This window comes from Eriocheir sinensis, chromosome 16 (genome assembly GCF_024679095.1).
Source record: "Eriocheir sinensis breed Jianghai 21 chromosome 16, ASM2467909v1, whole genome shotgun sequence".
Lineage (NCBI taxonomy): Eukaryota > Metazoa > Arthropoda > Malacostraca > Decapoda > Varunidae > Eriocheir > Eriocheir sinensis.
Genome location: NC_066524.1, coordinates 6,881,773 through 7,114,272, shown reverse-complemented (window position 1 = coordinate 7,114,272; position 232,500 = coordinate 6,881,773). Strand labels below are relative to the sequence as shown.

At 44.1% G+C, this 232,500-nt stretch overlaps 2 protein-coding genes and 2 long non-coding RNA genes across 7 annotated transcripts; 3 read left to right on the top strand and 1 right to left on the bottom strand.

The window, feature by feature from the left end:
* Window positions 1-39,707: 39,707 nt before the first annotated feature.
* LOC126999605 (uncharacterized) lies at window positions 39,708-40,759 on the bottom strand. Its single transcript, XR_007753465.1, has 3 exons — window positions 40,501-40,759; window positions 40,056-40,151; window positions 39,708-39,851 (listed from the first exon to the last, which is right to left on the bottom strand). It is a non-coding gene; the product is annotated as an uncharacterized LOC126999605 (long non-coding RNA).
* Window positions 40,760-55,002: 14,243 nt separating this feature from the next.
* Window positions 55,003-56,850, top strand: LOC126999604 (uncharacterized). Its single transcript, XM_050862380.1, has one exon. It carries the CDS (start codon window positions 55,551-55,553, stop codon window positions 56,331-56,333), a length of 783 nt encoding a protein of 260 aa, XP_050718337.1. The 5' UTR covers window positions 55,003-55,550; the 3' UTR covers window positions 56,334-56,850.
* Window positions 56,851-78,456: 21,606 nt separating this feature from the next.
* On the top strand, window positions 78,457-212,076 carry LOC126999223 (uncharacterized). Of its 4 annotated transcripts, none has more exons than XM_050861554.1 (11): window positions 78,457-78,616; window positions 92,113-92,212; window positions 99,156-99,269; window positions 127,282-127,586; window positions 135,445-135,562; window positions 160,844-161,047; window positions 169,562-169,732; window positions 187,970-188,167; window positions 192,572-192,769; window positions 205,379-205,570; window positions 211,828-212,076. In XM_050861554.1, exons 1-11 carry the CDS (start codon window positions 78,612-78,614, stop codon window positions 212,020-212,022), a joined length of 1,800 nt encoding a protein of 599 aa, XP_050717511.1. In that variant the 5' UTR covers window positions 78,457-78,611; the 3' UTR covers window positions 212,023-212,076. The 4 variants fall into 4 exon arrangements, with proteins under 4 accessions (XP_050717511.1, XP_050717512.1, XP_050717514.1 ...); XM_050861557.1 differs by lacking the exon at window positions 78,457-78,616 and adding an exon at window positions 97,634-97,740 and having other exon boundaries at window positions 92,128-92,212; XM_050861555.1 differs by lacking the exon at window positions 169,562-169,732.
* LOC126999224 (uncharacterized) lies at window positions 102,757-104,612 on the top strand. The gene is made up of 4 exons (XR_007753153.1): window positions 102,757-103,078; window positions 103,247-103,371; window positions 103,791-104,000; window positions 104,043-104,612. It is a non-coding gene; the product is annotated as an uncharacterized LOC126999224 (long non-coding RNA).
* Window positions 212,077-232,500: the final 20,424 nt, after the last annotated feature.

Below are 232,500 nucleotides of genomic sequence, written 5' to 3'. Positions count from 1 at the left end.
TTCAGTTACATAAACAACAGAAAGGCGATCAGAAGTGGAATTGGACCTTTAACAAACAGCGACGGTGCACTAGTGACTGACAGCCAACACGTTGCAAACCTATTAAACAATTACTTTTCCTCGTTGTTTATTAATAACAGTCCTCCCACCACCACCAACAACACCAGTACTAATGTAAATCCCGAGCATGCATTGTCTAACTTTGAAATAAAACCCGATGAAGTCCTCAAAGCCCTCAAATCACTTAAAACAAATAAAAGTCCTGGACCTGACAAAGTATATCCAACTCTGCTGAAAGAAACAAAGTGTGAAATACTCTCCTCCCTCACAACCGTATTCAATATGTCCTTGCGACAAGGCATCGTCCCTTCAGATTGGAAAAAGGCTAACGTGACACCGATTTTTAAGAAAGGAGACAAAAAAGTACCAGGTAATTACAGGCCCATTAGTCTAACTTCGGTTGTAGGTAAGCTACTTGAGAGCATAATTAGAGACAAAATTGTGAGTTACCTTGAAAGCCACTCATTAATTGGGGACTCACAACATGGCTTCCGAAACAAAAGATCCTGCCTATCAAACCTATTAACCTTTTATAACGACCTCTTCACTGTTTATGACGTAACCAAATCACTGGACGTAGTCTATCTTGATTTCCAGGAAGCGTTTGATAAAGTCCCGCATCATAAATTACTTTACAAATTAAAGCAAATAGGTATTGACGGTCAAGTAAACCAATGGATCGCGAATTGGTTGAGCAACAGACAACAAAGAGTAGTGATTGACGGATTTAACTCAGAGTGGGCGCCGGTCATTAGTGGCGTCCCTCAGGGCTCGGTTCTTGGCCCAGTGCTCTTCATTATATACATCAACGACGTGGATGTTGGACTCAATAACCGCATTAGTAAATTTGCAGACGACACAAAGATTGGCAACTCGGTTCTCACTGACGAAGACAGGCAAAGCCTCCAAGAAGATTTGCACAAAATTTCAGCTTGGTCGGATAGATGGGAGATGCCCTTTAACGTAGACAAGTGCCAGGTCCTTCAAGTTGGAACGAGGAATAAGAAGTTCGATTACGAAATGCGCGGCGTTAAACTCAAAAGCGTTCAATGCGTCAAGGACTTGGGGGTCAAAATCGCGTCAAACCTCAAATTCTCACAGCAATGCATCGATGCAGCAAATAAAGCGAACAGAATGTTGGGCTTCATTAAAAGAAACTTTTTATTCAAGAATAAAGATGTAATACTCCCGCTCTACAATAGTTTAGTCAGACCCTACTTGGAATATGCGGTACAGTTTTGGTCTCCCCACCATGCAAAGGATATTGGTAAATTAGGTGTTCAGCGTCGAGCAACGAAAATCATCCCTTCCTTGCGCAACAAATCCTACGAAGAAAGGCTTTCTACCCTTAACATGTTCTCTCTTAAGAAACGTCGCCTCCGAGGAAAACTGATCGAATGTTTTAAAATACTTAATGGTTTCACGAATGTAGACAGATCAACATTGTTTCTGATCGATGACACTTTGCGCACGAGGAACAATGGCGTAAAACTCAGATGTAGACAAGTAAATTCAGACTGCACCAAATTTTTCTTCACCAACGTTGTAGTGCGAGAATGGAATAAGCTTCCACCATCAGTGGACCAGTGCAACACGATTGACTCCTTCAAAAATAAGCTCGACCGTCACTTCCTTCAACGTAATATCAACTAGAGTAGAAATGCAACGTTTTGGAGTCTTCTGATTAATGTAAAATCACTTAGGTTTAAGGACAGACCACAAAGTCTGGACCATGGGGTCTGTGTGGTCTGATTTTCTATGTAAATCTATGTAAATCCACTTTCCCTCCCTCCCATTCCCTTCCTCCGTTACAGTTAATTCTATATATTAGGAAGAGAGAGAGAGAGTGTTTCATATTTGACATTTATTGGCCTTTTATTGAATATTTGTGAAATTAACTAATCACATGTTTGTTCTGGTACGCATCTGACGCGCTGTTAACATCCGCGACAGAGCGTGTGACTGTACGCCACCCGCTATAAAATAAATAAAAAAGTAAAATAAAACAGTAATAAACAGTAGTTAACAGCAACCCTTACAATGAAGACAATATTATTATAAATTTTAATTAACAAAATACTGATGCTATAAAAACAGTAGCACTATGATAATAATAATAATAATAAGAAGAAGACTAATAAGAATATTTTGGGGGTTAACATCAGGGTGCATATTATTATTATTATTATTATTATTATTATTATTATTATTATTATTATTATTATTACAGTTGATGTTACGATGGACACACACACAGAGAGAGAGAGAGAGAGAGAGAGAGAGAGAGAGAGAGAGAGAGAGAGACTTCCTACACAGCACAGCAGAGCACAGGAATGCAGGGTGAAATCGAGTCATTATATAAAATGTTTATGTAATGCAAAAAATATCACCCCGGACGTTACAAAAATGCAGCGAGGAATGAAGACATTATATCAAATGTTTATGAAACGATCAATATATATATATATATATATATATATATATATATATATATATATATATATATATATATATATATATATATATATATATATATAAACATGAATGACACAAGGATAGCATCAAAACATTCAAAATAATCAAGTTCGTATCGTCGGTGTAATGGTGTAGGCCATTACCCTCACAACACCACGCCACAGTCCTCCACAGTCACCACGGCCGCCACGTGCAGTCCGTCCACCACCTCACCGAAGACAAGAGACCCAACACCATCCTGACGGTCTCTGGTGCAGATGCCAAACATACCATTCTCACCCCGGGTAGGGTCATTCCACACCAGCCCAGTCACATCCCCAGCCCGGCCTGACTCCCGGTACTCACCCTCATCAAGGCCAGGCAGCAGGACGGATGATCTACCATCGTTACTCTCGTAGTCCCCGCCCATCACACACTCTCCCGCCTCCCCCTTGCTACCGATTTGTAACAACCTGGTGTTGAAGCTAATGGTACTGTGGTCCTACATTCCAAAATAAAGCCATTTTTGGTACGATTTGCATAGAACGGTACAATTTTCCTTGTCAACGGTACAATTTGAAGTTTTGCTTGAAGAATATCCTAAAATGATAAAAAAATATAAAATAATTTACAAAGAAAAAAAGTAAAAGAAAAAAACATTATACTTTCTGAAACTCAAGCACAAGTATTAAGTGATTTTGAGCCTTGTATACGAGTGGCGTAATGGCAGTCGCGGTGTCCTGTTGAAACCAAAGTCACTTATACCAAGTCATAAGTGACTTTTATCGAAACAGCGGACGGGAGTGATCGTCACGGCGTCATGGGAGCCTCGATCGGGAGTCACAAAGTAACACAAAGGAACACAAAGGAAGAACAAACAACAGCAGACCTGCTGGTCCTTACGAGGCTGTTTGTGACAAGCTACACTAACTATCTAATCAAAGGTGGAAGATGAAGGACAGCAAAGGCGAAGGCTCCTCCCCACCCCCCATCCCTCCAGCAAAAGCTAGCAGGAAAGGAAAAAGAACCATGCAGCATGGAAAACCTGCATGGAAATTATGTAGGAAAGAGGAAAGAACTATCATTACTGCTACCACTAACCGGGCGATAAAAGCGGACAAGGACACCAGTATTCGAAATAACTTAACGTTATTACGACAATGAGTAATATTTTAGTTGCTGGTTGGATTCAAAATACTTGTCTAATCTATTCTTGAAGACCGTAACTGTTGTACTATCAACGACATCACAGGGTAGAGAGTTCCAGACATTAACAACTCGATTGAAGAAGTGTTTAGCTTCGTGCGATGAGAATCTTTTACCACTTATCTTCAAATTGTGATTTCTTCTTGTTATATTTGATCGATCAATTTTTATTTATTTATTTTTTTTTTTTTACAACAAAGGAGGCAGCTCAAGGGCACACAAAAAAAGAAAACAATAATAAAAAAAAAAGCCCGCTACACGCTGCTCCTAAAAAAGAAACAAAAGAGATGGCCGAAAGGAAGATCAAATACGGGAGGAGAGGTGTCCTGATACCCTCCTCTTGAAAGAGTTCAAGTCGTAGGCAGGAGGAAATACAGATGAAGGAAGGTTGTTCCAGAGTTTACCAGCGTGAGGGATGAAAGAGTGAAGATGCTGGTTAACTCTTGCATAAGGGGTTTGGACAGTATAGGGATGAGCATGAGTAGAAAGTCGAGTGCAGCGGGGCCGCGGGTGGGGGGGAGGCATGCAGTTAGCAAGTTCAGAAGAACAGTCAGCGTGGAAATATCGATAGAAGATAGAAAGAGAGGCAACATTGCGGCGGAATTTAAGAGGTAGAAGACTATCAGTATGAGGAGGAGAGCTGATGAGACGAAGAGCCTTAGCCTCCACTCTGTCCAGAAGAGCTGTGTGAGTGGAGCCCCCCCACACATGAGATGCATACTCCATACGAGGGCGGACAAGGCCCCTGTATATGAACAGCAACTGTGCAGGAGAGAAGAACTGGCGGAGACGGTACAGAACGCCCAACCTCGAGGAAGCTGATTTAGTAAGAGATGAGATATGAAGTTTCCAGTTGAGATTTTAAGTTAAGGAATTGTAAAGTAATCTTCCGCATTAATATCACAGAATCCTTTAAACATTTTAAACACTTCTATTAGATCGCCTCGCATTCTTCGTTTTGATAGTCTGAATAAATTTACTTCTTTAAGCCTTTGTTCATATGACAAATTTCTCAACTTAGGAATCATCTTTGTTACTCTTCGTTGAACCCGTTCCAACTTTTCTGTCTTCTCTGAAATAGGGAGACCAAAACTGTACACAGTACTTTAGACGGGGTCGAACCAACGATATACAGTTTTAATATTACTTTTTCGGATTTATTATTAAAGATTCGTCCGATGAAGCCAACCAATTTGTTTGCAGTTTTAACTACCTCTGAACAATGCTGACCGGGCTTTAAATCGCTTGATATAGTGATTCCAAGATCCTTTTCTTTACTTACTGCAGGAAGTTGTTGGCCATTCATTACGTACCGAACGCGATTTAAGTTTTCCGATGTGCAACACTACATTTGTCAACGTTAAATTTCATTTGCTATTGATTGTCCCAACGTGCAAGTCGATCTAGATCTGATTGTAAAGCTTCTTCGTAGAGTGTTGCAGTTACTTTACTAGCAATTTTTGTGTCATCAGCAAATTTTGATACTTTGCAAATGAGCTCATCATCGATATCATTAACATAAATTAAGAAGAGCATGGGGCCAAGCACTGATCCTTGAGGTACGCCGCTTCTGACATCGAGCCAGTTAGATGTAACACCGTTTAGAACTACTCTCTGTTTCTGCTCAGAGCCAGTCCACAAGCCAATTGTGAATGTTACCCGAGATACCGTGCGCCAATAGTTTGCTGAGCAATCGTTGGTGGGGGACCTTATCAAATGCCTTTTGAAAATCCAGATATATGATATCTACTGATCTGCTGTCATTGAACACCTCAAAAATATAATGAAAAAAAATCAAGTAGGTTAGTTAAACACGAACGTTTACTACGGAAGGTATGTTGCGAATTATATTATTTTCTTCGAAGAATTTCACCATATTGTCGCGAATGATAGTCTCCATTAACTTACAAACAATCGATGTCAGGCTAATTGGTCGATAGTTTCCTGGATTAGACTTGTCCCCCTTTTTGAAAATTGGTGTGACATTTGCTAGTTTCCAATCCGACGGAACTTTTCCAGCTGTTAAAGATTTATTGAATATGATGGAGAGCGGTTTACAAATTTGATGCTTGATTTCTTTTAAGACCCTAGGGGTAATTTTGTCTGAACCAGGAGCTTTGCTTACTTTAATCTTTTCAATTGTGCGTAAAATGTCACTTTCTACGATGAGCACGCCACTTAACATCTTTTCGGTCCTTCTAACCTCCGGCGGTTGAAGTGATAAACAATCTTCGTCGGTAAATACGGATGCGAAAAAGTTATTTTGGATTGTAGCCATTTCATTTTCATCGTTCGTGTGGTTACCATTATCATTAGCAAGCGGTCCGATACCACAAGTGAGTGACTTTTTATTATTTACATAGCTAAAAAATTCTTTAGGATTAGATTTACTTGTTTCCGCTATATATTCTTCAAGATTTTTCTTGCTTCGTTTTATTAATTTCTTGGTTTCGCGGCGAATTCTGTCCAACTCTAGTTTGTCAGCCTCACTTTGATTTGATATGTATCTACTGTATACGCGTTTTTTTAAGAGATAGGCTATTTTGAATTTCGTTATTCCATCATTTGGGTTTCTTCTTAAAAGCTGAACGTCTGTTACGATAGGGTACGCATATGCTCATGGCATTGCTCAATATTGTGGTGAAGGCCCCCCAAGATTTATCGGTATCTGTTTCCGCCGAGAATTCAGTCCAGTCAGAATTATTTAGAATTGATCGGAGTCTTACGAAATTCGCTCTCTGATAATCAGTCAAGTAAACCCACGGGGACCGTGGGGACGAGACGGGGAGGGGGAGAGGGTAATAATAATGATTTCCAGCCATTCTTAATGTTAATGGGTTTGTCATATCAACACATATGCCAAGTCTCCAATCTTTGTATTTTCACTGATGATAGACAGTATGATGATGTCCTGATGTTGGACTGCAAGTATTATTCGGAAGTTAGTGGGGCTGCCCCTGAGCCTTGTAAACTTCGAGACAGGTCACGGGGTCACTCAGTATGATTACATATGTTGGCTTGCCCTTCAGTAGCACTATACAGGCCACAGGGCCGGTGGGAGCTGGCTGAGCTGGTGAGCTGGCTTATGAATACTGGTACCCTTTCTTGCATTTTGAAGGAGCACCCTCATTTTGCCCAGAGATTTTAACTTTTTGGCGTACCTCCTCCTGTCACACTCTCTACATTGTGTTGCTTACATTATGTAATGTACTATTTTCATAATGCCCCTTGCCATCACTGGTGGCTATATATATATATATATATATATATATATATATATATATATATATATATATATATATATATATATATATATATATATATATATATTTTTTAAATAGAAATTGGTACATTTTGTGGTACATTTTTAAAATTTAGTGGTACGAATGGTACTTTTTCAGTGCAACATGCGGTACAATTTTTTTTTCGAGGTGGCAACACTGGGCACAACCTCGCTCACCTGCAGGGTTGCCGCGCCCCGTGGCGGGGGATGGTCCTTCATGGCGTGGAGGCACAGCTCGCAGGCTTCAAGATATTCTTGGGTGTCGGCGCTGAACTTCCGCCTGGTGGACAGCAAACACCCGGCCAGCCTCCAGCAGGCGCCTGGCGGGCTGTGTCAGGCTGCGGAGGTCCTCGGCCGTCAAGCTCCCTGTCCAGATGAGGTGCAGTCTGTCCATGACGGTGGAGTCTGGGTCTGCCCTGGGCTCCTCTGTAGCAAGTGTTTCCAGAGCTGCCTGGACAGCCTCCAGGGCTGCACTAGATGCTACGTTCACCTTCCTGGCGGTGGTGACGGTGCTGGCATCAGGAAAACCTTCTCGGCACTTTTGCACCGCCTGCTCTGCCTCGCAAGTGCAACGAAACACTTCAGTCACCGCCACGCCTGCTTCTTGCTCTGTTGTAAGACTGCGTTTACATCAAGCGAGTCGCGTCGAGTCGAGTCACGTCAAGACGATTCATATTGACGCAACTCCGTTTACACCGACTGCGTCAACCTGAGTCAAGTCAGTACTCAATGACCCATTTGATTTCATGGGGAATGGATGCATGTTTTCGTTTTTTTTTTTTTTATTTATCTTATTTTGTTTTCCATTGGTCTTTTACTCTTTTTCTTTTATTTTCTATTGGCGCTTTTCAAATCCTTTTTTTTTTCTTTTCTTTTTAGTTCTTTTCTTGCTGTTGTTTTTCTGCTTTTGTTTTCTTTTTTGGTGTTTTTTTCCATCATACTTAAGTTGATGTTCGTGTGTCTTGGTGAGCCGCTTTCCTCCCAGAAGGGATCAGCGAGTTATGATTTACTTCATGTTTTTGGTGACGGGTATAATTTCTTGGCGTATGCTTGAGTATGATTGAACGTAACGGATGCTATATGAATGGTGTACATTGTTATTTACAAATATTGAAAATATACATATTAAGTATATGAATATACCCACTCCCCCTTGCCCTTGTCCTACTAACATAGCTTTGTGATAGGCCCCAATCTTAACACTGTGTGCATTGTGTGTACATAATTATGTATGAATGGTTGAGTGAATGGTGTGCGTGCTTCAGGATGATACGTAAAACTGAAAAATTCTTTCCATAAAGCAGCGATGACATCACGATCCCGGTGGTTAGGGTCACTGGAATCATATATAGCAGGGGGCTCTTGAACTAAGTTGATTAGGAGATCCACCAGCATGCTTGAACACACCACGGCAGACTCGCTGTGACTGATGTCAAAAATAGGTCCAGCCCCATATGTGACTCGACGCGACACGACGCGACGCGACGTGACGTGACTCGACGCATCCGGTGTAAACGGTTTCTTTCAAAAACCCATACAAATCAGTGTTAAAACTGGGGTGGCGATTCATGATGCGTCACGAATCGTCATGACGCGACGCGACGCGACTCGACGCGACTCGCTTGGTGTAAACGCAGCCTAAGGGTGCGCAACGTCTCCAGCACGGGCTGCAGCCCCTGCTCCCCCTTCTTCAGCTCCTCCTCCTTGGCCGCCGCACGAGACTCTTCCTGCTGCAGGAGCTCCCTGGCACTCCTGCTCTGGTCCACCAGTCCCAGGAGCCTGTCCTCCAGCTGCTGCTGCCGCTTGCCCCAGCCTGCCAGGGTCGTCTGGTACTGGTCCAGCTGCGACTGAGCCTCCCGGCAGGCAGTGACGGCGGCCACAACTATGGCCTCCTGTTCCTGCAGCAAGGAACGTATTTTCTTGGAGAGACCCGCCGCCTTCTTCTTGCCAGCTGCTGCTGCTGCTCCTTCCCCTTCCCCGGCACTGGGTGGGGGCGAGGCTGCTGCTGCTGGAGCCACCTCAGCGTCTCTCATCATCCTTATGAGGGCCTCAACAGAATAGTTGACAGGGAACTGCCCTCCCTCGGGCACGGCGTGGCTGACGCGGCACTCTGGGCTCGTAACAAGGCCCTGCATTTTCAGCTGATCTACGCACAGCGTGCAGACAGTGTGGCCACAGGGCAGGGTACACGGCCGCTGCACGGTGCGATCATAGCCTGTCATGCACTTTGGACAGTCCTCAGGGCTGCCGACAGTGTTCATGTTCTTCACCTGTCTCCTGCCGCCTCTCCCTGCAGCCTCCATGACGCTGGTGGTTGTGGTGGTGGAGTTGAGGGGCTGTGATGATCTGACAGATTCTCCTCGCCGTGGCAGCGTTCCGCGAGGTGGTCACGGGCGTGGTGGGCGGCCGCTCTTCGAAATGGATGCTCGACTCTGCCTGGGAGTGGAGTCGCTGAGTGCTGTCCGTGCACGACTATCAATATATTACGATAGTCTCCAAGGAGATTATCACTATAACCTTGATGCATCTGTGCTATTGTTATGAGACGGCGAGGGGGAGGACCCGAGCCTGAACAACTACTACTTTGCTGTATTGTGGAGTGGTTCTGATTGGTTGATTTAGTCATAGTCACACTGGTGTAGTGACCAGCCGGAAGCAGAAACACCCCCAAAACCCACTGAGCTTTGAGTCCCCTTGCCTCGCGCCTCGCTCCCCCCGCTCCCCCACCCACCCCCCCCGCTCACCCACGCTGCGTCCTTCGTGCAGTAGTGCCATAAATGCAGGGGCGGATACAGGGTGGGGGGTGGGGGGGGGCAGGGGCCCCGGGCCCCCCCCAAAAATCTCCGCCCTCCCCCAGCGTAGGCGGACGGGATGCTCAGGCAAGATTTAAATTTTTTCGGTGTCTGATGTAATTTTTCACTCTCCTGCAGGGCCAGGGCACAACGGGCACGTGCCCAGGGCCCCGCGCTCTTATGGGCCCCGCACTCATCTAACAATCTATATACTCGTACAGGGCCGTAGTACGCCGTACCCAGAGGGGGGAGGGGCTGGGGGTGTCGGACGACCCCCCCATCTGCTAAAATGTCCACTTTCTGAGAGTCAGAACGAAAAATGGTACCTTTCTGTTGCATTTCTGGAGAACTCAGGATTTTCTTTATTTATTTTCAGTATTTAAGTTACGGAATCGTATTTTGAATATTATACATCAAGATTTAAAGGCCTAGGAAAAAATCTGTGACATGCAATCACGTGCAAGCAGAAAGTGGATTTTACTGCAGGCCACTATCATCATTCGGCACTTCGAAGAGGAAATAAGGGAAGACTTAATCCTTGCCTCTATGCACGCCCAAGATCTCACCGGTAAAGGTTTAGCCTGGCTCCTTTTGCGCACCGTTGAAGACCTCGGATTGGACATGGCCAAGTGCAGGGGACTTGGTTTCGATGGAGCAAGTGCCATGATGGGAAAATTCAAAGGGAGTGCCGCAGTACTCATGAAGAAGTACACCCTGGCCAAGCCAATCCACTGCTCTAACCACCGGCAGAATCTAGTACTGACGAAGGCGTGTGACGTCAAGGAAGTGAAGATCGCTCTTCAAACACTGACCGAGGTGTACAACTTCGTTCATTCTTCGAATATGCGCTCTCTCCGCTTCACAGAGGTTGTCAAGCTTACCTCGGCCAAGCGCGAAAAGCTTGTTCCCCTGTGCCCCACCAGGTGGGTTGAGAGGCATGACGCAGTGCTGGTTTTCGTTGAATTTCTGCCTGTCATCGCTGTTTTTCTCGAGGAAGAACTTGACGCCACCGCTGGGCACCTTCTCATCGCCATACCTGTTCCCCGCTTTCTCATTGGACTAGTTGTAGTGAAGTGTATATTGGCACATACTCTCGAGCCGAGCCGAACTATTTCAGAGAAAAGATGGCGACCTGGTGTCAGCCTATGCCACGATCCGTGGCATCGAGACCATTTTTGCTAAGTTCAGAGCAGATGCGGAGAATCATTTCCACGACGTGTTCATGAAAGCGGAAGAGCTTTTGGTCGAGGTGGGGTCATCGCATGACACTATCCCTGTGCCACGACTCTGTGGACGACAGACCCAGCGAACAAATGTTCCGTGCGAGAATGCTGAGGAGTACTACCGCCGGGCGGTGTACATTCCGTTCGTGGACCACGTCTTGGCTGAGTTGAAGAGTCGGTTCGGCGACGACACAGTGCCTGTCGCACTTCAGCTCAAGCAACTCCTCAAAGGCCCCGAAACGGATGTTGCGGCTGTGCTTCAAGCGGCGAAGCTCTACGAGCTCGACATCGAATCCCTGACACTCGTGAAGGCGGAAGGAGAGCGCTGGGCATTATCTGTTCCGGTCTTCCAAACTATCAAAGAAGCCCAGGCACACGCCAGCACCAGCATGTTCCCCAATCTCGCCATTCTCTTGAAAACTCTGTTGACGCTTCCAGTCTCCAACGCGGAAGCCGAGAGGTCTTTCTCAGCATTGAAAAGGCTGAAAACCTATCTGAGGAGTACCGTCGGCCAAGAGCGCCTGAACGGACTTGCCCTCCTCTGTGTCCACTATGATATCCCCATTTCAGTCGAGAGCAAATTCGGCGAAAAAAACGCCGACTACTCTTTGCTTAGTGAGGCACTTGTTGAATACTTGGGAATTTGTAAATATATTTCTTTAGATCAGCCAATCTTTGCAAATGTGTTACCTCAATCCCATGTAAAAGAATGTTGAAAATTTCACCAGATATAGCCGCAAAATCCAGGTGGAAGAGGAAAAACTGCAAACTCGAGCTCGAACTGCACGCTTGTTTATTCTTCTCCGAAAAACAGAAAACGGGCCATCTTGGCACAGTACATTATACATAATAGAAAATTAATGTTTACATGGTATACTCACATATTCTTTAACATCAATATCCTTTATTAATCGTTGTAAAAAGATGAGAAACTTCTTATTAAGATTGTAGTTATTCTTCACCTATAATTCAACACTCCTTCTCAAACTTAATATGAAGTTATTCAAACAAATTCTTGTAGGAACAAAATGAAATTGAAAGAACAATTGAATCAGTTTTCATACATTCCCAACATTTTTCTCAACCTCTTGAATTTGTCTTTATTCAACCTTTTAGTAAATATATCTGCAAGCATATCATTTGATGGACAATACTTCAATTGAATTACATTTTCATTACACATTTTACGAATGTAATGAAACTTCACATCGATGTGCTTTGATCTCCCATGAAACTGGGGGTTCTTTGACATGGCAATAGTAGACTGATTGTCTTCATACAATAACAGGGGCCCTTAACAATTTATCTGCATATCTACAGCTAGTTTGCGTAACCAAACAGCTTCTTATGCTGCACTAGCTAGTGCCATATATTCTGCCTCTGCTGTTGACAGCTTTGTCTCTTGCTACTCCAACTTACAGCACCACTACCTAGCTGGAAAAAATACCCTGAAGTAGACTTACGCTCATCAGTGCCACCTGCCCAGTCATCATCTGAATATCCAACAAATTCATTAGAACCGTCAGGTTTATAAAGAATCCCAAAATGTTGTGTACCTTTCAGGTACCTCATTATACGCTTGACTGCTTTCCAGTGCTGATTGGTAGGCTTAGCACAATACCTTGCAACAGTATTTACAGCATATGTGATATCAGGCCTTGTTTTCACAGACAAATACAACAAACTCCCAACTGCTGACTGATACTGTTCCTGATCACACATTGTACAGTTGTCAGTGGCTTTACACAATTTCTGGTTTGGATCAACTGAAGTTTCAATGGGCTTGGCATCCTCCATACCAAATTTCCTCAAGACATTTTCTGTATATGAAGGTTGACCAATCCATATTTGACCCTTAGAAGAATCTTGAACCACTTTTACACCTAAGAAATAATGAAGTTCACCCATATCCTTCAGTTTGTACTGCAATGCAAGAGAGTCCTTAATTTCCTCTATTTTTCTATCAGATTCACATGCTAGAATTATGTCATCAACATAGACTGCAATGATAAATGGCTCTCCTCCAAACTTAATTAACGTAGATACAAGGATCACCTGATGTTTGTGCAAAGCCTAGGTTTTTCAGGCTACCATCCAAAGAGGATTCCAACATCTAGGAGATTGCTTTAAACCATAAATACTCTTCTTAAGCTTACATACCAAATTCTCTTTACCGTGTTCCACAAATCCATCTGGTTGCTTCATATAAACTTTCTCCGTCAATGTACCATTCAAGAATGCAGTGGCCACATCCATGTGATGTAGTTTCATATCTTTCTGACTTGTTAATGCTAGTACTATACGAAATGATTCAAACCTAGCAACAGGACAAAATGTTTCAGCATAATCTACACCAAACTTCTGAAAACAGCCTTGTGCAACAAGGCGAGCTTTATAACGCTCAATAGATCCATCACTCATTGTTTTCTTCTTAAACACCCACCTACTGTTAAGTGCATTTCTACCTTCAGGAAGTTCTACTAACTCATAAACATCATTCTCATGAATTGAATTCATTTCTTCCTGCATAGCATTCATCCACTGTTCTCTATCACTACTCATCAGTGCTTCTGACACAGATGTGGGCTCAGTTGTCTTTTGGCTGATTGAAACCCACTCACCATACCTAGCTGGCGGTTTCCTTGCTCTAGCTGAATGCCTCACTGAGTCAGACTGTTCAGCTTCTCCATTGTTTTCCAATTCACTTCCATTCGAATGTAATATTTCAGTGATCGGAGTTTCAGATTGAACTGCAACTTTCTCCTTCTGAAGTCCATACTGGCTCTCATTGAAGATTACATCCCGACTATACAGGATTCTCTCTCTTTCTAAATCATACAACCTATAACCTTTAACTTCAGAGCCATAACCAAGGAAAATACGTGTCACGGACTTAGATTCTAACTTTTTCCGCTCATCCTTGGGTACATGAGCATAGCAAACACAACCAAAGACCTTTAAATGGTCAACATTTTGCTTCCTTCCCATGAAGGCTTGATAGGGTGTCATGCCCTTGAGTGCTCTGGCAGGACTTCTATTTTTTAAGTAGCATGCAGTTGATAATGCCTCTGCCCAAAACTTATGTGGCAACCCTGAATCTATCAACATTGTTCTGATCTGGTCTACAAGTGTCCTGTTCATCCTTTCACTAAGGCTGGGTTCACACGAGCCACTTTTAGTGGTCAGTGACCCCCACAAATAGTGGCGACCACAAAAAATGGTCGCCACGAAAAGTGGTGGGTAGGTGCACCATGCACACGAGCAACTCGGTGGCAGCCGCTAATGAGGTCAGCACGTGGCGTTATGGATCTCGTAGAGGCAGCAGCTGTCTGTGTTCTCTTAGCAAAAAGCGCTGAAGAAAGTACTGCCATGGGTTCACCCCATATATACTTAGCAACAGACTACTGTGTGTAGCATTCCACACATTATTTACAGAGCTAAAAGAACACGATAATTTTGTTACTACTTCAGGCGGTCACAGGATAGGTTTAATCATCTTATGACAATAATTGGTCCACGTATAACACGGCAGGACATCAACATGAGGAAGTGTGTGCCAGTAAAGAGAGACTTGCGGTAATTTTAATGTAATGCTGAACATGAAGAATATTAAGTCACATTAGCTGTAATTTATTGACATAATTCAGCAGTCTTTGCGGTTACATGACATTTTCCCCTTTCTACTTCCGGGTAAATAAAACTTCCACATTCAGTAATTAATCCATACCAGAATCAATTAATATGCAAAACTGTGAAACGGTGGCTGAATGGATAGCAAGACGGCCCCACGTTCGGGAGGACGCGAGTTCAATCCCCGACCGGTGCCACCAAGCTGGGATTTTTCAGCCGCCGCCGAGTGGCTTAAAACTACCCACATGCTGTCCAGAAGACCACCTATCAACCCGGACTCTAGATTCTAGGATTAAAGATGAGCTCCAGGAGGGCAGCATGAGCCAATGCAAGATGGCGCCATTATAAACACTCGCCTGCGCCAGAACGGGCTGGGCCGACCATCAAGACCCACCGGGAAGAAGCCTTGGACCGACCATCAGGATCCACCGGGAAGAAGCCTACCTGCGCAATAGGCCACAACGTAAAAAAAAAAAAAAAAAAAAATTCTGAAAGCATATAAGAGCTTATCCATTATCCTGAACACAAGTTATGCGTGAAGGTCATACTTATACATCATTATGACAGTTAAAATTCAGGTGTTCAAGTGTCAAGACAGAGGGAAAGCGGCGGGTGGCAGGGTGGTGGCCACCGATAGTGGCTCGTGTGCACGCTGCCATTTGAAACAACGGTATCTATCCCTGGCCACAGTGGCGTGGTCGGAAAATGGCTCCGCCCGCCACTACTCGCCACTGTTTTGTGGTGACCACAAAAAAGTGGCCCGTGTGCATGCACCCAAAGAGACGTGTGTGTTCTATTTTGACCATTATTTTGTGGCGGCCACTGACCACTAAAAAGTGGCTCGTGTGAATCCAGCCTAACACCATTCTGCTCGGGTGTTTTGGGAATTGTATATTCATGTCGAATACCTTCATCCTTCAAAAACTGCTAAAATTCATTAGATCTGTATTCACCTCCATTATCTGAGCGTAAGATTTTAATTTTCTTACCCTTCTGGTTCTCCACAATACTCTTCCACTCCTCAAACTTAGCAAAAACTTCATGTTTTCCTTTGAGTACATACACCCAGATATACCGAGTTGCATCATCAATGAATGACACAAAATATTCACCACAGCTCAGTGATTTGTCACTCATTCTTCCACAAACATCACTATGAATCAAATCTAGTGGCTCTCTATCAGGTTTTTCTTTTGTATAAGGAAATGGACTTTTCTTACTTTTCCTTTTTGCACATGGTTCACAAAATTTTCGCTCTTTACTCACATCATACTCCAAGCCTTCTACTAAATCATCCTTTACCAAGAACTTCATATTATCAGCACCCAAATGGCCATATCTCCTGTGCCAAATATTCTCATCTGGTTTTGATCGAACCTTATTACTTACAGCATTGACTTTATGATCATACATAGTACTGTTATACCGGACGTGTTACTTGGGTTCCGTGTCGCCGTCACAAGACTCCGTGGGAGGGAGATATGTAAACACTTTGCACAACTTCTGTAGTTTATTGTTCTTCCTTAGTAGTACACTTCACTCTGACTCTTCACTTTCCACTAGCTTACTATGACTGGGACTGACCCTCTCTCGCCCTCTTCTCCTATATATATCCAGAACAGTACAGTCTAGAATGTTACAGTATATTTTAGATCACACAAGAACATGTAGCAAAAATATATGCGAGTTGGCAATACTTCCCGCCTAGCGCCTGGCCGCGCCCCGCGGGGCGCGGACGGCTCGCCTTGCTCCCCACCCCCTTGCTCGTTTCTCCGGGAGCCTTCTAGAGGCCTATGGTCGCCGGGGGAAGCTTCCAGCACAACACTATCCCCCCCTCTTAATTGTGATCATCCCGATCACACACTTAACTATATACAAACGTAAGAGAATGAATCAAAAACATAATAATCGTCGTATCGCTGTGGACGCCTGCGTTGTCTCTGTCTTCTGCTCGGTGCCTCCTGCGCGTCTGTCTCCTGGTGCGCCTCGTCGTCGTCCGCTTCTTGGGGTGTCCCTGGAACATCTCCCGAAGCCGGGAGGTTATCTCCCTCGGCCGAAAGGTCCAGAAGGCTTATGTCGTCGTCGATCCGTGGGAGTGGGTATGAATCCTTGATGGTGAGATCGTTGAAGGCTCGGTAGTCCACGCAGCACCTGAGGGAACCGTCCTTTTTCCTGACGAGCACTACAGCAGACGCCCACGGGCTGCTGGACCGCTCGATTAACCCCTGTTGCCGGAGATCATCCATCACCTCATCCATCTCCTTGCGACGGGCTGGTGCCATCCTTCGAGGAGCTTGCTTCACTGGGCGGTGGCTACCTGTGTCGATGTGGTGCTCTACCAGGTCCGTACACCCCAAGTCCAGGTCTCTTGTGGAAAACACATCTGCATTCCTCATGAGAAGCTCCCTGAGCTGTTCCACTTGGGACTCCTCTAGACACTTGGAGCTCCTGTCAAACAGGTCGCGCAGGTAGTCGAGCAGCTCCTCCTGGGGCTTCGTCAGGGTTCTCCTGCAGACACAGGTTCTTGGTTTCTGGTCGATCTCTTGGCACAACCCCACCATGTTCCCTTGTTTTATTTTCTTTGGGCTGAAGGAGACATTGGCCACGACGACAGGCACTTCCGCTGCAGCAGGGTCTACCAAAGTACTGCCTACAATCACCCCGTTTTCTACCGGGCATCGACTTCCACTCTCTACCACACACAGGCTAGCCGGGGGGGCACCCGTAATTTGACAGGGTAACAGCATCCCCGACCTTGGAGGAATAATGGTGGTGCTCTTGACCGTCATTGGCAGGTCTTCCTTGTTCACAGTCGTCAGTGGCACCCTCCTTCCTCCTACAGTCAGCTGCTTAGCGCGGAAGTCCAGCTCGCACCTGTGGGGGACAAGATAATCCATACCTAGGATGCAGGGGTCGTCCATGTCGGCCACGTAGAAAGAGAGGAACTCTTCCTTTCCTCCGAGCTCAAACTTCACGTCCACTGGGCCTCTGAGCTCTGCGTAGTGTCCTGTGACTCCGCACAGTCGATGCGGCGTCTTAGGAAGCCGACGATGACTCACCACGTCAGGCCGCACCAATGTGCGTTCCGAGCCTGTGTCGACGACCACAGGCCACAACACTCCGTCAACCTTGCCCTCCACTTGGCAGCTTGTCATGGTGGTTCTCCTGCACACTGATATCTTCGGGGCATGTACAGGACAGACTGGTCGTTGCCCCTTTGAACCAGTCCTTCTTAGTTTCCCGAGTGGTGGTCCCTCGTTGGGGGCACATTTTTCCCGACACTCATTCTTCCAGTGCCCCTTTTCTCCACTGGTCCAGCACTTGGGTCCTTCTCTGGGCTTCTTCTTAGCGCCACCATCATATTCCTTCTTCCTCTTATAGCATTCGTTCTCCTTGTGCCCAACCTTCTCGCAGTACCAGCACGTTCCTTGGAACCTGTCTGTGTCGCTGACAGCGCCCTTTCGTGCCCTAAAGCCAGAAGTCGAGTCGTCCCTGAAACTTGACAAGCTAGACCTAACAAAGGACTCAAACTCCATGGCACGTGCCAGAGCTTCCTGCATTGATGTTGGCTTAGGTTGGTTCACTTATATCTTCAGCTGAGGGCTGTCCAGGGCATCGATGAATTGATCACGTCAGCAGGTCAGGGGTGGCACCTGGGTATGCCTTGTGCGCCATGCTCTCAAGGTCCTGAGCGAGTTCCTGAAGAGACTCGCCGCGCCTCCTGTTGCGGGTTCTGAACCTAACCCTGAAGAGCTCGTTCTGGTGCTTGGTCCCATATCGTTGCTCCAGCGCCTGTGCCAGCCCGCTGTAGCTGCCCTTTGTCGCATTGTCGAGCTGAGCAAGGACCTCCAGCGCCGCCCCTTTCAGGCTAGTGGCCAGCTGTACCGCGCACTCTTGGTCATCCCATCCGTTCTGAGCTGCCAACAGGCAACAGCTCAAACTGAGCGCGGTAAGCCTCCCAGGAGACCTTGCCATCAAACTCCTGAGTCTTCTTTCTAACAGGCGAACCCAGCAGACTCATGGGGCTGGCGGAACTTCTTGCGGGGATAAACTCAGGCGAAACAGGGCTCAAACTACCCCGGACTTGCGTAGGAGAAGCATCTTGGGTACAACTAGCCCCTGCAGGCACTGGCTGTCCGTTTCCAGCCAAGCAGTCTTCAAGGGCCTTCACTCTGTCACTTACTTCTAATATTTCTTTGTGTGTCGTCTCCCGTACCACCTCCATCTCTTGTTGAAGATTTGTGTGTTCTTTCTCCACTTCTATCAGGCGTTGTCCCAAGTTCGTGGTCACATCAGTCATTTCTCTTCGCACTGATTCACTTCAATCTTGTACCGCTTTTAGCTGTAGCTGTAATCCTGTGAAGCGATCTTCTAGCTGTTCTTTGAGTTCTTGGAGTGTTCCTTCTTGTTGTTGCTGTGCTCTTTCTTGTTGTTCTTTGAGTTCTTGGAGTGTTCCTTCTTGTTGTTGCTGTGCTCTTTCTTGTTGTTCTTTGAGTTCTTGGTGTGCTCTTTCTTGTTGTTCTTTGAGTTCTTGGTGTGCTTTTTCTTGTTGTTCTTTGAGTTCTTGGTGTGCTTTTTCTTGTTGTTCTTTGAGTTCTTGGTGTGCTCTTTCTTGTTGTTCTTTGAGTTCTTGGTGTGCTCTTTCTTGTTGTTCTTTGAGTTCTTGGTGTGCTCTTTCTTGTTGTTCTTTGAGTTCTTGGTGTGCTTTTTCTTGTTGTTCTTTGAGTTCTTGGTGTGCTCTTTCTTGTTTCTCCCCCTGTAGTCTCAAGGCTTCCAAAAGTTCAGTCAACATGTCGTCCCTCTGGGCAGCTTGGGAACGAGTCTCCATGGCGAAAAAACAAATGGCTACACTCCTGACGCCAATGTTATGCCGGACGTGTTACTTGGGTTCCGTGTCGCCGTCAGGAGACTCCGTGGGAGGGAGATATGTAAACACTTTGCACAGCTTCTGTAGTTTAATATTCTTCCTTAGTAGTACACTTCACTCTGACTCTTCACTTACCACTAGCTTACTATGACTGGGACTGGCCCTCTCTCGCCCTCTTCTCCTATATATATCCAGAACAGTACAGTCTAGAATGTTACAGTATATTTTAGATCATACAAGAACATGTAGCAAAAATATATGCGAGTTGGCAACACTTCCCGCCTGGCGCCTGACCGCGCCCCGCGGGGCGCGGACGGCTCGCCTTGCTCCCCGCCCCCTTGCTCGTTTCTCCGGGAGCCTTCTAGAGGCCTATGGTCGCCGGGGGAAGCTTCCAGCACAACAGTACGTTTCAAACTATACAAATTACCTTTCTTCTCAGCAACAGCAATCAAATTATCTTGAGCATCAAATATTTTGCACTCATCACCACAAAACTTCACAACATTGCCAATCTTTGAAGATTTTGATACACTGAGTAAGTTTTAAGATAACATGGGAACATACAATACATCTGACAATGTACACTTTTTCATTTTACCATCAGGCAACATTGTTTTCAAAACTACTTTACCAGAACCATGAGCTTCTAATGAATGACCATCACCTAGTGAGACAAAACCAGTTTCTTTACTACCATACTCCATGAATAACTCCTTATTGTTACACATGTGGCAGGTTGCACCAGAGTCTACAATCCATGTGTCAGCACATATATTCTTATCACAAGCTGACATAGCATGAGCGGCTAGCAGCCCCACACTCTCACAACTATGACAACTTTCAGGTTTGACTTCAGCACTATTTACCTTTTCTGTTGAACTACTTGGCTCAGCATCATTTTTCAAAAACCAACAATTCCTTTTAATGTGTCCAGTCTTACCACAGTGATGACATCAGTGGCGTTCCTGAGGGGGGGGGGCGAGGGGGGGCTGTTTGAAATCGCCCCCCGGGCCCCAAAGTGAGGGGGGCCCCAAAATGCGAAATTTAACCATTGCTGCTATGGCAGGAGGACAAGCTACCTCCCTTTCACTCTGTTCTACCTTACCTTCATTCTCTTCTACCTTCCCCTCACTCTGTTCTACCTTCCCTTCACTGTTTAACTTATTTCCACTCTGTTCTACCGCCCCAAACTTTGTTCTCCCTCCAGTCATGATTCACTCTGTTCTAACTCCCTTCACCCTGATCTATCTCCCTTTACATAATGGAGTCCCTTCCAGCAATATTGATTCATTTAACTCCCTCCACATCATATCGCCATCAGAGTACATTACTGTTATCCTCATTTTTACCATTTATCATTATGCTTAACTGGATTAAGTGGATCTTCAATTATTCAGTGTGCACCTAGTTTTAAGAAATAAAATGTCTGAAATTTGCATTTACAAGTGCCTTTAAAATGATTCTACAATTGCTCATATTCTAAAAATTTTCCCGGGGTGGGGGGGTGGGGGCTAACAGCACCCCACTAAACCCCGCAGCTGCTTTGGCTCATTGTGCTCGCCTCTCACCCCATAAGAGGGGCCCCAAATGGGAATGAGCCCCCCGGGCCCCAAAATGTCTAGGAACGCCCCTGGATGACATTTAAATATTTTTCTTGATTCTTTGGCATGATAAGCCTTTTCTTGCTTCACATTTACACTGCCATCATTATCTTCCACCAAAGATTTTCTTTCCTCATGCAATAGCTTTTCAGTGACAAATTCCATCTTTGGAACTTCGGAATTTGCTTCCAAAGCAGTCACTAGCATGTTATATGATTCTGGCAAGCTAGCTAAAAGATGAACCACTCGATCCCCTTCATCCATTGCATCACCAATCACATTTAGCTCATTAAAAATTTCAGTCATTGTTTTAATATGATCTTGAACTGAGCCTCCTTCTCTTAACTTCAAAGCATACAATCTACGTCGTAAATGCAGTTTATTATACCAAGTTTTCTTTTGAAACTGGTTAGCAAGTTTCTTCCATACCTCCTGTGGATCCTCTGGCTCTCCTAGCAAATAAAGTAACTTCGGGTCCACAGCTAACACTACAATAGCCAATGCCCTATTTTTCCTCACATTATAGTAGTTGTATTTGGTAGTATCAATCTGTTCCGGAAAAGGTTCTGTACCCTCAACTATGCCCCAAACATCTTCTTTAATGAGGGCCATCCTACACTGAACCTTCCACGTAGCATAATTACTACCATCCAAGGGTACCAAAACACTTCTGAGCTCAGCCATGGTAGAAATCAGAGGCACTTCACAAACAGTTCATCCAGGCACCACAGGCACGTATACTTATGTTTGTGCTATTTACCAAGTCATCAGCCTCGTCTAACCTGCAGTCATCATTCCTCGGCACGCTGGATACACCTGGGCCGGAAGAGGAAAACTGCAAGCTCGAGCTCGAACTGTACGCCTGTTTATTCTTCTCCGAAAAACAGAAAACGGGCCATCTTGGCACAGTACATTATACATAATAGAAAATTAATGTTTACATGGTATACTCACATATTCTTTAACATCAATATCCTTTATTAATCGTTGCAAAAAGATGAGTAACTTCTTCTTAAGATTGTAGATATTCTTCACCTATAATTCAACAAAGAAGCCCTATAAGAATTCCTTTTTATCTTCAGCTGTGTCTAATTTTACATATTAACTCTTTTTCGTAAAGGTTAGGTTTGTAATTTATATATGACCTGTATTATGATCACCATTGCTGGTAACATATCGAAATAAACGTTTAATTTTCTTCGAATGCTCGTATGGTGGTGATTACGTTGAAGTCCAGCCCTTCCGAAGAACACCATCCAGATCTACGAAGCTAACATTCCCTTTCCTACCCCTCAGCCACTCCACTTTCAACTGTAGCAGTTCCTCTTGATGTCTAACATTCGTCCTCTGCCTCACTCTCTCATACCCTCCCCTTCTCTAGGGCGCCTCTTAACCCCAACCACTGCCACGCTCACATTCTTACCCTCCACTGCCTCTACCATCTCCCTTACCGTGTCCTCCGTTCCAACATTCTCTAAATCATTCCCCCCACCCTGAATAATCAACGTGGATGGTGTCCACCTGAACCAGTCAGGACTCTACAGGATGGGCAGGAGGCTGAGGGAGTGGAGGAACGCTAGGTCCGTCCAGTGTGTGGATGCTTGAGGAACTATAGAGAGCAAGGAAGAGAAACCACCAACCAGGCAGTGAAGCGTATGAACGGTATGAACATTGGCTGTATAAATGTGAGAGGATGGGGCACAGGTAAGCTGGATGACATGAGCAGGGAGCTGGATGAGCGGAACTTTGATGTGGTTGGTGTGACTCACTTAAGGGATGACGTGCGTGTGGATGGGGAAGTGTTTGCGATAATAGAAAAGGGCAGGAAGAAGCAGAACACATGGGGAGGAGGCGTAGCCCTACTCCACAGGAAAAGTAAGGGTTTCAGAGTGGAAGAAGTGAATGTTAGGGCCAGTGTGTGAATGCCAAGGGTAAGTCTGAGAGGTTGATAGTGATTGTGGTGTACATGACGGTGGAAGTTACCTTGAAAGCCACTCATTAATTGGGGACTCACAACATGGCTTCCGAAACAAAAGATCCTGCCTATCAAACCTATTAACCTTTTATAACGACCTCTTCACTGTTTTTTATTTATTTTTTTTTTTTTTACAACAAAGGAGGCAGCTCAAGGGCACACAAAAAAAGAAAACAATAATAAAAAAAAAAGCCCGCTACTCGCTGCTCCTAAAAAAGAAACAAAAGAGGTGGCCGAAAGCAAGATCAAATACGGGAGGAGAGATGTCCTGATACCCTCCTCTTGAAAGAGTTCAAGGCGTAGGCAGGAGGAAATACAGATGAAGGAAGATTGTTCCAGAGTTTACTAGCGTGAGGGATGAAAGAGTGAAGATGCTGGTTAACTCTTGCATAAGGAGTTTGGACAGTATAGGGATGAGCATGAGTAGAAAGTCGAGTGCAGCGGGGCCGCGGGAGGGGGGGAGGCATGCAGTTAGCAAGTTCAGAAGAGCAGTCAGTGTGGAAATATCGACAGAAGATAGAAAGAGAGGCAACATTGCGGCGGAATTTAAGAGGTAGAAGACTATCAGTATGAGGAGGAGAGCTGATGAGACGAAGAGCCTTAGCCTCCACTCTGTCCAGAAGAGCTGTGTGAGTGGAGCCCCCCCACACATGAGATGCATACTCCATACGAGGGCGGACAAGGCCCCTGTATATGGACAGCAACTGTGCAGGGGAGAAGAACTGGCGGAGACGGTACAGAACGCCCAGCCTCGAGGAAGCTGATTTAGTAAGAGATGAGATATGAAGTTTCCAGTTGAGATTTTGAGTTAAGGATAGACCGAGGATGTTTAGTGTTGAGGAGGGTGATAGCTGGGTGTTGTCAAAGAATAGGGGATAGTTGTTTGGACGATTGTGTCGAGTGGATAGGTGGAGAAACTGTATTTTTGAGGCGTTGAAGGACACCAGGTTCTTCTTGCCCCAATCGGAAATAATAGTAAGGTCTGAGGCTAAGCGTTCTGCAGCCTCCAGCCTTGAGTCGTTAAGTTCCTGTAGGGTGGGTCTTCTATTAAAAGAAGTTGAGTAATGCAGAGTGGAATCATCGGCGTAGGAATGGATAGGACAGTTCGTTTTGGAAAGAAGATCATCAATGAACAACAGAAAAAGAGTGGGAGATAGGACAGAACCCTGTGGGACACCACTGTTAATATATTTAGGGGAAGAACAGTGACCGTCTACCACGGCAGAAATAGAACGGTCAGAAAGGAAGCTGGAGATAAAGGTACAGAGAGAAGGATAGAAACCGTAGGAGGGTAGTTTGGAAAGCAAAGATTTGTGCCAGACCCTATCAAAAGCTTTAGATATGTCCAGCGCAATAGCGCAATTATGACGTAACCAAATCACTGGACGTAGTCTATCTTGATTTCCAGAAAGCGTTTGATAAAGTCCCACATCATAAATTACTTTACAAATTAAAGCAAATAGGTATTGACGGTCAAGTAAACCAGTGGATCGCGAATTGGTTGAGCAACAGACAACAAAAAGTAGTGATTGACGGATTTAACTCAAAGTGGGCACCGGTCACTAGTGGCATCCCTCAGGGCTCGGTTCTTGGCTCAGTGCTCTTCATTATTTACATCAACGACGTGGATGTTGGACTCAATAATCGCATTAGTAAATTTGCAGACGACACAAAGATTGGTAACTCGGTTCTCACTGACGAAGACAGGCAAAGCCTCTAAGAGGATTTACACAAAATTTCAGCTTGGTCGGATAGATGGGAGATGCCCTTTAACGTAGACAAGTGCCAGGTCCTTCAAGTTGGAACGAGGAATAAGAAGTTCGATTACGAAATGCGCGGTGTTAAACTTAAAAGCGTTCAATGCGTCAAGGACTTGGCGGTCAAAATCGCGTCAAACCTCAAATTCTCACAGCAATGCATCGATGCAGCAAATAAAGCGAACAGAATGTTGGGCTTCATTAAAAGAAACTTTTTATTCAAGAATAAAGATGTAATACTTCCGCTCTACAATACTTTAGTCAGACCCCACTTGGAATATGCGGTACAGTTTTGGTCTCCCCACCATGCAAAGGATATTGCTAAATTAGAAGGTGTTCAGCGTCGGGCAACGAAAATGATGCCTTCCTTGCGCAACAAATCCTACGAAGAAAGGCTTTCCACCCTTAACATGTTCTCTCTTGAGAAACGTCGCCTCCGAGGAAAACTGATCGAATGTTTTAAAATACTTAATGGTTTCACGAATGTAGACAGATCAACATTGTTTATGATCGATGACACTTTGCGCACGAGGAACAATGGCATAAAACTCAGATGTAGGCAAGTAAATTCAGACTGCACCAAATTTTTCTTCACCAACGTTGTAGTGCGAGAATGGAATAAGCTTCCACCATCAGTGGTTCAGTGTAACACGATTGACTCCTTCAAAAAAAAGCTCGACCGTCACTTCCTTCAACTTAATATCAACTAGAGTAGAAATGCAACGTTTTGGAGCCTTCTGATTAATCTAAAATCACTTAGGTTTAAGGACAGACCACCTAGCCTGGACCATGGGGTCTGTGTGGACTGATTTTATATGTAATTCTATGTAATTCTATGAAAGTGAGAGAGCCGTGAGGGAGAACAGAGGGAAGTATGGCGTGGTGAGGAAAGTTGTGAGGGAGAATGCCGGAGAGAAAGTTATTGTCATGGGAGATATGAATGCACATGTGGGTGTGCTTGGGGAGAGAATGAACCGGAATGGAGAGATGCTGGATGAGTTTGTGGATGAAATGAATCTGGAAAACCTGAATGTGACGACGGCTGAGGGACATGTTATGTTGAGTGCGAGGGATCAGGAGTCTGCCATTGATTATGTATTAGTGAATGGGAGAATGCGTGATTGTGTGTCTCGTATGTGGATAGATGAGGACGGAATGATTGATGTGGTGTTTGATCACATTATGCTGGTGGTGGAATGTGACCTGTATGCTAGGAATGAAAGAGAAGTGAAGAGGGAAAGAAAGAATTGGAGGTTGAGGGATAATAGATGGGAAGATTTCCAGGTAGACCTGAGGGAATTAGACTGAATGAATGGAAGTGTGCATGACGTGGATGAAGCCAATAGTGAGTTTGTAGGTAATGTAAGGAGAGCTGCTACTCGACGGATTGGGTATTTGAGTACGAATGGAAGGAAGAGAAAGTAATAGCCGTGGTGGAATGGGGAGATCAGTGATGCTAGGAAGGAGCGAAAGAGGCTGAATATGGTTTGTAGGTGACTGAGGAGAGACATGAAAGTATTGAGTAGGGGTGGGCAGGTACCGGTACCAGTACCGGTACTAACGGTACCTGCTAAACGGTACGGTACCGGTACCAGTTGCTCGGATTCATTTATTGGATTTATTGATAATTCTTCATGTCCGATTTTTTTTTTAGGTTGCTACTAAATATTGTTATTGTTATTAGACTATGATCGAGTACATCCATAATAACTATACATGCTATTTTTTTATCGAAAAAATAAATATTCACTTCATTCAGAGAGAGAGAGAGAGAGAGAGAGAGAGAGAGAGAGAGAGAGAGAGAGAGAGAGAGATCACCACTCAGTGAGTGGATATCTCTTTGCTAGGCGTACTCGACTACTCGATAATAGTCTAATAACAATAAAAATATTTATTAGCAACCTAAAAAAGAAAAAGAATCGGACATGAAGAATTATCCAGTAACTCCAATAAATAAATCAAATAATAAAATAATGGAAACGGGAGCTGTGATGGACACGGAAAGCAGGACAAAATGGTGGGACCTTGGGGAGACGGTCAGCGGAGCAGTGACTTAGCGTCTACACACAGGGCCCATACCACATGGAGGCGGGAGAGCGCCGAGCGTCACTAAGATCCAAAAACGGTACCGGTACTAGCGACAATGTGCAGTGTCGAGTGATCATTAAGCTTCCCGGAACCCAAGTGATCATGAGGCATCGCGGTACCAGGTACCGATAACAGGTACCGGTACCTGGTACCGCGAAGAATCGTTTCCTCGCGGTACCCGGTACCGGTACCTGGTACCGCGAAGCCTCATGATCACTTGGGTTCCGGGAAGCTTAATGATCACTGCACTGCGCATTGCCGCTAGTACCGACCGTTAGATCTAGTTCATCACAGCCCTGTTTCCATTATTTTATTATTTGATTTATTTATGGAGTTACTGGATAATTCTTCATGTCCGATTCTTTTCTTTTTAGGTTGCTAATAAATATTGTTATTAGACTATGATCGAGTACATCCATAATAACTATACATGCTAGTTTTTTATCGAAAAAATAAATATTCACTTCATTCAGAGAGAGAGAGAGAGAGAGAGAGAGAGAGATTTACAGAGATTTACATAGAAAATCAGACCACACAGACCCCATGGTCCAGACTAGGTGGTCTGTCCTTAAACCTAAGTGATTTTACATTAATCAGGAGACTCCTAAACGTTGCATTTCTACTCTAGTTGATAATAAGTTGAAGGAGAGAGAGAGAGAGTTTTCTTTACAGGAAATTTATTTGGGAATTTCATCAGAAGTCATTAAGAAAAAAAAACTCCTTCGGGTACCGGTACCGGTACCGGTACTAACGGTACTTGAGTTTTCGGTACCGGTACTCAAATTAACGGTACTTGCCCATCTCTACCTATCAGGCTAGTCGTCACTACAAATGTGCAAAACTTTGTTGCCTTGGCCCACAAAGGGATAACCACGCCCTCAGAGCTGTTGTTTTCGCTGCAAGTCCTAATTTATGTTTTTTTGCATCTCGTATGTAATATTGTCAGTGTGTATCGTAAGCTCTCGCTTCAAAAACGTGCCAATTAGCGAGATGTAAGTTATTTCGGTGACGCAGCGATGCTCGGCGAAGGTGTTGCCGTATAACACGATCACCACCGAGGCTCTTGTGTTGGAAAAGGAGTGTGACCACACATTTTTAATTTGGTTGATTTATATTCAGATAGGTATTATGCTTGTGAGAAGAGAAGGAAGCCATAATACCAAAAGTTTTGAGATATTTCTTATTGTTCTCCTTTTATTTTTTTTCCCCTTTAAATATTGAGAGGATACTTTGTCCTTATTTAAATGTTTTGTAGAAGATATAATCTTGTTTATTAGCCAATCAAACTTAAGTTATATTAATATTATGGCGAGTATTATGAGTGTCCGTACCATATCCCACCTCCCTGGCCGAACCATCACCACGGGTGGGGATGATTCGGAGGATTTAGAAACTTGTCTTTCACCACCTACATCTGAAAACTGGAAATAGCTACGAGTGTCATATTAGCAGCCGAAAGAGCCAAAGGATGGAGGAACATTTTGAGATCAACAAAATGACACTACTACTTAAACTTTTTTTTCTAAAAATATTTTTCTTAAAAGTATCTGAATCATACCGGCTCTCCCCTACTCCCACCCACTCCAGTCCGGCCTGAACCGAAACACCTCTACAATGAGATGGGAGAGATAACACTGTAATGGCATCCCCCGGCAATAGTTTTTTAGTAGTTTCACGGGGGGGGGGGGGGGGTAGAGGCTAGTGATATTTGTTTGTTATGGTTGTGTGGTGAATAATTGATTGTTTGATTGATAGTTGTAACCTTATTTGTGATGTGTCGTGTCCTGCCAGTGATCCTTTGTGGTTTACCTTTCTTGCCCCAACATTCCTGATTGTGATTGGTTACTTTTAATTCGTTCTTATGTTTCTTAGTAGCCACATTGTACCTCCCCGCAGCTCATTTTTTTTATCCTCATTTAGAGAATCTGGAGTTAGGTGATCTTTAGGACAGCATGTGGGTAGTCAGCTTGATTGATTCATTGATAGTATATTGTTGCAAGTAAACAACAAAGGAGAAGGGAGGAGCATGCCATCCCAACCCCCAGGCAGTACAGCTTGTTTGTATACATTTTAAGAGTTCAATTCCTTCATTTTCCTTTGATTTATCCCATTTTTTATTATCGTTTTGTATCCATTCTCAGTTTTTAGTAGTTTCACGGGGGGGCTAGTGATATTTGTTTGTTATGGTTGTGTGGTGAATAATTGATTGATTGATTGATAGTTTATTGTTGCAAGTAAACAACAAAGGAGAAGGGAGGAAGTAGTTTGTGTATGTTTGGTGGTTCGCTCCCGCTCATGTGTTTCGTTCCCTCTGGATGGCTCGTTTCGGATTCGCTTAGCACGTCTCGGTTTATTTCCCTCAGAAGGTGACGTTAGGTAGCTGATTCAGAGCTTTAAGCTTTCGCTGTCTGTCTTTTCTCTTGACACCACCTCCAACCTCTTTCCTTCCGTGTGTCTGGGTAGAAATTGCTGTGTGGGTGGGTGTGTTAGTGCCCCGTCTATTACTGTGTGGGTGTTAGAGGCCCATCTATTATTGTGTTGGTGAGTGTGTTCGTGTCCATCTATTACTGTGTTAGTGGCCCATCTATTATTGTGGGTGGGTGTGTTATTGGCCCATCTATACTGTGAGGGTGTGGGTGATAGTGGCCCATCTATACTGTGTGGGTGTGGGTGTGGTGGGCCCTGGTGTTTTTTTTTTTTTGGTGGGGCATGGTGTTTTTTTTTGGTGGGCCCTGTTTTTTTTTTTTTTGGTGAGCCCTGGTGGGCTTTTCTGGTGGGACCTGGTGTTTTTTTTTGTGGGACATGGTGTTTTTTTTGTGGGGCCTGGTGTTTTTTTTGGTGGGGCCTTGTGTTTTTTGGTGGGACCTGGTGTTTTTTTTGTGGGACATGGTGTTTTTTTTGTGGGGCCTGGTGTTTTTTTTGGTGGGGCCTTGTGTTTTTTGGTGGGACCTGGTGTTTTTTTTGTGGGGCCTTGTGTTTTTTTGTGGGGCCTTGTGTTTTTTTTGTGGGGCCTTGTGTTTTTTTTTGGTGGGGCCTGGTGTTTTTGTGGTGGGGCCTGGTTTTTTTTTGGTGAGGCCTTGTGTTTTTTGGTGGGACCTGGTGTTTTTTTTTGTGGGGCCTTGTGTGTTTTTTTGTGGGGCCTGGTGTTTTTGTGGTGGGGCCTGGTGTTTTTTTTTTGGTGGGGCCTGGTGTTTTTGTGGTGGGGCCTGGTGTTTTTGTGGTGGGGCCTGGTGTTTTTGTGGTGGGGCCTGGTGTTTTTTTCTTGGTGGGGCCTGGTGTTTTTGTGGTGGGGCCTGGTGTTTTTGTGGTGGGGCCTGGTGTTATTTTTTGGTGGGCCCTGGTATTTTTGTGGTGGGGCCTGGTGTTTTTTGTGGTGGGGCCTGGTGTTTTTTTTGGTGGGGCCTGGTGTTTATTTGGTGGGGCCTGGTGTTTTTGTGGTGGGGCCTGGTGTTTTTGTGGTGGGGCCTGGTGTGTTTTTGTTGGTGGGGCCTGGTGTTTTTTTTGTGGTGGGGGGTGGTGTTTTTTTGAGTGGGGCCTGGTTTTTTTTTTTGTGGGGCCTGGTGTTTTTTTGCGGGGCCTGGTGTTTTTTTGAGTGGGGCCTGGTGTTTTTTGGTGGGGCCTGTTTTTTTTTTTGGTGGGGCCTGGTGTTTTTTTTGGGGTGGGGCCTGGTGTTTTGTGGGGCCTGGTGTTTTTGTGGGGCCTGGTGTTTCTTTTTGTGGGGCCGGGTTTTTTTTTTGGGGCCTGGTGTTTTTGTGGTGGGCCTGGTGTTTTTTTGCGGGGCCTGGTGTTTTTTTTTGGTGGGGCCTTTTTTTTTTTTTTTTGTTGGGCCTGGTGTTTTTTTTGTGGGGGCCGGTGTTTTTGGTGGGGGGGCCTGGTGTTTTTTGTGTGGGGCGTGGTGGTTTTGTGGTGGGGCCTGGTGTGTTTTGTGGTGGGGCCTGGTGTTTTTGTGGTGGGGCCTGGTGTTTTTTTGTGGGGCCTGGTGTTTTTGTGGTGGGGCCTGGTGTTTTTTGATGGGGCCTGGTGTTTTTTTGGTGGGGCCTGGTGTTTTTTTTGCGGGGCCTGGTGTTTTTTTTTGGTGGGGCCTGGTGTTTTTTTTTTGGTGGGGCCTGGTGTTTTTTTTGTGGGGCCTGTTTTTCTTTTGGTGGGGCCTTGTGTTTTTTTGTGGGGCCTGTTGTTTTTTTTGGTGGGGCCTGTTATTTTCTTGGTGGGGCCTTTTTTTTTTTTTTTTGTTGGGGCCTTGTGTTTTTTTGTGGGGCCTGGTGTTTTTTTGTGGGGCCTGGTGTTTTTTGTAGGACCTGGTGTTTTTGTGGGGCCTGGTGTTTTTTGTGGGGCCTGGTGTTTTTGTGGGGCCTGGTGCTTTTTGTGGGGCCTGGTGTTTTTTGTGGGGCCTGGTGTTTTTTGTGTGGCCTGGTGTTTTTTGTGTGGGGCCTGGTGTTTTTTGTGGGGCCTGGTGTTTTTTGTGGGGCCTGGTGGGTTTTTTTGGTAGGGCCTGGTGGTTTTTTGTGGGGCCTGGTGGGTTTTTGTGATGGGGCCTGGTGTGTTTTTGTGGGGCCGGGTGTGTGTTTTTGTGGGGGCCTGGTGTTTTTGTGGGGCCTGGTGTTTTTTTGGTGGGGCCTGGTGTGGTTTTTTATAATGATCTTAATTTGGCACATTCTACCTCCCACCAGCTGTTTTTTTATCCTTATAGAGAGAATCTGGAGTCTGGGTTGATAGGTGGTTTTTAGGACAACATGTGGGTGGTCTTTGGCCATGCGCCGATGACTTATGGTGGTGGTACGTGATAGTGATGGTGGTACATGATAGTGGTGATGGTGGTGGTGGTACGTGATAGTGGTGGTGGTGGTGGTACGTGATAGTGGTGGTGGTGGTGGTGGTACGTGATAGTGGTGGTGGTGGTGGTGGTACGTGATAGTGGTGGTGGTGGTGGTGGTACGTGATAGTGGTGGTGGTGGTGGTGGTGGTACGTGATAGTGGTGGTGGTGGTGGTGGTGGTACGTGATTGTGGTGGTGGTGGTACGTGATAGTGGTGGTGGTGGTGGTGGTACGTGATAGTGGTGGTGGTGGTGGTGGTACGTGATAGTGGTGGTGGTGGTACGTGATAGTGGTGGTGGTGGTGGTGGTACGTGATAGTGGTGGTGGTGGTGGTGGTGGTACGTGATGGTGGTGGTGGTGGTGGTGCTTGTTCGTGGTGGTGGTGGTGGTGGTGGTGGTGGTGGTGGTGGTGGTGGTGGTGGTTGTTGGTGGTGGTGGTGGTGGTGGTGGTTCGTGTTCGTGGTGGTGGTGGTGGTACGTGATAGTGGTGGTGGTGGTGGTACGTGATGGTGGTGGTGGTGGTGGTGGTGGGTGTACGTGATGGTGGTGGTGGTGGTACGTGTTCTTGGTGGTGGTGGTGGTGGTACGGGATGGTGGTGGTGGTGGTGGTGGTGGTACGTGATGGTGGTGGTGGTGGTGGTGGTGGTGGTGGTGGTACGTGATGGTGGTGGTGGTGGTGGTGGTGGTACGTGATGGTGGTGGTGGTGGTGGTGGTACGTGATGGTGGTGGTGGTACGTGATGGTGGTGGTGGTACGTGATAGTGGTGGTGGTGGTGGTGGTGATGGTACGTGATGGTGGTGATGGTGGTGGTGGTGATGGTAAGTGGTGGTGGAGGTGGTGGTAGTGGTGATGATACGTGATAGTGGTGGTGGTGGTGGTGGTGGTACGTGATGGTGGTGGTGGTGGTACGTGATTGTGGTTGTGGTGGTGGTGGTGGTACGTGATAGTGGTGGTGGTGGTGGTGCGTGATCGTGGTGGTGGTAGTGGTGATGGTACGTGATCGTGGTGGTGGTGGTGGTGGTACGTGATAGTGGTGGTGGTGGTACGTGATAGTGGTGGTGGTGGTGGTACGTGATAGTGGTGATGGTGGTGGTGGTACGTGATAGTGGTGGTGGTGATGGTTGTGGTGGTACGTGATGGTGGTGGTGGTGGTGGTACGTGATAGTGGTGGTGGTGGTGGTGGTGGTACGTGATAGTGGTGGTGGTGGTACGTGATAGTGGTGGTGGTGGTACGTGATAGTGGTGGTGGTGGTACTTAATAGTGGTGGTGGTGGTACGTGATCGAGGTGGTGGTGGTGGTACGTGATGGTGGTGGTGGTCCGTGATGGTGGTGGTGCGTGTGGGGGGGGGTGGTGGTGGTACGTGATAGTGGTGGTGGTGGTGGTGGTGGTGATGGTACGTGATAGTGGTGGTGGTGGTGGTGGTACGTGATAGTGGTGGTGGTGGTGGTGGTGGTGGTGGTGGTACGTGATAGTGGTGGTGGTGGTGGTGGTACGTGATAGTGGTGGTGGTGGTGGTGGTGATGGTACGTGATAGTGGTGGTGGTGGTACGTGATGGTGGTGGTGGTGCCCTTGCCTTGCCTTGCCTTTCCCTTGCACTCAAAAATTTTCTTGGCATGTTGCTGGGGAAAAAAGATCTGAATATGTAGTGAAAGTCGAGTGAAAAGTGTAATAGTGGAAAATAGCAAAAGCGCATAGGCAGGCAAATCAGGGAAAGAAAAGGACAGATAACCTAAGTTCAGGATGAATGCTTAAGCCTTGCCTTGCCCTTGCCTTGATTTGCCCTTGCCTTGACTTAATTGCCTTGCCTTGCCCAGCCCTTCCCTTGCCTTGCCCTTCCCTTGCCCTGTCCTGCCTTGGCTGCCAGCCCTGTGCGTCTCGCCTTCTTGGCTGGCTGGCCTTGTGCGTTCCCTGACATTGCCTTCTTGGCTGGCCAGCCCTGTGCGTCTCGTCTTCTTGGCTGGCCATATATAGCCCTGTGCGTTGGTCTCCCTTGCCTTGTCCTTCCCTTGCCCTGACCTTCCCTTGTCCTGCCCTTCCCTTGTCCTGCCCTTCCCTTCCCTTGCCCAGCCCTTCCCTTGCCCTGCCCTTCCCTTGCCTTGTCCTGCCTTGGCTGGCCAGCCCTGTGCGTCTCGTCTTCTTGGCTGGCCAGCCCTGTGCGTTGGTCTCCCTTGCCTTGTCCTTCCCTTGCCCTGACCTTTCCTTACCCTGCCCTTCCCTTGCCTTGCCTTGCCCTTCCCTTGCCTTGCCCTGCCCTTCCCTTGCCTTCCCTTGCCTTGCCTTGCCCTATATTCACTTGTAATACTAAGCACTTCATCCTGAACTTAGGTTTTCTGTCCATTTCTTTCCCTGGTTTGCCTACCTATGCGCTTTTGCTATTTTCCATTATTACATTTTTCACTCAACTTTCACTACATGGTCAGATCTTTTTTTGCAGCAACATGCCAAGAAATTTTTTGTGTGAGGTATTAATTTCACTGCTTCCTCTTTACATCCTTATGGTCCTAACACGGTACTTATTCCTCCGTCTTCCTCCTCCACTCTGCTATGCCACTCCTCTTCCCCAATGATGTCCACCACAGATGCTAATAGCCTTTGCCTCTCCTCTTCATACCTGTCACAGGCCACATCAGGTGCTCTTTTTGTTTCTTTTTCCCCTATACAAACGCTGCAGTTTTTGTCCTTCTCATCTCTGCTTCTCTCCTTTACTTGTTGTTCCAGTCCTTGCCTTGAACAGCAGCTTATTCCCCCAGTCTCCCTGGTACCAATTCCCTGGCCTCTGGGTGATACGTCTTACGACAAGTTACCAAGGAATATTAAGGTACATGGGAATATATAAAAGTATCGACTAAACTATACATAAGAAGAATGAAGTGGAAAGGTTCTGACGTATATGTATATATCTAAGTGTGTTGTCAGGAATATTTTTAAAACTTAAAGTACCAGGTTATATTTTCATGCATGTACGTACTACGCGATATGTTTACGCATCTATGAAGTCTCGGGTTATATATTTGTAAGTGTGCACTGCTGCTCCGGCTATCGCAACCCTTACTTCTGCTACCCATGTACTGCCCAGACCTTTAATATACCCCAACTTCAGCATCTCCATTTAAGAGAAGCACTGGGGGGCAGCATGGGCCAGGCAAAAGGCGTAGGAACTGGCACGCGCTATAGATAAAATCTGCTTTGTGTTGTTGCTCCTCGTACTGTGGCAATGACACACGGTACCAAACACCCCGTTATACAGTGTCTGCAGTAAGGGTTATACGTGATGATTTCTATACGCAAGTAAATATACGTAACGAAAAAAGGTTGATTAAAATGCTTTGTTTCCTTAGGGATGATTCTTGACATATGATTGTAGGTCTGCAGGAAGGGTTATACGTGATGATTTCTATACATAAACTAATATACATAACAGGAAAATGAAGAATGAGATGTTTGTATAAGGTCAAAAGGGCTGATTCTCGATGATGTGTGTCTGTGTTGCATTCTCCCATATATACACTCCAAGCTTACATGAAGAGCTATACGTACTGAAATTTAAAAAATCAATTATACATAAAAGGAAAATGATGAATATTCATCAAGAAGTTTGTATAGGGTCAAAAGGGCTGATTCTCGACGATGTATGTCTGTATTGCTTTCTTTTATACGCTTCTTGCTTGTAGGAAGGGCTATACGCACTGAAATTTATACACGAGCAATTATACTTATATTTGTAAGTATATGTACGATGCGACATTTTAAGCGTACGTTACTGGGTTATATTTGTAAGTATATGTATGAAGCGATATATTTACGTATGTTTAGGTGGTATAGTTTAAGCAAAAGGTACTGGGTTTTATATTTCTAAGTGTGTGTACTAAACTATATATTTACATGTCTACCAGTGGGAGTGGGATATATTTTAAGTACGTGCTATGGGAAAATACATATGGGGAGCGTATTAATCTGGCATAATGGTAGTATCGTAACAGCTTTGGTGCTGCTGCGATTGGCTATCAATAACAACTATGGCTTTTGAATGTCAAACCTAACTTCCTCTTCGACTATTCACATTAACCTTTTTGCTGCTGCTGCTGCTATTAACAACTATATATGGTTTCTGCATGACAATATTTGCTGCTACGGCTATTTACAATTTCTACGGATTTTGGGTATTGCAACCACAGATCTGTATTACCTAGATTGGACACGCCTATTTTGTTTACATTGCGCGCCGCGAGCGGGCTTGGCGCCATTTTGAAAGATTGCACCACCAGAATATTAACATGCAAACATGGTAAGGAGCGCACTAAAAACAACTCCCAAAACCTTAATTCTGGTCCGATTTCAAAAATGTAAAAACCGACACAATCAGGAAAGAGAGTTCTATCTGGATATCTAACAAATGGCAACTATCATTTGGACATATGCACATATGCAGGGTGTGAATATGAAGGCCAGGGCAAGGAGTTCCAAAGAAACTCTTGTGAATGGCTCATTTTTTCTATTTTGCTCAATTTGATTTTTTTTAATTATATTATGAGGATAGACTGTAGGCCTACTGTATGTGTAGGCTTTCAAAGACAACGACTGTTTTGTAATTGTATACGTTATTTTACATATTTTAGGCTACATAAAAAAGAGGTGGTCACCAAAAATTTAGGCAGGTATAAAATAATATAATATTCATTCCCATTGCTTGACTTGCCCTCACACATTTTACTGTCCCTTAAACAACACCAACTTGTTTAGTTTCTGTCGCACACTCCTGGCCTGGAACTTTTGTGTGTGTAGCCTAGCCACATGATAGTACCTCACATTGAAGTAGATCTTGACCAGCAAACGGACCAAGTCATAACTGTGGTTGTCTATTCCTTGTGCTGTATCCATAACATGCGAGTGCAAACACAGGACATCAGGGTCAACATCTCGTAATACAAGATACTGCAGTCGCACCAGGCTGATCTTTGGGTTTACATACTTCATACTGGATAGGTCTCTCAGGTGCTGCTCGGCCTTAAGGAGAATTGCGATGACACCATCCGATGGTACATGTAGCTTGCTGCTCCAGTTCTTCATGCTGAGGAACTTCAATGCTGCCTGGTAGTGTACTGAAGACTCAGAAGAGGTGTCAGACACTAGGCTGATTCTGCAGTCTTCGCAGCGGAGTTGATCAATAGCCTTCTTTATCACCCATCCTGAAAGTATTGCAAGAAACACATGTTTTACTAAAAGAAAAAATGGCATTTTTAATACAACATGGCGAATTGTGCTAATAATCAACATTTGAAGCTATTTTCTTAACATAAAGACTCACCAGCAATGTACACCACAATGTTCTCAACCAGGATGCCCATATTCTTGTGCAGGGCTGCATAGTTATGTTCTTCCCGGGTGATCTCAGCAGCATTGGTGTCATGCGGAGGAACATAGGTTGATGTTGTACCATCCAATAGGGCTGTGTCATCTAGTCTCTTCACATTTGCTTCCGCGGATCCAAGCAAACGGCCGGTACGGGCCAGAAGTCGCCTGAAGATGCTTGTGAACTGTCCTGCTGTGGGGTTGTTTGAAGATCCACCTACAAAATCACAAATTACAACAGATTAAAAGAATTTCTCAAAAAAGAAATTTTACAAGTAACATCAGTGATGAAAATAATAAATAAGAAAGATACCTACCACATTGCCTGACAGCGCAGAAGAAAAGTTCAAGGTGATCTTGACTTGTTCGATAGGTCAAGAAGTAGTTGAAACCATGCACCTTGGGAAGCATGAGCTCTTCTACTATAGCTATGGTGCTTACGATGTCCATGCATAGTCCTACGATACAGGTTCCTCTGGAAAATATAAAAAAATTACTTTTACAAGTACCTGTAGAAAGAGTATCAGCACAACTGTATAGCTCAAGTTGGCATATAAAGGGAAAGGGTGATACACTATGGATATGGTAGGCTAAGTATCAGTGGTTTACTAGCAGCGATATGACATTAATCATTGACTTGTGATATCAATTATCACCAGACACCCATTACCTGACTGAAGTATGCAAAGGTATCCCTTCCACAGTCTTCAAGGCTGTCAAGTAGTCCTTTGTTTCAAGCAGGAACGTCTTGATTTCAGCCCAGTTCTCCGTCCTGATTGGCTGTTTTGTTCCCTTGCCGTATGGTGAGCGACTATTAAGAACATCAAACAGGCGGTCAATCCTCTGAAAAATGATCAAATAACCCTTGTGATTTTTTTTTTTTTTAAATATTGCACTCTTCACTCACATGCTTCATGACAAATAAAATGAATTACCCGTATGAATTCCACTGTTGGGCCAGCATTCGAGAAGGAATACATTCCAGTTGATTGGAGAAATTCCAATGCTGATGCCACAGACGATGAGAGCACTTGGACTGCCAGCTTGACTTTCATCTTCTTGTTCTTGAAGTCAATATGGTCTGGAGTCAGCTTGTTCCCAAGACGCAAACCAATGTCTTCCTGTGTTGTGTGTAAATCTTTGATGAACTGCCACACAATCCGTCCTGATGGCCCCACAATGACACTGTACGCTTCTAGAGTGTTTCGTACTAGTTTGACCATATGGCAAGCATCAAAATACAGGTGTATCTTATGACCATTGTAGTCAAATGAAGGACAAAATGATGACGCAAGCTTCAGTCTGCAACCCAGCAGCTTAGCCATACCCTTGTTTGTACTGTGGCCATCCATGGTGAGTGAGCACACTCTGAGATTAGCTTCATGGCATGCATCCAGACAGTGCTTTACAAGTTCTGTTTGTTGTTCAGAGGACAGTCCTTTGGTGAAGTAGTATGCAATTGCACACTTCCAATTAGCTTTCAAGCCAACGAGCATGACTACTAGTGCTTCTTTAGCCTCCACATCTTCCACTGAACCAGCTCCCAAATCAACAAATCCAACAGTCTTGTTTGTCTTAGCATCATATTCCATCTTTTGCTTGATGCTCATGCCATCCAACATCATGCTGCACCTGAAAAATCATACCGAATATACAAGCTGGAAGTGAACCACTTAGTAGCCTAACCAGTATAGGCCTATATTATGTATCATAGCAATACCTGTATCTGAATACCTAAATGATAAATGTAATAGCCAATCTGGGAATTTCTCTGGCAAGGCAAATCCAACGAATCTCTGGTAGCTAACTGCTGTTAGGACAAAGAAGTAAATTAAAAAAGTTAGTAATAAACTAAAAATGCAACCAAAACAATGAATTCAAACTGAAATATACAAGAATGCCAAATATTATACATACAGCGTGTAGTCTGCGGGATTTTCTTTAGCCTTTGCTGCCAGGGAGTTCATCATAAGCCCATTCAAACCAGGTTGGGCATCATACTTCTCAAGCCACCTGAAGAAATAGCCATGAAATTGACAAAGTTCACATATCCAAAGTTCTCCTTAAAAATCCTTCAATTATTTAAAAGGAAGTGAAGCAGTTAGTTGAATCATTCATGAGGCAACATTTCCTTAATGTAATTGTTTTTTTCCCAACATGTATTGAAATTTGTATAAAAAAATGCAATTTACTGATCTCTAAACAATAAAGTAGGACTAACAAACTGTAGTTTTAGAATACTAATTACCTGCGTAACGTACGCGGCTCAGGAAGGTTGATTCCCTTCGTCTCTCTGGTGTACCTGTACGCCTTGCTTGAGTAGAGGTGTAATGTTAAGGCAAAGTTTTTCTGTGCAGCACTATACTCCTTTGTTGGTTTTTGGAAGAGGTCACATGGTATGTCTGCAAATGACAAAAAGCAGTTGAGGATCTACCGGTTGAAGATTATGAATCATCCATGTAGCCTACAGCATAGTACAGTATTCGAGTGATTTACTGAAGATAGCAACCAGCAGGCAACATTAGACTACAACAATGCTAACCTTTGTAAGATTCCAAGCGAACCTCAAGCTCTGCATTTATCAGATTTTTTTCTTCCAACTCCTTCAGCAATGATTGGGTCGTTTCTTTTGCCCTCTTCTCTCTGGCCTTTGTGTTCTTGAGCTTTCTACGTAATGATTCCACCTGGGTTCCCAGCTCAGAAATCCTACTGTCAGGTGTAACTTCAGCTGGTAATGGATATGCGTGCTCCTAGAATAGTGAAATAATCTCGTTAGTTGTGGCATTCTCTATTCACTGAAGTATGGTAAATGCATCTGTATTCATATGGCAATTTCATGGTCTATACTATAGGCCTATTCTACTGTACAGCCTATAGCTATCATTCTCTCACCAAACTCCCATTTTCCCAAAGCAACAGTGTCTCAATTTACATGGAAATAGTAATTCAGTTACCGTATGCATTTGTTCCGTAGAAGGCCCAGGTTGAGGCATGGGCACTGGTAAGTCTGCACTTGTACTTGTGACAGTTGACCTGGTCCTTGTAGATACCTATTACAGTACAATGCAAAGAAAATACAGATAATTACTACCAATGACCATACTGTAGCTTCCCATAAAAATTAATGAGGTAATTTGTCATGCTTCATACCTATTTACAACATGCTACATATAGGACAGCAATATACTGATATAGATGCTTGATAATAAAACCCACATGGTAGAAAACTAGAAACTAATGTGTATTTGGGAGACACGACAGTTTTGACACTCTAGTAAATGTCAAAACTGTCGTGTCTCCCAAATACACATTAGTTTCTACCATGTGGGTTTTATTATCAAGCATCTAGCAATCTTCTCATACTGATATAGACATTACAGTATTTTGTAATAGGCCTACCTGCAAGTGGCTTGGTAGATCAACCAATTCTGGAATTGCTCCCTCACGTAGCTGTGCATGATGCATGGTAGTATTTACCATACTTGGACGAAAGTGAGCACTGCATACGAGAGCAGTATTACTGGGGTCCACTGTCCGTCTACATAGCCTGACCCACTCCAGGTAAAGGTCTCTCTGCTTTGATTTATCAGGAAACCTGCAACAGAAAGTTGAACATTTATTTGGTAATTTGCTAAAACTACAGAAAAGTTCCCACTTATAAAACCTCCTCCAGTGGCTGACCATTAGGTCTACCAATCTAACCAAATCTACCCTAACATAACCAATCCTAATATATCCTAAACTATCCAATTCTTACCTAAACCAGTCTATCCTAACCTAAACTAACCAATCCTAACCTAACCTGATCTAACCTAGTCTAACCTGTCTTAACCTATCGTATCCAAACACATTTCCGTATCGATTTTTAGTATTACATTGGTCCTACAAGACCATTATATGCACTCCAGAGTGGTTATTAAGTACTCACAGCAGAAAGAATATAACAGCAAATCTTATTATCCACCTACTTCACCCTATCAGAGAGATCAACATTCCACAAACTCTCTGAACAAAGGGCTGGGAGTGGGAGTGTTCTCTGTTTTACACTCGATTTTCGGGTATTATCATATAAAACTGTGACCAAAATTGACTTACTTATGAAATGAGATTCCTCTACTCTTCGTAACTTTATTTTTGTAGTTCTTGCAGTTAATTACAAAGCACTGGGTGCCTTTTGTTTCTTCTTTCCGCGTTTTCCCCATGCTTTCCCCATACAGCTGATGACTGGCGCAACCTTTCAAAATGGCGCCTGTGAATCTCGCCCGCGGTCACGTGATGTCCAATCTAGCGAAGCCAATATATATCTGTGATTGCAACAAACCCATACACTGTTGATCGAAACAACCCCGCAAGCTTTTGTTACAACACCGCGCACTTTCGTTACAACCACGTATGCTTTCAAAACAATTCTGTACCCTTTTGTTACAACCCCATGTGCTTTTATAACAACGTGCACTCTTTCGTAACAATTAATTTCCTGACCAAATAAAAGAGGATTAGGCCTACGGGGGACACCTCTTGAAAAAAAAAACGCACCAAGACTTTTACCTCAAATCAAGGTGGTGTGGAAATAAAGTCAACACACGAACACACACACAGTACCATACACCCCGTTATACAGTGTCTCCGCCATACGAAGACACACATATACGGTTGAGAGGGCTGATCCTTGATGATGTATGGTTGAATGTCTGCAGTAAGGGTTATACGTGATTTCTAAACCCAAGTGAATATACGTAACGAAAAATGGTTGATTAAAATGCCTTCTGTTTCCTTAGGGATGATTCTTGATGACATATGATTGTATGTCTGCAGGAAGGGTTATACGTGATGATTTCTATACACAAACTAATATATATTACAGGAAAATGAATAAGGTTAGTATATAAGGTCGAAAGGGCTGGTTCTCTGCGATGCATGTCTGTATTGCATTCTTTTATACACCCCATGCTTGCAGGAAGGGCTATACGTACTGAAATTTATACACAAGTAATTATACGCAGCAGGAAATGAAGAATGGAATGTTTGTATAAGGTCAAAAGGGCTGGTTCTTGATGATGTGTCTGTGTTGCATTCTTTCATACTCCATGCTTGCAGGAAGGGTTATACCTTATACCTACTGAAATTTATGCAAAAGCAATTATACGTAACAGGAAAATGATAAATGAGATGGTTGTATAAGGTCAAAAGGGCTGAATCTCGATGATGTGTCTGTGTTGCATTCGTTCATACACTCCATGCTTGCAGGAAGGGTTATACGTAATGACTTATATACACAAGCTAATATACATAACAGGGAAATGATGAATAAGATGCTTGTATGAGGTCAAAAGGGCTGAGTCTCGATGATGTATGTCTGTATTGCATTATCCCATACACTATGCTTGCAGGAAGGGTTATACGCATAGCTGGGCACGATGACAGAAAACCTTATTCCCGATAACTGATAATGAAAAACCTTAACAAGATCAAGAGAATAGACCAGGTCTTTTCACGCATAGGTTTTGACGTCATCAAAAGAGATAGAGGGCAGAGAGGGATAGTGAGCAGGCGGAGAATAATAAGGAAAAAGAAAGATATTTCATGGGATACTGAAACCGTTTCAGTTTTCGTGTGTGTGTGTGTGTGTGTGTGTGTGTGTGTGTGTGTGTGTATGTGTGTGTGTGTGTGTGTTGTGTTCATCCTCTATTGAACAGTTCTCCTGTCCACCCTGACACCCTCTGTAACACCTTAACCTCTTCTACCCAGTCTTTTCTTACCCCTGCCCCATTAATTGTGACTGCTTTAGTTCCTTAATCCTAAATACTTAAGTCACCCATCGAAATAAAGAAAATGGAGCACACAGGATGCGTCTACACCTGTGGTCAGGTGAAGACTGGTGGTGGGTAGGTTTTAGTCGAAGCAGTCTTGAGGGGCTGCTGGTGACGTTAATGCGCAGAAGAGGAGAAATCTGGTACGAGGTAGAGAAGACCTATTATATTCTATTGATCTTGGTCACAGAAACCATTCAGCTACAGAGGCGCAGGGGCTGGGGAAGAGAAAATTCACAAAATAAGTTTTAGAACATTCCTGACAGCTGATCCATAGTGGCCCACATTGCCCATATGGGTCCCACATCAGACCCATGCTCATAAACATTTGCCCACATATAGCCCACGAAGGGCCCACATGGGCCACATGGGCCCAACTCCACCCACTCACAAACCCATATGGGGCCCATATTTTTTGCTGGCTGGGAATGTATTAGTGCGAGGAATAGGGCTAACAGGGTATTTATTTATTAACAGGACGGTAACCAACAAAAGTGCAAAGGTCATCCTCAGACTAGCGTTAGTTAGGCCACACTTAGATTATGCTGTCCAGTTTTGGTGCCCACACTACAGAATGGACATCAACTTGCTAGAATCAGTTCAGAGGAGGATGACCAAGATGATTCAGGGGCTGAGGAACCTCCCATATCCAGATAGGCTGAAACATCTCAACTTATACACTCACTAGGAAGACGAAGAGTGCGGGGAGATCTGATAGATGTATTCAAATGGGTCAAGGGTTACAACAAAGGCGATATAAGTAAAGTGCTGAAAATTAGCCAGCAGGAATATAGAACACGCAGTAATGGATTTAAATTAGAAAAGTATAGATTTAGGAGGGAAATAGGCAAGCATTGTTTTAGTAATAGGGTGGTGGTGGAATGGAATAGACTCAGCAATCACATAGTGAGTCGCTGGGACGATAGCTTGTTATAATTAAGAGTAGACTGGATAGCTACATGGACGAGGATGACAGGTGGTAGTGGGGGGGAAATCTGGAGCTGCCTTAATTGTGTAGGCCACTAGGCCTCTTGCAGTCTCCCTATGTTCTTATGTTCTTCTTATGTTCTTCTTATGTTCACTCACCCGCCGTCTTTACTCCCGATCGATGGTCCCCCCCCTATAGCAATTAAGTAAAGGCTCCACGCAGTTATATTATCCTTAATTGTCATTCTATGCTCCTCTCGGCAGGATCGACCATGCAATTTGCCCCATTCACGAGTTAGGTGGGCGTCCCCTAGCTTGATGATCTCCTCCACACAGGGTTGTCTCGCACAGAAACAACCCTATGAGCAGGATTGACGTCCGGGGTGTCGAACCTTGTCGAACCAGCGACCATTTATAGTTGACGGAAATTAATCAAGATCGAGTTACCATTTATTTTTTTAGTCCTTGCACGCCATATGGGCACGTGGCACGCTTCCCGGACGTCGACCTGGGACACGACAATTATCAGGACAAAAAAATAAGGATTGTTCACCGAGCATTAATAATTATTTTACCTACAGCTAGTGCACTGCTTGTCGTCTGTGACTCATGCATGGCTGAAATGTAAGCGTTGAGTGGTATCCTGCTAGTTCAAGTCACTAATTTGCATGACATAACTTGTAATTTGGTCTTCGTGCACTACCAAACGTTTTGGTACCCTTCCATCCTGTGTGGGACCGGGGTCACAGATGACACTGCCTCGAAATCCTGCGTCTCACATCCTGTTGCATACAGTAGTGAGCAAGCCGCTGTGTGATAATTTCACTTCTATGACTAGTAGCTGTAAGAGCTGGCTTTGACGAGTTTGGTGATAAGTTAACGGAAGTTGGCGATGGTAGTAAAAGAGGCGTACGTGAGTGAGGATCCGGCAACAATATCACTCTCGACACCTAACTCCTTAATTTGAGGACAGTTTTATATCACTTCTAACGTACGATTCAATTAGAATTCTTATTATTTCTGCCAAGAATAGGAGAAAGGGGCTTTTTATGCTGGTAGGATGAGTTAGGATGAAAGTGTTCGAACGGGATCGCGCCATAAAATGAATGTGTCCTACTTATATCCTGCAATAATTTCATACCTTTCGGAGCCTTGGCGTATTATGAATTATTTTGAGAGAAAGCTAAGAAGTGAACACAAATAATGAAAGAAAATATGCTAGGTATAACAATGGGAGACAAGAAGCGACTACACACTGCGTAAAGTCATCAGTGTCAGGCAAAGATACGAACACAACTACCAGAGGCTCCGCCCACCTTGTTCCTCTTCCCTCCATCTCCCGCCTCCTCCCTTCTCCCTCAATCTCTCTCTCTCTCTCTCTCTCTCTCTCTCTCTCTCTCTCTCTCTCTGGAAGATACATACATACTCGAGAATGTTTTTTTTTTTTCAATTAAGGCATGCTTGATGTGATACTGGGACTTTAATTTTGAGCATAGTGATACACATCTGGGCCGTGGACGTAATGACATGTGAGAGTAGGGTGAGGTGGTAAATGATGACTACCATGATTGATGGTAGAACGATTGCTCGCTTGTATTTGTTTCTCTCTCGTTTGTTTTTTGTTGTTATACCTTCGCAATTCTTCCCGTTACCATACTTTCAGCTCTTCCCTGACAATAAAACTAATAGCACCACTATAATTTGGCGATAAGAGCACCATTACTTTTATCAGTAGGTACATGCTATACAATAGCCCTACGAAAACGTACACCATAAACCACCAAACCACTACGCTACCAATAGTTACGGAGGTAATTAGGCTATGTAAGTAACACGTTACCCTGCTCTCAACTTTATTTAAAGGATGCCTATCAGTATTAGAAAGAGTATATAACGCCACTACAATTAATGCATGCCTTTCATTCATTATAGTTACGAAGCTACAGGAGAGAGAGAGAGAGAGAGAGAGAGAGAGAGAGAGAGAGAGAGAGAGAGAGAGAGAGAGAGAGAGATTGAGGGAGAAGGGAGGAGGCGGGAGATGGAGGGAAGAGGAACAAGGTGGGCGGAGCCTCTGGTAGTTGTGTTCGTATCTTTGCCTGACACTGATGACTTTGCCCTCTTGGTATAGGGACAAGTGCCTTTATTCTCTACTTGTGGCGGTTGGCGATACCCTTCAAAATTAAGGCAGTGTGTGAAATACACTGTCGCAAAATCTCGTACCGATACGATTGTTCGTTACGATATTATTCCCAAAAAACGAGGCCGCACAGCCTCTGAAATCCTTAGTAAAGCGGTGTAAACTAGCATCAAACCGAGAGGTGGAAGACGTTAGGAAAGACCGTTTTTCTGCAGTGGGCAAATGGCTAAAGATAAGCTGTAACCTGCCAGGCTGTGCGAGAGGATCCATGGGAGGTTAGCGATGTGAGTGATGCCTATTACTTATAGCAAATCACTTTGTTGTTGTTGTTGTTGTTGTTTCTTATGGGGAGAGGACGTTGAACTTTTCTTTGAACTGTCTTCTAAATTGACTCCAATGAAAGTTCAGAAAAGGACTGAATTCATATTCACTCAGTGCGATTATTGCTTTAACAGAACTGTTCAGAAGAGTTGACGCAGACGTTCGATCTTATGAGCTGCAGCTAGAAATGATGAAATAAATGGGTGTCATGACAGCATAGCCATTACTCAACACTACATATACGCCTGCTTAATATATTTGTATTTCCTGATAAGTGGATAATTACTTATTAAATTCAGCGAATCTCTTAATTGGTGGTGGGGCGCCGCCGCGAGTTTCGGCAGGAGAAATTATACTTGTTGCCGTCTCAAGAAGGCATTTGATGCAATGCATTACGAGGCACTCTGGGATCTCTATCGACTCCACAGGCTTCCTGCGAGTGTGTGTGTGGGGGGGGATGGGGGGGGCGTGTCCAGCTACTTTCTAGTGAACGCAGTCCTTGCCCTATTACTTTTCAACACTTAAATGAATTGCTTATTAGGCAGAGTTGTGGATCAGTAGGCCTAATTGTGGAGCATCTGTTTGCAGTATCACACTTCTGTGGAGTCACTGGAGGTCTAGGTACGTGATGGCTCTCAAGGCACTGCACGAGGAGGCGAAACTCTTGAGAAGGGGCTCCTGGGCCAAGATCAAGATACAGGTGAGGAGGCTTACTAGATGAAACTAAAGTCTGTTCATTCTTATGGTGAGGACATTGTGGTCTTGGAAAGGTTCACACACCTTGGTAGAACAGTGCAGAACTACGGCAGGTCTCGTCAAATCTTACGACGGATTCTTTGCCACGCATTGCCTCGCTCACCACGGGTGTATGGCGTTATCGATAGTTAACTGTGCATAAGGACAAAGATCCAAATCTCTTAGTTACATGTGTCCATCCATGTCTTACTGTATGGCTGTGAGACATGGGCATTGAATAGTGACTTGAAGAGGCGGACTGATATGCTTTTGAAAACAAGTGCCTATTCAGAAGCATGGGATATCGCTTGAATGACAATGTGTCGAAGCGGTGATAACTCCGTGAAACTGATTCGAAGCTTATTACCTGCATACTCCGTGAACACCAGCTCCGGCTTTACGGGCATGTAGCACCCTACCCAGAACTCGACACTGCTAAGGGGACGTCCACAGAGTTCGTGGATTGAGCAAGTCGATAGATTCTGCCCTGCATGGAGACCTATCCGGAAGAACTCCCGGTTTGGAGTAGGGGTGGGCAGGTACCGGTACCAGTACCGGCACTAACGATACCAGCTAAACGGTACGGTACCAGTACCAGATTGCTCGGTACCGGTGCCAGTTACTCGGATTTATTTATTGGATTTATTGATAATTCTTCATGTCCGATTTTTTTTTTTAGGTTGCTAATAAATACTATTAGTGTTATTAGACTACGATCGAGTATATCCATAATAACTATACATGCTATTTTTATTTCGAAAGAGAAGTTCAGAGATTCCTCGCCACAGGATATCTCGATGATATGGAGTACTCATTAAAAAAAAAATCGGACATGAAGAATTATTCAGTATCTCACAATAAATCAAATAAACATGGAAACGGAAAGCACATGGAGGCAGGTGAGCGCCGAGCGTCACTAGATCCCAACGGTACCGGTACTAGCGGCAATGCGCAGTGCTGAGTGATCATTAAGCTTCCTGGAACCCAAGTGATCATGAGGCTTCGCGGTACCAGGTACCGATACCAGGTACCGGTACCAGGTACCGGTACCTGGTACCGCGAAGAATCGATTCCTCGCGGTACCCGGTACCGGTACCTGGTACCGCGAAGCCTCATGATCACTTGGGTTCCGGGAAGCTTAATGATCACATGGCACTGCGCATTGCCGCTAGTACCGGTACCGTTTGGATTTTAGCGACGCTAGGCGCTCGCCCGCCTCCATGTGGTATGGGCCCTGTGTGTAGACGCTGAGTCACTGCCCCGCTGACCGTCCCCCCAAGTTTCCACCATTTTGTCCTGCTTTCCGTTTCCATTATTTTATTATTTGATTTATTTATTGGAGTTACTGGATAATTCTTCATGTCCGATTCTTTTTCTTTTTTAGGTTGCTAATAAATATTTTTATTGTTATTAGACTATGATCGAGTAGTCGAGTACCCTTATCACCGAGATATCCACTTACTAAGTGGTGATCCCTCTCTCTCTCTCTCTCTCTCTCTCTCTCTCTCTCTCTCTCTCCTACTACACCTCCAATATTTAATCATCTTATATAATCCATCATACAATTCTTTATAGCCAAAAACTCTCGCCAAGGGCTTCAAACTCTTTTTTCATTAATGCTTTATTGGATAAATATGATCTCTCTCTCTCTCTCTCTCTCTCTCTCTCTCTCTCTCTCTCTCTCTCTCTCTCTCTAAAAGTTAACGAGTCATACGAATTTAACAGTGGCAAGTAAAAAGAAAACGAAGTCTTGGGTTAAAAGTTAGTGAGTCCCACGAGTCTTTAGAAAACGCTAATATATATTGTTATTGTTATTAGACTATGATCGAGTAAATCCATAATAACTATACATGGTATTTTTTTTATAGAAATAATAAATATTCACTTCATTCAGAGAGAGAGAGAGAGAGAGAGAGAGAGAGAGAGAGAGAGAGAGAGAGAGAGAGAGAGAGAGATTTACATAGATGTACATAGAAAATCAGACCACACAGACCCCATGGTCCAGACTAGGTGGTCTGTCCTTAAACCTAAGTGATTTTACATTAATCAGAAGGCTCCTAAACGTTGCATTTCTACTCTAGTTGATATTAAGTTGAAGGAGAGAGAGAAAGAGTTTTCTTTACAGGAAATTTATTTGGAAATTTCATCAGAAGTCATTAAGAAAAAAAAAACTCCTTCGGGTACCGGTACCGGTACCGGTACTAACGGTACTTGAGTTTTCGGTACCGGTACTATCGGTACTCAAATTAACGGTACTAGCCCATCCCTAGTATTGAGGCAGAGAATGTAGCTAGTATATCAGAACACATGGTCAGAGTATGTAAGGCAACAGAGGGTCACTAAACAGAAGATTAAGGAGGCCAAGGTTAGGTGTGAGAGGAGTGTGATTGAGGCTCTGAAAGACAAAGGTCTAGAAGGTGGGCGTAAATGTTATAAATTCTTGTTCAACTAGCAGTGAGCAGGTATGAGATATTAGATAAGGAGTTGTTACGTTGCTGGTCCAGTGTGTCGTGTCTGTATGGTCTCAACCTACTACGATCAGTTAACATGAGCTCTGAGATTTTTCCATAGGGAATATCTGGCTACTGTGAGACCAGCAGTAGACAGTGGGTGAATAACACACACACACACACACAATTTAGGTAGCAATATTTTTTTTTCAGGAGCATTGCCAATTGACTACCGAAGATGAAATTGGCAAAACCATCATGATATGCTTGGGGAATTCCTCTGACCGATGTAGGGGGCGAACTCGGCACCAGCTTGAATTGCAGCAGAGCAACGAGGGTTCATAGCTTCTCATAGAAATCATTGATAATATTTGGAAAAATCATTATTTAGTCAATATTTTTGTTTATTCATTACTATGGGAGAATTTTTGAGAAAGTTTCTAAGGATCAGCACTGAAAGTTATAGTTACATCTTTTTTTTAAAATCCACCATGCAGTTTTTGTTATATTCATTAATACTAGCAGGACCTGAGAAAATTTCACGGAATTAATGGTAGTATAGTATATCCCCCCCCCCCTCTCTCTCTTAGATTCCTAGATCCAACCTGTTCATAGATCCAAGTTATTCCTAGATCCAACCAATTCCTAGATTCAACCTGTTCGGCTGTTCCTAGAGCCAACTTATGGGATTTCTAAAGTTTACTTGTTTGTTTAGTACATTAGTGTAGGATGTCAGGCTAAGGAAACGCAGGACGTATGTGTTCCCGTTAACTGAGTGAGTGAGTAACTGACAAAGGTTCGCCTCGCGGGTGCGGGCGAGGGCGGAAAACATCTCGTACATCCAACATCCCCCCTCCAAGATACATCCGTGCCCAACAATGGATCTGAAAATTATTATTCCTACAAGAAATGAATACAATGCAATGGACTGGGTGGGAGGCTGGGAGCATTACGGGGGGACGGTGTGTGTGTGTGTGTGTGTGTGTGTGTGTGTGTGTGTGTTCATACAAAGTCATCCAGCCAGTGAGGCCGCCGTGTGTGCCTCCGCGGTCGGCGCGGCTGCGGTGACGGGTCACGCGTCGGTGCTGTAGACGGGGCGGCCGCGGGTCGTGGAGGACCGGCGCCTGCCTGTTGTACCTCTGGCCTGTCTCCGCGTGGGTTAGGCGCCATGGATGGCCTCAGATGCTTTCTGTTCCTTATGGAGACGCGCCCGCTGCCGTCCAGTCTGACAGCATACTGTCTGTGGGGTCTGGCTTCCACCACGAGGCCCGTCCGGTCCCACAGGTTAGATGACTGGTTTTGGACCCTCACACGCGTACCGGGCGATAGGGGCGGGAGCCTCCTGGGTGTGCTGCTTGCCTCCCGGGCGTTGTTGTCGTCCGCCATCTGCACCTCTCGCCTGCGGAGCGTCCAGCCCCACTGTCTGTCAACCATGAGCTGCCAGCGGGCCGTCGGTACTCCGTCTCGCAGCTGCCTGCCCGCTGCGAGCTGGGCTGGGGACCTGTCTCCTCCTCTTAGCGGGGTGTTGAGGTACTGTAGCAGAGCCAGCGCCATCCTGTCAGTGTCGAGGTTGCCTCCGTCGCCGGTGTTGGCCATGATGAGCCTCTTGGCTGTCTTGACGGCGACCTCGGCCCTTCCGTTGGATTGTGGGTATTGGGCAGAGGACATGCGCACCGACACGCCCCACTTTTTCAGGAACTCCATCATCTCGTCGCTGGCCAGGTTCGTGCCGCCATCCGTGGATACTTGCTCCGGGGCCCCCCAGCGGGCGAAGTATCGCCGCAGTTGCGTCTTGATTCTCTGGGACGTGGCGCCGTGTGGGAAGTGAGCTATTTCCAGCCAGCCGGTAAGCCTGTCGGCGTAGGCCATGTACGTGTGTCCTTCGTGCTGGAACATGTCGGCCACCGTCTGCTGGAATGGGTACTCAGGGGGCGGCGTCATCGCCAGCGTTTCTGCGGGCTGCGATGGGGCGCGTGTTTCGCATTCTGTGCATGCGGAGCGGTGGTGCTGCAGGTCCCCCTCAATCCCCGGCCAGTATACACACTGCCTCGCCCTCCGCAGCATGGAATCGAGGCCCTGGTGGCCGGCGTGTAGGTTTGCTGCTACCTGCTGTCGGAGAGCTTCGGGGATGACGAGGCGCACGTACCCCTGGTCAAACGTGTATGTCACTACGTCGTGCATCACCGCCAGCCTGTCCCTCACCCCGTAGAAGGGACGCAGGGATGCCACTTCTTGTGCTTTATGCTGGTGCCAGTCACCCGCCATGACCTTGGCGACTAACATCTGGTACGTCGGGTCGCCGGCGGCCGTCCTCTTGACCTCCTCTTCGTCCACCACGCGTCCCTCCCGATCGGTGCAGGCTATGACTGCGGCGGCGACTGCCCCGATGATATCATCGTCCGAGTCGAGGTCCGCTGTTGTCGGGGGTGCCCTGAGAGCTGGGTAGCGGGACAGAAAGTCGGCGGCGGTGTTGCTCTTCCCAGGGAGGTATTTGATTTGGAATCGGAACTGTAGTGTTTGTTCCTTGAGCCTGAAGAGCCTGGGGTTGACAACGCTCGTCAGAGCTGTCTCCTAGGAGCTTCACAAGGGGGCGGTGGTCGGTCACGATGGTGAGGTTTGGGCATCCCAGCAGGAACAACCTCGCCTTTTGGAGGCACCACGCCACCGCCAGAGCCTCCCCTTCCACAGCTGCGTATCCGGCCTCGGCGGTGGTGAGGTGCCGGCTGCCGCACAGGGCCAGGCGCCACCCGCCCTTACAGCAGTATGGGGCGGAGGCCGATGCACAACTGCAGTACTGTTGGAGGATGACGAATCCGATACCCTCTCGGCTCCAGTCGGTGATGGCAGCGGTGAGGCGGATTTTATCGTAATACGTCAGACCGTCCTTGGCCAGCTGGCATATAGTGTCCTGGGCTTGGCGGAATTTCTCCTGAAGCTGGTCGTCCCAGTACACGTGTCTTCCGGTTGGTTTCTTCAGTAACTCCCGGAAGGCGTTCATGATCGGCGCGGTGGCGAGGAAGGGGGCGAGCTGGTTTACGAAGCCATACCACGATCTGATGTCCGTGATGGATGGCTTGCCCGGCATGTGGAAGCTCCTGATGGCCGCCAGGCGCTCATCCGTGGGTCTGTACTCCTCCCAGCCGAGCCGAAAACCCACGAAGTCGACCTCTCTCCGGGCGAACTGGAATTTCTCCGGCTTGAGGGTGATGCCCTTGGCTGCGCACGTTGCCAGAAAGTCGTACACGTGCCAAAACGCTTCCTCGACGCTGCTGTCGTGCAGAAGCGTGTCGTCGACACATTTGTACTTCCTTGTGATTCCCTGGATGGCGTCGTCGAACCGTTTCACGTAGGCGTCGCCGGCGGAGCAGTGGCCCATTGGGGTGCGTCGGTATCTGAACCTACCCCATGGCGTGATGAACGTGGTGAGGCGCCGGCTCTCCTGGTCCAGCTCCACTTGGTGGTAGCCCCAGTACGCGTCCGCTACGGTCTTGAAGGAGTGTTTGGGGACGCCAGACACCATGTCGAAGGGCACCGGTGTGTAGTGGGTCTCCCTCAGGCACGATGCGTTGAGGCGCTGGTAGTCCACGGTGTGCCGAGGCTGGCCGGACTTCTTGGCCACCACCACCATCCGAGCGCACCACTCCGTGGGTTCTCCTGCTGGGACGGGCTCAATGACCCCTCGCTTCACGTCCTCTTCTAGCTGCGCCCTGACCTCGTCTTCCCAGTGTTTAGGCACAGGCGCCGGGGTGTGGCAGGCGTGGGGGGTGGCACCGGGCGCCAGGTGGATGTGGTGTGGCTTACCCTCCATCACGGGCAGTGGTGTAATCGTGGTGTTGAACGTTGTGGATGAGAAGTGCTGGAGCAGCCACTTCTCGAGCCGTTCCACGTGCTCCTCCAGCGGTGGGAAGGGGAGCGACGCGGGTTTGGGCGGCGGCTGGCGTGGCGGGCGCGCTGTCTCCACCGCCGCGAGAATGGGCGCCGCGGCTGGGGTGTGGTGAGGGAAGGCCTTGGGCACTAGACCTAGCGCTTTGCACGCGTCCAGCGACAGAAAGAGGGTCTTCGCCGACTGTACGAAGTAGGTGCCCTGTACTGTGGTGCGGTCGCCCATGGTGATGCTGCACGTCAGAGACCCGAGGCACTTGAGTGGCAGGTCTGCCACATCTCGCAGGCCGGCCCGACGCTGCAACAGCGCAGGCCTGATGTGGAGCGCGGCCATTAGGGCTGGCCCGGCTACGCATACCTGAGCCCCTGTATCAGCCACCGCCCCCACACGAAGTCCCTTCTCCTTGCCATGCGAGACCTTGACCTCCACTGTGGGCTGGCGGGCGGGGTGGGTGCCCGCCGTGGTGATAGCGCCCGACACCGCACGGTCAGACGGGCCGGCGCTGGGCTGCTTGCCACTCCTGCAGCATTTTCTGAAGTGCCCCTGCTTCCGGCAGCCGCTGCAGACAGCCGCCCTCGCCGGGCACGATGCCTTCGCGAGGGCGTGTTGCCACAGCGTCGTGGGTGCTCTTTTCCCGCCAGCTGTGGTGGCGGCAACGTCGGGAGACGCTTCCTCGCACTCGGTCTCCTCGCTTTGCGCGGTGCCAGCCGCACGAGCAGCCTCCCGCCCCGGGCCTCCACCACCTGTGGCGTCGCGACGGGCGGCCTCGTAAGCACAACACATGGCCCTCAGGGCGTCGACACTGCCGATTGAGTCACACGCCTGGAAAACTTGTTGCCTCAGTGTCACGTCACGGAGGCCTCCCATTAACTTTCTCAGCGACAAGTACTCCGACAAATCTGTGCTACACTGTGGGCACTTGAAGGCACAGCCTGTCGCTTTCTGTGTGCACTTGGTTATGTACTCACTAACACACTCCTGCTCCTGCCTCGCTCCGAAGAACTCTGCCCACTGCACTGCCTGAGTAGATGGCCGAAGGACGAGCTTGCCTATGGCGTCCAAGGCCGTGGGTAGAGTGTTCAGCTGTGTGCTCCGCTCGCGAGCTGTGTGCATCCGGTGTGCGTGTCTGCCGTGCCCCTGTACTGTGCCTGATTAACTGTTCTGTGCCCTTGAGAGTTGCTGTACTGTGTGAGGAACCTGTCATTAAACTAGAAATTACTGTTGAACGTGTATCCTTTGTGCCCTGCCTCGTTCCCTCCTCCCCTCGGTGTTCTTTGTCGGCCGCTGTGAGTGACTGGTGCCCGTGTGGTTGTTCTAGGGGATCACGCCGCCTGCCTGCCCATGGATGGTGTGTGGTAGGGGGTGGCGTAACACTTGGTGTCAGGAGTGGGATAAGTGAACAGTGAAGTTCGCCGTGTCGTCATGGCGTCCCAAAATGGCCGCCGTGAGGGTAAGGAGGAGGGCAAGGCCGAGGCTGACGCGGGTGATGCGAAGCCGAGCCAGATGGACTTGTTCGCTGCCATGCTGGCCAGTCTGAGGCAGGAATTGGATCAGAGAACAGAGAGGGCAGAGCAGAGGGCAGACGAGAGGGCACGAGAGCAGGCTCAGAGGGCAGAAAAGAGGGCACGCCATCTTGCCGAGGTCCTCCAGAGCAGTCTCTCGTCCCTGAAGGCGGAAACCCAGCAGTACACCGACAAGGCCTGCGACAGCGTTAAGAGTGAACTGCTGGGAGAGGTGCAGACTCTGAAAGGCGAGGTCCAGGGCCTGAGGGAGGAGGTGGAGGCGGAGAGGCAGCGGCGAGAGTTGGCAACGTCACGCGGGGAGGAACAAGAAGCGTCACGCGTGCTGGCGGCAAGCACCAGGGTGACGGACTTGCTGGGGTCCTCGTGGGGCCCCAGGCAAAACCCCTGGGGCCTCGCAGCGTTGTGTCAGAGCCAGCAGCTGCCGCAGGAGGTTGGGGAGCCATCGGAGCTGCCCCCTTGGGTCCAACTGGCGCTGGAATCGGACCCACTCACCCCGCCTCTCTGCCGCCTTCACCGCCGCCCTCTCCATGCCGGCCGGCTCACAGCCCACGTGCTCCGCTTACCCCCCCATCCAGCCCCTCGGCTTCCCGCCGTTCGGGGAGGCGCAAGCCGGCGGAGTATGACGGGAAGGTGACCTGGGAGGCCTGTGTTGCCCAGTTTGAGATGCTAGCTGCTGCCCAGGGCTGGGACGAGGCTGAGAAGGCGCTGCAGTTGGCAACAGCGCTTCGGGGCCCAGCTGTGGAGGTGTTGGGGCACCTGCCGCCGGCCCAACGTGCCTCTCACGGGAGCATGGCGGAGGCCCTGCGGCGACGTTTCGGGCACCACCTTCAGGCCGAGGTGTACCGAGCTCGCCTGAAGAAGCGGACTCGGGAGCGCGGCGAGACACTGTCGCAGCTGGCGCAGGACGTGGAAGCGCTGGTCAGAAGGTCGTATCCTGCTGCCCCGGAAGAGATGATCGTGGTGCTGGCCCGCGATTTCTTTGTTGACGCTCTGCACGACCAGCAGCTGCAGATTTACGTTAAGCAGGCGCACCCTGGGGACCTGCAGGTGGCGCTGGCGAGGGCCTTGGAATTCGAGGCCTTCCTGAAGACGACCAGCGGCCTAGGGGCGGCCGCCCAGCCCCGCCGTGACCTCCGGGGCCGGAAGGCGAAGGTGGAGAAGAAGGCGGCGTCGAGGAAGGCGAGCTCGGACGGTTTTCTCGGCTCGTGTTGGGGCTGTGGCAAGAAGGGGCATATGCGCAGTCGTTGTCCGAGGGAGCGAAGGACGCGTTCCCTTGACCGACTGAGTTCTGACGCCTTTCAGCCTTGCTGCAAGGACTGTGGCAAGTCTGGCCACCGTTCGAGCGCCTGCCCCAAGCCAAAGGAGGTAGTGCAGGCGGGAAACCCGGACAGGCTGGAGAAGGGGGCCGAATCCCAGCCGTTAGTCCCCGGGCCCCGACTTGCGTAAGCTGCCGCCGGATAACCAGTGCGATGCAGGTGGAGGGATCAGTGGACGGGAAGCCATGCCGCCTGACAGTGGACACCGGGGCTGAGAAGACCTTGGTGCGGGCTGATATGCTGGCCGCCACGCGACTCCCAGACGCGCCACAGAGGCTGTGCGGCGTCACGGGGCACTGTGTGCAGCTCAAGGGCCCAGTGGAGGTTCGTATCGGCGTAGGCAGCGCTGTGGAGCGGCTGCCGGTGTACGTCGCCGATCTGGACGACCGTGTTTGCTGGGCCTCGACTACCTGACGCAGAGCAAGGCTTGTGTCGACCTCGGACGGAAGCTGGTGAGGGTACGCGGTCAAGACGTGCCCTTGCTTCCGGAGGTTGGCTGTGCAGAGGTAGTCGCGGCTGAGCGTCTGCACCTTGCCCCTAGGACGGAGGCCAGGGTCCGGTGTCGTCTGTCCAGAGCGATGCGTGGAGCGGAAGGCATGGTGGAGCCCACGGAAAACCTGCGGCTGGCTGACGGCGTGGCAGTCGGACGGAGCCTTGTTGGGGCGGGGCAGGATTTAGTTACGGTGCTGGTAGCTAACTTCTCCGACGAAGCCCGGAAGGTACCCGCTGGTGCCAAGCTGGGCACCTGTGAGGAGGTGGAGCGCACAGAGGAGACGTCGGGCAGCGAGGAGTCGGCCGCCGTGGGGCCGCTGCCCGACTTCCTGGAGGATTTGGCGCACCGGAGCGCCGCTAACCTGACGGAGGCGCAGACGGAGAAGATGCGCCACACCCTGACCTAGTACGCGGACGTGTTCAGCAGGGGTGACTTGGATCTGGGCCGCACGGGGTCGGTGAAGCATAGCATCAACACGGGAAATAGTGTGCCCATCAAGAGCCCGCCCCGACGTATTGCACCAGCCAGGCGGGAGGAAATGCAGCGCACTGTCAACGAGCTGGCGGCGCAGGGGGGTGATTGAGCGGTCAGACAGTCCTTGGTCCTCAGCGGTAGTCCTGGTTAAGAAGAAGGACGGCACGCAGCGCTTCTATGTGGACTACCGGGCGCTGAATGATGTGACTGTCAAGGACTCTTACCCCCTGCCTAGGATCGACGACACGCTCGACGCACTGGTGGGTCCAGGTGGTTCTCCACACTCGACCTGAAGTCGGGTTACCACCAGGTGGAGATGGCAGAGGAGGATAAGCCGAAGACCGCTTTCTCTTTCGGGCAGGGTTTGTGGCAGTACAACGTCATGCCCTTTGGTCTCTGCAAAGCCCCTGGCTGTTTTGAGCGCCTGATGGAGAGGGTGTTGGAGGGCCTGCAGTGGAAGACAGCGCTCGTCTACATCGACGACGTCATCGTCTTCGGGAGCACCTTCGAGGAGGAGCTGGAGCGGCTGGAGGAGGTTCTACAGCGGCTGAGGAAGGCCAACCTCAAGCTCAGCCCCAAGAAGTGTTCGCTCTTCCAGCACGAGGTGCCGTTCCTGGGGCATGTCGTCAGTCGGGACGGCGTGTGCACCGACCCGCAGAAGGTGGCAGTGGTGGAGAAGTGGCCCGTTCCCACCAATGTGGCGGAAGTCAGGAGCTACCTGGGCCTGTGCACGTACTACCGCCGCTTCGTGCAGGACTTCGCCAGCGTGGCAGCCCCTCTCCACCGGCTCACCAGGAAAGGGGCGTGCTTCCTGTGGGACGAGGCGTGCCAGGCCGCGTTCGACGGCCTGAAGAAGGCACTGGTGGAGGCACCGGTCCTGCCTCATCCGGACCCGAAGCTTCCCTACCTGTTGGACACCGACGCCAGTGCCGAGGGCGTCGGGGCGGTCCTGTCACAAGTGAAAGACGGAAGGGAGCACGTCGTGGCCTACTACAGCGCCAAGTTCAGTAGACCTGAGCGCAACTACTGCGTGACGAGGAAGGAGCTGCTGGCGGTGGTGAAGAGTCTCGAGCACTTCCACCCGTACCTATACGGCGCTGAGTTCACCGTCCGGACCGACCACGCTGCCCTGCAGTGGCTGAAGACGCTGAAGGCGCCGGAGGGTCAGCTGGCGAGGTGGTTGGGGCGTCTCGAACAGTATAACTATCGCATCGTCCACCTCCCGGGTCGACGCCCGTGTGAGGCTGGCTGCTCACACTGTGCCCAGAAGGACTCTGACCCTCTGTGCCTCCGCCTGCAGGTGCTAGCGGGCGTCGCTGAGGGGGATGACAAGTGGCGTAAGGCGCAGCGTGAGGACGCTGATCTCGCTCCCATCATCCAGTGGCTCGAGGCTGGCGGGGAGCGCCCCGGCTGGGAGGCAGTGGCGGTGGAAAGCCCCGCCACTAAGTGCCTAGTAGATCAGTGGGAAACTTTGCGAGTAGACGAGAGAGGTGTGTTAGTAAAGCGCTGGGTGGCGTTGAGCGGCGTGGGTGGTGACGCGTGGGTTGTGTTAGTGCCCCGAGCCTTGCGCGCTGAGGTGCTGAGGGAGTTACATGCCGGACTTACCAGTGGCCACTTGGGCGAGAAAAAGACCCTGTGCCGTCTCCGTCAACCCTTCTACTGGGTGGGAATGCGAAGTGACGTGTCCGAGTGGTGTAGAGCGTGTGACGTGTGCAGTGCAAAGAAGGGCCCCGCCAAGAGAAAGCGAGCTCCGTTACAGGTGTACTCCGTGGGGGCGCCCATGGAGCGGGTGGCCGTGGACATTGCCAGCCCGCTGCCTCTCACGCCACGGGGTAACCGGTACATATGTGTGGTGATGGACTATTTCACCAAGTGGCCCGAGGCGTATGCACTCCCTAACCACGAGGCCGAGACCGTGGCGGGCGTGCTGGCGAATGAATTCCTTACCCGGTTTGGTGTACCCGCGGAACTGCACTCTGACCAAGGCCGTGAGTTTGAGTCCCGAGTGTTCCGGGAGTGTTGTGAGCTGTTGGGGGTGCGCAAGACCCGGACGACGCCCCTCCATCCGCAGTCTGACGGCATGGTGGAGCGCTTCAATCGGACCCTTACGCAACAGTTGGCCAAGTATTGCGGGGAAGGCCAAGAAGACTGGGAAGTCAAGCTGCCCGCTATGCTGATGGCGTACCGGTCCGCTGTGCATGAGGCAACGGACTACACGGTACACGCCCGCCCGCCTCATGTTCGGCCGGGAGCTTAGGCTACCGGTGGATTTGGCCACGGGGCGGCCCCCCGACGTGAGCTTGCCCACTGTCACCTCTGGCTTCGCAGCGGCACTGCAGGAAAACCTGGCTGAGGTGCACCGACGCATACGGGGCAAGCTCAAGGTGGCAGGCCAGGCCATGAAGGAGACATACGACCGGCGCATGAGGGACGTGAGGTACTCCGTGGGTGACAGAGTGTGGCTGCATAACCCCCGCCGTAAACGAGGGCTCTCGCCGAAGCTACAGAGCCCCTGGGAGGGGCCGTACACGGTGGTGGCAGCCCTCTCTGACGTCACCTACCGGATTCGACGGGGACGAAAGCGCCCGTCTGTTGTCCACGTGGACCGGCTGTGGCGTTACCACGGTCCAGGGAGCTACTCCTGGGGCCATGGCGGGGAAGGAGAGGACGTATGCCCAAGCAGCAGCGACGAGGACGTGTCAGAGGTCGACCAAGGGGCGAACGAGAACATGGGCGGTGCGAGCGAAGCGGCAGACGTCAGTGACGACCCTGAGCAAGGACTTGGGGCCGACGACGCCGCTCTGGGGTGCCACCGCCTGCCTGCCGCCACCCGCATCTCCCCAGCGGCGCCCTCGGCGAGAGAGGCGTCGGCCGGGATGGTTAAGAGACTTTAGTGATGTCCCAGGGGACTGATTAGTTTGATTTATTTCATGTGTTTTGTTTGTTGAATGTTGGGGCAGCCGGGTCGACTGCCTTTCAACGGAGAGGATAGTGTTACGAATGTGCTGTATGTTAATGATTGTATGTGAAGCATGATGCAATGTTAGCTCAGCGTGGTGCAACTCTACTTGTTGGGACAAGAGAGACAGAGGGGAGCCCGGGGCCTCCGGCCACCGGGCAGGGGAGGTGCTGAGTCGGCAGTGGGAAGTTGCGAGCGAGAGGCGCTAAGGGTTGGTGGAGAAGACGCGTGTCTGGGCTTGGAGAGTGTTCAGCTGTGTGCTCCGCTCGCGAGCTGTGTGCATCCGGTGTGCGTGTCTGCCGTGCCCCTGTACTGTGCCTGATATACTAACTGTTCTGTGCCCTTGAAAGTTGCTGTACTGTGTGAGGAACCTGTCATTAAACTAGAAATTAGTGTAGAACGTGTATCCTTTGTGCCCTGCCTCGTTCCCTCCTCCCCTCGGTGTTCTTTGTCGGCCGCTGTGAGTGACTGGTGCCCGTGTGGTTGTTCTAGGGGATCACGCCGCCTGCCTGCCCGTGGATGGTGTGTGGTAGGGGGTGGCGTAACATTACTATTATTTCCGATTGGGGCAAGAGGAACCTGGTGTCCTTCAACGCCTCAAAAACACAGTTTTTCCACCTATCCACTCGACACAATCTTCCAAACAACTATCCCTATTCTTTGACAACACTCAGCTATCACCTTCTTCAACACTAAACATCCTCGGTCTATCCTTAACTCAAAATCTCAACTGGAAACTTCATATCTCATCTCTTACTAAATCAGCTTCCTCGAGGCTGGGCGTTCTGTACCGTTTCCACCAGTTTTTCTCCCACGCACAGTTGCTATCCATTAATAGGGGCCTTGTCCGCCCTCGTATGGAGTATGCATCTTATGTGTGGGGGGGCTCCACTCACACAGCTCTCCTTGACAGAGTGGACTTCAAAAGAAAATAATAAGAATTATTACAAACAGTGACTACCTTGCCCACACACAACCTCTCTTTAAAGAAACAAATTCCTTAAAACTTTTTGACATAAATAAGCTACAAATTGGTATTTACATGTATAAAAAGATCAAAAGTGAAACCTCCGTGTCCTTGCAGCCACAACATACTTATTTCACCCGTACTCATGAAAATTTACGTACACCTGCCCATAATTTAACACTTTTTCAACACTCACTTTCTTATTCAGGACCTAAAACTTGGAATTCTATTCCTAATAATATTAAAGCTCTATATTCAATACACTCCTTTGAAAAACAATTTAAAAACATATTCTTCTCAATTATAATTATTAAGTCCATGTATCATCTGTCAGAGTGTGTCCTCAGCTTAATCAATTATTACCTTATACTATTATTATTGTATTAATACTATTACTTACATTATCATTTACAGTGCTACCATATTATTTTTATAAATCAATTACAATTTTTTTACTAATTATATTGTGTTAATATTATCACTTTAATTATTATTTACACTACTATTACTTTATAATTATCACTATGTTCATTATTATTATTACTATAACTATTATTATTATTATTATTATTATTATTATTATTATTATTATTATTATTATTATTATTATTATTATTATTATTATTATTATCATTATTATCATCATTTTACTTTTGTCATATATTATATGTTTGTATATGTGTGTGTGTATATATATATATATATATATATATATATATATATATATATATATATATATATATATATATATATATATATATATATATATATATATATATATATATATGTTTATTTATTTTTATTTATTTATTTTTTTCACTATTGATTAAATCCAGCACCTAAGTTTCCAGTACTGCCCAAAAAGCTCCAAGCTTTAAGTGGGCTCCCTGCACTACAAAATTATTGTAAATACATAATTGTATAAAGGGATAATAAAATGTTTCAAATGTTTCAATGTAGAGTCAAAAGCTCTTCGTCTCATCAGCTCTCCTCCTCATACTGATAGTCTTCTACCTCTCAAATTTCGCCGCCATGTTGCCTCTCTTTCTATCTTCTATCGATATTTTCATGCTGACTGCTCTTCTAAACTTGCTAACTGCATGCCTCACCCCCTCCCGCGGCCCCGCTGCACACGACTTTCTACTCATGCTGTCTCATTCTACTCATGCATACTGTCCAGACCCCTTATACAAGAGTCAACCAGCATCTCCACTCTTTCATCCCTCACGCTGGTAAACTCTGGAACAATCTTCCTTCATCTGTATTTCCTCCTGCCTACGACTTGAACTCTTTCAAGATGAGGGTATCAGGACACCTCTCCTCCCGAAATTGACCTCTCTTTTTGGACACTCCTTTGACCTCTATTCAGGAGCAGTAAGTAGCGGGCTTTTTTTTATGCCCTTGAGCTGTTCCCTTAGCTGTAAAAAAAAAAAAAAATACACACACATAGATATATATATATATATATATATATATATATATATATATATATATATATATATATATATATATATATACACACACACAAGAAAAATTCATTTGTCACATATATGTTGATTGCTCGGGAGCTGCGGATTTTAACCCTTACACTGCCAAGCTGCCGTTCGTGCGTGCATCTAACACGCCACAAACCTTCCCGACCTTCCTGTCATAACTGCACCCTCTTTTCATCCACATATTTATATTCTGTGAAGTTCCTGTACATGAAACTGTATTATATTTTGTAGTATAATATCTATAGTTAGGCATATGAATACAATTTACTTTATACCTTATGCACATGACGAAAATATTTTCTGAAAAATAATAATCGCAATGTTTAGCCTAATTTACGTATATTTCATATACATTATTTCCCTATGTAGGCTACTCCCTCCCCCCAAAAGGAGCGGCAATGTAGAATTTGTTTCCTGTAAAAATTTTGTCTTTGGATGCAGCAGTTCCTGGCTGCGAGTGTGTTCAAATCTTTGGCAAAAGCCTATGAAATAGTATACACGTAAAACAAAATGTGTTCATGATGCAACAAATACTTATAATGTGTAAAGATAAACGTGTACCTTACAAACAATTCAGCTGCTAGAAATGGAAAATAATGAAATGAATTATTTTTTTACCAGCTAAAACACATACAAGCCTCGACGGTTACCAAGGAAACAAGATACCGATTGTCAACAACATATATATATATATATATATATATATATATATATATATATATATATATATATATATATATATATATATATATATATATATATATATATATATATATTTATATTTATATATATATATATATATATATATATATATATATATATATATATATATATATATATATATATATATATATATATATATATATATATATATATATATATATATATATATATATATATATATATATATATATATATATATATATATATATATATATATATATATATATATATATATATATATATATATATATATATATATATATATATATATATATACAGGTAACTCTCGATTTACGCGAGTATTGCGTCCTTGAAGAGGTCGCGTAAATCAAAAACAATGTAAATCAAACAAGAGGTAGGTTTCTGTCGAAAAATAAATACCGTATTTTGCGGCGTATAACGCGCACCGGCGTATAACGCGCACCCCAAACTTTAAGACAACAATTATGAAAAAAAAATGTTCCTAAAATGCTCAGAAATATGTACGGGTTAAAGAACATTGACAATGTACTGTTTCCCGAAATTTATATATTTTTGGTGTAATCTTTACTGCTTGAATTGACAAGTGTCCTTGAGTAAAGCAATGAAAATGGCGGCCGGGCTGGTGTTGTGAGAAATACATCCCCGTAAACATACTGATGATGCACAGCTTCTGAGATCATAATAAGCATATTATTCCCACCATCACTCGTAGGTTATGACAGGCAATTAGGCAAGACACAATTCACACGGTTCTGGTGACACGCGGCATGCAGCTGTTTGTTGTTTGGGTGTGGTTGTGTGGTTTTCAAACAATGCAAATGGCGCCGGGCTGGTGTTGCGAGAAATATCTCCTCGTACATACTGATTATGTACAGCTTCTGAGATCATAATTAGCTTATTATTCTCACCATCACTTGTAGGTTATGACAGACAACTAGGCAAGACACAATTCACGCGGTTCTAGTGACACGCTGCATGCAGCTGTTTGTTGTGTGGGTGTGGTTGTGTGGTTTGCAAACAATGCAAATGGCGGCCGAGCTGGTATTGCGCGAAATAACTCCTCATACAAGACTCATGATGTACAGTTTCTGATATCATATTTACCCCATTATTCTCACTAATATTAATAATTAATAATGAACACATGGATATTTTTTTCCAATATGATTTTTTTATGTAGCTCGTACTGCTCCTTAGTCATACAATCGTAAGCCACCTGTGACATCAAGATTAAGATCATACAAATGGCGCCCGACGGAAAAACGAGATAACAGCAAGGCATGGGCGATCCTCCACCGATTTAATTTTTGTATAGTAGTTATTTGATCGCCCTGTATTCTATGGTAACATATTATAGGACAGCTATGGACTATGAAGGATCATTAACAATAATAAAGGTAAGTTTGCAGTTGTTATTGGATAAAACGAAAAACAGACCCTTAAAAACACTCCAAAGAAGAAAAAAAAATCATTAAAAATTTGTACATTCGGCGTATAACGCGCAGGGCTAAACTTTCAGGCATTTTTTATGTGAAAAAGGTGCGCGTTATACGCCTGAGAATACTATTCACTTCATTCAGTGGAGAGAGAGAGAGAGAGAGAGAGAGAGAGAGAGAGAGAGAGAGAGAGAGAGAGAGAGAATATCCATATCACCGAGATATCCACTCAGGCACTCAGTCTCAGCCTCACTCGTCTGAGAAAGAAATGAGGGACACTGAGCGACTGGCTAGTATTGGTACCGATACCGAGCAGTCTGGTACCGGTACCGTACCGTATAGCTGGTACCGTTAGTACCGGTACTGGTACCGTTACCTGCCCACCCCTATCGTTGAGTAGCGTGGCAGCGTGGGTACTGTATTGTTGTTCAAGTGGCGCGCGGGAAGAACTGAGCTCAGCTGTGTGGCCGCGGCGCCGTGTGAGTCCAGTTGCGTGAGACATATGGTGGCCACTCCATAAAATATCGCGTATAAGTGGAAAAAACGTGTAAATTAAACAATTATTTGGATTTTCGACCTCATGTTTATTAAAAACGCGTAAAACAAACTTAAAACGCGTAAATACGTATATATATATATATATATATATATATATATATATATATATATATATATATATATATATATATATATATATATATATATATATATATATATATATATATATATATATATATATATATATATATATATATATATATATATATATATATATATATATATATATATATATATATATATATATATATATATATATATATATATATATATATATATATATATATATATATATATATATATATATATATATATATATATATATATATATATATATATATATATATATATATATATATATATATATATATATATATATATATATATATATATATATATATATATATATATATATATATATATATATATATATATATATATATATATATATATATATATATACCGACTGTCAACGACGTAATCTATATATATATATATATATATATATATATATATATATATATATATATATATATATATATATAAAGAGAGAGAGAGAGAGAGAGAGAGAGAGAGAGAGAATATATATATATATATATATATATATATATATATATATATATATATATATATATATATATATATATATATATATATATATATATATATATATGTGTGTGTGGATCACTGCGAGCCACCATCCTCTGGGAGCGACCTTCGAGCTCATTATTTGACCGGTCTATGGATGGGAAGGAAGCCAATACACACACTCACTCTCCGGGCTACGAGATCACAAATTCTCGATTTACATCCGGTATCAACTTATTGCCATATGAAGTGGGGCTACACGTGAAAGGAAACATGCCCAATTTTTTCAGTCCAGCCAGGAAATCGAACCCGGGTTCTTTTACGTGTGTGTGTGTGTAAATCACCTCCTCTTGGTCTGCTGCGGGTCTCTCTCGAGACAGCCAGCCGTTCCCCTACGGAAGAGCACAGAGCTCAGTGTGTGTGTGTGTGTGTGTGTGTGTGTGTGTGTGTGTGTGTGTGTGTGTGTGTGAGTTTACAACATAATATAGTATTTGTGTTTCCACCTTTTCGGATTACCTAAACTCTGATAATATTATCGTGTTCAGGAGAATTTTATGTGTCAGCTGTTGTTTTTTACTTCTTCAACGCCTCGGTAATTCTGTAAAAATAATCCAAATGAAGTAAAGCTTGGTAAACATTCATAACAACCGCTTTAACCTATTTTTATACTAGCCTTATGTTATTTATATTTGTTAATTTGAAATTTATTCATTACAGTTCCAATGTACTACCATCTTAAGTTTATTGATGAAAGAAAGAAGAAACTATTACGCGAGATAGGTGAACCACGGATAATGCTGAAAACTTGAAGTGCGGAAAGTCCAGCGGATGGAAGGCGAGAGGGGACGCACTGAAGTTATCCTTCCCAAGGCAAGTATAGAGAAGGTATCGTCATACAGGCGGGAGGAAATCACTCGTTGGCAACTCCTATAGCCTTCACGCTTGGCCCCGCCCCATCCTCGTTGTCTGCCCAAACCGACGACTTCACACACCTCACTCTCACCCTGTTTCCTGATCCCAACATTCATTTTTACGAAAAACTGAGACCACTATCATCTTCCTGAAAAAAATCTGCATCACACTAGCATAAAATTGTAACAATGATGTAAAATTACACATACGAAAATCAGAGTTAAATGAAGTAGGGAATACATATTTTCTTGCACTTATTTCCCTTCAACTCCTTTGTACTCAGCTGGTTTTCGTCGCATCACTTTTTTAAGCACAGATCCTAAATCTACATGCTTTTCTGCTTCTGATGGTGTAGGGCACGTCCCGAGGTAAAAATATACATAGGGTCAAAATCACCTCCGAACATAAGCCGCGCCGTGACGGCCTTCATTCGCATCGGCTTTTGTTTACTCAAGTCAGGCTCGCCGCTCACCTCAAGCCGTGGCCTTTGGGCTGTGCGTGAGCGGCGAGTCTGACTTGAGTAAACAAATGCCAATGCGCATGAACGCTGTCACGGCCCGGCTTATGTTCAGAGGCGATTTTGACCCTATGCATATTTTTACCTCGGGATGTACCACATATCATCAGAAGCAGAAAAGCATGTAGATTTAGGATCTGTGCTTAAAAAAGTGATGCGACGAAAACCAGCTGAGTACTAAGGAGTTGAAGGGAAATGAGTGCAAGAGAATGTTTACTCCATAGTTCACTTAACTCTGATTTTCGTATGTGTAATTTTACATTATGGTTACAATTTTATTCTAGTGTGATGCAGAATTTTCTCAGGAAGATGATGGTGGTCTCAGTTTTTCGTAAAAATTAATGGTGGGGTCAGGAAACAGGGTGGGAGTGAGGTGTGTGAAGTCGTCGGTTTGGGCAGACAATGAGGATGGGGCGGGGCTTAATTAGGCTCGAGGAAGGGGAGGAGCTTATCGAGACGCCAGCCAATCATCGTCCAGGATGAGATGCCGTGAACATTTCTATTTATATTTTTTATTCACCAACAATTGCTTCATAGGGTATATAACAAAAAATCCACATCTTATTTTATTTTATTGTAGTAGTTGATAACATAAAACACATCCTAGAGGTCCTAATAAAAAAGCTCATTTAAAAATTTGGTTCTTCACGTTCTATGAGAGTGATGATACCTCTCTATACTTGCTTTGATCCTTCCACCTCGGAATAGACTGCAAACGTGCGTGTTGCCGTACATAAGAGATGAAATTGCCGTGCCAGAGCTTATTCTGTCAAACATTTATTGGTACACAGCACAACAAACACATCGACCCCAGAAAAGTTGGAGCTATATAGTGAAACATGTCATTGGGATCTGTTATGCAACTTCCTCACTAAATAGCTACAAACTTTTCTGGGGTCAATGTGTTTGTTGTGTATATGTAGCATTAAATGTTTGACAGAATAAGCTCTGACACGGCAATTCCATCTCTTATGTACGACAACACGTTTGCAATCTATTTCAAGTTGAAGGAACAACTTACAGTGCGTCCCTTCTTGCCTTCCCTCCGCGAGGCGTCTTGGGAGAAGTTTCAGCTGCGTACGAAGACAATGGATACGGATATAAATAAATATATAAATATGTAAATAAATTATGCTGCCTAGTTTATTCTAATTGTTCTAGAATGATAAAATGTGCTTGTTTATAAGATCATCTGACTAAAGGACAAAGTACATTCCTACTGGAGAGGTAATTCAAAATAATGTTATGCCGGACGTGTTACTTGGGTTCAGTGTCGCCGTCAGGAGACTCCGTGGGAGGGAGATATGTAAACACTTTGCACAGCTTCTGTAGTTTAATATTCTTCCTAAGTAGTACACTTCACTCTGACTCTTCACTTACCACTAGCTTACTATGACTGGGACTGGACTCTCTCGCCCTCTTCTCCTATATATATCCAGAACAATACAGTCTAGAATGTTACAGTATATTTTAGATCATACAAGATCATGTAGCAAAAGTATGTGCGAGTTGGCAACACTTCCCGCCTGGGGCCTGGCCGCGCCCCGCGGGGCGCGAACGAGGCTTTGCTCCCCGCCCCCTTGCTCGCTCTTCCCGGAGCCTTCTAGAGCCCCATGGACGCCGGGGGAAGCTTCCAGCACAACACTATCCCCCCCTCTTAATTGTGATCGTCCCGATCACACACTTAACTATATACAAACATAAGAGAATTAATCAAAAACATAATAATCGTCGTATCGCTGTGGACGCCTGCGTTGTCTCTGTCTTCTGCTCGGTGTCTCCTGCGCGTCTATCTCCTGGTGCGCCTCGTTGTCGTCCGCTTCTTGGGGTGTCCCTGGAACATCTGCCGAAGCCGGGAGGTTATCTCCCTCGGCTGAAAGGTCCAGAAGGCCTATGTCGTCGTCGACCTCCTCTCGGTCCTGGACATCCCTTGCGTTTTCGTCGGCTGCTGGTTGTCTGTAGTTGTTCCAGGTGTAGTTTCCCGGACCGTGGTACCTCCATAGGCGGTTGACGTGGACAACTTTCGGCTTGGTCCTTTCCGTTCTCCGGATTCGGTAAGTCACGTCGGAGAGGCGTTCTAGCACAGTATAAGGGCCTTCCCAGGGGCTCTGTAACTTCGGAGACTGTCCTTTCTTCCTCTGCGGGTTGTAAAGCCAGACTTGGTCTCCTTCCTTGAAGTCAACGTGGCTTGCCCTCATATTGTAACCACGCTTCATGGCCTCCCCGGAGAACTTCAAGGCACCACGGACTTGATGGTGCACCTCTTCCAGCCGTTCCTCTAGTTGACGGGCAAAACTGGAGGCGTCCCTTGGAAGGCTTTCCCCAGGAGGCCTTCCTGTTAGTAGGTCCACCGGCAATCGCAGCTCACGTCCAAACATCAGCTTTGCCGGTGAATACCCCGTAGTCTCGTGGGCGGCAGACCTGTAGGCAATGCCGGATTTATGTATAAGCAGACTAAGCACCTGCTTAGGGCACCAAGGCTCTGGGGGCACCAGGCTGTCTGGGCAAAAAATAGTGGTGATTAAAAATATTATTTAAAAAAATGTAAAACCTGGTTTGCCAACTGTTCGCCAGAGTGATTCTCTAACACAAGAAATGATAAACATGTTTTAACTGGTTTTTGCATCAAGTGGTGAGACATAACAGTGATTAAAAATAAGGTGATAATGACAGAGGGTACCTGCCCAGGAGCTTCCACAAGTTAGGGGCCTCCATAATTTAGAAGCACCAAAATAAGTGAGAATTTTGTATATGAACTCAAGCGTTGACTTGAACGTAAGTTACATCAGGAGAAAGAGAGAGAGAGAGAGAGCAGGTTGCAACACTCGATCGTTTCATTGTGCTTGTTTTACGAGATCATTTGTTGCTTTGTATGCAAGTTGTTCGGCTCAAGTACTTCAACTGTATTTGCTGAGCAAGGTTTCAGTAACTGGCGTAATCCTGTTATGGTTGAACATCATGAAAAAAGCTCTGGCCACAGGGACTGTATGCTCAAATACTTAATCAGGAGACAAGGGCGTGGTCTGACACAAAAGCTTGAAGAGCAAATAAAGACGGAGCGTGATTATTGGCATCATGTTCTACAGCGTGCCATTGCAGTCATAAGAACACTATCTGAACGTGGGCTTGCTTTCAGAGGAAAAAATGAAAAATTTGGCTCCCCTGATAATGGAAACTACATGGGGCTGTTAGAACTTATTGCAGAGTTTGATCCATTTTTAGCAAGTCATATTACTAAATATGGGAATGCAGGAAGTGGAATTACGTCATATTTGTCTAAGACTACATGTGATGAAATAATCAGCCTCATGAGTAGTAGAGTTCTTTCAGCTATCGTGAATGAAGCAAACACTGCAGGTTACTTTAGCCTCTCCGTTGATTCCACACCAGACCTATCACACACTGACCAACTCAGTATTATCCTGAGATATGTCTCACCGCTTGATGGAAAACCAGTTGAAAGATTTTTGTCATTTCTTGTGTTAGAAAATCACACTGGCGAACAGTTGGCAAACCAGGTTTTGCATTTTTTAAAAAATGTTTGCAAGATAGATTTTTCAAAGTGTAGAGGCCAATCATATGACAATGCAGCTAACATGACGGGCCGCTACAAAGGTATGCAACAAAAAATTCTTGAGGAAAACAAATATGCTGCATTTATTCCTTGTGCAGCTCATTCTCTCAACTTGGTTGGACGTAGTGCTGTCGACAGCTGCTTGAATGCAGTTAACTTTTTCTCAACTGTTCAGTTAGTATATACTTTCTTTTCTAGGTCTACCCATCGATGGTCAGTCCTTAAATCTCACTTAAAAGGCAACACGGTGACAAAATCTTTATCATCTACTCGCTGGGAAGCCCATTACTTTGCAACCAGTGCCATTTTAAAGTCATATTCTTGCATTCTTGAGGCTTTGGAAAACATCATGGATGACAGTTCTCAGAAGGGGGAGACAATTCGAGATGCTGGAGCTATATCAGACAAAATGCAAGAACTTGAATTCACATTGATGTTAGTGTTATGGAATGAGATTTTAGGGCATTTTCATGCTGTTAGTAAAACTCTACAAAACCCATCTCTAAACTTGAATGTATGTGCAGATCTTTACACTACATTATCTAGTCAGCTGCGTGAAATCAGGGATCAGTTTGACAAATTTGAAACCATGGCTAAGAAACTTCTTCCAGAAGTCAATTACAAAGATATAAGTGCCCGCAAAAGAAAAAGAAAGATTCAGAAAAATGATGGAAATGCTCCAGAGGCAGAGCTAAATGCTAGAGAAAAATTTAAAATTTTCACATTTAATGTAATAATAGATGCTTTAGAGATGCAAATGAGTAGTAGGGGAATGGTTTATAAACAAGTTGCAGAACGATTTTCTTTTCTAAATGACATGAACTTATCAGATTCACAATACCAGACAAGCTCAGAAAAGTTGGCGGAAACATATCCAGAAGACCTATGTCCAACAATGACAACAGAAGTAAAACAGTTTCACACTTACCTCCGTGCTAAAAGTGAGAAACCTGACTACACCCATGCTCAGTTGTATGAAATAATAGTAAACGATGGAATTCAGGCTGTATTTCCTAACACTGCCATAGCACTAAGAATATTTCTCTCAATGATGGTAACTAACTGTTCTGCTGAACGTTCATTTTCACTGCTCAAAAGGATCAAGAACCCTTATCGAACAACCATGACCCAGGAGAGACTAGATTCTTTAGCATTACTCAGTATTGAATCCGATTTTGTTAGACAGCTTTCTTTTGAGGATATCATAAAAGATTTTGCATTCAACAAGTCTAGAAGGAGAACTGTTTGAAAACCTTCAAGTTATTATTTTGGCTTAACGTTGTGGATGAATTTTAGATTTTCATTCATTAGACATGGAAACGTATGGTAAAGTAGTTACCACTGACACTATCTTGTAATTATGTGTTGTGTTGCAACAATATATATTAGCGGATAAATTACAGTATTGTAGGTGTTCAATGTATGTTATACCTTGGTAACGTTTTCACAAATGTTTCTTATGAATTATATTTTCATTAGTTGATCTTGCTGCCCACTATTATATTTCGTGTCAATAAAAGCATTTTCCAATGCACCAATGGTATTTATTTATTTATTATTTATTTCTGATGTGTAATAAAACATATTATGTGTTATCCTTGTGGTATGGGGCACCATGTTACCGGGTGTGCTTAGGGCACCAGGATACCTAAATCCGGCCCTGCCTGTAGGCCATGAGAAGCGCAGGCAGCTTCTGATCCCATGAAGACTGATCATTGTTGCACTGCTTGGCCAACTCCTGGCCCAACGTCCAATTAAATCTCTCCACCATTCCATCTGACTGTGGGTGCAGAGGGGTGGTCCGGGTCTTCTTGATACCCAGAAGCTTGCAGCACTCAGCAAGGGCTGTTGACTCAAAATTCCTTCCCTGGTCGGAATGGAGCTCGTTAGGCACACCGAAGCGACAGAAGAACTCCTCCACCAAAACCTTGGCGATGGTAGTGGCTTCCTGGTCAGGGATGGCGTAGGCTTCCGGCCACTTGGTGAAGTAATCCATTGTGACGCAGATGTACCTATTTCCGTTCGTCGTCAGAGGCAAGGGTCCTGCTATATCCACTGCCACCCGTTCCATGGGGGCTCCAACCTGGTATAGTTGCAATGGGGCACGGTGACGCTTCTTGGGGCCCTTCTTTGCACAGCACACCTCACACGCGTGACACCATTCTTCCACGTCCTTCCTCATGCCAACCCAGTAGAACCTTTGGCGCAGGCGACTCAGTGTCTTCTTTACCCCAAGGTGTCCGCTGGTGATGCTGTCGTGCATTTCTTTCAAGACACCTTCCCGGGACTTCACAGGTAGCACCGTGGACCAGTAGTGGTCAAGATCATCATGAGAGACCCAGCGTCGCTGCAACACCCCGTCGTCCATCCGAAGAGTGTCCCACTGAGTCCAGTAATTCTTGGTGGTAGGGCTTTCTCTCGAGATTACTTCCCACCCAGGTCGCGTTGACGACTGACTCAGCCACTCCATAATTGGTCTCAGATCTCGGTCCTCCCGCTGCAGTTTTCCCAAGTCTTCCCATGGCACCTCCGCTGTCTGTTCCACTGTAGTGCGGCGGCACATATTCTGGACGCTTTCACTCTGGAGGCAATGTTGACACTCAGGTAGGCAGGGGCGCCGGCTCAAGCTGTCCGCGTTACCGTGTGTCAGCCCAGATCGGTGCACAATAGTGTAGCGATGCTGCTCTACTTTACCTATCCAGCGAGCAAGCTGGCCTTCAGGGTTTTTCAGTGACTTCAACCACCGCAATGCAGCGTGATCCGTGCGGATGGTGAAAGTTGCACCGTACAGGTAAGCATGGAAAAAGTCAAGGCTCTTGACTACTGACAGGAGTTCTTTCCGGGTCACGCAATAGTTTTTCTCGGCTGGGGTGAGCTTCCTGCTGAAGTAGGCCACAACCCGTTCCATGTCGGCACATGCCTGGGACAGCACTCCACCAATCCCCTCATCACTGGCATCACAATCCAGTATAAAAGGCTTAGAGGGGTCTGGGTAGGTGAGTACGGGCGAGCTGATGAGGGCCCCCTTGAGCTTCTCAAAGGCAACCTGAGTTTCCGCTGTCCACTCAAACTTGCGCCCCTTCTTCGTCAGGAGGTGCAGTGGTGCAGCAATCGTAGTGAAGCCTTTCACAAACCTGCGGTAGTATGAGCACAACCCGAGGAAGCTCTGCAGCTCCTTCACGTTGGTGGGTGTCGGCCAGTCCCTTACCGCAGCCACCTTCTCAGGATCAGTGCGTACTCCAGCCTCGCTCACGATGTGTCCCAAGTATTGGACCTCCTTTTGGAAGAGGCAGCATTTCTTCGGGCTGAGCTTAAGGTGTGCAGCTCTAAACCGGGCGAAAACCTCTGATAGCCTTTCCATCTCCTGCTCGAAGGTCTGGCCAAAGACAATCACGTCGTCGAGGTAGATGAGTGCCGTCTCCCAGTGAAGTCCCTCCAGCACCCTCTCCATCAGCCGCTCGAACGTGGCCGGCGCGTTGCACAGGCCAAAGAGCATGACCTTAAACTGCCATAGGCCTTGACCGTAGGAGAAGGCTGTTTTCTCTTTGTCCTGCTCCGCCATTTTGACTTAGTGATACCCAGATTTCATATCCAGTGTTGAAAACCACTTGGAGCCCACCAAAGCATCGAGCGTGTCGTCGATCCGTGGGAGTGGGTATGAATCCTTGATGGTGAGATCGTTGAGGGCTCGGTAGTCCACGCAGCACTTGAGGGAACCGTCCTTTTTCCTGACGAGCACTACAGCAGACGCCCACGGGCTGCTGGACCGCTCGATTAACCCTTGTTGCCGGAGATCATCCATTACCTCATCCATCTCCTTGCGACGGGCTGGTGCCATCCTCCGAGGAGCTTGCTTCACTGGGCGGTGGCTACCTGTGTCGATGTGGTGCTCTACCAGGTCCGTACACCCCAAGTCCAGGTCTCCTGTGGAAAACACATCTGCATTCCTCACGAGAAGCTCCCTGAGCTGTTCCACTTGGGGCTCCTCTAGACACCTGGAGCTCCTGTCAAACAGGTCGCGCAGGTAGTCGGGCAGCTCCTCCTGGGGCTTCGTCAGGGTTCTCCTGCAGACACAGGTTCTCGGTTCCTGGTCGATCTCTTGGCACAACCGCACCATGGTCCCTTGTTCTATTTTCTTTGGGCTGAAGGAGACATTGGCCACGACGACAGGCACTTCCGCTGCAGCAGGGTCAACCAAAGTACTGCCTACAATCATCCCGTTTTCTACCGGGCATCGACTTCCACTCTCTACCACACACAGACTAGCCGGGGGGACACCCATAATTTGACGGGGCAACAGCATCTCTGACCTCGGAGGAATAATGGTGGTGCGCTTGACCGTCACTGGCAGGCCCTCCACTTGGCAGCCCGTCATGGTGGTTCTCCTGCACATTGATATCTTCAGGGCATGTACAGGACAGACTGGTCGTTGCCCCCGTGAACCAGTTCTGCTTCTTCCCTCGCCCGAGTGGTGGTCCCTCGCCGAGGGCACATTTTTCCGACACTCATTCTTCCAGTGCCCCTTTTCTCCACAGGTCCAGCACTTGGGTCCTTCCCTGGGCTTCTTCTTAGCGCCACCTTCATATTCCTTCTTCCTCTTATAGCATTCGTTCTCCTTGTGCCCAACCTTCTTGCAGTACCAGCACGTTCCTTGGAACCTGTCTGTGTCGCTGACAGCGCCCTTTCGTGCCCTAAAGCCAGAAGTCGAGTCGTCCCTGAAGCTTGACCAACTAGACCTAACAAAGGACTCAAACTCCATGGCACGTGCCAGAGCTTCCTGCATTGATGTTGGCTTAGCTTGCTTCACTTGTATCTTCAGCTGAGGGCTCTTCAGGGCATCGATGAATTGATCACGCAGCAAAACCGTCAGCAGGTCAGGGGTGGCACCTGGGTATGCCTTGTGCGCCATGCTCTCAAGGTCCTGAGCGAGTTCCTGAAGAGACTCGCCGCGCCTCCTGTTGCGGGTTCTGAACTTAACCCTGAAGAGCTCGTTCCGGTGCTTGGTCCCATATCGTACGTTGCTCCAGCGCCTGCGCGCCAGCCCCCTGTATCTGCCTTTCTTGTTGTTGCTGTGCTCTTTCTTGTTGTTTTTTGAGTTCTTGGAGTGTTCCTTCTTGTTGTTGCTGTGCTCTTTCTTGTTGTTCTTTGAGTTCTTGGAGTGTTCCTTCTTGTTGTTGCTGTGCTCTTTCTTGTTGTTCTTTGAGTTCTTGGAGTGTTCTTTCTTGTTGTTGCTGTGCTCTTTCTTGTTGTTGCTGTGCTCATTCTTGTTGTTCTTTGAGTTCTTGGTGTGCTCTTTCTTGTTTCTCCCCCTGTAGTCTCAAGGCTTCCAAAAGTTCAGTCAACATGTCGTCCCTCTGGGCAGCTTGGGAACGAGTCTCCATGGCGAAAAAAACAAATGCCTACACTCCTGACGCCAATGTTATGCCGGACGTGTTACTTGGGTTCCGTGTCGCCGTCAGGAGACTCCGTGGGAGGGAGATATGTAAACACTTTGCACAGCTTCTGTAGTTTAATATTCTTCCTTAGTAGTACACTTCACTCTGACTCTTCACTTACCACTAGCTTACTATGACTGGGACTGGACTCTCTCGTTTCGTTTCGTTTCGTTTCTAGGTTTTACCCCCTAAAAAGGGGGAACGGGCCTTTGTCCTTGGACGGCCCGTCGCAGAGGGGAACCCGCCGCGGGCGTGCGGCGGGTGGGGGATTCCTTCCGTCGCCGCCACAGCCACGGGTATAAGCCGGCGGGCAGCGACGGAGGAACGGGCCCTCCGAGCTCTGGCTCAGGAGCAGCCCGCTCGTGTGGGCGAGCAATGCAAGCTCGTTGCGGGACGCCTCCGCCGCCGCCACAGCCACGGGTAACAGCCGGCGAGCAGCGACGGAGGCACGGGCTCTCTGGGCAGGCGCCCAGTAGACACCCGTAGCGGTGCACGGGCGAGCAGCCGACCGGTCAACTTGACTGCCGCGGTGGGGCCCTAAGCGAGGATAACAAGGCGGGTCAACCACGCCGCCGCAGAAGGACCCCCCAGCTGCTCGCCCGAGGAGTGCTGGCGTTCCACTCTGGACTCTCTCGCCCTCTTCTCCTATATATATCCAGAACAGTACAGTCTAGAATGTTACAGTATATTTTAGATCATACAAGAACATGTAGCAAAAGTATGTGCGAGTTGGCAACACTTCCCGCCTGGCGCCTGGCCGCGCCCCGCGGGGCGCGGACGAGGCTTTGCTCCCCGCCCCCCTGCTCGCTCTTCCCGGAGCCTTCTAGAGCCCCATGGACGCCGGGGGAAGCTTCCAGCACAACAATAATATAATATCCAATAGCCTAATGTCGCTCGTGCCGACATCATCATAAGTAACTTTATGTATAGTTCATTCTTTTACAGACTATCCATTACTAATAAGCATATAAGGTTTCGAATGATGAAGTTTCATTGTTGAGGATGGTTACCTATGAAAAAATATACCGTAATAATTACTATAAATGCACAGTGATGGAACAAAATAAAGGGTGTGTGAAAAGCCGCCCGGGTGGCTCATGGCAGTCTACTAGCCAACCCACCCGGGCGGCTCCGGTACTATAAAGAACCGCCATCACTATCCATTGGTCTTCACTGTTTTGAGGCTGTCGCTAACTTATGAAATTTTACCATCGGGGCCCCCCAAAAAAATTGATTTTCTGGATCCGCCCCTGCTTGATGAGACTGTGAAATATCCATTGTGAGTCTGTAATAACAGTTAGAGCCCTGTGGGAGAGATCACATCCAATAATTTTGGCCATAAGGACCACAGCTTCCCTCATCAGCTTCGATGGCTGGACCTGATGTGAACGATTGTTTCAATCCTTTTAGCTGTGCCTCTCTCACAATGATTTCCAATTTTCCATTGACAGTACAAAGGGAGGCCGGTTATGACAGCAAGACACACACAATGGCAGTGAGTGTGCTTTGCTGTCATAACATACCGATGGTTTCCTCCCAAGACGACTGACTGTTAGCACACCTCTGTCTGTCTTCTCAGCGGCCTTGCAGTTAAATTATACACTTTGTATCCCCTCTGTGGCATGTTGCTTCAGCCGAAGGCTAGGCAGCAAGGCATTGTTACATTAAAAAGCAGACGAATCCGCTTCCAAAGTAGGTAAAATTATGTTTTTATTACCTCAGTTCAAAGCGGGCGCGGTGCTCGAAGGGCCAAAAATGGCGGGGCCGCCTATGTCGGGACCGCCTGATTCTCCTGGAATGACTTATAGGCTATACGTGTGCACTGTGAAGTAAGTGAGTGTTGTGAAGTAAAAGTGTAGAGAAGTACCAAGGAGGACCTAAGAATTAAGCGATACAGAGCGGAACAGGTCAAAAGAAGAGAAAGAAGATGGAACAGTACGTGACATATATATATAGGCTCTGTTCCAACAACCACATACCCTTCAAAGAAAACTGCATTGACTGGTGAATTACTATTGACAAAGAAGAAGTGAAACGAGTTCTGTATGAGTTCTGGAAGAAAAGGGAAAATTAAAGAAGCAGACATGCACAACCATCCAATAATAAATAGGAGGAAGCATATAATTAGGGGAGGCCGTTGCAAAGGCTAACTCCCCGACCTTCAACTGAACAGAACTGAGAGCCCGCGGTGTGCTGGCAACACTGTCCCCAACACAAACACACCAGCGGCAACGGCGGTGGACAGCACGTGAAGGCCAGCGGTAGTGTTGACCGAGCCGCCCCATCCTGGCACGATGAGGTACCCTGCAAATCGTTGTCTTAGTTGCATGAGCACCACACAGTATTATTAGTATAAGGGCTAAGATTGGTTATAATTGTTTGCTCAGCTACCAGATGTAAACTTGGCTTTTGTTTACCTTGGTGATTGTTTACCTTAGTGATAGAAAAGAGCAGGGAGCTAACTACTCACAAGGGTGCCTCTTCTCTGTGCATCTCTCTCAAAGTTGTCAAATTGACACAAACAACATCCTTACTGACTCAACACGGCTTTCGACCTAAACGCTCGTGTGAATCGCAACTCATTACTACATATCACGACATGACGAGGCTACTTGACCGACGTGACATTAAACAAGTTGACACTATTGTTTTATATTTTGCCAAAGCCTTCGACAAAGCCCCGCACAAAAGACTGCCATTTAAATTGAAATACTACGGTATTTCAGGACCTATTCTACACTGGATCACTGCATTTCTTACTAACCGGACTCATTGTGTTCTTCTTGACGGATCTTCATCTGACACTGTCCCTGTTTCTTCAGGTGTCCCACAAGGCACCGTTCTAGGCCCCCTTCTTTTCCTCCTGTACATTAATGAACTTCTACTCTCGATGCCTAACTCTTCCACTAGACTATTTGCCGACGTTACTTTGCTGTTTAGAGCAGTAAAGACTACTGATGACTGTAGACTGCTACAAAAAGACTTGGATGCCCTTCAGTGGTGGGAGTGCACCTGGCAGATGCATTTCCGCCCTGACAAGTGCAAACTGTTAAGATTCACCAGAGCTCACAACCCCATCCATCACACTTACACTTTCCATAATTCAGACCTAGAATCAGTCCACACACACAGTATCTTGGTGTCCACCTCTCCACTAACCTAAACTTAACCCGACAGCAGCGGGGATCATGTTTCTTAATGGTCCCTCTGAGAGAGAAAAATAAGAAAAAATCATCACTCACACAAACCATTTCATAATATATATCAAAGCATTTGTGATCAGTTTATGTATCATCTATTTTGGGGTTTTTAAGTCATGGCACAAATTTGGCCTGTCGCTGCTACATGGTAAAGCCACAAAGGTTAAGATTCGTTTTAGGTCTGTGCCAGTATCTCATAATCTACTTTACGAAACATCAGTATCTCTTCATATATCTTTTCTACAAACCTTCAACAGTCATGGAAACGCTTTGAAAATCCAATTCAAGGACTTTTTTTTTACTCCTGAAAATAGGGGATAATGTTTATGAAAGCGCGTCGCCTCCTCTGGCGACGGTGCAGCCGGTGTTGCAAGAAATACCTCCTCGCTGAAATAAATCACATATACATGTGGGGGGGGGTCCAGGGGGGGCTAAGCCCCCCCTGGTTAGAAGGGGGGGTCGAGGGGTGCGCAGCCCCCTGTTAGTAGGTCATAAAGTTCGGTTGGAGTAGTTTAAATATGCTCCCCGACCCTAAACACACTGCGAGCTATTTTACGGCTGCGGCAGCTGCAGCATCGTCGCGGCCGCCGCCAGAGGAGGCGACGCGCTTTCATAAACATTATCCCCTATTTTCAAGAGTAAAAAAAAAGTCCTTGAATTGGATTTTCAAAGCGTTTCCATGACTGTTGAAGGTTTGTAGAAAAGATATATGAAGAGATACTGATGTTTCAAAAAGTAGATTATGAGATACTGGCACGGACCTAATACGAATCTTTACTGCCACAAATTTGGCCCGTCACTGCTACCGGGTTAAACACTCACATAGACCACATCAGTGCCACAGCCAACTGAACTCTGGGGTTCCTGAGGAGGAATTTATATAACTGCACACCTGACATTAAACACATAGCTTATGACACACTTGTGAGACCAACACTTGAATACTGCTCCACGGTGTGGGATCCTTACACACACAGAAACATTGATAGGTTAGAACAAATCAACACCAAAGCGGCAAGGTTCATTACAAACAATTACACTGGAATCTCAACACGGTGCAAACAACAAATAAACATGGAACCTCTTCACATACGCAGATAAGCGCACATACTTACACTTATGTACAAGATCACAAACACTCACATTGACATTGACCCACATACGTACTTACACAACGCAAACAGTCAACGTACTTGTAACACACACATCCATAAATACCAAACATATCACACTAACACTGATGCATACAAGCACTCATACTTTCCACACACCATACGTGACTGGAACAGCCTCCCTCAAGAGATTTTAGACTGTGGTACAATAGACTCATTCAGAAAACAAATACACACACACTTATCACCACAACACACCAACACCAACAATTACACTTGATTCACTTCCCTCCCTTGCACACCCGGCTCCCCCGTCCCCCCAACAGCCAACACAAATATGCATGTTATGCACCTGATAGGTGCCCTGCGCATTAATGTCCAGATCCAGATCCAGAAATGTGTTTTTAAAGGTGTTGACGCAAGGGCTGCTGACGACACTTTTGGGTAGTTTATTACCCTTGGATCGAAGAAATTTCTTCTTTTGGGTTCTTATCCTGGGTTTTGGAGTTTGTGACAATGACCCTTTGTAGTGATAGTGTTGTCTCCGTGGACCAACTGAAAGAATTGGGTGTAGTCAACATTTTCCAGGCCGTGTAAAAATTTATAAGTCTGGATCATGTCCTCTCGGTCCTTCCTTTTCCTTTAGTGTTGTTAGCCCCAATGCTTCCAGCCTTTCCTCGTTGGTCCCTCTTAACCCCTTCACTACGGCCGGGCCAAAACAGCGCCCCGCGCTGTATCCGAGATCGCCGCGCGCGCCAGATTTCAAATGTCACTATTGCATATAACAAGTTTTCAGCCATAAACTCAACATAATCATCATGTACAGGTAACTCTCGATTTACGCGAGTTTGTTTTACGTGTTTTTTAAATAACGCGGGGTCCAAAATCCAAATAATTGTTTAATTTACACGTTTTTTCCACTTATACGCGATATTTTATGGAGTGGCCACCAGATGTCTCACGCAACTGGACTCACACGGCGCTACGGCCACACACCTGAGCTCAGTTCTTCCCGCGCGCCACTTGGACAACAATATAGTACCCACGCTGCCACGCTACTCAACGATAGGGGTGGGCAGGTAACAGTACCAGTACCAGTACTAACGGTACCAGTTATACGGTACTTTACCGGTACCAAACTGCTCAGTACTGGTACCAATACTAGCCAGGCGCTCATGCTGTCCCTCATTTCTTTCTCAGATAAGTGAGGCTGAGACTGAGTACCGGATTGGATATCTCGGTGATATGGATATTCTCTCTCTCTCTCTCTCTCTCTCTCCACTGAAGGTATAACACGCACCTTTTTCACATCAAAAATGCCTGAAAGTTTAGCCCTGCGCGTTATACGTTGAATGTACAAATTTTTAATGATTTTTTGCTTCTTTGGAGTGTTTTTAATGGTCTGTGTTTCGTCTTATCCAATAACAACTGCAAACTTACCTTTATTATTGTTAATGATCCTTCATAGTCCATAGCTGTCTTATAATATGTTACCATAGAATACAGGGCGATCAAATAACTACCATACAAAAATGAAATCGGTGGAGGATCGCCCATGCCTTGCTTTTATCCCATTTTCCCATCGGGCGCCATTTGTATGATCTTGATCTTGATGTCACAGCTGGCTTACGATTGTATGACTAAGGAGCAGTACAAGCTACATAAAAGAATCATATTGGAAAAAAATATCCATGTGTTCATTATTAATTATTAATATTAGTGAGAATAATGGGGTAAATATGATATCAGAAACTGTACATCATGAGTCTTGTACGAGGAGTTATTTCACGCCCGGCCGCCATTTGCATTGTTTGCAAACCACACAACCACACCCACACAACAAACAGCTGCATGCCGCGTGTCACCAGAACCGCGTGAATTGTGTCTTGCCTAGTTGTCTGTCATAACCTATGAGTGATGGTGAGAATAATATGCTTATTATGATCTCAGAAGCTGTGCATCATCAGTATGTTTACGAGGATGTATTTCTCACAACACCAGCCCGGCTGCCATTTTCATTGCTTTACTCAAGGACACTTGTCAATTCAAGCAGTAAAGATTACACCAAAAGTATATAAATTTTGGGAAACTGTACATTGTCAATGTTCTTTAACCCGTACATATTTCTGAGCATTTTAAGAACTTTTTTTTTTCAAAATTGTTGTCTTAAAGTTTGGGGTGCATGTTATACGCGGCAAAATACAGTATTTATTTTTCGACAGAAACCTACCTCTTGTTTGATTTACATTGTTTTTGATTTACACGTCCTCTTCAAGGACGCAATACTCGCATAAATCGAGAGTTACCTGTATTATATATGAAAACGTGCAGAATTAAATGGTGCACACAAAGAAACTTACTATGGCCGGACCAAAACAGCTCCCCGCGCGCCAAATTTCAAATATCGCTATTGAATATAACAAGTTTTCAGCCATAAACTCAAGATAATCATGTATTATATATGAAAACATGCAAAATTAAATGGTGCACATAAAGAAACGTAAGTTAATTGATAATTTTGAGATGTAAACGTAAATATAGAGATTAAATAAGTCGTATAATGGCTAGAGCGAGCCAGGACGCAGTATGCGTGTCCTTGGATGTGGTACGGGGCATGCAAGGACGCAGTATACCCGTCCTTGGATATGGTATGGGGCATGCAAGGACGTAGTATGAGCGTCCTTGGATATGGTACGGGGCACGCAAGGACGCAGTATACGCCTCCTCATGTTGAAGGGGTTAACATGTTAACCACATATTGGGCCACCAGTATACCAAGCAGATGTTTCACTTGTTGTGTATTGGTACATCTGTGGCCCGAATAGCCCTTTCTATAAACTTTTACATGCATGAGTATGTAAACAATTTGTTTGTAAATATGTATTTATTATGACTGCAGATGTGTTGCAATGGTACCAGGTAATAAGTTAAACATGATAAGGTAATAAGTACTATATACAGTAAACCCTCAGTTATCCAGGTGCATTGTATCCGACCTCGCCCTTATCCGGGAGTTTTAAAAAATGTTTGATTTAAAAAAAAATAATAAAAAATTGTCGCGCGCTGCATAAAGTCGTTCAAATTTCCCGTGCGATGCCTCTAACCTCTGTCCGGGCGGCATGCCTCAACTTTCACATTGTAATGATATTGACGCCCTGGTGCGAAGGTTTGCAGGAAAGCTGTGGTGCTTCGCAGTACAACTGGCACGTAAACGTCCTTGCCGAGCGCTGCAGACCATATCGAAGTGACGAGAGTCAAGGCATTGCAGGCTTAAATGGCGGGAGTGTCAAAGGACTGTTTAAATGAAACAAACAGTGCGAACCCTACTGCCTAAATCCAGACTGGACTAGGTGAGCAGGGCTCCGTCCCCGTGGAGAATGCGTGCGGATCCGCTAGCACTCCTGCAGGAGTGAGGGTGGAATAAGACACCACTACACCGCTCATCACACTGTCACACCAAACCCAACCACACCACACATCACACCATACATCACACCCAGTCACTCCACACCCCAGGGCTCACACCATACCCAACCACATTATACCTCACTCCACATGGATGTTAACCCGTTCGTGGTCAACCACGTCAGCTGATGTGTTAATGTTGTTACTCCCTCTGGTCAACCACGTCATATGACGTTTTATTATTATTTTTTTCCCACGTGAATGAAATGCCTCTAGCGGTTTATAATTACGTTTATTGAAGTGTCAGGCATCTTTTCTCAAGTGATGACTTATGCGCAGCTGTTTTATTGGTTCAGAGCATGCATATACAGTATGGCACGTAGATGTCAACTCGGCGCTCTCACTTATGAGCAAATTCAGCTGCATTTCAATGAAGAGGAGGGTGATACTGACAGTGAATCTACAATAGATGATAGTGATAAAGATGAAGATTATGTTTTTCAAGAAAATGAAGAAAGCCAATCAGCAAGTGGATCTGAATATTATCCAGCAGACACAGCAGCAGCTGACTACTCCTCAAACATATGCTCTGGACCATCACCTACTCAACTATCTTTTCCACCTCCATCCACCTCTAGGTGCTTATATCCACCATGTGGTGACAGAACGAAGATGGCAAGACGTCGGAGTTCATCAAGCAAAGATGAAAGCAATGCGTCTCGTCCAAGAGTGACTCCCCCACCCGCCCGTGGTCTCACTCCAGCACTGTAGGTCACATGTTATGCCACATTTCCTTTTTATGTTTCCTGTTCAGAATTACTAGCCTATTTTGAGACATTGTGTTCTTATACTCATACACTATCATAAGAATATAATGTTGTACAAAAGGAAACAATTGTTATGCCACATTTCCTTTTTATGTTTCCCATTCATAATTACTATTTTGAGACTAATTGTGTTCTTATAGTGACACAGTATCATAAGAATGTAGTGTTGTGCAAAAGAAAAGCAATTGTTCGAGGAAGAGTTGAAAATAATATCTCAATGGTGAGATTACGTCTGGCAGCGCCGCGCCACAGGTGCCAGTTAAATGCCGGCAGGGCATTTAAGAAAAGGTAAGGAGGAAATTTCCATGTTATTTCCTTTATGTGGAAATATTTTAGGGTTCATTAGGCCAAAAATTTTTTTTCCATTTTTCGTGACCAGGGGGAGTACACACTTTGTAACATAGGTAACCACGAAGGGGTTAATATGATACAGACTTCTCTTTAGAAACTGCCACATTTATTCAAATTTATCGCCATGCATCGGCTGACATTGGTAGAGTGTTTCTCTGATGTCTGTGTGATATGTTGGAGCTGAAAATTACCCACCATACAGTAGTAAAGAAAAAAATTGCATGTTAACATGTTACAAACTTCTTATTAAAAACTGCCACATTTATTCATTGTAATCACCATGCATCAGCTGATGTGGTAGTGTAATGCCCCGACGAGCTTCTTTTCTAAATCCTTCCTATTTCTCAACACGGCCTCTGCGTGTATCGAAATAACACGAGAAATTAATCAAGACAAAGTGAGGGTATTCCCCGGCTGCCTGGGATTGAACCCGCGACCAGCGTGACGGGAGAGCCACTCCTTACCGAGTCGGCCAAAGAGGTACCCCACTGGCTAAGTGGGTTATGGGAGGCTCGTTCATCAGGCCGTCGCTGCACTACAGTAGAAAGTGTTTTTCTGGTGTCTGTGTGATGTATTGGAACTGAAAATGACCCAACAAACACTGGTAGCACAAGGCTTCCCGTGGGACGGGGAAAACTTGTGCACAACACCGTCGTGCAGACTAGGAAAATCCTTGCATTACAAGGCCGGCATTGTCACTTTAACCTTTAGAGATGCCACTGCCTCCTCCATCCACTCCCTTATCAATCTTAAAAGCAAAGGAAGATCAACATATCCTACAGATGTCGTAATAGATACAGTCAAACCTCGGTTTTTGTATGACCTAGATTTCGTACAATTCAGTTTTCGACGAGTTTTGTCGTCAAAATTTTTTCCCAGTTTTTGTACATCCACTCGGTTTTCATTTTGTTGAAAATGGTCCATACCAAACTCGTCCGCCTGCCCATGTGACTCGGGCACTCATTTCCTGGAATCGAGCGCCCACACAAAGCATCCCATGCGTTCGTGACTTACAGCCGTATGCTCGTCTCCCAACATCATCTTCGAAGGAAAACTTAGCATTTCCAAGGTATCTCCATACCTCCCTTGAACCTTTTCCTTGGGACATACCGTATTTTGCGGCATATAATGTGCTCCGGCGTATACCGTGCACCCTAAACTTTAAGACAACAATTTTGGAAAAAAATATTCAGTGCTTAAAATGCTCAGAAATATATGCGGTTACGGCGCTAGGCTTTTCCCTGGTGCTCTCCTATATACCTCCTTTCTTTCTTCTCCCTCTCCATCCCTATATTTTTCTCCTCATTTCTCTTTTCCTTTCACCTCCCTCCCAGTTTTTCTTTTAATCCCTTTTCCTCTTACTCACACCTTTTCTCTCTCCCTTTTTCCTCACCTTTACTTGACCTTCCCTTCCTCTCTCTCTCTTTTCTTTTCCCGCCCCATGTCCTCTACTCATTTCCCGTTTCCTCCTTTCTCACACCCTCTTATTTATAGCCTTATCTCTCACTCTATCATTCTCTTCCTCCCTTTCTCTTTTCCCATTAGATTATATGAAAACACACACACACACACACACACACACACACACAGAAAGGGGAAATGGGAAGGGTGTGGGGAAGGAGGGGCAGAAGGGAGAGTCAGGTCATGTCCTGATGGAAGCCCTGACCTGACTCCCTTCTGCTCCTCCCTCCCCACACTCTTCTCCTTTCTCCTTGTTTTCATACTCTCTCTATCTCTCCCTGTTTCCTCCACTCCTTTTCCTTGTTCTCCCTTCTTACATCCTCTCTCTCTCCTCCTCCCTTTCCCCTTCCTTGTATTTACCTTGGTGTGATATAAAGGAAGAGACAAAAGAAAGAAAGAGGAATTAAGAAGAAAGAACTAAATTGAGGAGACAGAAGAAGAAAGAAAGAAAGAAAGGAAGGACGGAAAAAAGAAAGAGAGAGAAGGTTGAAAGATATAAAGAAGAAGAATGAAAGGGAGAAGGAGAGAAGAAGAAGAAAAGAAGAAGGAGAAAAGGGAGAAAGAGAAAGAAAAACAAAGAAACAAAGAAAGGTATTGAGCGAGTAATCACTTATAAGAGAAACAAGGAAAAAAGCCAGAGAAAGGGAGAGGTGGAGGTCATTAAGTAGTGAGACAAGCGAAAATGAGGTGATAGTAGGAAAAGTAGCTGGCGGAGAGAGAGAGAGAGGATGGAGCATTATATGTCTGCCAGCCATTCAGGTCAGGTCATGACCAGGTCGCGAAAGCTATTGGTTGAGCGGTCGGGAGAGAGGGGGGTGTCCGAAACGGGCTAACCTCCTTGCCAAACCTGGAGGTTACACTTTTATCGTATCCGACTGTACTAGTATATTCTCATTGGCATAAAATACGTGAATTTCAGTCCTCCTTGATCCGAATACGAGGAAAAAAATTACAGATACAAACACGTTTATAAGACTTTGGTGTTCAAGCGATAGGGAAGTAATCCCAGATGGGGCCTTGATACATGAAGTACTTATGGAGGGGGATTCCCCATCCAAACAATAATCTCTCCTCCTCCCTCTCCCCTCCTCGCCGTCTTCCATACACCAACAAGATCATCATCATCATTTCATCGACGCCTGCTCCTAGGAGCTCCCACCAGGGGATGGCCACGGCAGAAGAGCTTCCAACTTTCTCTATCCAGACACTCCCTCCTTGCCTGCTCAAAGTTTTTCAAAGATCTTTCCCCCCTCTCCCCAACGTACTCTTGCACCCTATCCCTCCATTTCGCTGGAGGTCGTCCTCTAGCATTCCCTCCCTCTATCTCACTCACATACACCCTTCTGGTCGTCTTACTCTCCTCCATTCGCTCCATGTGGCCAAACCACTTTAAGGTCTGTCGCTTCACTTCTTCCACCACTCCACACTTCTTCCCTTCACCCCTGTGACACATTCCAAAATGCTCGTACACACTTTCATTACTCATTCCATCCATTCTACTCACATCACAAGCACTCCTCAAATAACTCATTTCCACTGCCTGCACTCTAGACCTCTGACTTTCATTCCAGGCCCACGTTTCACTTGCAAAAGTGAGGGTTGGTACTATTATTGTATTTCTCAAATCCCCCTTTACTTCCATGCTCACACTTCTGCCATTCATGATTCGTCCCAAAGACCCTACTACCCTTCTTCCTTGCAATGCCCTTTCTCTTATCTCTCCCTCCATACCACCATGCTTACACATAACTGATCCAAGGTACTTAAACTCATTGACCTCCTCCATTTCTTCACCATTCAAAATTATTTTGCATTCTTTTTCACATTCAATTCCCACTCTATATGGGCATACAAAATCTACAACCTCACTTCTACTTCGCTCACAAACCATCACTTTACTTTTGTTAACATTTACTTTCAGCTTTCTCCTATTACAGACACCATCAAAAACACTGACCAAATTTTGTAGGTCACTTTCATTTTCAGCAATGAGCACCGTGTCATCAGCAAACAGTATCGAATTCAGTACCCACTTCCTTCCCTCATCAAACAGTCTTACTCCAACTTCTCCAACTTTGCCCTTCATTTCTCTAATGACACCATCCATATAAATATTGAATAACCATGGTGACATGACGCACCCTTGTCTTAAGCCCACTTTTATCTCAAAATGTTCACTTGTTTCCAGTAATTTTGACACATGCAGATGCATCCTTATAGAAAGACTTTATTGCACTAAGCAGTCTTCAATAAAGGTAAAAGGGATGTTAAATGTTCATTTATTCATTTCCTTAGTCATTAATATTTATGTCTCATTGTTTTCTGTATGTAAAACTATAGTTATTCTCTATTAAATGTATTTTTTGTTAATATTTTTGGGTGTCTGGAACGGATTAATTGGATTTACATTTTTTCTGATGGGAAATATCGCTTCAGTTTTCATACATTTGGTTTTCGTCAGACTTTCTTGAATGGATTAATCACGAAAACCGAGGTTCCACTGTATGCATATCCCGCATGACGAATCGGGACGGGGAAAATTTGTGCACAACAGCGGCTTTGTGGTGCAGTCTGGGTGTGGTGTGGCTAGGTGCAGTGTGAGGTGTGGTGTGGCTGGGTGTGATGCATAGTGTAATGTGATGCATGATAAGGTGTGGCTGGGTGTGATGTGCGAGAAGGCGTCCTCGAGGTTGGGCGTTCTGTATTGTCTCCGCCAGTTCTTCTCCCCCGCACAGATGCTTTCCATATATAAGGGCCTTGTCCGCCCTCATATAGGGGGGCTCCAGTCACACAGCTCTCTTGGACAGAGTGGAGTCTAAGGCTCTTCGTCTCATCAGCTCTCCTCCTCCTACTGACAGCCTTCTACCTCTTAAATTCCGCCGCCATGTTGCATCTCTTTCTATCTTCTATTGATATTTTCATGCTGACTGCTCTTCTGAACTTGCTAACTGCATGCCTCTCCCTATGCTGTCCAAACCCCTTATGTAAGAGTTAACCAGCCTCTCCATTTTTTCATCCCCTTCACTGGTAAACTCTGGAACAGCCTTCCTTCGTCTGTATTTCCTCCTGCCTATGACTTGACCTCTTTCAAGAAGAATGTATCAAGACACTTCTCCATCTGAAATTGACCTCTATTTTGGCCACTCTTTACTTATCGCTATATGAGAGCAACAGTTAGCAGGCTTTTTTTTACATCATCTTTTTGTTGCCCTTGAGTTGCTCTCTGTGCTGTAAAAAACAAAACAAAAAAAATCTAGGAAAATCTCTGCATTATAAGGCCTGTATTGACGCTTTAAACATGAGAGGTGTCACAGCCTCCACGCCCAGTCACTCCACGTTACACATCACACCCAGCCACACCCCATGATACATCACACCTATATTAGTCACACCATACCCAACCACATCACACCTTACACCACACCCACCCATACCACACCACACATCACACCCAGTCACACTACACTTCACACCTTACCCAGCCACACTACACCACATCACATCCAGCCATGCCTTCTCGCACATCACACCCAGCCACACCTTATCATACATCACATTACACCACACATCTTACCCAGCCACACCACACCTCACATTGCTCCCAGCCACACCACACCACATATCACACACAGCCACACCACATCTCACCATACCCGGCAACATCACATCACACCTCAGACCCAGCTACATCACAATATACACCACACTCAGCAAAACCACACACCATATTACCTAGTCACAGCCACATCACATGTCACACTCATCCACACCAAACAACACACCACCCATCCGCAGCATACAACATAACACCCATCCACGCCATGCCATGCTGCGCATTAGCTACACTCGGTCAGTTCACTCTACACTACAATTCATACTACGATCACAGATTCAGCCTGATCTTCTTTGTTTAGCATGAATTGGACATCCAGACCTCATAATGAACATGCTGTACTTAACCCGTATGAAGGGATTCTGACGTTCGATTCTTCAGCCTGATATCAGCCCTAGCGAAATTGACCTTCAATGATATCTAAGTTACATATCTATCATTGTCATAAATGTCACAAATATTGTAGCTGGAAATGCTGTGTCCTTGTATAGAACCATATTTTTTCTCATTTTTTCTTTTTCAAAAAGTTTTTTCTGCAGCGGCTGAAAAACTTTTTAGCTTGTTTGAAAAGCCCGGCCCAGAAGGCTTACAGCTTAGCAGCTATCAGCCGCCCAGAAGGCGTACAGCAGTTTGCGGGTTAAAGCACAACCTGATTCTGAGCTCTGAGCAGCCTAGCACAGATTCAGTTCTGAGTGGACACGCACACAAGTAAATTACAGGAATCAGACTCGCCCGGAACAGCACGTGTTGTTGGGTACGTCTTATACGACATCGTGTAGCTCTATTAATTTATTTCATTAATTCACAGATTAATAATCTGCATTTCCATAATAAAACAAATCCATATTACATGATTTAAAAAAAAAAATTCTCACAAGTCACACAAAAACTTGCCTCAAACAAATTTGTGGAAAAATTTCATATATTGGCAACACTGTTCTAGTAGTGCAGCCAAGTACGTTATACGAGAATTGATTATGTTAAAGAGTCGGAGTCAGAGATATTTTTACCAACTCCAACTCTGGCCAAAAGTAGCCGACCCCACCGAGTCCGACTCCGACTCCAACTCCACACCTCTGGTTCAATGCTGTGTTTACATGTGGGTTGGCAGTCTCAGGCAAAGCTGGACAAATTGTGTTATTATTTCATACAGGGTTGTGGCTGGTTCACCCACTAGGTCAAAAGTTCTCATGCCCTATGGATTAAAGTTGTGTGTGTGTGTGTGTGTGTGATAGTTGTGCCTCTGTTACCAATAGTTGTGAGGGTTGGCTTGGAAGGGTTTTGTGAGGTGGATAAGGTGGGCAAAAGGGGCTAGCACTGGGATGGACTGAGCAGTAATGCACAGTGGCTGCCATGTGCAAGCTCTGGAGGAACCATCATACCAATCACCTCATTAACTCTTTAGGCAAGTTTTACATTGCTCGTGTTGATTGAATTAGAGTTCTTATTATTTCAGTTTAGAACAGTCATTGAAAGGAAGGTTTCAATGAGAAAAATGGTTGGTGAAAGTCCTAGGATGGAGGCACCAGCTAGCTCTATACATGCCATTGCAATGTCACTCATATAAGATTTTCATTTATAACTGCATGTCTTAGGCACCAGTGAGACATACTGACAACAACCTACAATAATTATGCAGTTAGCAGAAGCTTAATGATTAAAACAACTTGAATTTTTATGGTTAAATGTATACGGTAAGTTATTGGCTTGTTCAGCAATACATGTAAGTCCTCAGAGAAGTACAGAGTATCCTCTAAAAGCTAGCATCTCTAGGCTAGGCCATATAAATTTGTATGTAAATTATGATGCTCCTCTTCTTACAACAGCAGTGATGGTGAACTTTTCAAGTTCGACTCTGTGGAACTGTTGTCCCTGTACACCACCACAGTCCTTCAGCAACTAGTCACAGTTGTCCAACCTATTGAGGTCAGTTATAGTTCAATATCAATGTCAGTTCTGCAGTCCAACACAATGTCATCCTAAGCACCTGAACCAAGCTATGCTGTCCATAATGGTTGTTTTTGTTTACTCAGCAACTCATCAGTTTACATTGTTTCATTCACATAATTTTGTTATATCATTGACAAAATATCTTAAACTAAAAATTTGTAAAGTGTACAACAATCACACAAATTTCCTATACCTAGTATTATTGTTGTTCTTGGCCTCGTCATAAGTGCAAGTGTTTGTAAGTCACATATGTCGTAACTCGAGATTTATCTGCAATAATATGAAACGGATAATAAAAAACTGGATCGTAACTATAAGCAGCTGAATGGCTGATATCTGTAAATAAATTGACTATGTATTGTCACGGCAGTAGGGCGGCGATAGTAGGGGCTCATTTACAAGGAGCAAGGAGAGAGGCAAGTCAAGCATGCACATAACTTGGTGCAAGTTACTTGCCATTTGTAGACTTGCCCAGAATTTCTGGAAAGTGAAGTAAGAGGCAAGTTTCCAGGCAAGCTACAAGGCAAGGCAAGTGAAAAGCCACTAGTTCTATTCTGATGCAACTTTATTCCCCTCCACTTACCCCTGGCAAGCCACAGTAAAGCCCTGACTATCCAGCAACCGCTGGGATTCAGTGCTGCCGGATAAGTGGAAATTCAGGACACCTGGGGTATATTCTGAAAGTTCTCCATGTAATTTCATTCAACCAAACAGTTGTTTTTTTCTTACATTTTTGTTTATGGTGCTTTTAGGCTTTATATGTTGGCCCCAGCCCGTTGGGGTGCAGGCAAGTGTTTATAGTGGCGCCATCTTGCATTGGTTCATGCTGCCCCCCGGAGCTCATCTTTGATCGTAGAATCTAGAGTCTGGGTTGATAGGTGGTCTTCTGGACAGCATGTGAGTAGTCTTAGGCCACTCGGCGGAGACTGAAAAATTCCAGCTAATGGCACTGGGCAAACCCGTGTCGTCCTGGATGCAGCGCCGTCACACCATCCACTCAGCCACCGCCTCCCCAAACACACTCAGATGCATCCCCTGCCTCCTTTGACCTCTGTTCAGGAGCAGTGAGTAGTGGGCCTTTTATTATTTTTTTATTTACGCCCTTGAACTGTCTCCTTAGCTGTAAAAAAAAAAAAAGTATGCACATATGTACAGTGGCAGTGTGAGAGTGATGTGCTTGTCGTTATTTTACGATCACAAAAGAAATTATATAGAAGAAAAGATTTGTGACAAATTTTCCTGTACGATCGCAAGGAAGACACAAAAAGTGTTTTGGCACAAAAAAGAAATGAAATGAAGAAAAATTGATGATGCATATACTGTGATGAGAAAGTAGTTGACATTAAAGTAACGTTGTATAAGACAAGCAAAATCAAAGTCCACATGTCGAATAGGATACTCATATTTTGAAAATATATCTTTCATGATCATTGACTGATAACTAATAAATCTAACATATGTGATGGCGTCATGTATAACTTTTTACCGATATCGTCAACTGGGTTTTCGTAATTTATTTTTACATTGAACTCTCATGCATCGCATAGGTCGCCCTTCAAGAATCATACCTATTGAGCCATGATCAAGGAGATGCCTTTCGTACATAAGATGCAGATAACATATAACATGTGGAATTCTAATATATAGCTTCATAACAGGAAATGTTTCATCAATTAACTTCACCGAGGATAGTGGGAGCCTTTCTAAGTCAATATAAACCACTGTGAAAAAGTCTTATCAGACTTCACTCTTGACAAGGTATTCAGTGGAACATATAACAGCTTGGGGACTAGTGGGATGATAGAAGGAGCGGAAAACACCCATAGTGGAGGTGATCCGAGGAACATAATCAGAGCGCAACAAATAATATGTCCCGGTCCAGGGGAAATAAGAATACTTTTTTGAGTGACGATCGTTAATTAGAGGTGGTTAGGCTAATCATGGCTTCATTCAACATTAGGCTATGAATTAAGTTTACTGAGAGGCAGGTGCATATGGTTTAGATTATAAAAGTGAATAAAATGAAGGCATTCTTCAAAGGCTTTTAATATGAAGCCTCTTAATATGATATTCAGTTAATCAAGCAAAGCACTTACATCATAGTGAATTAAATTTCAATATTCCCCTTATTATAAACTCGTTTGTCCATCAATACGCACTTTAGAAAAAAGTATATATATATATATATATATATATATATATATATATATATATATATATATATATATATATATATATATATAATATATATATATATATATATATATATATATATATATATATATATATATATATATATATATATATATACGATAACAAATATATATTTATATATATAAATATAAGAGCTAGCAAATGCAAAGATAAGCATTCAAGGTTGTCTTCAGTACTGAAGACAACACATATTTTTTTAAATACACATTTTTAATCATAATTGTAATTTTAAGTAATTCACTATTATAATACTAATTTTACTACTTTATTTAATTATATTTGTTATTACATCAAAGGGAACAATATAACATAATAAAATCAACATCACTTCGTTACCTTCAAAATGCTGCACCTGAAACATTTTGAGTAGCGTGACATCTTTGGAAGCATCCTTCAACATACTGCAGCACTGAGCACTGAGGGGCTCTGGTAGAGCCAGACCACCACCTAAATGTCCACAAACAGTTGGAGCATGTGGGTTAACTAGGAAACCGATTGGGTACAGCACACCCTGCCTCCAATCAGCTGATTTGCTTATGCCCTGCCTCCATTCTCTCTCTCTCTCTCGAATGTTTTAAAATACTTAATGCAGCCCTATGCAACCTGCAGCCCCTATGCAGCCCTTGAGGGGAGTGTCCGCCGTGGATTTAAAAATAAAATAAATAAAATTGAAAAAATTCATGTCTTCGTACATCCCTCAGCTAGCTTGTGACAAAATATAAAGAAATAAGCAAAAATGACAGAGTTATGGCTGAATCCCCCCCCCCCCCCTCCTGCTCGTCACTCTCGTCACTATAAAACACTTGCCTGCACCAAGACGGGTTGGGGCCGACCACCTTCCAGGCCCCTCAAGAAGATTTACTGGCACTAAAAAAAGCTATATTCATACACAGGTGCATACATCATCATGTTTTAGCATAGAAAATGGCTTAAAAGAATATTCATATGGCATCTTGAAGCAAACTAGCATCTGCAATGGCCTTAGAGGCAGCAGAGCTGGCACATACATCAGTCACCCCGGAGAAGCCAGAGATAAGTGTTGCACGTCGGCTCGTGACCAGGATTTCCATGAAAAGGACACCATCAGACACACGAAGTCCTTCAAAACAAAGAAAAAACTGGAATTCAGTTAAGAATACCAACCGGGAAGGCATCTAGGTTTAAAGGGTGAGCTCTTTTAAGTCCACAGACTTTAACTCTCCTTTTTAGAAAACAGGATTAGTGTCAGTTTTTCTGCAATAATTTTGCCGCTATTTGACCAATTTTAATAAAAAATACATCATTGGAAAGAGGAGCTGAAGCGCAAGGTTTTCATCCAGAGTTTTTGTTCAATTGGGGGACAATTGTCGGGAAAAAAATGAATATCGTTTGATACACCAACAAAATTGAAAAAATTATCATCATATAACGAAAGCAAAATTAAGAACTTTGTCTGGATGAATCTTTTGGATTCTGCTTTAAGTTTCTTTGGTAATTTTTTTCAGCAGCATAGGTCATTAGATGACAGAGATATTGTTTTGAGAACATTGAGATTCACAAAGCTCGGCGGTAATAACTACCAACTAATCGATGATGCCACAGGTTAGCACGCGATTAACAAAGCTTTAACACGCTCTGTGTGACGCTAAATATGTTATTAAATTACTACTGCCTTGAAGGTGTAGTAAACACTAATAATATTATCATATTTACGTATAAATGCTCATAATTTGCGTTTTTCAACTTGAAATATAACTTTGCGAGTAGAGGAAGCCCATTTCTTTATAAAATGATGAGATATACACACTTTGAGAGGCATATGATAAGTGTGGGCGGTATGGCAACACCGACGCCTGGCCGGGGGATTGCCAGACCTACCTCCTCATCCATTCGATCATCCATCCATCTCTACATTTGTCCCTCCGTGGGACCATGGACCTTTTTCGAGTGACAGCCCATGAGTTGGGCTGCAGATATGGCAAGACAGTCTTAACTTTCCCTCGTTCCTTCCGTCCGTCCTTGGTTCCTGTCTGCCTCGATATATGTGCCACATTATTTTTAGTTTGCTCTCTTCCTCCCACAATCTCCTTATCTTCTTTTTCTTCCCCTTAAGCATGTTCTTAGATAACAAGACATCGAACAGCAGAGTTACCTTGACGTTAATGTGCAGCAAACGACGAAATAATTAAGTTTCTAGATTACGATTTAGTACAGTTTGCCTGAAAAGGAAGAAAATGGAAAAAGAGAATGGGTAGTTTTGAAACACCAGCTGGAGGGGGCTCCCTATGATTGGCTGACGGTTTTGTGAACATGCTTGTGGTTAGCTGCCAGGCCAATGACGTCATCAACCAATCAGCGGCCTCGCTGACTTAGTGCGCCTCTAACTACCATCTAAGGTTTGCTTCGTGAATCTGATGTTAACGTCGGTCGCTAAATCAATAGTGCATAGTTATGTTAGTTCATAATTAGTGAGTATGTTTGTGAATTCCACCCCAGGATCATATGCTAATAATTAAAGACATGGCAGACGCTCCCCTTAAGACCTTCCAGTGCGGCCCGATCCTTCAGAACTAAATATCGTACAGTGGGGCCATTGGGGCCAAATGCCAGCCATCCCACTAGATTAGGTTTTCATTTTGTTGTTTAAAGAAGGCAAAGATATGTCTATTAATTCAAGTATATTACATAGGAAATCTCCATATTAGATACATATGTGAAAAATCAGGAGCATTTTGCTTAGAGAATCTTGTGCTAATTTGGTTGATAAAAGAGTGTTTATTTTTTGTATAATTTTGTATTATATATTACATTCACATATCCTGTGTTAATGCTTCTTATGCCACACAATGTTTTTCATATGTTCAAAATAAAGGACTAATTTTGGTGTTGTTTTTTACTATAGTGTCATTTAAACACCCTGATATGCGGCCCTCCATTACATACGATTCTTTAATAGTGGCCCTTCAAGTGAAAAGATGGCACACCCCTGACTTGCTGGCTTTATGAATTTGGACAAATCAGAATTGTTTATGACCGATGACATTTTGCGAATGAGGAATAATGGCACAAAACTTAAATGTATAGTACAAGTAAAGTCAGACACAAAATTTTTCTTCACCAACCTTGTAGTGTGATAATGAAATAAGCTCTAACCTTCAGTGGTCCAGTGCAGCATGACTGATTTTTTTTTCTTTTTTTCTACAGTAGAGGAAATAGTTCAAGGGCAAAAAAAAAAAAAAAAGGAAACAATAAGGAAAAAAAAGCCTGCTAGTCACTGCTCCTACAAAAGAGTCAAGAGGAGTGGCCGAAAGGTAGGTCAATTTTGGGAGGAGAGGTGTCCTGATACCCTCCTCTTGAAAGAATTCAAGTCGTAGGCAGGAGGAAATACAGATGAAGGAAGATTGTTCCAGAGTTTACCAGCGTGAGGGATGAAAGAGTGAAAATGCTGGTTAACTCGTGCGTAAGGGATTTGGACAGTAAAAGGATGAGCTTGAGTAGAAAGTCGTGTGTGGCGAGGCCGCGGGAGGGGGGGAGGCATGCAGTTAGCAAGTTCAGAAGAGCAGTCAGCATGAAAATATTGATAGAAGATAGAAAGAGAGGCAACATGGTGGCGGGATTTAAGAGGTAGAAGACTATCAGTAAGAGGAGGAGAGCTGATGAGACTTAGACTCCACTCTGTCCAACAAAGTTGTGTGAGCAGAGCCCCCCCACACATGATATGCATACTCCATATGAGGGCAGACAATGCCCCTGTATATGGATAGCAACTGTGCAGGGGAGAAGAACTGGCAGAGACGATTCAAAACGCCCAACCTCGAGGAAATTCCTTTAAAAACAAGCTTGACCAACACTTCCTTCAACTTAATATTAACTAAAGTAGAAATGCAAAGTTTTGGAGCTATCTGATTGATGTAGAATCACTTAAGATTAAGGACAGACCACCTATAGTCTGGCTCAGCTAAATGTACGGTTGTGTCTGTGCCCTGAGAGGAACAAGCAGGAGTACAGTGTTGCCACGTTTTTAACCCCACGTTGATTGCGTCTCTCTCTCTCTCTCTCTCTCTCTCGTGGCATTACTGCCACGAGGATTTGAATGTATTTTTTTCTTACTTATGTCATCTTTTTTAACGTACATTCCTTCACGATATAATCTAAATATAATTGTGAAACTACTTACACATCCCAAAACGAAAGGGAAACTCAATAATAAGTATAACATTTTTTTAGCAACTGTAAAATATGTATGCCACGTTTCTTTATTTGCTTATAAATATCTTGTCCATAATAAGTTAACTGTTCTTTCATACATTATAATATTAAGATTAAATGTGTATGCATATTTGCTGATCATGTTTGCCATGGTTTTACTTATATTAGAACATTTCTACATCGCGGGCTAGGAGACACACGGCAAGGCTGCACAAGGGGACCCCCTATGCTGAACCCCCCCCCACAACCGCACATTTAGCCAAGCCAGGCTTTAGTCTGGACCATGGGATCTGTGTGGTCTGAATTTCTATGTAAATCTCTCTCTCTCTCTCTCTCTCTCTCTCTCTCTCTCTCTCTCTCTCTCTCTCTCTCTCTCTCTCTCTCTCTCTCTCTCTCTCTCTCTCTCTCTCTCTCTCTCTCTCTCTCTCTCTCTCTCTCTCTCTCTCTCTCTCTCTCTCTCTCTCTCTCCAAAGAATATCTCCACCACCACTGTAATACATGCTATTGTACCTTACAGGATCGTCTTCTTCACCTCATCCAAGTTCTTGAGCATAACCTGAAGAATTTGAAGGTGGAGAGGAAGTGGTTTCTTGGCACACTGAGGGACCATGCACGCCTCTTCAACAAGGAGGTCAGTTTTGCAGCTTGTGTTCTCACGGTTGACATCAAATTTGGACTTCCACTTCCCTCTGGTGGGGTTTAGTATTAAATCTCTACAGGTGCTTACAGGCATTTGTTAAGGCTTTCTCAATTGTTTTATATGTAAAGGAATTTTTATTATGCCTTTGGTGTAATTGATTGCATATTTGACCAGACTGTTTTCTTTGAGGTAGGACATTATCCATTAAACTGCAGCAGGGTTGTGGTGAGAGTACCCTGTGGTGTGGCAGTGTTGAAACTAAAGGGGCTCCTTGGGTTACGACGGTCTCGACTTACGACTTTTTGTGGTTATGACGCGGTCCTCATAAATGATTAAATAATTCTTGTTTCAACTTCCGACGTTTGCTTCATATATACGAACTTTGCGCGGGAACTAGTTTGTTGAGCGTGGCGGAAGAATACGTCGTCACCAAGCATTGCACTGAGGCTGGCGCGTTGTTTACATTCCGCTCGTATGCCATTTTGTTTTGTCATTCTTTTGCTCTCTTTGGTTTATGTTCTTTTTTCACTGACTATTGGCCTTCATTATGTCTCCCAAGCATAAGGCAGGCTCTTCTGATGGCAGTGCTTCAAAGAAAAGAAATGAAATCACAATGGAAGTAAAATTAGACATTGTGAAGCGATTGGAAAAGGGAGAAATGGTGATGAACGTTGGTCATGTGCTCAACTTTTTTTTGTTACTGTTTTTCATTTTATTATTTTATATATTTATGGCCTACAGTACCCTCTTGAGTTTCGCGCTATCCGAGTTTCGTGATCCTCGAGTTTAGTGCTTAGTCCTAAATTCTTACCATCATGACTTTCGCGCATTACCGCCACGACTTTCGCGTTGCTTTGACACGTACGGGTCACGTCTACCTACCGTCAGCATCATGCGTGCTGCCTTAAAAGGCGGTGTCCAACCATTGGGGCTATGAGCAACCGCGGTTGCCCGTATGCCAAACCAGGAGCGAGTTGTTGGTTGTCCTTATGAATGGAAAACGGTTGTGAGTACGAGCGTGGGTACGTGGGTACTGAACGGCTGCATATAAACAAACAGACGACGGCAGTGGCTGAGGAGTGAGGAGCAGTGGAAGATGGCCCACCAAGAGACTCGTAAAATGGACTGGCAGAGCTGCTTTGCTTACTACTTGATTAACAAGATAAGAGAACACCCCGTGCTGTGGAATCACAGTCCAAAAAACTTTTTCTCAAGTCTTTGAAAACTATAGATCTCCCAGTGTTGTTTTCCTTTTCTTCTTCTTCTTTTTTTGACCTGTAATGCATGGCAGCTACGGTGAAAAGTAATAATGAAAAATTGCAAAAGGGCATAGAAATGCAAAATCAGGGAAAGAAAAAGACAGAAAAACACCTAAGTTCAGGGTGAAGTGTATAAGTGCAGACTGTTAAGTAACTAAGGGCCGCTTTCACAGTCACTTTGTTTGTTTTGATCGTTACCAATGGTGGCGATCGCTGCTTAGTATTTCACGTGAAACTGGCCGATGGGGTCGTGGCGGCTGCAAACGAAGCGAGAAATGATGAGAGTGTATGGTAAGTGCGGGGCTAGGCTAACCCCGCAGCCGCCACCACCCGATCGGCCAGTGTCACGTGGAAATACTATAGTGGCGACCGCCGCCATTGGTAATGATCAAAGCAAACAAAATGACTGTGAAAGCGGCCCTAAGTGCATGTTGTGAAGTATAAAAGTGTGGAGAAGGAGGACCTAAGAAGCGATACAAAGCGCTACAGGTTAAAAGAAGAAGAAAAAGGTCCACTACACTGGCCGGTGTTGCGAGAAATATCTCCCCGATGAAATTAATCACTCTCCTGTCCACCACGCATGCACGCCGTGGGAATACACAGCATTAAAAGTATTAATTTGCCTGGTTTTGTTCTAGTCTGTCTGCTTGTGATCTTTGTGAGCTCTGAGGGAAATATGGAAACAGTAGACAAGTTGAACCTCTCTGCGAGCTATTTTATGCGGTGGCAGCAGCAGCGGTTTACGTTCAATAGGCATTGAAAAGTCAATCATGATATTAGTGATTTCATGATTTTTAACAGAAGGAGTTAGCAGATTATTTCATAACACACAGAAAACTACCAGAAAAGTATAGGTTTGTCCAACTGTCCCACGGGTGACCACGAGCGACAGCCCTTACTTTAGCAGACGACACCACCTGGTGTAAAATCGTGTTTTTTGTCACTTTTTCCTCTTAATACTCCTATCTCCTTTACCCTATCAACAATATATAATCATAAGTCCCCAGCTACTTGTACAATCAACATTCCCTGCACTTTTCACGTAAATTTGATTGATTTTCGATTTTTTGCCATTAAAAAAAAAAAGAGAAAATTTAACCTTTAACTTGGTCCATTTAACCCTTTTATTGCTAAACGCTCGCAGCGAGCGTTAGGTGTATTTGCTGGTGGTGCTAAATGCTCGCTGAGAGCTCCACCCGCACTCAAATCTCCCGCGTATGAAAGCGTTCCAACACTAATTCTCACAACACAGGATTGCCAATTGAGTGGGTTCTTCACTAAATTTGGTGGAAAATCATATCAGCCCAGCACGACAAATCTACGGACGAGTAACTGGTGGATGTTCTTGCCCAATGTAGCAGCATTTTTCCATAGCTTCACCTATCACCTGACTGATTCTTTGACCAAATAGTTGTAACTATTGCAATTGGCAATACTCCCTTGCCAGAATCTGAAGGAGAGATGTCCGCAGTTCCCTCAATATGGCTGATCATCCCGCACGCACCGACGTAAGTGTTAACATTCAACACTCCCTGAACGTGCATGTACGTTTGCAAGAGAGGCATGCATAACCGACTCCTATAGATCTGGACCTCCTCTTTCCAATGGTGGTTTTGGTTTTTAGCTGTAATGAATAGTTTTTGATATACAGAGGTTTAACCCCCATGGCGTCGGAACATTTCCCACCCGTGACCCCCCCCAGCGTCGGCACTTTTCAAAAAAAAATTTTCTCCCATTATGTCAGAAATGATGAAAAAACATAGGTTTAAGTCATGAAAAGTGTCAAAAATGACATCTGAGTCACGGTGTGTGTCGTAAATTGTCGCGTCGTATATGTACGACGCCGACGCTGGGAAGGTGACTCAGCCTGTGTAGTACATGTACGACGCCGACGCTGTGAGGGTTAAAGAGATCCCCCATTGGGCTGCCCGACTGCACCTGAGGGGATAGTCGCGTCCGCACCGCATGCAAGGAAAGGGTTAAACCCACGCCAGACATTTAAAATTTGTGCTACGAGGGAAACATTGCTCAGGGATTATTTCCTGATGGTAGAAGAATGTTTTTAACCCAGTTTTGCAAAATGCTATATTTTGACCAAAACACCCCCCCCAGGTGTCGCGTACCCCCTTAACCCTTTCACTCCGCAGGATGTATATTCATTCCTGGTCACCAGCTTTGGCCAACCGCTCCCATCCAGTGGGGGTGTAGGTTATCTCATTTATCACCTTTACTGACATACAAGGGGTGTAGGTTATCTCATTTATCACATTTACCGACATACAAGGGGTGTAGGTTATCTCATTTATCACATTTATTGACATACAAGGGGTGTAGGTTATCTCATTTATCACATTTACTGACATACAAGGGGTGTAGGTTATCTCATTTATCACCTTTACTGACATACAAGGGGTGTAGGTTATCTCATTTATCACATTTACTGACATACAAGGGTGTAGGTTATCTCATTTATCACATTTACTGACATACAAGGGTGTAGGTTACCTCATTTATCACATTTACTGACATACAAGGGTGTAGGTTAACTCATTTATAACATTTATTGACATACAAGGGGTGTAGGTTATCTCATTTATCACATTTATTGACATACAAGGGGTGCAGGTTATCTCATTTATCACATTTATTGACATACAAGGGGTGTAGGTTATCTCATTTATCACATTTATTGACATACAAGGGGTGTAGGTTATCTCATTTATCACATTTACTGACATACAAGGGTGTAGGTTATCTCATTTATCACATTTACTGACATACAAGGGGTGTAGGTTATCTCATTTATCACATTTACTGACATACAAGGGGTGTAGGTTATCTCATTTATCACATTTACCGACATACAAGGGGTGTAGGTTATCTCATTTATCACATTTACTGACATACAAGGGTGTAGGTTATCTCATTTATCACATTTACCGACATACAAGGGGTGTAGGTTATCTCATTTATCACATTTACCAACATACAAGAGGTGTAGGTTATCTTATTTATCACATTTATTGACATACAATGGGTGTAGGTTATCTCATTTATCACATTTATTGACATACAAGGGGTGTAGGTTATCTCATTTATCACATTTACTGACATACAAGGGGTGTAGGTTATCTCATTTATCACATTTATTGACATACAAGGGGTGTAGGTTATCTCATTTATCACATTTATTGACATACAAGGGGTGTAGGTTATCTCATTTATCACATTTATTGACATACAAGGGGTGTAGGTTATCTCATTTATCACATTTACTGACATACAAGGGGTGTAGGTTATCTCATTTATCACATTTACTGACATACAAGGGGTGTAGGTTATCTCATTTATCACATTTACCAACATACAAGGGGTGTAGGTTATCTCATTTATCACATTTACCAACATACAAGGGGTGTAGGTTATCTCATTTATCACATTTACCAACATACAAGGGGTGTAGGTTATCTCATTTATCACATTTACCAACATACAAGGGGTGCAGGTTATCTCATTTATCACATTTACCAACATACAAGGGGTGTAGGTTATCTCATTTATCACATTTACCAACATACAAGGGGTGTAGGTTATCTCATTTATCACATTTACCAACATACAAGGGGTGCAGGTTACATCATTTATCATATATACCGACGTACAAGGGGAGCATGTTATCTCCTTTATCACATTTACCGACATACCTCATTTACCTCATTTACTAACATACAAAGGGTGCAGGAAGAAACTTTCATATTTCAAGCAATTTTCAAATTCAAAACATACGTCAACATTTATTTTTAAAAAGATAAAAAAACAAACTCAGGTGGGACATATCGCAATAGGCAGTCAACAAAGACACGGTACCATGTCGCAATTCATCCACCCTTTGTTTGTAAACAACTCCCGCGCAGGCGCAAATTGGATAGGATGTCTTAGGATACGTAGATGGCTGATGACACCACACCGAGTAGGACACATAGCAATGATAAGTTCAGGTTCAATAAAGACATAGGCAAGAATTGGTTTACCAACAGTGATGGATGAGTGGAACAGACGTAGAAGTCATGTGAGGAGCGCCAACACAATAGATACATTCAAGAAGAGGTTAGATAAGTTCTTGGATGGGAGGGGTATGGGGCCTTAGTTTGGTGCCGTGGTTTGGGCAGCATGTTGCGCTGTCTCGCGAGACCTCCTTCCTCCTCCTCCTCTTGTTGCGGGGGCCGGGAGCCCGACGGGTGGGTGGGGGGGTGTCAAGGGAAGGCAGAGCCCTCCCCCTGGTCAAGAAGGTGAGGGGGTCGAGGCGGGGCGAAGCCCCCCCTTTTAGCTTAGGTCTTGTTGGTTTTCCGAAAAGGAACTGCTGCTGCCGCCATTAGAGGGTGGTAACACTGCAACAGAAAATGCATAACTGACAATTGGGGCAGGCCACTCGGTTACTGGAGTGAGCGGAAGCCCACTACTGCAGCTCACACCACACTGTCATGGCGTCGTGTAAAAAGTCCCGCCAAGCAAATAAAGCGACTTTGCGCCTGTGCGTCTCGTTCACGATACCTTACCAGGATTAAATAAATGAACGATCAATAATTATCGCTTAATTTTATAAATAAAGACGCTTATTGAAGTAACTATTTAGCAACGTGTATAAAAATAATTGTAAGAAGTCCGCAGTCACTTGTTGCCATGACAACGTTGACCACTTTCTTTTCTGTGATCGGTGATCAGAAGTTAGTTTGTGAAGTTCCGATCGCCACAGTCCGATTACCTTTTACAGAGATGATCCAATCTTTGCATTCCGATCGCCAATTGCTGTTCCGATCAGATCGGAAGATTGGACGATCAGACTGATGATCGGAAGTGCCCAGCTCTGATATATATATATATATATATATATATATATATATATATATATATATATATATATATATATATATATATATATATACTGGTAACTCGATTTACGCGAGTTTGTTTTACGCGTTTTTTAAATAAAGCGGGGTCAAAAATCCAAATAAATGTATAATTTACACGTTTTTCTCACTTATACGCGATATTTTATGGAGTGGCCACCAGATGTCTCACGCAACTGGACTCACACGAAGCCGCGGCCACACAGCTGAGCTCAGTTCTTCCCGCATGCCACTTGAACAACAATACAGTACCCACGCTGCCACGCTACTCAACGATAGGGGTGGGCAGGTAACGGTACCAGTACCGGTCCTATCGGTACCAGCTATATGGTACGGTACCGGTACCAATACTAGGCAGGCGCTCATGCTGTCCCTCATTTCTTTCTTAGACGAGTGAGGCTGAGACTGAGTGCCTGATTGGATATCTCGGTGATATGGATATTCTCTCTCTCTCTCTCTCTCTCTCTCTCTCTCTCTCTCTCTCTCTCTCCACTGAAGGTATAACACGCACCTTTTTCACTTAAAAAATGCCTGAAAGTTTAGCCCTGCGCGTTATACGCTGAATTTACAAATTTTTAATGATTTTTTTGCTTCTTTGGAGTGTTTTTAAAGGTCTGTGTTTCGTCTTATCCAATAACAACTGCAAACTTCCCTTTATTATTGTTAATGATCCTTCATAGTCCATGGCTGTCTTATAATATGTTACCATAGAATACAGGGCGATCAAATAACTACTATACAAAAATTAAATCAGTGGAGGATCACCCATGCCTTGCTGTTATCTCGTTTTCCTGTCGGGCGCCATTTGTATGATCCTGATCTTGATGTCACAGCTGGCTTATGATTGTATGACTAAGGAGCAGTACAAGCTACATAAAAGAATCATATTGGAAAAAAATATCCATGTGTTCATTATTAATTATTAATATTAGTGAGAATAATGGGGTAAATTTGTTATCAAACTGTACATCATGAGTCTTGTACGAGGAGTTATTTCACGCCCGGCCGCCATTTGCATTGTTTACAAACCACACAACCACACCCACACAACAAACAGCTGCATGCCGCGTGTCACCAGAACCGCGTGAATTGTGTCTTGCCTTGTTGTCTGTCATAACCTACGAGTGACTGTGAGAATAATATGTTAATTATGATCTCAGAAGCTGTACATAATCAGTATGTACGAGGAGATATTTCTCGCAACACCAGCCTGGCCACCATTTGCATTGTTTGAAAACCACAGAACCACACCCACACAACAAAGAGCTGCATGCTGCGTGTCACCAGAACCGTGTGAATTGTGTCTTGCCTAGTTGTCTGTCATAACCTACGAGTGATGGTGAGAATAATATGCTTATTATGATATCAAGCTGTGCATCATCAGTATGTTTACGGGGATGTGTTTCTCACAACACCAGCCCGGCTGCCATTTTCATTGCTTTACTCAAGGACACTTGTCAATTCAAGCAGTAAAGATTACACCAAAAGTATATAAATTTCGGGAAACTGTACATTGTCAATGTTCTTTAACCCGTACATATTTCTGAGCATTTTAAGAACTTTTTTCTTTTCAAAATTGTTGTCTTAAAGTTTGGGTGCGTGTTATACGCTGCAAAATCTGGTATTTATTTTTGACAGAAACCTACCTCTTGTTTGATTTACATTATTTTTGATTCTACCTCTTCAAGACGCAATACTCATATATATATATATATATATATATATATATATATATATATATATATATATATATATATATATATTATATATATATATATATATATATATATATATATATATATATATATATATATATATATATATATATATATATATATATATATATATATATATATATATATATATATATATATATATATATATATATATATATATATATATATATATATATATATATATATATATATATATATATATATATATATATATATATATAGTACTGCAATGGAAGCAGCTCAAGGGCACTAAAACAAAGAAACAACAAAAAAGCCTGCCAAGCACTTCTCCAACAAAAGAAAACAGAACAATAGGCCAAAAGAAAGGTCGATTTCAGGAGAAGAGGTGTCCTGAAACTCTTCTCTTGAAAGAGGTCAGGTCAAAGGCAGGAGGAAATACAGACAAAGGAAGGCTGTTCCAGAGTTTATCAGCAGAAGGAATAAAAGAATGAAGATGCTGGTTAACTTTTGCATAAGGGATATGGACAGTATAGGGGTGAGCAAGAGTAGAAAATTGAGTGCAGTGGGGAGGGGAGGAGCATAGCTGGGGCGTTATCGCGATAAGTTATTGCTATACTTTATCGCTGATAACAAAATCGGGTTATCGGCCATCCGCTACTTATTTAAATATATATAGGTATCTTCGTTACTTTTGTAACCAAACTAGTGATAATCGATACTTTTTTCCGCCTCTCAGAAAAAAAAACACCGTTGTCTCCTCCCTACTGCGCATGTGTGGCCCGGTGTTGTATGAACAAACTTCAGGGTATGAAATATCTTCGGTGAAGAGATGTCATACTTAGATCATCAATATTAAAACACTAGGTTATTTTTTTATGTTAGATTAAAAAATCACTATATCAAAGAGAAAAATCATTTAACTTTGCCCAAAAAATGATTTTTCACTGCCTCAAATTTGATATTCCATATTCATTTGTGAGCATGCCATGGTATTGAAGGCACCCGGTGTTGTGTTATTTGGTGTCCCATCATCAAAAGCGCCATTACAAACACTGGTCTCATGAACTGCGCCTGTTCAGACCAGTAAGCGTAGCCCTGTACAGTCTCACAAAGCTTTTTAACACATTAAGAGTTGCTGGAAGGCTGAATCAGACAAACAGTACCACCATCCTCGCTATTTCTAGAACGACACTCTGTACATATAAATACAACTCATACAGAGTGTCGTTCTAGAAACAGCGAGGATGGTACTGTATGTCTGATTCAGCCTTCCACCAACTCTTAATTATGGTTAAAAACCTTTGTGAGACTGTACAGGTCTACGCTTGCTGGTCTGAGCATGCGCAGTTCACGAGAGACCAGTGTTTGTAAACAAAAGAGCCAGTTTTTGACGGTGGGGATGCCAAATAATACAACACCGGTGCAGGCGTTTCTAGTATTACTGTCCATAGGTACGTGTCAACGTGTGGTTTTCAGGTTTTGTAAGTTTTCTAAAATACAGATGATGAAAATTTGAATTCATCTATGTTTTTCTATTTGAAATATCAATATAGTATCGTTTTCGCCTATCGGACTTATTGCTAGCTAGTATCGGAATTGTGGATTTATATCGGGTATCGGTTATCACCTATATTCGTGTCTCCAGTTAACGAAAATTGATTATCACCGATAAGGTTTTTCATTATCAGTTATCGGTTATCGGGAATAAGGTTTTCTGTTATCGTGCCCAGCTATGGGGAGGAGGCATGCAATTAACAAGTTCAGAAGAGCAGTCAGCATGAATAATTGGTAGAAGATATAAAGAAATGCAACACTACTTCGTTGGAGTAGGTAGGAAGACACCTACCGAACGGGCGCAAGCCACTCCTGGTGAGGCATATATGGGAAGTGAGGAGGGTGCTGAAGCCCTCCATAGACCCTTCCCATTACTTCATTAACCATTTCCCTATTGTCTAATCTACACCAGAGAGTAGTTCAGCATGCTCTCTAAAGACAGATCCTCTCTCTATCCACACCACACTACATTCACACAACACTCACACCTTTTCCCGAATTTCAAAATTCAAAATGGCGTTCAACAACAGTGCCTCAGAGTCACTGCCTGGGGGGGGGGACCACAAATTCCCCCAGGGAGGACTTCCCTTCTGGCTGCCGACCTGAGAGGTCTCTTGATAACTCCTCGAACCTTTTTCTTATCAATTTCAGCAACATTCGCGGTCTTCGTTCTAATTTTCCTTCTGTGGAACACCATCTCTCCTCTAAACCTCACCTTCTCTTCCTCACCGAAACACAGGTTTCTGAGGCTACTGACAGCAATCTCTACTCTGTTCCCTCCTACTATCTCTATCCTCAATTTCAATCCAAAGCTGGATGTTGTGTCTACGTACGCAACGACATCACTTGCTCTCGTGCCCACGACCTTGACTCTTCTGAATTTTCCACCATCTGGTTAAGACTTCATTGTCATTCTATTACTAAATACATCTGTGCTATTTATCTTTCACCTAATTCTACTAACTATGTAAAATTCTTTGACTACCTGAACTCTAAAGTGGAGCACATCTTGACCCACTCTCCCTTTGCTGAAATCTCCATCCTAGGAGATTTCAATGTTCACCACCAGCTTTGGCTTTCATCCTCTTTCAATGACCAACCAGGTGAACAAGCCTACAAGCTACAACTTTGCTCTCCTCAATGACCTAGAGCAGTTGGTTCAGCACCCTACACGTATTCCCGACTGTCTTGGAGACCGGCCCAACATACTAGACCTCTTCCTTACCTCTAACCCTTCTGCTTACTCTGTCAAACTGTTCTCTCCGTTGGGCTCCTCCGATCACAACCTTATTTCTGTATCCTGTCCTATCGCTCCTGTACATCCTCTGGACCCACCGAAGAGGCGATGCTTCTGGCATTTTGCTTCAGCTCGGTGGGACGACCTGAGGATGTACTTTTCCGATTTCCCGTGGAATGATTACTGCTTCCAGGAGAGAGACCCCTCTGTATGTGTGCCCAGCGCATCACAGAGGTGATTGTCTATGGAATGGAGGCATACATTCCACATACTTTCTCTACTCCCCATGCTAAAAAGCCTTGGCTTAATCACGCTTGTTCTCGTGCTGTCAAAGATAGAGAGGCAGCTCACAAAAGATACCAGAGCCTTCGAACTCCCGCTAACTATGACCTTTACATTTCCGCCCGGAATAGTGCCAAATCTATTCTTCGACTTACCAAAAACTCCTTTATCCATAGCAAATGTCAACACCTTGCTTTCTCTAATTCTTCCAGAGACTTCTGGCACTTAGCCAAAAATATCTCCTCCAATTTCACTTCTTCCTCTTTCCTGCCTCTTCTTAACCCAGACGGCAGCACTGCCGTCTCTTCTATCTCTAAGGCTGAACTCTTCGCTCAAACTTTCTGTAACAACTCCTAATGATGTTTTCTATGCCCTCTCTGGCCTCAACTCTCAGAAGGCTTATGGACCTGATGGAGTGCCTCCTATTGTCCTTAAAACTGTGCTTCCGTGCTGTCACCCTGCCTGGTCAAACTCTTTCGTCTCTGCCTATCAACATCTACCTTTCCTTCCTGCTGGAAGTATGCCTTCGTACAGCCTGTGCCTAAGAAGGGTGACCGTTCCAATCCCTCAAACTACCGCCCTATAGCTTTACTTTCCTGTCTATCTAAAGCTTTTGAATCAATCCTTAACTGGAAGATTCAAAAGCACCTTTCCACTTCTAACCTTCTATCTGATCGCCAGTATGGGTTCCATAAGGGTCATTCTACTGGCGATCTTGCTCTCAGTTGCACTAGACATATCGAAAGCCTTCAATAGAGTCTGGCACAAGTCTTTGCTTTCTAAACTGCCCTCTTTCGGATGCTATCCTTCTCTCTGTACCTTTATCTCTTGTTTCCTTTCCGGCCGTTCTATCTCTGCTGTGGTAGACGGTCACTGCTCTTCTCATAAACCTATCAACAGTGGTGTTCCACAAGGCTCTGTCCTATCAGCCACTCTCTTCCTGTTATTCATCAATGATCTTTCCATAACAAACTGTCCTATCCACTCATACGCTGATGACTCCACTCTGCATTATTCAACTTCTTTCAACAGGAATTACATGACTCCAGGCTGGAGGCTGCAGAACGCTTAACCTCAGACCTTACTATCATTTCCGATTGGGGTAAAAGGAACCTTGTGGCCTTCAATGCCTCAAAAACCCAATTTCTCCACCTATCAACTCAACACAATCTTCCGAACACCTATCCCCTATTCTTCAACAACACGCAGCTGTCACCTTCTTCAACACTAAATATCCTCGGTCTATCCTTAACTCAAAATCTTAACTGGAAACTTCACATCTCATCTCTCACTAAATCAGCTTCCTCGAGGTTGGGTGTTCTGTATCGTCTCCGCCAGTTCTTCTCCCCTGCACAGTTGCTATCCATATACAGGAGCATTGTCCGCCCTCATATGGAGTATGCATCTCACGTGTGGGGGGGGGGGTTCCACTCACACAGCTCTCTTGGACAGAGTGGAGTCTAAGGCTCTTCGTCTCATCAGTTCTCCTCCTCTTACTGATAGTCTTCTACCTCTTAATTTCTGCTGCCATGTTGCCTCTCTTTCTATCTTCTATCGATATTTTCATGCTGACTGCTCTTCTGAACTTGCTAACTGCATGCCTCCCCCCCTCCCGCAGCCCCGCTGCATGCGACTTTCTACTCATGCTCATCCCTATACTGTCCAAACCCCTTATGCAAGAGTTAACCAGCATCTTCACTCTTTCATCCCTCACGCTGGTAAACTCTGGAACAATCTTCCTTCATCTGTATTTCCTCCTGCCTACGACTTGAACTCTTTCAAGAGAAGGGTATCTGGACACCTCTCCTCCCGAAATTGACCTCTCTTTCGGCCACCTCTTTGGATTCTTTTTGTGAGCAGCAAGTAGCGGGCTTTTTTTTTTTTAATATTGTTTACTTTTTATTGTGCCCTTGAGCTGTCTCCTTTGTTGTAAAAAAAAAAAAAAAAAATGCTGCAGAATTTAAGAGGTAGGAGACTGTCAGTAAGAGGAGGGGAGTTGATGAGACAAAGAGACTTTGATTCCACTCTGTCCAAGAGCTCTCTTGGTTTAACCCTTTCATTGGTAAACGCTCGCAGCGAGCGTTAGGTGTATTTGCTGGTGGTGCTAAACGCTCGCTGCGAGCCCCACCCGCACTCAAATCTCCCGCGTATGAAAGCGTTCCAACACTAATTCTCACAACACAGGATTGCCAATTGAGTGGGTTCTTCACTAAATTTGGTGGAAAATCATATCAGCCCAGCGCGGCAAATCTACGGACGAGTAACTGGTGGATGTTCTTGCCCAATATAGCGGCATTTTTGCATAGCTTCACCTATCACCTGACTGATTCTTTGACCAAATAGTTGTAACTATTGCAGTTGGCAATACTCCCTTGCCAGAATCTGAAGGAGAGATGTCCGCAGTTCCCTCAATATGGCTGATCATCCCACACGCACCGACGTAAGTGATAGCATTCAACACTCCCTGAACGTGCATGTACGTTTGCAATAGAGGCATACATAACCGACTCCTATAGATCTGGACCTCCTCTTTCCAATGGTGTTTTTTTTTATTTTTAGCTGTGATGAATAGTTTTTGAGATACAGAGATTAAAAGAGACCCCCCATTGGGCTGCCTGACTGCGCCTGAAGGGATAGTCATGTCCTGTCCTGTGCGCAAGGAAAGGGTTAAATGTGTTTCTATTGAAACACATTTAAACACCCTGATATTCTTCTCATCTTTCCTGATGTAGTGAACCGTTGACTCAGTCATACTGTAGTGGCGGGCTACAGCAACGTAACTCCGTCCTTCCTCTATCATACCGAGAAGTTTCACCTTCTGAATCGTCAGGAACTTTCTCTTCTTCTTTGGCTCACGAGAAGCCTTAGGTGATGGGCGTTTGGGTGGCATCCTTGTTATGTGGAACACCGTACACTGTAGGGAGACACGTGGAACTGAGACAGAACAAGGCGAACAGCTTCTCTCCCTGCGAGATGCGAAACAGCGAGATGCTTCTAGAACACAACAGCCAATCAGTGGCCGAGAAAATAATACCGACGCTCTGATTGGCTGAATCGGTACGTACATCCATTCTGTCGTGATGCGTGAGATTTTAACTCATAAAAATTGCTGTGAAATGGCAAAAATATACGCGATATCAAAATTAATAGGTCTTATAGAAAAAAGCGCGAAATACCGGGACTGCAAAAACTGAACCGCGATATCACAGGGGTTTACTGCTTGATAGCCCATGCATTCACTATTTATTGACCAATTGCAGTGGTTCTAGTCTTATTTCAATCCTTATTGCTTGCTCTTTAAAATGAAAGTAACAAATTTTATCGTGGTTCTATCTGGTTCATGCATATTTATGCCTCACCTTTAGGAAGCGTTTTCTCAAAAGTGATTTTTTTTAAAGAATAACTGTATTTTGAATGCTATCTACTTTGTTACTAATGATCAGTTTTTGCTGAAAATTTAATTTTGAGCACATAATATCTTCACCCTTTATATATGGTAACGCTGACGTCGGCGTCCTGAAGCGCCCAGTGCAATATACGGCGACGCCTATGTTGGCATCTTTATTACATTTAGCTTTATTTGGTGCTGAGTGATCCCGTATTCTGTTCTGACTCTACCTTGAGACTCCGTATATGATACGGTGTCTTATTTGACTCTCAATGTTATTATAGTGTAATGACGTAAGTGTGTCTTACGTGCATTTGTACTTGACAGTAACGGTCAATTCTAACAAAATAACAAAAATAATGAGAAAGAAATGATATATGTGTATGTGTGGAGTTGTGGAGTTCCTCTTCCTTTGAGTTGCCAAGTGGCTGGATAGTGAGTGCTTATCTCACCAACCCCTCGGCTCAAGGACGCGGCCTCCCCTCCCTGCCTCCCTTTCATCCATCCCGCTGTCTCTGTTCTCTTTCATTCTTCCTTCCTTCCTTCTTTCCTTATACCTCCTCCCCCCAGAGTGTGTGTGTGTGTGTGAGTGAGAGAGAGAGAGAGAGAGAGAGAGAGATCTCTCTCTCTCTCTCTCTCTCTCTCTCTCTATCCCTTGTGTGTGTGTGTGTGGGTGTGAGTGCGAGAGAGAGCGAGAGAGAGGGGGGGGGGGGGGGGAGGCACCTCTTCAACAAGTTTCAACTTGCTGATCCTCGACCCTTGCCTTCCTTTCTAACCATCTAATCAGTGTGTGTGTGTGTGTCTGTGTGAGTGAGAGAGAGAGAGAGAGGGGGTGGGGGGGGGCACCTCTTCAATAAGTTTCAACTTGCTGTTCCTCGACCCTTGCCTTCCTTTCTAACCATCTAATCTGTGTGTGTGTGTGTGAGAGAGAGAGAGAGAGAGAGAGAGAGAGAGAGAGAGAGAGAGAGAGAGATGCGCTCTCCTTCTCTCTCTCTCTCTCTTCGTATCCCTTGGTGTGTGTGTGTGTGTGTGTGTGTGTGTGTGTGTGTGAGAGAGAGAGAGAGAGAGAGAGAGAGAGGGGGGAGGCACCTCTTCAACAAGTTTCAACTTGCTGTTCCTCGACCCTTGCCTTCCTTTCTAACCATCTAATCTGTGTGTGTGTGTGTGTGTGTGTGTGAGAGAGAGAGAGAGGGGGAGGGGGGAGGCACCTCTTCAACAAGTTTCAACTTGCTGTTCCTCGACCCTTGCCTTCCTTTCTAACCATCTAATCTGTGTGTGTGTGTGAGAGAGAGAGAGAGAGAGAGAGAGAGAGAGAGAGAGAGAGAGAGAGAGAGAGAGAGAGAGAGAGAGAGAGAGATGCTAATCTCTTGCAAGTTTCTCTGTATATTTATGCTTACATCTCAAAATTATCAAATAATTTATGTTTCTCTATGTGCACCATTTAATTTTGCATGTTTTTATATATAACACATGATGATTATGTTGAGATTATGGCTGAAAACTTGTTATAATCAGAAGTGACGTTTGAAATTTGGCGCGCACGGCCAGCCCGGATACGGGGTGGGGCGCCGTTTTCGCCTGGCCGTAGTGAAGGGGTTAAACTAAATAATGGCTGTTGGAATTTGTCCTATCTTTGTTGTAAGCATGCAAAATATTTCCTGAAATTCAATTTTCCATTTCAGAAAGTTAAAAAAATATGTCTGAGAAAATAAGTGCTTGTCAAAAATCAGCTAATTAGTGTAGAATTAATCCCTACAGCCAAATTGTAGGGACAAGACCAAAGAACATGCCCAAGAAAAATGAAATCAAATTACACGATAGGTACTGAGTACATTGGTTTAAAAAAAGGCAATTTAAAAAAAAACTTTTTATAAAGTCATCATTTTTCAATGTAGAAAGTTGAATATTGGTCAGAAGTACTATATTCATTATTATGCCATTAAGTGAACACAATTTCAAGATGACTGGTTGATTTTGATTGCACCACCAAGAGTAACTCTTGGCTTACGCCCTTAACCCGGTAGCAGCGGGGATCATGTGTCCCTGTCCGCTGCAATTGGCATGGATTTTGCCTTCACTGATAGCCTGTTAACACATACTCCCCGGTCTTTCTCTGCCTCTGTAGTGGATAGTGGAGTGTTTCCCATTTGGTATTGGTATGATGGATTTCCCCTCCTAATTTGCATGGCTTTACAGTTTTCTTCATTGAATTGTAGCAGCCACTTTTTGTTCCATTCCTGTAGCTTGGTGATGTCTTCTTGTAGGAAATCCACAGTCAAGGGGTTAATGGTCCCTCCAAGCGAGAAAAATGAGAAAAAATCACCCCTCACACAAACCATTTCATAATAGGGTGAGGTGGACATAACTCGTACACGGTCACGAGACGTACAAAGGCCGTCTTGTCGAAGCAAAGCTTCGTGGAAAGTCTTGCTTCCTACAGAAGAAAGAAAATGGGACACCAATAGCTGACGCAGCCATCTTGTGCCGCAAGCCTTAGGCCTGAAAATGCTAGGCGAGTTTTTAATTATCGAATTGTCTGATGCAATTTTCTTGCCTCACAGTATAGTGTATGGTGATTGTGAATATGTCTTGACTTTGCTGGTGAAGGTTTTCATCGCGAATATGATCATATTGAAAAGATATTTGCATGGAAAGATATTGTTGTGCCGAGTTTTTGTGTTCACGAGAATCCCGTAAACAAACATGTGGGCAGTTCATGAGTCGTACAGCTGGTGGACGCAAAATGTTATTGTAAAGCCTGGTTACATTTGACGAGCATAGAAAACCACCTAAGCCGTGACCCCCTGGTCACGAGCCGTACAGCAATTGAAAAATTAATAAAACCTTCCTATGGAGAAAACATATTCTCTGGGGAAGCTCAACAGATACTCAAAGAGGAATCCCATTTCCTGAGGAGTATTATGCACTCTTTGTATCGCCTGTTAGGGCAAATACAGATTTTTAATGAATATTTTTCCAACTAGTAGTACGGGTTGTGTCCACCTCACCCTATATATTAAAGCATTTGTGATCAGATTATGTATCATCTATTTTGGGGGGGTTATATCATGGCACAAATTTGGCCCGTCGCTGCTACACAGTAAAGCCACAAATTTGGCCCGTCGCTGCCACCTGGTTAAGACTACCCACATGCTGTCCTGAAGACCACCCATTAACCTGGACTCTAGTGGAAACTGTCCAAGTAAATCAAGAACGAGCTCTGGAGGGCAGCATGAGCCAAGAAAAGATGGCACCACTATAAAACACTTGCCTGTGCTATGACGGGCTGGGGCTGACTACCATCCAGACCCCTCAAGAAAGCCTACCGGCTGGCACGTAAAAAAAAAAAAAAAAAAAAAAAAAAAAAAAAAACGATTGACTCCTTTAAAAACAAGCTCAACCAACACTTCCTTCAACTTGATATTACCTAGAGTAAAAGTGCAAGGTTTTGAAGCTATCTGATTAATGTAGAATCACGTAAGTTTAAGGACAGATCATCTAGTCTGGACCATGGGGTCTGTGTGGTCTGATTTCCTATGTAAATCTATGTAAATCTGCAAAACTATAGTCAAACACTTCATATTTCCCCACACTGGGCGGGAAATGAGGTGTTTTCACTACAAAACGGCCTATGGCCTGAGAGAGAATGAGGTAGATAAAGAGAGGTCAAAAATAATGAGAAAGAAACAACATACACATGTGTGTGGAACTCCTCCTCCCTTGAGTTGCCAATCAGCCAGGCAGCACACTATCTCACCACCACCTCTGGGACCCAAGGTTGCATGGGAACTGAAACCCCCCCTCCTTGTCCCCACCCCCCACACCCATCCCTCCATCAAGGCAAAGACCCTTTTTCTGTAACCCTCCTCTGTATGAATAAAGATGGAGAGAGGAGACAGCAGAGAGGAGGCAGGAAGGAAGAAAGAGAACAGAGACAGTGAGATGGGTGTGATGGGGAGGCAGCGAAGGGAGGCTGCAGCTCCCATGTGAGCCCGCGTCCTAGAGCCGAGGTGGTGCACTAGCCAGCCACTTGGCAACTCGAGGGAAGAGGAACTCCACACGCATACACGTATATAATTTCTTTTCATTATTTTGTTAGTTTCTGATAGAATTGATTGTTACTGTCAAGTACAAATGCGCGCAAAGTACACTTATGTTCTTACACAATAATGACATTGAAAGTCAAATAATATATCATATACGACCTATATCCTAAAAACTATCATACAATATCCAGGAAGAAATAATTCATATGCTGGCTAAAGCAAGCCAGGATGCAGTATATGCATCCTCGGATATGGTACGGGGCACGCAAGGAAGCAGTATACACATCCTCGTGCTGAAGGGGTTAAACGCCATCTCCTTTGAGCTGCCCGCCCTCTTCGTAGTGGTAGGCATCCACCCAACATCTTGGTCACAACAACAACCAGCAGTCAGTTGAGGGCAAAGTGTAATATGCAGGAAGCTGACCCAAACACCTGGCCCTCCTAATGTTCGGGGTGGTCGGATTGTCGAGATGCATCACGCCCTAATGTTCTTTGATAAATTTTTTTGAAGGTGAAACTGATACACCCTCATCAGATATGCAGCAAATATTGTAATATAAATAGATTTTTTAAAAAGTTCAATTTTGCTTGATTTCACAGGGCTTTCATGCAAAAAAGATTTTCAAAGAGGAGAACCTTGCATTGGTCATTTTTTTTTCTCATTTACCAATAAATAAAACTGAGAATGATCATCTACATTTTTATTAACAATACAGTCGTCCCTCAAATAGTATGGGGGTTAGGGACCCAGGACCCCCGTTCTATTCGAAAATCCGTATAAAATTAGTGCTCCCCATAAAAACACTGCCTGGGCTGCGTTTGAGAGGGAATCGAGACTCTGGGAACGTCCCGAGTGCTCTCAAATGCGTGACGCTGCAGCACGGGTTGCCAACTCGGGACGTCCGCTGCAGCCCGGTTTGAGGAGGTGGAGCGCCTCTGTGCTGTGATGACGTCATCAACAAATATAGCGGCCCAAACAAACACATATACAGTAATCCCTCGTTTATCGCGGGGGTTAGGTTCCAGAACCCCCCGCAATAGGCAAAAATCCGCGAAGTAGCGACCTTATATTTATTTTATTATTTATATAATTTATATATTATATTTTATATATATTATTTATATAAGTACGCATGTCTGTGAATCTCGCCACAGCCCGAGTGAACAAGGTCACCCAACCACTAGTTTCTCAAGAGATTCAAAGTTGGCTACCTTTCACGGGAAACTCATTGAAATTCTAGTCAGAAACTCAGTCACCAACATGTCGGTTACTCGTGTGGTCGGTAAGTTGTGGTCACAAGAAGAAGAAGAGCGTATCAGCTGTTCGGTTCAGTAGCTCTCCACGTGTTTATTCCAGTACCGCAAAGACTTCCATGAAACTAGATAAGCTTGGAGTAATCATTTTGAGCAAGTTTAGGACTTTAGTCTTGTTCATCCTGTCTGGGTCCTCACTGCCAAGTTCTCGAGCATTTAACGGCAGCAAGCTGTAACACACTCCCTTTGTCTCCAAGCAAACCACTCACGAACCAACAAATGCTACGGTCGCTGAGCCAAACAGCGCCCAGGATACAGAACACAGTGCTATGGATGGTCGCCTCCCATCCATCAGCCAATAGTATGCCGTGTATGATCACACGCGGGCAAACTAGCTCAAGCGTAAGCGGCCGTAGCTGCGTTTTCCATACGTGCGAGTCTTTGTCTACTTATCTGCTGTACACTACGTATTTTATTGAAATTTAATATTCTTTTAATATGTTCTTATTAATACTTTATTTTTTTTTATATTGTTTACAATTTTTTAGGCTAGAAAATGCTTCTTTTACTGCAAAATAATTAAAATAATAATTATATTAAAATACCTCTATACCGCAAAATCCCGCGATATTGCGAAAAATCCGCGATACAAAACTAAATATTTACAATTTAAAAATTCGCTATACAGCGAGACTGCGATAAGTGAACCGCGATATGGCGAGGGATTACTGTTAGTACTTTCAGTGCATTTCACCTCCCTGTGCTACCATAACCACTGCAGCTTCCTTTTCATCCTCTGTTGCAAGGAGCTCGTCGGCCAGAACAGCTAGTGATGCATGTTTAAACGTCGTCAGGAAGATCAGCGGACGCCATTTTGCTGCCAGAACAGCTAGAGAGACAGCAGCGGACGCCATTCTGCTACCAGTGAGACGCTGTTACCATAGCAACGACGAGGCTTAACTGAGAGGCTCACAAAAGCATTTGATAGAGGGCTCTGGGTGGTCTGAGCACCTGGGACGTCCCGGGTTCTCTCAAACGCGTCACGCCACAGCACGGGTTGCCAACTCGGGACGTCTGCTGGCTCCCGGCTTTGAGAGGTGGAGCGCCTTCGTGCTGTGATGACATCATCAGCAAACATGATGGCCAAAATAAACACATATAAGCAGTGGTGGGATTCAAATTTTTTAAGAACAGGTTCCCTATATGAGGGGTTTACCAAAATAAGTTATAAGTAAAAGGTGTTCATGGGGGAAAAATTGAGAACCCCTGATTTAAGCTAACAGTAACAACCGGTTCTCGGGATTAAAGAAATTCCAAGAACCGGTGCGAACCGGCTGAATCCCATCACTGCATCATTGCATTTCAACTCTCTGTACAGGTAACTCTCGATTTACATGAGTATTGCGTCCTTGAAGAGGACGCATAAATCAAAAACAATGTAAATCAAACAAGAGGTAGGTTTCTGTCAAAAAATAAATACCGTATTTTGCAGCGTATAACACGCACCCCAAACTTTAAGACAACAATTTTGAAAAGAAAAAAGTTCTTAAAATGCTCAGAAATATGTACGGGTTAAAGAACATTGACAATGTACAGTTTCCCGAAATTTATATACTTTTGGTGTAATCTTTACTGCTTGAATTGACAAGTGTCCTTGAGTAAAGCAATGAAAATGGCAGCCGGGCTGGTGTTGTGAGAAATACATCCCCGTAAACAAACTGATGATGCACAGCTTGATATCATAATAAGCATATTATTCTCACCATCACTCGTAGGTTATGACAGACAACTAGGCAAGACACAATTCACACGGTTCTGGTGACACGCAGCATGCAGCTGTTTGTTGTGTGGGTGTGGTTCTGTGGTTTTCAAACAATGCAAATGGTGGCCAGGCTGGTGTTGCGAGAAATATCTCCTCGTACATACTGATTATGTACAGCTTCTGAGATCATAATTAACATATTATTCTCACAGTCACTCGTAGGTTATGACAGACAACAAGGCAAGACACAATTCACACGGTTCTGGTGACACGCAGCATGCAGCTGTTTGTTGTGTGGGTGTGGTTGTGTGGTTTGTAAACAATGCAAATGGCGGCCGGGCGTGAAATAACTCCTCGTACAAGACTCATGATGTACAGTTTCTGATATCATATTTACCCCATTATTCTCACTAATATTAATAACACTGGGTAACAAAAAAATATTTTTTGAAAATCGTCCAGGGTTTTCCAGCTGAATTAGACTAATTTTGATGCTCTGAGTCCGAAAATGACCTTGGTTTTGCTCAATCAGGTCAAGATTTTTTGCTACAGAATTTTTTATAATCGATTTTCGTAAAAACAAATTTCTGCGGATCATCAGCTGAGAAACCCTGACGATTTTTTCCGTTTTCCTCAAGAAATAAAAGTCAACGTATCCAAATTCATTCAGTTTTTATTTACTCCATCAAATTTGATAAGCATATAATAATTCTAAATAAACGTTACGTGACACAAAATTTCAGAGTTCACGGCATAAATCGGCGTTTCTTCGATTCCCGTGCGTGAGCAGCTGCTGGGTTGTCTCTCTTCAGCGACCAGCAGTAGTCCGCCAGCATGACTGCATCCCACCTCCCCTAGTACCTCTCCTCCATTTGGCGCATGTCCTGATGGAACCTTTCTCCCTGCTCGTCGCTCATCGCCCCAAGCTTTTCAGGAAACTTCTCCATGTGTGAGAATAGGAAGTGCATCTTTATACTCATCAAACACCCGAGTTTTTGAAAAGCCTCTATCATGCTGCTGATGAGTCTGGTGTGGTTTGCTGCCTTCGTGTTCCCCAGGAAGTTGTTCACCACCTCCACAAACGATTTCCAGGCGGCGACTCTAGCGTGTTCATGGAGTTTTGGAACTCTGTGTAGTTGATGAGCTGCCGTATCTGTGGGCCATCGTATATGCCGGCCTTCAGCTTCTCAATGGTCAGTCGAGGAAAGTCTCGGCACAGGTAGTTGAAGCACCTCCATCCTTGTCCAAAGCGCGTGAACTGTTTCATTAACCCAAGCTTCATGTGCAGCGGTGGGATCAATATCTTCCGGTCAACAAGAGGTTCGTTTATGATGTTTCTCGCCCAGGTACTAACTGCTCTCGCGCCGGCCACTCTTTCTTTACATAGTGCTGGGCTCTGTCTCGACTGTCCCACATACATATAAAGCATGGGTACTTTGTGAACCCGGACTGCTGACCAAGTAGAAAGTTCACCATCTTGAGGTCGACGCAGATGATCCATTGGTGCTGCTCATATTGGATTTTGTCGAGCACGTACTTCACTACTTCATAGTTCTCTTCGAGAGTTGTGGAGTGCGCAAGAGGGATTGAGGCGAACTGGTTCCCGTTGTGGAGGAGCACACACTTCAAAGAGCGCTTGCAGCTGCCAATGAAGAGTCGCCAATCTCTCGGATCGTATTGAGAAGCGCCGAGTTTAACAAAAAGACCGGCGATATCTCGGCAGTACACGAGGTCTTCCTCCTGGCAGAAGTAGCCCATGTAGTCCTCATGCCTTCTACGAAAGAAAGTGATACGCGCGTCCTCGCCAAGTAGATTTTTCTCTTTGAGTCTAGAGGCCAACAGCTCGGAGGAAGTCTTCGACAAGCTGAGATCCCGAACCAGATCATTAAGCTCACCTTGTGAAAAGGGCTGCAGACCATACTCCTCTTCTGTATCTCCTCTCTCGTCTGTAGTGGTGGCCTCGTCGTCGCTGTCAGGAAGCTCTCTGAACGCTGGTACAGGAATTTCTTCGCAGTGAGCAACTGGACGGCGGGCAGATGGAAGGTCGGGGTACTGGAGGCTGTGCCGATTCTTCCGGTTGATGCCAGTAGTATTGATGGCGCAGAAGTAACAATCCGATGCATGGTCAAACGGCTCCCTCCAAACCATCGGAATCCCAAACTTCAGTGAAGTTTTCGCGCCCTTCGTCCACCGCCGGAGGTATTCCACGCACGTCTTGCACACCGTGTGCGGTGCCCAGGACTTATCTTGGTCACCCAGCTTGACTTCAAAGTAAGCCTGGTAGGCGCGCTTCACAAATCCTGTGATGTTCTTCCTGTCCACTGACAGCGTGTATTCTCCGCAGATGTAGCAGAAAACGTCAGGATTATTCCTGCATGACCGTCGCGCCGAAGCCATATCAATGACCTGAAAAATAAAATAAAAAAAATATATGTAATATGTAATAGCAGGATGCAGCTGACTGTCAGCAGGATGACTGACTGACACGTATGCAGCTAATTTAGAGAAGTAAGTTAGTTTTGTAATTCGATATATTCTTCAAGAAAAATATGATTGAACTCAAAACCCCTGATATTAGCATATGTATAGCTCGTCAGGTAGGCCTATGGCTGTATCTCAAAAAGTTGACCTGATAGAGCAAAATCAGTGTGATATTCGGACTCAGAACACCAAAATTACCCAGAATCAGCTGAGAAACCCCTGACGATTTTTTGGTTGTCACCCTGTGTAATTAATAATGAACACATGGATATTTTTTTCCTATATGATTCTTTTATGCAGCTTGTACTGCTCCTTAGTCATACAATCATAAGCCAGCTGTGACATCAAGATTAAGATCATACAAATGGCGCCCGACGGGAAAACGAGATAACAGCAAGGCATGGGCGATCCTCCACTGATTTAATTTTTGTATAGTAGTTATTTGATCGCCCTGTATTCTATGGTAACATATTATAAGACAGCCATGGACTATGAAGGATCATTAACAATAATAAAGGTATGTTTGCAGTTGTTATTGGATAAGACGAAACACAGACCATTAAAAACACTCCAAAGAAGCAAAAAAATCATTAAAAATTTGTACATTCAGCGTATAACGCGCAGGGCTAAACTTTCAGGCATTTTTTATGTGAAAAAGGTGCGCGTTATACCTTCAGTGGAGAGAGAGAGAGAGAGAGAGAGAGAGAGAGAATATCCATATCACCGAGATATCCAATCTGGCACTCAGTCTCAGCCTCACTTGTCTGAGAAAGAAATGAGGGACAGCATGAGCGCCTGGCTAGTATTGGTACCGGTACCGTACCATATAGCTGGTACCGATAGGACCGGTACTGGTACCGTTACCTGCCCACCCCTATCGTTGAGTAGCGTGGCAGCGTGGGTACTGTATTGTTGTTCAAGTGGCGCACAGGAAGAACTGAGCTCAGCTGTGTGGCTGCGGCGCCGTGTGAGTCCAGTTGCGTGAGACATATGGTGGCCACTCCGTAAAATATCGCATATAAGTGGAAAAAACATGTAAATTAAACATTTATTTGGATTTTAGACCCTGCGTTATTTAAAAACCGCGTAAAACAAACTCGTGTCAATCGAGAGTTACCTGTACCACCATAACCACTGGAGCTTCCATTTCATCTTCTTTTGTAAGGAGTTTGTCAGCCAGGACAGCTAGTAATGCATGTTAAACACCGCCAAAGGTGGTCTGGGCGCCCGAGACGTCCCGACTCGCTTTCTCAAACGCACTGGCAAGAAGATCAGCGTACGCCATTTTGCTGCGAGTGAGACGCCGTCACCGTAGCAACGACAAGGCTTAGTAAAATGACGGCCCTTATCTCCAGTCTTGCAGCACTCTTGGAGCACTGGCAGTTACTGCAGCAAGAATTTCTTTTACACTGATAGATACAGTGAACACTGCTCTCGTTCACGTGGTATGCTCTCCCTACTGCAACGTAACTCATCTTAAAGCGTAACTTCTAAATCTGAATTCTTCTGTAAGATGAACACCTTTCTCGAATGCTTTGGGGTGCTTTCAGCAGGTATATTGTTAGAACAGTGTTGCCACTCACGCCATGGCTACTTGGTGTGACGAGCAGGAAATTTAAAAATCCTAAAAAAGTTCTTCCATGACAATCCCTATAAAACCAAAACCGTACTATTGGAAACCGTACTATTTGAGGGACGACTGAAGTATCACTTATTGTATTGAAGTGTACTTGTTACAAGTCTCAGAGAAACACAGGTAATTTACGATAATTGAAAGACTAGTTCAAACTTTGTGGGCACAACTCTGAATATACCCCATTCTGATGTGTTGTGGACAGTGGACAGTGCCCGTGCCACTTCACTCAGCCCATTGACCTGAGGGGATAATTCTAGGCCCAGATCCACACCCATGCATCTGGGTTGAGAACCTCACCCAACTAATGAAGTCACACCCAGCCTTAATATGGTCAGAATTTTGACTCATTGACCTTCCCCTAAACTGAGGTGAGGTGACGACCTCGTCCTCTTTTTCCATCTAGCAACTTGACTGGGTACAGAAATGGTACGAAATAAGTACAAAAAGAATAATCGTACTTTTGTACGTACTTTTTTTTTTTTTTTTTTTACAGCAAAGGAGACAGTTCAAGGGCACACAAAAAGCAAACATTAATGAAAAAAAAAGCCCGCTACTCACTGCTCCTAAAAAGAATCCAAAGAGGTGGCGAAAAGATAGGTCAGTTTTGGGAGGAGAGGTGTCCTGATACCCTCCTCTTGAAAGAGTTTAAGTCGTAGGAAGGAGGAAATACAGATGAAGGAAGATTGTTCCAGAGTTTACCAGCGTGAGGGATGAAAGAGTGAAGATGCTGGTTAACTCTTGCATAAGGGGTTTGGACAGTATAGGTATGACAATGAGTAGAAATGCGATTGCAGCGTGGCATCGTGATGGGGGTAGGCATGCAGTTAGAAAGTTCAGAAGAGCAGTCAGCGTGGAAATATCGATAGAAGATACAAAGAGAGGCAACATTGTGGCGGAATTTAAGAGGTAGAAGACTATCAGTATGAGGAGGAGAGCTGATGAGACGAAGAGCCTCAGCCTCCACTCTGTCCAGAAGAGCTGTGAGTGGAGCCCCCACACATGAGATGCATACTCCATAATGAGGGCGGACAAGGCCCCTGTATATGGACAGCAACTGTGCAGGGAGAAGAACTGGGAGACGGTACAAAACGCCCAGCCTCGAGGATGCTGATTTAGTAAGAGATGAGATATGAAGTTTCCAGTTGAGATTTTGAGTTAAGGATAGACCGAGAATGTTTAGTGTTGAGGAAGGTGATAGCTGGGTGTTGTCAAAGAATAGGGGATAGTTGTTTGGAAGATTGTGTCGAGTGGATAGGTGGAGAAACTGTGTTTTGAGGCGTTGAAGGACACCAGGTTCTTCTTGCCCCAGTCGGAAATAATAGTAAGGTCTGAGGCTAAGCGTTCTGCAGTCTCCAGCCTTGAGTCGTTAAGTTCCTGAAGGGTGGGTCTTCTATTAAAAGAAGTTGAATAATGCAGAGTGGAATCATCGGCGTAGGAATGGATAGGACAGTTCATTTTGGAAAGAAGATCATCAATGAACAACAGAAAAAGAGTGGGAGATAGGACAGAACCCTGTGGGACACCACTGTTAATAGATTTAGGAGAAGAACAGTGACCGTCTACCACGGCAGAAATAGAACGGTCAGAAAGGAAACTGGAGATAAAGGTACAGAGAGAAGGATAGAAACCGTAGGAGGTTAGATTTTAAAGAAAAGATTTGTGCCAGAACCTATCAAAAGCTTTTGATATGTCCAGCTAAATAGCAAAAGTTTCACCTAAACGGCTAAGAGAGGATGACCAAGAGTCAGTTAAGAAGGCTAGGAGATCACCAGTAGAACGCCCCTTGCGGAACCCATACTGGCGATCAGATAGAAGGTCAGAAGTGGAAAGGTGCTTTTGAATCATCCGGTTAAGGATTGATTCTAAAGCTTTAGATAGACAAGAAAGTAAAGCAATAGGACGGTAGTTTGAGGGATTGGAGCGGTCACCCTTCTTAGGTACAGGCTGTATGAAGGCATACTTCCAGCAAGAAGGAAAGGTAGATGTTGACAGGCAGAGGCGAAAGAGTTTAACCAGGCAGGGTGACAGCACGGAGGCACAGTTTTTAAGGACAATAGGAGGCACTCCATCAGGTCCATAAGCCTTCTGAGGATTGAGGCCAGAGAGGGCATAGAAAACATCATTTTGAAGAATCTTTATAACAGGCATAAAGGAGTCAGAGGGGGGATGAGTAGGAGGAATATGCCCAGAATCGTCCAGAGTGGAGTTTTTAGAAAAAGTACTGTACCATACATGAAGAAATATGTCGAACCGTGCTTTTTGCCCTAAAATACCCATACCGTACCATAATGTTGTACTGAACCATACCATACTACATGCCCAGGTTATCACCCACCACAGGCTCAAGGGCCAATGGTAAAGAGATGAGCACCACAGCCCTGCACAGCTAATAGAGTATGCTCCCAACATTACCTGTATATAGCAATCATATTTATTTCAGTTTCAATATATTTTAGGAGTCTTCATGTATTATTATTACCACTTTGTTTTCCCTTTCTAGTGGAAAATGGGCAACACAGATGGTCCAGACTTTGGGAAGATAGCCTACAACACACTTCTGCTGGCAGTCGCCCTCAAAATAGGGCTGGAAAAGCTTTGGGTGAATGACGGCAACACCCCAGTCTTCAACGACATGGTAATGGAGCTGACTACTCTTTTACATCCAAAGAAGATTACATTGGCCATCAAACAACTAAACAGAAGTAATCCTCTGTTTGACTTCTTATCCAGTCACTCACCTGACCTTGAAGAAATCAACATGTACTGGAGTGATGTTGCAGCTTTTCAAGATTGCATGAAGTTCAAGTGAGTTCCTTTAAGTATCTCAAGTTGGTTGTACTCTTGGCCTCTGTACCAGTAGAGTTGTGTTGTGCTGACTTGGACTGTGGAGGTGAAATTCACAGATGAAATCCTTTACCCTGTACTGTAGATGGCACAGTCACGGACAGAAGTGATGACACAGATTTCAGAACAGTTCAGTCGGCTGGCGAGAACTGGCAACTGACAACTGGGACAGACACCAGGTAGCTACATTTCGTTCAACCCCGTAAGGTATAGGTAGATGGATAGACAAATATACCTTTTTTTTTTTTACATTAAAGGACACGGCTCAAGGGCAACAAAAAGAGTAACAAGAAAAAAAGCCTGCTACTCGCCGCTCCCATAATAGATAATAGTAAAGAGTAGTCAAAAGAGAGGTCAATTTCGGGTGGAGAGGTGTCTTGATACACTCTTCTTGAAAGAGGTCAAGTCATAGGCAGGAGGAAATAGATGAAGGAAGGCTGTTCCAGAGTTTACCAGTGAAGGGGATGAAAAAATGGAGAGGCTGGTTAACTCTTGCATAAGGGGTTTGGGCAGTTTAGGGATGAGCATGAGTAGAAAGTCGTGTGCAGTGGGGCGGGGGGGGGGGCATGCAGTTTGCAAGTTCAGAAGAGCAGTCAGCATGAAAATATTGATAGAAGATAGAAAGAGATGCAACATGGCGGCGGAATTTAATACAGTAAACCCTCTGGTATCCGGGTTAATAGAGCCATGGGTGCACCCGGATATGGAAAAAACCCAGATATGGTGTTGGTTAAGTCTACAGACCTGAAAACCCAACTTTCGTCTACCGCATTTAATATATCATCGGCACAAATGAAGCTACTTAAGATCACGCCCGTAAGCCCAAGCCAACGCATACGTATATATATGAAACGAGTGCAGGAACAATATGTTATAACCGTAAAAAAGAAAATTATGTTACGGGTTAGGCTACATTTCAGCTGCGGCGCCGCCACCCCTCCCCGCTCGCCCTGAGAACATATATCCTTATTATCTCACAAACGGAGCTACTTAAGCTCACGTCCGTACGCCCACGTGAGCCCATTACGCCTGTGCACACGTGGATATATGAAACGAGTGCAGGAAGGATGTATTATAGCCGTAAAAATGAAAAAATGCTATGGGCTACGTCAAACTGCCCACCTTGCCCCACCGCCCCGAGAATGTTTTACCTTGTTTTCTGCAATATTACATTATCTACTCTAACGCTAGTGTAGGCAAACCTTTCCCCATCCACAGTGAATGCGTGGGCGTTGTGGCATCTCTTGCAAACGATAATTAGTGACTTAACCTAAGAAAAATTGTTGGGGAGTTGCGGGGCTCGTCAGCACCCACCATGGCCCCAAGGACGCGGGTGTTCTGTTAAGATTCGCCCCTAACGGAGTAATTAACGCTTGTACACCCTGCTGACCTATATACATATTTATACATCGGCGCCATGGCAAGCGCCCCAAACACCACACACAGGCAAACAATGCCTGGAGAAGGTAGGGCACGCACGCAAAAGCAATTAACTGGGCCATGATGAACGTAAACAATGGCGTGCAGGGCGCTTGTTGTGTTGTGGTGCGCAAGGTAAAGAGAGTCTCTTTACCTTGGTGGTGTGGTACGCTGCCCGGGCAGAGCTTCGAGGCATCGCGTGGGCAATTTGAACGACTTTTTGTGGCGTGCAACAAATTTTTGGAATTTTTTGGAAAAAATCACATTTTTGAAAACTCCCGGATACAGGCAAGGTCGGATACGGTGCACCCGGAGAACTGAGGGTTTACTGTAGGTATAAGACTATCAGTAAGAGGAGGAGAGCTAATGAGACGAAGAGCCTTAGACTCCACTCTGTCCAGGAGAGCTGTGTGAGTGGAGCCCCCCCACATGTGAGATGCATACTCCATGTGAGGGCCAACAAGGCCCCTATAAATGGAAACCATCTGTGTGGGGGAGAAGAACTGGCAGAGACGATACAGAACGCCCAACCTCGAGGAAGCTGATCTAGTAAGAGAGGAGATGTGAAGTTTCCAGTTGATATTTTGAGCTAAGGATGGACTGAGGATATTTAGTGTTGAAGAAGGTGACATCTGAGTGTTGTTGAAGAATAGGGGATACCCAGCAAACACAATTACATATATATTATGTTGTATAACGGTAGCGGTTTTGTAACTTTTACGTAGCGAAGATACGGAGTAATTACGAAAATGCGTGGACTCCCAGGTACGTCCTTGTAACGTATTTCATTACATAACTACTACCTTTTTACCACGTCCCCATCACCTTTTAACAACACATTTACTATGTACCAATTACGTTTTTGCTTCGTTATTGCTACCTTTTGCGTGCATATTGCCATGACCTTCCTGCTATGTACCTTTAGCTTTCTACAACAGTTCTTGCAACAGCTCCTTCCAGTACCTGTAACTTGTGTGTCATAACTCTTATTTTCCTTTACTGCTTCAGTCACATAACCATATTCTTTACCCCTTTTTTGATGCATATAATCAACAGTGAAAATCAATGGTAGTTCACTTGCAGATTAGCTGAGCCTTAAAATCCAAGTTGGTCTTAACCAGCAAATGACCAGAGATGGAACAAGATGTGGTGAACTAATATTTTATTCATGCTTTTCTCCTTTCTCTTCTGAAAATCAGTATATGCAAATACAATATAACACCTAGCTCATGTCAGAGTGCTAATTATTAACAAAGTGGATTTTTTTTCTTTGCAGAGAACAGACAGAATACCACAGTTCACTAATTAAGGCACTTAACTGTTCTGTCCACACATTAAGAAAGTTATTTTGATGGAGTAAACAATTCAAACTGCAATTTTACCTACATTTTTTTTCTAATCACTAAGCTTCAGGTATCAAATAGGGATTCTACTTTCATCAAAATAATTCTCTTAATGAATGGACAGAATAAGTGCCCTAACTAGTGAACTATGTTATTCTAGCTGCTCTCTGAAAAAAAATCAACCTTGTCAATAATTAGCACTCTGACATATCTAAGTAAGTGTTATATTGTAAATGTATATATTGATTTTCTAAAGGGAAAGGAAAATAGCATGAATAAAATATCAGATCGCCACATCTTGGGCTATCTTTGCTCATTTGCTGGTTAAGACCAACTTAGATTTTAAGGCTCAGCTAATCTGCAAGTAAAGTACCATTGATTTTCACTGTTGATTATATGCATAAAAAAAAGAGGTAAAGAATATGATAATGTGACTGGAGCAGTAAAGGAAAATAAGAGTTATGACACACAGGTTACAGGTACTGGAAGGAGCTGTTGGAAGAACCATTGTTGAGAATGGTACATAGCAGGAAGGTCGTGGCAATATTCATGCTAAAGACTGTCATCCTGCCCACTGCCACAAAGAAGCTGGCAATTTTTCAGTCATCCCCAAGTGGCCTAAGACTGCCCACATGCTGTCCTGAGGGCCACCTGTCAACCTGGACTCTAGATTCTCTCTAAAAGAGGATCAAATATGAGCTCCGTGGGGCAGCATGAGCCAAGGAAGATGGCACCAGTATAAACACTTGCCTGCACCATAACAGGCAGGTAACATTACAACACATATAATCTTCAAATTTAATCTTTGATACATTAGAAAGCAAATTATACACTTTTGGTATAGAAAATAAATTTACTGAGATTAAACACTTACATACTCCTATCCTAGAGCATGCTAGGACAATGAAGTGTAAAACTGACATCAAAATTATAAAATCCACTCAATTTTTTTCTACCAAATCGCCAGATCCCAAAATATGAGTCGTGAGGAAACAAAACTAGGTATTGCTTTTCCTCATAAAGGAAGAAATACATACACAAAATCATAGCTTGAATTATAAAAAATATACTTTCCTCTGAAATCAAAATAATTTCACCAAACAAACTTATTCCAGTAATTGTCCTGTAGTGACACGACTTGCCTGATGGGCGAGCCTCCCATAACCCACTTTTCCAGGGGGGTACCTCTTTGGCCGACTGGTAAAGGAGTGGCTCTCCCGTTACGCTGGTTGCGGGTTCGATTCCCGGCGCCGGCAAACCTTTCCTTGTCTGGATTAATTTCTCGTGTGTTTTGTTACACGCAGTGGTCGTGTGGGAGTGGAGTTAAGAGAAAATTCTGGCATTTCAGTCCTAGTACATTACAGACTAGATTAACAATGCCAAGGGACTATAGTGGATCTCCAAGATCCCATTAGAAAGTTACAGTATGCGTGAAAAGTTTTGTCGCTGCATGAAAAAAACATTGTTTATTGTTAGTAGGGGGAAAGGTTGTAAACACACATGCAATATTGAACTTATCAATATTTACTGGCATTCCCCTTTCTCTTTACAATCTCATTAAGGCGATGCAAGGTTTTGCAGGTAAGATGATGAAAAGCTGTCCCACAGCTGCTTGACTGCATCCTTAAGTTTAGGCACATGACGTGTCCATGTCACACAGCTGTTTCTGCATGTGCGACCATGAATTTTCAATTGGATTTATTGATATTTGGGCTGTTTCCAGGCCAATCAGGAAAAAAGGGAACCTCACAACCTGTTAACCACTGTGTAACAGACTTTGCAACATGTGCAGGAGCCGAATCCTGCATGAATACTTTTGCCTTTGTTTTTCCAAAAGAATCACACAACACATCACTCAGAAGCTCTAAATAATTGTTTTGGTTCACCTTTTCATTAGCATGAAGAATCACCAATTCACCAACTCCATGATAGGTAAAGCTGCCCAAAACCATAAGTGATGCTGGGTGCTTGTCAAACTTAGAGGTGAGCTTAGGATCCAGTGGGTCGCTGCCTGGCCTGCGGTACACACGTGATGAAGGGGTTCCAGTGACAGTAAAAGTTGCCTCATCACTCCATAGCACAGTTTTCCACTGCTCCTCATTCCATGCTAAGTATTTCTTGCAAAACTTGATTCTTTTGTCCTTCTGTACTGCATTTAACATCGTGTTTTTGTGGGCACGGTAACTCTTGTATCCCAGGTCATCATGAAGCAGCTGCTGCACACTCCTCAGAGACACATCTCCCAGTAATTGTGGGTTTTTTGCCCTTATTTCCCGTGCTGTCAGCCGTGGATCCTTTAAAACTTGCCAGGAAATAAGTGCACGGGTCCTCAAGGCCGTCTTACGAAGCCTCCCAGACTTGGGAAGTGAGGTGAGTGCAGCAGCCTTTCCGGTGTTGTGCGAAATAAGTCGACTGACAAATAATTAGTAACATTGGTATCTGCACATGCGCGGCTAGAACTCATGAGTATTTCGCACGTAGACGGATACCGTTGTTACTAATTATTTGTTGGTCAAGTTATTTCGCACAACACTGGAAGATACGGGATACACGGGTGAGAGCAGCCTGGCCTGACCTGACGACACCTGACACCTGGCAGGTTTCCACAAACTTGCGGCCCTAAAAATGGCAGTTTGGTGGATTCACTGAACTGGGCTGATGTCGACTCCACCAATTCTACCTCCATGGGTAGAACAGTCTTGCCACTCACGCCATGGCACTTGGTGCGACGAGCGAGAAATTTAAAAAAATCCTAAAAAAATCTTCTGTAACAATCCGTATAAAACTGAAACCGTACTGTTGGAAACCGTACTATTTGAGGGACAACTGTATATATATATATATATATATATATATATATATATATATATATATATATATATATATATATATATATATATATATATATATATATATATATATACACACACACACAGTAATCCCTCGTCTATCGTGAGGGTTAGGTTCCAGAACCCCCCGCGATAGGCGAAAATCCGTGAAGTAGCGACCTTATATTTTTTTTTGTTATTTATATATATTTTAAGGCTTTATAAACCCTCCCCACCTCTTACAAACCTTTCCCACACTCCTATTGACCTTTCCCACAAGGGAAATGAGTGGAGGAAATGGACGGGAAAAGAAGAGAGGTAGGGAGGGTCAGGTAAAGGTGAGGAAAGGGGGAGAGAAAGGGTGTGAGTGGGAGGGAAAGAGATTAAAAGAGAGAGGTAGGGAGGGTCAGGTAAAGGTGAGGAAAGAGGGGGAGAGAAAAACATGGAAACATGGAAAACATGGACTAGCAGGCAGCAGAAAGCCTGTTGGCTCATTACTAGGCTGCCTGCGTTCAGTGATTCAATCAATCCGTTTGCCATAGGAGTGGCTTGCAGGGAAGGATTAAAGCACTTGTGTATCTACTCTTGGGAACGTTCAGTTCACTCCCGATGCAGCAAAGTGGCGATCAATGTGTTTCTTGAAGGAGTTGATGGTCTCTGCGCTAACCACTTCTGCAGGAAGGCTGTTCCAGTGGCGAACAACTCTATTCGAGAAATAACTCCTGCCGATGTCGGTATTGCATCGGTTTGCTTGAATTGTTTTTCCGTTGTTTCTTGTTCTCAGGTTGGTTTTTAGCGTGAAGAGTTTGGAGTGATCAACGTTGCTGAGCTTGTTCAGATACTTAAAGACTTGTATCATGTCTCCCCGCAGGCGTCTCTTTTCCAACGTGAAGAGGTTGAGTCGCTCGAGTCGCTCTTCATAGGGCTTCGTCCTCAGTGATGGTATCATCTTCGTGGCGCGGCGCTGTACTCTCTCAAGTAATTCAATGTCTTTCCTGTAATTAGGAGACCAGAATTGCACGGCGTATTCCAGGTGGGGCCTTACCAGCGAATTGTACAAGGATAACATAACTCCCGGCGTCTTGTATTCGAAGTTCCTCGCTATGAACCCAAGCATTGCATTGGCTTTCTTACAGGCGGACTTGCAGTGTTTTATTTGTTTCAAGTCACTGCTGATGGTGACCCCGAGGTCTCTTTACTCTTGCACAACATGTAGTGGTTCGCCACCCATGTGGTATGTGTGGTTGCTGTTTCTGGATCCGATAATATATATATATATACACTCAACCCTCGATTTGCCGGACTAAAAGGGGGGAAGGCTTGTCCGGGAATGGCAAATGTCCGGCAATGGAAAATGTCCGGGGGTCTACCCCTTGCGGACTTACCCTATATATGTCCGGGAAACACAACCCACCCCGGACTACACCGCGTGATAGCTGTCCTATACACTAGCACTAGCGCCAACTCCACTCCCTCACTTCCACCCCACATGCACGCCCTGGGTATACCACTTGTACACTGCCAAATCAAGTTCAACACATTTCGGTCTTTCATATGATTTCTAGTTGCATCACCTTTCCCGACACAGCAAATTTAACTGCATAATTGTCTAACTTTCCTCTAGCTTTTTTATGTCCGAAACTGTCTGTTTTTTCACCCCATACAGCTCGCAGACTTGGGCAACACTCATTCCTCCATCTATTTTACGTAAAAGTTCCAGTTTTTGCGACACAGAAAGGTGCACAGGTTTAGCTGTACGCTTGGTTACTTTCTTTGGTGGGTTTTTGGGTGGCATCGTTGAAGAAGAGGTGTATCCACAAGCACGTAAGCACAACACTCGTGTGACGCGGCATACTTGTGTACAGTCCAGTACTAGACGTGTATGTCCGCGCTGCCATCTAGTGCCCGATTTGCGAACTTTGTCTGGCGCGTAGTTTGAAATCGACTTGTCCCGGACTTTTTTTTTTTACCCCACGGACTCTTGTCCGCAAAAAATCCGCAAATGGAGGTCCGCAAATCGAGGTTGTGTATATATCTATATATATATATATATATATATATATATATAGATATATATATATATATATATATATATATATATATATATATATATATATATTATTCCATATGGATTTGGCATAATTAGGGCCATGATATTATGCATTTATATTTAAAGGAGACTATGCTTCTTAGACAGTGACATATTTAGTAAAATATAAAATTTTACAGGAACTTGCGTGTGCTGGAACTTGGGGGACGCATCTCAGACAAGGTGCTGTGCAGCGGTCTGTGGAACATTAACAAAAAAAGTGACAAAGTACTGGAAATGGCCTTAAAGGATAATAAGGTGAGGCTGCTGCTTTCAGTATGGTTGACGATATTGTATAATGTGTTGTTTTTTTCTCTCTCTCTCTCTCTCTCTCTCTCTCTCTCTCTCTCTCTCTCTCACACACACACACACACACAAGTCCACTTTACTTGTGAACAGCTGTGTCTACAGTCATTCCAGCCATCCGTCAGCACCTGGTTGCCCACCCATCTAATTCGTCTTTTTCTGCTCGATAGCTGTGTTCTTTTGTGTGTTTTTGTTGTGTTGACGTCCCTTTATTGTTGTGTGGCTGCATGTCATATAACCTTTAGTAGGTGTTGTGTAAAACACTGCTGTCAAATCCTATGTATTGGACTGTGTTACTGTTGTTTTTAAATTTTTGTGTATTGAAAAGCAACCATCCCTGGGCCCATACTTATAAAGAAATGAGGCGTTTGACTTAATTCTCTCCTAAGTGACGAGTTTTCAGCCTAGCTGGGGTTCCAGCCACCATAGGTAGTGGGGAATGTAAAGTTGCCAACAACAAGTTATCTCGAAAGATCAGTTATCTCATATGAAAATTAGTGGATAAGAATACCTTAAAATGGTGAAAGTATTGAATAGAAGTACCATATTTCACGGCGTATAACGCACACCTTTTTCACATAAAAAATGCCTGAAAGTTTATCCTTGCGCACTATACGCTGAAAGTACTAATTTTTATTGATTTTTTTCTTCTTTGGGGTGTTTTATGGGTCTCTTTTTTTTTTTTTTTCGTGTTGTCCGATAACAACTGCAAACTTACCTTTATTATTGTTTATGTTCCTTCGTAGTCCATAGGTATCTTATAATATGTTATCATAGAATACAGTCGTCCCTCAAATAGTTCGGTTTCCAATAATTTGGTTTCGGTTTTATACGGATTGTCATGGATGAATTTTTTTATGATTTTAAAATTTCCTGCTCGTTGCACCAAGTAGCCATAGTGTGAGTGGTAACACTTTTCTACCAAAACACCTGCTGAAAACACCCCAAAGCGTTCGAGAAAGTGTGCACCTTGCAGAAGAATTCAGATTTAGGAGAAGTTTCATTTCAGGATGAGTTACATTGTGGTAGGGAGAGCATACCACGTGAATGAGAGCAGTGTTCGCTGTATCTGTCATAGTGTAAAATAAATTCTTGCCGCAGTAACTGCGAGTGCTCCAAGAGTGCTGCAAGAGTGGAGATAAAGCCCGTCCTTTTCTGTTTGTTCATAAATTAACCCATTATAAACACATAAATGGGCATTTTCTTACCTTAAACAAGAAATTGGTGGGCAGGAGTGGGCACTCCTATGGAATCCGGGTTTCCCGCCTGGCTCAGTTTCTACTCGCCGGCCAAAGTTGCCAGTTATGCATTTTCTGCTGTAGTGTTACCAAGCTGGACAAGTGAGCCATCCTGGCAGTGCTGCCTTCCACATTGTAAGCGAGCGAGCCATGTCATACACTCACACTGTCTCCTACTCTCAACCACAATTTCTATTATTGCTCTCTAAATCATACATTAAATAAGATACGAAACGGTTATTGTGGAGATTGACTCCGCGCCTCCAAAATACGACATTACGCCTCCATATTATATAGTTAAGGGACGCATATTTAAACTACTCCAACCGAACTTTAAATAACCTGACCTCTAACGGGGGGCTTCGCCCCCCCTCGACCCCCCCAGCGTGGTAACACTGCACTGTGACTGCAGCAGAAAATGCATTACTGGTAACTTGGGCCTGTGGGTAACAGCTGAGCCCGGCAGGACCCGGATTCCGTACTATTTGAGGGACGACTTTACAGGGTGATCAAATAACTACAGGGGGGTCGTCTAATATGCGAGAATATGGGCGGTTCAAAGCCTCGCATATCGCAAATTCGCATATTAGGAACCTTAAAAAGCATGTAAATAATGGTATATGGGCGGTCAGCCACATTTTCCCAAACTCTTTAACCTAGCATATATTTTCTCATGTCTATCACTTTTAACTTAGTTTCCAATGTAATAAACTGCTTTTTCGAGTTCTTTGTGTGGGTTATTCAGAATAGGATACGCACTTAACGTAACGTGTTTGCTTCACACCTACACAGTACACCTGGGTTTACAGTCCGTCCTTCCCTACCTAAGCGGGAAGGACATAACGTTACATCCTGTATGGCAACACTTGTCAGCCATTACAGTTTCCCGTTTTCCTCAGTCTGAGAGCAGCCATCACGGAGTACACTACACGCTCCGTCTTCCGGACTTCCTGTACGCCTGCCTTTCAATACACAGTTCAAAGGACCTACGGGTTTCGTTCCACCCTCCCTTACGGTGAAGAGGACGAGGACATACATGGCGCAGTGAGCAGTGAGTGCATGGAGGCCGGCGACTGTGTGTTCAGCGGCTCCTACAAGACTCATCGGCAGCAGTGAGTGCGTGTTGTGGTGACTCGCTAGTGCAGTGGTGTGCAGTGACTTTACGAGTTCGCGAGTGACGTTAGGTGTGTTTTTCGTGTGTCTTTATACGGCATACAGGGTGCGGTTACGGTGCGTTGGGACGGAGCAACATTTCGCACTCCCTCCCCTCATCGTAGCCCTGGGGGCACTGACGCGCGCAGCCAGTTTCCCGCCGCAGCCCGCAGGACCCTAAGCCCCGCCCACCACCCGCTCCACACCGACGTTCATCCACTCGCGAACCAGCACACCACCCACGTCACTAATACGTCACCACTTCTCGACGCCACGTCACATCGCTCCTACCGCCACCTCCTACTCCTGCGGACTACAGCACACCGGTGTGGTCCATGGTGACACGGCTTGGCTCCGCGGGGTTGACCCGGCCTTCGCTCGTGACACATGCCACCACCAGTCCTCAGAAGTCAGACTAGTAAAGAAGCTGCAAGCATGGAGGGAGAAAAATGCGACTTCACGTCACTTCTCAAGTACTTCGACACTCGGGAACAGAGTAGACGTGAAGAGGAGGCTCAAATACGCCGCGAGGAAGCCGAGGCACGTCGCTTGCAGGAGGCGGAGACACGTCGCCAGGAAGCGGAGATAAGGAAGCAGGAGTTCCAGACATTGATACAAGCCCTAACTCTCAGCACCGGCACACCAGTCACGCCCGCCCCCAACGCACACAGTGACGTCGACCCTTCCTCCCTTCACTCCTCCACCCAGCCATCCAGACCGCCCGCTGCACAGATCAAAGCGGTAATCCAGCCGCCCGCACCATTACAGCGTGACACTACATACCAGGCTTTTCGAGAATGGCGGAGGCGGTTTCAAGATTACTCTACGATGACAGATCTGGAGGGCATGGACCTGAAAAAACAATATGTACAACTGCGACTCAGCCTCAGCAACGAGGTAGTTCACATTCTGAGGTATCGTCTGCGGCTGCCCCAGGACGACTCCACCCCCATCAACGACGTCCTCGATAAACTGGACAGCCACTTCCGTGCTCAGACCAACGAAGCACTGAGAAGACGGGATCTGTTCAGCTGCAAGCAGGAGGTCGGGGAGCCCTTTAACGACTTCTTCGTCCGAGTCAAGACCCTGGCAGAAGCTGTGGAGATATGCAAGGGGTGCAACGACGAATGTGAACAGACGCAGCTGAAGCATGTCTTGTTGATGGGCCTGCGTGATGAGGAGCTAGTCGAGGACCTGATTAGCATCATCCCCACCAAGACACTTGACGAGGTAGTAGCGCAGTGTTATGCCCATGAAGCGGCTCGCCACACCGCCACTGCCATCTCCTCAAACTCACAGACTGTACGAGCTACATCAAAGTACAAGAAAGAAAAAGCCCAGGTGAAGTCAAAGCCGCCCCCCACAGGAACATGTCACAACTGCAGCAAGGCTCACGATAAAGGAAACTGCCCAGCTATCAACGCAACCTGTCGTAACTGTGGCAAGAAAGGGCATTGGCCCCGTACACCCCGATGCCCTGCAGCCGAGGCCAAATGTAACTCCTGTGCAAAAGTGGGCCATTACGACCGATGCTGCCTGGCAAAACAAGACAAACAGTACAACGGGACGTCTGCGAGGGGAGGTCACAAGCCCGGTGAAAAGGGAAAAACCACCTCTGGCAACGCGAGCAGCGCACGTCGCGTGCACTCGGGATCACGTGCACCCCTCGAGACCTCTCCCCCCGTCGTCGTCACCGTCTCCCACGGAAAAGGGTCAGGTGCTCTCAGCATGATACCTGACACGGGCGCTGACGCGACAATCATTGGCCCGAGTCACCTGCCTAGCATAGGAGTGACCATCGAAGACCTCAAGCCACCTCCTCAGGCGCCGAGGTACACTGCTGACGGCACAGAGATGAAGCAAGCACTCGGATCTGTCTATGTTCAGCTTACATTGAAGGATTTACAAACAGGAGAGTGGATCGACGTACACTCAGGTACTCCTGCTCCCCTTCTTTCATACAGGGCCTGCAAGGAACTCGCCATTATCCCAGAGCGCTTCCCACAACCCATACAAGAGGTAACACATGCTGCACGGGTGTGTACAAGCACTAGCGAGCAAGACAGCACAGCTGATACGGAGGGAGATGCGGCAGGAGGCGACCATGACGGTGCAGCGCGCACGGACCGCGGAGCAGCAGCGGACGACACAGCAGTCGATGACGTCACGGTTCCCAAGGCCACCGCGCCTCGCCCCACCTCCTCCCTCTCGCCTGCTTCACCCCTCACGCCTCCCCGCGTACCTCACCACCGCCGTTCACAGCAGCCACAACTCCTGCAGAAGCGAAGAGATACTTCCTCCAAGAGTTTGCTGACGTGCTTGTGAGAAAAGAGGATCTGATAACGTCCCCGCTTCGGCCGATGACTGGACCACCGATGCGGATTCACCTGCGCGAGGACGCTCAACCCTTCGCAGTACACACACCTCGGCAGATCCTCTGGCATACCAGGATGCGTACGGCAGGAGCTCGACAGCATGGAGGCACAGGGCATCATCGCACCTGTGGAGGACGACCGTCACCCTGGTGCCACCCACTAGTAGCAGTTCCGAAGCCTCAAGGCGGCGGCGGATCACAACTGACTTGTCTAAACTTAACAGTCAGGTCTCACGCCCGCCCACCCATCTCCTACACCCTTTGCCGCTATCAGGAGCGCCACACCAGAGGCGCAGATTCTTCACAGCCATCGACGCCCTGCACGGATACTGGCAACTGGAGTTAGCGGAGGAGGACCAACACCTAACAACGTTTATCACGCCTTACGGCCGCTACAAATACAGACGTGGTCCTATGGGCTTTGCAGCGACAGGAGACGCCTTCTGCCGCCGCGGTGACGCAGCACTACAGGGCATCACTAAATGTGTCAAAGTGGTGGATGACGTCCTTCTCACGACGCAGGAGCTTCTGCCACACTTACCGCGTCCACCAAGTACTGGCCAGGTGCCGCGCCAACGGTATTACCCTGAACGCGGACAAGTTTGCCCTGGCCACACCTGCCGTCAAGTTTTGTGGATTTGTGCTGTCGGCTACCGGCATTGCAGCAGACCCGGAGAAGGTGCGAGCCATCGCAGAATTCCCGACGCCGGCGAACATCACAGACCTTCGCTCATTCATGGGTCTGGTGAACCAACTGGCCGAATTTTCGCCTGACATCTCCGCTGCAGCCCAGCCACTACGCCCCTTACTGAGCCCACGGCGCACATTCACATGGACAGCCGACCACGACGCAGCCTTCCAGCGGCTCAAGACATCTCTGGCCGGCCCACCAGTACTGGCGATGTTCGACCCAAACTTGCCCACCATCCTCCAGACTGATGCCTCACGTCTCACGGCATTGGTTACGTCTTGCTACAGGAGCACGGGGAGGCAAACTCGCTTGTGCAATGTGGCTCCCGCTTCCTCACGGACGCAGAGACGCGGTACGCCACAATAGAGCTGGAGATGCTGGCCACGGTATGGGCAATGCACAAGTGTGGGTACTACTTGAAGGGACTACAAACATTCGAGCATGTCACGGACCATCGCCCCTTGATCCCTATACTCAACCACTACACACTTGACGCGGTGGAGAACCCCAGATTACAACGCCTCAAGGAGAAGCTGTCGCCGTTCGTCTTCACGGCCCGGTGGCGCGCAGGGAAGCAACTGTGCATACCTGATGCGCTGTCACGCCACCCAGTCAGCTGTCCCACGGATGACGACGACATGCTAGCTGATGTCTCGGTGCAGACTGCCGTCGCAGTACGAGCTGTACACTCTCTCGCCATGGCCGAAGAGCAGCCCACAGACATGCAGCTGGAGGACCTGCAGCAGGCAGCGCGTGCTGATGAAACATACGTGCGACTGCTGGAGTGTGTACGTCACGGCTTTCCGCGCCACAGATACGACCTCCACAATTCCCTGCTGGACTACTGGAAGCTTCGGGACGAGCTATACTGCGACGGCGACCTCGTCCTATACGGCCCACGTGTCGTAGTGCCTGCGGCGCTACGCAAGTCCGTCTTACAACGTCTGCATGACGGCCACCGTGGAGCCGAGGCCACTAAACGCCGAGCCCAGCAGACAGTGTTCTGGCCTGGAGTGTCTGCCGCCATCACCAACGTCGTGAGGGCATGTGCAGCCTGCCAGACACTGCTCCCGAGTCAGCAGAAAGAAGAATACAGGAACGACGACCACCCAACACGACCGTTCGAGTCGGTGTCAGCTGATCACTTCTCAGCCGCGGGAAGACGCTCGCCATAGTTGACAGACTGTCGGGATGGCCGGTCGTCTTCCAGTGTGGCAGCGACACGACCGCACACGCCACCATGCAGCGATTCAACGCCTACTTCGCCGACAAGGGCACCCCAGTCCGCCTCCGTACCGACGGCGGACCACCGTTCACCTCCAGGGAGTTCCAGAACTTCCTGCAACGCTGGAATGTGAGGCACGATGTAGCTTCACCTAATCACCCTCAGTCCAATGGTCATGCAGAGGCGTCAGTAAAGGCCATTAAACACCTCATCCTAAAGGTAGCTCCTGACGGCAACATCCAGAGCGAGCCGTTTATTCGAGGACTGTTGGAGGTGAGGAACACGCCTAACTACACGGGCCGCTCACCAGCGCAAGTGATCTACGGCCACCCCCTCCGCACGCGCGTACCTGCTCACCCGCTGCTTACCAGCCGGAATGGCAGCCCGACCGGAGGAGTGTGATCGCCGTGCCGCCCAGCGGGACCAGAAGGCTCAGTCCCGCTACAACAGCAGTGCTGGACAACTGCCTGTTCTGCCCATACACCAGCGTGTCCGCATCCAGGACCCAGTTACCAAGCGTTGGTATAGGACAGGCACCGTCGTGGCTCAACCAAGGCCACGTCAGTATGAAGTCCAGCTCCCTAACGGCCGCATCCTCAAGTGCAACAGGCTACACCTGCGTCCAGTGCCGGCCGCCGAAGGAGCAACCACCGAGGACCATCCAGCACCTCCTGACGGGGCGACCTCCCAGGACTCTCCGGCACCCCGCCGTTCTCAGCGCCTTCAACGACGCCAGCAGCACGCAGCAACTACGACATAGTTCGCTCAAGACGCTGCTATGAGCTCAGGGGGGGAGGGGAGGTGTGGGTTATTCAGAATAGGATACGCACTTAACGTAACGTGTTTGCTTCACACCTACACAGTACACCTGGGTTTACAGTCCGTCCTTCCCTACCTAAGCGGGAAGGACATAACGTTACATCCTGTATGGCAACACTTGTCAGCCATTACAGTTTCCCGTTTTCCTCAGTCTGAGAGCAGCCATCACGGAGTACACTACACGCTCCGTCTTCCGGACTTCCTGTACGCCTGCCTTTCAATACACAGTTCAAAGGACCTACGGGTTTCGTTCCACCCTCCCTTACGGTGAAGAGGACGAGGACATACACTTTGGAGGCGCCATAATAACAACAACAGCAACAACAATAGCCCACAGGCTAGCTTGCACACAGCACAGACACAGCTTGTGAGAGCAATGGCTGCTTTAGACGTACTGATGAAGAGAACACGTGGAGCCGTCTCACAGAGTAGAGTTGCCAGATTGCGCCATTGTTTATTTCCCTTCCTTCGGGAAGTGAGTAACAGCAAGTTCATTATTTGGTAGGAAATGGATGTTAGCGAAGTTGGTTACATGAAATGAATGAAAAAAAAACTTTTCTCTTACTACCGAGTCAAGTCACAGCTCCCACGTGCTCCACCCCCCAAGGGGGGGAGGGAGGGAGGAAGGAGGTCGCATATGAGGTGGTTCGCATATCCCAAGTTCGCATATCAGGCGACCCCCCTGTACTATACAAAAATTAAATCAGTGGAGGATCCCCCATGCCTTGTTGTTATCCCTTTTTTCCGTCGGGGCCCGGGCGCCGACATGACCCGGCAGCCATTTGCATTGTTTTGAATGACTAAGGAGCACTGTTGCCAATTCGAGCAGTACAAGCTACATAAAAAATCATATTGGAAAAAAAATATCCATGTGTTCATTATTAATTATTAATATTAGTGAGAATAATGGGGTAAATATATATGATATCAGAAACTGTACATCATGAGTCTTGTACAAGGAGTTATTTCACAGAACACCACCCTGGCCACCATTTGCATTGTTTGAAAACCACACAACCACACCCACACAACAAACAGCTGCATGCCGCGTGTCACCAGAACCGCGTGAATTGTGTCTTGTCTAGTTGTCTGTCATAACCTATGAGTGATGGTGAGAATAATATGCTAATTATGATCTCAGAAGCTGTGCATCATCAGTATGTACGGGGATGTATTTCTCACAACACCAGCCCGGCCACCATTTTCGTTGCTTTACTCAGAGACACTTGTCAATTCAAGCTGTACAGGTTACACCAAAAATATATAAAGTTTGGAAAACTGTACATCGTTAATGTTCTTTAACCCGTAGATATTTCTTATGCGTTCCGCGTCATCAAAGGGTAAAAGATCCTGGCGCACGATGATGCGAAACGCATCATAAAATTTTAAAAAATTGATTAAAAATTAAGTTTTCGGTGAAAGTGCGTCAAATTTGGGAGCGTCATTTGTTGGGATAAGGTTCTTAATGGTAACATATGGCAACCTTTCTAAGGAGCATAGATGAGGAGCTTTGAGCGATTTTTATTTGTTAGCCTACTCTGACGGGAGAGGAAAAAAATAGTTTTCTCGGTGTAACTCGGGAACTAAGAGGCATATGAGGATTTTGAGGATACCATTAGAATCCTCACTAAATTCTGCTTTGAAACATATATTCGGCTAAAAAAAGTTGGCCCACAAAATTTCGAGCTAGCGAGTGGGGAAGAGTTGGTACTTAGGATTTATTGTGTACAATATTCTATACGGAGACTTGAAACAAGTTTGTATTGTATATATATATATATATATATATATATATATATATATATATATATATATATATATATATATATATATATATATATATTTTTTTTCCTTTATTTTTATTTGCACCTGTTCTAGTACAAGTTTTTATGAAGCCATTGATACCAAATTTATTGTGGTACGATATATCTGTGAGGGTAAAATACGTCCGGGAATGTAGAGTATCGCCGGTCGGGCCTGCGAAATGTATGATGAGTGGAACAGAAACTTATTGGAAACTTACAGTGCGTGAGAGGGTTAAGAACTATTTTTTTCTTCCAAAATTGTTGTCTTAAAGTTTGGGGTGCGTGTTATAATAATAATAATAATAATAATATACGGTTTATTTAGGGAGAAGCAGCTCGAGAGCTGAAAATATACATATATAGGGAAATCATTAAAACTACAAACTTAAAAGTAACTTAGGAGTAAAGAGTCTATGTGTTCAGGAATTTCACTATTGTGGGTATTGCACTGTTCTTATACCTGTCAGTACACGCAGCTTGTCGTGGTGTTGAACATTGTGGCGGGGAGGGGGAGCTACCGGGGGGAGCAGGTTCCTATGTCATGGGTGGTGAAGGAGTTTGGTGGCGAACTGCTAGAGGAGGTGTTGGTGACGGGCCTGAAGGGTGGTGAGGTGCAGGGCGGAGAGGGCCTCCTATTAGGTGGTGTAGCCGGTCCCCAGGATCAGCCGCACCACCCTTTTCTGCACCCGCTCGAGTTGATGGCGTTGAGGGAAGATGACCAAGCAGGGGATGCGTACGTGAGCCGAGGGAGTATGAAGGTGGAGTACACACTCGCCAGCTCACGCGTGGGTGTCCCCATCTTCTTCAGTCTTCGGAGGAGGTATAGCTGGTATGTGGCTGACTTTATGAGGGAGCTGATGTGTTGCCCCCACGTCAGTTTGTCATCAATGGTGAGGCCGAGAAGCTTGGCAGAATGAACCATCTGGAGGGGACGCCCGTCGATGGAAACACAGGGAAGGGGGAGGGTGTCTGAGGAGGTGTGGATGTGCATTATTGTAGTCTTGTTGGTGTTGAGGGTGACTTTGTTGTCGGTGGTCCAAGTGTGGAGGCGGTCAAGGAGGAGCTGGAGGTGGCTGTAATCCGGGTTGTCGTTGTTGATGGTGGTGGCGAGGGTGGTGTCGTACACATATTTCCACTGAGCACTGGCGTCCATCATGGCGTCATTTACAAGCATCAGGAAGCATAATGGACACATCCTGGTACCCTGGGGGACCCCACAGGTGAGGTGCTGAGGGGGGGAGGTCGCTCCCTGATGCCTTACGACCTGACTCCTGTGGAAGAGGAAGTTAGAGAGCCAGGACACCAGGCTGGGGTGAAGCTAGAGGTTGATGGCCTTGGTGATGACGGTGGTGTGGTGAATGAGGTCGAAGGCTTTCCGGAAGTCTACGAAGGTGAGGGCTACTGATGTTTTGCGTTTTTCGAGGTTTCGGTAGATATAATCGAGAAGGTCAACGAGGCAGCGAGTGGTGGAGGAGGACTTGATGTTCCCGAATTGCTGTTGGTCTATGAGGGGGGCGAGGTGAGTATAGGCCCATCTGAAGATGAAGCCTTCACAGAGCAGGCTGGGGATCGGGGTGATGGCGATGGGCCTGTAGTCACTAAGGGACTGAAGTGTGCTTGTTTTCGGGACGGGGGTGACGTAGGCTTGCTTCCAGGCTGCGGGACACTGACTTTGATGGAGGGAGGCGTTGATGATGGAGCGCAGAGGGGTGGCTAATTCTGTGGAGAATTCTTGGTAAAGCTTGATAGGGAGGTCAGCTGGAGTAGTGGAGCGTCTCGATTTGAGCTTGAGTAGTGCGGTGGCAACCTCGTGCTCGAGAACTAAAGGGAGTGGTGCAGGTGTGGGTAGGTAGGTGGGGAGTGAGGTGAGGTCTAGGCTGGGCAGGGACTGGCAGATGTCGGCGAAGTGGGTGTTAATGACCTCAGCTGCTTCCGGGGCGGGCAGGTGAGTCACACCCAGGATGGGGGCAGTGGTCTTGTTTAATCCACACAGGTCTCGGATCTTGGAGTACCACCTGCTGATGTTTTCCTGCTTGAGCTTGTGTATCTTGTTAGGGTAGTATGTTAATTTTGCTGCCTTGATTTCCCGTATTACTTTGTTCCGGAGATGCTTGAAGAGGGAGGGGTTGGTGAAGAATGCCGAGTTGCGTTGCTGCATGAGTCGCTTAATCCAGGGTGTGATCCAAGGGGCATCTGATGGGTGGATTCGCAGAGATTTTTCTGGGAAGAAGTGATGGTGTGCTGTGGTGATGGTTTGCTGGTAGTTACTCCACTTGTCTTGAACATCCTCAACAGTAAGCACCTCAGTCCAGGGGTACTGTGTGATCCACTGACCAAACATTGCTGAGTCCGTCATGGGTCTGTAGGTCTTGGCAACAGTGCTTGTGGGGCGTGAGGTGGAAGGTGCTGGCGACCACAGAATGGAGGTGTGGTTGCTGCGTCCCATGGGAGGGAGTGGCTGGGGGGGGAGGTAGTGCTGGGTGAGGTCGAGTGTGTTTCTCCCGTGAGTGGGAAAATCCACTACCTGAGTGAGGTTCAGCTGCTCTTCTATTTCACAGGTGTTGAGTTGATTAAAATCACCACATATTACTACTTTTGCAGAGTGGAATCTTGAGCGGAGGTCATCCATGGTGTCAATGATGTGAGTGATGAGCTGGTTGGCTGTGGCGGCGCGAGTGGGGTGGTAGACCAGGCAGAGGATGATTGAGGCAGCGAGGCGGGGGTGGGAGGGGGGGGTGAGCCTCGCCCACAGGGCTTCCACACCCTCTGGGGGTTCCACAGGGTGGAGGGTGGGGTGAAGGTTAGAGCGGGAGTACAACACTAATCCTCCACCACGTTTACCTGTCCTGAGGCGGTGAAAGAGTTGATAACCCGTGATGTTGCAGGTTTCAGGGGTTATTTGCCAGGCTTCGGTTATGGCTGCTACATCAACACTGATAGTGTTGACGGTGCTGATGACTTCACCCAGTTTGTTATTGAGGGATGTCACATTGGATAGTAGTATTGAGGGCAAGTCATACCACAGTCGAGGCACTTCGAGATCTTTGTAAGGCTTGTCTCGTTTGTAGGGTGCTTTCTTCCTTGAGGTGGTGATCACTGGTATTTGTTTGTTGACTGACCTGCCTTGTCTTGTGCGTTATACGCCGCAAAATACGGTACTTCATAGCCATTATAATATGGTTTCATAAGGCTTTAGTGAGCGTTTGACTGTAATACAGTATTGATGAGGCACGCTGGCTGTCTGGCATCACCCGGCAATGTTTACATTTGAAGGTCGATGCCTCAGCTGAAGACCCAGGACTTATGCCTGCCTGGGACTAACTTTAGCTACTCACGCCGAGTCTCAGATTAACACCTAGGATATAGGACTCCACAGGGCTGGTTTGGGCTCTGAAGACGAGCCAGAGACGAAGTGCTAGCTTAATAAGTATGGGCCCTGAACCATGGAATGCCACTCCTTTTAATTCCCCTGAGACTTAAAGCCCTCCTAAGCCCTTCATTCCTTCCCGTCACATCTTACCCTCACCCCCTAATCCCTGTGTTCCCTTCAGCCACACTTTACCCTTGCCCTCTAATCCCTGTGTTCCCTTCAGCCACACTTTACCCTTGCCCTCTAATCCCTGTGTTCCCTTCAACCACACTTTACCCTTGCCCTCTGTAAAGGCTTAGAGATTGCGAGAACTACGTTCGCCTCCAATGCCGAAGGTTCAGGATAGAAAATGATAGGTATCTCAGGAAGTGGGAAGGCAAACACTCGCTATCTTAACCTTAGGTTTATTAAATAACAAGTTAATAACACTGATAACCCTAACCGTCTAGCATCCTCTCCACACAAATGATACTACCTAAATAGTAATCACATTACAGGCAGCTAAGAAAAGAGGACGAATAAACATGGGAGAGGAATGATAGAGAAGGTTAGACTTACCTGGTGCGGAGTCGTATACACGGAAGTCAATCAGGACAACCGAGGACACTGTGCACACAATCACCACAAAGGTGTAACAAAAATTAGAAAAGTACACGAGACTTACCTTAGGTCAGTTGAAGTGTACTTATAATTTTGCGAAGCAAATCGCCTCGGCTGGTTGGAAGCCTTCACATGAGAAAGCTTCACGCGCCGCCGCCAGATCAGACTTTGACATGTACGAACGCCCACATGAAATAAAGGGTATCTGGTCGTGTGATTAGTAGCGTAATTAGTAGTGTAATTAGTAGCGAAGGGTGGGAGAGGAGGGCATGTGAAGGCTTCCAACCAGCCGAGGCGATTTGCTTCGCAAAATTATAAGTACACTTCAACTGACCTAAGGTAAGTCTCGTGTACTTTTCTAATTTTACTTCATCAAATCGCCGTTCGGCTGGAGGAATCCTCCACATGAGGCTTTGAAGCCATGTGGGTGTCGTACCGTATGTGTATCGTGAATTTTGGGGAATAATAACCTTATTGGAAACAGATAACACCATATTGACCTTGCAAGTACATGTATGAGCATGTACATATAACAAAATGACAACTTGACCTGTTGAGGATTATGCAATTGGAACAATTTGTAGTAATCCATCATCCCCAAATAAAACCATAAAAATATTAATCCGCTGTCACTATGACTCCCAGTAGTCTCTGTAACCCGGGCTCACCAGTACCTTGTGTAAACATAACATATTTATTAATGTATGTACATAAAGATTTGCATGTAACATGTAAACATAATCTTAACCTAACTTTGAGGCCCACAAAAGCAGCTGCATTAGAGTCAAACATGGGCATCCAAGCTGCTGTCCGCTGATGTACTTATTCCAACACTGCCTCCTGAAATGCATCTGTCCCTGTGACAACGTGCTTGTCATAATAAGTTGCAAAGGTGGTTTCCCTTGACCATCCTGCTTTTGCCATTATGCATTCAAGTGGTACAGCCATAGCTTTGGCTTATGATGCCGCGGCTGGCCTCACACTACCTGCTGTGAAAGTGTTGGTGTTTACCCCAGACATATTAAGCATAGTTCTAAGCCAACGTGCAATAGTGTCTTTAGACACTGCTTTATGTGATTTGATGAAACTTATGAATAATTTAATGTCATTGAGTTGAGTGATTTGTCGGTGTTCTTGTGTGGCTTTAATGTAGCATTTCAAGGTTTCACACACGCATAAACTGGCGTCCTTTGGATAAGCCTGAAACTTAATGCTACGAATGTTGTAGCTAGGCCTACCCTGCTTAAGAATTCCCCCCAAAGGCACTGAAATGAAGTCATCTCCTATAGTAATGCCATTTAATACCAGCAAGTGTAACGTCTGTACTCTGGCAGCTTGTGTCAGTGCCATCAACATCACGAGTTTTAATGTGACTTCTTTAAGTGACAGGTTTTTTCAGTGGGTACATCGTTCTCAGTTTCTGCAAAACGGACTTAACATCCCAAGTGTCTGTGTACCTGGGTTTGGTTGGTCTCAAATTGAACACCCCTCTCATAAAGCGGATCACCAGAGGGTGGACCCCTGCCCTACAGCCATTGACTACAATTCCCAATGAAGATAGAGCACCTCTTGCTGTGTTGATACTGTCATAGCCCACGTTCCGGTGGAATGTTTCCGTTAAAAAGTTTATTATTTCTGGTGCAGTGGGATTAACGGGATCGATATCCCGTCTATGACAAAACTGGGCCCACCTTCTGATGTGTGGCCTGTACTGCTTCTCTGTGCCAGGTTTCCAGGATGCCATAACGATTTCTGCGCCCTCTGCAGATACGCCCTGTTCTCGTAGGGATTCCCTGATAGAAGGCACGCCATGAGTCTCGTGTGTTTCAATAGCGGGTGAGGTTCTGCCGTAGATGGGTGCGTCAGCACATCCTTCCCCATGATCAGACGAGAGTGATCGACCAGCAACTGGAGGAGAGTGCCCATCCAAGGCTGCGAAGTCCATAGTGGCACCACCATCCACCCTTTCGCTACCTCTGCTTTTAGCTTTTGCAGGCACCTAGTAATTAATGAAAACGGAGGAAAGATGTAACAAAGTTGAAACTGTGTCCATATAAATGAGAACGCATCAAAATATTTTGCCTCTGGGTCTGGTTTCCACGAACAGAACGTGCTTACTTGCTTATTAATTCTAGAGGCAAACAGATCAATGGAAGGAGTACCAAACACTTGAGATAACTCCCTGAAGATGTTTTCACCCAGTTTCCATTCGCGTCTGTCATTAATTTTACGAGAAGCTATGTCTGCAATAACGTTGTCTTTGCCTGGTATGTGCGAACATATGATCCACGAGTTGTTTCCCACACACCAGTCCCAACTTTCAATAGATATGTTGTTGCAAGTTTGCGATTTAGAACCCCCCATTTCGTTGACATACGATATGGCAGTGGTGTTGTCACAGAAAACCTTTATGTGCCTGTCTCTGAGTTCAAGTGTGAATGTTTGCAGTGTCAGGAGAATGGCTTTGAGCTCGAGAGCATTTATGTGTAAATGTTTTTCCTCCCTTGACCAATTACCACTCACTGTCTGTTGGTCTAGGTGACCACCCCAGCCTGAGCGAGATGCATCCGTGTACAATTCAATATCTGGTCCTGTTCTGAAAATTTGTCTGTCCTGAATTGAAACGTTATTTATCCACCAATTCAAATCTTCTCTCATGTCATTAGTGATAGTCATTTTCCTGTTAAAGTCACCTTTCTCTTCCTTTAAGGCAGCAATCTTTGCTGCTTCTAATTTCCTGTAATGAAGCTTACCGAGTTCCACTGCTGGGGTGGCAGCTACAAGCATGCCTATCACTCTAGCTACCCCTCTGATGGTGTGTCGTTCCTTGCTCAGAAGGGCCTTACAACCTTGTGTTACTTTATCCAGCCTGCGTTCAGGCAAGTAAATTTTCATACTCTCCGTGTCAATAACATTACCCAAGTACTCTATGCACTTCGTAGGAATCAGGACAGATTTCTCTTCATTAATGTAGAACCCCAAACTCCTCAACAAAGTGATTGTATCATTTATGCTTTCAAGACAACCTGACCTTGTACTGTGAATGATAAGCATGTCATCAATAAAACTGGTGATCCTGTAACCCTTCTTTCTTAAGGTAGCAAAGACAGGTTTCATTAATTTGGTGAACAGTCGTGGCCCCTCTGAAATTCCATTTGGCAAACATGTAAATTTGTAAACAGTACCGTGCCAGGTGAAACAAAGAAATTTTTGTTGTTCCTCTGCAACCTTCACTGAGTAATAAGCATGCCTAAGGTCCACTGAAGCCAAACAGTCACCCGCATGAATAAGTTTGATTGCCTGCTCAAAATTCTCCATTTCGAAATGTTTGTATGGGATGTGTAAGTTTAACTCTTTCAAATTAAGCACAAGTCTGTATTCACCATTTGGCTTCTTCCTTAAGAATATGGGGGAAATAATTTGATCGTCATTCCTTTGAGTAACCTGAATGACCTTGAGTTGCAAGAGCTTGCGAATTTCCTTAGAAATGCATTGTTGCTGTTCCTATTAAATGGGTATTCAACCTCTTTAAAGTAAAGATGTTCAATGTCCTCTACACTGATATTAAGGTGGCAATGCTGAACAATGTCCAAAACAAATGGGTCTTGTGTAAATTTCTGCCACTCAGAAACAAAATAGTGCAGTCTACCTGCTTCAAAGTCCTTACTTGCCTCAATTACTGACGAGCCTTGTGCCCCCGGCCTTTCGCGTTTTTTGGATCCGTATCCTGCCTCGCCTGTGCAGGTCGTTGATTGCCCCTGTAGCCTGTCCTCGGCAAACCATAAGGCTGGAACCTGGATGAGAAGCTCCTGTTTGGTGCTTTACTCCAAGAACTCCTCGTCCTCCCCCCAGGGAATCGCCAGGCCAAAGAAGACTTCTTGGTGGTAATCTTGTGCTTAAGCTTCTCCGCGTCTTCAATATTCTTGGCCGACTGTGACACGTCATCTCCAAAGAGGAAGCGGGTCATAGGCACCCTGTCTGAGCAAAGGCGCGAGTACTTACGGTTTATCTCCCGTTTCATGACCAGCCGCCTTGCTAGGTTGTTCCTGTGGTTTGCATGGCCCAACAAAGCCAGTGCGCCATTAATCATTCCGACCTCGCGAGCCACCTCAGCGTTCCCCTCATCAGAAGCTACCTTGTCAAGTACCAAGAGGGATTTTGTAATAATGGTCGCCGCTCTCAGGATGTCCTTGTTGACTTCTTTTAGGCGACTGTCTGCCGTCCTAGCATCTACTCTGAGGGCTTCAAACACCTGCGTGTTACATTCCACAGGTGCGAGTGCGTGACAGTTGGCCGGCCTCTTCACAATGTCGTCCTCACAGATGTCCTTGTAGTCCTCCTCCCTCATGCCGTTGTCGAACACGTAATTCACCATGTCCGCAACCTGTGTGTCAATATCCTCTGATACCAACTCCTGTGGACCAAAAGATTTGGCCCCCAGCATGAGAGCACTACTGCCTGGGGCAAACACACTAATCTCACCATCCTCACTGCCTGAATCCAAAACCCTGAGAAAGAGCCAGGAGGAGGAGACAGAGGACGGCACGCATCACGTGATGTACCCGCACCCTCGTTCACCACAGGAGCCACACGAGGGGCAGGCTGCCTGTCCTCCTTTAGCTTGTTCACCCCACCTCGTAGCTCCGAAATGGCCTCCAAAACCATGTTCCAGGGGGCAGGTGGGGACGGGGGCGCAGCTGGCCGAGCACGCCTGTGGGGCCGAAGTGGTTTATGGGCACCGATCAGCTGATACGAGCGCCCGCTACCACCATGACTGTTACCAGGAGCATGTGGCCTCATCTCGTCCTGCGACGATCCCGAGCCCCCTGAGGCAAGGTATGGTTCACCTCGCCTCGACTCCGAACGTGGCCGTGGGGACACCTGTTGAGGGCCCCCAGCTACCCGGGACTGATCAGACATGGCCGGCGGCCGGCGCAGCCTGCCGCGACAACACAACACAAATAAGTCGCCTTGCAGCCCACACAATATTGTAGAAACAGCCACTTGCAAGGCCCTGCCCGCTCCTAACATAGGATGACGGGCAGGAGGCTCTGTACCTGCGTAACAAGCACGTGGCCTATTGGTTGAGTTGAAAACCTGCTGACGTCCTTCCGGCGTGGCAACGGTGAAGCAACTGATCTGGCGGCGGCGCGTGAAGCTTTCTCATGTGGAGGATTCCTCCAGCCGAACGGCGATTTGATGAAGTAAAATCAACAATGAACTCCCCCAAACACGTAACAGTGATATAACCATCTATTAAACCTCACCATAGTATTTCAAGTATAACAACAACACAGCCTTTAGGCCAACACTGTGGGGAGGTTAAATTGAACAAGGTTAAAGATCACCTGGTGTGGGGTCGTGACAGTAGCACAGATGTAACGTAGCACAGCTCAAGACGAGACCAGAGGCGGCAGGATAAGAGTTCCGTCCCCTCTCCATACAGCGGCTTGAACAGGCGGAGAGAGAATCACTTCAGCCCACGAAAGTGATGTCTTCTAAATGAGGACCTCAGCAGAGTGGTGTAGATGTATGTTGCCGGCAGAAGGCTGGAGGTCACTGGCGATAATAACAAGACGGAGATCAATCAACACCACCAATTCTCCTCGCGGGTTCGAAGCGTGCATCGGCAACTCACGTGAAGCATCACGCGTGGATAAGTGGTAGCTACGGTGGCGTGATGTTCCTACGCACACAGAAACACACACACACACACACACACACACACACACACACAGTTATGTGAGGGTTGCCGGCGGCCCTTACACAGCCCCCCAAACAAGAATCTGCTGCAAGTAGATGAGAAAGACATTAAATAGGATTATGAGGGTGATCTACTAAGAAAATTAGCACCCACGTTGTCCTTACCAGCAATATGGACAACCCTGAATTTATAAGCTTGCCAGCTAAGTGACCATCTGAGAAGTCTATCATTCTTTCCCTTGAATGTGGCCAAGTACACCAAAGGTCTGTGATCTACCTCTAAAATAAATTCTTTCCCTCCAAGATAATAATCAAACTTTAACACGGCAAATGCAATGGCCAATCATTCCTTTCCCGATCCAGCAATTTCCTACTGGCATACGATACGGGATGGGGATGATCGTTGTAATACTGGAGCAACACTGCTCCCAGCCGGTGGTTGGAGGCATCTGTTCCGAGTACAAAGGTCCCTTGATGGTTTGGGAGCTGAAGAACTGGAGCAATGGAGAGGGCAGACTTGAGGTGGGCAAACCGGCTTAGCAGATCTTCGCTCCAATGAAGAGGTTCTTTTACACCCTTCTTCAACAAGTCTGACAAGGGGCCAGTATACTCAGATGCCTGTGGGATAAACATTTTGTAAAAAGATATTAACCCCAGGAAGCTGCGCAGGAGCTTCTTAGTGGAAGGTCAGACCCTCGACCTTGTCATGCAGGGCCCAGAGATGACTGCCATCCAGCCGAAAACCAAGATACTGGATGGATTCGACCCCAAAGCGGCACTTTGACGGCTTGACGGTGAGGTGATGGTCTCTCAGCTTGCTAAGGACCGAACGAAGAGCAGCTAGGTGTCCTTCCCAATCCTTAGAGTGTATAAAGATGTTATCAAAATAAAAGCTCACATCAGGTAAATCGGCCAGGACAATCCTCATCAGCCGAATATACGTGGTACAGGCAGTAACTAAACCAAATGGCATCCTTAGAAACTCCATCAAACCCAGGTGGGTAGGAAAAGATGTTAAGGGTTTGGCTCTGTCAGACAGCAGTACTTGGTAATATGCTTTACACAAGTCCAACTCTGAGAAATACTTAGAGCCTGAAAACCTATACAAGTCCTCTTCCATATTGCAAGTAGGCTCAGCATGAAATACAGTGACAGAGTTTAATTGGCGATAATCAACTGGCATTCTAAAGGAGCCATCTGGCTTTCTTACCATCACTACAGGTGAAGAGTGCTGGGATGCGGAGCGTTGAATGATGCCTTGCTGCAGGAGTGTTTCCACCTCTTTCTCAAAATAGGGTTCGAGGTGAACTGGGACCGGATAAACCTTAGCCCGAACTCTGTCTGTGGTTGTGAGCGAAATGTTATGCTCCAAGGTATTAGTGCAACCAGGAGTGTTAGAGAATACGTCGAGGAACTCATCTAGAAGGTCTCTTAATCCTTTTTGTTGTAAATCAGCCAGGTGAGAACCGATCTCGGGTTCGGTGTCCTGCTGGTCGTCGGTCACACCATAAGGGGTCAGAGGCAACTGGTTAGAATAATCTTGGCAGTCGTCGACTCTGATGACTGGAGTAGCCTTCTGCCCGTCTGCTTCTGGACTCGAATCCTCGAGTGTAGAGATCTCATCCAGAACAGATGCTTGCATGGATTGTACTCTACGAAAATACTTCTTTAACAAGTTCACATGATAAAGTTTAGGACCTCTAGGAGTGTCAATCAAATAATCAACTTTACCACGTCTCTCTAATACCTCGTATGGGCCTTTCCATGCGATAAGTAACTTGCTTGTTTTGCTCGGCAGCAATATGAGCACTTCATCTCCGGGCCGGAACTGACGGTCTTGTGATCTCACGTCAAAGTACGCTTTATATCGGCGGGCACTTATATTGGCATTTTGTGCCGCTATCTTGGCACACTCTGACAGCTTATCCTGGAGCTCAATCACATTCTGGAAACAGCTTCTCTCCTGCCCTTGGATGTTACGATCCTCCCACAAATCTCGCAGAGCAGTTAAAGGTCCTCTCACGGAACGGCCGTATAATAAATCAAATGCAGAGAAGCCAGTTCTGTCTTGGGGAATTTCTTTGAGGGCAAACAAAGTTGGTATTAAATACCTATGCCATTCCTTAGGTTTGTCTTCACAGAGCTTCCTCAGCGAGGCCTTCAAAGGTCCATGAAGTCGTTCAATGTGACCGTTGCTGCTGGGGTGGAAGGGTGTAGTAAAGATAGGCTTTACACCAAGTAGCTTATGTAGTTCTGCCATCAAGTTAGAGGTGAACTGAGTACCTCGGTCGGATAACACTTCCCGAGGAATACCAACTCGGGAAAAGATGGAAAGAAGGGCTTCAGCCACATATATAGAATCAATATCCTTTAGGGGTACTGATTCCGGGAAACCCGTAGCAAAATCAATCAGAGTTAGGGTATACCTCTGACCATCTGAAGACGGAGGTGACAAGGGACCCACCAGATCAATGGCAACCCTGTAAAATGGTTCCGTAATTACACCCACCCACGCACCCACTCCATCAGGTCCATAAGCCTTCTGAGAGTTGAGGCCGGAGAGGGCATAGAAAACATCCTTCTTAAGAATCTTAATAACAGGCATGAAAGAGTCAAAGGGGGGATGAGTAGGAGGAATATGCCCAAAATCGTCCAGAGTGGAGTTGTTACAGAAAGTTTGAGAGACGAGGTCAGCCTTAGAGATAGCTGAGACAGCAGTGCTGCCGCCAGGGTTAAGGAGAGGAGGGAAAGAGGAAGAAGTGAAATTGGAGGAGATATTTTTGGCTAGATGCCAGAAGTCTCTGGAAGAATTAGAGAAAGCAAGGTGTTGACATTTTCTATGGATGAAGGAGTTTTTGGTAAGTCGGTGAATAGGTTTGGCACGATTCTGGGCGGAAATGTACAGATCATGGTTAGTGGAAGTTCAAAGGTTCTGGTACCTTTAGTGAGCTGTCTCTCTATCTTTGATAGCATGAGAACAAGCGTGATTAAACCAAGGCTTTTTAGCATGGGGAGTAGAGAAAGTACGTGAAATGTATGCCTCCATTCCATAGACAATCACCTCTGTGATGCGCTGGGCACACATACAGAGGGGTCTCTCTCCTGGAAGCAGTAATCATTCCACGGGAAATCGGAAAAGTACATCCTCAGGTCGTCCCACCAAGCTGAAGCAAAATGCCAGAAGCATCGCCACTTCGGTGGGTCCAGAGGATGTACAGGAACTATAGGACAGGATACAGAAATAAGGTTGTGATCAGAGGAGCCCAATGGAGAGAACAGTTTGACAGTAAGTAAAAGGGTTATAGGTAAGGAAGAGGTCTAGTATGTTGGGTCTGTCTCCAAGACGGTCAGGGATACGTGTGGGGTGCTGAACCAACTGCACTAGGTCATTGAGGAGAGCAAAGTTGTAGGCTTGTTCACCAGGCTGGTCAGTGAAAGAGGATGAAAGCCAAAGCTGGTGGTGAACATTGAAATCTCCCAAGATGGAGATTTCAGCAAGGGGAGAGTGAATCAAGATGTGCTCCACTTTAACCCTTAGATTACGGCGATCATATATATAAGTACGCTACCACACGCCCCACCCATATGGCGATCATATATATAATCATCACACTCTACGCTCCCTACGTTTCAAATATACTGCCAGTTCTTGACTCAGAAGAATGGTGGAGGCATCTGGCAACTGTACACACTCTCATTCATCTCAGCGCGTGCCCTACCGAAGGCCACAGGTCATTTTCCACTTTTGTTTGGAATACATTTGTCATGTCTCGTGATGCGTCGAGCAGTTCCTCTGCTCCGGGCGAAAGTAGAGCGCAGGCGAATCAAGGTGACAGTGACTCTGATGACTGATATGGTACTGACATTGAGAGAGAGAGAGAGAGAGAGAGAGAGAGAGAGAGAGAGTGAGATGCTTCCATGTGACGCATCACAGCAACGAGAAAATGCGCAATATTTTTGGTTGTCATACATTTTTTTTTATTATTAAGAGAGAAGTTTTATTACACCACCATATTTATACTAGATGAATATACAATTATTACAAAGACACCATTTCCACCTCTTTTAAATGTCTAAATTTTCCCCGTGCACACCATGCAGAGAAATATACTCTAACCGTACTCTAAGGGTTAAAGTTCAAATAGTCAAAGAATTTTACATAGTTAGTAGAGTTAGGTGAGAGATAAACAGCACAGATGTATTTAGTAAAAGAATGACAATGAAGTCTTAGCCAGATGGTGGAAAATTCAGAAGAGTCAAGGTCGGGGGCACGAGAGCAAGTGATGTCGTTGCGCACGTAGGCGCAACGCACGTAGGCGCAACATCCAGCTTTGGATTGAAATTTAGGATAGAGATAGTAGGAGGGAACAGAGTAGAGATTGCTGTCAGTAGCCTCAGAAACCTGTGTTTCGGTGAGGAAAAGAAGGTGAGGTTTAGAGGAAAAGAGATGGTGTTCCACAGAATGAAAATTAGAACGAAGACCGCGAATGTTGCTGAAATTGAGAAGAAAAAGGTTCGAGGAGTTATCAAAAGACCTTTCAGGTCGGCAGCCAGAAGGGAGTCGTCCCTGGGGGAATTTGTGGCCACCCCCCCCCCCAGGTGGGGACTCCGAGGCTTGGTTGTTGAACGCCATTTTGAACTTTAAATTTTGTGAAAAGGTGTGTGTGTTGTGTGAATGTAGTGCGGTGTTGATAGAAGAGGATCTGTCTTTAGAAAGCATGCTGAACTACTCTCTGGTGTAGATGAGACAAGACAATAGGGAAACGGTTTGTGAGATAATGGGAAGGGTCTTTGGAGGGCTGGAGCACCCTCCTCACTTCCCATATATACCTCACCGGGAGTGGCTTGCGCCCGTTCGGTAGGTGTCTTCCTACCTACTCCAATGGTTGAGGTGAGGCAGCAAGGTAGATGATGATTGTAAACAAAGATATGTATGAGGTGCCCCATGTGCCTTCCACAGTGCCCTTCCAAATGTTATTGATTATTCTACATTTTCAGCACTTGTTTCTGTTTTTAGTTTTGTTTTGTTTGACTGACTGGAGCGTCAACTTGGGTGCGGAATTATATAGTTTGATGCACCGCTTTCATCTATTTTTAAGTATTTCCAATTCTTTCCACCAGTTTACCTTAATTCTACAACTGATTGAAGCTAAAAATGACCCTTGGCTAAAAATTACGGACCATCAGCATCTCCGAACTATTGGATTCCAGATTATTGGATTTTTACGGTATTACTTGATTAGTATAGAATGAAGCATTCATTAGTAAATAATTTGCATGGTATTAAATGTTTAAGTATCAGAAGTTGGAAATAAAATGTCAAAAATTTTGTGGGGAGTACCCAAGAGTAAATTGGGATTTTAATGACTACTTAGGCTACTTGTAAGAAGTTCTCATTAATTGCAGTACAGGTTATAGTATGGATAGCTGATAAATTATGGCATTTATGATAGTTTGTGTTGCTTTCAGTGAACAGAAATATTAATAGTACATGTGTAAAATTTCTCAGTGTTCTTTTGCAGGCCTAGAAGCAAAAATTTTGGGGGAACAATCCAAACATTCATGGAAATTCACTGTTCGCTGGAGTCCATGCCCCTAACCTTCATGAATAACAAGGGACATGTTTAGTATTTCATAAAACTGAATCAAGTCCTGTTATTAACTTAGCCTCTGAATGCCACCTCTGGCTATATGGGCATGCGGCATGACTCCTGGAGGTCAATCCTGCCTGTAGAGTTGTTTCTGTACAAGACAGCCGTGAATGGAGGAGGCCAAGGGGATGCCCGTGTTACTCATGGCTCGGGCAAGTTGAGCAATCCTAAGAGGGGCTTGGAACTGGAAGCATAGCTGCATTGAAGTTTGCTCAGGGGAACTTTCAGGGGTGGAGGTGGCGAGTGATTCAAGCGATGCACTCCCTGTCATGTGTTCCCTATTACGTAGTTAGTTACACATAAGAGTTTACCCTGATACAAGCCTAGGCCATAGTTTTCTGTGAAAGACACATACATATTTAGAAAATGCATTTTGTGGGGTTATAGCCTACTCAGTGAATGATACCTTTAAAGTCTACCAAGCTGTTGATCTTCACTCATTTATATTTTCATTAATATGTATGTGAAGAAATTTGTAAAAGCTATCGTGACTTGGATTTTAAAGATTACATAAACAATGTTGTTTTACTCACAGGTTCAAAATAACAATATGAATCTTGTGGAAAACACAGCTTAACTTTACAAGAATGTCTTATTCTTGACAGGGGCCTGAGAGTTGGCAGCTGTCTCTCCCCAACCTGGAGGTTTTGCGGAACAATGTCTTTGGTGACCACCACACAAACTCTATGCGAGTATCTCTTGGGGCAGCAGCACTCCTCATACAGCCCAAGATGGAGACAGTGAAGACACTCACCTGGGACACCAACCGAGCCATCATGCACTTATTGGACACAGAAGCAAAGTTGAAGGTATTGACAATAAAGCTGTAGAACTCGTACCCAAATAGCTCATGATATTTGATTACCATACATTATTTTGTTTCATGTATTATTCCATAAAACAGAAGAAGTATAGTCCGGCAAATCTTAAGTGGCGGCTCTGACGTAGACAGCCCGCTTGACCCTGTTGCCACATTTCCAACTGACCTCGCACACCATACCTCTCTCTCTCTCTCTCTCTCTCTCTCTCTCTCTCTCTCTCTCTCTCTCTCTCTCTCTCTCTCTCTCTCTCTCTCTCTCTCTCTCTCTCTCTCTGTGTGTGTGTGTGTGTGTGTGTGTGTGTGTGTGTGTGTGTGCGAGAAAAGTGGGGGTGTACTCTCATTCGGGGAGTATGGTGCACGACAATGCATAATACTAATAATATTAATAATAAACCTCTTTAAAAAATGCATCAAGACTCTTTACCCCTTGGGTGGTGTGGAAATAAGGTCAAAGTGTAATATTTTAATGTTCTTAGCGACCACTCCTTCCCCACTCCCTAGCCATCCCCAGCGGAACCTCACCATTCACCTGGATGATTCACATCAAAATTTGCTTGACGGTCCTGGCATTACATATACAGGTACAGTCTCCATATTTTGTCATAATTATGCCATATGGCTGATATTGTATGGCAGATGGCAGACACACACCAAAAAATGGCAGAAATGCGATAATTAAAGCAGGCAGAGCAACTGGCAACTGCGGTGTGTTGGGTTGACTTGAGCTGACACCGTCGCGGTGGCAACGCTGCCAAGTGTTGTACAAATTTCTTTGTATTCACTCACAGATAGAGAATCAATCATAAAAAACATATTTGTTTTTATTCTAGAGTGAGAGAGAAAGAGAGAGACACGAGGAGAGAGAGAGAGAGAAGGGTGTGTAAGGCACGGTGCGCGAGGTCAGTTGGAGACATAGCACCAGTGTCTAGCGGGCTGTCTACGTCAGAGCCGCCACTTAAGATTTGCCGGACTATACCTGTTTTCTTTTAAATGTGATGTGTATGTTTAATTTATTTCAAAGTAAAAAATGCTCAGATAAACATTCCCAAAGTAGCCATGTTTCTTTGTAATTCACTTTATACAGTAGGCACTTTTTTTTTTTTTTTTTTTTTTTTACATCTCCGCCTATTGTGCCGGTAGGCTTGCTTGAGGGGCCCAGATGGTATTCGGCCCCAGCCCATCATGGCGCAGGCAAGTGTTTATAGTGGCGCCATCTTGATATATGCGTGGTAAAGTTTTTACCTGCCTTGAACTAAACTTGGTACAATAGAAGGCTGAAGGAACAATGAAAACATTTTTTTTATACTTTGTAGTACTTTATTGGATATCCTTTGGCATTTCTAACAAGCTTCAGATGCTTTGGAAGAGAGTCTGCTAGAGTCTGGGGGTAAGTTTGAGGCATGGAGTCCCACAGTTGCTGGATGGCGTCCTAGAGCTTTGGTACCGAGGAGACATCGTAGTTCTGCAACCTGGACTTGATCTTTCCCCAGAGGTTTTCTATAGGGTTTTTATCAGGGGAGTTGCCAGGCCAGGGGTTGAAGTAACGAATGCTCCCAAAATCAAAAGCATCAGTCACTAGTTTGGCTCCGTGACAAGGTGCCCCATCCTGCATAAAAAAATCTGCCTGGCAAGCCTCCAACAACAGGTCAAGGTGGTCTATCAGCAGGCCCAGGTAGTTGTGCTGATTCATTCTCAGGTTCTTTGAAAGGAAAACTAAGTGCCCCAGGCCATGGTAGGAGAAGCCACCCCAAACCATAACTGAATCAGGGTGCTTAATGGTGTGGTGTGTGTACCATAGCTTAAGAGGGTCGCTACCATGTTTACGGTACACATAATTCCTGGCACCATCACTCACAGTAAAAGTACTCTCGTCACTCCAAAGTACTTTCCTCCACTGCTCCAAAGTCCAATGTTGGTATTGACGAGCGAAATTGATCCTCATTTGCCTATGGCGCTTTGTTACCCAGGGTTTGGGAACAGCACGACATCTGCGGTACTTGAGCACTTTGTGCAAGTAACCTTGAAGTGTATGTATTGCCACATCACCGAGTATCTTGTTTTTTTTCTGCTTTAATTCTTTTGCTGTAAGGGTCGGGCTGCACTCCACCTGCCTCTTGATGGCATTCAGGGTCCTCTTGGAAAGCAGCTTTTTCTTCCCCGGCCTTTTCTAATGGGTCGGGAGGGGACCGGGTCCTGCGTCACGTATTTTCTTAGTCCATAGCTGTGCTCTACGGACTGAAATTCCTGTGTTCTTGGGAGTACACCAATTAGACTTTCCCTCCTTGTAGAGAGCATGTATGACCTCTATCTGAGCCTTTGAGAGTTGTATTTTCTTCGGCATGGTCAGCAGTAGAGGAGTTGAATGTATAGTGTGCCTCGCAAAAAATTTGTCAGAAGAAATTACCACAGAACGACAAACACGCTCTCCTTGCCAAGGAATGAGGCACACTGAACCCTCTACGGGAATGGAGACGAAAGGCAAGTCGTCACTCAATTGCTAAGTAAGAGCGTTGCCAGATCTATCTAGAATTAACGAGATGGCAGGGGCATTTTATAAAGTGTGGTTTTCATATACGTTCCACCTGCCGCACATATATCAACCGCGCCTACTGTATATATATATATATATATATATATATATATATATATATATATATATATATATATATATATATATATATACATTATATATACAGGTAACTCGATTTACGCGAGTATTGCGTCCTTGAAGAGGTCGCGTAAATCAAAAACGATGTAAATTAAACAAGAGGTAGGTTTCTGTCGAAAAATAAATATTCACTTCATTTAGTGGAGAGAGAGAGAGAGAGAGAGAGAGAGAGAGAGAGAGAGAGAGAGAGAGAATATGCATATCACCAAGATATCCACTCAGGTACTCAGTCTCAGCCTCACTTGTGTGAGGAAGAAATGAGGGACACCATGAGCGACTGGCTAGTATTGGTACCGGTACTGAGCAGTCTGGTACCGGTACCATACCGTATAGCTGGTACCGTTAGTATCGGTACTGGTACCGGTACATGCCCACCCCTATTGTTGAGTAGCGTGGCATCGTGGGCACTGTATTGTTGTTCAAGTGGCGCGCGGGGAGAACTGAGCTCAGCTGTGTGGCCGCAGTGCCGTGTGAGTCCAGCTGCGTGAGACATCTGGTGGCCACTCCATAAAATATCGCGTATAAGTGGAAAAAAACGTGTAAATTAAACATTTATTTGTATTTTGGACCCCGCGTTATTTCAAAACAGCAAACTAAACGCTATATATATATATATATATATATATATATATATATATATATATATATATATATATATATATATATATATATATATATATATATATATATATATATATATATACAGTCACCTCTCGATTAACGCAAGGGTTACATTCTTGGAGATGTCGTGTTATTTTAAATCGCGTTATTTAAACTTCCCCATAGGAAACAATGGTAATAGGGGGGGGTTACGTTCCTGTACACTGGGAAAGTCTTCCTATTTTGGGGATTTTGTTACTCTAACCTTAAAAAAACCCATTATTAATACATTAGTAGGTCACAGAAACAACAAAAACACACATTCTCAATTTATTTAAATTTGTTCTTCAACTGCCTCGGCCACCATCCCTCCTCGATCTTGATCTTGATCTTGATGTCACAGGTGGCTTGGGATTTATCCCCAGCCAGGCCTTTGTATCGGCAGCTCCTGTGAAAGAAAACAAAAACATGCGGAAAGTCTATGTTCTACTCGGGGCAAGGTATCATTCCCTACATCTTGCACGCCATATGCTCTCCAGGAACTCTTTCACTGCCTCAATCACACGTCCATTCGTCTCTCCACTCATCCCCAGCAGCAGCACCATCCACTCCCTTCCAGTCCTCCCATTCACCTCACGTCCCATCTCATTCAGAAACACCTGCATCATCTTCGTTCTCTCTCTTTCATACTTCTTACATTTACCCCGCGCTCCCATCACCAACCACTCCCTTCACCTCCGCCACTCCACCTCACTTGCCTCCTTCCTCTTCCTTTGACTACCCATGCTATTGGTGACAATGATAACTCCTTTAAGTTAAAGTTTTCTAAAGAAAGAATTGCTACATTACATTTGTAAGTCACTGACACAACAAAAACACGTCCACACACTCACCATCACTTTGTTGATGCGTCACTGGTCGTCATCGTCGTCTGCCGAATCCTCACCCCGCTCTCCTCCTCCCTCCTCACCCCGTCCTTCCACCTCCTGTGAGGAGGTGAAAGGATGCTTGGGTGCCATAGTTGAGGTCAAAATGCAGTGTACGTATTCCAGAGAAACGTTCCACTTACATTGCCGGCTAGCTTCAGACTGAGACAGCGTCTCTGCGCGGTGACGTCAGCGATGAAACTCGTGTTAAATAAAACATATCGCGTTACTTAAATGTATCTCCTTAAATATCAACTCGTGTCAAATCAAAAACGCGTTATTTAATCTCTTGTTAATCGAGAGGTGACTATATATGTGTATATATATATATATATATATATATATATATATATATATATATATATATATATATATATATATATATATATATATATATATATATATATACAGTCACCTCAGTTCATGGTCTCACCCATCACGGTTTAGCATGATCAGTCAACTGTGACCCCGCTTATGGCTGCCCCAGTTTTCTGTGATACGCTGGATGCATTGACGCTAAATAGGAAGGCAGAGAGGAGGGAGGAGGCAGAGAGGAGGGGAAGGGAGAGAGGAGGAGGAAGGCAGAGAGGAGGGAGGAGGAGGAGGCAGAGAGGAGGGGAAGGAGAGAGGAGGAGGCGGGCAATGGACGTTAGGTTGCTCCTGAGTGACGTCACGGTTAGACTGTGACGTCATGCTTTCCTATTGGCCAGCAGCTCACTCAGGGACGACTGCTATTGGTGAGATTTTCTCATAGCAACATTATCCTAAAAAAAAAAAAAAATTCACTACGCCACACTGCAGTGTTGCCAGATTGGGCTACTTATCTAAATTGGGCTACTTTTGGGTCTTCTGTGTTGTTGTCTAACAAGGTCTTGTCTCATTTCAGTCATTAAAAGAACGAAAAAAAACATGTTTTATATGACGTGTCAGAGGTGACTTCCCAAATGCATATTTTCCCATAGGGTTATAGTCCCGCCGTCATGCGGTTTCGCGCATCGTCAAGTCGAACGAAATACCCGCTAATGACGGGGATGACTATATGTGTGTGTGTGTGTATATATATATATATATATATATATATATATATATATATATATATATATATATATATATATATATATATATATATATATATATATACACACACACACACACACACACACACACACATGTGTGTGTAGGTCGATCATACATGTAAATATCATTAATCGATACATCGCAAATGAAGGAAGAACTGGATATTTTTTACTTATTATATATATATATATATATATATATATATATATATATATATATATATATATATATATATATATATATATTTACGTATATATACAGTCGTCCCTCAAATAGTACGGGGTTAGGGACCCAGGACCCCCGTACTATTCGAAAATCCGTATAAAATTAGTGCCCCCCCTAGAAACTCTGCTGGGCACTTACGGAATCTGGCTCCCGCCTGGCTCAGTTGCCAGTTATGCATTTTCTGCTGCAATCACAGTGCAGTGTTACTACACTGGGGGGATCGAGGGGGGCAAAGCCCCCCCGTTAGAGGTCAGGTTATTTAAAGTTTCGTTGGAGTAGTTTAAATATGCGTCCCTTAACTACATATATAATAGCGAGGCACAATGCCGTATTTTGGAGACGCGGAGTCAATCTCCACAATTACCGTTTCGTATCTTATTTCAAGTATGATTTAGAAAGCAATAGAGACTATGGTTGAGAGTACGAGAGTGTGAGTGTATGACATGGCCCGGCAGAAAATACATAACTGGCAACTTTGTCCGGCGAGTAGAAGCTGAGCCAGGTGGGACTCGGATTCACGTGGTATGCTCTCTCTACCGCAACTTAACTCATACCAAAATGTAACTTCTCCTAAATCTGATTTCTTCTGCATGGTGAACAGCTTTCTCGAATGCTTTGGGGTGCATAGAGCAAGTGTTTTGGCTTGTCTCTTGAGTCCCATGTTCATGTTATATGGTAATGGCAAAGCATATCTGAGGTTGTGCACACACACAGACTTAAGGAAAGCACATACGTTTCAGTCTGGCAAAACAGTGTTCCTGATGTGCACACACATTAACTGAGGAGATGCGCATGGGTGGCAGTCTGGTAGAACCATTGAGGTAGAATTGGCGGAGTCGACACGGCCCGGTAATCCCATTCATTGAGGTGAAGCCACTGAACTGTCATTTTTAGGGCTGGAAGATACGGGATAAACGGGTGAGAACAGCCTGGCCTGACCTGACGACACCTGACACCTGGCAGGTTTCCACAACCTTGCGGCCCTAAAAATGACAGTTCGGTGGATTCACTGAACTGGGCTGATGTCGACTCCACCAATTCTACCTCCATGGGTAGAACAGTCTTGCCACTCACGCCATGGCACTTGGTGCGACGAGCAGGAAATTTTAAAAATCCTAAATTTTTTTCTTTAACAATCCGTATAAAACCGAAACCGTACTATTGGAAACTGTACTATTTGAGGGACGACTGTATATATATATATATATATATATATATATATATATATATATATATATATATATATATATATATATATATATATATATACAGCCATTTTAGAACTAATTTTAGAATAAAACATTTGTTTTTAAGCACAAAAATTTTCTGAATACAATGGTTATTTTAGATTTTAGAACAAAGTAGACAAGGTAGGATTTCTAATAAGTATGAACATTAAATGTTATTCTCTGACTTCTTCTCACCCTAATTTTTACATTATGTTACCCTGTTCCGTTCTAAAATCTACATTAGAGTACAGTCACTACGCAGTCCAATGGTATCAACAAAATTCACCTATTTAGTGTATCAGACAAGCAAGGTAAAGACATGAATATTTTTTAAAACTGCTTGATTGTTGGGTGATGGAGATGTCACACGCCCCACCTGCCAACAGCCAATCAGCAGCATCCTTACATACTCGACTAGGGATCCAGCTACTGCTGAGATGGATCCATTCTATGTGAATGAACTATGTACTCATAGTAGTAGTGTAAAAATTTTTTTTATTTATTTTACAACAAAGGAGACAGCTCAAGGGCACAAGAAAAAGAAACAATAATAAAAAAAAAAAGCCCGCTACTCGCTGCTCCTAAAAAAGAATCAAAAGCGGTGGCCAAAAGAGACATCAATTTCGGGAGGAGAGGTGTCCTGATACCCTTCTCTTGAAGAGTTCAAGTCATAGGCAGGAGGAAATACAGATGAAGGAAGATTGTTCCAGAGTTTACCAGCGTGAGGGATGAAAGAGTGAAGATGCTGGTTAACTCTTGCATAAGGGGTTTGGACAGTATAGGGATGAGCATGAGTAGAAAGTCGTGTGCAGCGGGGCCGCAGGAGGGGGGGAGGCACGCAGTTAGCAAGTTCAGAAGAGCAGTTGGCGTGGAAATATCGATAGAAGATAGAAAGAGAGGCAACATCGCGACGGAATGTAAGAGGTAGAAGACTATCAGTAGGAGGAGGAGAGCTGATGAGATGAAGAGCCCTGACTCCACTCTGTCCAGAAGAGCTGTGTGAGTGGAGCCCCCCACATGTGAGATGCATACTCCACACGAGGGTGGACAAGGCCCCTGTATATGGATAGCAACTGCACGGGGGAGAAGAACTGACGGAGACGATACAGAACGCCCAACCTCGAGGAAGCTGATTTAGCGAGAGAGGAGATGTGAAGTTTCCAGTTAAAATTTTGAGTTAAGGATAGACCGAGGATATTTAGTGTTGAAGAAGGTGACAGCTGAGTGTTGTCGAAGAATAGGGGATAGGTGTTTGGAAGATTGTGTCGAGTTGATAGGTGGAAAAATTGAGTTTTTGAGGCATTGAAGGACACAAGGTTCCTTCTGCCCCAATTGGAAATGATAGCAAGGTCTGAGGTTAAGCGTTCTGCAGCCTCCAGTCTGGAGTAGTGTACTTCCTGTTGTGATGGTCTTCTATTGAAAGAAGTTGAATAATGCAGACTGGAGTTGTCGGCGTATGAGTGGACAGGACAGTTCGTTATGGAAAGAAGATCATTGATGAATAACAGGAAGAGAGTGGGTGATAGGACAGAGCCCTGTGGAACACCACGTTGATAGGTTTAGGGGAAGAACAGTGACCGTCTACCACCGCAGAGATAGAACGGCTGGAGAGGAAACTGGAGATAAAGGAACAGAGAGAGGGATAGAATCCGAAAGAGGGCAGTTTAGAAAGCAAAGACTTGTGCCAGACTCTATCTATTTAGAATTTGAAATAGTAATAGAAACCTTGTCCTTATCCCCATGTTTGCACTGTCTCTAATTCATTTCATCTTTTGCAGAACTCTTCTAGAATTGATAGAAAATTTCGGCTGACAAAGTTGCTGGTCCGTTACCATGAACACACTGACTTAGAGAAAGTGGAACGGCTCTTCAAGGCGTGTCCATGCATTACTAACCTGACCTTTATCATCACAACAAGCATTAAGAGACAGCTGTCCCTACTGATTGGGGTTTGTATCCTTCATCTTTCAGTATACTCTCCTACCTATATTAATATGTTTTATATAACTGTTTCTCATTCTAATGAAACATACATCTGTCCCACCTTTTTCTCAGATTTGCACATTCGCGAATTTTGCCCCAATTGCTCAAAGGTAACCACAAGAAATTTTCATGGCGCCGCTCCAAACATTCCCAGTCCACCCGTGAACAATTTGTCTGTTCCTAAGGGAAGGGCAATATATACATGTATAAAGCAGCATAAAATATCTTAAATACCATCATTCATCAACTATACATACCGTAAACTGTTCTGTAGTGTATGTAAAGTTCTTACAAATACTTAGTCTTTCACATCTCACTTTGCTGTTAGGTACTCACCACAAAGTCTCTGCCATTTTCTTATTCAACTTGAGTGCTTAAGCATTTCATATCATTTGAATGATTTACTAATGAACATTTGTTTTCTATAAAAATTGGGTAATAATATGAAACGGGTAATCAAAACTTAATCATAACTACAAGCAGCTGTTCAGCTGGTAACCGTATACAAACAGGCGATGTGTGACTTGCCACTTACTTAGCCTGTGTGAACACGTACTTGGTTGTATTCCTCTCTAGCTCAGTTGCAGGACAGGCTTTGTGTAGTACAGGGTGTCTTCGGGCTTAGAAGCTTTATAATACACGGAAATGTTTGGAAATAGTGAACTTTAGCTCAAAAAACAAAGTTCATTTTGTGGAGTAAATATTTAGAGAAGAAAAGCATTATAAACAGCAGTAGACAATTCAGGTTTAGATAAGGAAGATCTTGTCACACAGACTTACTAAGCCTCTATTCAAGAGTGATAGACATTACCCGGGAAAGAGAAGGATGAGCAGATTCCATCTACCTGGACCTGGGAAAAAAAATGGTTAAGTGCCACAAAATATTGATATAGAAATTAGAAAAGATTAGTGGCCTTCAGGGGAGAATGATTGACTGGATGAAAGGCTACTTGGAGGTAAGAGAAATGAGAACAGTGGTAAGAGATAGAAAGTTAAAGAGGGGACAAGTAACAAGTGGTGTTCTTCAAGGTTCAGTATTGGCACCCATAATGTTTTTAATCTATATAAATATGATGAAAGGAATCAACAGATATATAAGTTTGTTTGCAGGCTAATGAAGAAAATAACAACTCAAGAAGACTGTGCAAACCTACAAAATTATCTAGATAAAATTTACAAATGGAGCAAAGAATGGGAAATGGAATTTAATGTAAAAAAGTGTCACATATTGGATATTGTGAAGAGTGAAATATCCCCACAGGACTATGAATTGGGTGATAAATTGTTATTTAAAGAGAGAAAAGAGAAAGACTTTTGAGTTGTCATACAGGAAAACCTTTCACCTGAATGTCACATCAACAAAATATTTGGAGAAACATATGAATTAACGTATTTGTCGGCTTATAAGACGCATGGGCTACTGAGATGCACCCCCAATTCCGGCAGGCAGTCAGGTGAAGATTTTTCGCCTGACATTCGTGGCCCTCCCCACTCTCAGGTCATTATTAACCCCTTCACTCCGGTGACGCCGACGTTGGTGTCCGACGGACGTCATCCAACGGCGTCACCGTATGGATAAGGTTAGTCCTCCTCTAAACCTCTTAATCATCTTCTATTTCCTCTTAATCCTCTTCTAAACCTCTTAGGAGGAAATGGAAGAGGATGAAGAGAAATTTAGAGGAGGATTGAGAGGTTTAGAAGAAGATTAATCCTCTTCCATTTCCTCTTGACCCTTTCCATACTGTGATGCCGACGTCTGCGTCATGGATGGAAAGGGTTAAAGTTTCACATGTATTCAGATCGTTATCAAATCCCAATACTTTACATTTTAAACCCTTTATATTTGGTGGGACCTGCCAGAATTGGTCCTTCTTATAGACTTGAGGGCACTGCTTTGAGATGTGAACAAACATGGCAGAGACAGCGACATTCAGAGGGGTAACGGGTGTAAAGTTTGTGCATCATATTTCTTTATTATTATTCTACATCATAAGTCTAGTTGTTGAAATATTCTAGTACATTTTTAAAACATAAGAAAGTGTGAAATTTCAAACTTGAATGGAGAAACAGGCACTTGTAAATATCCAATAATAACCTATCTTCTCAGTATCTCGTCAATATTATCCATATATTGTTTGTGTTTATCAATCAAACGAAGTTAAACAGTTTTATGAAGAAGGTCTCTCTTACCTCAATTATCCCAGTCTACTAAGGAAACGTAGCGTGTCTTGCATGTGTTGTCAGGTTTGGTGTACAGCCGTTAACTAGTTTGTGAAGGGACAAGCATTAAGTCACTTAATTTTCTTCCAAGTGGTGTCATTTTATATGAAGTAGTGTTAAGTACTACTGTTATACATTGTTACTTGAGAAAAGAGTTGCTGTCGTTGCTGTAAATGCTATCGCCACCCTGTTTACGCTTATGGAAGGCTTGCAGTTTAATTCAAGAGTGCCGCTGGTTCACTAAAACTTCACTAGCCAGTGACCCGAAGCTAAACCTTGACCTTATAATAACAAATTTTTTGAGGTAAACCCTTGAAACAGATACCTTAAGGAGGTGTCACAGTGGCAGTTTTCCTCCAACCGTTGGGGCTTTCTTCGGGCAGTGCCCTTACACCCAACTGAGAGCGAGTTAAGAACATAATAACATAAGAACACAGGGAGACTGCAAGAGGCCGAGTGGCCTACACATGGCAGCTCCAGAATCCCCCCCATACTCACAATGGGTGAGGTGTAGTTTCAGGGGTTACAGGTAGAGGCTTGATCCTCGTTTACCTACGGTACGGGCGTTCGCTCCAGTACCCTGTCACCTTACTGCACCCACACCTCACTACCACCTGTCATCCTCGTCCATGAAGCTATCCAGTCTACTCTTAACCCTTTCAATACGATGACGCCTACGTAGGCATCATGAAGCCCCAGTAGCATATATGATGACGCCTACGTAGGCGTCATATTTCTATTCTGTTTCTTTTTCTATTGAGTTGTCCTGTACTTTGTGTTTGTTACTAAGTAAAGACGCCGTATGCTGTCCTTGAAATCCTATTGCTCCTCCCACCATCCTTGTTCCCACCAATCACAAAAAATGAGCTACAGTATGCACCGCCTTCTTCCCGCCTTGTGTCTAAAATTATGAAGTCTCATTGGCTGTCTCTCTCTCTCTCTCTCTCTCTCTCTCTCTCTCTCTCTCTCTCTCTCTCTCTCTCTCCCCCCCCCCCCCCAGACACCAGGGTGCCAACACCACCACTCCTTGCCTATCTCTCTCTCTCTCTCTCTCACACACACACACACACACACACACACACACACACACACACACACACATGTACACACATACATTGTCTGTGATGACAAAGGAGTATCTGGCAGCTCTGACTGATGATAACAGAGTTGTATTTGCTGATAATTTCTCAACATTCTTCCTCCTCTACACAATCATCTGCTTTCTCTATTTCTTTCCCCCTTGCCCCTTTCTCCCCTTTCTTTATTTTGCTTTTTTTTTATTTCGCGTTGACGCAATTTATATTATGCATAGCAGGTATATGTTGACTCGTCGTGTATGCTGCTTTGCAAATACAGGATACATGTAATGAGGGCTTTCAGCTTCCTCTCCCAAGAGTGAGGTCTCTACCTTTCGACGTGACCATGATATGTTGACTGAAAATTAGCAGCATAATATACGGAGGCAACAAGCAGATACATGCCGGCTCAGGTTTCCCGCGCGCGGCTGAGCACGCCATATATCAGCCAGGCAGGCTTTTTGAACATCCAGCGCGAAGGGGTTAAAACAAGCTATCGTCCCTGCACTAACTATGTGATTGCTTAGTCTATTCCATTCCCCCACCACCCTATTACTAAACAAATGCTTGCCAATATCTCTCCTAAATCTATACTTTTCCAATTTAAATCCATTACTGCCTGTTCTATCCTGCAGGCTAATTCTCAGAACTTTACTTATATCGCCTTTGTTGTAACCCTTGACCCATTTGAATACTTCTATCAGATCTCCCCGCACTCTTCGTCTTTCTAGTGAATGTAAGTTGAGATGTTTCAGCCTATCTTGATATGGGAGGTTCCTTAGCCCCTGAATCATCTTGGTCATCCTCCTCTGAACTGATTCTAGCAAGTTGATGTCCATTCTGTAGTGTGGGCACCAAAACTGGACAGCATAATCTAAGTGTGGCCTAACTAACGCTAAATAGAGTCTGAGGATGACCTCTGCACTTTTGTTGGTTACCGTCCGGTGGCCGAAGTGATAGCGTACTGGACCCACATTCGCCGCGTGATGGACGACGCGGGTTCGAATCCTCACGCTACCACTCGGATTTTTCAGTCACCGCCGAGTGGCTTAAAACTACCCACATGCTGTCCTGAAGACCACCCATCAACCCGGACTCTAGAGGAAGCCGTCCAAGCGAATCAAGAACGAGTTCCGGGGGGCGGCATGAGCCAATGCAAGATGGCGCCACTATAAACACTCGCCTGCGCTAGAACGGGCTGGGCCGACCATCAGGCCCCACCTGGAAGAAGCCTTGGGCCGACCATCAGGCCCCACCGGGAAGATGCCTACCGGCGCAATAGGCAACAACGTAAAAAAAAAAAAAAAAAAAAAAAACTGTTAGCCCTATTCCTCACACTAATACAGTAGAGCCCCACTTAGTGCGAGATCAATTAGCGCAAGCCACCATCTACCACGTGGATACGGGCAGCTGACCTTGGCCGTGTGTGACGCACACCCGATAAATTTGGATTTGCCGGTTGTCCAAGCTGCCACTAATGCGGTGGGAAGAAAAGGGCTCAGTGTGACACCAGGTTATGGTGAACCGACAACTCGCTCCCGGATGGGTGCACGGGCGTTGCCAGTAGCCACAACTGTTAGAAGAAAATGTCCAGTGTGATACTGCCTTAAGGCAGCGAGGCCGCTGACCGGGTGAGCGCCGGCGATGACGTCATTGGACTCCCAGCGAATCACAAGCGTGTTTTCAGAGCTCAGCTAATCGTAGTTTTTTTTTAATTTTTTTTTTTTTTTTTATGTGAGTGATTATTTTGAGTAATTATCAAACCCAAAAGTCAGACCCACGTGTGCACCAATTTTTTTTTTTTCATGTTGGTTACTTTATTCAATTAGCGCGAATTCAGTTAGCGCGACTGCATGGAAAGAAATATCCATGTGTTCAATATTAATTATTAATATTAGTGAGAATAATGGGGTAAATATGATATCAGAAACTGTACATCATGAGTCTTGTACGAGGAGTTATTTCGCGCAATACCAGCCCGGCCACCATTTGCTTTGTTTGAAAACCACAGAATCACACCCACACAACAAACAGCTGCATGCCGCGTGTCACCAGAACCGTGTGAATTGTGTCTTGCCTAGTTGTCTGTCATAACCTACGAGTGACTGTGAGAATAATATGTTAATTATGATCTCAGAAGCTGTACATAATCAGTATGTACGAGGAGATATTTCTCGCAACACCAGCCTGGCCACCATTTGCATTGTTTGAAAACCACAGAACCACACCCACACAACAAAGAGCTGCATGCCGCGTGTCACCAGAACTGTGTGAATTATGTCTTGCCTAGTTGTCTGTCATAACCTACGAGTGATGGTGAGAATAATATGCTTATTATGATCTCAGAAGCTGTGCATCATCAGTATGTTTACGGGGATGTATTTCTCACAACACCAGCCCGGCTGCCATTTTCATTGCTTTACTCAAGGACACTTATCAATTCAAGCAGTACAGATTACGCCAAAAATGTATAAATTTCAGGAAACTGTACATCGTCAATGTTCTTTAACTCGTATATATTTCTGAGCATTTTAAGAACTTTTTTTTTTTTAATTGTTGTCTTAAAGTTTGGGGTGCGCGTTATACGCCGGTGCGCGTTACACGCCGCAAAATACAGTATACCCGTGTAATGGGTTGTGTGTTCCTACACTTAGTACGCTACACTTGGTGATGTTAAAATTCATTCTGCCATTTCTCTGACCAAGCTGGCAGTTTGTTGAGATCCTCCTGCAGTGCTCTAGCATCCTCCCTTGTCCTTATAGTGCATCCTATTTTGGTGTCATCTGCAATTTACCTATGTCACTAGTTATCCCATTTTTTATGTCATTGATGTCTATAATGAATAGAAGCGGGCCTAAAAGTGAACCTTGGGGAACCCCACTGGTTACATTACCCCATTCAGATTTTTTACCATTAATGGTAACCCTCTGTTTCCTGTCGCAAATCCACGCCCTAATCCAATCATAAACCTTCCCTCCTATTCCATGAGCCCTGACTTTATTTAACAGTCTCTGGTGAGGTACCTTATCGAAGGCCTTACTAAAATCAAGATAAACTACATCGTAACTCTCATCATTGTCAGCTGCCTCTTATACTCTATTGTAAAAGGATCAAAAATTAGTAAGGCACGACTTTCCTTTAATAAATCCATGCTGTGAGTCGTGAATTAAATTATGTCTGTTAATATGGTCCCTAATACTATCTGCTATTATTGATTCAAACATTTTACCTATAACTGACTTTTGCATAGAAGATTTGTCTCCCTTCTTAATATTGGAATAACATGTGCCTGCCTCCATGAAACAGGCACCACCCCTGTGTCTAGCGACTTCCTAAAAACTTATGTTAGCTGCCCACTGATTTCAGATTTACATTCTTTTAATACCCTGGGAAAAATTTCATCTGGCCCTGGCGCCTTAGTAACTTTGAGTCTATCTATCTGTCAAATCACGAGCTCCCTACTTATGTTGATGTCGGTTAATCCTTCTACCTCTTCTCCCTTGTAGATCTGTCCTCCCTGAGGTAAATCATCTAATCTTTCTTCGGTAAATACAGTTAAGAAATATCTGTTTAACGCCTCACTCATTTCCTCATCTGTATCTATCAGTGATTCTCCTGACTTAAGCGGCCCTATCTTATCCCTAACCTTGGTCTTATAAAGTTGAAAGAAACCCTTTGGATTGGTCTTTGCTTCCCTGGCAATTCTAATCTCATAATTACGTTTTGCTATACGGGTGCTTTTCTTAACTGTTCTGGCTAAATCGTTGTAACTGTCCCTTAGGTGAGTTTCCCCCCCTCTTGATTCTAACATATAATCCTCTTTTCCTTCCTATTTCAGTTTTTAGCCTGTCTGTCATCCATCGCGGGTAATTACCTGTTGACCTGACTTTCCTGTGAGGTATAAACTGTTGCTGACCTAGTTTAATCTCCCTGACCAGACTACTGTACTCACCCTCCAAGCTACTGACCTGACTAGTGACCTCACCAGAGATTAATGCCCTTCCCTGCTCTGGGTCCTGACCTACTTCTGACCCTACTCCCCTAATCCTTTGCAGCTGCTTTCTTAACCCCTCGTAGTCCAGATTCCTGAAGTCAGGTATCAATGTGTTGTTACTGTTAACTCTTTCCTCCCATTTAATATTAAATCTAATTTCCTTCTGATCACTGTTACCTATTGAATGCCCAACCTCTATGTTGCTTATTATGTCTTCCCTATTAGTTAACAACAAATCCAAAATTTTTCTTCCCTCGTTGGTGATCTAATTAACTGCTTAACCCTTACATTACGGCGATCGTTTATATAAGTGCGCTGCCACACGCCCCACCCGTACGGGGATCAGAAGAATGGTGGAGGCATCTGGCATCCGCACACATACTCATTCGTCTCTACGCACAGCCTACCGAAGGCCACAGATCATTTTCTACTTTTGTTCGGAATACATCTGTCATGTCTCGTGATGCGTCAAGCAGTTCCTCTGCTCCGGGCGGAAGTAGACCGCGAGTGAATCAAAGTGACAGTGACTCTGATGACTGATATGGTAGTGACATTGACAGAGGAGGGAGAAGAGAGGAGAAGAGAAGAGAAGAGAAGAGAAGAGAAGAGAAGAGAAGAGAAGAGAAGAGAAGACGAGAGACGAGACAAGACGAGAGGAGAGGAGAGGAGAGGCGAGGTGAGGTGAGGTGAGACAGGAGGGGAGGGGAGAGAGAGAGAGAGAGAGAGAGAGAGAGAGGGGGGGGGGGGAGGAGAGGAGAGAAGAGAAGAGGGGAGGAGAGAGGAGAAGAGGGGAGGAGAGAAGAGAAGAGAAGAGGGGAGGAGAGAAGAGAAGAGAAGAGGGGAGGAGAGAAGAGAAGAGGGGAGGAGAGGAGAGAAGAGAAGAGGGGAGGAGAGAAGAGAAGAGGGGAGGAGAGAAGAGAAGAGAAGAGGAGAGAAGAGAAGATAAGAGAGGAGGGGAGGAGAGAGGAGAAGAGGGGAGGAGAGAAGAGAAGAGAAGAGGGGAGGAGAGAGGAGAAGAGGGGAGGAGAGAAGAGAAGAGAAGAGGGGAGGAGAGACGAGAAGAGGGGAGGAGAGAAGAGAAGAGGGGAGGAGAGAGGAGAAGAGGGGAGGAGAGAAGAGAAGAGGGGAGGAGAGAGGAGAAGAGGGGAGGAGAGAAGAGAAGATAAGAGAAGAGGGGAGGAGAGAGGAGAAGAGGGGAGGAGAGAAGAGAAGATAAGAGGGGAGGAGAGAAGAGAAGAGGGGAGGAGAGAAGAGAAGAGAAGACGAAAGACAAGACGAGAAGAGAGGCGAGGCGAGGCGAGGCGAGGCGAGGCGAGGCGAGGCGAGACGGGACGAGACGGGATGGGACGGGACGGGACGGGACGGGACGGGAGGGGAGGGGAGGGGAGGGGGAAGGGAGGGGGAGGGGGAAGGGGCGGGGGCAGGGGAGGGGGAAGGGGAGGGGGAGGGGGGAGGGGAGGGGAGGGGAGAGGAGAGGAGAGGAGAGGAGAGGAGAGGAGAGAGAGAGAGAGAGAGAGAGAGAGAGAGAGAGAGGAGAGAAGAGGGGAGGAGAGGGGAGGAGAGAAGAGAAGAGGGGAGGGGAGGAGAGAAGAGGGGGAAGAGAGAAGAGAAGAGGGGAGGAGAGGAGAGACGAGAAGAGAAGAGGGGAGAAGAGAAGAAAAGAGGGGAGGAGAGAAGAGAAGACGAGACGAGAGACGAGACAAGAGGAGAGGAGAGGCGAGGCGAGACGGGAGGGGAGAAGAGGGGAGGGGAGGAAGTGTCTGTCTGCGGTGTTTATCCATGACTCTGTGATCGCTATCAAATCAAATTTCTCTACGCACGCCTTTCCCCGCAATAAATCTATCTTATTCCTAATGCTTCTACTGTTTGTATAGTATACATTTAGACCTACCCCTTGATTTACCCTGCAGCAGCTATCATTACTATTACATTTTATGTTCCCACTAGCTATTGCCACCTTAGGCCCCCTCTTACTTACCCTAAAAAACCCTGCAGGGCCCCCAATCCATGTTAAAGGGCATCAGACAAGATCTGAACCCCCTCCCATGAAAGGTGAACCCCGTCCTTCTGGTATAGGTGGTTCATGCCATAGAATCGGTCCCAGGTGTCGACAAATGTCCATCCATTGGCTTTGCAATAATCTCCCAACCTGCAGCTTAATGCAGTTGCCCTGGACAGCCAAGTGGCAGAACCCCACACACCACAGGAACACTGCCCTTGCACGTAACCCTTCGGAGGGCCTCTCTATAGCGACGCAGAAGCTGCTTGCTACCTACCCTGCCTACGTCGTTCTCTCCCACGCTCAGGCAGACGATGGGTTTGACTCCCTCGCCAGACATGCACGCCTCTATCCTATCGCTGACATTCCCAATCCCCGCCCCTGGTAAACACACCCGGGTCCTACGCTTCCTATCTCTAGCACAGAAGGCCCTATCTAAAAACCTAACCTATCCTCAACAACCAAAATGTTACCTCTGGGCAGGGACTCATCTGCCCTCTTCTCCTTCATCTCCTGCACCTCCACTGCTTCCTCCTCCCTCGGCTCAGAGAGAGCCTGAAAGGAGTTGCGGCACTTCACACCCTCAGGAGTGGACTTGCTGAGCTTCATGCGACTCCCACGGTTCTCAACCACCTTCCAGCCGCCATCCTCAGACGGTGTACTATGTACATCGCCTGACTGATAACCTGATGAACGGAGGATTCGATTTTCCTCCATCATGGTCTCCACAGTCCTTTCCAACACCTATATTCTCTTCAAGAGAGAATTTACCGGCTCCGCTGAAGCACCGCCGGCCGCGCCTCCACACTCCACCGCACCTCCGTCAGCCACCCCTTCACACTCCACTGCTCCTCTACACCCCTCACTCTCGCTCCCACCAGACATAGTTAACCCAGAGCTAGCTAGAGCACGTCTGTACAGCTTGAAAACCTGAGGTCGAGTTGTCGGTTGTCCTGGTGCTGGTGTAACACTGGGCCTTTTTCCTCCAACCTCATTGGCGGTAGGGGCAACCGGCAACTCCAACTTTTCTGGGTGTGCATCACATTATGAGCCGTCTAGTGCTCAAGGGGCGGACAAGCCAATTACAGTCAAACCTCAGTTTAAGAGTTTAATTCATTCCAGAATTTTGCTTGCACACCAAAACACTCGTAACCAAAAAATTATTTTCCCCTTTTAAAATAATGTAAATCCCATTAATGCATCTCATACTTAAAAAAAATATATACAGTACCCTCTCGAGTTTCGCGCTATCCGAGTTTCGTGACCCTCGAGTTTCATGGTTACTCCTAAATTCTTACCATCCTGACTTTCGTGCATTATCACCCCGAGTTTCACGCTGCTTTGACATGTAGGGGTCACGTTTACTTACCATTGACGCATACTACCTTAAAAGGTAGTATCACACTGGACGTTTTCCTCCAAACATTGTGGCTATGGCAAGAGAGAGAGAGAGAGAGAGAGAGAGAGAGACAGACAGACAGACAGACAGACAGACAGACTTATTAACACGTCAACCACGTTTGAACTTGCCGCCGCCTCCTCCCTGTCACGTTTTTTTCAACTCGGCACGGCCTCAATACCACGCAAGCCCCCAACTCGAGAGGTGTGTAGCTTCACTCTTGTTATGAATGAGCCCCTCTCGTGAAAGGTGAGATAGAGAGGGTGAAAACAAGGAGAAAGGAGAAGGGTGTGGGGATGGAAGGTCAGAAAGAAGAGTCAGGTCAGGGCTTTGGTCAGGACATGACCTCACTCATGTCAGGTCATGTCCATACCTGTCACACACACACAGAAGGTGAAATGAGAAGGATGTGGGAAGGATGGGGCTGAAAGGAGTCAGATCAGGGTTGTGGTCAAAACATGACCTGACTCAGGTCAGGTCATGTCCTGATTTGTCACACACAAAAAAAAAAGGGGGGGGGAATGAGAATGGTGTGGAGAGGCAGGGCCAGCAAGGAGTCAGATCAGGGCTGTGGTCAGGATATGACCTGACTCTAGGTCAAGACATGACCTGACTCACTTCTGCCCCTCCCTCCCCCCACCCTTCTCATTTCCCTTTCTGTGTGTGTGTGTGTCATGACATGACCTGACCTGACTCTCCCTTCTGCCCCTCCCCCCCACACCTTTCTAATTTCCCCTCGTGTGTGACGCACACCCGGAAAAGTTACCGGTTGCCCAAGCTGCTGCCGTGGTGGAAAGAAAAAGGCCCAGTGTGACACCAGCTTACGGACACCCGACAACTTGCTCCCAGATGTTAGAGGAAAACGGCCAGTGTGACACCGCCTTGAGGCAGTGAGGCCGCTGATTGGGTTAGCACCGGTGATGACGTCATCGGACTCCCAGAGAATCACAAGCGTGTTTTCAGAGCTCAGCCAATTGTAAGGCTTTAAAACGACCCGTTCTCTCTTCCTGTTTTCTTCCTTTTTCCAAGGTACGTATCTTGAGATAACAAGGGAATAAAGGAGGAAAAAAAAAGTGAGCTCCGCGGGGCAGCATGAGCCAATTATAATGGCGCCACTATAAACAGCTGCCTGCGCCATGATGGGCTCGGGGCCGACCATCAGGCCCAGATGGATAGTCTACCAGCGCCATTGGCCACATGTAAAAAAAAAAAGGGGGGGGGGGGGTCGGAACAAATATGCGCTTTTTCAGTGTTTTCAATACTTCAAGTTTCACGATCTTCGAGTTTAGCGCTATGCCTTCGGAACGAAGCGAGTGCGAAACTCGAGAGGGTACTGTATATATAAAAAGCATTTTACATTTTTTTTTTTTTTTTACAGAATAAAAGTAATTTCATAAACAAATAGCAATGGTAAATAATATGTAACACAAATTTATGTGTTACGGTTGTTACGGAGAGTCCTGCAACCGCTAACCACATTTGAGGTGTAGGTTTCGCCCCGGGGTTTAGCAACCACAGTTTCCCTATTATAGAGGCACCGGAATTATACGTTCGACCACCAACATGAAGCTTTCCCGACGTATCGTCCGAGATGGAGGGTGAACGGGTGTCAGTCACGCTCAGGAGGGCGTACAAGCTGCCGAAGCTTGCCCCCCATTCCTGTTGCGAGCAGAGTATCTACCATTTCTGTTTTTTTCTTAGCAGCACCATCCCTTTTAACTATCTTTCTGGGGGACATTGCTAAAGCACAAAGACTTCTCACTGTAGTGCTGAAAACATGACACGAGCGCACAGATGCTATTTCTATGAGTTTACAACGCAGACTGAGACTAGAGCCGTCATCTGGCAGTCAAGAATTACACTAGAGCAAGCAAGAATTAACCCCGCCTTGCGAAATTCTGGCGCGTTAGATTTCAAAGAATCCCCCCTATTCTTGGCAAGGATAGGGGGCCCTGCACAAACCACGGAGGGGCTGGGCATGGCCACTGTCTTGCTGGCCACACCTCCATAGGCCTATGGCAATGACCATTTCCTGAGCTTCCTATGGGTAACCCTGCCAGGTGGGGGTGGACATAAAGTTCATGAGGTTACTGTTGTATTACTGTTGCACCACAGACCATTTTAAGGCATCACTGTAGGATAAGTAAAAACTTCCTGGTATGAAAACATCGTCATCGTTAGAAATAAGAAAGTGAAAAGATGCCATTTGTCAATATTTTGTAGAGAAAAGGACTTTTTAAGAAACTCAGTCGCATGCAGTGACACTAAAAAAAGCTACTGATATTTTTTTTTTTTTTTTTTTTTTTTTTTTTTTACATTGCTGCTTATTGCGCCGGCAGGCTTCTTCCCGGTGGAACCTGATGGTCGGTCCAAGGCTTCTTTCCGGTGGGTCCTGATGGTCGGCCCAGCCCGTTCTGGCGCAGGCGAGTGTTTATAGTGGCGCCATCTTGCATTGGCTCATGCTGCCATCCCAGAGCTCATTTTTGATCCTAGAATCTAGAGTCTGGGTTGATAGGTGGTCTTCTGGACAGCATGTGGGTAGTTTTAAGCCACTCGGCGGCGGCTGAAAAATCCCAGCTTGGTGGCACCGGGCGGGGATTGAACTCGCGTCCTCCTGAACACGAGGACGACTCAGCCACCGCCTCCCCAATATACTCCTAATGAACTGTAGATCCTGTAACTGTGACTAAATCAACGCATGTTGTCCTTGATGAGTGACAAAATGAGAAATAGAGTTGGTTCATCCAATCATATGGACAAGATAGAGCGCTCTGGCGGATTACGGAAGGGAGATGAAAACAGTCTCAAGAGTGGGGGTCGTTCAAGAAGGCCATATATCGCCAGATGATGCCTTAGGGTTGCAAACTTGTCACCCTTTCCTTAAAATACAGAACACCATTTGTTCCGTATTTGCTTGTCTGAATGGTTAATTAAGCAGATAAAATTCAGTATTTTAAAACTCCTGCCTTCACCAGCAGCGGGCAGCGGCTGTCAGTCATGGCAGGCCAGATAAATTTTATGGTTGCCATCCGTTCCTAAAAGTATGGATTTGTTCTGTATTGCAGAATGGGGTGTTGCGTTCCTTATTATTTTTAGATCAAGGTGGCAGCCCAAACTGAAATTCTATTCCCATTGTTTTCTGCGTTGAGCACTCTCGTCTTGCAGCGAAAAAGGGAATTCATGCTCACGTTTTTTACTTGTACATTGAGACATGCCAGTCCTCGTCAAAAGACCGACTTGGTCGGCTAGGCTGGTGTAAGCCGATAGAGTCAACCTATCGGCATCCTCCCCTCCCCTTCATGAGCCGTCACCCGGCAAGGGTTTGTGGTCCCTCCTCGAAGGAATGTACACGCTTAACCCTGACAGTCTCCATATAGCCTGTGTCCCCCACCCGGGGGGGGTGACAAATGAAAAATAATAATAAAAAAAAAGAGGAACAGAGTGCTCGTAAACCAAGGCATTTTTTGTGGTATATTTTTGCTCATAAATCAAATCACTCGTAAACTAAGGCACTCGTAAACCGAGGTTTGACTGTACTTAGTTTTGAGCTACAGGCCTTCTAAGTCAAGCATAGCAAAAACACAATGAAAAACACACATAGCAATATCATCATGCATCAATAGAAAGTTTTCAGCTAGACAAATTCAATAGAATCAGTGTTTGTGTGAAATTGTGTTAATTATTAAATTTTTAAAATTTTAATGCATGTTTCTTATCCGATTTAATCCAAACTCGGAAAATTAAAAGAACACGATGTAACTAACAGTGAGTTTAAATTTCAAAACAAAATTTCCATATTCAGGTGTTTATGAGGCTTACTAGTGCTCTTCACCCTAAGAGCCCTGATACAGCCCCACTTCATACACTCTGCAGACAGGCAAAAACACGCTACCCTCACCACCCTTCAACAGGGCCATAGAGACCGATTTCCCATTTTCACGTTCACAGAGGGTTGCACAGTGCTTCCATCTAGCGCAGTGGTTCCCAACCTTTTTTTCAGGCGACCCCAATCATGCACCTCTAGACATGACCGCGACCCCACTAGTTTAGTTGTATATATGTTATTATGATATAATTACACCATGTTTGATATTTTAAGGTCTTGGCAACCCCAGGAAAAACGTTTGGCGACCCCACTTGGGGTCGTGACCCCAGGGTTGGAATAGGGGGATCTAGTGGAAACCGGCAAAAACTCAAAATCCGCAATGTTGGCATGTTCGCCCCTCGAGCTCTAGACGCCTCATATGGTCAAGGTCGGTTGCCCGTATCCACATTGTAAATAAAGCAGTTGCCCTGTTGTGGCTTGTGCTGCCAGTAGTCAAGTTATGGCCTTGTTCCTGCAGTTAAATGGAAGGAAGAAATGGTTGTGGGCACAATCATGGCCTCAGAGACGGGAGGACAGGAGTGTTTTCCCAAACTCCATCAGAGAACTGTGCTGTGAAGACTGGGAGGCCTCCTACAGTTTTCATAGACTGGAGAAAAAAGTTTTTTAGAAACTGTAGTTCCACAGCACAGGGTGTTCTCTTATCTTGTCAATTAAATAGTAAACAAAACAGCTCTGCCAGTCCACTTTACGAGTCTCTTGGTGGGCCATCTTCCACTATTCTACACTCCTCAGCCACTGCCGAGCCGTCGTCTAATTTTTTTTTTTTTTTTTTTTTTTTTTTTTTTTTAAAGCTGAGACAGTTCAAGGGCGGGGAAAAAAAAAAAAAAGGCCCGCTACTCACTGCTCCCAAACAGAGGTCAAAGGAGTGTCCAAAAACAGAGGTCAATTTCGGGAGGAGAGGTGTCCTGATACCCTCCTCTTGAAAGAGTTCAAGTCATAGGCAATACAGATGAAGGAAGATTGTTCCAGAGTTTACCAGCGTGAGGGATGAAAGAGTGAAGATGCTGGCTGACTCTTGCATAAGGGGTTTGGACAGTATAGGGATGAGCATGAGTAGAAAAACGTGTGCAGCGGGGCCGCGGGAGGAGGGGAGGCATGCAGTTAGCAAGTTCAGAAGAGCAGTCAGCATGAAAATATCCATAGAAGATAGAAAGAGAGGCAACATGGCAACGGAATTTGAGAGGTAGAAGACTATCAGTATGAGGAGGAGAGCTGATGAGACGAAGAGCTTTTGACTCCACTCTGTCAAGGAGAGCTGTGTGAATGGACCTCCCCCCACACATGAGATGCATACTCCATACGAGGGCGGACAAGGCCCCTGTAAATGGACAGCAACTGTGCGGGGGAGAAGAACTGGCGGAGACGGTACAGAACGCCCAGCCTCGAGGAAGTTGATTTAGTAAGAGATGAGATATGAAGTTTCCAGTTGAGATTTTGAGTTAAGGATAGACCGAGGATGTTTAGTGTTGAGGAAGGTGATAGCTGAGTGTTGTCAAAGAATAGGGGATAGTTGTTTGGAAGATTGTGTCGAGTGGATAGGTGGAGAAACTGTGTTTTTGAGGCGTTGAAGGAGACCAGGTTCCTTTTGCCCCAATCGTTTACATGCAGCCGCACAGTTGCTCGTACTCACAACCATTTTCCATCTGTACGAACAATCAACAACTTGGTCCCAGTTGGGCGTACGGGCAACTGCTGTTGCCACTAGCCCCAATGGTTGGAGGAAAATGGTCAGTGTGACATCGCCTTAACTCCTTCACTCCGGCGACGCCGACGTCGGCGTCTGACGGGCATCCGACAGCATCACCTTTAATCCTCTTTTAAACCTCTTAATCCTCTTCCATTTCCTCTTAATCCTCTTCTAAACCTCAAGAGGAAATGGAAGAGGATTACGAGGAATTTAGAGGAGGATTGAGAGGTTTAGAAGAGGATTAATCCTCTTCCATTTCCTCTTGACCCTTTCCATACTGTGATGCCGACGTCTGCGTCATGGATGGAAAAAGATTAAGGAGTCGCGCATGATGCCGATGGTAGGTAGACGTGACCCGAACATGTCAAAGCAGCGTGATACTCGAGGCGATGATGTGCGAAAGTTGGGATGGTAAGAATTTTGGACTAGTGTGAAACCTGAGGATTGCAAAACTCAGATAGCACGAAACTCGAGGATCGCGAAACTTGGGAGGGTACTGTATTCCCTATGTGTATCTATACACCTGAAAAATAAAATTAACCAATGAAGGTTGAAGAGAGACTTAGTTCTGTCACTTGACATATGCTTGTCAGTCCCCCTTCCATGTGTTATTGTGTTTATTCAACTTTATCATTGCCTGTTTCTGTTTTATGTTTGACCGACTGGCCTCACTGCCACATATTTTTCAAGACCCTAATTTAATATGTGTTTTATAGAGTGTTAGTATATTATATGGAAAATGTGTCCTAAATTTTGATCATGTGTTATATGGAATCCTAAAAAATGCTATGCGCTAATTTGGGTAGGCGGTGGCTGAGTGGTTAGCGTGCGGGCCCTGCATTCACCGCGTGCTGGACGACGCGGGTTTGAATCTGTACGCTACCACCTGGGATTTTTCAGTCACCGCCAAGTGGCCTAAGACTACCCATATTCTGTCCTGAAGACCACCCATCAACCTGGACTCTAGAAGAAACTGTCCAAGTGAATCAAGAATGAGTTCTGGGGGGCAGCATGAGCCAAGAATAAATGGTGCCACTATAAAAATTGCCTGCGCCATGATGGGCTTGGGCCGACCACCAAGCCCCTGAAGAAAGCCTACCGGCGCTGTAGGGAAACACGTAAAAAAATAAAATAAAGGGTCTACTGTATCATGTGGTATCTCCGAAATGATTGTGTCAAATTAGCAATTACTCCGTGAGATTTCATCGATGCCTATTACCAACATAGTCTCTGAACACCAGCTTCGGCTACCTGGGTTGCCCTGATGTTGTCCCTGCTTACCAGGTTGTATCTGTAAGAGACATTCTTTTTTGGAGGAAAAAAGAAGCCACCCATAAAGCCTCTAGCTTGAGCAAGTGTATGGATCCTGCCATACTTAGGATGGGAAAGGGACATGCCTGGAGATTTGCTCAGAGATACCCCCAGGCATGGATGATGGTGGATGGCATGATAGGGTGGGTAAGGCAATGTTCTCTGTATGGCCCCCATGAATTAATTACATGTTGTTTTTCATAATGGGAGTATCAAGACCTTCAGTTATTTTCTATTTTCCATTTTTCTTATTTAGAACTATGTGAACTTTTGTTTTTTCAGAAAATTTTTGGAATGATATTTACCAAACCTTACTACATATTCATTTAATCATTCATGTCTCCGAACATTTAAACCATTTCCTTTTTTTCTTTTTCCTGCGTTAGTACCCACACTAAATTATCTTGTTGTGTTTAATTTTCACTCCATCAATGTGCCAATACTGCAACATCTATTTTATCTGCTATGGTTACTGTATTCTCTAAACAGAAAGCATATAAAGGATCTCTTGTAGCATTTGTTCATTATCATTAAAATTTATTATTATAGCATTAGATGTCTGTTTTTTTGTGGGTTTTTTTTCCGTACAGAGCAAAAATCAGGTTAATGGACTTTTCACCCTTCTTAATAGATGATTCCAGTGAAGCAGCTAACGAGGCTGGTGTTGGATGCAACAGACTTGGACCACATGGAGTTCACAGTACTGCTGGCAGAGATGCCTAACCTGAATGACCTCTTCCTGCACATCACACCAGATGCTGTTGCAAATTACTATAAGACTTCTAAGTTAACTCCTGATGCCACTGCCTTGTATGATCCATCACATAATGTAAGTTATTTCTTACCTGTCATCTTTACATAGACTTGATAAAGGAAGCTTATTTGCACAGAGGAATAAAGAATTCTTACTCTCAACTGAATTAACTGATTTTATTGGGGTTTTTTTATGTTTATACAATTATATCTTTTTCAGTATCTCCACATCATAGATTCATAGCTATATGCTTTACTGAGAGGAGGTACATAGTATATTTTTCAGCATTTTTTTTTTTTTGGGGGGGGGGGGCTCTGATTCATCTTCATGACCATATAAATTTATGCAGTAGGCAGTAGATTATAAAAGTTGATCCCATCTTGGACCAGAAATCTGGAATTGTGTCATGACACTTTGGATTAGCATACTTCTTATTCACACCACAAAAAAACAACCTGTGGTAGAACATGGAGTCAGAGCTTTGGGCAAAAGGGCAAATAGTAGGTAGGGTTTGTTTGGTTTAGATGTTTTTCAGGTGAAGTCATTAAGACATATTTGACTTGTATGATTTCGACCTCTAGTGAAGAGATGTGTTACGTCAGGTTGCATTTTTTTCATATAATTTTTATTTTCCTCAAACAATCAAATAATTAAAAAGTAGAAATGAAGTGGTGACATGCTATCAAAAAGAGGGAGGCTGCTAACAAAAGGTACTCCTGCTAATCATGATCTTTACACTTTTGCCTGGAATCGTGCCAGATCTATTCCCCGACATACCAAAAATTCTTCTATCAATAGAAAGGGTCGCAACCTGTATTCTCTTTTCACCCAGAGACTTTTGGCACCTGGCCAAATAAAAATCTTTAACAATTTCGCTTAATATTCTCCACCTCTCCTTAGTCCCAGTGGCAACACAGGTGTCACGTCTAAGGCTGAACTCTTCGCCCAGACCTTCTCTAAAAATTCCACTCTGGACGATTCAGGGCATATTCCTCCCGCTCATCCCCCCTCTGACTCAACTCTGCTTGTTATTAAAATTCCTAAGAGCGATGTCTTCAATGCCCTCTCTGGCCTCAACCCTCAGTAGGCTTATGGACCCAATGGAGTGCCTCCCATTGTCCTTAAAAACTGTGCTTCCATCCTTACACCCTGCCTGGTCAATCCCTTTTGTCTCTGCCTTTCAACATCTACTTTTCCTTCCTGCTGGAAGTACACCTACATACAGCCTGTGCCTAATAAGGGTGACTGTTACAACCTCTCAAACTACTGTCTTTTAGCTTTACTTTCCTGGCTTTTTGAAGCTTTTGAATCAATCCTTAATCAAAAAATTCTTAAGTATCTATCCATTTCTGACCTTCTATCTGATTGCCAGTATGAGTTCTGCAAGGGGTGTTTTACTGGTGATTTTGCCTTCCTAACTGATTCCTGGACTCTCTTAGTCGTTTTGATGAAATTTATCTGTTGCCTAAGACATCTTGAAAGCTTTCGACATAGTCTGGCACAAATCTTTGCTTTCTAAACTACCCTTCTACAAATTCTATCCTTCTCTTTGTACTTTTATCTCTAGGTTCCTTTCTGGCCGATTTATCTCTGCTGTGATGGATGGTTACTGTTCTTCCCCTAAACCTATCAACAGTGGTGTCCCGCTGGGCTCTGTCCTATCTCCCACTCTCTGTTGTTCATTAATGATCCTCTTTCCAAAACAAACTGTCCTATCCCTTCTAACTCTGCATTACTAAACATCTTTTGACAAAAGACCCTCCCTACAGGAATTACATGTTTCTCAGCTTATTTAGGTGTGTTCCTACTGACGTTGATTTATATTGTTTTCATTTTTTAGGCTAGAAAATGCTTAATTTACTGCAAAATCCCGCGATATAGCGAAAAATCTGCGATACAATACAATTTAAAAATCCGTGATACAGCGAGACCGCGATAAGTGAACCGCGATATGGCGAGGGATTACTGTAGATGTGACCCGTACGTGTCAAAGCAGCGCGAAACTCGGAGTGATGATGCGCGAAAGTCGGGATGGTAAGAATTTAGGACTAACCGCGAAACTCGTGGATCGGGAAACTCGGATAGCGTGAAACTCGAGAGAGTACTGTATATTGATATTTCAAATAGAAAAACATAGATGAATTCAAATTTTCATTATATGTATTTTAGAAAACTTACAAAACCTAAAAACCACACGTTGACACGTACTTATGGACGGTAATACTAGAAACGCCTGAACCGGTGTTGTGTTATTTGGCGAGAAGGATTTAGGGGTCTTAGTGAGCTCTGATCTCCGTCCAAGGGCACAATGCATTCAAGCTAGAAATCGAGCTAATAGGATACTGGGATTTATTTCAAGGAGCGTAAGCAATAGAAGCCCCAAAGTCTTCCTCAAACTATATTTAGCATTAGTTAGACCTCATCTTGACTATGCGGTTCAGTTCTGGTCACCTTACTATAGAATGGATATCAAAATGTTAGAATCGGTGCAGAGGAGGATGACTAAGATGATTCAGGGGTTGAGAAACTTGCGATACGAGGAAAGACTCAAACAGTTAAACTTGCATTCTCTAGAAAGGCGAAGGGTGCGTGGAGACATGATCGAGGTTTATAAATGGATGAAGGGCTTTAATAAGGGAGACATTCATAAGGTTTTGTTGGTAAGAGAACCGGGTAGGACACGAAGTAATGGGTTTAAACTGGATAAATTCAGATTCAACAGGGACATAGGCAAAAATTGGTTTACAACAGGGTGGTGGATGAATGGAATAGGCTTAGCAATCATGTGGTGAGTGCCAATACAATTGTCACATTCAAAATTAGACTAGATAAATTCATGGACAGCGATATTAGGTGGGGTTAGATACACAGGAGCTTAGGGTCAAAGGAGCTGCCTAGTACAGGCCTACCGGCCTCTTGTAGACTCCTGCGTTCTTATGTTCTTATGTTCTTATCTGCGGCTTTAAAACGACCCGTTCTCTCTTCATGTTTTCTTCCTTTCTCCAAGGTACGTATTTTGAGATAACTAGGGAGTAAAGGAGGAAAAAAAAGTGAGCTCTGGGGGGCAACATGAGCCAGTTATAATGGCTCCATTATAAACAGTTGCCTGCACCATGACAGGCTCGGGGCCGACCATCAGGCCCAGATAAATAGTCTACCGGTGCCAAGCCCACATGTAAAAAAAAAAAAAAAAAAAAAAAAAAAAAAAATCCTCCACGGGTCAGAACAGATAAGTGCTTTTTCAGTGTTTTCAATACCTCGAGTTTCGCGATCCTTGAGTTTAGCGCTACACCTTCAGAATGAAGCGAGCGCGAAACTCGAGAGGGTACTGTCGACTTATTCCACTGTTACTATTACAATCACCTCTGCTCCCTTTCCCTTTGTACAGCGTTACAACAATAGCCTTTCTCCAATCCTCTGGCATCTCACCCTGTTCCCATGCTGAGTTATATATCCATAATATCTATTCCACAACTACACCTCCTCCATACTTCAGCATTACTGCTGTTATTCCCTCAGCCATTTAAATGAATACCAAAATAAAATATATTATGGCTACTGATCCAGCATTTTGATTACTCCACAGGGCAAATTTATTAAAAGATCCTCTCTGATCATGCTCTTTGCACTTACACAAAGCTATAATACAGGGAGCACATATTTTTGTACTATGTATCACAAAACACATTTGGGAACTTATTAGTGTGTGGAAATACAAGAAGCAAGGAATGCCCATAGCAACACCTATGTCTCACACCACTGCCTATCCTCACTGAAGTGCTAAATATCATCAAAACCAATAATGGTGATATCACTCTGTCTTCAGTGCCAAGAGACTCAAATGAACACTCTAATACTTCTATGTCCCTACTGCACTTTCATTTATTCATCATCATCATCATCTCATCAATGCCTGCTCCTAGGAGCTCCCACCAGGGGATGGCCACGAAAGAAGAGTTTCCAACTTTCTCTATCCAGACACTCCCTCCTTGCCTGCTCAAAGTTTCTCAAAGATCTTTCCCCCCTCTCCTTAACGTATTCCTGCACCCTGTTGTTGAGGTTGAGGTTAGATGTCAATACCTGATAGAGACCGGCGATCGGTGGTGCATCAGGTGAAGGCACCCATGACATCTATATGCTGTGGCTTTTGGAGGTAAACTGAGCCTTATCAATTGAGGGGGGATGAGGGAGTATGCTTTCATCATATGGTGAGTGGGGACAACAGTGCACAAAATCTAATGGAAAATAAACAAGCATTCCAATTCAATGTCATTAAAGAGAAAAAAGCAGCCACTTTTTGTACCATTCCTGTAGTTTGGTGATGGCTTCTTGTAGGAAATCCACAGTCAAGGGGTTAAAGCAAAGTGTCTTTATGTCAGAGGATGAAAAATTCTATCACCAGACTTGTGCAATGTGTTGTTTTTCTTAATCAACAAGTTTGGCTAGAAATGTTGCCCTAACTTTTTTTCTTTTTTTCAGACTCTACAAGTTCGGCTTGATATGTTACACCACAACCTTGAAACTCTGTCATTGGACTTTATTAGCACTGACATGCATATGGAGCAGAGTCTTGAAAATGAGGAATTTGCTTCATATATGATTAGCTTCCTGCAAAATTTTCCTTCTGTGAAGAGAATGAACTTTTACAACACAGTGTTTCTTCCCCCACCCTTCTTGGTAAGTGATCCTTTCACCCACAACTCCATACATTCTTAAATGAAAGATACCAAACTTAAACTCTTTTGCAATTTGTCATTCCTTTCTGAATAGTGTTCTCTTTTTTCATGTGTGATGATTAATGAAGATATATATAGTTATCTGTAGCTCTTTCACCCTGTTTCTCCCAGGAGCTCCCTTAGAATGAGTGCTCCTGGCTGTAAATTCCCAACATTCAATATTCATATAACAGTCCCCGACTATCTTCATGAAAACAATGTGTGAAACAGTCTCAAAGCATAAGGCTGTTTCACATTGGATATAATACTAGCAGCATTGATAACACATTTTTGATGCTTGATGTGTGTTTTTTTAGCATTAGAAGCAATGCTTTGTACACTGGTCATTTTAGTTGCATCACTGCAGACATTATTGAAAGAATTAGATTTTTTGTTGGCTTCCAATCATTTCAATGAGTTGTTCTTTCATAAAGTATTTGGAAGGCAAACATGTCAGAAGAGGTGAGAGGGAGACAGGAGAGAAAGTACAGATTGTATTGTATTGATGAAAAGACTGACTAGGGAAAGTAAAGAGAAGAGTATACCTCTGTTTATGAGTTTCATTCGTTCTGAAACTTTGCTCGCACACCAACACACTCGTAAACCTAAATTAATTTCCCCATTGAAATTAATGTGAATCACATTAATGTGTCCCATATCTTAAAAAATATTTACCAAAAAAATAAATTTGTCATTTTATACAGAATTAAAGTAATTTTACTAACAAATAGCAATGATAAATAATATAAAACACAAATCAATGTGTTACGGCTGTTACGGCGACTCCTGCGACCGCAAACTATGCTCAAGGTGTAGGCTTTGCACAGGGGTTTAGCAGCCGCAGTTTCCCTATTCTCGAGGCACTGGAACTACGTTCGACCACCAACGTGAAGCTAACTCGACGTATCATCCGAGATGGAGGGTGAACGGAAGTCAGTCACATCCAGGAGGGCATACAAGCCACCGAGGCTCGCACCCCGTACATGTTGTGAGCTTTGTATCCGCCGCTCCTGTTTTCTTCTTTGCAGCACCATCTCTTTTAACCATCTTTCTGGGGGACATTGTTAAAGCACAAAGAATGTACACTAGTGCTGAAAACATGAAGATTGCACACCAAAGCACAAATGCAATCGGACACAAGCGCATGGAGGCCGTCTCTACGAGTTTACAACGTGGACTGAGACTGGGGTTGCCAAATTGCCACCCTTTCCTTAAAATGTGAAATGCCATTTGTTCCATATTTGCCTGTCTGAATGGTTAAACAAATAAAATCCTGTATTTTGAAACTGTAGTGAGCACATTTTTCGGTAAACCACAAAACCAGCCCATAAAATTATGTTTTGTCAAGGGTCATCCTGAAATACGTGTAAAGTATGCGTCGTAACGTCCCTCCCCCCTTCCTCCTGCCTTCACCAGCAGCAGGCAGTGCCTTCCAGTCAGGGCAGGCTAAAGAAATTTTAAGGTTGCCACCCATTCCTTAAAATATGGATTCATTCTATACTGGAGAATGGGATGTTATGTTCCTTTTTTTTTTTTTATCTCAAGTTGGCAACTCTTACTGAAACTGTTCCCATTGTTATCCGCTTTGAGCACTCTCGTATTGCGGCGAACAAAGAGAACTCACACGCATGTCTTCGATTTGTACAAAGAGACACGCCAGTCCTCGTCGAAAGACTGACTTGGTCAGGTAGGGTGATGTCAGCCGAAAGAGTCGGTCTACCGGCATCCTCCCCTCCTCTTCATGAGCTGTCACCTGGCAAGGGTCTGTGGTCCCTCCTCGGAGGGACGTACACGCTCAACCCTGACGGCCTCTATATAGCCTGTGTCCCCACCCTTGAGGTGGTGACAAATTAAGAAAAAAGAAAAGATTTGTACAAACAGGATGCTCATATACCAAGTCACTGCTCGTAAACCAAGGCATTTTTTGTGATTTTTTTTGCTCATAAATCAAAACACTCGTAAACTAAGGCACTCATAAACCGAGGTATGACTGTAGTTCCCAGATGACTCCAGAATGAAATATATTGTATTTTGCAGCATACAACACACACTTTTTTCACTCAGAATGCCAAAAAGTTACCCCTGCACGGTATACGTCAAAAGTACAAATTTTTATTTGAATGAAATTTTGATTGAAATAATGAATAGTGTGATGCAATAGAAAAGGAAAGTGTGAATAAGCAGAAGAGAGGAGGAGGACGTGAAGCGACAAAACAATACAGGTCACAAGAAGAAGATGCATCACACGTGGGAGCCGAGGCGCGGCTTGAACACGAAACACAAAATACAACACTGCCAGTCACTAGTGTGCCGGGCACTTTAGTGATGATGGTTAAAGTGACTATTACACGGGAACAATATTGGTGGAGCAGGGTGCTGCCTGAAGTGACTGCTCAGCGACCGTGGGGCAGCCTTGGGCAGACTAGTCAGGAGCTATTTCTGCTGTGCAGTGGCCCGGTCAGCTGATGTTTCCTGTGATACATGTTCAAAAGAACTGATATCCATGGATGACTAAAGTATTTATTGTAAATGCACTTTTCTTTCTCATTGTAAAAATAACTATATTAAAACTTATGTGATAGACAGAAATTAATCAACATCTGTTTCTACTTGAAAGTAGGTATAGGGTCCCTAAAAGTCAAGATCAAGACCAAGCTTGCTCATCAAATGTATCATCCCTGTGTGATTAACCCTTTCTATACGGCGACACCGACATCGGCATCCTGAAGCTCCCAGTACAGTATATGGGACGCCGACATCGGCGTCCTGACGGTGAAGCCTATGCTGGCGTCTTTATTACATTTAGACATTTAGTTTTAGTTGGTGCTGAGTGATCCCGTATTCTGTTCTGACTCTACCTAGAGACTCTGTATATGATACGGTGTCTTATTTGACTTTCAATGTTATTATAGTGTAATAACGTAAGTGTGTCTTACGCGCATTTGTACTTGACAGTAACGATCAATTCTAACAGAAAATAACGAAAATAATGAGAAAGAAATGATATAGGGTAAGGTGGACACAGCCCGTACTACTAGTGGAAAAATATTAAAAATCTGTATTTGCCCTAGCAGGCAAAACAAAGAGTGCATAATACTCCTCAGGAAATGGGCTTCCTCTATGAGTATCTGTTGAGCTTCCCCAGAGAATATTTTATCTCCATAGGAAGGTTTTATTTTTTTTCAATTGCTGTACGGCTTGTAACCAGGGGGTCACGGCTCGTACACGAGGTGTTCATGGCCCGTACAATTTTATAAATAAATTTCTTAAAAATCAGGCTTTGCAATAATACTCAAACCCAAATGCCTAAAGTAATCCTTAGGCTGTGGGCTTCCTTTGAGGTATCGGTTTAGTTTGTTTGGACTTCCAATTCTGCAAGTGATGACAGTGTTTTAACTTGTAATTTTCAGGTGGTTTTCTATGCTCGTCAAATGTAACCAGGCTTTACAATAACAATTTGCGTCCACCAGCTGTACGACTCGTGAACTGCCCACATGTTTGTTTATGGGATTCCCACGAACACAAAAACTCAGCGCAACAATATCTTTCCAAGCAAATATCTTTTCAATATGATCATATTCACCATGGAAACCTTCACCAGCAAAGTCAAGACATATTCACAATCACCATACACTATACTGTGAGGCAAAAAAATTGCATCAGACAATTCGATAATTAAAAAACTGGCCTACCATTTTCAGGCGTGAGGCTTGCGGCACAAGATGGCTGCGTGAGCTGTTGGTGTCCCATTTTCTTTCTTCTGTAGGAAGCGAGACTTTCCTCGATGTTTTGATTCGACAAGACGGCCTTTGTACGTCTCGTGACCGTGTACGAGTTATATCCACCTCACCCTATGTGTATGTGTGGAGTTGTTGAGTTCCTCTTCCTTTGAGTTGCCAAGTGGCTGGATAGTGAGTGCTTATCTCACCAACCCCCTCGGCTAAAGGACGTGGCCTCCCCTCCCTTCCTCCCTTTCATTCTCCCGCTGTCTCTATTCTCTTTCATTCTTCTTTCCTTCCTTCCTTCTACTTCCCCCCTCCAGGGTGTGTGTGTGTGTGTGTGAGAGAGAGAGAGATGCTAATCTCTCGCAAATTTCCCTGTATATTTATGCTTACATCTCAAAATTATCAAATAGTTTATATTTCTCTATGTGCACCATTTAATTTTGCATGTTTTTATATATAATACATGATGATTATGTTGAAATTATGGCTGAAAACTTGTTATAATCAGAAGTGACGTTTGAAATTTGGCGCGCGCGGCCAGCCCGGATACTGGGCGTTGCACCGTTTTGGCCCGGTCATAGTGAAGGGGTTAATTCCCTCAGCAACTTTGACGAAAGCTACCGTCTGCAAACTCGGAAGGAATTTAAAACTACGAATAAAAAAACTTCATTTTTTGTTTTTGTGTGGTTTAAGTTTCTCTTGACAGAAATTTTTGGAAACTGTACATCATCAGTCTTGCTTAATCATACATATTTCTGAGTATTTTAAGCACTGAATATTTTTTTCCCCAAATTGTGGTCTTAAAGCTTAGGGTGTGTAATATACGCCAGAGTACGTTATACACCACAAGTTACTATTCGCTTATAAATTATTAGATAACGATTATAAATGAAAATTTGCTAAAATATGAAATTAACATAAAGTCCGTGAGACTGTTGTATTGATGCTGGGGATGCGAGACAGCCATTGTTGGTGTAGATCAGGGGTTCTCAAGCTTTTCCTAGCACGACCCCATTCAGCACTTTCAACTGTTCAGTGCGACCCCAAGTGTGTGTGTGTGTGTGTGTGTGTATATATATATATATATATATATATATATATATATATATATATATATATATATATATATATATATATATATATATATATATATATATATATATACAGTAAAACCCCGATTATCCGAAATGGAAGGGGGGAAGCCTCTTTCGGATAAGCCGATTTTTCGGATAATCCGGATTTATGGCCGCCATTTTGATTTTTGAAAGAAGTGAGGTCGAAGCACAGGTAGAACGCGATGCGACTGCCCAGTGTGAAGTGTGTGACGCGACTGCCGCCGACTGACGATGTAAACAATGAAACCAAACAAACACACGCTACGCTAAACAAAGTAGTACGCTTAAAACATGTGATGTAAATGTTTTATTGTATGTTTGTCTGTGTGTCTCCTTGTCTGGACCAGTGTACTATGTTGATACTTGTGAGCGTTGCAGATCTGAATTGTGAATGTTGCAGAGTGCGATTGTGAATGGTTGTGCAAGCTTGCAAGTGTGACCTTGATGCATCGTGCAGGTGGAGACACAGTATGATGACTCATATTATCGCGCAACTCGTATGTTGGAAGGGGAATGTGGCATGGAGTGGAGAGGGGAGTCGTGTTTGTGTCATTGTCTTGAGAGTACGGTGTGAGAGTAGTCGCAGTAGTTTGTTCGCCGCACCTACGTCCTTGCTGGGGCGAAGGTGCGGACGTGGTGTTGTTGAGAGTTTGTTTAATGTTTTTTGTCTAATACATTGATCTATTCGTTACAAGCTATTTCGGCAATACGTATTAGAAAGCATATTCATTTTAACTGTTCTTATCAATTTTAAATGTGTTAATATAGTACATATGTAGTTTCTTTTATTTATTTTTGATGTTTTATAACGTTTTAGTATAGAAAAAAAAAAAATTTAATTGCATTATCCAGATCAATTTCGGATAATCCGGTTTCGGATAATCGGGGTTTTACTGTATATATATATATATATATATATATATATATATATATATATATATATATATATATATATATATATATATATATATATATATATATATATACATTCTTCCAAACATCCTTCTCTGTCTTCAGAACGTCCACCTCTCTCATATCCTTCATCTCCCTTTCCAAGTCTATGAGCCTCCTTCTCAACATACCGTCTCTGTCTCTGGGTCTCTCCATGTCATCCGTGAAGCCCTCAAACTCAAACTCTTGCCTTTTTGCTGCCTGTCTTGTCCTGACCCCTGCGCCCTGCGGTGTAAACAATGCCAGCGGGGTCGGCAAGGCCGCCGCCCCCGCCTCCTCCTCGCTCATTTCTCGATGTTGAACACTGTCAACAGCCCTTGTTTCTTCGGGACAGCACGATTGTACCCTAGCACGGCTCCCACCTTAGTAATTCACGTCCAGGATTTAATCCCATGCAGCTGTGATGTGAATTTGGAGCACGTCTGGAGATCAGCTGTGTCAGCCCGCCATCTTGTGTGTGTGTGTGTGTGTGTGTGTGAGAGAGAGAGAGAGAGAGAGAGAGAGAGAGAGAGAGAGAGAGAGAGAGAGAGAGAGAGAGAGAGAGAATTACATAGAATTACATAGATAACCAGACCACAGAGGCCCTAAGGTCCAAACTAGGTGGTCTGTCCTAAACCTAAGTGACAGTTGTTATGCGGCCACCATGGCGTTGAAACTGACCTAGTGAACATTTAGATGGAGGAGATAGCAGTCAAGATTATTCTTAAACGATGCAATTGAGTTACACTGCACCACTGATGGTGGTAATCTGTTCCAATCTCAAACGACAGCATTAGTGAAGAAGAATTTTGTGCAATCTGAACGAACTTGTCAACATTTGACTTTAGCGCCATTATTTCTCGTTCGCGTCGAATCATCGATCACAAATAGCTTGGTCGGATCCACGTTGGTAAATCCGTTAAGTACAGGTAATTCTCGATTTGCGCGAGTATTGTGTCCTTGAAGAGGTTGCGTAAATCAAAAACAATGTAAATCAAACAAGAGGTAGGTTTCTATTGAAAAATAAATATTCACTTCATTCAGTTGACAGAGAGAGAGAGAGAGAGAGAGAGAGAGAGAGAGAGAGAGAGAGAGAATATCCATATCACCGAGATATCCACTCAGGCACTCAGTCTCAGCCTCACTCGTGTGAGGAAGAAATGAGGGACACCATGAGCGACTGGCTAGTATTGGTACCGGTACCGAGCAGTCTGGTACTGGTACCGTACGTACCGTATAGCTGGTACTGTTAGTACCGGTACCTGCCCACTCCTATTGTTGAGTAGCATGGCAGTGTGGGTACTGTATTGTTGTTCAAGTGGCGCGCGGGAAGAACTTAGCTCAGCTGTGTGGCCGCAGCGCCGTGTGAGTCCAGTTGCCTGAGACATCTGGTGGCCACTCCTTAAAATATCACGTATAAGTGGAAAAACTTGTAAGTTAAACATTTATTTGGATTTTGGACCCCGCGTTATTTAAAAAACGCATAAACCAAACTCGCATAAATCGAGAGCTACCAGGATTTTAAAGCACTTGATCAGTTTTCCTCTTAGGCAGCGTTTTTCAAGAGAAAACAGGTTTAGATGTGACAGCCTTTCCTCGTAGGGTTTGTTTCGTAATGAAGGAATCATCTTGGTTGCTCTACGCTGAACACCTAATTTAGCAATGTCTTTCGCAAGGTGGGGAGACCAAAACTGCACGGCATACTACAAATGAGGTCTGACGAAACTATTATAGAAAGGTAGTATAACATCTTTATTCTTGAATGAAGAATTTCTCGTAATCAAACCCATCATCCTGTTTGCTTTTTGAACGGACTCGTTGCACTGCTGGGAAAACTTGAGGTTAGACGCGACTGTGACGCCAAGATCTTTGACCGAGTGAACGCCTTTAACTTTAACGACGCACATTTCATAGTCCTTCTTTATATTTCTAGATCCAACCTGCAGAATCTGGCACTTGTTTATATTAAAAGGCATTTCCCATTTTACTGACCAATTTGATATTTTACGCAAATCTTCTTGTAGGCTCTGCCTGTCACATTCCGTAAGTACCGCAATGCCGATTTTCGTGTCGTCCGCAAATTTACTAATGAAATTATTGAGACCAAGGTCAGTGTCGTAGATGTAAATGACGAAGAGAACGGTCCCAGGACAGAGCCTTGGGGGACACCACTAGTGACTGGCATCCACTCAGAGGTCACTCCATTTGTTACAACTCTGCTTTCTGTTGCTTAGCCAGTGCTTGATCCATTCGTGAAGCTTACCCCCGATACTTATTTCCTTGATTTTATGAAGCAACTTGTAGTGTGGGACTTTATCAAATGTCTTCTGGAAGTCCAAATAAATAATATCAAGTGATTTAGAAACATCTAAGTCTATGATAACGTTAATAGATTCAATAAAACAAGATCTGTTGTTACGGAAACCATGTTGCGAGTCCAGGATTAGCGAATTACACACTAGGTAGTTAACTACTTTATCTCGAATAATTGTCTCAAATAATTTACCAATAATTGAAGTTAAGCTGATTGGCCTTTAATTATCTGGTAATTTTCGGTCGCCTTTTATGAAAATGGGTGTTACATTAGCCATTTTCCAATCAGTAGGAACGATACCATGGTGCAAAGACATATTAAACAGCATTGTTAAAGGTCTGAATATCTTTGTTGATATTTCTTTAAGTAATTTTGGATATATTTTATCAGGTCCTGGACTTTAGTTACTTTTAAGTGACTGCAGCACTTTGAGAACCTCATCTGTACTGATTTCAAAGTCAGGGAGGGAATGACTGGGATTTTCAATAGTGTTAGGAACAGCAGCAGTATCGGTAGAATTACTATTAACCCGAGAACGTCGGCAGACCCTTTTCTGGGCTTTCACGAGTCGTGGCTGTGGTACGGTGAGCCCTAAAAAGGGCTCACCATAAAACCCATAATTCGAGCTAATTGTAGGCGGTGGTGGCATTAAGCAACCCACCATACAAGCCCTGGGTCATTGTGGCAGGTGAGTGATCTTGATATGGGCTTTTTTGTCTTAGGTGGTGCTGTAAGGTCATGGCAGATTGAATTAGCTATCCACACAGTAACTACTTGTCAAATTATCTAAAGTAGACAACAAGGGACTCTAGGCTAGATGCCATGCGTCACGAAACTGTTTATTTTGTAACAAACACCACCCAAAAAGAATGGAGTTTGAGTAAAAGTAAATATTTTTAACAGTTTTATGGTTATGAGAGGAGTACTCTGATGTACGTTTCATGCTCTTTTCTTTGTCTCAAAATGCAGTGTAATTTTGCCGTTTCTCGGCGACTTCTCGGCTTTCCCATAGCCGAAGCCCACGGGTTAAAAACCGAGGCGAAATAAGAATTTAACGTGTTCGCTATGCATTGGCTGTCTGTCACGATATTGCCCGAATTATCTGTTAATGGACTAATCCCACTTCGAATCTCTTTTTTGTTATTTATATATCTAAAAAAAACTTTTAGGAGAGAGAGAGAGATGCTTCTCTCCCTCTCTCCCTTCGTATCACTGAGGTGTCAATCTTTAGACTCTCTCTCTCTCTCTCTCTCTCTCTCTCTCACACACACACACACACACACAATATTGGATTGAATTATGGACTTTTTGACGAAGAGAGAAATGAGAACAGTAATTAGGGATAATAAATCAAGCTGGATGGAAGTGACTAGTGGAGTCCCCCAAGGATCGGTGTTGGCTCCAATTATGTTTGTAATATATATTAATGACATGACAGAAGGGGTGACAAGCTATATGAATATATTTGCTGATGATGCTAAAATAATGAAGAGGATGGCTAATGAAGAAGACTGTGTAGCCCTGAGCCAAGATCTCGATAGAATAAGCGAATGGTCACGCAAATGGGAAATGACATTCAATACAGAGAAGTGTAGCGTGATGGAGTTTGGTAAGAGCAGTAGACGAATATCGGGGAACTACTCTCTGAGAAATTAAAGAATCATGAAAAAAACTGAAAAAAAGATCTGGGAGTGATCATAACAGACAAGTTATCCTTTGGAAAACATATAGACCGGATGACTTGGGAAACATACAATCTTCTATGAAACATAAAAGCAGCATTTACATATTTAGATGAAGAAATGGTGAAGAAACTAATAACATCAATGATACGTCCAAGACTGGAATATGCAGCATTAGTGTGGTCACCTAGATTGAAGAAAGAAATTAGAAAGTTGGAAAGAATACAAAGCAGCGACTAAATTACCGGAAACTCTGAGAGAACGTACTTATGAAGAAAGACTGGAGAAATTGGGACTAACAACACTGGAGAGAAGAGAGAGAGGGGACCTAATAGCAATGTACAGGATACAAGAGGGATTGGAGAAATTGGACAGGGAAGACCTAGTGGCACGCGACAGAAGTGTAACAAGAGGTAATGGTAAGAAATTGAAGAAGAGCGACTGTAGGAGAGACATCAAGAAATACAGTTTTCCATACAGAAGCATAACAACATGGAACGGACTTGACGAGGAGACTGTGCAAAAACGATTCATGAATTTAAAGCCAAACTGAATAATAAGCGTTATGGAGACGGGACAGCACGAGCCTAGTACGGCTCTTTTCTTGTATTTCACAATTAGGTAAATACACACACACACAGGTTGGAGTATGCAGCAGTGGTCTGGTCTATTCATGAAAAGAAGAACATAAGAAAGCTGGAAAGAGTGCAGAGAGTGGCAATTAAGATGGTACCGGAACTTAGAGATTGGACTTATGAGGAGAGACTCAATAGTATGGGGCTCACAACCCTAGAGAGAAGAAGAGAAAGAGGAGACCTGATAGCGGTGTACAGGGTGGCGAACGGAGTGGAGCATTTGGACAGAGAGGACCTGTGTGTGTGGAACGAGAGAGAAACGAGAGGACATGTAAATAAGTTGAGGGTGACCACGTGTAGGCAAGATGTGAAAAAGTTTAGCTTCCTAAACAGAAGCATTAAACTATGGAATAGGCTGGAGGAGGAGTGGTTTGTGCAAGAAACATTCATGATTTTAAGGAAAAGTTGGACAAAAGCGGATATGGAAACGGGACAGCGCGAGCATAGCTCTTTTCTCGTATGTCACAACTAGGTAAATACAACTAGTTAAAATACACACACACACACACACACACACACACACATGCACACACTCACACACAAACACACACACACACACACACGGCCTTTCAGCCATTTACTCTGTAATATCTGTGCGTATTGCCGGTGAATCAGTGGGATATTTTTCATGATCTTACTTATGTCTGTGTCCTTCCCTTTCTTTTCCTCTACTTTTCCCCACGAATCTATTCTTTATCACAACTAATATAAGGAAATAAAATTCAGCAGACACATGTCATCTACGAATAACACAAATTTCTCTGTATATTTATGCATACATCTCAAAATTATCAAATAATTTACGTTTCTTTATGTGCACCATTTAATTTTGCATGTTTTTATATATAATACATGATGATTATGTTGAGTTTATGGCTGAAAACTTGTGATAATCAGAAGCGACATTTGAAATTTGGTGTGCACGGCCAGCTCGGATTCGGGGTGGGGTGCCGTTTTCGCCTGCCCGTAGTGAAGGGGTAAAGACCCAGCAATATCTCTACTTCTTTCATGTATTGCCGTGAACTTACAAGGTACTCGTTTCTACCCTTCCTGTTCTTCTTTTCAATGTGCACCTGTATATAATTTCATCCTTTTTTTTTCTCTCATTTCAACTTGATACTCAAACTTTTGTTCACTCCACTTGTAGTGCGGCGACTATGCCTGATGAACGAGCCTCCCATAACCCACTTAGCCAGTGGGGTACCTCTTTGGCTGACTCGGTAAGGAGTGGCTCTCCCGTCACGCTGGTCGCGGGTTCAATCCCAGGCAGCCGGCGAATACCCTGATCTTGATTAATTTCTCGTGTGTTTCGATACACGCAGAGGACGTGTTGGAAAATAGAGGAAATAGAAAAAGAAAATCCCGGGGCATGACAGTGGTGGCATAGCGGTGGCATCCTATCCTGTGGTTCTGTAGAGTTTCCCCAAAGGGGTAACAGGTAAGATGGCCCATGCTCTCCGAGGGTAATAGAAAATGGGAGAGTTGTAGGTATGTCTCTACGGGGATGTTGTGGAATAGTGAACCGATAGTGGTCACTGTCTAAGGTCTCTACACACAGAAATTAATCTACATAGAGGGGAAAGTAGTGTAGTGCGGCGACTATGCCTGATGAACGAGCCTCCCATAACCCACTTAGCCAGTGGGGTACTTCTTTGATTGACTTCGTGTGTTTCGATACACGCAGAGGACATGTTGGAAAATAGAGGAAATAGAAAAAGAAAATCCCAGGGCATGACACATTCACAATTTGTATTTCTGTCACAATACCAATGTATACATTGCATATGAGTTAAGATGTTACTTAATTGGAAATGGTTGTGGACTAAAACCTGGGGTATTAATTTGTAACCATACTGTGCTCCAGCAACTTTAAAAAAAAATTAAGCCTGCCTCATGGCAACAACTTGGTTTCTGTACTTCTGTTTATCATAACAGCATAAAGTTTGCAGCTACATGATTCATCTTTCAGTCATTATCAATCGGTTGTCGCTTAATGTTGGTGATGAAATATTATTTATTGCATTTAGCCTCCTGTGGGTAAAAACATATCAAAATAATGCATTTTAATATAGCCTAAAGGAACCCTACTCCTGCTCTATTTTAATTATTGTTTTTGCCTCACTAGAACCAACTTAATACGATTCACCAATGAAAATTTTTTTTATTCCAGATATTTGGATGCATTGGCGGTGCACTAGCAACACTGCGCAAAATGAAACACATCACTGTCCAGTCCTGTAATGAAGATATTCCTCGTGACAAACTGACGGACCCTGACGATGGATGCATCTTTCCTATTCTTGACTCCCATTCTGTGCAGACCCACTACATGAAGGCCATCCTTATGTTCCCCCTTCTCCAGGTATATGTTTTTTTTCATAAGCAGTTTTCTTTTTCTGTAAACTAAGGCTTTCCAACCTTCCCAGTAAAACAAGAGAAGGGCTGTACACATCCCACTTCATATTGTTAAACATAAAAATGGTTAGCTTAAATTTTACAGCTATAAAGTCTGTGCAAAAAGTTACCACTCTTTAGGGTTGGCACAGTAACTTTTGCACAAACTGTAACTCCTTGCATGAGCTTACAGTCAATGTGTAGAGCATCAGCAGTGTAGGGCCAAGAGATTTTTTGTATATTTGGCAGCGAGGTGCATCCTACTTCTTTCCCCAGGCCACACATTGCTAGAATTAGTAATCCATCAGTAGAGCTGGGCAGGACCCAACTTTTAAAGTACAGTGGCTTCACATCCAATACATGATTGTCCGGGGCTTTTCGTGGCCAAGGTGGACTCTTTTGGATGAGTATTGATTTAGTTATTATTGTAACGCATTTAAAATGGTCCAACATGCAATCATCCCCAACTGACAAGTGGCCCAAATCCACAGAGATTTCTGTAACGCATGGAAAAATCATTTATGGTTCAGTGCACTTCTCGCTCTTTGGTAAGCACCCAGAAGTATGTACGTGACACCAGTCAGTACTAATGTGGGCAGGGGCGATCATGTGTTGCAAGGGCTGCATTTTTTTGCCTAGACCTGAGTCATTTGGGTAAACCAGTTTGCTTGTCCCCAGGCCATGTAAGCATGTTAGGATTTTTATTGTATTTTTTAAGGTGTTTACTAAAAAATGCTTCTTACTATAAAAATCAGGTAATAAAAATATGAAATAATAAAAACAATCATAACTACAAGTGGCTGTTCTACTGATGATTGTAAACATACAGACAAGAATGTATGTCACAAGAAGAAGCAACTTATTGAACCTGTTGTGGGGATTTTGTTGAAGACACAGTCAAACTTAACCCTTTCTATACGGCAACGCTGACGTCGGCGTCATGAAGCGCCAGTGGCATATACGGCGACGCCAATGTTGGCGTCATAATTACAGTTTGTTTTAGTTGTTGCTGAGTGATCCCATATTCTGTTCTGACTCTTATTTTACTTTCAATGTTATTATAGTGTAATAAAGTAAGTGTGTCTTGCGTGCATTTGTACTTGACAGTGAGAGTCAATTCTAACAGAAAATGGCAAAAATAATGCGAAAGAAATGATATATGTGTATGTGTGGAGTTGTGGAGTTCCTCTTCCTTTGGGTTGCCAAGTGGCTGGGTAGTGAGTGCTTATCTCACCACCCCCTCGGCTCAAGGACGCGGCCTCCCTTTCATCCATCCCGCTGTTTCTGTTCTCTTTCATTCTTCCTATCTTCCTTCTTTCCTTATACTTCCTCCCTCAAAGGTGTGTGTGTGTGTGTGTGAGAGAGAGAGAGAGAGAGAGAGAGAGAGAGAGAGAGATTTACATAGATTTATATAGAAAATCAGACCACACAGACCCCATGGTCCAGACTAGGTAGCCTGTCCTTAAACCTAAGTGATTCTACATAATCAGATGGCTCCAAAACGTTGCATTTCAACTCTAGTTAATATTAAGTTCAAGGAAGTGATGGTCGAGCTTGTTTTTAAAGGAGTCAATCGTGTTACACTGGACCACTGACGGTGGGAGCTTATTCCATTCTCGCACTACAACGTTGGTGAAGAAAAATTTGGTGAAGTCTGATTTTACTCGTCTACATTTGAGTTTAATGCTATTGTTCCTCATTCGCAAAGTGTCATCGATCATAAACAATTTTGTTCTGTCTACATTCGTGAAACCATTATTTTAAAACATTCGATCAGTTTTCCTCGGAGGCGACGTTTCTCAAGAGAGAACATGTTAAGGGTGGAAAGCCTTTCTTAGTAGGATTTGTTGCGCAAGGAAGGGATCATTTTTTTTGCCCAACGCTGAACACCTTCTAATTTAGCAATGTCCTTTGCATGGTGGGGAGACCAAAACTGTACCGCATATTCCAAGTGGGGTCTGACTAAACTATTGTAGAGCGGAAGTATTACATCTTTATTCTTGAATAAAAAGTTTCTTTTAATGAAGCCCAACATTCTGTTCGCTTTATTTGCTGCACCGATGCATTGATGTGAGAATTTGAGGTTTGACACGATTTTGACCCCCAGGTTCTTAATGCATTGAACGCTTGTGAGTTTAACGCCGCGTATTTCGTAATCGAACTTATTATTTCTTGTTCCAACTTGAAGGCCCTGGCACTTGTCTACGTTAAAGGGCATCTCCCATCTATCCGACCAAGCTGAAATTTTGTGCAAGTCCTCTTGGAGGCCTTGCCTATCTTCGTCAGTGAGAACCGAGTTACCAATCTTTGTGTCGTCTGCAAATTTACTAATGCGATTATTGAGTCAAACATCCACGTCGTTGATGTAAATAATGAAGAGCACTGGGCCAAGCCCTGAGGTATGCCACTAGTTACCGGCGCCCACTCTGAGTTAAATCCATCAATCACCACTCTTTGTTGTCTGTTGCTCAACCAATTCACGATCCATTGGTTTACTTGACCATCAATACCTATTTAGTTTAATTCATAAAGTAATTTATGATGTGGGACTTTATCAAATGCTTTCTGGAAATCGAGATAGACTACGTCCAATGATTTGGTTACGTCATAAACTGAGAAGAGGTCGTTATAAAAGGTCAATAGGTTTGATAGGCAGGATCTTTTGTTACAGAAGCTATGTTGTGAATCCCCAATTAATGAGTGGCTTTCAAGGTAACTCACAATTTTGTCTCTAATTATGCTCTCAAGTAGCTTACCTACAACTGAAGTTAAACTAATGGGTCTGTAATTACCTGGTATTTTTTTTGTCTCCTTTCTTAAAAATCTTTCCGTGGCCTATTGCGCCGTTAGTCTTTTCCCTGGTTCACTCCTCCCTCACTTCCTTTCTTTCTTCTCCCTCTCCGTCCCCGTATTTTTCTCCTTCCTTCTCATTTCTTTCTTTTTTCCTTTCGCCTCCCTCCCAGTTTTTCTCTTTTTATCTCTTTCCCTCCCACTCACACCTTTTCTCTCCCCCTCTTTCCTCACCTTTACCTGACCCTCCCTACCTCTCTCTTTTAATCTCTTTCCCTCCCCACTCACCCTTTCTCTCCCCCTCTTTCCTCACCTTTACCTGACCCTCCCTACCTCTCTCTTTCCCTCCAACTCACACCTTTTCTCTCCCCCACTTTACTGGAAAGGATTCAACAATGCGCCACAAAGATGATTCCAACCTTCAGGGCTCAACTGTACGAGGAACGACTCAAGCGACTCAATCTCTTTACATTGGAGAAAAGACGCCTACGAGGGGATATGATTCAAGTCTTCAAGTATCTAAAAAAGTTCAATAACGTCGATTACTCCAAATTCTTTGAACTGCAAACCAACTCAAGAACTAGAAATAACGGTTTACCCATTCAGTCGAGTCGATGTAACACAGACATTGGAAGGAGTTTCTTTTCAAACCGAGTCATCCGCCACTGGAACAATCTTCCCTCAGAAGTAGTAAATGCGAATACCATCAACTCCTTCAAATATAGAATCGACCGTCATTTCACAAGGCCGAGTAAACTGAATAACGAGGGGCTTCCATCTGCTCCTCAATATCGAGGTGCTTTCATCTGCTCACCAAGCCTCAAGTGGCGATCGAGCAGATTAAATCACCCAAGCGGGCGACCTCGTAATGAGCCAATAGGCTTTCTGTTGCCTGCATTTCCATGTTTCCTCACCTTTACCTGACCCTCCCTACCTCTTTTAATCTCTTTCCCTCCCACTCACACCCTTTCTCTCCCCCTCTTTCCTCACCTTTACCTGACCCTCCCTACCTCTCTCTTTTAGTCTCTTTCCCTCCCACTCACACCCTTTTTCTCCCCTCTTTCCTCAGCTTTACCTGACCCTCCCTACCTCTCTCTTTTAATCTCTTTCCCTCCCACTCACACCTCTTTCCTCACCTTTACCGGACCCTCCCTACCTCCCGTCCCATTTCCTCCTTTCTCACACCCTCTTATCTATAGTCTTATCTCTCACTCTGTCACTCTTCCTCCCTTTCTCCTTTGCCCATTAGATTATATGACCCCCCCCACACACACACACACAAAAACAGACACCACCGCCGCACACACACACACACACACACACACACACACACACACACACACACACACACACACACACACACACACACACACACACACAGAAGGGAAATGGGAAGGGTGTGTGGAGGAGGGCAAGTGAGTTAGCTCAATAGCAAGGACACACTAGACAAAAACGGCAAAGTGTATGGAGTTCGTCAAAATCGCTCTCGACAGGGTTTACGCGTCGAGATCTAGCGACGAAACTGTTGGGAGTAGGGAAACGTTATGGACCATTTTGGAAAGCACATTGGCAGGGCTAAATCATTTGTTAAATAAATGTTTTGAAATTCTCAAAAAATGAGTGGGTCTCAAGGTTGGGAACTCAAAAAATCGATTCTTTTTTCGAGTCATTTTTTGTGAATTTATTTGATTTTCGACCATTTTGACTCGGTGTTCGAGCCGGTTTCTAACAAAAAATATAGCCCTTGCATTTTGCCGTCGATTGATACCAATAATTTTTTTTTAGCCCCAGAAATAAGGGAGTTATTGCGATTCGCACCAAAACGGTTGATTTTACAAAATCCGCGACTTAATGACAAAGTTGGGGAAGTGTCCGTTCCATATGTAGAGGTTTCACTGGTAGTAGTAATAGTAATAGTAGTAGTATTGTTGTTATTATTATCATTATAATTAGTAGGCTAGTAGTAGTGTTCACAGGAATGATACCCCCACAGATCTCAGTAAATTTTTACAAGGGCGCAATTTAGGTCCTAAGGGTGGGGCGGCCCCCCCCCCCAACCCCCCCCCTGGATCCACCACTGCTGTCAGTCATGGCAGGCTAGAGAAATTTTAGGGTTGCTATCCGTTCCTTAAAATATGGATTCATTCTGTATTGGAGAATGGGATGTTGCATTCTTTATTTTTTTTTTATCTCAAGGTAACAGCCCTAACTGAGACCCTATTCCCATTGTTTTCCACTTTGAGCACTCTTGTCTTGCAGCGAACAGAGGGAACCCACACTCACGTCTTCCACTTGTACAAAGAGACACGCCAGTGCTCGTCGAAAGACCGAGTTGGTCGGCGAGGCTGACGTATCTGATAGAGTCGGTCTATCCCGTCCCCTTCATGAGCCGTCACCCGGCAAGGATCTGTGGTCTTTCCTTGAAGGGACGCACGCACTTGACCCTGATGGACTCCACATAGTCCGTGTCCCCACCTGTGAGGTGGCAAAAAAAAAAAAAAAAAAAAACAGGATGCTCATATACCAAGTCACTGCTCATAAACCAAGGCATTTTTTGTGGAATTTTTTGCTCATAAATCAAAACACTTGTAAACTAAAGCACTCGTATACCGAGGTTTGACTGTACGTATATGTATTATTGTACTATATTATTTATATTTTTTATCATCGCTGTTTATTATTAACATTGCTTTTATTCCGTATATTTAACATGTAAAATGATTTTAATGTTAATATTTTTTGGGATATGGGACGCATTAATAGGATTCACATTAATTTAAATGGGGAAATTCGTTTTGGTTCATGAGTTTTTTGGTTTGCGAGCAAAATTCCGGAACAAATTAAGCTCGTAAACCGAGGTATGACTGTACATATATATGATTGGTAAAATTTACTAAATAATGTGGGGGAATTAGAGACTGTACCTGCATGCCAGGAAGCATAGACAGGACTGATGGAGGCCATGCATGTCTTGTACTCGATCGAGTCACTTGACGATACATGAATCCATCACTTGCAGGTCCTGTCCACTGACCACTAAAGGCAATTTCACATAGGCAAAGTAAAGGCATTGCTAATTATATTCCTTATGATTATCATACTCTATATTGGTACGACAGGTTGAAGTTTTTATTATACTAATTAAGGCTTTTCCAAGAACATTCCCTGTGTGCATAGTAATATTCCAAATATTAAATCAAACATAAAAACTGCTCAAAAATACATTTACATGATTAGTCTATTTATCAATATTTCTCTCAGAACAGTTACTAATCTTTCAGGAAACCTAAGGTTCCAGAGAACCCCAGTTGAGAAATGCTGATCTATAATCTTGACTTATTCAATGGATTAATTTCTTCAACATTAAATATACTGTACTTTCAAAATTAATCTGGATCTTTTTTTTTTTTTTTTTTTTCTTTTTTTTTTTTACAGAAAGAAACAACTTTCCAGTACCTGTGTACATTGAAATCTTTAGAACTGGATGACCAGTATTTTTCTCCAAGAGTGGATCGGATGGTGGCTGCTCTGAGGGCCTCAGGAGTGCTGGTCAATGGCCTTTACCGCACTGCCACTGCCACTCCAAGATCATTAGGTGTGGACGACATGATACAAGCCCTTAATTCATAAAGATTTATCCATCTATGTTATTAAGTTGGGAAATGTACTTTATCTTGAACAGTTTGTTTTAATAGATTGTTTTAAAGTAAAGTGTACTATTTTTCATATCAGCTAAAGTCCACTCTTTTGTTTGTTATATTGCAGATACCTTTTTTGTACAGAATATGTCTAAATACAAGTGCTAAGCCTTACAATGATCTTTTGGATGATTAATAGCTGTGCTACAAGTGGTGGAACTAAAACATCTCCATGTGACTGGTTGCACACAGCTTCAGCTGAAGTCACGAATAACCATCATTTTTTGCAATCACCTCTGACGTGAAAAGGTTGGGTTATATTTATATGTTTGATGTCTTTTTTAAGGGTTGCTTTCACAGTCATTGGGCACATTCCCTAACCAAAAGCCTTACCATTCTGGTAACAGGCATTACCAACGCCTCATCCGATTTCAGTTGTTTTTGTGGTATCAGTGACCCCCAACCTGGTGATGATCATAACTAAATTAAGGCGCTTTATTTGGTATTTTTGGTATGCCGGAGCAATGTACATGTACACTTTGCATCAGCTGAGCGGAGAACTGTGAAGGATAAATGTGAAAACTAAACGTATAAGAATAAACATGAAGAAAAAAAATGTTAAGAATAATTACCGTATTTCCCGCCATATAAGACACACTGGAGTATAAGATGCTCCTATAATTTTTCAAGATATATTTAGAAAAAAAAAAAAATCCACATTTTCCTTGAACATTAAGTTCAGGGAAAATGTGGAGTTTTTTTAATTAGTATATGCAGTAATACATTTGGCCACCTTACTTACAATTATGACTATGATACTGTATGTTGCTTTGTTCTCTTCTCTGTGTTCAAAGTGTTCCACTGTTGGTTGAAGAATCACAGTGCTCTTACCCCGAGCAGCTGTGACTTTGAAAGAAATGGTAAACAAAAGGGTTGGTTGGTAGATTCACTCACTGCGCAGTGTGCAGGCAGTAACTTTCGCCAAGCTTCTGAGGGAACTAAACACACTGGGATGCTACGTTCAGTGGGCAATCTTGGTCTTGATCTTGACTTTCAGGGACCATATACATACTTTCAAGTAGGGGGGCTCCCGTGGTCCCGTGGTAGAGTCTCGGCCTTGCGCTTCGGCGTGGTGCCTGTAGCGTATGGGTTTGAGACCTATCAGTTACCATGGGGGTGGAAAGGTGGGCTCTTTCTGACACCCTCAGCCCCGTTGTTGGGCCTCCTCCTTGAAAAAATTGGGTATCTCTCTACCAGCCGTCTGGGGGGTTGCGCGGCATGCTCCGCCTTCCTCCATTGGGGTATATCCCCAACGAAATACACAAAAAAAAAAAAAAAAAAAATTTCAAGTATAAACAGATGTTGATTAATTTCTGTCAATCATATTATGTTTTAATATAGTTACTTTTACAATGAGGAACAAAATTGTGTTTACAATAAACACTTTAGTCATCCACAGATATCCATTCTTTTGAAGACGTATCACAAAAAACGTAAGCTGATAGGGCCGCTGCACAGCATAAATAGCTCCAGACTAATCCAGCCAAGTCCGCCCCACGGTCGCCGAGCAGAGTCACATCAGGCAGCACCCTGCTCCGCCAAGTTCCCGTGTAACAGCAGCTTTAACCATCACCACCGAGGTACCCCGCAGACTGGTGACTGGCGGTGTTGTGTTTTGTGTTTCGTGTTCACGCTGCGCCTCGGCTCCCATGTGTGGCATGCCTTCTTCTTCTTGTGACCTGTATGATTTTATCGCTTTGCATGTCCTCCTCCTCTCTTCTGCTTATTCACATTTTCCTTTTCTATTGCATCACTATTCATTATTTAAATAAATCAAAATTTGTATCTTTGGCACATAGTGCGCATGGGTAATTTTTTGGCATTTTCTGAGTGAAAAAACTGCACATTACATGCCACAGAATACGGTATATTTCATTCTGGAGACATCTGGGAACTATTGTGTCAAATGGAGGTGTTTTGGGTGTTAGTTTCGTACAGGTAACAATAACCCCTAGGCCTACCAAAACCTAACCATCGACGTATAAGACACAGGCTGATTTATTTAATCTTCATTTTTTTTTAAAAAGTGCGTCTTATATGTCGGGAAATACGGTATGATAAATAAATGTGGTGTCGCTGGAATACACTTCTTAAATCTGCTAATAGCCTAAATATTTCCTAGTTTCTGCATGGGCACATCTTTTTACTCAGTGATGTCCCACTCTGCCCCAATGATACTCCAGTGTACACAAAAGTATCTTCACCTCAATCCATAAATGACGAGTGACCCGCAGGCGGAAATTTTGGTGGGTTCCGTTAAAGGATGGGTGTCCCACGTGCGGACGGCTCCGTTTTTTTGTGTTTCTTCAGTTTCCTCGTGACTTTCGCTATTGCTCTACATCTGAAATTCACTAATTGACAACCTTAGGCCTAAATACACACAAAATGGCCTATAAGTGGTTCAGTCACCCAGCTAGTTGTGATGGAAAGCTTTTTTTGGGGGGGGGGCTCAGAATACAAAGAAATTTGCTCATAAAGCCAAGTCTTTACCTCATGTACACACATGGACCTTAATTGTTTATTTCTAATTGTTATCATTAGTTGTTTCATTATGATTTTCAGTTGTAATATTATGTGTCACACATGCTTTTATGAAAAATGTACTTGAAAAACAGCTGGGTTTTTTTTTTTTTTTTTTTTTTTTCTGGGGCCACCCCTTAGATTTCTTTGTGTCCTTTAGGGGTTAATGAACGTCAGGTGTCTTTTACCCTGATAAACTTTCAATGTCTTTGTACCCAAGGATCCTGGATTGTGAACTGTACCCACAATGTTCATTGGGGTAAAAAGATTTCCTTTTTACCCCAATGTACCTCCTTATATTCCAGTGTACCCCATTGTTACTTCCATGACACCCTGATGTACCCAATGTACTCCAATAAACCAATGTACATTGGGGTATATTTTGGTAATGTTCTGTACATTGGAGCATCATTGAGGTAATATTGGAGTACATTAGGGTGACATTATAGGACAGTGGGGTATCATTGAGGTACAATATTGAGATATGTTGAGGTAGGCTATCATTTGGGTACTAATGGCGGGGTTGCACTGGAATGTAATGGGGTACATTGTGGTAAAACGATACCTTTTACCTCAGTGAACATTGGGACCCAGTTTGCAATCTTGGATCATTGGGGTAAAAAGACTTAGCATGTTTCATTGGGGTTCACTGAAGTAAAAAGTTATAGTCATCTGGGGTGAAAAAGAAAATATAACTTTGCTCTGACACATTTATATGAAGCTTTTGTGAAAAACAAATAGTACTGCAAAGTTTGGTACATGTAGACATGTGTAACGGTATATGATGGAAATTCACTCTGCAGTTAACCTGAGAGCATTACAAAAAAAAATAGAGGATTTTCTTTTCCCCCAGAAAAGGGGGTGAGAGCATATCACCTTTGGGGTGAAAAAATACATAGGTATATCTCGTAGAACTCTACGCTCGCCTCTCCCCCACCAGCGTGGTTGCCTTCCTTGATCTCAAAAGTGCCTTTGACATAGCCAACAGGGATATTATTCTTGACCAGCTGGTAGACTTCGGTGTTAAAGGAAGCCTTCTAAAGTGGATAAGGGGTTATCTTTGGTCTAGAACCTCGCGTATCTTTTTTAGGAGTGCATGCAGTTCCAGCGAACGATTTGAGCTTGGCACCCCACAGGGTGGTGTTCTAAGCCCTCTTCTCTTCAATGTCCTGATGCACCGTCTACCCTCTCTTCTTCCTGCCATCCCCGGAACTACTGCCACCTGTTACGCGAACGACATCTGCATCCATTCGACCTCACTTCATGATCTTCAGCTATTTCTTCACAATTTCTATGTGTCTAGTACCACCTGTGGGCTTATTATCTCCCCGGATAAGAGCAGGATCTTCTTCTCCCGCAACCTCAGAGCACTGCCAGCGTTCACCATGGGCAGGAATGCTATCCCTCACTGCACACAGTACACATACCTGGGCGCACCAGTCCGGATCACCCCAGCCATACCCGCTTGCCAACGGATCCATCCCATCATGAAGGACCTTCTTGACCGTTTGCAGCCCCGCTTCTCCCCTATCAAGTGGCTTGCCACCAATGCCACAGGTGTCTCCATCCTGGTGCTGAGGACTCTTTACATCCTGTTCCTTCGGTCAGTCTTTGACTATCTGTCCCCTGCACTAAGTCATCTCCCCAGAAAAGCACTAGGACCCCTTGAAGTATTCCAGAATCGAGTCACGAGGTTTATCCTGGGGTGTCCTCTCTCCACTCGCATAGTCAACATGCAGACGGAACTCGACCTGCCTCCACTTGTAGATAGGATTTATGCCAATGTGACATATTTCTCGGTCAAGTGTCTCCGCTCTCCCCATATTGTTCCACGCTTCTCTGCAGTCATCAGAACATCGCTTGACCTTGACGCACCCAGACTCCAACTTCGACCGGGTGGCCGCAACCTCGTCAATACTGTGTGTGACAACATTCATGATCTGGCCATTAACGGCCCTGAGGAGGCAGCTGTTCCTGGCTTACCATCATATCGGGTCCCCCTCCCTGCTGTCACACACCGACATCCAAAGACTCCCCTCTCCTCCTCCAGAAGCAATTGGCTCTGGAAACCATCGCCGCTGTGTCCACGTCAGTCCCCGCCATCCATCACATCTACGTTGACGGTTCAGTGCAGGCAGACGGGAGTGCAGCATGTGCCATGTTCTCCCCCACCATGAAGCCGCCTGTGGGGGATGAGTGGCTCGGCCGCAGGCTACCCGACTCATCGAGCTCCACCTTCTGTGAACTTCACGGCATCCTGGATGCAGTAACTCTCCTTGCTCGGCGAAGAGTGAATGGAGTTATAATCTGTGACTCCCAGTCTGCTCTCCATGCCCTCTCCTCGCCCAGGCCCAGCTGTGACCGTGTTGTGCAGGACGTCCTGCGTCAACTAGCCATTGCCAGCGATTCCTCTCTTGTCATGTCCTTCGTGTGGACGCCCTCCCACATCGGGCTTGCTGGTAATGACACGGTGGATCGTCTTGCCAAGGCGGCCTGTACACTGGCCTTGCATGATGCGGATGCTGTGCCCTCCCTCCGGTGCCTACGACACAGCATATGCTCAGCTGCTCTCACCAAGACGGTGCGTCGCAGGGATGCAAACAGCCAACAGTGGGTCCATCCAGCACCATGACAGCATGCTCCAGTGACGTCACAAGTACCGCCGACACGGCCTCATGGTACAGAGGCACAATATTGTGAGTGCGCGGCTCAGGCTCGGATACCGGCCTGTGTGGCAGGTCTCCCAAGAAGAGGATGTGCCGCACTATTCCTCCTGCAAGCTGTGCGAACAACCAAACTCCAACACCCTTGAACACTATTGCCTCCAGTGCCCCACAGTAGCAAACTTACTCCCACGCAGACAGACCATACTCCAAACATGTAAATATTTGCTCACTGCAGACATCTTAGACACAGTTCTGGCTAGATATCTGCATTTTGGTGGCTGTTAATTGTAAATATTTTGTTCTTTGTATATATTTTGCTTGTGTGTGTGTGTGTGTACTTTACGTCCATGTATTTACGTATTGTGTGTGTGTGTGTGTGTGTATGTGTGTGTGTGTGTGTGTGTGTGTGTGTGTGTGTTGGCGTGGATGGGTATTATACGTATAGGCTATGTACGTATGTCTCACAAAGTTATTTTGCAGCGTGCTCTGCGAGTCACCGATGTGTAACTAATTTGCTGCACAAATGTCAATAGGTCTGTCGCCCTTGGGCGTAATAAATTTACTAAATAATAATAATAATCGTGGCAAGGCAATCAAAAGGAAACTGTGGCACGGCTTGATTCCCGATTCAAAAGCTAAATTAGAAGGATTCCTGGATGAGGACTACCCATTAAATAAATTCATTGATCGAGTGGAACATGAGTGCCAGTGGCGCGAAGCTACCCACGCATCTTCTCTATATAGAGTTAGAGAAGAGCGAAAAACGGCCACTGAATCACCACCTGTGAACCGTCCACCCAACCCTAACGATACGCCTAACCCAAATGCTACATCCAGCGAATCATCAGAGGTAGAAGAACTCAAAAGGAAGATTAGGGATTTAACTGAACGTGTAGGAAAATTGCAAACATCAAACCGTTAGCCACGACCAGACTGTCGGTCACACACGCATTTTTTGAGTGTTGGCGGAAACGGTAGCGTACATGCTCTGATTGCAAAAGGAGGCGGATGCTGGCGTGGAAGTAAAACTTGTCCGGGTCAACCAGCCAGTCGAACATGACGAACCCAGGGACACACCTCACCTATCATCAGTTTGGCTATCAACAGTAAAATCATGAGAGCGGTGGTAGACTCGGGTAGTGGTCATACCCTTATCAAAGAATCGGCTGCGAATAAACTAGGGAGTGAAATAAATAAAAGACGCAACATACCTACTAACGGTTTCAGGGGCCGTGTTCCCCTGTTTTTCGTAAATAAAACTGTAAGAAAGCGTCGGACAAGGATGTTATTTTGGCAGTGGATGTTTGAGACCCCGACCTAATGGGCAAAAATATGATTTGGTGTCACATGTGGATAATGAAGCACTTATAAGAGTAAATTTAGGGTAAACTTGGCTGAAAGTTAAAGGCACTGTGAGCGAGGCTAGCCCCACCCCACTCATCTTCTCGTGACGTCGATGTGACGTTTAGCTCTGACGTATGAGTAATCATCCATCCAACCAGCAATTATGTCTTACTGCTTCACACACACACACACACACACACACACACACACACACACCGTAGCAATATTTAATCTATAGTAAATATGGATGTTCCTTATATGGACTATCAGTTGGGGAGAAACAGTTTTACTCGAAGGAAATTACTTATCCTTTACATGGAAAATGTGACTATTGGTAGTACATGCGATTCAAATACAGGGTATTTCAGAAGTATGTGCCAAAAATCAAGGGAAATGGGCTAACACATAATTGAATATAAAATACTAAATGATCATATTGGCAAATAACAATAGATTTCGAATTACAGCACCTCACAGGTCTCCCTGGAATGTGTAAATGTAGGGATTGCCACAAAATGTCAGACATGTGAAATTACTTAAAGGCCATAAAGTCTCACGGCACACAGCAGATGTACAAGTTCGGTAGGAATGTTCCAAAAGCTGTGGAATGTACAGTATGTGATAACCTGCACATACGTTAGTAATAAGATTCGTAATGATACGGTCGTATGTACAGTATCAGATAGTGTATCACCCTTTAGGTGGTAACATGCCATAAACGACAAAGGTGTTGTTGGGTGGTTGGGTGGGGATGCTTGTGTGAGGAAGGAAAGGTTGGGTATGGGAAAGGTTGACGAACCAACGAGGGATGAAACCAGAAACTACTGCTCGCTTACATACATGCAGCATGTACTACCAATAGTCACATTTTCCATGTAAAGGATAAGTAATTTCCTTCGAGTAAAACTGTTTCTCCCCAACTGATAGTCCATATAAGGAACATCCATATTTACAGTAGATTAAATATTGCTACGGTGTGTGTGTGTGTGTGTGTGTGAAGCATTAAGACATAATTGCTGGTTGGATGGATGATTACTCATACGTCAGAGCTAAACGTCACATCGACGTCATGAGAAGATGAGTGGGGCGGGGCTAGCCTCGCTCACAGTGCCTTTAACTTTCAGCCAAGTCTACCCTAAATTTACTCAAGTGCTTCATTATCCACATATGACACCAAATCATATTTTTGCCCATTAGGTCGGGGTCTCAAACATCCACTGCCAAAATAACATCCTTGTCCGACGCTTTGTTAAAGTTTTATTTGCGAAAAACAGGGGAACACGGCCCCTGAAACCTATAGTAGTTCACGGGCTCCCCTCTCCGAGTTATTGGCATGGTTTGGTAAGAAATTGGGGTAGGTAACGATCATGTACACAAACAATGGGTTCCAGTGGTCCCAAATAGTTACCTTGATGCAGAGCTACTGCTGGGTACTGACATCATAGGGAAGGCGGCTTTTCAATGGAACGTTGGACGAGATAGTCTGGCACAATGCTTCGTACGTAGTTGGTCACATCAGACGACAGAAAAGAAAGGTAGAGAGGATACGAAGCATTTCCCCGCCCCTAACCATAGGCTACATCCTCAAAAGGGTAAATCTCATTAAGCCCCTCCATATTGAACCCTATACATCACAATTTATCCCTATCCAGGTAAAGGAAAACCCAAATGCCACCTTGCTGGTTCACTCTCAACCCAACATCAGTCAAAACAGTTTACCGTTCCTAACTAAAGTAAATGATCAAAACACCATCTACATTCCTTTCGTTAACAATACCAAAGCAGTAAAGGAATTTAAAACGGGAACATTATTAGGTTCATATGAACACCTCGAGGACGAACCAAACCATGCGAATGAGACGGCCGAGGTTATCCGAAACACCTGGGAGATTCAAAATGACCTCCTCCCAACCACCGATCAAGTGAACATCCAGGGTAGCAGAACAGAACGACTAGGAAAAATTATAAAACAGCAGAAATGGAACCATCTTACTCATGAACAAAAGGAGAAACTTAATTCAGCCATTCTAGACCACACCGAACTTTTCATTCTGGGCAAAAGTGAACCCCCCTGCGAAAATTAATGTAGCCGACCCGAGACCGAGTCGAGGCCCTAGATATCGTTACCCTGAACAAGCAAAAAAGGTGATAGCGGAAATGTTACAAGACATGGAGAATAGGGAGATCATTGAGAAGTCGACATCTGCGTGGCTTTCACCCATAGTCTTAGTGAATAAACCTGATGGTAGTAAGAGGATGTGTCTGGACTACCGACACGTTAACACGCACCTTATATATATATATATATATATATATATATATATATATATATATATATATATATATATATATATATATATATATATATATGTATATATATATATATATATATATATATATATATATATATATATATATATATATATATATATATATATATATATATATATATATATATATATATATATATATATATATATATATATATATATATATATATATATATATATATATATATATATATATATATATATATATATATATATATATATATATATATATATATATATATATATATATATATATAGATATATATATATATATATATATATATATATATATATATATATATATATATATATATATATATATATATATATATATTATACAAATTTATGCTATCTTATGTGTATTTTTTAATATATTTTTATACAAATTTACATTATTTTATGTGTATTTTGCATATGTATTTCAATACAAATTTACCTAATTTTGTGTGTATTTTGCATATGTATTTCAATACAAATTTACCTAATTTTGTGTGTATTTTGTTTATCTATTTTCATACAAATTTTAATTATTTTGTGTATTTTTCTATACATTTTTTTACAAATTTTAGTTATTTTATTTGTATCTTGTATATTTATTTTCCTACATAAATACATTCTTTATTGGAATTTTGTTCATTTATTTTGATACGAATTTACATTATTTTATATGTATTTTGTATATATATTTTTCTACGTATTTACATAATTTTACGTGTATTTTGTATATATATTTTCATAGAAATTTACGTTATTTTATGTGTATTCGTATAAATATTTTGATACAAATTTACATTATTCTATGTGTATTTTGCATATCAATTTCAATACAAATTTACCTTATTGAATGTGCATTTTGTATATTTATTTTAATACAAATTTAATTATTTGACGTGTATTTGTGTGTGTGTATATATATATATATATATATATATATATATATATATATATATATATATATATATATATATATATATATATATATATATATATATATATATATATATATATATATATATATATATATATATATATATATATATATATATAAAATAAAGTAAATTTCTAAAAAAATATATACAAAATAAAAATAAAATGATATAAATACAAAAATAATGTAAATTGTATCAAAATAAATATAAATAATATATATAAATACACATAAATATAAATTTGTAAAACTATATACAAAAATACACAAAAATAATTTAAATTTGTATGAAAATAGATATACAAAATACACATAAAATAAGCTAAATTTGCCTTGATATATATATATATATATATATATATATATATATATATATATATATATATATATATATAAATATATATATATATATATATATATATATATATATATATATATATATATATATTAAATAAATAAAAAAATGTACTTTTTATGTCAAAATATTTAAACAAATACACATAAATAACGTAAATTTGTATAAAAATATATAAACAAAATACACATTAAATAATGTAAATACGTATACCAAATATATACAAAATACAAATATAATTATGTAAATTCGTATCAAAATAAATAAACAAAATACCAATAACGTAATGTAAATTTGTATGAATAAATGTATACAAAATACACATAAAATAACGCAAATTTCTTGAAAATATATGTACAAAAATGCACATAAAATAATTTAAATTTGTGTGAAAATATATATATTAAATACACATAAAATAAGGCTAATTTGTATTAAAATACAGAATACACATAAAATGATGTAAATTTGTATAAAAAAAAATATAATGCACATCAAATAAAGTAAACTTGTATAAAAATATATATACAAAACACACATTAAATAATGTCAATGCGTATAAAAACATGTTTACAAAATACACATGAAATGATCTAAATTCGTATCTAAATAAATGAACAAAATACCAAAAAATTAATATAATTTTGAATGAAAATACATATACAAAATACAAAAATACACATAAAATAACGTAAATACAAATACAAATATACACATTAAATAATTTTAATTTGACTGAAAATAAATAAACAAGATAAATATAAAATAAGCTAAATATGAAATGATATATATATACAAAATATACATAAAATAATGTAAATTTGTATCAAAATAGGTATACAAATACACATAAAATAACATAAATTTGTATAACAATATATATACGATATACATATTAAATAATGTAAATACGTATAAAAATAAGTATACAAAGTACAGAAAAAATAATGTAAATTCGTATCGAAATAGATCAACAAAATACCAATAAATCATAGAAATTTGTGTGAAAATAAATTTACAAAATGCACATAACATAACTAAAATTAGTATCAAAATCTATACAAAAATATAGAGAAATAGTTTAAATTCGCATGAAAATAGATATACAAAATACATAAATTTTTTTTTTAATATATATACAAAATACCCATAAAATATTGTAAATTTGTATCAAAATATATAAACAAATACACATAAAATAACATAAATTTGTGTAAAAATATATATACAAAATACACATTAAATAATGTAAATATGTATAAAAAATATATACAAAATACACAGAGTATAATGTAAAATCGTATCAAAATAAATGAGCAGAATATGAATAAAATACTGTAAATTTGAATGAAAATAAAGATGCAAATATCCATAAAATAACGCTTATTTGTATAAAAATATGTATACATATTTTTCGTCTCCCTTCTCTCTATCCTTCCTTTCTCTTATCTTCCTCCATATTCATCTTCCAACCCTTTCCCTTCCTTTCTCTTTCTCTTCCTTTCCTCTCCCTTCTCTCTATCCTTCCTTTCTCTTATCTCCCTCCTTATTCATCTTCCAACCCTTTCCCTTCCCTTCTCTTTATCTTCCTTTCCTCTCCCTTCTCTCTATCCTTCCTTTCTCTTATCTTCCTCCATATTCATCTTCCAACCCTTTCCCTTCCCTTCTCTTTATCTTCCTTTCCTCTCCCTTCTCTCTTTCCTTCCTTTCTCTTATCTCCCTCCTTATTCACCTTCCAACCCTTTCCCTTCCCTTCTCTTTATCTTCCTTTCCTCTCCCTTCTCTCTATCCTTCCTTTCTCTTATCTCCCTCTATGTTCATCTTCCAACCCTTTCCCTTCCCTTCTCTTTCTCTTCCTTTCCTCTCTCTTCTCTCTATCCTTCCTTTCTCTTATCTCCCTCTATGTTCATCTTCCAACCCTTTCCCTTCCCTTCTCTTTCTCTTCCTTTCCTCTCTCTTCTCTCTATCCTTCCTTTCTCTTATCTCCCTCAATGTTCATCTTCCAACCCTTTCCCTTCCCTTCTCTTTCTCTTCCTTTCCTCTCTCTTCTCTATTTCCTTCCTTTCTCTTATCTCCCTCTATGTTCATCTTCCAACCCTTTCCCTTCCCTTCTCTTTCTCTTCCTTTCCTCTCCCTTCTCTCTATCCTTCCTTTCTCTTATCTCCCTCTATGTTCATCTTCCAACCCTTTCCCTTCCTTTCTCCTCCTCTTCCTTTCCTCTCCCTTCTCTCTATCCTTCCTTTCTCTTATCTCTCTTCTTATTCATCTTCCAAGCCCTTCCCTTCCTTTCTCTTCCTTTCCTCTCCCTTTTCTCTATCCTTCCTTTCTCTTATCTCCCTCTATGTTCATCTTCCAACCCTTTCCCTTCCCTTCTCTTCCTCTTCCTTTCCTCTCCCTTTTCTCTATCCTTCCTCTCTCTTATCTCCCTCCTTAGTCATCTTCAAACCCTTTCCCATCCCTTTTCTTTCTCTTCCTTTCCTCTCCCTTTTCTCTATCCTTCCTTTCTCTTATCTCCCTCTCTGTTCATCTTCCAACCCTTTCCCTTCCCTTCTCTTTCTCTTCCTTTCCTCTCCCTTCTCTCTATCCTTCCTTTCTCTTATCTCCTTCTTTGTTCATCTTCCAACCCTTTCCCCTTCCTTTCTCTTTCTCTCCTTTTCCTCTCCCTTCTCTCTATCCTTCCTTTCTCTTATCTCCCTCTTTGTTCATCTTCCAACCCTTTCCCCTTCCTTTCTCTTTCTCTGCCTTTCCTCTCTCCATCCTTCGTTTCTTTCATCCCCCTCTTATCTGCTAGCCATCAACATCTAACCACCAGCATCTTCTACCTCTGCATTCATTTACCTTTCCTTTTCCCTCCCTTCCCCATTCACTTAAGGCGGTGTCACACTAGCACTTTTTCCGTCAACTTTTTCCGTCGTTTTTCTGAAAATCGTCGATATCTTGGCTGCGGCCTGTCACACACAAACGGTGTTTCGTCTGAAACTTTCCGTCGGCACAGACCAAGGAGTGTAAACAAACATGGAGTCCACGCTGCGGCAAAGATACGCTGCTCTGAACCTAATACTGTGTATTGTGAGACTTAGACGAGCTAAACAAGCCAAAAAGCGTGCATGGATGCGCTCATGGTTGGCTCGTCGGGAAAGAGAAAGTGTGTACCACAGGCTGTTAAAAGAGCTGAGTTTAGAGGATCATGAGACTCTGAAGAATTGGATCAGGTTGGACAAGAGCCAGTACCACAGACTTCTGGAGTTAGTGACACCTCTTATTGCCAGAAGTGACACCAGGATGAGGAAGCCTGTCACTGCAGGAGAGCGTTTGAGACAGGTTGAAGCCACGCGGAAAGTCTCGGTCTTGGTCTTGGAAATGTAAACAAAGGCGGAAATTTGCAGGCGGAAACGATCCTGATCGTCTGACAAATTCATGCGATAAGTTCATGCGGAACGATGGAAAATCGACGGAAATCGCATTAATCGACGGAAAAAGTGCTAGTGTGACACCGCCTTTACCTTCCCTTTTTCCTCCCTTCCCTTCTTTCCCTTCACCCTCACCTTCCCCCGTCTTCTAACCTACCATACTAACTACTAACCATCTATCTTACTAACTATCTCATAACCACAGCATCTTCTGACCGCCTCTCTACCGTCCCCAGCATCTCCTTACCTTGTTGCTCTCACAGATGCTGACGGCGATGAGCCTCCAGCGCTCCCGAAGACTCTTGAACTTGGTACGCCCTTGCAGTGGTTGAAGGCCGTGTCGCCCGGCTCCCGCACCAACTCGCACTCGTGGTTGTTGGATATGAGCGTGAGGTTGATCTTCTGGCGATTCCCCTTGATCAAGACGCCCTCCTTCTCTTCGCAAGTCTGGGGAGGGTGAGGGAAGGGAGGGAGATGAAGGGAGAAAGGGAGAACGGTGAACAATGTATAGGGTAGAGCAGAAGAAGGAAAGGGATTGACGAGGATGGAAAGAGAAAGGAAAGGAAGGGTTGTGAGGGAGATGAGGAAAGGATTGGAAAAGAAGGTAAAGAAAAGGGAAAGGGAAGGGAAGGGAGAAAGGGAGGATGGTGAGGAATGGATAGGGTATAGCAGAAAAAGGAAAGGGATTGAAGAGCGTGGTAAGGGGGGGGAGAAGATTGCTCCCTCTTGCACGAGGGAGCACGGGCCTTTGCCAAAGGCGGCCCGGAGCAGGGAGCCGACAGACCGACTCTATCGGCGATCGAAATCTAGCCGACCAAGTCGCTCTGTCGACGAGGACTGGCGTGTCTCTGGTTTTAAGGGAAAGGGAAAGGAAAGGAATGGTAGTGAGGGAGATGAGGAGAGGATTGTGAAGAAAGTATAGGAAAGGGAAAGGAAAGGGAGGGTAGAGAAAATTAGGATAGAGAAGGGAGAAAGGGAGGTTGGTGAAGAATGGATAGGGTAGAGCAGAAGAAGGAAAGGGATTGAAGAGGATGGAAAGGGAAAGTAAAGGAAGGGTAGTGTGGGGTCCACGAGACAGTTTTTGGGTCGGAAGTCGGTAAATATAAGAGGCTGAGTAAGACAGTCTGGCAACGTTGCTAGATAGTAAAGATGTCCAAGAGTAGAATCCTAAATTAGCCTAACAAAGAAAATAACTTTTCCTAACTTTATCTAACCTAACCGAAAAAGTAGACCAAAAGTGGGATGGCAGGATGGAGTAGAGTATATGAGGGAATTTCCCCAGATAGTAAAAAATGCCGGAGAGTAGAATCCTAAATTAGTCTAACGGAGGAAATACCTATCCTAACCCTACCTAATCTAACCAAAAATGTAGACCAAAAGTGAGATGGCAGGATGGAGTAGAGTATATGATAGTAAAAATGCCCAAGAGTAGAATCCTAAATTAGTCTAACGGAGGAAATACCTATCCTAACCCTTTCTAACCTAACCAAAAAGAAGTAGACCGAAAGTGAGATGGCAAGATGGAGCAGAGGGATACATGAGAGACTGATGCCAGGCAGAAGACGAGTGCCGGGTGACGCGGAACAGAGTGGCTTGGGAGTGGCTTGTTTGTGGCCACCTCTTGGCTTGGTGCTGATTAAGTCCTTACAGGTGGAGACAGGTTGCTAATATGAAATGAATCTCCCAATGAATAATATGTGATTAATAAAAAAACTAATGCAAATTGAAGTACACGTTTAGAAGTTAAGTATTTATTTATTGTATTTATTATTCATTAGGGTGGTGGGGCCTGATGTGGGGCGAAGAGGAGGCGGCAGGGGGGGGGGGGGGTGAAGCGACATGCCAGTCACGTACGCGCTGCCTCACGGGCCAAGCACAGGTCTCCGGAGCAAAGTCCATCCAGCTGCGAGCAGGGCCGTGTGATGCAGGAAAGCTGCTGTTGTTTTTTGTACATATTTTTTCCCTTCCCATCTCTACGCATACTCGTGATTTGTTTTATATGATAGTGAGTAAATTGTGATTATTTTTTTTATTTTATGGTAAAGAGATTAACTTAATTCAATAGTAAATCTAGTGAATAGTTTTTATTTTTACATTAAAGGAAGCAGCTCCAAGGCAAAAAAAAAAAAATCAAGCAGAAAAAAAATAGCCCGCTAATCAATGCCCCACAAAAGTGTATGGAAGAGTGGCCAAAAGAGAGGTCAATTTCGAGTGGAGAGGTTTCTTGATACTCTCCTCTTGAAAGAGGTCAAGTCGTAGGCAGGAGGAAATACACACGAAGGAAGACTATTACAGAGTTTACCAGTGTAAGGAATGAAAGAATGATAATGCTGGTTATCTTTGCATAAGGGATTTGGAGAGTAGAGGGATGAGCTAGAGTAGAAAGTCGAGTGCAGCGGTGCCGCGGGAGGGGCGGAGGCATGCAGTAAGCAAGTTCAGAAGAGCAGTCAGCATGAAATATCGATAGATGATAAAAAGAGAGGCAACATGGCGGAGGAGTTTAAGAAACAAGAGACTGTTAGTAAGAGGAGGGGAGTTGAAGAGTCTTATTCTGTGGTAATAAGATCTTATTTTTATTCTAGGGTGGAGTGATTATCTCTAGTTTCTGGTAAAGAGAGGCTGTTGTGATCAAATAAGAGCGAGAGTAACTAAGACTATGGTTGAAAATGTTGATACCACGTTTGATTATAGCTGTTTTTTACGGTAACTATCAAATCAAGTATGGAAAAAAAAGTAAGGATTCTCCGACAAAGTTTTCTTGATTACCTCGGCCATTTGAAACTTGGTGCAAAGTGCGTCAGAGATGAGGTAGAGAGTTTTTGTGGAAAGATTTGCGAGCGTATGGACTTCCAACGCTAAATTTCAGTTACAAAATTATAATACAAAATGCACATCATAAAAAAGTTGATAATGTTAGTACGATGTTAGAATTAATGGAACTACTAAAATTACCACTACTACTACTACTACTATTACTACTACTACTACTACTGCTATAACCAACGCAACAACAACAGTAATAATACGTAACATCGACGATGATAATAATAATAATTACAATAATAATAATAATAATAATAATAATAATAATAATAATAATAATAATGATAATAACAACAACAATCGTATAAAAGACATTTCTAAACACGACTTGGGTACATTTCTTTGCATATCATTTTATTTTCACCTTTATAATAATCTCCATCAACACTTCCTCACCACGACCGACAAAGGACGGCAAGCAACACTCACAGATAACGGGAGCACCGCTGATTGGCACCGAGAGCCAGCAACAGCACCCAACACACTACCTCTCTGAGCGACCTAACCCAACAGTCTTCTCCGCGATGGTCAGGTTTTTCACTCGACACCTCATACAAAAGAAATTCCCTGTGCTGTGTAACTTCCTCAAAAACCTCTCACCTCTATGAACACTCTATATTATGAGAAGTTTCCTGTATAGTTTCCACGGATTTCTTACCTTTAATACCAACAGCAAATAATATATATATATATATATATATATATATATATATATATATATATATATATCTATATATATATATATATATATATATATATATATATATATCTCTATATATCTATATATATATATATCTATATATCTATATATATATATTATCTCTTTATGCACACCCAGTAAAATATTATAAGCGATATCCTATATAGTTTCCATTGATTTCATACGTTTAATAACAACACCAAATGTTATATATAAATTTCTCTCTTTTATGAACACCCAGCAAAATATAATAAGAGATATCTCGTATAGTTTCCACAGATTTCTTACCTTTAATATCAACATCAAATGCTATACATACATTTTTCGTAGTTTTTGTGCTTGTGTTTGGTTTTGGAAGCTTATCAACTTGTGTGGAGGTCATTAAAGTGTGTGGCTGATTACACGAATAACAATATCATTAACAATAACGGTGAACATGATGATGATAAGGAATATAATAAAAGATGAAAGCAACATCAACAATAAAGCCTAACCATTATATTTTCACGTATTTTAAACCATTATATTCTCACGTATTTTAAACCATTATATTCTCCCGTATTTTAAACCATTATATTCTCCCGTATTTTAAACCATTATATTCTCACGTATTTTAAACCATTATATTCTCCCGTATTTTAAACCATTATATTCTCACGTATTTTAAACCATTATATTCTCACGTATTTTAAACCATTATATTCTCCCGTATTTTAAACCATTATATTCTCACGTATTTTAAACCATTATATTCTCACGTATTTTAAACCATTATATTCTCCCGTATTTTAAACCATTATATTCTCACGTATTTTAAACCATTATATTCTCCCGTATTTTAAACCATTATATTATCCTTATTTTAAACCATTATATTCTCCCATATTTTAAACCATTATATTCTCCGTATTTTAAACCATTATATTCTCCCGTATTTTAAACCATTATATTCTCCCGTATTTTAAACCATTATATTCTCCCGTATTTTAAACCATTATATTCTCCCGTATTTTAAACCATTATATTCTCCCGTATTTTAAACCATTATATTCTCCCGTATTTTAAACCATTATATTCTCCGTATTTTAAACCATTATATTCTCCCGTATTTTAAACAATTATATTCTCCCGTATTTTCAACCATTATATTTTCCCGTATTTTAAACCATTATATTCTCCCGTATTTTCAACCATTATATTCTCCCGTATTTCAAACCATTATATTCTCCCGTATTTTAAAGCATTATATTCTCCCGTATTTTAAACCATTATATTCTCCCGTATTTTAAACCATTATATTCTCCCGTATTTTCAACCATTATATTCTCCAGTATTTTAAACCATTTTATTCTCCCGTATTTCAGACCATTATATTCTCTCGTATTTCAAACCATTATATTCTCCCGTATTTCAAACCATTATATTCTCCCGTATTTTAAAGCATTATATTCTCCCGTATATTAAACCATTGTATTCTCCCGTATTTTAAACCATTATATTCTCCAGTATTTTAAACCATTTTTTTCTCCCGTATTTTAAACCATTATATTCTTCCGTATTTTAAACTCTAATATTCTCCCGTATTTTAAACCATTATATTCTCCCGTATTTTAAACCATTATATTCTCTTGTATTTTAAACCATTATATTCTCCCGTATTTAAAACCATTATATTCTCCCGTATTTTAAACAATTATATTCTCCCGTATTTCAAACCATTATATTCTCCCGTATTCTAAACTGTTATATTCTCCTGTATTTTAGTCCATTATAATCTCCCTTTTCTCTTTCTTTAATACGTACAAACTAAGGTAAATATCAATCAACAAAGAGAGGCCAAGTTCATCATCTCTTCTCTCGTGTTCCTTTTCTTTTCCTTCGTTATTATATACAAACAAATAAGACAAACAACAATCAACAAAGACACGAAATCACTACCTTACATTGAGATCGTCGTCGTTGCTGCTATTTTGGTATTTAGGTGCAAACACAACAAGAGTTAACTCGGTTTCGGAGTCTACGTACAGTTAGTAATATAAGGGTTAGTTTTTCTACGTTTAATTCTACGGTGTTTCCCTGTTAGTTTCATTACTGGGGACGAGGTAAGGAAGGAAGGAAGGAGGGAGGAGGGAAGGAAGAAGGAAGGGGAAAGGAGAAGTGGGGAGGAAAGGGAAAGAGATAAGATAAAGGAAAGAAAGGAGAAAGTAGAGAGAAAGGGAGAGAAAAGGGAAGGGGTGAAGGAGAGGAATTGGAGTGAAAGAGAAGGGAAGCAGGGAGGGAAAGTGGAAGGGAGGAGGGAGAGAAATGGGAAGTGGAGAGAAGAGCGAGAAAGGAGAGAGGGAAAGGGAAGGAAAGTGGAGGAAAAGAGGGAAGAGATGCAGTAAAGGAGAAAGGGAGAAAGGGAAGGGAAATGGTGAAGAGGTGAGGGATGGGAGAGGAAAGGGGAGAGAAAGGGAAGGGAAAAGGAGAAGAGGTGAGGTAAGGGAGAGGAAAGGGAGAAGTGGGAGAGAAAGTGGAGGGAAAGGAGGAAGAGGTGAGGAAGGGAAGGGAGGAAAGGAAGGGGGAAGGAAAGAGGTAAGAGAAGGAAAGGAGGGTCGGTGGAGAGGAGGAAAAGGAAGGGAGGGAAGGAAGGGAAGGGAAGGAAAGGGTGAGAGAAGGAAATGGAGGGCGGTAGAGAGGGAGGAAAGGTAAGGGAGGAAGGAAAGGGGAGAAGAGGTAAGAAGGAAAGGGAGGGGTGGTGGAGAGGGAGGAAAGGAGGAAGGAAGGAGGAAGGGAAGAGAAAAGGAAAGGGAGGGTGGTGGAGAGGGAGGAAAGGTAAGGGAGGAAGAAAGGGAGGGGAAGGAAAGGGAGGGTGGTGGAGAGGGAGGGAAAGGAAGGAGGAAGGAAGGGAGGGGAAGGAAAGAGGTGAGAGAAGGAAAGGGAGGGTGGTGGAGAGGGAGGGAAAGGGAAGGGAGGGAAGGAAGGGGAGGGGAAGGAAGAGGTAAGAGAAGGAAAGGGAGGGGCGGTGGAGAGGGAGGGAAAGGAAAGGAGGAAGGAAAGGAGGGGGAAGGAAAGAGGTAAGAGAAGGAAAGGGAGGGTGGTGGAGAGGGAGGGGAAGGGAGGAAGGAAGGAAGGAAGGGAGGAAGAGAAGGAAAGGAGGGCGGTGGAGAGGGAGGGAAAGGGAAGGGAGGGAAGGAAGGGAGGGGGAGAAGGAAAGGGAGGGGAAGGAAAGGAGGGAGGGAAAGGAAGGAAAGAAGGAGGAAGGAAGAGAAGGAAAGGAAGGGAGGGAAGTAGGGAGGCGGTGGAGGGAGGGAAGGGAAGGGAGGGAAGGAAGGGAGGAAGGAAAAGGGTGAGA

Bases quoted from the DNA above. Each gene is read 5' to 3' on its own strand.
- LOC126999604 (XM_050862380.1), top strand. From the start codon at position 55,551: ATGCTAGCTGCTGCCCAGGGCTGGGACGAGGCTGAGAAGGCGCTGCAG.
- LOC126999223 (XM_050861554.1), top strand. The intron at 135,563-160,843 runs GTGAGGCTGCTG...TATTCTTGACAG, and splicing joins TGGCCTTAAAGGATAATAAG to GGGCCTGAGAGTTGGCAGCT. The intron at 161,048-169,561 runs GTATTGACAATA...CATCTTTTGCAG, and splicing joins ACACAGAAGCAAAGTTGAAG to AACTCTTCTAGAATTGATAG.